The sequence below is a fragment of the Xyrauchen texanus genome, chromosome 50, assembly GCF_025860055.1.
Source record: "Xyrauchen texanus isolate HMW12.3.18 chromosome 50, RBS_HiC_50CHRs, whole genome shotgun sequence".
NCBI classification, from domain to species: domain Eukaryota; kingdom Metazoa; phylum Chordata; class Actinopteri; order Cypriniformes; family Catostomidae; genus Xyrauchen; species Xyrauchen texanus.
This window is the reverse complement of record NC_068325.1, coordinates 14,580,314-14,852,576: the sequence shown is the minus strand read 5'-3', so window position 1 is coordinate 14,852,576 and position 272,263 is coordinate 14,580,314. Positions and strand designations below refer to the sequence as shown.

Sequence of the window (272,263 nt, the reverse complement as noted above, 5' to 3'; positions counted from 1 at the left end):
TACTGCACTTAATTAGTGTAATTACCCCAAGCTTGTCCTCTTTAAATGTTCAATTATGCGACAAAACCGCTCCCTCTGCTCTCATCGTTCAGCATAGGCTATGTTTGGAATGGAATACTAGCCTACTACAGTAAACTATACTATATATACTGTGTACAGCAAACTATTTTTACAAAATACAGGGTAGCCCAAAAAAAAATGGGGACAGTTTTGATTGCTCATGCATTAAGGTGTTTGCACAATTTTTGGTGCACTTCTATGACTCTGTGACATCATCATGAGCAACAACTTGCTCCAAAAACTAATTAAATTGTTTAGCAAATTTTTTAATGGCAGCAAACTTAGGTGCTTCTCTTTCATCGAGTGGCCCCGTTTTTTGGGGCCAAATTATTTATTTACATATAGCAAGTTGACGTGATGCTCACGTTGACGTCACAGTACACCTTCATGCATTTTTAAGATATGAGCCACCCTGTAGTAAGTACATTACAGTAGACATTATTCCATGATAAACTTTTTAAAAAGTAGTTTGGTACATTTTTGTCATGTGACCAACACCTTTGTATCATGATCTTTTTTTTCTCCCCGTTTTGGAATGCCCAATTCCCAATGCACTCTAAGTCCTCGTGGTGGCGTAGTGACTTGCCTCAATTTAGGTGGCGGAGGACGAATTTCAGTTGCCTCCGCATCTGAGACCATCAATCCATGCATCTTATCACGTGGCTTGTTGAGCGCGTTACAGAGGAGACATAGTGTGTGTGGAGGCTTCATGCTATTCTCCATTGCATCCACAACTCACCACACGCCCCACCGAGAGCAAGAACCACACATTAGAGTGACCACGAGGAAGTTACCCCATATGACTCTACCCTAGAGTAGACTCTATCAGTAGAGTTAACAAAATATGCATTCCCGTTGACTGTATTACATCATTTACCACTAAAAATACAACTCGCTTTTGGTGCCACTCTGTGGACATTTCACCCGTGCCCATTCATTCAACAACACTTCAAGTTTTGGCCACTGGGGGCAGTGATTCAAATTGTGAGACCAAATTTAAAAGCAAAACTGTTGACGAATTCACAATAGGACCAGTCTGACGTTGCCATAGTCACTAATTGAAAACATGCTTGTTTTCTCAATAGCAAGTATTCTTTAAATGTGTGAGGATCACTACTGGGAGAAGATTTATCAAGCTAAAGCAGCTCTGGTTGACGTCATATATTTTCATTCTGTTTTTCCTGCTGTTCCACGTTGTGTGCAGACAGATGTTTGGTAATAAGTGGTTAAATGAGATGATTAAGTAGAGCTGTCAGCAGAGATGAGTTAACTCTATTAACTTATGTTGTTTTAAAAGCTCAGATGTTTACCTATCATACTTTGCAGGATTTGTTTTGAACAACATAAGGGAGACTAACAATTATAAATTTATTTAACAAAATATGTTTATTTTTATGTGAGTGAATCAAACGCAAAACTCAAAGTGCGAGTCTTTCTATAGCTCCATTCTAGGCCCTGGATCCCTCTGTGTGAAGTTTAAAGATCAGGGCAACTATTGACCTTTTTGTCCACTTTGTCATTTCAACCTCCCCTTGTCCTTTAACCTAGATATGTGCAGGAAACATAGCCAAAGGAGTCTCCCATACTGAGCATCAAAATCTCAGGCCTGAAATTAGCATAGGCCAGTAGATGCTCTTAGCAAGAGCTCATTGGCCTTTCTAAGGTATTGCCTCAGGAACAAGTACAAATTATCTTTTGTCCCATAAATATAATTTAGTTTCTTATTCATTATTTTAACGATGCTATTGTGAGCCAAGTTTAAAGGAATAGTTCATCCAACATTTAAAATTGCATCTATTCTATAAAAGTTAGCCTCAGTCACCATTCACTCTCATTGAATGAAAAAAGATGCAATGGAAGTAAATGGTTACTAAGACTAACATTCTGCCTAACATCTCCTTTTGTGTTTTACAGAAGAAAGAAAGTCATATGAGTTTGGAATAACACGAGGGTATGTAAATAATGACAGGTGAAGGCAGTATAAGATGGAGATGGGCCACTTGTAGAAAAATCAGTGGGGAATCTCATTTTAAGATCCAATATGTTGAAGCCATGAAGAGATTGTGAATTATTTAGGATGCATTTGAAATTATCTCCAAGATTAACTTTTATTAATGAGGGTGATAGTCTTTTTTTTTTTTTTTTACACTTTTTACACTCGTCTGTAATTTGTTTAATTAACTTGCAACTAATAATGGTCCAACAGTAGATATACATGCATCACATGGTAATTCTGTCATTTTTGTCATTTTTCTGGCACATTTTGAACAAATGTCATTAATTTTCACACTATAAATATTGAAATGGTTTATCATTCTTACACTCTTTGTTTAGATGATCATATTTAAAAAAAATATATATATGTTTTCATGTTGATTTTTATATTAGGCCTGGGGCAACAGTAATATACATTATGCATAAAAGGAATAAAAAAAATTATGAAAGCATAGAAAAACAGACAGTAACTGAATTAGTGTAAATTAGAATTAGCCCCTAAAATTTGCTTTTGTAGTTGTAGTTTTGAAGAAACGCTTAAAGGGATAGTTCACCCAAAAATAAACAAATTATCATAATTTTCTCATCCCAGTTGAACACAAATGTAGATTTTTAGAAGAATATTTCCTCTCTGTTGGTCCATACAATGCAAGTGCATGGGTACCGAAATATTAGAGCTCCGAAAAAAGCACATAAAGGCAGCGTAAAAGAAATCCATAAGACTCCAGTGGTTTAATCCATGTCTTCAGAATTAATATGATAGGTGTGGGTGAGAAACATCAATATTTAAGTCCAATTTTGCTATAAATTCTCCTCCCTGCCCAAAAAAACTGAATAAGAATGTGAAAGTGGAGGTTTATAGTAAAAAAGGACTTAAATGTTGATCTGTTTCTCTTCTGAAGACATGGATTTAATCACTGGAGTCTGTATGAATTACTTTCATACTGCCTTTATATGATTTTGGACCTTCAAAGTTCTGGTCACCATTCACTTGCATTGAATGGACTAACAAAGCTGAGAAATTATTCTAAAAAGGTCTTTATTTGCATTCAGCAGAAGTAAGTCATAAGCATTTGGGATGGCATGAGGGTGAGTAAATGATGAGAGAATTTTCATTTTTTGTGAACTATCCCTTTAATAAGTAAAAATTGATTAAATAAATATTCCAGGTTCACTACAAGTTAAGCTCAATCAACAGCATTTGTGGCATAATTTTGAATACTACTGATTAAAACAAATTTCCGTTAATGCATATTTTTTTATTTTAGAATTTGTGGTTACATGCATGTGAACGCATACATTTTTTCAAACTGTGTCTATACTTTTGAAACGTGTGAAGTGTGTATTTTAATGTTTATGGGCTGGCCTCTTTCACCCTTCAATAAGTGCTTTAATGTAACTGTAATTTTTGAAAAATAAACAAGGACATGTCTAAATAATTATTTGTGTTAATTAACATTATATCACAAATACTGTTAACTAAGCTTAACTTGTATTGAAACTGAAACATTCCTATAAATTGTGTGTAATGACTCACTGGTGCTGTTTAACTAACCACTGTAAACTTTGAATTAATGGGAACTGGGATTATTACACCATAATATGTCCCATTAGTCAATGAATATGTGGGCTCATTGACTCTTGCGCATGAGTGAGTATTCACCACATGCTATATTTATTCCCTCTTTCTTTTTTCTGGTTAGTTTCACCCCTTCATCCGAAATGTATTCAGGTCAGGTCAACCATCCCGTAATTCCACCAAAGAGACCAAAAAAATCAGAGAGAAAAAACAATACCAAAAAGAAAGCGGCAACAACCATATGGACAAAGCACTAGGGGCTTCAGGCAATGAAGAGGAAGAACCTTGAGCCAGTTCAACTGAACGGAGCAAGCAGAGGTCTGGGATTGGGGTAGGGTCTTAGCAAAGCCCCCCTACTTCCCAAAACCCCTTTTCTTCCCCAATGGTGTCTCACCCTGAAGCACTGGAGCTCACAAAGACAGTGCATGGGGATCCAAGGAAGGGGGAGGCAGTGCCTGCCAACAGCAGGTGTTGGTCCATCCTTTAGGGAGAAGGCAGCAGGCAGGGTACTGATGTGTGGCGGAGAGAGGGGGCCTGGCAATCTGGTGCAGAATGGTGGAGCGTCTGGGTAGGCAGATAGAAAATGATTCGGGTTCGTAGACAATCCAGCCAGCCATCAGCATCAATATAATCTTCCTTTTTTTAAATCACAAGAACATGTTGTTACCTTTGAAGGTTTGTGTTTGGCACTGGTCACTCTGGGTAGAGTGCTATCAGGATTCTGCATTCTGCTCTACTTTCAAATTGACCACTGCTCCATTGCTATCATCCTCCTACCTCTAGGTTTGGCATTTGAGCTAGAAACCCGGTCGATGTGGTTTCTGACAGAGGCCCCCAATCAGTGTTTCGTTTTTTGGGCAGAATTCAGATAACAGCTGGGGGCTACGGTAAGTTTGTTCTCTGGGTTCCATTCCCAGACAAATGGGCAAGCGGATCGGGTGAATCAGGATCTTGAAAAAACCCTTTGTGGCCTTTAGTGATCATTTAGTCTGGGTGGAGTATACTCACAACTCCTTGCAGTCATCGTCTACGGGGTTATCACACTTCCAGTGCTACCTCGGTAATCAGCCCCTTTGTTCCCCACACAAGAGCCTGACGTTCAGGTCCCATCCGGACATGCGTTCATTCAGAGGTGTCGGCACACTTGGAAAGCCGCCAGAAAAGCCCTCATACAGACTGGTAAGACATGTTAAGAGGTCGGCGGACCGGCACCGGTCTAAGCCCCTTGCTTATGTGTGTGGGTAGAAGGTTTGGTTGTCCGCTAAGGACATCCCGCTCCGACTTCCCTCATTTAAGCTGGGTCCCAAGTTTATCGTGCCGTTTTCAATCACCAAGGTCATTAGTCCAGTGACGGTCCATCTTAAAGTACCTCCTTATCTCAAACGCATTCACCCTGTTTTTTAAGTCTCCAAAATGAAGCCCGTCTTACATTATAATTTACATCCCACCACACCCGTCCCACCTCCTCTGCGTCTTGTTGAGGGCTCTACGGCATGCATGGTCAGGAGACTGATCGACGTCAGGTGGGGGGGCAGAGGGTTTCAGTACCTGGTTGACTGGGAGGCTTATGAACCTGATGAGAGATGTTGGGTCCTGGCTCGGGACATCCAGGACCGTGCCCTCATAGACCAGTTCTACCTCCGGCAAGGTAATTCTTGTGAGTTTGTCTGTTTGTTCTGTTTGTTTCGTTATTTCTCTCCATCATGTTTTGCATGCGCTGCCATGGGCTTTACTTCCATGGGCCATACTTCCATGGGAACACTGATCATAACAAAAGCACCTGGTTCTCCACTGATTAACTCCCTACTTAATCCCTTCTTGTTGTCAGTATATTTGCTACATTTTTGTTTGGTATGAAGTAACTTACCTCACACTCTCTACCTAGTTGTTCCTGTCTCATATATCTGCTTGGTTGTACGTCTCTGCCCGCGTGACGGGAGTGTAGTTGCCATCCAGTTTGCTGTACGCTTATTCTCTGCACTCACAAATATTCAACTGGTTCTGTGCACCTCACTACGCTTCGATTCCTCACGAATCAGCTCCTGATGACCATGATGCACACACTCGCCTACGAACACACTATTCTTGCAGTCCTCACGGATCTGCCCAATGTGGGGCCATTTTTTCTCCATTCTTCACCAGCATAGTTTAAGCTGCTATTTATTGTTAATAAATCCTTTGAACTGTTCCTCTGCGCTTGGGTCTATTTGTCTCGCTCTCGCTCTGTGACGATTTGTTCCCATCTTTATTTGTAGTTATTTATTCATTTATGTTTATTGCATCTTATTTTAAGGTTATTTGTTTAAATTATTATTTTATTTTTATAGCATCTCTAGTTTATAGTAAAATGCAAAAAATAAAGTAAAAATTAGAGTATAGAATATAAATAGTGTAAACAAAATTGTATGCGATCCAACAGAAGGACATAAATTGTCCATTTGGCTGTGGTAAAAATTAGAGGGGGGGAAAAAGTATTTATTCTTGCGAATAATTGAAAATGATCTTTTATTTAATAGTGAATTGTTGTTTATAGCAGAAATGGCAGCAAAAACCTTTAATTTGAGCTAACAGAAGTACATAAATTGGTCCTTTGCTATGGTAAAAATGAATAAACAAGAAACATTTATTTTATTTTCAAATTAGGTGGTCTAATCTAAATTTAGAGGTTACATTTAAAAAAAATGTGAAAGGTACCAATCCTTTGTCCTTGCATGACCTCTTTGAAAGTTATTTGAAAGTGGTTCGGCATCTCTGTCACGATAAATGATATGAACTTTTGTTCATTTCTCCTGCAGTTCCACTGAATTATTGATTTGTTCATAAAGAGTAATTAAAGATCACGCTTCCTGATAATAGCAGGATTATTGCAACAATTTAGAATCACTGGAGGGCCAGTAATATGTGCCTTGTATTCTTTGACTCTCAAATTCTGACTACACACAGCACAAATTATCATTTATAATCATAAAGTTATGACAGAAACGTCTTTGTTATTTTTTGTTGTATGAAATGACACCTTTGGCTACACTCAAGACTCAATGTCTGTCATCAAACATTCAGACAGAATAGATCCACACTCGAGCCCTTCATGCTATCTCTAGTCATCAACTGACGACAAGCCATCCACGTGTTCCAAAATGGCACAGAGAGCTAGTGTGGTGTCTTTGGCTTTAGAGTTGTTGTGGCTGTCATGTTCAGAGAGAACCATGTGCTGCGTGTAAGTCTGCCATATGATGGGGAACCAGTCCAGCTTGTGATGGCTCCTGTCCCATGTGGGCAACTCAGCCCCTTTAGCTATCTCACTTTACAGTGCTTTGTTGTTCAATCATCCCAAGGTTTTTTGTTTACTCTTTTTTTGTGTGTGTGTGTGTGTGGTGCAGCACATTGACACAACAAACAGCATTGATTTTCACAGTGATTGTGGCCAACCTGCTTGTGAAGAGTGGCTGGCAGTGAACTCACAATCTGCGTCTGGCTGAAGAAGCTTGTGTTTGAGGAGTGAAATCTGTTCCCTGTCCACACAGCTCACACCCAGGTCTTCAACTGCAGCCAACATCTCTGTATGCACCATTGCTGCAGAGTCCAGTTCTACAACCAACAACTTGTGGTTGGAGTGTACTCCTTTGAGTGTTCCATTGTCCATCATCTAAAATGCCCTAAAGCATTTTTCTGCAACAATATGGACACGATGCCTTCAATACGGGACATTTTGAGACAGGTTCTCACTTGTGGTTGGAGTGTACCCATCAAGTGTTCCATTGTCCGTCCTAAATAATTGCCCCACAGCATTTTTCAGTTTCCAAACTGGATGTTTTGAGCATTTATGAATAAATGTGGAACACCGCCATCCAACAATGGGGTTTCACATTTTGAGCTTTTAATCCCTGAAATACAAGACATTAGGCGTCCTGTATGGGATGCCATAATTACGACCAAAATACATGACGACCCAGGAAATTCAGGACACTGGGATACCACATTTCGTTTGGGCGGTTCAGGTAAAAAATATGTTGCCAATTCAAGATCCTTTGCGGCATTGGATGTATAGTGCTGAGGCGCAACAATACGTGACATAACAGATTTTTATTTAGCTCTGCAGCTGATTATTTAATGTATCGCAATTAGTACATTTGCCCTCCCAATGGTCCCTACTCTCTGTTATGTAGTGTTTGAAAATCTGATTCACAGTTGCTTCAGAGTTGCCAATTTCTCTCCGCTTCAATGTGCTTAAACGTTTCACCAATTCCAAGTTCCTTCGCGACATCGGATGTATCTCAGCTAGGGTTGCCAAGTGAATACGGGGCGTTTTATCATGTCAAGCGCTTCAATACGGGACCGGGGATGGGAGGATAGCTTTTTCAGTATTGTGACTGGTGGTGGTGTTTTGATTAAATACAGGACAGCACTGTTTCACCACTGAAATACAGGATAAGAGTAATTTTAAAATGTCGTAATTTCGGCCAAAGAACAGGATGTCCTAGCTAATAGGCAACTGTTGGCGACTAATCTCAGCATGTCAGGTCTTGTCTTTTATTGTACAATATTTTGTTAAATGCTGCTGTTCTTTACTGTTTTTTTCATCTGCGATTTAGACAAGTTACACAAATTAGAGTGTATTCTAGCTTTTTTGATTAAATTCGTAAATTAGTTCTGATTAAATTGTAAATGATATATTTGGATGGTTATTAAAAAGATACAGTGTCACCCCTTTAAAGGGATAGTTCACCCAAAATGAAAATTCTCTAATCATTAGAATCAGAATGAGCTTTATTGCCAAGTGTTCTCACGTACAAAAGGAATTGTTTTTGTTGATGCAAAACAAAACATTACAGTGAGACACAGAATATAAAGCAAGGTAAGTGTATAAATAGACATTCAAATAATAGGACATATAACAGAATGGCGCATGTACATGTGCAAGAAGTGATGTTTGTGCAAGGTAGAGGTATGTACAGTTATTGAATTAAATATGTGAATTTACATATGTACATGAGATATTTATTTATATTGCAGGAGGTCCTGAAGTCCACTATCATCTCCACTGTTTTGAGCGTGTTCAGCTCAAAGTTGTTGTGACGGCACCAGACAGCCAGCTGTTCAACCTCCTGTCTGTATGCAGACTCGTCACCATCGCGGATGAGGCCGATGACCATGGTGTCGTCTGCAAACTTCCGGAGCTTGACAGAGGGGTCCTTTGCAGTGCAGTCATTTGTGTACAGGGAGAAGAGCAGTCGAGAGGGAATGCATCCCTAATGAGCACCGGTGCTAATAATGTGAGTTTCCCCAGTTTAACTAGCTTCAAAGCTGGTGATCCATGGACTGATTGGGATGGGCACAGAGAGCTGAGTCAGTTTGGTTGAGAGAAGGTCAGGCATGATGACATTGAAGGTTGAACTGAAGTCCACAAATAGGATCCTTGCATAAGTCTCAGGTCTGTCAAGGTGTTGCAAGATATAATGCAGTCACATGTTGACAGCAGACCTGTTTGCTTGATAAGCAAACTGAAGGGGGTTCAACAGGGGTCCAGTGATGTCCTTCAGGTAGGCCAAAACCAGTCTCTCAAACGACCTCATGACAACAGACTTGAGAGCGACAGGTCTGTAGTCATTAAGTCATCATTAACTCACCCTCATGCCATCCCAGATGTGTATAACTTTCTTTCATCTGCTGAAAACAAACAAAGATTTTAGAAGAATATCTCAGCTCTGTTGTTCCATACAATGCAAGTAAATGGTGGACAGAACTTTGAAGGTCCAAAAAGCATATAAAGGCAGCATAAAAGTTATCCATATGACTCCAGTGTTTAAATCCATGTCTTCAGTAGCGATATGATAAGAGTGGATGAGAAACAGATCAATATTTATGTCCTTTTTTACTGTAAATCTCAATTTTCACTTTCTTCTACTTTTGTTTTTGGTGATTTGCATTCTTGGTGCATATCGCCGCCTACTGGGCATGGAGGAGAATTTATAGTACAAAAGGACTTAAATATTGATATGTGTCTCACCCACATCTATCTAATCCCTTCTGAAGACATGGGTTAAACCACTGGAGTCACATGGATTACTTTTATGCTGCCTTTGTATGCTTTTTGGGGCTTCAAAGTTCTGGCCACCATTCATTTGCATTATATGGGTATTTTTCCTTGTTTCTGTTTAGCAGAAGAAAGAAAGTCATACACATCTGGCATGAGGGTGAGCAAATGATGAAGAATTGTTGTTTTTGGGTGAACTATCCTTTTAAGTAGCATCAATATAGTTTGCAACTTTTTGCTAGTAGTTTATAGTCTAGCAACTACTTTTTAAAAAGAGTAAATTGACTGTAGTTTAACTACTTTAAATTATAAATAGCTTGTAACTTGACAAGCTACAGTTTAAAAGTAGCTTCCCCAACATTGCATGACTGTGTTTACCCAACATGTCTTTAAATGTGTATTCACAACTGAACTTCTTTGTCCTATTTATACAATTCCCTGCACTAAGCCGACAACAAAACTTGCATCTTTGGCAACATCTGCTGTTCATCCCCAAGTTAGTTTTCATGTATATATAATAGATGTGTTAGCTCCCTAAATGCTCAGTATGTCAGGCAGCAGCTGACCTCAGGTGAACAGTGCAGCAGTCAAAAACTATTATATCCGCTCCACACACCTCTGCAGACTCATGCACCGAAGAGCACAGAGACCAAGGCACTTGGCAGAAGTCCGCAAGATGTCCTGTAGACAGAGAGAGAGGTCCCTCTCAATATTAGCCACAATCAAGCAGGATAAATCTTAAACTGACATAGTAGAAATAGAAAGTAGAAATCATTTTGGGAAGTTGTCTTGTCCTGTGGTGTGACATGCTACATTTACAATGAAAAGGTTTTTCCCTTACATAAATCTTTACCTAAAATACTGATACTAGAAAAATGTTGTGTGTTTACCATTACCTACTATTACATACTATGTATGTTATCCCCAAAAATGCATAAAATATGATATGAAATATGAAACAGGAATGTATTTGTGTTCACTTTGTATCAAAGTAAAGATTACTCAAAGAAGGAGTAAAGATGACACATGCAAATGATTTGCCCACAATATTGAATTATGTAAAAATAAGGGTTTTGTTTTGTCTGTTAAAGGGAAAAAGCATCACACTTGAAAGCGCACAAAACAAAAGAGGTTTGTATGTTTTGCTTTGGGGTTTTTTTTCTCTTTTTTTTGGCAACCAACCCACCAGACATTTGACATTTATCGTTGATACATTTGGCTACTAAATTTTTTCACCTCTGGGCAAGACTTCACAAAAATTAAATAGTGTAAAGAAAGGTGGGGGACCTTGAGACATAAATAAATAAATTGTACAGATACAATAACTTTCCTCTAATTTGCATTTTCTGAAATTCTAACCTACTTTAAGCAGATTTAAATTACAAATATCATACCAAATCTTTTTGCATTTTAAAGAAGATTGCTGTGAACCGAATAGCTTTCTCATTTAATCAGGGTATGTAATCAGGGTCACTAATACAAGTACACACTAATACAGTGACAATAATACAAAGTTTGAATAAATAAAGAACAATTGCACAGATTCATTCTGCTGCATTCCCAATGAAGTCCAGCAGAGGGAATCCAAACGCAAAACACTTAAATCGAGGTGTGTTTATTGGCCAGGTTTTCATATTGTCCTCTATAATGTGCTTGCAGGAGAAAAAAAGGTAAAATTGCACAATGAGGTTCTAAACATTAACATTAATAAATGCATTCAGTGACATAAACAAAAAATGAACAATAACATTTTACAGCATTTATAAATCTTGGTTATGTTCATTTATAATTTTGTTCATTGTAAGTTAGTTTTACTATTGCGTTAACTAATGTTAACGTACAAAACCTTATTGTAAAGATTTATTGGGAAAATAAACTTCATAAATGTCAGTTTCAGGAACTGAAAGGGTAATCAACAGCAAAATACAACAGCCATTAAAGTTTCCTTGATGACAAGTTTTAAGTGGTTTCCATTACATATGAAAAACAGACTCATGCAAAACAGAAATTAACATGAAATGCACAGGACTGTGTAACAAAACCAAAAAAAAACACAAAACAAAAATACCAATATAAACGATAAAAAGCAAGGGCACAGGCAGACACAATAGTGTTGAAATATGTCAAACAAAAACAATAAAACATTATCAAATTTAAAACACAAGAACATGCCCGACCTGACGTGGAAAAATTGTATAATTATTATTATTAACATAATTATTATTATTTTGAAAAACTTTATTAATAATAATACATTTCCCTGAGAACAAGTTTTAAGTGGTTTCCATTATATATGACAAAACAGACACAGGACAGTGGGGAAAAAAAACATAATACATAAAATATATAATATAAACCATAAAAACAAGGGCACAGGTGGACATAATAAGGTCAAAATATGTTACAAAAAATAAATAAATAAATAAAACCGATTAAAACTGCAAAACTAAAATAACCTTGTACATGAGAACAAGCTTTTATTGACGTTTTCAATTACACTCATTGAACACTATGGTCTTAATAAAGTGCACAATGTTGTCTTCTGCTGTTGTAGCTCATCTGCCTCAAGGTTCGACATGTTGTGCATTCTGAGATGCTATTCTGCTCACTACAATTGTACAGAGTGGTTATCTGAGTTACTGTAGCCTTTCTGTCAGCTCGAACCAGTCTGGCCATTCTCCGTTGACCTCTCTCATCAGCAAGTGGTTTCTGTCCACAGAACTGTAACTTACTGGATGTTTTTTTGTTTTTGGCACCATTCTGAGTAAATTCTAGAGACTGTTGTGTGTGAAAATCCCAGGAGATCAGCAGTTACAGAAATACTTAAACCAGCCCGACTGGCACCAACAATCATACCACGGTCAAAATCACTGAGGTAAAAAATGTTCCCCATACTGATGGTTGATGTGAACATTAACTGAAGCTCCTGACCCGTATTTGCATGATTTTATGCATTACGCTGCTGCCACACGATTGGCTGATTAGATAATCGCATGAATAGGTGTAAACAAAACAAAAATTAACATGACAGGTACATAAAAAACAGAGGCAAAGGCAGCCACAATACTGTTGAAATATGAATAAGTTAGTAAACAAAACAACAATATAGGATCTAACATATATATCCATAATTAAATGCATTTACATTATTACCGTATATGTGTGTAAAATGTTTTCTATTAAAAACATGTGATTGAAAAGTGTCACTAAGACAGTTTGTCCGTACACATACTCACACATCTCATAAGATCATACTGCTGTCCCCTTGTTCTAGCTTTCACTCAAACAAATGAAAGCTTCTTTGCATACAAGACCTCCAGGTTACTTATATATTTTTTGATGTACACTCAACATGTAATTGATTAAATTAACAGAAATATTTGCATAATCGAGTGGTTTTTATTGTGTACTTCTAAGGAGTTCAGCTAGGCCCAGAGCACATCCGCGTGTGTGTGTATGTGCATGTCAGGGGCCGGTCAGTCATTCGGGGCTATATCTGCTGTCACCTCACATCAGACTCACTCTGTCTGACAGGCGGTATTCAAAACAGGGCGTCTGGACAACGGCCCGAGCTGTCAGAGGAGACGGCAGTGTTCGCTGGGAGGAAAACGGCATTGGGGGTCACTGAAAATGTATGCAAATTTGACATTTCTTCACTCATTTGCATACATGGCCTTCATGTCAGACTGTTTATTTATTTATTTACTCCCAGTGTTCATAGGCATAATCATAATTGGAGTTGGACATGACATGTATTATTTTGAGCATATGACGATGATGGTGAAATGTAACTGTCCTCTTACATCTCGTCCTTTGCTTTGAAGAGATACATGAATTATAACAACAAATAATTAACATTTCCTAAAATCAATACATGCCAATAGAGTTAATGCAAGTCCAGTAATTTTGAAATTGTTTCCTGAGAATATTGTATCAACAATATAAACATAATTTAACTATATTGAGTTATATAGGAAAAACCAGGGCTATAGTTGTCATTTGTTGCAGTAGGTTACATTTTGGGAGTACATTTCTATATAGGTACATAACTTATCTTTGCTACCAAAAAAGCTATTGAACATATCCAATTTCCAGCTATTGAACATGTTATTGCAAAGAAAAAATAGGACCTTTTGTGACAACATGCCCCAATACAAAAATATTTAATTAGTATTATTATTAAATAATAATACCAATAATTGTTATTATCATTATTTATTGTTATAAAATAATAATAATAATAATACTTACTATAATTATTAACAACAATGTTATTTTTTATTATCATTGTTATTATTATTATTTATTAATAATGATCATTATTATTAACAACATCAATTGTATTATTAATAACAATAATTGCTATTATTATTATTATTATTATTATTATTTATTGTTATAATAATAATAGTACTTACTATAATTATTAAAAACAACAAAAATAATTTATTAATAACAAGAATTGTTATTATTATTTATTATTAGTAGTAGCAGTAATAATAATAATTCATAGTAGTAGTAGTACCACTACTACTAATAATAAGAATAATAACAATAATAATTATTATGAAAAACTATTTCCCTGAGAAAACAGCTCAAACTTTTGGTCAAATCTATATTCATTATCTAATTAACCCTTGCCTTTTTGCATAACAAAGTGGTTTTACCGTGTCATTTGTTTTAATAAGAGCTATAACAAAACTATTAGACAATCCTGGAAGTTTGGAGGACAGAATTCACAGAAATTATTCTAATTTATAACATCTTTCATGCATCTCCTAAAAAGTGGGAGAACAAACATAAAAATGCTGTGATTGATACACCTAAAAAAAACTTCAATTTTCGATCTTTGACATATATGGTTGGCCACCATCGTCATGACGTATTGTCTAGATAACATTATTATAATCAGAATGAGTCAGCTCTCTTTCTTTACGTGGCCAGCATAACCAGAATTTACATACTGATGATACGTTCACTAGCCAATTGACACCTTGAGACACTCAGTGTCTGGCGGGAGACAGGGACTTGGTCACCCAGCTTTGGCAGGCCCACAATCTGTGCTTGTGGTCTTGGCAGGTCCACCCTCTCTTCCTCCCCTCCTTACCCCTCCCCAGATGGACCCCCTCTTTGGCAGGGCAGTGTGTGCTGATCTGAAGTGCCTACCATCCTCCATCGTCTACAATTCGAGATTACACACCTGTCTGGCATGCAAAAGCAGCCAGAAAGGGAGGCAGAGCCGCACAAATGGCAGCCAGCCCTGCTCCCTTGTCCCAGTCCGCTCTGATGTCAGCTGGCTGTGAAAGGCGAGGGGCCTTGTGCTGACCAGAGACTGTGATTAAGCTTGAACTGGGTTGTGGCCAGAGCTCTGGACCCACGCCACACTACCCTTGTCTGTGCGAGCCATCCCGCCAAGATTCTGCAGCCCTGGTGAGACCAAGTCTGCTGCAAAACGATAATGAGACAGAGGTGCATAATACACAAACAAGACATTATTTCTGCTTGGTGTGGGTGTGTGTGGGTTATGTATAAATGTTAGATTTGTTATTTGTGGCTAATTGCTTAGAATTCCCCTCTTCTTTGGAATTAATTTAATGTCGGTAGTATCACATGATGTATGATACCCATTACAATGTACGTCTATCACATTCACGGTTGAGGTAAAATCCGACCCATTTGCATACTTTTGGCTGGTACACATTACCCCAACAAACGGCTGAGGGGCCATTCAGACTGAACACATTCTACTGCTAAAAAATAGACATCAATAGACAAAATCGCACAGCGAATCAAACAGAATGCTGGTGTATCCAGGCGCATTTTTAAAAGTTGAAGGTCTCTTACGCAAATATGCATACGAATGATCCAGCTGAACATGCATAAAGTGCGTTCTTGCACTACTGGTGCGGTAGCAAGCTTCAGTACTCAAGGGACCGAAAGAGTTACCTTCAAAAGTCTGTGCCATTAAACTGACAAACTGATTGTATACAAATATACCGACTTCATCTTACTTCTCACTGTAGAAGCAGACAGTTCATATACAGTATATATATACTTTAGTATTTATTATTTTCTCACCTGTTTTCTTTTGTACTACTTACTGCAGTCTATTTATCTGTAGGTTGATGTACTGTAACTTAAAGTACTGCTCTATGACATCAGTTGTATCTAGAATCTTATAGTGTGGGTCTGCATACCATTGGTGTATGGCTATCAGACCTTGCAGGTCTTAACTGTAGACTGGAAAACACAGAGTCAAAGTTTCATGCATTTCCTCTAAGATTTCTTCAAACAAGTTTAGAAAAACTAAAGCAAAAGCTTCCGTCCTCTTCAGGCGGTAAGCAATGAGGCATGACGCTAGGACTGTGGCCAAGTTTGCTCCAGCCATTCTCTCTAATCCAAAGTTACTGTGCTGCTGCTTCAGCGCGCACCAGAGGAGACACATGGCTAACGTAGCCGCTGGTAAATCTGCACATGGCTGTCACATCAGACCTCTATCCAGAACACAACAAACAAACTTTCATGCCGCATCTTTACCAATTGAACATATCACTGAGTACAAAGGTGTCCAAGAATGGGACGGCCTCAAAAATGAATGTGAACAGTGAAGTGAACAAAGAGAATTTATGCATGTTGTCTTCAGACAAATTTTATTGTAAAAGTTAATTCTATCCAAAGCTGGATCCCATCTAAAGACAAAAGTATACTTCGGTTTTGACATGAACGCTTAGCGTCTGCGTAATGTCAAACGCTAACCTTTCGAAGTATAACTAATTTTACTGTGCGTGCCATCACAGGCGGTTGGCGCATGCGCGCTTCAGTTGCTATGAGATACTGGACTATTTATCTTCAAGAGTTTACAACAATAGAGATGTCTTAAATTCCTTTAGACTTGATTTAAACAAATGCAGGTACCTTGTGACCTCAAACGCACACTTTTGACGTGCACATCCACTATTACATCTTCTTCTAGTGGTCCTTCATGACAGCAACAGCTCGAATGCACATCCTTGTGTGAATTCATATTCATCACAGCAAAATCAGAGTTCTAGATTCCCAAATTAGTTTCGAAGTTGGAAGTCTGACTTCAAGTGAGTAGAAAGTAGAAAAATGCAAACTCTGACTTTCTGGGTTGAATGGAACACATGAAATCAATCACTGATGGACATATTATGGACATGGCCGTAATACCAATTTATCACACATTATTCTAACCTTTCTATAACTATACAATTTCAGCTTTTTCAGAGTGAACACTAAATTGATCTAACCACTGATTCCTGATTACGTGCAACTAAAATGTTTAAGCAAGTTTCCTCAAAACAAAAAGGTCCTGATACAGAACCCTGGGGCATCTCATAGACCTTGATATAAAGCCGTAGTGCCAGCAGTCATCTGCTTGTGTCTCACTTTAACATATCCTCTCACCTTCTCAAATGCCCCTCAACCCTACTGATTGCATACACTATTCATGAGATCCATAACAGAGAAAACCTAATCTCCCAGTACAGTAATTACATTTATCCAAATATAAGCATGTCAAGGCTGGCTAGGAAATTAAGGGTGGGGGGTTGTTGTTATCTGGTGGGGTTAGAGTTAATCTGGAATGTAAGAGGTGGATGTAGGGTGGCTACCCCTTCCTAACTGAATGCACTGTCGACCCGCTTTTTCATTTCAAGTGGAAAAACAAACTAATTACGTGGAAATATGATAATGTATTGTGCTGGAGGAGTCGCCTACGACTATCATTAAGAGTCCATGCAACCTCACTTGTTCCCTTGCTCTAATCCTTCCTCTCTCTCTTCATCCACCCAGCTAACATGCTTTATTTCTCCTAGGGAATGTTGCCCTTTCACGAGCCATGAACATTAGTAACCAGTCTGGGGCTTTTTGCATCAAAGTCAGGCACATTTACATAATCGTGGGATTACTCCCTTTGGACTGCCAGTGAGGGTCTACATCTCCCATTTCTCTTGAGGAGATCACCACCCCCGACCCCAATATATAAAATTTCAAACTGCTCTCCTAATACATATACACCCAACAAGCATTAGAATCCCTTACTTGATACCCCAGGGAAGGTTGTTGGCAATCCCTCCATAAAAGTACTCTTCGTTTATCCCAAGGCCCTCCATCCTCACATGATGAAATCACATATGACTCATCAGTGTTCATTACATTTGACAGGTCCTCTCTGCAGGAGCTTGTCAATTATCCTTTAGTGGCCTCAAGAGTGCTGTAGCTCACACTCTGGGCCTGTTTGGGGGCACCCAGTTGGATCCCATACTTCCAAATTGAATTTTACCATACGGAGGTCCGCAGCACTGTCAACCCTCAACATTATTTTACAATTCTTCTTCAATTGTGACCTGGCCTGTACAAAACGTACTGTGGCAATACCATGGTGATATCATGGCATTTTAATATTTACCATAGTACTGAATGAATTTAGTTTTCATATACCAGCCATATCACGTTGCATCTCTCGCCTGGTTGCCCACTAAAACTAAGCAGGTTTGAGCCTATCCAGTACCTGGATTGGAGATCTCCTGGGGAAACTAGGGTTGCTGCTGGAAGAGGTATTAGGGAGGCCAGCAGGGGGTGCTCACCCTGTGGTCTGTGTTGGTCCTAATGCCCCAGTATAGTGACACGGACACTATTCTGTAAAAATGCACCGTCTTTCAGATAAGATGTTAAACTGAGGTGCTGACTCTCTGTGGTCAGTAAAAATCCCAGGACACTTATCATAAATAGTACGGGTGTAAAACTGGTGTCCTTGCTAAATTCCCCCATTGGTCCTTCTGGTCTCCTAATAATCCTCATCAATTATTTGGCTCTTTAACGCTACTCTCTCCTCTCCACCAATAGCTGGTGTGTGGTGGGCATTCTGGCACACTATGACTGCTGTCGCATCATCAAGGTGGAGGCTGCACACTGGTGGTGGTTGATGAGATTCCCCTATACTAAGTATAGAACTTCGTGTGCCTTGAAAAGCGCTATATAAATGTAAGTTATTATTATTATTATTATTATGATGATGATGATGATGATGATGATGATGATGCTATTTACATGGTACTCCAAGTTACTTTAAAGTATACCATGGTACATATAAAAAAAAAAAAACATTTCTTCAATTGTGACCTGGCCTTTACAAAAAAACACAGAGTAAACTTTTATAGCCTATGATTAAAACTTTTAAACTTCTTCTCACTATTGATTGAATTCAGTTCCAATTAGAACTAAAATGAACTGAGCATTCTCTGTTCACAGCTGGTAAAGTAAGTTCAATGAATCAGCTGCCATTTGGGCTTCAGGGTCAGATATCATGCCAGCATCACCAATCCAACTACTGTTGATTAGCTCAGCAAATAAGAAGTATCACCTCTTTTGATCCTGTGATAGTGAGGTGTTAAATCAACATCCTCACAGTCTCTAGTGATATATAAAGTAATACCTGTTAATTAAAGGAGCTCTTCCTTCAATGTGATGATGAGAGTGATAGTTTGCCTGTTGTGCTAGCAAACTTTAAACTTTTCTAAAACTGCTGGGACTTGATTTCAAAACTAGGAAACCCCTCCCTGCCAAATTCTCCTGAAACACAATGATCATAATACACAACATTTTTCCTTATACCTGTATCTGCCCATGTAAATATGCACTAGATGGACATCTTTTTCCGTTCTGCCGCATCTTGCTGCTTTTACTTTGTCTCATGCTGGAAGTGTGAAGTTCAAAATAACTTCAACCATTAAAATCATATCTTGAGGCAAATGTGTTCTGTAGCATATCTTTTTTAACGCAAGAACATACTCAGTCTGAATGGCCCCTTATAGGCAGTTGTTTCGCTGTCCATCCAATTAGTGATTTCACTAGCAGTGTTTTGTTTATGATGGTACCTTGTCAGGAAACTTGTTGCCTTTCAAGGATCTGTTACATCATATCTCATGACCAAAAAACAAATTCAGGTTAGCTTTAAGGAAAACCAAGCAAATATTTATTGACAATCCTTATTTCTCAGTGGAAATGGGGTCATAAGTTCATTAAAAAAATTATTTTGGTTTTCAGTTTCCATGCATAGCAATGTCTGTTGTAAGCTATTTGTCTATAAACTTCTTGCCCTGTGCATACTAACCAAATGTTATTTTGTTGTTTTTTTTTTTGTTGTTTTTTTGCGGCTCACTTGGCTTGCCCGCATCAATGGTTGAGAAGCTATATTAACTTGGTTCCATACTAAAAGTCAAGGCCCAAGTATGACAGATGCCCAAGGCCAAGGTGGGCACTCGGCCAATGCCGCTAATGTGAAAGGGTAGCAGTCAGAACATATCAAGTGTGAGTGGACACTTCAAATGGGATTAAAACGAAAGCGTACAGAAGTTGCTGGCAACCTCTCAACTTCGTGACAGTGTCAAACATATTTGCAAAGATAAGAATTTAAAATAAATGGCACAATATTTATTGTGCAATAAAGACTACAGAAAGTTCTACAAATACATTGAGATTCAGTTCTTGAATGGGTTTATGTTGAAAGCTAATATATAGATCTAGGGCAATTCTAGGAACTACCAGGTTCCACTTTCTGCAAGTCATGGCACTAATTTGTGCAACACACCAAATGTAATTTTATGCAACAGTGTAAAATTTAGAAAAAGCAATTATCAACTTAAGCATTGTAAAACTTCAATTTCAGCTTCAGAACTTCAAGATTTCAATCAGAAACTTAAAACAATGTAAGAGGAGTGAAACATTTTAGCCAACAGTTCTCAATATTTAGTCAAATACCATGGTATTAAATGATTACCATATTCATATACCACTGTATTGAAGTACTAATTCAAAGTACTACAAAGAGTTCAATGGCATTTCCTTGATACATGTTAGAAAAGGATGTCAAATGTAAAAAAATATATATATATATACCATGGCACTTTTTTGGGGGTTTGGTCATTTAAAATTTAAAAAGGGGGATTGGGTACTGGCACTTGTATGCCCTGCCAAAATAGCCCTGTGATGAGGGGGGCCCCATCTATTAAATTTCTGATCAGAGCCCTGTGAATTTAAAGGAATAGTTCACCCAAAAATAAAAATTTGCTCATAATTTACTCACCCTCAGGCCATCCAAGATGTATTTATTTTATGTAGTTTCTTTCTTCATCAAAACAAAATTTAAGATCTTTAGGATTTCATTTCAGGCCTCCTCCTTTAAGCAATGCAAGTGAATGTACTTATGCATATTTAGGGTGCATCAAAATAATCCACACGACTCCAGTCAACAAATAAAGTTATTTTGAGCCCAAAGGATTGATTATTTTTAGAAACAAAACAATACTTATATACTTTTTAACTAGAAATGTTCACTTCCGTACATCTCTTTTTTCCACTTGTCGTTCATTCGTTTTCTCCACTGTGTTTTACAATGATTTTTGCATTAATCTCATACATCTTCTGATTACGAACCAGATTGATCTTAAACCCTCGCCACTCAAGAACAACCATAACAACAACAAAAAATTCTGTAAGTCATGGCATCCACTCATGTTGTTGCTTCCTGAATTATATGCTACGTGTTTATTATAGCTTCTTCCATCAGCAGTGAATCCCATGTGATAAATGTAAGGAATTAGTCAGGATGAAGAAGTTTAATGAGCTAGAGGCAAGCATCCGAACACTAGTGGAAGTCAGTGAGAAAGAGAAGCCTATAGATGCTGTTTCAGATGCGGGTAGAACAGCGAGTAACACACACACTGTGGTTCTGGCTCTAGAGCCCCGCAGCATGGCGATTGGGTGACATCTCATTGGCATACTTGCTCAGCAAAGCGACACCACTCTCCCATTCCTGTTAGGGTTTCCAATCGATTCTCCCCACTCAGTGATGCACCCAGTGAGAATCATGTTGAAATAGCCCTAATAATTGGTGATTCTATTGTAAGGAACATGGAAATAGAGACTCCAGCCAACATTGTTAAATGCATTTCTGGGGCTTGGGCATCTGACATCAGATCAAATTTACAAGTGTTGGCTAATGCTAAATGTAGATTTTCTAAAATTGTTATTCATGTCGGCATTAATGATGTCCGGATTTGCCAGTCAGAGATCATTAGAGATAATGCTTGTAAAAACAATTTCAGACACTGTAATATGCTTGTGTCCCCTCCCTACTCCCAGTGGTGACAAGTTTTATAGTAGTTCACTGAACGGCTGGATGTCTGAGTGGTTTCTGGTGAATAGCATAGGATTTATAGACAATTGGAAGAGTTTTTGGGGTAGACCTGACCTGATAAAGAGAGACGGACTCCATCCCTTCAGGGAAGGTGCCGCTCTCCTTTCTAGTAATTTGGTTCATAGTCTTAATAATGATAGTATTTGACAAACTGGGGCCCAGGTCAGGAAGCAGCCAAACTGGTTAATCCGAACTAGGGGTGTAACCAACCACGGTTCGGTTAGCATTTGCTCCGCGGTTCATCTCTAGTTCAATATCGCATCTGGATCATACAGTTTGGCGAAGAAAATAAAGCGCCAAATAGACATGCACAGTTGTAACCTCCGCTAATGCACCTGTATGGCTCTGTAAATCGACACACTCCACCTGTGTTTCACATGGGTCAACTTTCTACAGAGAGAAGATATCCTATTAACTGTTAATATGTTAAATCAGTTGATGACATCACAGTTCTGCATGCGTTAGTTGGCAAAATCGCAAGTGGAGAAAAAAAGCCCCTGTTGCATTTAAGTTTCCTGTCTGGGAACTTTTTCTTTATGTAGTCAATTACAACAATAATGATCAAAACACATTTACAAAACAGGCACTGTTTGCAGACATTGCTCGACGCAAGTGCCGTATATTGGTAATACATCAATATTTGATTAGCTATTTACGCCGACATCACCCGAGGTTATAGCACACGGTGAGCCCGAAACTGCACATAGACACACTCTAGGGTGCTAGTTCAGACAGACATGAAACAAGAACAAAAGAACTTGGGGTGTTTAAAGCCAAAGTTATGTTGCCCTTACTCAATTGATGATTTCTGTGTATGACTGAAATACTCACATTACAACATCCATTCTCGTATTAATTTTAATAGCAATTTTATTTCTTCTATAATGATGTACAGATTCTGAACATTGAATATACGTATATATATATATATATATATATATATATATATATATATATATATATATATATATATATATATATATAATTAAGTTGATGCATGTAACATAATAATGCAGGTATTAATTTAAAATGTTGAGTAATTAGAGAAAGCTTTTTTTTAGTTAAGTTAATATTGTAGAAACAATGACTGAAGTAACAATGACTGCTTTCACCATTGGTTTCTTGGCATAAATCATAGTTTTGATACAATTAACCATTGTTTTACAACAGTAATACTGTAGTTTCCATATAGTTACTTTGATTTTACTATAGTATTGTAACCATGACAGTAAACATATTAATTATGTGGTTACTATGATTTTACTACAAATACAATGTTTAAACTCTGGTTACTGTAGTAAAACCATGGTGATTTGTAGTGAGGGCAAATCTCTTGAAGTGTGTTACCAAATAGAATATTTTTACGTTGGATTTGGCAGTAATATTTTTTTCCCCTAAATCAAACAAATACTGATCTGTATCAAAACCACGTCTGTCCTTTGAAAATCATATTTCTAATGTTTGTAGAATAGCATTCTTCCACCTGTGAAATACTGCTAAATTACGACACATGCTCTTCATTGCTGATGCCGAAAAATGTATTAATGCATTCATGACCTCAAGACTAGATTATTGTTATGCATTACTGGAAGGATGTCCAGCAAGTTCAATAAATAAACTTCAACTGGTTCAATGCAGCTGCCAGAGTGCTGACTAGAACAAAAAATATGATCATATTAGCCCAATTTTATCGTCGTTACATTGGCTACCTGTTAAATTACATATTAAATAAAACATTTGGTTAACTACATACAAAGCTTTGAATGGTCTAGCTCCACAGTATGTAAGTGACCTTCTGACACATTATATTCCATCACGTTCATTACTAAATTCTGGCTTGTTAATAATTCCAAGAATACCAAATCCGGGGGCCTGGTAGCTCAGCGAGTATTGAAGCTGACTACCACCCCTGGAGTCATGAGATCGAATCCAGGGCTTGCTGAGTGAATCCAGCCAGGTCTCCTAAGCAACCAAATTGGACCAGTTGTTAGGGAGGGTAGAGTCACATGGGGCAACCTCTTCACGGTCGCTATAATGTGTGGTTCTCACACTCTGTGGGGACCGTTGTGAGTTGTGTGTGGATGCCATGGAGAATAGTGTGGGCCTCCACACGCACCACATCTCCGTGGTAATACGCTCAACAAGCCACGTGATAAGATGTGTGGATTGATTATTTGTTTGCATTTTTGAATACTAGGATAAAATATATTTTAATGCTATAACTTTTGATTGCTTTGTCGTAACAACACAAAACATTTCTTGGTTACAGCTGACATGATTGGGAACAAAAAACATAGCAAAATCAACAAAAGCAGTTTTTCAGAGCCACCTTATTTACACCCAGAGATATAAGAAGTGAAATAAGAAAATTATTTTTTTCAGCAGTTTCTTTGGCTGGGTCTCAGAATGAATCGTAATCTATACCAGGGATCGGCAACCTATATGACTATACTAAAACTTTATTTCCAGGTTTAATTTATATTTTGAATAGACTCATATATTTTAACTCCACACTGTGAGTTTATGTTTTCGCTTTTAATCTTTTAATGTAATTTTGAGTGTGACTGGTTAAAGGAGGGTATACCTGTGTGCTGGGTTGGAACCTCAAGGATTAATAGTGGTGTTTTATTACATCACGTGTTGTTCTGAAAGCAAAAAGAAACAAAGAAATACGCAGCCTGACTGAAGCAAAGTGGGAAAGCGAAGCGCTGCCGGCTCATGATGCGCAAATGGCTGCATGGTCTGTTGGGTGAACTGCAGTCTCATCACATTTAAACTTTTTGTTTAGTCTCCCATTCATCTCATGAAAACATTTTGTGTGATCATGAGGAAGGATTACATCAAGATGTAAATTGGAATGCAGGTGTGGAATTTCATCTAAATAAAATAGTCTACTCCTCTCTCGCCGTTGCTGGCATGCCAGTGATTAACCCTCCACATGACAATGCTGGCACGCATGCCACAGGTTGCCGACCCCTGATCTACATCATTAAAAAATTGGAAACATTTTCCTTACAATGATACCAAACACTTGACCCTCCTCGAGTTTTATAAGCCTTTCATTTTGGGTATACATCTGAAACAGCATATCTTTAAAAACACCCTCAGGACTTAAACATTGTCAATCAGAAAGTTCAACAAGAAACACCTTAAAAGATGTGTTTAAGCAAAAGACAGAGTGGAAACTAATTTCACCAAACAGCCCAGTCAGAGCTAGAAACAAGGGACTGTGTTTTGAGTCAGGGTCTCATTAAACATGCCTCGGCACATTCTTGATTGTATGCAGTGGTGGATAAATTAGAACTGACAAGACGGCACCATCAGCTCTGTCTGTGTGCGGCCCCAGATCTGTTAATCAACTGCTCACTGAGTCAGAGAGAGAGAGAGTGGCGAGCAGGGCGGGACCGAGCGGTGTCTGGGCAGAGTGAGACCGGGAAGATAAGTGGTGAATGAGGTGAGAGAGAGATGCACAGAGCTGACTGACTGAGTGTGTGTGTGTGTGTGTGTGTGTGTGTGTGTGTGTGTGTGTGTGTGTGTGTGTGTGTGTGTGTGTGCGTTTCGACATGTCAGTTAAAAGTGATGTGTTTCAGTGTATTATGTGTGACACTGAAAAGTATAGTACTGTTGTGTGTAATTAAAGTCTTAAGTGGATTGTCAAGCCAGTACCAGCTTCCTCCTTTGTCATCGTTTAACTGTTACAGAGAGTTTTCTGCAAAAATGCCTTAAAATAGCAGGTTTACACAAGCTCCAAGTCATCCAGCAAGAAAGAGTTGCTGTCAACAACAAGGAAATGCAAGATTCAGACTAGGGCAGGTCAACAAGTTGTATTTTCATTAGAGCATGTGGTATAACACTTCAGCTCTTAGGAGACTTTTTGACATGTGTATGAGAATATAAGCTCTCCACCAGTCACTGTTGGGACTCTTAAGCATTAAAAAAACAGGATATATAGGTTAAGAAGCGCTAGAAGTAAGGGCCATGTGAGAAATCAGCCTGAAAGTAGTTTATCAAACTTGTTGGACTAATCTGGTATCAGCGTGTTTTCGTTATTGGCAATTTCCTGATACTTGTAGTTTCAAATTTGATACTTGTATCTAGGGCAGGACAGATAGTGTCTCTTATCAAATCTAAGACAGATTTAGCTGATCAAGAGGGTCTAAAAGCACCAGTCCCCCCACAACATGTTGGAGTGCTTTGCTGCAGGAGGGACTGGTGCACTTCACAAATGTTTAGGATTTATTGAAGCAACATCTCAAGACATCAGCCAGGAAGTTAAAGCTTGGTCATAAATGGGTTTTCCAAATGGACAATGACCCCAAGCATACCTCCAAAGTTGTGGCAAATTGGCTTAAGGACAACAAAGTCAAGGTATTGGAGTGGCCATCACAAATACCTGACCTCAGTCCGATAGAAAATTTGGGGGGCAGAACTGAAATAGTGTGTGTGAGCAAGCCTACAAACCGATGATGCATTGTAAAGATAAATTATATTATAGATAATATTTACTTTTAAGCTAAGAGCATTAATTTTTACATATTTGAATCAATGGAGTACAGTAATTATGTAGAATTTACTTCTTATTTTCACTATTTCATCATGTATGATTCCAACCTCTCTTTTTGTAATCGGTCCACTAGCTCTTCTTCTTTGGAATTGCATATTAAAAATAGAAACAAACCAAGTCGCACGGATGCCAAGAGTTTTTCTCAGCCCCATGCAGAGGCAGCAGGGGGTAGACATGAGTGGCCAGCCCACATTTATCAGTCTCGAGCTGACCGGAGCTGCTCAGCAGGGGAGAGGCATGCCTTTGTCCCCCAGGTCAGCCTAGGGCAAGAGGAAGGTGCGTGTAGGCATACTAAAGGGTGTTTGAGAATGATGTGAGTGTGGCTGTCTACAGGCTGCAGTTTTTCAAAACACCTATGTGTTAAGAGTACTTCTGTTGCCCCCACCCACCCAACAAAACTCAACTTCCATTTCCTTTCATGAAGGCTGCAGGGTAATAAAACATCAAAGCTCCTGCTATCAGGTTTGCCTTTCGAACATTTCAAAAGTTGAATATATTCTCAAAGCTATGGCTAATCTCATTTGTTTAAAGTAGCTGCTCACTCATGAACCAGCCTCTTGTTTCGTTACCTTCTTCGTCTTTAGAGCTCTTTTGTAAAGCAGTGAGGTCTGAAGTTTGCCATCTTTAGGGAATAACAACATCTGGGTTTGTGAGGACGGGTGAACAGAGAAGTATAAACTTTTGGAACTGCTCTGCACATTTCCTGTGTTTGCGGATCTAACTTTTCCTCCCCTTTTGTCGAGTGTTTTCCTTTTCCTCCTGCTGGGTTTTGCTCTGTGTAAAGTTAGGACGAGAGGGCAAATGCAAACAGATGTGACAGTCCTCTTTTGTTCTTATCTTTCACTCCTTCTCTCTCTTTCTGTGTCTGCTTGTTTTTCAGTAATTGTTCTTTGTGGTCTTATTCAGCAGGGGGGCAGTTGAGGGTAGACCTTCTGAGCTCGGTGAGGAAGGCTGAACTGACAGGATTCCTGCTCTGTTAGTCTGCACAGACTGGGGGAACTAAAGGCCAAGCGTGGATTCATCTGTAGGTATGTTAACAATGCTTCTATATTATCTCTGTCCATCCTCTGTTCTGTTTTAGACTGATAAAGCATTGTAAAAAAGGACATTTGAATGTAAATCTCACATCCATTTTCTCGCAGGTTTATTGGCTTCTCTTAACAAGAGTTGAGGTTTATGAGTTAGCAACTTTCCCTTAAAGCGTTTTATTGTCTATTTGTAAAGTTACAGGGCTGCAGGCATTTTCATTTGTTTGAACATGTTAGCAAATGTTTCTATCGTCAGTAGTGTACATGTAGTCGATGCTGAATCATGCTTAAACATGCAGGGTCTTTTGTAAGTCTTCTTGATGAATGATTTTTGATGTTTTCGATTCTAAAATACTTTGAGTATTGAGGCTCATTTTCTCAAACGTCGAATTGTTAACAAAACTGTTTTGAGACATGAAGTTTGCACCATGAGGTAAGACTTAATTTGGTGTGAAACTTGTTTGATAAACTGCAAGTCACTCATCGAGCAGGAAAGGTACAAGTACTTATACTGAAATGTAACTGTCGCTGTTTTAATTATTTTTAAGAACACATCCACTGTTTTTGTCTTTACCTTCATCTCCTTTTGTTTAGCGGCAATTAAATCATTTTGAGATCAAATGTGAGTGTTGCCTCCTTGTGGAATCACTCATTTCTTAATATAATTCCAGGCACATGAGCTTTCTGCACATCCAAAAACACACTGTTAGAAAAATCAGGCTGCGCTTGTTGAGTGCTCAAGCACTCTGCTGCTGATGAAATTTGCGTCACGCATCCTGCAAGCATCATACTCTTCTGAAGGCATACGAAATATAAGCAAGTTTTTAGTGAACATCCAATGCATGTTCATAAGTGCTATGAGAGAAGCTAATTCACAGTGGCCAGTGGCGGAGCTATGGGGTGGCCAGGGGTGGCCGTGGCCACCATTGACCGAAGCCTGGTCACCCCATTGGCCACCCCACACACAATTGCTGTTTTAGTTTAGTTCTTTAGAGGTAACCCCCCACACACACACACACACACACACAATCCGAAGATATAAAATGCTGACCGAACATTTCTGTGCCACCACCGGCTGATCACTTGCCCCTGCCTGGCCACCCCTTTGAAAAACTCCTGGCTCCGCCCCTGACAATGGCACTTGTGTTCACGCAAGAAATTGGTAACCTTTTTTAGCAATAAAAAAGCACAAGTTCTAGCGTGAACATGCATGCCACTGGGAACAAGCTTCTTTCATAGCGTTAATGAACTTACAACGGACGTCAATCTTCTCTCTTAGCGCAATAGCACCTGTGAGCTCTGGGTTTCTTTAGAGTTTGGCTGCATAGGAAATAACAGGACTGCGGTTCACATACTCCTTTGATGCTTGTCTTGATTATATTTCCAGTTGCAGGCTGATTAACCCCTTCTTTCCCATGATGTTTTAGTTCAGAGCAAAATCATTGAAAAGTTTTGTTGCTTATACAATAGATAAATAGGCTACGTGGAGCCTCCAGGTACAGATTTAAATACTTACTAATGGGTCTAAAAATATTTGTATTATTTAACACTCATTCGTTTGATTTGTTTTCCCTCAAGTATTCATATCAACAGCATACAGTTTGAGATGTCAGCAAGGCAGATCATCTAAAGAAGATTTTCTTGAATCTCAAATAAACTGAAATCCGAACTGAACCTGTCGTTTGTCCTGCTAAAGCAACTGAACTGCCTGAAAAGATGGGGGTGGCCTTCCTCGGTTTGACATTGTTCACCTTGTGTCACCTTTGGCCACATGTACAAAGTTCAAGTATGGTTCGGTTAAACACCGGTCTTTGGGTAGCCAGGGGCCAGTCTGTGTTTGTAACAGATGAAGAACTTCAGTTGCACACGGATGGGATATCTGAAGCCTGTAAGGTGGAAGTGGTGGTCACTGAGCCCATCACGCAAAGAGTGGGAAAGCTCACTCCTCAGGTAACCGAACAAATTATTAAAAAAAGCAAGTATTAATATTTTGCACTGAATTCCTAAACCACTTAATTTACTAACTCCATTCCAACCGTGTTCATTGAGAATTTAAGCCTTAGGAGCTGTTCACACCAAATGTGTTTTGCAACCATCTGGTATGCATTTCAGTTGTTTTCTTTATAAACATGTTCTAGATGGCCATTTTAGGCCAATGGGCCACATCTCACTGGTTTTTGTCCACATCTCATCTTGTGCAGAGCAAACATGTTTTTTAGATGCCATGTCAAGATAAAAGCAGGAACCTTGTCTCAAGAAAACATGTTCTGTTATATTCCTTCTGTTATATGTAGTAAACCTTATTAATTCTAAGAAATTTAGGGTTCAAGTTTGAAAGTCTCCCACTGATTACAATTATACTTGCACTGAAACAAGAATTCTTGCAAATATAACTTCTAATAAAATAATAAATCGTAATATTTGCATACTGAATTCCGATCAGTCTTTTTCTTGCATATATTTAACCATATAGATGCTTTAATACTGCTAGTCTAACACATAGTGTGTTTATTGTCATAGATAGACAACAGAAAACACACATTTATAATCACAGCAATGGAAAAGTAGTTCTGATGCAGCATTTCACTTATGTAAAACCATAGCCTAAAACTTATGCTTGCTTAAAAGTTTCTATTTTGTGGTCTTGCAAGCAGTTATTTACTTCAGGATGTACAGATTGAGTTCTTGAGCTAACGTTTGTTTTCCAGGTATTTGACTGCCAGTTCTTACCTGATGAGGTCAAGTACGTCCACAATGGCAGCCCACTTCTAGATGAGGATACCGTCATGTTGAGGGTATATAGGTGAGACTTTGAGTGATCATGATTATTCATTTTCCATCACTGGCTGCAAAAGCCATTGAGACCTAATGTAATTTCCATACCAAAATGTTTCCGAACACATTTTTCTATACATTTACTCAGGTTTACAGACACTGAGACATTCGTTGAGTCTGTCCTTCTAAGGGTAAATGTGGTGGAACCTCAGAGAAGCCTAACAGAGCTTGGAAGCATTCCTCTGGTGGTTCCAGAATTCTATGGTCTCTCCAATGTCATCAATAGCAGTGTCCTTACCTTCAAAACCCAGCCTGGCACGAGCTGCACTGTCCGACTCCTAAGCTCTGAGATCAATGTCTCCATGCTTGGTCATCTGGTCATTGAAGACCATCTTGAAACAATGCAGGCCCCTGAGCCTGGACCAAGAAAAGGTATTCCATGAACATGACAAAGCTAAGTACACTACCTGAACATGCAATTTCAAAGGTCTGTTTTCATTCAGATTTTAAAAAATTTAGGTGATTCTTGGAAAATCAGACTAACAGACTTAGATAATGCAATGGTAGACCGGCTTTGTTCGGAATGTATACACATTAATCGGACTGCAATTGGCCTTTGTGTTGTGCACATGCTCCGAATGACAGAGGTGAAGTGCAACCGTGTATTACCAGGAATTCCTCAACTGTCATACGGCTATGTAACAACAATACGGTGAAAATAATTGTGACAGAATTGTAATTATTGGGTGAATTATCCCTTTAAATCTTTCATCTTTGCCTTCAAACCTTTTAAGGACGCCATACTGGAATCACCTGTCCAGGAAACAAAGCCTGTGACTACAACACAAGGGAAGTAGAGTTCTTGAAGACTGACTGCACTGAGTTCCTTACTTCAGGTCTGAAGTACCAGCACCTCAGTCCTCCGTCACCTGAGATTGATTATATTCCAATCAGGGTGGAGTTTAGGGACCAGACCTCTCGAGCTTTGTTGGAGGTAAACATGACAATCATGATCATATAAAACATAAGAGAAGTACCCAATTGTTGGATATCCATTTCCATACAATCCATTTCACTTTCCTGTCCTCCCTTTCCTTTCTCTTGGTTAGACTGAGAGAATCTGGTTACCAGTACTGATCCAAGGGGCCATGCAGAATCAAGCTCCCCATGCTGCCTTCATGTCCACGTTCATCTTGGAGGTAGATCAATTCATCTTGACCCCCATGACGACTGCGGCACTTGATGCAAAAGATGATGAGACCCCTCAGGCCCAGTTGATTTTCAATATAACCAAACCTCCAGCAGAGGGATACATAACTCACCTGGATGATCACACCAAAATTGCTTCCTCCTTCTCATGGGAAGATCTAAATGAGATAAAAATTGCATATCAGCCTCCAAACAGCAGCCACACAGCTAGAAGAAACTATGAGGTTAGTTGACAACGAAGTAGGCAATTTGTACCTTTTACCTACACCAAATAAATTGCAATCAAAACATCCATCCATCCATCCATCCATATTCAACCGCTTATCCTAAGTCGGATCGTGGGGGCAGCAGCTCCAGCAGGGGGCCCCAAACTTCCCTATCCCCAGCCACATTAACCAGCTCTGACGGGGGACCCCGAGGCGTTCCCAAGCCAGTGTGGAGATGTAATCTCTCCACCTAGTCCTGTGTCTTCCCCGAGGCCTCCTCCCAGCTGGAGGCGCCCAGAGGTCATCCTTATCAGATGCCCAAAGTACCTCAACTGACTCCTTTCGATGCAATCAAACCATGAGATCAAAAATATTAGTTTAGTATTTCAAGATGACCAAAAAATTGTGGGAAGCTACATATATTGAAGACCTCATAAAATTATTGACAAGTGCAGCTTTCTTTCCTGTGTTGACGTATTTTCTATTGGTGGGACATTTTAAAATGCTCGTCCCTTTTGTTTAAATAGCCTATAGGGGCATTCTCATTTTAGGGAGCATTTAATTGGACAAAATCTGTGTAGTGCAGGATGAGCCATCAGTACTTTTGGTCTGTTTTCTAAGAGAAAGACTACATTTTAAATGCTAAAATTCTGTAACTGAGTACACTAGCATATAGATGGATTTAAAGCTAATAGACATGGACTAAAAGCCACAAATTTCCAATGAAGTTCATTTCAGTGTTCATCCCATAATATACTGCCTATTATCCATGTCCTTTAATTTAACCTTATCTGTTGTGCAGGTTGAGTTTCAGGCCATTGATGGCTCATTTGCAGAGAGTCCTCCTATCTTACTGCACATCTCTATCCGCACCGCAGAGACCAATGCCCCTCGAGTGTCTTGGAATATGGGTAAATCAGCATATTAGCTAAATTAATAAATCTACTAAACATAATTATCATTTAAATGGGAGACTGAAGCTAAACATCTGCATTCTTACAGGGTTGGATCTACTGGAAGGCCAATCCAGACCAATCACTTGGGAGCACTTACAGATTGTTGATAATGACAACATACATGCTGTCACCTTAATAGCTGTGGATGGCCCCTATAATGGACACTTAAGTGTTAGAGGTAAAGGATGTTTACCATTACTCGGTGCCTCTTACCACAGAATTCCAATATCACTAACCAAGTGCAGCAGATAAGACTAAATTATTCACATAGTCATAGCACTTAAAGGGATAGATTGCCCAAAAATGAAAATTGTGACATCTGTTTACATCCAAATGCAATTCCCATGGCCTTTTACCCCACGGATGTGTCATAGTAAGTCTCATAAAGTGTAAGGTTCTGTTTTCATGAGTATGCAAAGTGAAGTGCTACACGCAACAACTGTGCGTAACATCTTATCCAATTTTCACGAGAGTGCTAATTCTAGTTTAGGGCGAATAAATACATTTTTGGGGTGAACCACAATTATTCTCATTAATGATTGGGTTCAGATTCTGGAACACTATATGAAAATCAATCTGTGGTTTGTAGAAAAGAACAGGCCAAATTTTGATTTTTATTATGGACTGAATGCGATGTTTCGCTGAATGTGTTCTCCCATAGAAGCTGTGGTAGGTTGTTTTGCGATTCCTGGTTTGGAGGTAGTGCACAATTCCAGGCCCTATGCCTTGTGTCATTCCCTGACAGAAGACCACATGATCAGCATCTGCCTCTAGCCTTCTCAAACAACTGCTCACACTTTAAGCCAAACCATTCCTTTAATTGCTGTTTATGTTTTTGAGGTTTACATATGGATCTGTGATCCCTCTGGCTGAGAATAGAATAATTTCATAACTTTGGCTCCAATTCCACTCCGCCCAATCCAAAAGCACCTGTAAGTTCAGTGTGATTGAGCAGAGTAGTAAGTTTGGTCCAGAATGGACTGGTCTCTCTTGAGAACTTAGATGGGATTGGGAATTGATCACCTGTTCCTCTAAATCAGGTACTCCCGACACTTGGGAAAGTCCTCACAGAGTTAGTCCAATGCCTTCGGCCAAATGGCCAGCTGCCTCTGTTTCCACCCAATGTCCTCTTGCGTTGAGTGTTGATATGATGCTTCCTTTTTTTTTGGGCCTGATGCCCACAGCCACCTTTGGGCCCAATTACTTAGTTGCTTCTCCACTGGACTTGTGGCCATTTTCTCCCTGATAACGTTGCTAATTAGGTTTGCTGTGCAACCAGTAATCATTCAATCTGGTGGCCTTGCCCTTCTGTCTACCTGGCAAGCAGGCGGAGCCCAGCTTCACGGTGAATGGCAGCCATTGCTTGGGAAGGACGCCATATTTCTTTCTTTCTTTCTCTTTTTCACAAGGGGTGTGTGCCTTAACCTGGAATGTCATTCATCAAACATTCAAACAGGCCAAATCCTAATTCTGTTGGGAGGGCTAGAACTGATTAATACAGGTTTGTGTAATGGAGCTCTGAATATAGTAGATAACTGGTTTTCAACCTTTTGGTTACCATCTAATGTTTAAAAAAAAAAGTCTGTGCCATTAAACTGGATGTGTTATTATTCAGACGAGTTGCTGTAAGTGCATTGACATAATCTTACTTCTGCAATATTCGCTTCAAACTGTTGCTCTGAAAGTAGTTGACTTAAAGAAAATACCCACTGTAGAAGCAGACAATTCACACTAATGATAGCTTTAGCATATAACAAAACAGTTTAAGCAGATGCAAAACACATTCTGTGAGAACAGTTCCTTAGAAGTATGCTGAGGTCCTCTGGTTGAGAACCACTGGTCTAACAAATGTTTATTCTCATTTATCCCAAGGTGGCAAAGGTTTCATGTTCAAGGTGAAGGATCTCAGAGAGGGAGTTGTGATCTATCACCACTCTGACAGCGACACCACCAGGGACAACATCGTCTTCCGAATCACAGATGGTCGCCACAGCATCAGACACAAATTCCCCATCTACATTCTTCCAAAAGATGACACCCCTCCTTTTTTAATCAATAACGTTGCCTTTGAGGTCCAAGAGGGTGGCTCTGTTAGGGTGGAGGAGTATATGCTAATGGCCTCAGACTTGGATTCCAGTGATGACTACATTCAGTATCAACTGCTTACTTTTCCCAGAGCTGGAGAGCTGGTCAAAAAAACATCTCCACATGAACCAGGTCAGTGGGCTTTAATGGCAAAGTGGGTTGTATTTTTGTCAATGCCAGAAGAAAAATGTATCAGTACAATAAAAATAACTTCTGAATTTTATCGATTTGAAAGGAACTAACCTAACCCCTATTGATGTGTCTGAGGTGACTTACGTTAACAGATGTTAGATGATGTCATGTCATCCAGGTGTGCCAGTGAAGAGTTTCCTGCAGAGGGACCTGTTTCAGGGCCTAATCTACTACAGACACTCAGGGGAAGAAGTGTTTGAAGACTCGTTTGATTTCATACTGTCAGATCTCCATCAGCCTCCAAATCTCTCAGACAGACATGTACGTCCAACAGGGTTCCCACACTTTTTGAACAGTGGATTTCCTTGACCTTTCCAGTCATTGTGAATTTGCTAATGAATCGTTCAGATCAATTTGTGAACCGCAATTAATTGGTAAATGGTCTGCACTTATATAGCACTTTTTTTAACCTTAGAGGTTACCAAAGCACTTTATACTGTGTCCCAATCACCCATTCACATTCACACTAACACACCAATGGCCACAGAGCTGCCACTTGGGGTTCAGTGTCTTGCCCAAGGACACTTTGGCATAATTGAAAATAACTGACTTAAAATAACGTTTTGCACGCAAATCAGACATCACTATGGCTTGCAAGACAGTTTTACTCTACCCAAGAGTAAATTTAAGCCAATTCATATTTTAGATCACAGCTTTAATATATTATTAAAGAATATTCTGCATTTGATACAAGTTAAGCTCATTGGACAGCATTTGTGGCATAATGTTGATTACCACAAAAAAATATTTTGTCTGGTCTCTCCTTTAATTTAAATAATACAAATATCTGGGTTCTAGTGATACACTTACAAAAGAAGTTAATGGGGCAATCAGTCAATTATAAAATACTCTAAAAATAGTCAATTATAGCCACAAGATATAAAAAATGTGTGTTAACATAATTTTAGTGTGATAAAATCGCTTACTAACCTTTTCTTTGTTAAGTTACAGCCAATTTTACAACTTCGTTGCCATGATGGTGTAATGTCAACTAACCCTAAAATGACTGTGAAAACTGTGATTTAAACAACTTTACAGCTCAAATAATACATGTGTTTTAACAGAAGAATTAATGTAAGTGCTTTTATAAAATTATAAGCTTCACACTTCCCCCATTCACTTCCATTGTAAATGCCTCACAGTAACCTCGAATTTTTATTTATTTTTGTGGTAATCAATATTATGCCACAAATTTACATTTACATTTATGCATTTGGCAGACACTTTTATCCAAAGCGACTTACAGTGCACTTATTACAGGGACAATCCCCCCGGAGCTACCTGGAGTTAAGTGCCTTGCTCAAAGACACAATGGTGGGGGCTGTGGGGATCGAACCAGCAACCTTCTGAATACAAATGCTGTTGATTGAGCTTAACTTGTATTGAACCCGGAATATTCCTTTGTAATAAGGTTGTATTAGTTAACTACATTAGTTAACGTGAACTAACAGTAAAGAGTAGATTTTTAACATTAAAATTTTACATAGACATTGTTAATGGTTTTTGAACAAACATGAGATTCGGATCAGAGCATAAACTAAAAAAAGAACAATTCTATTTTCAGAAAAATAAATGCAATCAAATATAGTTAATTCATTATACCTTATGCTAACACTTACTATTGTGAACAAATATAACCTGCAAGATATTGTTTCCAAAATATCTTTAAAGTTTTATTAATTTCTATTACGTACCTAAGAATGTAAGATACCATTTAAAATGTCCTGATATTTCCACCTGTTCTCTTATTAGGAAATTATAATCTTACTGTTAATTCAAATTCTGCCAATATTTTCATACTAAATAACATTTCAGTGTGAAATTTTGAAAGCAGAATTCTGCTGTGCGTAAATGTCTGCTCTGTGCCTCTGCATCTATAGACTGTGGTGATCAATGTGTTCCCAGTGAAGGACCAGTTGCCAGTAGAAGTTACCGGTACAGTTCGCTCCATCACTGTGAAAGAGACAGAGGTTGTTTACATTACTCAGAAAAATCTGCATTTCAGAGACACAGAGCATCCGGACACTGACCTTATGTATGTCATCACCCATCCCTGTTTCAGCCCAGGAAATAGCAGGTAAAGTACATGATTTTCCTCGAAATTACAGCAAGACAATAAATCATAGACCTTTATACTGTTTTAATTAGATATGACAGTAAAGTTAAATATAGATCCAATATAATAATTTTAATTTGTTGATATACACTCACTAAGCACTTTATTAGGAACACCTGTACATCTACTTATTATTGTGTACTAATCATGTGGCAGCAGTGCAATGCATTAAATCAAGCAGATACGGGTCAGGAGCTTAAGTTAATGTTCGACTGTGGCATGAATTTTGGTGCCAGATGGGCTGCTTTGAGTATTTCTGTAACTGTTGATCTCCTGGGATTTTCATGCACAACAGTAACTAGAGTTTACTCAGAATGGTGCCAAAAACAAAAAACATCCAGTAAGTTGCAGTTCTGTGGACGGAAATGCCTTGTTGATGAGAGATGTCAATGGAGAATGGCCAGAATGGTTCGAGTTGACAGAATGGGTACGGTAACTCAGATAACCGCTCTGTACAATTGTAGTGAGCAGAATAGCATCTCAGAATGCACAGCACGCCAAACCTTGAGGCGAATAGGCTACAACAGCAGAAGACGACGTTTGGCACTTTATTAGGACCATAACATTCCAAATAAATTGCTCAGTGAGTGTATAAAAAATTGGTGTAATTTGCTCTAAAGAGTCAAAACACTTTCTTTCCATTGTAAATCCCTGCAGGCTATCAGATGCAGGCAGGATGTTTTACACAGACAGCGTCAGCGCTATGAAAAAAGATGCAACTGTACCAGTGCTCAAGTCTTTCACCCAGGTCTGAAACATGTACTTAAATGCACCTTAGCACTGTAATGTATTTAAACATCCCAAAAGTTAGAAAATTTGGTGTGTACAACATCGCTTTTTGGTTTTCTGTTTTCCACAGCATGCAGTAAACCACCACAAAATGGGTTACATGCCTCCAATAGAAGATATTGGCCCTGACCCACTCTTTGTGCAGTTTGTCTTTTCTGTGAGTGATCACCAGGGCGGCACTCTCACCGGGCTCACCTTCAACATCACCGTTATTCCTGTTGATAACCAGGCCCCAGAAGTGAGTGAGCATGTCACCTTTTTTTTCAGTGCATGTGCACAACGCTGAGGCAATTGTGGTCCGATTAACACGTGAACATGCTGGATGAAGCCGAGCATTATCTTGGCCTGTTAAGGCGCGATCACATTTTCCATCGCAAGACAAAATTCCATGGGGCAAAATGCAGTCATTTCAATTGGAATCCGTGCAATCATTGAATTTCATGTGATTGACTTTCGGTGGCAAAGAATTTCCCCTTGCGGATTTTGTGTGGAACTTTGAATGTTGAACAAAAGTTGCTTGGTTTGACAGTGACCTCTGTGTTGGCAGTGCTTTGTCCACAGCTATACTGAATATTCACAATGGACAAGGATATCATTTTAGCGGCGAGTTTCCTTTTAACATCAGAACATAATTATAAATAATTTGATCTATTTCTCAAACCTCCATTCATAGATGTTCACTAACATGCTAAGGGTGGAGGAAGGTGGTGGTAGTTTCTTGATGGAGGAGCACCTGTTGGTGCAGGATATGGACAGCTTAAAAGAGCAGCTCAGGGTACACTTGAAGACTCAGCCCAAACATGGAAGACTGGAGCTGCAGGGCACTGAACTGCGAGAGGGAGACAGCTTCAGTCTGCAGGACCTCAAAGCCCTGAGGATCAGGTAGGAAAGGGAAAAGCTAAAGCTGAAAGTCAAGGTTATTCATGGTGGTGTAGTGGTTTAAAGGTTTTGTAATTAGTACTTTATCATGTTCTATGAAGAATTGCTAGAGGTCACTTTATGACCTATTAAGAATTACAATGTCATCTGCTCCAATCAAAGATACATTCATGATGATTCTGAGACCCTTAAGGATAGCATTGGTCTTACTATCACAGATGGAATCAACTCTGCCCATGGAACACTTTTAGTTCAGGTAACTTTCTTAGTTTTCTGCTAATAAAATAAAAATTATTAGTAAAATAATTTGACACACCAACACTTCATACCATCATACTACATTTCATTACAGCCCTTATTAAAATTAATTCCTTAAGCTCCCTATTTGCATGTTTTTAGATCCTACCCATGAACGATGAGCCTCCACAGTTAGGCTCAGTTCTGAAGTCCGAACTCTCCTGTAAAGAGGGAGGTCAAGTCCAGATTACAGTGGAGTATCTGTCTGCTACAGATGCTGACAGCGAGGATACTAGGCTTACATACATGCTTGCCAGAACGCCTGCACGTGGGGTACTACGGCGAAATGGGGTCACAGTGGACAAGTTCTCCCAGCTGGATGTGCTCAATGGACTCATCTTCTACCTCCACACAGGTTATAATTGAGACAAGAGGCTAGTTTTGCAATATAACGGCAACTCATTTTACTGCCTGCTTTCATCTTGTGTTAATATATGGTTACTTATCCTCCCTTGTTTTAAAAATTATAAACCTATTTCTTTTTGCTATTCTAACTATGCATGATTATAAGGTTAAATACATTTAATTATTTGAATTAGGATAGTTTTTTCCCTGCTCTCCAATCAGATCAGACCTGCAACACATTTTTGGGTCACGGCCCACCAGTTGAAAATCACTAAAGCATTATGATTATGAAATGTTCTATCTATAAATACTGTGGTCCAATACACTTCCCCCTTAGGTGGTGAGATTGGACCGGATTCTGTCTCAGACACAGTCACTCTAATAGTATCAGATGGAGAGGCCGGAACAATGGATGGCTGCTGCCAAGAGGATGCTCTACCTCCACCAGTCCCCTTCATGGCACACTTCCAGTCTATGACCTCAACATCACTCTGGTGCCTGTCAACAACCAGGCCCCCACCATAACACTAGGTAAACATTGTACTAGCCCATTTTTATGAATGAAGCATTAATTTACATTGAAAGGAGGCATCTCTGTGTGGAGAGGAATGATAATGACTTAATATAAATACTGACAACGCAACACAATTTCAGTTCTGATAGTTCTTTGCTGAACAAATTTGTTCATAATCTCTCACTGCGAACACAATGTAGTGCATTTTAAACACTGGCATTGTGTTGAGATGCTCTTGTTTAATCCCAAAAGCGCTGCAGCCAAGAAGGCGATTTAACGCTAAATCCCAAACCTAAAATGGAACTTTACACTTATCAATAGAGAACAGTGACCAGAGCAAGACAATGAGTGAAAGACAGCAGCTAGGTGCTGGTGAGACATCAACAGGAAATCTCGGCATGCTTGTCGATGGTGCAGGCAGGGCAGCAAACGAACACACAGCTGATTGGGATTATATATAAAGAGGAAAGAGTGTGGAGAAAATATTCACGTTCCCATGAGGACAGCTGGACAATAGGGATATAGAGAAAAAGACAATAGAGTCGCGCATTTGGAAAGATGACATTACATTTCTCTCATTCAAACGCAATTACAATCTCCTAATTCGGTTCATTCCCATTGCCAAAAAAAAAAGAATTCTCCGATATTGCCACCTTGTGCCAGATCTGGTCTGGTTTATGAGAAAATTTATACATTCAATTAATTTGCATTGAATAAAGCCAGGCTGGTGTAAGAGCATTATGCAACAGAAAACGAGGGTAATCCAGCTCTCCCATTTCCCTTGATCCGGAATGAGTTTTATCAATTTTACTCCAGACTGCCGGTCATTAATTCCCCACGTTGTTTCAGAGCTTTATTCTAGCACAACCTCATCAGTGCCCATTCTTGATTCATTATTTTTCAGTGCTTTAAATGGAAGCATATGCCAGTAAGCATTGGCATGATGGCTTTATCAACACCCAGGTGGCAGTGGGCTGGCCGAGAGCCGAGAGAGAGCAAAGGAAGAGATGTAGTGTTAGTAGGGTGGCATAGCAGGCGTGAGGAAAGAGAAGAGAAAAGGGAAGTGCCTGTAAATGAGAGTGAGAAAAATATTGGGACAAGTTCTTGAGAAGAAAAAAAAAATCAGCAGACTCCTGTCAAGACACTGTCACTTCTCACTGAAAGATTACCTGACGAGGAGCAATTTCAGAGTTCTATTTTATAATTAGATGCGTCTACTAATTATGAATACTCTGTGATAAATGACAATATTATTACTTGCTTTAAGCTGAATATTTTTCCATCAGGTGGCATGTTTGTGGTAAATGAGGGATCCAGTGCATGTCTGTGTGGTGGGGTGTTGGAGGCCACTGATCTAGACACATATCAAGACCAGCTCATCTTTCACTTGGTGACACCACCTCAGTATGGGTTCCTAGAGAATACCCTTCCTTCCCCTGGCTTTGAGAAGAGCAATGCTGGACTAAGAGTGGGTCAGTAGTATTCTCAAGGCTCTGTAAATGTACCGGCTGACTGATTTGCCAAGTAGAATGTGCTCCTTTATGTGCTCTCATTATGTTTAACTTTAACCATTAACTATGCCTAAAATAAGAAAGATATGATAGGTTAATAAAAAATATTGTTGAAGCCCCAACATTAGCCCTGAACATAAACCTAATCCCTTAACCTTACCCTGATTGGTTAATAAGAATATTTTTCCTGGACCAACAGATGTGCTACTTGCCGAAATCACAGCACACAAATGTGCCTATCCTGATACGCTATTGTCCACTTGAATGCAGACAACCAAATTATACTTTGGCTTTTACTTTCTGTTATGTCAGACTTATGCAAGTATAAGGCCTTCCCTTTCAGACCGCTAAGTCATATTGTATAAATAAAGTTTCTTTCAGCCAGCTCCACCTCAGCTCGGGGTTCATCAACTATGTCCAGTCAGTGCACCAGGGTGTGGAGCCTACAGCGGATTACTTTACCATCAGTGTCAGTGATGGGATTCAGCGATCAGCACCATTGCCCTTCTATATCATCATCAACCCTACCAATGATGAGATTCCGTCACTGCTGCTTGGCAACTTCACAGTAAGCTATTCTTTTGGACACACTATTAACCAGTTAGCAAACATTCCATAATTTGTTTTCCAGACAACTTTCCTACTGTCTTTTCTACTCTCCTCTAAATAGGTCATGGAAGGAGAGATGAAGGATCTCAGTCCAGATATTCTAAATGCAATGGACATCGATATTCCATCAGATACTCTTACCATTAACATCCTGGTTCCCCCAGCCCATGGAACCTTACTCAATGGAATATACGGTCTTGAGATGAGTCGTTATAAAAACATGAGCCCAGAGGTCCTCCAAAGAACCTTAGCAATCCAGTCTTTTACGGTCCAGGAGCTACATCAAGGTGAGCCAGGAGCTTTTCCCCTTGATTCTGTTTTAGTGAGATTCTAGGGTACCACACTCTGCTTGTTGAGGACAGTGTCTCTTTCCTTGGTCAAGCCACCCCTCTGTGCCTTCCATAGGGCACTGGTTTGTTATCACTGTGGGTATCCAGGCTTGCAAAACAGATGTTGCAGGACACAAAGGTCACTGAGTGCCTGTGGTGCTTCTGCTTCATCTGCAAAGTCTTTCCAACTGCTCTCTGCGCAATTAAGTCACAGCCACTGTGCATGAGGTACTTGGTGACTGCACAGCTTTGCTTGTTAGTGAGTGATAAAGAGCTGTACAAACATAGGTGACCAGGTCACTGACAAAAAGGATAATTTTCATTGTTGTTATTCTCGCCAGTCATTTTAGATAGAGTCTAAAGTTTTGAGAGCTAGTGGTATAAGTCAAAGGATTAGTGTTACAAGATTAGCAATTGCAAACATCAAGGAGCTTGGGGCTGCTTACACAAACGCAATTTTGTGTCCATCTGTGGTGTTGTTAAATTGTTTTTCTATGCAAGCATGCACTAAATGGACATTTTTGTCCATTGCGACATGTCTCGTTGCTTTTTCAGTGTCACGAGTAGGAGTGGCAATATTTTTTAGACACCTAAAGTTTCTAGTGACACCTGCGTTCTGTCATATTTGATGTGTTGAGTCTAGCTTTTTTTAGCCCAAGAACACATTTGGTCTGGACAGCTCCAAAGGAGCCATTCATTTTGCATCTATCAACTGCATTTTTCGATTATTTTTTCTATGAAAACATGCGCAAGATGAACATTTGCATTTTGTTCTATTTGTTGTGCTGCATCTAGCTTTTTTAGTACAAGAATGCGTTAGTACGGTGGCCGACAGAACTCAACGTGCTGCAACCTAAAGAAGACGCATGCAAATAGAAAAAAACGCATGCAAATAGAAAAAAACGCATGCAAATAAAAAAACACCCGCAAATTAAGAAAACATCTTCATCAGTTTCACAACACACGTGTGCTCCAAATATTCACAACACAACCAAATACAGAAACGCACTGCAAAAGTTCACAACACAACCAAATACAGAAACGCACTGCAAAAGTTCACAACACAACCAAATACAGAAACGCACTGCAAAAGTTCACAACACAACCAAATACAGAAACGCGCTGCAAGTAACACAGAACACAACGGAAATGTTTCCGGGGGAACCAAATAAGTGACGAACCCCGCTGGGATGTGCTTATTGCACGTGAGCATCCCTATGCCCTACTCCCTTCGAAGGGCAGACGGCAGAGCTCTTCAAGTGGGACTTTGGAGTGAGCATGGCACTAGTGTGCCATTTATGTAGCCGTTTGGAAAGCACTTGATGAAGGGAGCAATGAAAGACAACTTCCAACGTAATTATTTTCACCTGGGATGTTCCCATGACAACGCAGCACGTTGTCCATCAGCTGAATAGCTGTTCTGAGGACAGAAATATAATGCGATAACAGCATTAAATTTCTGTCCTCAGAACAGCTATTCAGCTGATGGACAACGTGCTGCGTATATATAGATATATAACGGTTGCAAATAAATTTATTTTTACTTTACAAAAAAACTGTTAAAATATGCGTTTTATATATCCGTTATATATCTGTGTGTCAGTGTCTCAACTTTAAAACATTGGACCCTACATTACCTACACCTTCTTATGAAACTTTTCTTTATGAAAATTTAAACATAACATTAAACAATTTGTATAGTGTAACTCACAGCCATGGAGAGAATGGCTCTGGTGTAACTGATGTAAAGATTAATATCTTTCCTTCATGTTCTTCTTCTCTATCTTTTTTATTTATTTTAGTTTTCAGCTCATTGTTCTTTTCTCATTTCTGATGATATTGAACATATTGTTAATACATTTTGTATATTGTATACAAGTTGTATGTCATAATAAATTTATCTCTGTATGTTTTGCGGAAACAAAAGTTAAAATAAATAAAATAAAATAAAGTAGAATTTTGAGCTGTAAGCAAAGAGTAGAAGAACTATAAAAAAGTATAATATTCCAATATAATATTATAATATTATTTCTATATACAATATATTACAATATTATTTTAATATTATAGTTTATTTATAAAAAAAATATATAGGCTTTCACTTCTTGTCAATATCAGTTCTTTGCTGTAAGCACGTCCCAGCGGGGTTCGTCACTTATTTGGTTCCCCCGGAAACATTTCCGTTGTGTTCTGTGTTACTTGCAGTGCGTTTCTGTATTTGGTTGTGTTGTGAGCTTTTGCAGCGCGTTTCTGTATTTGGTTGTGTTGTGAGCTTTTGCAGCGCGTTTCTGTATTTTGTTGTGTTGTGAATATTTGGAGCACACGTGTGTTGTGAAACTGATGAAGATGTTTTCTTAATTTGCGGGTGTTTTTTTATTTGCATGCGTTTTTTTCTATTTGCATGCGTCTTCTTTAGGTTGCAGCACGTTGAGATCTGTCGGCCACCGTACGTTTGGCCTTAATGGCCACATTTAAATGTAACAAAACCACTTAATCAACTTTCTAAAATACTGAAATATTTCTTTCTTGTGCTAATCCATAGGAATGAAGATCATGTATTTGCATGATGACACGGAAACCCTCAAGGACGCTTTCACCATACAGCTGACAGATGGTGGGCACACAGTCCAGGAGACTGCGTGTGTCCGCATCATACCAGTCAATGATGAAAAGCCATGGCTACTAAAGTAAGGATGCCCTGGGACAAATTCAAAGCCAAAAAGGCGGATGAAAGCAGAATAGGGAGAGGGATTTTAGTAGCAGAGATTGGACAGGAACAGAAGGGGGAGGACGATATTGAATGGGTTTTTAGAGAAGGGGGGTCAACCAAACCTGTACTGCACATGTGGCTGGGGAATCTGTGTGACTGAGTGACTGGGAATTAAGTTACATCCTTGAGTAAATTGCTAATTTTTATTCCACCCTTTTCCTCTAAGATCAGCACGTCCCTGTGTTGGCTGAGGGTTTGCATGTAAACTCCACAACAGCATAAATAATGTGTCTTTTTGGCAGATGCCTGCTTCCTTGTTGTAGTATCCTCATGGATTATGATGACAGGCCGATTCTGCTTGCCTTCCTTTCCTCTAGAAGCAGCTGGCTTTGGCTGTTTGTGTATTTATTTATTTAGGATTCAGAATTCATTTTAGCATGCAGACTTGGCATCTGTACCTCTGGTGTCCAAAGCATCTTGCTCTTTGTGCTAAGAAATGCTGGTGTTGAGGTTGAGGCCCTGGAGAGGAGAGTCATCTCCAGTGTAGTGCTTGAGGCAGGGGATCACGACACCCCCAGCAACCAACTTCTCTACATTCTCAACACAGGTCCCAGATTTGGCCTTATTCAACTCAGGGTTAGTAAGGATGGGTTATTTTCAATCATGTGTGATATGCATATTGAAGTAAAGGTAATGTGCAAGTGATGAGCCATGTTTTCTGTTTTTTTCTGCAGACAGAAACTGGATGGATTGACCTGAGTCCAGGTCAGAATTTCACCCAGGAGGACGTGGAGATGAACCATCTGTGGTACACTCACACAAAAATTAGTGGTTTCAAAGGTCACGACAGATTTAACTTTGTTCTCAGCGATGGAGACAACAAAACACCTCCACAGAGTTTTTTCATCTCGGTTCGCACCGTTCAAAAGGGTGAGTTTAATTATGAACAACACAGAATATCTAGAAACCTAGTAGAACCTGTAGATATGGGTCAAATGTAATGCTTTCAGCATGGCTTACACCTTACATATTCATTTTTCAGTCTTGTTACTGCACCAGGCTTTTGACAGTTCAACAAAATGTCATGAAATATTATTACACTCCAAATTTTGTCCAGTGAGGTTATAGTATTGGAATAGGGACAGGCCAATTTACATCCAGTGAATGATCAGTTTTTCTATTTCTATCAATCAAAGTCCAAGGAAAAAACTTTGGTGACAGATTAAATCTGTGAATGTATAATTTAAAACACTGGCACCCCCTATGGCCAGAATGATTTTGCCAGTTGGGTGAACATGGAAGGCATGGCAGCCTTTGTCCTCTTGGCTCTGTTCTGCTTATCCTGGAGGAACAAAGGTGAGAACGTTCTGGCACCAAGGATGAGCCACCTTTAAACGCCCAGCTTGAATTATTAACAGAGCAGACGCCAAACATCTGTAGTCCTGCCCCAAGATCCCAGTACTGTCCCTTCTGTCACAACCAAATCTCACACATCAACAAGCTTACTTGCACACAACTTGCTTTGGGCCTAACAATTTTGCATTCTTCATACTGTACATTTGCATTTAGCCTCATAAACTAAAGTTTTGTAGCAAAATAAATAATGTATTAATTATGATTAAATTAATTATTAATTCAATGTTTTTAAATGTTCCTTTGCAGTATATCTAGGGCTGTACAGTGCAAGAATCACACTCGCATTTGCTAAGCATATCATTCTGCATTTGGGATCCACATAAGTGCTTTTGTGCCGCTCTGTATTGGAGAGTCTTCCATGAGGACTAACAGTTTTGTGCAATAAAAGGTTATAATTATATAGCCTATTTGTTGAATATTTGTCAGTTATTTTATTTTAGGGCTACGCTTGGTAGCCATATATACTGTACCAGAGAAAAGCATCTGATCGGGGTCTGGTTGTCATGCAGTGTAATATATACATGGCTGCCAACTAGTCGATTTTGAATAGTTTTTGCACATCCTTAAAATTATAAAGTTGCACATCCATACTAGAACATAGTAAACCTACTAGGTTAAATAATTAATATTCATGAGAAAAGCCTTCACCTTAATTGAATCAGCAAAGAAATATCACTAATAAAATGTGTAGTAGTGAAGTCATATTTCAATAATAATATTAACAGACATTATTATTTTATATATTATGCTGTGTGAAACAGATCAAAAGTTAAAATGTTTAAATAGTTAGAAATGTCATACATTTTAATATATATTTTTAACAGATAAAAGGAAGGGCAAGGAGGAGGCGGGAAACGGCTGAACAGTAAACAAACTTTAATGATATAAATGAACTTAAACATAAAATGCGGCCGCGTGCTTCTCTCTCTCTCTCGAACCGGCATCTCCGGCTTTCCTTCATCTCGCTCTCCTGCTGATCAGCTGATTCAGCGCAGCCGTGCTCCATCACGGCCACGCCCTCCTCCTCATCACAATATTATTTCCCTGTATATTCATATTTGAATTTTCATGAACTGATCTGGCATATGTTCATAAGGTGATCAGTTGTGTCTACTGTGATCAGTTGTGTCCACCTGCTTATGCATATGTTGTGTCACAAAACAGTAACATCTTTTGACTGCTCCTACATTTCATACAAGCTCATAACAAATCTTAACTTGGTGGTGCGAGTGCTCCTCAATAAAAAAAATTGTGTAATCTGTGCCCTGATATCTAAACACAATATAACGCCTCTGTAACCAATTTGACCTGCTTACCGCATACAGGGGACATTGCTCTCATCACTAAACATGTGACCTTGATGGAAGGAGAGAGAGTCATTCTTACTACTGACATTCTGATGGCAACAGACAGTGGAAGCAAGTCAGATGAACTCATATACACGGTGTCCAACCCACCTGAACATGGACACCTGCACATGGTTCAAAGTCCAGGGGTTCCTGTGTGGTCCTTCTCCCAGATGGATGTAGCTGCCAATCGGGTATGCTACACTCATGACAACAGCCATTTTGCTGACCGTGATTCCTTCAGGTCAGTGGTATTATTGTTCTTTTTAGATTATAATAGGTTGCATTTTTACTGTAAGACCAAATGCACAGATCCAATATTTTGATGCACAAACCAATGATAACCGATGATGTTTACATTAAAAGTCCCCCAGGGTACATCAGGCAGCACTATTTAACTAATTAGATTTTTAGCAGTACTGCTGTCAAGTGTTCAACATGAAAGAGACCAATTTTTGTTATTACTATTATGTACCATAATGACTAATTATTTTGCATGCACCTGTTCTTAGAAAAATCCTAACTCTTGTGCTGGCTACTTGTGTTCCCGGGTCAAAATGACAGACCCATTTTGTTTCTCATATAATCCATATATTATTTTTACATTTTGCATTCGATATTTTTTTCAACTTCATTTCTATTAACTAGAAGAGGTTTTGTACCTCTTTTTGGAATTTATTGACAAGACTAAATTTGCCGAGCTAATGCTACAAAATCTTTGCGTAAAAAAAAAAAATTGTTGTTTTTTTAATGGATATTTTTACTATATTAAATACCATAATGTCCTGTTTAAAACACTAATTTGTTTTGATGTTTAACCAGAATTTGTTTAACTCCAAAAAAACACCACAGAGAAAGTCACACTTGTTGTGTTCCAGGTCAAAACTGAATGGCCTCATAAAATTTATATAAATCTCTTATGATGAATATATTTTCACTAGATATTGCATTAGATCTTTTTGTTGACTTGATTTCTAGTAATTAGAACTTATTGATACAGGCTTTATTGACCGGACCATTTACAAATTCTGGTCAATAGTTAAAATAGCATTATTTATTATTTTTAATTTTCTGTGCTATTTATCACACAATTATTATGTTAATGTTCTTTGTTAAATATTAAAAGAAGTTTGCTTTGACACTTATTTTCTCAAAAATGGCACATACTGTACATTCTTACTCTTTGTGAGAATGTGAAAGTTCCCAAAACACATTGTCATAATACTGATTTTTTTTTTCTTGTGGGGTCAACAAAAGTTCAGAAGTTGCCTAGTATATCAAAGGGTGTTTACACATCCGCATATGTGCTCATCACATGTCAGTAAAAAAAAAATTTTCTTTCTTTTTTGACCCGGCCATTCATTTCCAGTGGTTGGTCATTTTTGACTGGGAACACAACAGGTGTAACAAAGTAAAATAAAACCAATAATGATCAGCCCAAAGTTGGCATAACCTCAGTCATCTCAAAACAAGATTAGAGATTATGTAAAACAAAGAGACAGTCAAAAAGTGACAGTCATATTTGCTTCATTTGCATGGATTTGGCAGTAAACTGACATCAGTCAGGGTGTACAGCTGACCTGTGCCGTCTTTCTCATGCGAATCTATAACTGGGTTTGCCACCCAAAACTCTGGCTTGGTTTCACCACTGGGTCATCTGGGAGCAAACAAACCTTCCCAAGCCAAGCCTAACAAGGGGCGGGTGGCCCTTCAAAGAGACTACAAAGCACTCTGTGCCAATGTGTTCAGTCAGCACAGCATGGGGCAGTATGGGGTCCAACCACAGCACACAGACAACATGGCGTTGTTCATGTGGGGGGCGGTGCACTTTCAATAAGCAATTCTAAAACAATTGCAAGAGACTATCGAAAAAGGAGTGGATGGTCATGATCTCTTATGGATCAACCAGGGCAGGGGTGTTACACACCCATTTTTTTGAGAGGGTGCCAGTGGCAGTCCTGGCTCACTTGTTTCCCTTGATAAGAAAAGATGAAGAAAAGAAAAAAAACAATTAAGTTCTTTCAACTAAGTGTACGACTTTTAGTTTTGGGCCCTATGATTTCTGTAGTGCTTAAAACACAGAATTTCACAGAACTTGACATGTGGGATAAAATGAACATATGCATGCAAAATTAATCCAATTAAAACCCTGATATGTCCAAGTGTGATTATTAAACCACAAAAAAAATTTAAACATTTTAATGAAATAAATATATAGTCTGCATGTGCTGGCCGCTTTAAAGTAAATCTGCGAAGTCGTTCAAACACTGAAAACACCACATCATGAGCATTACGTGTCCTCTACATGTGTGTAGCAGTTGAATTTGAAGCGTGCAGCACATGCAGACTATATTTATTTCACAATCATACTAGGCCATATAAAAAAAAAATTGTAACATAATGTTGTGTTTTAGATTATGATGTGAGGATGTGATAGAAGTGTTTTATTTGTAACTGAATATGCATGTTTACATGCACAGCAATACATGGATAACAACCAAAAATCAGCAAGCTTCTTATCAAAACCGATATTTGATGTTAAAACATCAACATCAACAATATCATATTAGACAAATAGCTAGCTAGCAGCTACCGAGTCTCATTATTGGTTTCAATGACAGGAGTGATGTGTAGCCACTATCCTGCTAATACTTCCTAACAGGCCGATTTCATAACTGTGATTCAGTTAACTAATTGTGTGTATAATTTTGCCAAACTGCTTGCGTTTTTAGCAAGATATATCTGATTTGATCATCTAGATTTAGAACATAGGCTTTAAAGTTTATCAACGATATTGGAAACGAAATTTTTCTTTTCAATACATATCTATACTGTTTTCTCGCCCAGCCCTAACCTTACCCTGATAAAGGAAAACTTTTTTAAATGTAATATGTATAAGCCTAGTAGGTTTAAGAATGTGCATGTAAAACCATTTTTGCCAACAATAATTTTTAAAGTTGCATTCAAAGTTCACCTCGAAAACTTTAGGCGGCATGGGCATGATGCGTGACTCGTTTAAAATGCAATGGTCGAACTAGTTTCTGTGTCTTTACCGCATGTATTTGTGTAAATGCCAGGCAGAAGAGGCAGCTTGCGACAAAAGATCTCCCTGATCAGGAAAGACACCTGAGCAAACACCTGTGTGTCAAACTCCAGGCCGACAGGGTTTTGTGTCTCCCTCTGCTCTGTCTTGACAGCTGATGATAAATGGCCATTATTAAGAAAGTAATAACCCTGGCATTGGTAATACGGCTCTAAGAGATGTAGTCCAGAGACCGGAATCCCTGGGCACAATTACAAAGCAAATATGGGACAATGGCAATGCCAGATGTTGCACCAGTTTGGCTGCGAGACTGGACCTGTGTGTTGGTTATGAGTCTAGTGCGAGGTGGCAGTCATGTTGTTTACAATGGCTGGCAATTTTCAGCTGCAGGGCAATATGTGTCGGGAGGCAGATTGGCTTGGCAGAGGGTGGAATGGAGACTCGGCTTGTCTCATACCCCTCCCAGTCCCATCTTTCTGCTCCGACACATCAACCATGTTGGGTGAGGATAGCAGCTAAGAACATGTTTTAAAACTGAAGAGCCCTAACACATGTTGCGACAATTGCGAGGTGAAATGTCCACTCAAAGGTGCTAAAAGCAAAAGGACTTGTACCCCGGTTCTTCGCATAACACTCTATCTAGTGTTCATTTCACCAGGAAACTGCCATGAAAAAATATTTCGTAAAAATTTATGTATAGCCATATGTTTCTATGAGACTAGGTTGTTTATAAAAGAAAGTGTTTGAACATATCTGAATCCTAGAAACACAAAATTCTGAAAGAAAATTTGCTTTCTCGTACAGCTTTGTTGTCAGCAATGGTGTGACATCCAAAAGTGGGATGATTCTATTCACTGTGGAACATAGTGACCGTATCCCACCCACCCTGAGCATCAACAAAGGCCTTCAGCTCACAGAGGGTACAGTAAAGATCATATCCATTAATGACGTGAAACTGACTGATCCAGACACAGCTCTGGAGAATCTCACCTATAATGTTATTCAAAGCCCACAATATGGCAAGTTGCTCTTGAAAGGATTGCCACTTTCTAAGCCCCGTTTCACACAATTGGACATCAACAACATGGATCTAACTTACCACCATCTGAATGGGCGAGCTAAGATCGACAGGTTCACCTTCCAACCCACTGATGGAACAAACACAGGTTATTTGGAGTATGGCCAGCTGAAGACTGAGCCTGCAGTGTTCACTATACAGGTAGATATTCACTATACAGGTCACTATTGTGGTGGTGATTTTAAATGAGAACGCCCCCCTTGTGTCATTGTGTTCCACTGGGGTAAAGCAATTCAGAGTAAACTTCCCGTCGCCTTCGAAGGAATGCAATGTGAAGGTTGTACAAAGAAACATTTATCTTTAACAACGCTATCAAAGTGAATAACGGGCACAACAATGGTGCTACAGCATGGGCCGCCATGTTGATTGTTTTGGGTTGAATGGATCACATGACTGCGTCACATGACAACAAATACATCATTGTTTTCAGATATCTCAGTTTTCCCTGTTCACACTACAGTGCGAAGACTGTGTTTTCAAATGTATCCACTTGGGTCTTGGGAGAGCGTTTTCGAAAAGCTCAGTTATCGCTGAACAAATGTGCTGTCTCAAGTGTGGACAGGCCCAAAAAAATTTAATGTAGCGAAATTAATATGTTTTCAAATCAAAACATATTAGTGTGGATGTGGCCTTACTTGTATTGAACCCTGGAACATTCCTTTAAAATGTAAACATTCAAAAAACTTAAAACTCAACCACAAAACACTGATTTTCAGCAGACCCTTACAAAAACGTTCCATGGTAAACATGGTTTCAGTAGATACTGAAGTTATTGTTAATTATATTATGCAAATTCTAGCAGATCAATAGGCATATTTGATGTCACAATATATTATAATAAATGCCATGGTTACAACAATTAGCCTATGTTTACTAAATAAACTAATTATAAATTAATTTAGTATCTCCTTTTGTAAGAATCTTTTTGAATGACTTGAGAGGCTAATAGCAAGTTAGCATAGTTTTATTTTAGTAATGTATCGCTATGGTTACCATAGTCAACTTTTGCAAGAGGACTTTACCATATTCACTGTTTAATTTAAGCCTTGTTCACATGACTCTCAAGAAAAAGGACTTGCAAACTAACCAATGGGCACAGATTAACGGGTTAACAAAGCGCTCCCGGTTGTATTGCATGTTAAACAGCCAGGCTTTATTGGCCAGGTGCGCGTGCAGGTCCAGTTCCTTTCACCATGTCAAAGCGTCGTACTCTCGAGGCCTGCGACACAATTTTATATTCTGTAAACGGTCAGCGAGGCGGCAAACGCGCTGGCCAGCACATCCAGCCTTGTGCCACAGAGAGAGAAAAAAACCCACACCCGCTAGCACAGGTGAACCAGTTGAAAACTTTGTTCGCGCCCTATGGGAGCGCGCGCAATTTGCACACTGCGACGTGAGCCAAAAGCGCGTGCTTGTCTAAACACGCGACCTATGAGACCCGGGTGGTCATAAATAATATCTACCTATCTCCTCACGCGAATTTACCTGTTTACATCGATCTAACAATAGCGCAGTTTGTTAAAAAAAATAAAAAAAAAATATATATATATATATATATATATATATATATATATATATATATATATATATATATATATATATATATATATATATAATAAAATGTAGGCTATTCAATAAATGTATTTTGCACCATTTTAATCATAAAATATATAATATTTAAAAACAATAATAAACATAATACAATATGTAATGTATTATTATAATTTATATTCATTGTATAATTTATTGTTTGCATATTTCGTGATATATTATATTTATATAAATTGTATTCATTCAAATGCAGTTTTCTTTTAAATATAACGTTTGAAGACCCACAATTTCAAAGCACTCGCTTTTTAATCTTAGAAAAACACCCAAAATCTCACTCTGAAATCTCATTTTACTGTTAATAAAATACAACTATTTAAATGTAATAAATAATCAAACCTTTTAAAAAATTTAAAAATGTTATTTAAAAAATAATATATATATATATATATATATATATATATATATATATATATATATATATATATATATATATATATTTATTGTTTATTTTTTGGCTACAGTAAACAAAGACTATGAAATGCAAGCTTTTCTTGTAGATGATTATGTAAGGCTTCCCTCTTGTGGTAATCTAAATGTAATGCAGTTTGAATGACTGTTCACTGTAGCTTGAATTGTTCTAATTTCCCTTTACAGATAGAGATATTGGACAAAACACCTCCCAATCTTGTAAATAAACAGATTCCAAGTACTGTGGAGAACCTTTCGGATGACAAACAGGTTATCTACATCACCTCCAAAGAGCTGCAAGCCTCAGATCCAGACAGCCCAGTAGACACACTCGAGTTCACAATCACAAGGCCTCCGCATTTTGGTTACCTTGAGAATGCCCTCACAGGCAGGTGCATGGGTCACCAATGGTCTGGACTGTCTTTATTATGCACAGATTGTGTCCCAATTATAATGTCATTTCTTGCCCATTTTTAGGTGCCTATATCAAAGGGCGCTTTACACAGAAAGATCTGGGCCAGAAAGCAGTGCGCTATGTCATACCTGCAGATATTGAAGTGACAGCAGACAGCTTTGAGTTTCAAGTCATAGATCCTGCAGGAAACACCATGCTTCCAGAGGTGTATGTGTACTTTTGTTCTTGTTTTGATTACAATACAGTGCCTCAACCAACATATGCACAAATGCAGCTTCTGAATATTATAGGTGTATGTTTAACTAAATGTAAAGTACATTTACAAATATTATACAAATATTGAAATTGAGGTAGGCCTGCATGACTACTCCAGTCATTTCAGTTGCAGAGAAAGCTATTTTATTCTTTATAGGGCACATTTAACAATATCAATAATTTTAGTTGAATACTTTATTTGATATCATGGATAAATATAAAATTTTCTCTTGTAATCAGCTTTGCATTTTGCAATTTTCAGTGCGAATAAGGCAAGTTGCTTCTGCACATGAAATGGCTACATGCTTTTCAAAAGTTATTTGGAATCTATTGGATTTCTGGACATTATGATTTCAGACCCAATGTGATTTTGGCTTTTCAACTGCCAACACAGGATGGAATTCAGGTGGTCTCGAGTGGAGATGTCTGCTTCCTGTTACCGTGTTTGTGAGAATGCAGGAACTCTAGCCGTGCAGGTGATCCGCAGTGGGAATAGCAAAGATCCAGCATACATCGGCATACAGGTGTGGTTTACTTACAGTATCCGAAAGGGCCATCACCCTTCTGATATTTTTGCATCAATTCACGTGTTTACCTTTTCATGTGTACATAATTACTGATGTTGTGTGAACAAACCCCATAGACACAGGTTCTGGTCCCATGTTAATCAAGAATTAATTATGTCCACATAAACAATAGTGAGCGCAATTCAGTTTACTCCACTGACAGTTAGGCTTAGTGTTGGGGTTAGGCCATATGGCTCATAAATATGCATTCCTGTTTAATGTATTACAAAATTTACAATTAAAAGGATAATTTGCTTTACAACTCACATTTGGTGCCTTTCTGTGGACAAATCACACAGAAATTCAAGCTTACATGAACTTCAAACTTTAGCCACTGGGGCAGCGATTCGAATTTCAGTAAGCTCAGATCAATTATAGAGAACATTAGTGTGAAATGTTTCGATTCTATGTTTAGAAGTAACTCCTGTCATCCATTACGAAAATGAAGAGTTCATGGCAAATTTGCCACAAACTTGCCGCAAATTCCCACTGATAATTTTCAGATGCAAATGCGCTTTGCGGCAAACTTGTGGCAAACTTGTGGCAAACTGTCCATTGTTACCAAAGGTTTGCCGGAGGTTCAAACATTTGCGGTGAATCAAAAGTTCATTTTCATGTGAAAATAACAAACGTCAAATTTGCTGAAAATTTGTGGCAAGTTTGCAGCTATTTTCAATTTTTTTGTAAGGTATGTCGGAGCAACATTTCGAAGAGATATGGCTGAGCAAGTGCATTGAAGTCAGTATATTTTAAGCAACATACCTTAATGATAACACATAATTTAGAACTAAAAGGACTAATCGCTTTACAACTCACTTTGGTGCCCCTCTGTGGACAAATCACACGGAAACTGTAGCTCATGTGAACTTCAAACTTTGGTGACTGGGGGCAGTGTTTCAAATTTCAGTAAGCTCAGATCGATTTCAGCTGAAGAACTTCAGACTTTCTGTCAACGAATGCACAGTGAGATCAGTCTAGAAAATCTTCCCCTCCCCATGTCACGCCAGGTTTGACATGATGTCAGATGCTTTGATTCTTCACATCTCATCTTGATAAATGATATTTGAATACAGGTGGGGTGGATGGATGGGACAATTACTGCTTTTTTGTTTTTCAGGTAGAAGAGGGAACAGCCAAAGTTGGGAGAGACTTCACTCACAGTTCTGCCAGTCTAATACAGTTTGATGCAGGTGGCTATTACCTCAAACTTCTGCTATTATTATTTATTTGATTCCTTATCTTAGTTTGAGAATATGCGAAATAACCAATTTATCTTTGTCTAGGCGTACATAACAAAATGTGGAACATTTACCTCAAAGACGATGGGCTAGAAGAGAACCATGAGAAATTTGTGGTGGTTTTGCAGTCTCCAAAGAATGCTATTTTGGGACAGCGGAACAAGTCTGTAGTTGAGATTGTGGATCCTAGAAATGGTAAAGTCTGACCTGTATCCCTTATCCTGTAGAGGCTAGTGAATGCTTGATTTTTCATGTCCCGTTCCATCTCGCATAGGGTTGAGCACTCAGCCTTTCAAAGTATACTCTTTTGACCACAAGCCCATATGGACGTGTTCAATGCATGCACACTACGACTATCTAGAGAAACTAAGGCTAAAGTACTTTGGTTGTCTATGTGCCATTATGTCACTTTACTTTGCGCAGGATTTAACAGCACGCTGAAAATGTATAAACCCAAAACATTATTTTATGCAAATACATTAAAGCAGGCACTACTAGCTACACAAGCTCGATTTTATGCATTGTTGCGGTCCAAAAATGTGTCAGACTGCGATTTATAACACAACGCTAGTAAGCATTGCAGCCTGGGGCACCATAGCGAACATTAGTGTGAACTGCTCGCTTCTATGTTTTGAAATATTTGTCATGGCAAAACGCCTAATAAAACTGGTGTGTATTACCACCACAGTAACTCTAGAATTCACGTTAGCATGTCCAACCAGACTGCACATTGGCCAAGCGCTCGCATCTGCGTACTTGTACATGCATAAACTATGATTCTGGCCTAACTCTACATACCCACCACAATACGCATATTTCTATATTATTTGAGAAAATATTTCCCCTCCAGGCAGGTGTAATCCAAATGACCTTATTGTTGAAGAAGATGAGAAGCAACATCCTTTCCAAAGCCCCCCAAATATCCACGAACCGGATCCACCACAAGTTGACGAATACACTCCAGACCCAAGGACCGCAATCCTTTGGGAGAACTATCCGCCAAGAGGGGATGTACCATATCGCACTCACTTCAGTCATTACAGCGAAGGTAAACCTCAGGATCAGGTCTTTAGCAGTCAAGGCCAGAGGCAGATGCGGATGCTTGGTCGAAACAGACACAATGTGAGTGAGAGAAATTCTTTTCCTAATTTACTTATTTAACACCTAAAGTATTACTATAACACTTTATTCACTTGATCATGTTTTTAGACACATCTGTCAGAGATGGACAACAGAAATCAAGAAAGAGTTTGGAGAGTAGGTTTTATTCTTTTTTCTTTTGAGCTTACAGTACCTAAATTTGATACATGTTAGGATCACATAACCAGCCGAATACTAGAATACTGGCACCCTGTTATTGTACAATTTCACTCATTAATTCAATTCATAGTTGACTATGAATAGTGAATTTCTACAATAGCTTCAGTAACTAAAAACTATTATGTTTAAATGATGCATCCACGCCCCTAGGTGTCAGTGTAATTCCAAGACAACAATTAAAAAACTACTTAGTGCACCTTTAAGGCTGAGGTTAAGTTGTGACAAATGTGACATATAATCATCTTCTCCATTAGTTCCATGGATTTATCCCAATGAGACCACAGGAAAAGATGTCAGAACCTCGAGTCCACTCTGAACTGGAGATCACTCCAATCTGGAATTGGTCTGGATTTTCTTCTGACACCGGAGCAGTAGAGACTTTCCAGAGAGATTCAGCCTTTTCTGTAATTGATTCAGGAGTGCGACAACACAAGGTATACTTCAGAATTTCCTCTAACATGAGACTAAAATCTGTCTGTCTGTCTGTCTATCTATCTAGTGTACTGTCTAAAATGATACTTTATAATGCAAATGGACTAACATTTTATCTTTCTTTTGTTTCTTTCAGTCTCAGAAGCCTGTAATTATTGGTTGTCCTAATGGCTGGTCTCACTACCGGAGGAACTGTTATATTTTGGGTCCTGGTGTTGCAAGCTGGAGCAGCGCTCAACATGCTTGCTTGCTGTGTGTAACACCATTTACTCTCAAAGAAACATATACGCACATACTTAATACACATACATCTGTCCTTTCTTCACCTAAATATTGGTGTCCTGTCTCCAAAATTAGGCTCGAAGGCAACTTGGCAAGTGTCCACTCGAAGACTGATATGAAGTGGATGTGGAAGTTTGCTGGAAAGCAAGCATTCTGGATTGGTACGCATACCAGTAGTAGTGCACAAACGTTGCCATGGAATTACCATGCTTTTTTTGGGAAATGGTCCAATGGTAATACCAGGTGTTTTAGTTTCATGTTTTTTGGTGTAATTACCATGGCATATGAATATGGTAATCATTCGGTTCCATTGTATATTTAAAATAAACATAGTGCTATAATCTGATACCATCACTGTACTATATGGTTTACTTCAGTACTTATTTTTTTAAGAATTGAATATATACTTTCTTTGTACATAAGAAAATTGCTATGACTTCATACAGGTCTCACTGGTGGTCCAGAACAATGGTCTTGGACTGATGGCAGGCCTCTGACTTTCTCCAGACTCAAAAAGGAAAGGGTGACCGATCATCAGGACCATGCTAGTTCTTCCTGTGTTTTGGCTCAGAACCAGAAGTTATGGATTCCAAAAAGCTGCTTTGATGGATCAGAGCACAGATACATTTGTTCAGCACCTGCACAAATCAGTTAAAGAAGATATAAAATCTTTTAGGATATTTAATAATGTTTTTCTTTCTTCTGAATGATTTAAAAAAAAAATTAGCAGTCAATGTGCTGAATAATTACGTTTTAATTCACAATGGCATGCTTTCTTGATGTTATTAAAATATAAATATCCAATAATGTTGATAACAATAAAAAAAAAAGATAACCTCTATGGAGTTGTTTATTTGTGGATTGTCTACATGCCTGTCAAAATTGACTGTGACTACTCTTAAAACTGCGCTTACTTGATTTGCCTTCTCACATTTAATGACAACGTTAAATAGCTCTATGAGGCACTTATAATGGAAGTGAATGGGGGCACATTTTGGAGGGTTTAAAGGCAGAAATGTGAAGCTTATAATGTAATAAAAGCACCTTCATTAATTCTTCTGTTAAAACTCAAGTATTGATTGTGCTGTAAAATTTAAATAGTCATTTATACAGTTATTTTAAGGTTTTAGGATTTGTTGACATTACATCGTCATGGCAACAAAGTTGTAAAATTGTACACAGAAAAGGTTAGTAAGCAATTGTATCACACTAAAATTCAGTTGAAATGAAGCAGACTGATGGCTTCAACAGAAGCATATGCCATCGATTAACAACAACATCGTTCAGATTGTGATAGGTCTGTCTTTAAATGTTTATAATAATGATCGACACGCCCATGAAGAAAATTTATGGATTTTACTTTCAGAACCTGACAGTTGCACTCTATTAAGAGGAGATTGGACATTTAACCCTACTTTTTTAAAGTCTTAGCATGTAAACATTCTGTTATATAAACTAGAGGTAGACTGATATATCGGTTTTACTGATTAATCAGTGCTGATTGTTGCTTTTTGGAACTATCGTTATCGGCAAAAATCTGTTGATGGTTGTTTGACATTTCAAAATAAGAGTCTGCGGTGTGTTTCAGGATTGTTACTTATATGTCCCATGTAATGCACCAAATCTGAATTTTTTCAGGTTATCCTTTGGATGAACAAAAAACTGTGTCTGGAATTTTATTAATTTTGGTCTCTTTGTCTTTACCTGACATAAAATAGAAAGAATAAGAAATGTTTTGATATTCTATAAATAGATTTTAAAAACTATCCACCGATTAATCTGTTATCGGCATTTCCCACCACCTTAGGTATCGATATCGGCAAAATACTAAAATATAAACTATTACATTCATTTAGAAAATAGTGCAGAAAACCACACCAACTGTGTTACTTTGGAGTTGATCAAACACTTTTTTTTTCTTTGTGCAGCTTTGGATGCAGTATTTCTCAAAGAAAGACACAATTAGTGCAGTCATACCATGAGTTCTGTTTTATTCCTTTTTTTTGTCATCAATTGTTCTGTTATTGTTCCATAAATTATTTATGAACTGGATGTTAGTGAAATATTTCGATGAATTCAACTTTGATTTGATGACTTGTGAAACTTTAGATTTTTTAAGCAATTGAATCATATTAATGAAATGTAAATCTCAAGAACAACAGTGTTTTTCAACAATCTTGTAACACTCTCTTTGACTCAGGGTTCAACAGTTGAAATTATTTTTGGTAATGCCAAATCATGCCCGACGGTAAGAATATTACATCTTTTAAACATTGCAAGTCAAAAGCTGTACAACAGTTTTTGTGCATCAAACCACCAAAAAAGTGGGGCTGTAAACCAGTAAACCGTCACTTGGTGGCATTAGTTCACTTCAAGAGAAGGGACAAATAATGGATCAGAATGGCCATGTCTAAAGTCCTTTTTCTCTTTTCCTTTGAGCAAAATATATTGAATCTTGCACTCTGCTTATGATGGTCAATTGTCAAGGTATGTATCTTGCTTGACACTGGAATGGATATTCATCTTCTGTATGAACACATTTTGCCAATGTTCCCACAGATTCTGGATGCCTTGCTTCAGGCGAGTGGTCTATAAATTCTTTGTTGTCCAATGAGCCGGCCATAAGCTGCACTTCAGGTCTTTGATCATTGTTCAGGTATTATATTATCCCCCTTTAATATCAACCATTGGTTTCTGTTGGCTCAGAATTGACTGAAAATTGTTTCAATTTCAAACTATGGGAGAAAATGCACCCAGTCTGCTAATTTTGTACCACTACAGACCTGCATAGGGACAAAAGCTTTGTGTTAATGACTGCTGAGATGCATAGCAAATTAGTGGTGCAAATTTTTAGATATCACAATTATTAATTTTCACTAATTTGTTTTTCATTTACTTTTTTAAACAATTTTTCAGACTGTGCACCAGGCACAATGCTTGGCCAATCAGGTGCAGCTGTTTTACGGATCACAGCGGCAGGGTGGACACCTTCAACCACAAACCAGCAGAGTTTAAAACCGTAGCTGTAATGGCAAAACTAGAACAGAATGGAACAGGATCAGGAGTAACCAGGAAATTAACTACTCAAAAGACAATAATGTTGTTGATATGGTTGGCCAATATGGACTTTTGAAAAAGAAAAGAAAATGTCTGGGTTCCACAGTGAGGCACTTTGACAATGGAAGTGAATGGGGGCCAACGTGTAATCGTTAAAATACTCACCGTTTTAAAAGTATAGCTATAAGACGTAAACAATATGAGTGTTAACATGATTTCAGTGTGATAACATTGCTTACTAAACTTTTTGTTTAAAGTTATATCCAATTTTACAACTTCGTTGCCATGGCGATGTAATGTATAAAGACTAAAACCACCATAGACTGGTGATTTAAACAACTTTACAGCTCAAATAATACATGAGTTTTAACATATAAATTAAAAGTGCCACATTTCTGCTGTTAAAACCTCCAAAAATGGCCCCATTAACGTCCATAGTAAGTGCCTCACTGTAGCATTGATGTTTTAATCTTTTTTTTTTTTTTTTTTTTTTAGGTAGGCTATTAGCTATTACGAGTAGAAATTATTATTATTCATATTATTATTCATTATTATTATTTGTGGTTATCGACATTATGTCACAAATACTGTCGATTGAGCGGGATATTCCTTTAAGTGTTCAGATCATGACCGACAAGGTTAGCCTATATACGCGTTTTTGTCACAGATGCCCCGCCCTAATTTACAAAGCGCGCCTTCACAAAAAAATGCTATTAAATTCCCTTATCAATAGCCACTATATTCGGTAATTACAGGCGTAAATGCTGGCATTTTGTTCGTGGTAACAGCATTGGGGGTCGTTCACATCGAACACGTTCTTGCGCTAAAACAGCGAGACCCAGCACAACGAACAGAACGCTGATGTTTCGAGCCGCGTTTTTAACAGTTTTAGTTCTTTTTAACTTCAAACGGCGTCAAACACCGTTAGCACCAAACATGTTTTGTGACTGTACGCAGTTTTCCATTGCTTTTCTACAAAAATATGCACTAGACAGGGTTTTTTTTTTACCGTAGCGACGCATCTCGCCGTGTTAAGTGAATAAGACAGTTAAGAACGCGTCTCGAGACATACAGGTTCTGCTCAACGCAAGAACGCGTTCTATGTGAACGGCCCCCAAAATACCTGTCAAGCGCATGTTTCCATAGGAAAATAATTTTAAAACAGCGCTGATGGACGCAAGGACGTATTTGGTGTGAACGGCTCCTCAGTGTACACGCGTCGTCAGGTGCTGCTGCAGCCGTTCATAAACACCCACCTAGAGAAGGACCGAGGGATCTGCGCTTACATCCGAGGTGAGCATCTCCATTCTCTGGCCATTAATTGACGGCTCCTTGTCATTTGTATATGTTTGTCGGCGACTGTTGTCGTTTAGGGTGTTGTTAATGTCTTGTGAATGAGCTCATGTGTTTACATAGCCACCTGATTGTTAAAAATAGCACCCTCACATTATGCGATTATATTTATGGTTGTAAATGATTGAAGCGGACTAATGTCATCTGTAGCTCAACCTGTAATGTTCTGACATACTTTAACGGTGTTGTCGCGCCAAACAGACGACGTGTGTAAAATAACATCATGGCTGTTGAAATTATGAATTGGCACAGATGCATCATTCAAGACTTGTTTTGATCATACATAGACCAAAGCTAAAGCTAAATATATATAGACCAGAGCTCAATCATGACAAGGTGATCATTTAAAAAAAAAAAAAAAAATATATATATATATATATATATATATATATATATATATATATATATATATTATAATAATATTAGATTTTATACAGAGCTAATTATATATTAAAAAGTATTTATTTTATAGTCATTTAAAAGTATTTATTTATTTATCATTTAAGATATTTTAGTAATAAATAGACCACAGTAATTTGAGGTGATCATTAATTTTATTATATTATATTATATTATATTATATTATATTATATTATATTATATCAATAAATAAATCCATTTAGTTATGCATAATTTAAGATGTGTTTTGATGAAAGGTGATCATTTAAAAATCTATATATTTTATTATAATATTAAATTTTAAACAGCCTATAATATATTAGCTCACTCTAATATTATATAAACAACGAATTCACACAAGATGATGAGGTAATTATCATAATGTATTATATTTTTTTTTTAATATGAATTTATAATAATATAGTTTTTAATATTAAAACAATATATTATTTTTTTATTTTGTCTAAGCATATTTTAATACAGTTAATAAATATTAAACATGTTTTAAAATAAATTACAAATTTTATTTTCTAATCAAATTAAATTGTGTAAAAATTAAAAATAAAAATTAATACAACTTATTAACTTATTAAAATATGTATTTATTTTGTTAAAGACTACTTAATTCAATTGGATGGAAATATGTTCTGAAATTGAAATGCATAAATGTATTTATTAATTTACTTTTTTACTGTAGACACGATTGCTTAGTAGTTCCAGGGATGAGACTGGTCTACATTCTTTCCTAACCTTGTTCTGTGTACTCTTGGCAGATGGCAAAAGCAGACCAGCGATTAGGGCAGCGAGATGGATCTGATCAAAACTTTGACTACATGTTCAAACTCTTGATCATTGGCAACAGCAGTGTGGGAAAGACTAGCTTCTTATTCAGATATGCAGATGACTCCTTCAGCAACTCCTTCGTCAGCACTGTCGGCATCGACTTTAAGGTGAAGACAGTTTATAGGAATGACAAGAGAGTGAAACTCCAGATATGGGTGAGTGCTTTACTAAAGCAGGTTTCCTGGTGTAATTTAATGTTATTTATGTTCCTATGGTAACTGAAAGGGATTTACCCATTTTGAAAATGTTGCTTTTTTTGTCCCGAATAGTTTTTAGTTTCAATGAGATGGGGATCATTAATCTAATACCGTATCCGAACGTGTCAATTTCACTAGCCTCAAATACATTCCACAATAACCTGTGAATGAGAGACATCTTTTTCCTGGTGAAAATGAATGCAAACGCATTCCATTTTTTCCCCATATGCATTATCAATGCTGGTTGTCATGGAAGCAGCACTCAGTACTGCTCACTGGCAGAGAGATCCTCATAGCCAATTAAAGCGGCCCCTCAGGGTAAGGGGGGTGTTGGCAGAGAGCTCGTCGGGCACAGAAGAGCTCTGGGGTGAGAAGTGCTACACAGCCACAATTTGTAATAAGCAGCCATTCATAATCTACATTGATAGATCTTTTGATAGAGGACGGAGGTTAAAAATAGACTCTCATTCAAAACAGCTGCAGTGAAACTGGTGACAGAAGGAGCCAAGCAAAATGGAAGATCTGGCATTTGAGTACAGACAGGCCTATTTGTGTCCTCCATACATTTGTTATGTGTTGCATTCTTGCAGCACTGAAGGTCGCAATATGTCACACAGCTATATATAGAAATATCAAGAAGGTTTATATTGCCTCTTTGACATTCCTGATCTGGAAATGTCACTGGTGAGCTGTGTATATATATATATATATATATATATATATATATATATGATACAAGTCAGATTAATAGTTGCAGCAAAACTCAGCATGATTTTTTTTATATATAGAACATTTGGCCTGTTCCTCACACAATGCCATCTTATGACATTAAACACTTTTACTATAGTGCTTGACTATTTTAACGTTTGCATAAACATAAACAACTAACATCAGGCACAATCAAATTGTGTGGTAGCTCAGCTCCAAGCGTCTTGCACTTGCGATGTGAAAGGTGCCACATAGAGTGAAAGATTGATTTTGGGATTTAAGAATCTAGATCGTTCAAACAAAAAATCTATATTTTTACTGAGCCTAATATCGGTTAGGGTTAGTTTAAGAAGGTCGGATTTGTTGTTATATAACTTGGTAGACCTTAAAAGCCTAATCATTTTACGAACATTTTTGTTCGCTTTTAGCGCCACTCAGTGGACATTTCATCTCGGAAATGCTGCAAAATGGGTTGCTGCAAACTCTTTGTTCAAACTTATATTGTTTAAAGGCCAGAGATGGTGATAGCTAGATAACTAGATTTTGTTTCTTTTTGTGAAGAAAATTTGAGAGGAGCTTTCCTGTTGTTGTCTGTGCCAGGACGGTGCAATGTGTTAGGTAATGTGTTTACATTTATCAGACGCTTTTATCCAAATCGATTTAATGTGCATTCAATGTATATATTTTATCAGTTTGTGTGATCTCTGGGAATCATAACCATGATCTTGGTGTTGCTAGCGACATTCTGTACCAGTTGAGCTACAGGAACCCTATGTGTTCTCGGTGGTTTTTAGCACGTTGCTATAAGGTTGCTAGGATGTTATATGTGGTTGATAGTTGGTTGAAAACTGGCCCAAGTCTAAAAAAGCCCATATCCAAGTTTACAATATTCTGTACCCTAGATATGGGTTCTTCCTTCCGTGTTAGTCAATGGGATTTTTTGCCCATTTTATCACTCACCAGGTGAAAATAAGTCTGTAAGATTGTACGATCAAATCGCTTTGATAAAAAGCATGCCACTCCTCAATAAGCTGCACAAAAAACAAACTTCTTCTACTGACCTGTCACCTTCAAATGGATGAACTTCCAAATGAGTTGATGACATTTAATGCCATCTTTGTTGCTCCAGATATCACAAAATACCTAATTATGTTGGCTTGACAAAGACAACATTCTGTAATGTTATTTTACTGACTTGATTTAGGGTTTTTCTAAAAATCTTAAAAATAGAATGTGGTGATGTGGGCATGGCCGAGCGACGTCTGATGCGAGCGAGGCTGGGAGTGGAAGAACGGTAAGGATTGACACCTGAGGGAAATTATCTCTAGCTGTTCTGTGTTACAGTGAGAGCTGGAAAGGGATAAAAAGGGAGTCCAGACCGCCAGAGGAGAGAGAGACACACACATACACATACAGCAGAGTGTTATGTGTGTTTTGTGTTGTGCTGAAAAGCAAACCTTGCTGTGTTAGACGAGAAAGTGTGAAAAATATAAGACTTGTATTGAACATTTACCCGGCCCTTGCTTCCTCCTTAAGAAGAAAGACCTTGTCACAAAGATCAACATTTTCAGTTGTATCTCCTCCTAGAGCTTTCAAACTACATCCACCAAACTTGGCACAAACCTGCAGACTGATCTCACTTAGAGTGCTATGTGTTTTCTACCTGTTCGAAGATATGCTTTTCTCATAGCAGACCACCAAAAAATCACAAAAATCTGATAGACTTACGTTGACTAAAAACACCTTAGAAAAGCCTATCAATAAGCTAACACAGCCTAACAATGTCTAGCAACCAGCCAGCACAACTTAGCAAATGACCTAGCAACCACACAGTTGACCTGACTGTAAGGCCTGTTCAACCTTCATATTTTTAAAACTATTTTAAACTTTCAGACAAAATTATCTTGTTAATCTGTGTTGTTGATGTTGTCTTTAGGATACAGCTGGACAAGAGCGTTATAGAACTATTACTACAGCTTACTATAGAGGAGCCATGGGCTTCATCCTCATGTATGACATCACAAATGAAGAGTCTTTCAATGCAGTCCAGGACTGGTAAGTAAAAAAAGGTTAAACTTTTAGCTCTCATCCATAATGTGTTGATTCTTGTAGGAATGTTCTAGAGATAAGATAATAAAGTTATTCTGTTTCAGTTTTATACTGTAAATTATTGTCTTCTTTCAGGGCAACACAGATTAAGACCTATTCTTGGGATAACGCTCAGGTGATATTAGTGGGAAACAAGTGTGATATGGATGAGGAGAGAGTGGTGCCTTTTGAAAAGGGGAAACACTTAGCAGACCAGTTAGGTAAGTTATTTGCTCCAATCTTTAGATATTTAATACCATTTAATTCAGAGGTCTTCAACAGAGAGTCCGCAATCCATAGAGGGCTCACCAATTTCTAGATAAATTTCTAGTTTCCAGAAGTATAGCCACAAGATGTAAACATTATACGTGCTTACATTATTTTAGTGTGATAAAATCTCTTACAGGGTTTATCGACTTTATGTCACCATGGTAACAAAGGTGTAATTTTGGATATAACTTTACACAGATAAGATTAGTAAGCAATTTTATCACACTAAAATCATCTTGTAGCTATACTTTTGAAACAATCTGTATTTTAATGTTTATGGATTGGCCCCATTCACTTCCTTCATAAGTGTCTCAAACTCACAGTCTCACAGAACATTCCTTTTGAGTAATTGCGATATCTCTGTCAGAATTTTGTGACTGGCCCTAAAACAGAATTCTTATGTCAGCACATCCTGACCTCGTACATGTTTAAACTGAACTTTTCCTGTTGTAATAGTTAAAGGATGGGCAAGGAGGAGGCGGGAACTGGCAGAACAGTCAACTTAACTTTAATTACATAAATTATCCTAAACATAAACACACACACAGCAGCCGCATGTGTCTCTCTCTCTCTCTCTCTAACTGGCATTCCCGACTCCTCTTTATCCCCTCCCGCTGATTGGGCCGATTAAGCGCCAGGCGTCCATCGTTATGGCCTGGTCATGCCCTTCTACTCATCACACTCCTCCGCCACCCGATTCAGGCAGGGGAAACCTCCGGCATGATCTACTCCCCTCCCTTCCTGGAGGGGAGCTGTTGCCCTTCCTGCCGACCTACTGTCGGAAGGTCTTCCCTGCCTCTCTGGAGCCCTGGGAGAGATGAAGGGAGGGAGAGGGTAGAGGGAAAGAGAGAGGGGGACAGACAGACAGACAGAGATAGAGGAGAGAGAAAAACGCCGTCACCTCATCCTCAGCCACTCCTTCTCCCTCTAGTGGACTACAGCTGCTCCTCCCCTGGCGGACAGCAGTGAGTCCTCTGACTCCAGGGGGATGGAACGGCTCCTCCCATCCCTTGCGACGGCAGTGGTTCCTCTGACTACCGGAGGCCAACAGCGACTCCTGTGTCCCCTGGTGGACGGCCGCGGCTCCTCCCCTGGCAGACGGCAGTGGCGAGGATTCCACGACAGGGCATCCCTCCTCCTTTCCGGGTTTCAGCACCAATGTAACAGGTAAAGGATGGACAAAGAGGAGGCGGGAACCAGCAGAACAGTCAACATTAATTACATAAATGAACTTAAACAAACATAAACACACACAGCGGCAACGTGCATCTCTCTCTCTCAACCTGCCATCCCCGGCTCCTCTTTATCCCTCTCCAGCTGTTTGGGCTGATTCAGCACTTGGCGTCCATCATTATGGCCTGGCCACGCCCTCCTCCTTGTTACACCTGTAATATTACATCTTCTCATTCAGGGGAAATTCCCAATGCTGATTTATCTGCATTTTCCAATGGTTGCTGTTCACACATGACCTCTTAATGAAAAAAGGACATTTTCCAGAAAAGTGAAAACTCCTAATGTTGGATACGCTGCAAATGTTTGCCAGAAGTTTGCAGCTCTTCACAAGTAGTGGTGAACTTGCTGAAAACCTTTGGTGACAATGAATAGTTTGCAGCAAAGCTCATTTGCATGTGAAATAATTAGTGGGGAATGATTTTATATTCAGAGCTGTTGAGTTCGCTTTGGTGGGACATTACCAGCTTCCATCACTCGCCCTTTCATGTTTACGTCGTGTCAGAAGACAAAGAAAAGAAGATATACTACTTACTTGCACCGCCGCCATATTTTTCATATATAGGTCTTGTAGGACTTTTCTTCATAAGGCCAAAGTATACTTTGGTTTTCCACGTGATGCAAATTTTGTCATCTTTGCGTGTCTTTGGCTCATGTGTCTGCCATTGACTGTGCTAAAAGAATACCACAAAGCAGTTCCACGCATCCAAATGTGCTCACAGTCAGAGGATACTTTGAAAGGCTAAGCACTCAGCTGTGTGTGAGACAAACAAGGACAACGATGGAAAAATAAAACAATGTTTATCCGCAATTCACTTGCAATTTTATGTTTCTACCACAGATGTCGATAGAGAGCCCAGAATTCTGTGCTGTACCTTCGATTAAAATAATAATGTAATTTACGTAAGTATATGATGGTTATTTTGATGGCATTGCAATGTAAGCATTGCAACAAAGTATGTAAATACATGATGTATGAATATTAAAACGTAATATGGGACTTTATGCATGTTATTTTAGGCCAGGATTAGAATGCAACATTCCATTTATATAATATACAATACCCCAAAGGATTCTTGGCCTGGAAAATGTTGAAGACCTCTGATTAAGATAAAGTGAAAATAATTGTACTATTTATGACCGTATTCATGAAAGTTGACCAAAACAAATGCAAACTTTCTTTCAGGGTTTGATTACTACGAAGCAAGTGCCAAGGAGAACATTAACGTCAGACAAGTGTTTGAGCGCTTAGTTGAAATTATCTGTGAGAAGATGTCGGAAAGAGTCGATACGGATCCAGCCATGGTAACCGGTGCCAAAACGACCCGGCTAACCGATAAGCCGCCGCAGCTACCTCAGAATTGTTGCTGAGTTCAATCTTTCCTTGAATGCAAACCTGTTAGCAGTGGATCTGATGTTCTTTGGTTTGAAGTTCTGTTATGTGGAAATCACAATTGACCCGTACAGTTTGTAGCCGTCAAGTAGTTTAGTAATCTAATCTACAGTCCATAAGAAACTCAAACCAGGGACTATAGAGCAAAGCACAAAAACATGTGGCTCTCAGAACCTTAGTGTTCACTGCTGAAACTAGATTGAAAACACAATCTATTGTGGCACAATCATGCATGGATTATATATCAAGTGTAGTATATACCAGTAGTTTAATGGTGGTCACATAATTCGTTTATACAGTATATAGTTCAAACATAATCAAATAATGGTGGTTATTCTATTAAAATGCACAAAAAACTCAGACGTTTCCAGAATGGCCATTACTGAAAATTATGCAGAATTTGAGTTTTGTTTTCAGGGTGGTTGAAATGCTTTGGTTATTTATATAATCAGAAGAAAATGCACATTGTATATTGGATTCCATCTTAGAACTGCTGGCACAGTATGCTTTTAAAGAATATGAGCACTTGTTTAAGCAATCCTCATATAATATCATGATCAGATATCCCATAAAACACAAATTCACTTCTTACACAAGAATAAAGCATTCAATTATTAATGTTAAAGCTTGTATTGTCAGAAACCACATATGATTGTTATGTGTAATAATCGACTGAACACTCAATTAACACATTCTATAGTCAGGTGATGTTCAGTTTGTTATGAAAATATATTTATTCTTCACTAAAATCCTCGAGCTGAACGTTGACAATTAATATATATTGTGAATTTGTGCCAAGATGTGTTTATAAATCAAATAATTGTAGCAAATCCCTGTGGATTGGTGTATGGATAAACTACTTTGGATTTTTATCAAGTGCTGTTACGTATGAGTGTTTTATGTAACTATAGTAGAATTTATTCTAAATGAGATATTTTTAATTCCGATGTTATAGGCTACATTTTTTCTCTGAGTAGATATTTATTTTTATCCTGCTGGCTTATACTGGGAATATATAGATGTATATTTGCTGTTAGTGTATTTTGATTTGTAGAAAATTTGCACTCGTTAAGTGATTGTACAGATTGTTGTGAATGTTACTTTTAGATGCAATTTGTACAAATAAAAGCACAAATCAGATTAAATCACAGGGTACATTTATGTTCAGTCTAATTCTTTGACAAAAGAAAATTCTATATGTATATATAACATTTTTTTTTAAAATATTTATAAAATAGTTGTCCTGTATAATAAACAAATGTATTGTTTTATATTATTATTATTATGTTTTTATATATGATTATACAAATAAAATACACATTTATTTTAGTGTATTATTATTTTAAATAATTGTATTATTGTTTTAATAATAATAATAATAGTAATATATTTTCATATATACATTTACTAATATAATAATAAAAGATTTTTATATATATATATATATATATATATATTATTATTATTATTATTATTATTATTAACATAATAATGCCTTTTGTAGTTGGCAAATAAACAAAAAACGATTATGTATAAGCTCCTTTTGGTCATAATTTGTTTTTGGTAATTTTGGACATGGTACAACAGCAAAACCATGTGTTTTAATCATGTACCATGAGGGCACCATGGTATTCTTGGATGTAACATGTAAATCCATGGTACATGAATATGGTAATCCATCAGCAGTGTTGGGTAAATTACTCTAAAAAAGTAATTAATTACTAACTACTAATTGCATCTTCTACAGTGTAATTAGATTACTAATTACTCTTGTTTGAAAAGTAATTGCATTACTTATTTCTAATTACTTTCTAAAACCCTGATCAACCTCAACCAGATTAAAAATGAAAGGATTGTAATGAAACTGTTCTTTTAATTCTTTCATATAAAATCAAACAAATTATTCATGAACTGGCCAAAGAATTTAAAGGGGCTGCATTAAATTAGAAAACATTTTATATTATAATTTATCATTTTGATCATATTAAAATTTCTCCCAATTTGGAATGCCCAATTTCCACTACTGAGTAGGTTCTCGTGGTGGTGCGGTTCCTCACCTCAATGCGGGTGGCAAAGGACAAGAGACAGTCAATTTGCACATCTTATCACGAGGCTCATTATGCATGACACCACGGAGAGCCACAGCACATGGAGGCTCATGCTACTCTCCGCAATCCAAGCACAACTTCCACAAACCCTATTGAGAGCAAGAACCCCTAATCGCGACCTCGAGGAGTTTACCCCATGTGTCTCTACCCTCCCTAGAAACCGGGCCAATTTAGTTGCTTAAGAGACCTGGCTGGAGTTACTCAGCACGCCCTGGGTTCGAATCCTTACATTATACATTTTAACATTGGACATTACATTTCTATTTTAAATTCACTATTGTTTTATATAGAATTGTTCTATAGTTGGAGGCCTGGGTAGCTCAGTGGTAAAAGACGCTGGCTACCACCCCTGGAATTTGCTAGTTCAAATCCCAGGGTGTGCTGAGTGACTGCAGCCAGGTCTCCTAAGCAACCAAATTGGCCCGGTTTCTAGGGAGTGTGGAGTCACACAGGGTAACCTCCTCATGGTTGCTATAATGTGGTTCGTTCTCAGTGGGGTGCGTGTTGAGTTGAGTGCGGATGCTGCGGTCGGTGCCGTGAAGCCTCCACGTGCGCTATGTCTCCGTGGCGATGTGCTAAACAAGCCATGTGATAAGCCATGTGATATGTTTCATGGGTTGATGGTCTCAGAAGTGGAGGCAGCTGGGATTCGTCCTCTGCTACCAGGATTGAGGCTAATCACTATGCGACAATGAGGACTTAAAAAAAGCATTGGGAATTGAGCATTCCAAATTGGGAGAAAAACAAATAATAATTCTATTGTCTATACAGTATTTAACACAATTACATCAGAAGTAACTGTAATTAAATTACTGAAAAATATGAGTAATCCCTTACTTTACCTTTTTATTATAAAGTAATTTAATTACAGAAATGTATTACTTAAATGGCATTACACCCAACACTGTCCATCAGTACCATATTATAATTAAGTACTTTTGTGTGAGCCCCATGGCATTTTGTTGAGTTGGGGAAAGGGTACATAACACGTAATTACACACTTTTATACATCAAATATTAATTTTGAAGCCATATTGAATTACATACTTTAAAAAAAGCAAAAAACGGCGCCAAAATTCACGTTTGAGGTATGACTGTGTGTAATTTATGTTGTAGAACAAAACGTCCACGTATCGTCAAGTAATGTTTACCACATATCTTATTTTACTCATAAATTCAGAAACCACATTATAAAAACCCAAAGGAAAATCCAGAGGGAACCCATGAGAATTACACTTCCGGGTTTGCCTACAAATTGACGTCACGGCTAAACAGCTCTAATCTGTCTATGGTGTTGCAGTCTGATTCGACTACGCTAGTACGTCTCTAATAACGATTACAATATTTAAATAATAATAAAAATAACAGTTGTAGAATCATTACATAAATGGCTTAGTCTCATATGACAAAGGAATATCTCCCGACGGTGAGAACCAAATCAAATTGTTCCAAAATGCAACGCTTAAATCCCAATTATTACTGCGCCTGAGGGCTCGACCAATCACATTCGTTCGTGCTTTTATGTCTCCTTGTATCAGCCAATGGGATTTCACTGTATTAGATCTACTTCACATGAGCCAGTAACATCCGTAATCCCATCATCACCTGAAAGAGAGGTAGGTAACATTGTTCGTAACTATTAAAAACTTTCAGAGCTGTGACGTGTGCATTTAGTTTGTGTTGACAAAAACGCTTTGTAGTCATGTAGTATCGCTGGCCTATAGATATTAGAGTGGCTGGTGATGTTTCAATACAACAGAGGCGAAATGCACTTGTTTGACAAATATCTGTCATGTCTAGTGAAAGCGTCTGTGCTTGATCTCTCTCGCTCTGTGTTACTTGCATGCATTGTTAAACAAATTGTGTTGAAATCAGAATGCCACAGACGAATAAGGCTCAAACTCTCAGTGCCGGTGAGGAGTACGGTCCAGAGAGCAGAGAGCCTCCGCCACCGCGAACCGATCCGCAGGTCTTTGGGACTGATCAAAATGACCCGCAGATAATTCAATCACCAAGTGACCCGAAAAAATACAGGTAATCTAACTTATTTTCTGCTCAAAATAATAATGTTAAAATTAATAATAGTTGTTCCAATGTTAACATATTTTAATTTACATATATAATAACATGTTGTTTTATTGAATTATTAATAATAATGAATATTGTATTTGTATAAATGATTATTCATATAATTAAGAACACGTATTATAATAATATTTAAATAATAAACATATTTTATTATTAACAACAATAATCATAATATACTATTTAGTAATATAAAATACAGATAATCAAACACATTTACTGCTTAATAATAATGCTAAAAGTTATAAAAGTTCATATTTTAATATACAATTCTACATATATAATGTCATGTTGTTTTATTGTGTTATTAATAATAATAATCCTAAATATAGTAATTGTATAAATAATAACATTTATTATAATGATACATTTTCATATAATTTACTAATATAATAAATATATTTTATCATTAACAACAATAATCATAATATGTACTATTTAATAATATTATAATTTCAGTTGGACTGATCAAAATGACCTGCAAATAATTAGATGACCAAGCGACCCGGAAAAGAATACAGATAATCAAACAAATTTACTGCTCAATAATAATGTTAAAAGTAATCATATTTTAGTAATTTTAGTTATGTAATAATAGTAATCATAAGTATAACAATTATACAGCTAATTATAATAAATATAATTGTTATATATAATTTATTAATTATATTGTATTATTATTACTAACAATATAAACAACATAAAAAATAATAATACAAATAATTAATATAATAATTTTAGTGGGATCAAATGACCCGCATATTATTAAATCACCAAATGACATGAAAAAATACAGGTAATAAAGAAATATTTGCACAAAAATAGTGAAGGAATACGTTTATAAAATTGTATTTATATTTTAATATACAATTTTACTTAATAAAATGTATGCTTATTGTATTATAATAATTATTATAAATTGTAATAATAATAAAACAATTATGTAGCTAATTATAATTATTATTATTGTTCTATATTTTAATATACTTTACTAATATAATGAAAATATATTGTATTATTGTGTTATTCTTACTATTATTATTATTAACGACAACAATAATAATAATAATAAATTATACAATAATTTCAGTGGGATCAAAATGATCTGCAAATAATTAAATCACCAAACGACCTGAATTACCTACAGGTAATCGAAGACATCTTTGCTCAATGATAATGTTAAACTAATAATAATTTATAAAATTTCATTTGAATTTAATGTATACGTATTCTAATATAATAATAACATATATTTTGTTGTATTATTATTATTATTATAAAAAGTTACTTTTGTGCTATATTTCAATTCTTCTGAAGCCGTGTTCGTTTTTTCATTGAATATTGCTCCTGAAATCTCGTTCACATTTTTGGATGTTCAAACCTCGCACTTTCACGCTACATGCAAGAACCATGTTTTCACGTTTTGGTGTACTATCCCTTTTAAAAGTTACCTAAGTTAAGTTTATATTCTGACAAGCAGTCATTAAACATTTCTTCAGGTACATTGAGCTGAGTAATGGACTCAAAGCACTGCTCATATCAGAGAGTAATGGAGAGGTGGGTGATGAAGAGGAGGAAGACTCCAGTGATGAGGGTGAAGATGAAAGTCAGCATGATGAAGACAGGAAGACCATGAACAAATCATGTGAAGGGGAGAGGAAGAAAAGCTGTTCAGAAAAACAGGTCTTCAAAGTCTTTCTGGACTATTTATTGTCAGTCTTATAATGTATACTGTGTATTAATTAATAAAATATATATATTTTTTCTTAGTCTGCAGCTGCTCTGTGTATCAGTGTAGGAAGCTTCAGTGATCCTGAGGATCTGCCTGGTCTCGCCCATTTTCTTGAACACAGTAAGTTGATTGACAGCAAGCGGACATTACAAAGTTTGTAAATAACACATTTTATCTTTCTAAACACATTTATCTCTCTATCCCAGTGGTCTTCATGGGCAGTGAAAAGTACCCAGCTGAAAATGGCTTTGATGCATTTCTGAAACAACATGGAGGAAGTGACAATGCGTCTACGGACTGCGAGCGGACCATCTTCCAGTTTGTTGTTCAGAGAAAATACTTCAGAGAAGCACTGGATATGTGAGGCACTTTGCATGTGTTTGGAATATTCAGTTCAGTTGATCAATCAAGGATTTGATAATTAAGTTGATTAATTGACAGATAAATACATACTAAGCTTCAATGTCAGATATATACTTGCATCATTTTTCCACAGGTGGGCGCAGTTTTTCATTGGCCCCCTAATGAATCCAGATGCCGTTGATAGGGAGGTGGAGGCCGTGGACAGCGGTCAGTAAACAGATGTTGTTCATGCAGCCATTGTGTTTGTGTTGATACTAGTTCAAATTAATCATCACCTTTTAAAGTTAAACACAGCTTTGACAAAACTCTCTTTAACTTCTTATGAGCAGAGTTCCAGCTAGCCAAGCCATCAGACTATCATCGTAAAGAGATGCTGTTTGGAAGTCTTGCTAAGACCAATCATCCGATGAGCAAGTTCTCTTGTGGTCAGTCCTCAATACTCACATCGACATGTTTTAATGACCAAACAAGTGAATGATTCTAAGAAGTTGTTCACACCAAACATGCATTTGCATAGCAAACATTGTTTTTATATGTTAACATGCTCTAGACCAACATGTTTGACCGCTGCTGCTGCGTCTTTGCTGTATTTTCATCGTCTCGCTCAGTACCGCTGTGTGTCTCTCTCTTTCCCTCCGGCAGTCTGGACTCCCTTTTTATCCCTCTTAAACTCTCAATGTAACAGAGCAGCTGTTAGAGATAATTTCCCACAGGTGTCAATTCTTACTGTTCTTCCTCTCCTGGCCTTGCTCTTTTCAGATGTCACTTGACGACATCCACATCACCACAAAAAGCAATTGAAAAACAACACAGATTAATACAAATTACAATTTAAACTTTAAGAACTTGAACTTTTAGAGGCCGTTCTCACCAAATGCATCCTGCGCAACAAAAGCTAGAACAGAATACAAGTGTCTCAAGACACACTTTTAAAAGTTGACGTTCTTTTTAACCCTGAAACGGCATCTATAAATGCAGGTGTCTCGAGATGCATTTTTATCAGTTGATGTTTGGTTTAAATAACTGCGTTCTTCTTCTTGCACTAAAAAATGCAGGTGTCAACAAACGCTGGTGTTTCAAGTAGTTATTTTCTTAACTAAGAAACATGGCGCTCCTGCGTGAGGCATTGAAAAAACAGCGAGATGCAGCGCAACGGTCAAAGATGTCCGTCTAGCTCATGTTTAGGCAATAAAGTTGAAACTCTACATGGACGGACTTAAAAACATGTTCAATGTAAACGCTGCCTCAAAAGAACATGTCTCAAGACACATGCGTTCTGTTTCATTCGTTGCGTTGTATGTAGCTTTTTTAGCACATGAATGCAGTCGGTCTGAACGGCCCCTTAAAATACTTGTGTTTTTGCACTAAAAATGCAGATGTCTGCAGGTGTTTTGAGATGCGTTTTTTACAGTTGAATTTATTTTACCTTGACACAGCATCTAAGAAACATGATGCTCCTGCCAGGAGGTGTTGAAAAACAGCAAGACACAGCACAATGATCAAAGATCAAAGGTCTAGCTCATGTTTAGGAAAACAATTGAAAACCCTTTGGTGCCGACTCTTTAAAAGAACTTGCACTTTTTAAAACATGAGACACCTGTGTTCTGTTTCGTTTGCTGTTCTGCATCTAGCTTTTCCAGTGCAATAATATGCTTCAATCTGAGCAGGCCTTTAAAATACTTGTGTCTTCTGATTGTTTCATCAGGAAATGCTCAAACACTGAAGTATGAGCCCAAAGAAAAAAACATTAACGCTTATGAGCGTTTGAAAGAGTTCTGGAGGAGATATTACTCTGCTCATTACATGACCCTCACTGTGCAGTCCAAAGGTACTGAGAATAAATAATGTATCAGTAAATAAGATAATATACTGTCCTCATATTTAGCTCATAAATCAGTCTAATTGTGGACATTGTCTCTTTCCTTCCAAATAGAGAAACTTGACACTCTGGAAGAATGGGTGAGAGAGATCTTCATTAAGATTCAAAACAAGTAAATAAACAGTCCACTTTTGCCACTCATATCATCTAGTGTAATCCACTGACTTTTTTAATGTAATTCTTTACTGTTACTTTCACAGTGGCCAGCCACGTGTAGACTTTTCTGATCTTAAGGATCCTTTTGATACGCCAGCTTTCAATAAACTTTACAGAGGTACAGCTTGATTTCAAATGGTACATATTGGTATTTATCTGTGATATTTAGCTATGACCCCTTTAAAAGTCCATATTGTAGTTTTTGTACATTTGGATGGCGATTTGGATGGTAGCTACATTTTACTTTTACAGTCGTTCCTGTGAAAAAGGTTCATGCTCTGACCATCAGCTGGGCTCTTCCACCTCAGGGCAAACATTACAGGTCAGTTAAGGTCATGCTAACATTTAGCCACCATTTTAAAGTATCTTAACTTATAATGCAAGGTTAATTTAAAAATGGTTTTACATTTGATGTTTGTATGTTGTGTTATTTAGAGTAAAGCCCCTGCACTACATTTCCTGGCAGATTGCTCATGAAGGTGCTGGCAGTATATTGTCTTTACTCCGAAAGAAGTAAGTCATGATTTTCTATGTGGACTTATATAGTTCTTACATGTTCAACTGCACACTAATGCATCCATTTAAATTGAATTATATTTGAATGAAGACCATGTGAATCTGTAGGTACTGGGCTCTGGCTTTGTATGGAGGGAACAGTGAGACAGGCTTTGATCAGAACTCCACCTACTCCATCTTCAGTGTTTCTATCATAATGACCGACAAGGGCTTCCAGAACTTCTTCCAGGTCAGAAGAAAATGGCTTTTTGTTGGAACCAAAAACTGCAATTTTTCACCACTAATTTTGATTGTGATCAAGGGTCTAGTTATGCTTCATTTAGAAAATGCTTGGGCATAAAGGCAGTAGCAAGAGTCATTTTATTAATTACTGGTTTTAATTACAAGTTGTTTTATTGTGTAGATCGTTCATATAATCTTCCAGTATTTGAAGATGCTTAAGTCTGTCGGTCCTCAGAAGAGGTGGGTATGGCACTTATCACTGAAACATCCCTGTTTTTGATCATTTTCTTCATTCCTGTTTGTTTTACCCCCCAAAAAACTCAACTGTGTTCTGGTTATGCTTTTTACTCAGAATCTATGAGGAAATCCAGAAGATTGAAACCAATGAGTTTCAATATCAGGAACAGGTACGATTAGCAGGAACAATTTTATTCTTAATTAGTTCTACTATTCAAATTTCTTCACAAGTCTTGCATTTAAATTTCTTTTTAAACAGACAAGCCCAATTGAGTTTGTGGAGAACATCTGTGAGAACATGCAGCTTTACCCCAAAGAAGACTTCCTATGTGGAGACCAGCTTATGTTTGAGTACAACCCAGAGGTATGTGACTTATTTATTGTATTTCAAGACACCTATGTTCATGGCGCTGCATCCAAAATTATTAAGCTCAAGGACACTATAAGTATAAACTTGTATTTGCATCCATCTGTGCTGTTTTTCAAATGCGTTTCTGTGTAAACAGGCACTAGAAAAACGTCTTTGGGGGGCTGGGTAGCTGAGCGAATATTGACGCTGACAATCACACCTGGAGTTGCGAGTTCGAATCCAGGGTGTGCTGAGTGACTCCAGCCAGGTCTCCTAAGCAACCAAATTGGCCCGGTTGCTTGGGTGGGTAGAGTCACATTGGGGTAACCTCATCGTGGTTGCTATAATGCGGTTCTTGCTCTCAGTGGGGCATGTGGTGAGTTGTGCTTGGATGCCGTGGAGAATAGCGTGGGCCTCCACGAGCTAGGTCTCTGCGGTAATGCGCTCGACAAGCCACGTGATAAGATGCGCGGATTGATGTCTCAGGCAACTGAGATTCGTCCTCCGCCACCCGGATTTAGACCGTATTGGGAATTGGGTATTCCAAATTGGAGAGAAAAGGAGAGAAAAAAAAATACATTTGCTTGAGTAGCGAAACTGCTTAAGATATAAGATAAGTTAATTTTCTTACTTTTTTTACTTGATTATAGTGAAAACAAGTGAAAAAGAAGTGAGGTGCTGAAGAAGTAATCCTAAGTATTTAGATTACATTACTGACCTTGAGAAATCTAACAGAATACTTTACAAATTACATTTTACAGTGTGTACATATTCTGTAATCTTTAGCTAAATACTTTTTAAAGTAACTTTCCCAACCCTGCAGATAGTTGTGTTTAGATCTAATCGTTATTGTGAAAAAGCAACAATAATATTTCACCAAATAGTTTTGCATCGTGTCTCCATCTTCAAAAAAACATAATCTGGTTAATATAAAAACTTGGTTTAAATTGTTTATAACATTGTTTATGGTGTCAATAGATGATTGAAAGAGTGTATTTTTTGTTTCCCTTATCTGTTTTTGTGAGCAACTGGGAGCAGAAATGTCAAAATAAGAGTCCTCTGTGTATTTCAGACTTGTTCATAGTTAAAAGTCCTGCATCAGAACCATTATTTTTTCGTGGTTATTATTGGGATATTAGTGGCACATTAAACTTGATCTGAAATGTAATTAATGTCTGGGCCACCCTGTCACAGTTAGGGCATTTTTAACACATTCAATATATTCAGCCGGTTATCTGCTTTTTTACAGCAACTTAGTTTTTTTGGTATCGGTAAAACCATGGTGATTTTAGTTAGTTTAGGATCTCATTCTCTTGTGATATTTTAACCTAAGATTAAGAAAGGAAGTTTCTGTAACAAGGCGCCTCATTTTTCTTCTGATATCAATGTTGTTGAAGGTCATCAAAGCTGCTTTGATGCACTTGACCCCAGAGACTGCCAATGTGTTACTGCTGTCACCCAAACACGAGGGTCACTGTCCCTTAAAGGAGAAGTGGTTTGGAACACAATATAGTGTTGAAGGTAATGTGTTACACGGAAAAGGTCATTATGACAGTGATCTCACAGTAGGTGAAATTAGAAACCTATTTTGTGCTTTTGGGTATTGTTTTGGGGTTCTTTACTATATGATTTGTCAAATCTAATCCTTGGCCATTACTTTATTTTTAGCTTATTCAAGGGAAACATCTACAAAGCAAAATGTTGATTTCTCATGGACTTTTCTACCTACACAGATATTCCCCAAGAATGGCGGGATCTTTGGACTGGAGATTTCCAGCTGAATCCTGATCTTCATCTCCCAGCAGAGAACAAATTTATAGGTTAGTTGTGTTTTCACTGAACCGTTTATATTTCATTCACTGACTGTACACCCCTTTCTTTAGTTCATGTGGCAGCTTTCACTTTGTCTTTAGAAATGCAAATTAATTCTGTTTGTACCCCCTCACAGCCACTGATTTCCCCCTTAAAATATCAGACTGCCCTGACAAGGAATTCCCAGTAAAAATAATCGACAATGAGAGAGGACGTCTGTGGTACAGAAAGGACAACAAGTTCAAAACACCCAAAGGTACCTTGATAACAAAGAATTAATATTGAAATCAATTTTTTATGTTAAAAAGAATAATATTAATAATTGTTTTTTCTTTGTATTTTTCTGCAGTTTACGCACACTTCCAGCTGCTCACTCCAATCATACAGGAATCTCCTAAAAAGTGAGTTGTTACCCACAAATTTAAATTATAATTTGAAATTTAAAAATGTATATAAAGTGTACTTTTCACTTTCCACTGTGCTATCTACAGTGGCCAAGGGGTGCACAACAAACACAAAGGAAATAAGCCACAACACAACAGAAATTAGCCGGAACACAACAGAAATTAGCAAGCACAAGTTCAAAACACAAAGGACATAAGCCACAACACAACAGAAATAAGCCACAACTCAAGGGCAATAAACCACAACATAAGGGCGATAAGCCACAACTCAAGGGAGATAAGCCACAACTCAAGGGAAATAAGCCACAACTCAAGGGAAATAAGCCACAACTCAAGGGAGATAAGCCACAACACAAGGGCGATAAGCCACAACTCAAGGGCGATAAGCCACAACTCAAGGGAGATAAGCCACAACTCAAGGGAGATAAGCCACAACTCAAGGGAGATAAGCCACAACTCAAGGGAGATAAGCCACAACTCAAGGGAAATAAGCCACAACTCAAGGGAAATAAGCCACAACTCAAGGGAAATAAGCCACAACTCAAGGGAAATAAGCCACAACACAAGGGCGATAAGCCACAACTCAAGGGCGATAAGCCACAACATAAGGGAAATAAGCCACAACACAAGGGCGATAAGCCACAACTCAAGGGAGATAAGCCACAACTCAAGGGAAATAAGCCACAACACAAGGGCAATAAACCACAACTCAAGGGAAATAAGCCACAACACAACGGACATAAGCTATAACAACAAAATTAAACCACAAAAGAACAGAAATATGCTATAACACAACAGAAATCTTGTTGTTGGATGTTGTAAACCGAACTGACAAGGCTGGGTTTGGGACACTTTTATTTGGCTGGACACTGATATTATCAAACTTATGACTCCTTTAGTTAGCTTTAGTTCACCTTGTGTACAGTTTTAAATTCCTTACTGAAAGTGTAAAATGTATTGATTAATTTATAAATAAAATACATTGCACCCCTAATTCCTGTGTCCCTGCCCCTGGGCCACCGTAGCCAGGAAAATAATAGTGCATTTTACTACATTTAACCTGTATTTTCTATTCTTCTTCATGACTGTGACCCAGTCTGGTCCTGTTTGATCTCTTTGTGAACATTCTGGCTCACAATCTAGCAGAGCCGGCATATGATGCAAATGTGGCTCAGCTGGAGTATACACTCATTCCTGGAGACCACAGCCTGTTCATTAGACTCAAAGGCTTCAACCAGAAACTGCCAGTGAGTTGCACAAAATCCAAACAAAATTATCACTTCACCAAAGTATATTTACATAAACTAAAAGTTTTGATTGAAACCTTTCACCTATTTGGAAAATGTCCTTCTACGCTAACATAAATTGCGAGAATATTCCGAGTTAAATATAAGTTATGATTTATCGACAGCATCTCTGGCCACAGAAAATAATTTTGACTTTTGCTATTAAAACACTTATTTACTGAATTTCTTTCATCTTTTAGTTGCTGTTAAACCTGATTGTAGACTACCTGGCTGACTTTACCGTCACTCCAGATGTGCTTAGCATGTTCATTGAGCAACTAAAGAAGACCTACTTCAACGTCCTCATAAAACCTGATCGACTTGGAAAGTGGGTAACCATAGATTTCAAACCACCTGCAATTTCTATTAACAAGTTTTGACCTCTTATCTGAAGCTTTAATCTGATTTCCTGTGTTTCAGAGATGTTCGACTGCAGCTCCTTAAACCCCATCGCTGGTCTGTGATGCAAAAGTATCAGGCCATCATGACGGACCTCAGTGTGGCTGATCTCATGGACTTTGTGGATCACTTCAAGGCTGAGTTATTTGTGGAAGGTCTCGTACAAGGGAACATTACAAGTGCTGTAAGTATTATTGCCAACTTATTTACTTATTTAAGTATTGGCACCAAAGATACTAATCGCTGTACAATATCTATACACACAGGAAGCCAAGGAATTTCTGCAATATTTTATAGAGTAAGTATAGATACTTTTCTTATTCTTTTCCTTTTTTCCCTGTACTTACTATATTCATATAATGAACAAATTTGTATGGTTTGATTTTGTATTCAAGGGATAGTTCACCAAAAAATGACCTTTCTGTCATAATTTACTCTCCAAGGTGTCATTCCAACCCCTTATTGCTTTCTTTCTTAGTTGGAACACAAAAGGAAATGTTTCAAATGAATGTCTTTGCAATACTGTACAATGGCAATTAATTGTGACTTACATTAAAGCTTAAAAATGTTATAAAATAACATAGTATTCTATGCGACTTGTGTGTCATATTCCAAGTCTTCTGAAGGCATACAAACATCCTGAAATGTAAGTAATTTTACTGTAGGGTTAAGAACTGAGAATTGGTTCTTATTCACATTCCTTTTTTTTTTTTTTTTATATTAACGGTTCAGTTAATGTTTCTATAACATGCATTCTTCTACCGAAATGGACTTAACACTGTGCTGAAATACTCTGACAGTGTTTACTACACTAACATTCAGCGGCACTGCTACACCACTGTTGAATCGGCAGCAAAACATACAGTGCGACAAGTTTAGTCCGATTCCTGAATAAATTGCTCAAATGAGCCAGTTCATTTAAATCTACAGCGAGACCAGTGTAGTCCAATTCCTGAATGAATGACTCTTGTGAGTTGGTTCATGGTTAATTTAACTCTACAGCGCAAAACATACAGCATGCTCAGTGTAGTGCAATTCCTTAACGAATGACTCTTATGAGCCGGTTAACAGAAATGATCTCATCATTTGGTAACAGATTGCTGAGGGCAGTAAATCCAATTAAAATTATTAAATGATAGTTGAAAAAATCGTTAAGAACCCAGAATCGTTAAGAGAAATCGGAACATGAATCGTTAAATTCCTTTATGATTCCCATCCCCATGTTACAGTAAATTTTGTCAAGTTGTGCATTTGTTAAACGTCCACATGCGTTCATGTGAGAGCTTGCATTGTTTTCAGTACTAAACAATGCAAGTTCCCGTGTAAAAAACACGAGACACTCTCTCAAACCGCTCATGAATGCGCAACATTAAGGTTTTCAATGTAAAATGGCTTAAATTTCAGGTTGTTTTTGATCAAAACCTATCGTAGGTCTTCAGAAGACTTGAAATATAACACAAGTCACATGGATTATTTTATGATACTTTTAGGTCTTTTTTTAAGCTTTAAAATAAAGCACTTTCCACTGCCATTGCATTGAATATATCTCCTTTTGTGTTCTGCATTAGAAAGAAATTCATACAGGTTTGAAACAACTTTAGGGTGAGAAAATTATGACAGAATTAAAATTTTTGGATGAACTATGCCTTTAACAATCACATATGACACATTATGACATTGATATTTGCTATGTATAACACATCTTCAGTGATTAACTGAATCCTACAGTAATCTTATGCATTTCCTGGCATCTTACAGGAAGCTGCAATATAAACCTCCTCCAGTTGAACCTCCTGTAATGTTTCGAGTGGTGGAGTTACCACAGAAGCCCCACTTATGTAAAGTCCAGTCCCTCAATAAAGAGGACGCTAACTCAGAGGTCACAGTATACTATCAGGTAACGTTTATTGGGGATATTTTTACACATTTTCAGGCCTTTGCCTGTTTATTACAACAACATAGTGAGATCAGGACATGCCACAAGCTCAAATACAAACGCTGAATGTTGAAAGGGTTTTGATGTTTTCCAGACGGGGCTTAAGAACTTGCGAGAACACACACTTATGGAGCTGCTTGTGGTAAGTTGTACTGTACCTTCATTGAAGCTGAATTGAGCTGTACAGTCATCTTTAGAAGTGCATGTTCTTGTTAATTATGTCTGTCAGATGCACATGGAAGAGCCCTGCTTTGATTTCCTGAGAACAAAGGAAACTCTCGGGTCAGTCATAGTTTATTCATCTGTCCTTCAGACTGAATGTCCTTGTCTAAATATTTAAAATATGAGATCTTAATTTACCCTCTTCCTTCAGGTATCAGGTGTACCCTACCTGCCGAAACACCTCCGGTGTCCTTGGCTTCTCCGTTACTGTTGAGACTCAGGCAACCAGGTTCAGGTAAGTTTCATATTCTTCATGTTGGTTTACGGAGTAAACCAAATGTTTTACGCAATTTATCTTCTCAGGTCTGACTTTGTAGAAGGTAAAATCGAACAATTTCTGGTCCACTTTGGGGAGATGTTGACCAACCTATCAGACAAGGCTTTTCAAACTCAAGTGACTGCTCTGATCAAGCAAAAAGAATGTGAGGACACTCAACTTGGGGATGAAATGGACAGGAACTGGACTGAAGTCGTCATTCAGGAATATGTCTTTGAGAGACTCTATAAAGAAGTGAGAAATCGATCCTTATATATTTTTTTGATCATAGTTATGATTTACAGAGTTCCCAGGGTCATGAAAACCTGAAAAGATTAGGGAATGTTTCAATTGTGTTTTCTGGGCCTAGAAACGTCATAAACATTTGTATAGTGAATATGTATTTTTCTTGATTTCCCCCACTGTAAAATATGAGCTAGACATTGCTCTTATGTAGAGTAAAACATGTTCGCAAGACATAGTGATCTACTGTAAATTCTTTTCAATGAATTAGTTGAAATGGTTCACACATCGTTCTAGCAAATGATTCATTTACAAATCGGTCTGAATAAAAATGATTTTTATATTGAAATGCAGTGGGAACCCTGGATTTATTATAACATATTTTTCATAAATTCCTTTTTATTTATGATTACTATTGTGTGAATGTCACCATGTTCCTCCAACCAACAGATTGAAGTACTGAAAACTTTCACCAAAGACGAACTGGTAACTTTTTTCATGGAGCACAGAAATGCAAGCAGTAGGAAACTAAGTATACATGTATGTTCTTTATTTTTGTAATTTTAAGCCATAATTTTGTAAACTAAACAACTGCAACACCCTTTAAAATTGCTAGTCGTGTGAGCTTTATATTCTTTGTATACACCCCTGAGTGCAAGTAGAGTTATTAATAATTTTGGGCCGTTTTACCGGGAGAGAAAATGTTTTAACGTATACATATCTGCTAAAAGTCAATTTTGCCAACTATACTAGCATATAGATGACCTTAAATGAATATTTGAACCAAAAATGTAAATTCTCTCATAATTTACTCACCCTCAAACCATCCCAGATGTGTATGACTTACTTTCTATTGCAGAACACAATTTAAGATTTTCGGAACAATATCTCAGCTCTGTGGGTCCATACAATGCAAGTGAATGGTGACCAGACCTTTGACAAAGCACATAAAGGCAGCATAAAAGTACTCCATATGACTGCAGTGGTTTAATCCATGTCTTCTGAAGTAATCCAATCAGTTTTGAGTGTGAACAGGCCAAAATGTAACTCAATTTCCACTTTAATTCTTGACATCAGCAGTTTCCTTGGCGATCCTGGTTTCAAGCTCGATTACACTTCTTAGCACCATCTAGTGCTCTGCCTATGCTTCAAGCTCTAGAAGGTGTAATAAAGCTTGAAATCATGATCATGCCTAGAGACTGAAATGGCAAGATGTACAAAAAATATTTTTTAACATTGTGGTCTGTTCAAACCCAAAATCTATAAGATCGCTTCTGAAGACATTTATTTAACCACTGGACTCTTATTGGTTACTTTTATGCTGCCTTAATATGCTTTTTGGAGCTTCAAAGTTCTGAGAGATTGATGAGAGAATTTTCATTTTGGGTGAACTATTCTTTTGAGGCCAACAGACATGGACTAAAAGTCACAACAACTAACATTTTTATTTAATGGGGTCTATTTATTACAAGGTCTTTTTAGTTAATTACTAATTACAAAAATATTTTATTAAATGACTCAATGATCTGGGCAGGTGGTCGGATTTGGAGTGGAGGAGAAAGAAACTCATGGAGATGATCAGACTTCGAATTGCTCATCAGCCGCAGAGACTCAGGATGGAGGAATGAAGAATTCCTCATATGGGAACGTGTCCGAGGTGACCTTTCTCCCTGCATCACCCATCCTCTCCAGTGCCACCATGATAACAGACATCCGGGCGTTCACGTCTTCCCTCACCCTACACCCCTACCACAAAATCCTCCAATAAGACTGAAGTGCACTCAGAGTGACCTACTCCCAAGAGCCCTGGCTACCTCAATCCAACAATATTGGGAAAACCGTTTTGGGTCTTTATTTGTCTCAGTCGCAAATGTTAATAAAAGACAAGTTGGTTTTACTTGTAATCTATGGACTCTGTCACTTGAGCAATATTGGACGAATATCTATATGTATATGTATATGATGATCATCAGGGATAAACGTGTATAAAATAAAATGTATAGACTGAATGTTGTAGATTTTATTGAAGATGTAGGGGATTTGCAATGGAATTTCTTTCTTTCTTGGTAAAAGTGTTTTATCTTTAACAAATCTCTTCTCAAATGGAAATGTATCCTCAATCCTACTGAAGAAATCCCAGCTGGTTTGAGCTGGTTGTTGGTAGATCAGCTGGTCTTCAAACAAAACCCCTCTAAAAGGAGACAACTGACCAGCCTGGGAGACCAGCAAACCATCTTAGGCTGGTTTTAGCGTTATTTATTTAATTATTTTCAACAAGGAAAGTCTTGCCTCAGCTTTTGTTGATATGGCATCTAGTAGGCCTATGTTTTATTCAACAGTCTAATCATCAAATGTTAATTTTAATAAATAAAACGTTGTAATTCGACCACAATGTATCTTTTCTAACGTTTTATAATGAACTTTGCCCACATTAAACATTTAAAATCCTTTTCTATGCCTTCAAACCACTAGTTTGTTTGGCTGCCATGGCATTTGACACGCCAAATTATTTATAAATAAATAACTTGTAAATATGTCTAGTCCATTTCAGTGCCAAAGTAAAAATGTTAGCGAGAGAACAAAAACTATGATATCAATTTAGCCTGTTATTGTCGTATCATAGTATCGTGTTTCCATTCTGTAACTCTGAGGGGAAAGTCGCCTCATGACGCGACGCGTCCATGGAAACACTTTTATTAGCAACTGTATTGAACTAGGAAGTCGTGTTTGGGTGCGCCTTTCCACACTTATTTGAGACTCAAAAGTATGGATAACGGTGGAAACGTCTACGTTTTACAGGGTTATTCGTATGTGAATCGTGTCCAGCGAGTTTAAGTGCCTCGACATGTCGGTGTCCGTAAAGTCCAGAAAGTCTTCTCCTGATCGATCAGAAAGTCGCAGGATGAAGAAACGGAGTAATTCTCCAGTCACTGACAGTGAGAAGACTAAATATTCTATCTACCAATAGTAAAGTAACCTACTTATTTAATGTACGGCATACATTTCTCAACTTCTCAGCTTTGCATAAATATACTAATGCATACGATTCAGAATGCACGTACGTTTAATGACTACTATGTTAGCTTGACAAAGTCAACATACTACTGTTATTGTACAGAGCGGTTATCTGAGTTAACGTAGACTTTGTCAGTTCGAACCAGTCTGGCCATTTTCTGTTGAAAATCCCATTAGATCAGCAGTTACAGAAACACTCAAACCAGCCGGTCTGACACCAACAATCATCCATGCGATTATCGAATCAGCCAATCGTGTGGCAGCAGTGCTGTGCATAAAATCACGCAGATAGAGGTTAGGTGCTTCAGTTAATGTTCACATCAACCATCAGAATAGGGGAAAACATTTGATCTCAGTGATTTTGACCCTGGTTTTATTGACGGTGCCAGATGGGCTGGTTTGATTATTTCTGTAACTGCTGATCTCCTGGGATTTTCACACTAAAGTCTCTAGAATTTGCTCAGAATGGTGCCAAAAACAAAAAACATCCAGTGCGTGGAAGTCCTGTGGACGGAAATGCCTTGTTGACAAAGTCTCTGTACAATTATGGTGATAAAAATGTATCACCAGTTTGGTGCTATTTTGGCGGCACAAGGGGGACCTACACAATATTAGGCAGGTGGTTTTAATGTTGTGACTGATTGGTGCATTTCCTTTCTTTCCTTCCATCCATGCTTCTTTCTTTCCATCCATCCTTCTTTCCTTCCTTCCTCTCTTCCATCCTCCTATCCTTCTTCTTTCCTTCCATCCATCCTCATATCCTCCATCCATCCATTAATCCATCTGTCTTTCCTTCCATCCATCCATCCTCCCTCCTTCCATCCATCCATCATCCATCCATACATATTTGTTTTGTTTGCTTGTCTATATAATCTTTGTTTGTTTAGCAGTAGCAGAGCTACCTCAGTTAAGAGAGAGGACACCTATAAATTGCAACAGTAGCCTGCAAGTGCACCCAGCTTATAATGATTTAATACCAGATGAGCTCCTTGCAACTCTCACATCCACAACATGTCCTCAAGACAGACTCGGACCCCCCAAATTAACCAAAACTCCTAAGGACTTCAAGGTTTTTGACACTTAAAATATCCTGTTAACTTTTCAAAGACCTGCAACTTAATGCCCCCACTCTATGACCCTGGGACCAATAATTAAAACCAAATTATTGCTGTTTTGCCTCTTGCAACAGGTTTGTTTACTACACCGGCCTGATCCATTGTGGCACCATTCATCCATTCGCAAGAAATACCAGTACTTTCTCAACCAACCGACCTCTTTAACCGGAGCTGGAAGGTTGGAATGAGTAATGACACAAAACATATTTATACATAATACATGGAGACCAAGCCTATTGCTCACTCCCTTCTTGTTTGAATCTGGACAGGGACATTTCCTTTCTATGTGATGCCTTGGTATCTCAGAGGGATCGGGTGCCTCTACCACCAGTGGCTGAACGAGGGTCTGTTCAACTTCAAGGAGATCATAAAGCAAGTGCCAAGTGCTTAATTCGTTGTCTTTAAAGAGATATTTCACCCAAAAATAAGAATTCTCTCATAATGTACTCACCCTCATGACTTTCTTTCTTCTGCTGAACACAAATGATGTTTTTTAGAAGAATATTGTAGCCCTGTAGGTCCATACAATGCAAGTGAAAGGGTCGAAAACTTTGAAGCTCTAAAAAGCACATAAAGGCAGCATAAAAGTAATCCATACTACTCCAGCAGTTAAATCCATGTCTTCAGAAGTTATACGATAGGGGTGGATGAGAAACAGATGCATATTATAGTTTAAGTGTACTATTCCCCTCCCTGCCCAGTAGGTGGCAATATGCACAAAGAAAGCGAATCACCAAAAATACAAAGATTGTGAAAGTGAAAGTGGAGATTAATAGTAAAAAAGGACTTATTTGATATTGATCTGTTTCTCAAAAACACCTATCATATCGCTTCTGAAAACATGGATTAAACCACTGGAGTCATATGGATTACTCTTATGCTGCCTTTATGTGCTTTTTGGACCTTCAAATTTCTGGACACCATTTACTTGCTTTTTATGGACCAACAGAGTTTAAATATTCTTCTAAAAATCTTCATTTGTGTTCAGCAAAGAAAGAAAGTCACACACATCTGGAATGGCATGATGGTGAGTAAATGATGAGATTTCATTAATTTCATTTTTGGGTGAACTATCCCTTTAACTTCATGGTATGTCTTTGATTAAAGGATATGAGTTCACTGGACACTTTAATCCCTGAAGAATATCACATCATAAAAAACAAAGGTCTGAAGGGATTGCAGTGTTATGACGAGTAAGTGAGTCAGATTTGGCTACTAAGAATATATATTATTTTACACATATAGAGTAGTTCTTTGCTTTACTTACATTTGATTTGATTTACAGCAAATTTACAGTTCTTTTAGAAGATGAGAAAAAGAACCTAAGAATCTTTCCATCAATGTAAGTTATAGCTGCCTTAACATACTGTATATTGGCTTTGTATATCACATTCCCCTTGCGTACAGTTAAAAGGCCCCATGCTCAATGTAAAATAATATGTCATGTTTTCTATATGATCATCAGGAAGCCAAGTGGTCGGCTTGAGGTGATTCAGCTAAAGAAGGTGATGGACGACATGCTGGAAAAAGCAGGTGTCAATCAAGAATTTGACGAGCTAACTGAAATCTCGCAGGTGAGATAACAGTGTTAGACATTTCCAAGTACAGTATGTTAGAGATGATGTTTAGTCAGATGGTCATTATCGCAAAATAATCCCTGACAGGGTGATCAGGGTGTATAACCAACCATTAATATATAGTTCAACCAAAAATAAAAATGTTCTCATATTTTCTATTCACCCTCATGCCATCCCAGATGATTATGACTTTTTCATCGCCAGGACACAAACTATAATTTTTAGAAGAATATTTCAGCTCTGTAGGTTCTTACAAAGGAAGTGAATGGGTACCAAAACTTTGAAGGTCCAAAAAACATATAAAGGCAGCATAGAAGTAATCCATAAGACTCCAGTGTTTAAATCCTGTACTTGCTTGTAATCAAAACAAGCAAGTACAACCCCCCGTTATTTATTCCATGATGAATGAAAACAAGGGTAAATGCTTCATTTGACCCTTGAATATACGACAATATTTGATGACAGAATACTGCAATGGACCAACTGAAATCAAGTATTCATGAGCTATACAAATAGTATAAATAAAAGTATACAAATATCAGTTCTTCTAATTCTTATCTTATTTCAGATGGAAAATTTACTGGAGCTGGTCAGAACCGAGCAGAGCATCTACAACATAGTGTTCCATGAGCTAATCCGACAAGTTAGCGTTGAATGTGCCGAAAGGGGTCAGCTTCTCGCCAACCTCAGGTCTCTATCGCTGTTTTTTCTCTTTATTCCCAATTTCTTGTCAACAGAAAGTGAACTCAAGTACTCTTTTTTCCCCAGGCAGAGGTATGTGGCGCTACTCAACCGAATCCCTCGGCAGGTGAAGGGCCTGCACACAGAAACCTTAGTGCAGAGGGCGCTAGACCGACGACTCACAGAAGAGATCATTCACTTCAAATGCTCCATTGCAAAGCTTAATACGCAAGTTTGATACTCATTTACAGTACACTCAAAAATGACTTTGTGTGTTTAAACAAGCACCACTTACATTTAAAAAATCTAGTTTGATTGTGCAGTCATTTCTTTACTACTCTGTTTTTGTTTTATCCGTAACAGGGAGCTGAGTATGATGAAAGAAAATGACGAGTATGTGTCCAAAGAGGCGGAAGAAGCCAAAGAGGAGCTTTCTAAGGCTCTGGAGCAATCACAGTGCAACATAGAGTGTGTAAACTAATAAAAAATAAAACATTTTTACATGGTCAGATCAGAGAATATTATCAGTTTATCAGTGCAAATAGTGTTTGGCGTAGTGGGCTAAAGCACTGAACTGGTAAGCAGAAGGTTGTCGGTTCGAACCCCACAGCCACCACCATTGTGTCCTTGAGTAAGGCACTTAACTCCAGGTTGCTCCGGGGGGATTGTCCCTGTAATAAGGGCTCTGTAAGTCGCTTTGGATAAAAGCGTCTGCCAAATGCATAAATGTAAATGTGTTTAATTCAGCTTCACCCTGATAAATAGCAACATTTTAGCAATCAGATATAAATAAAGTGGCTTTTCCCCAGTATTCTAGCAGAGTACCATGATCTTTATGAGTTGCAGCGGAGGAGACTCGAGGGACAAATGTCCCAGCTGTCCGATGAGAGGGACCTTTGGAGAAAAGCTACCTACAGCCTTTCCGTCAAGGTGACTTTTGGAGACCTCCTTTTTTTAAGTATCTTCAAGAAATGTTAATCAAAGATCTTATTTTGTCTAAATATCTCATATATTTCTCTCAGATAATAAAGATAAATCAACTTCAGCTTGTAAGAAGGCTAAATATTAGCGATCAGGCCTGGGCCAAGATTGCCGATCACTTCATTGTCTTCCTAACAGCAGAGGTACAAACTCTTTCCTATCTAGCCAATGACTCTAGAATTGTGATGGGTTGACCAACATTTATATCCATGTTCATTTTCCTTAGGATTCTGTGGATGTATCCCACATCTTGGAGTTGACTGACCAATGGAAAGAAAAACTAGCGACCTTCATGGAGAACCTTAGAAAGGCTGAAAACAATCAATGCGAAACCATTAAATCTTTCCATGATAACATTGTCAAGTGGCACAAGTTCTGTGAAGATAAGATAAGGTCAGTGAGGAAATTGATAAGTGATTGACAATCCATTTAAGTGATATTTTATACCAATATTCACAGTTTCGTATGAATTGGTTATAAATTCTTCAATATCGATTTATACCGATAAATGGTGCGCCCTCAATGGTAAAGTAACTTGTTTAATGTATTGTTTTCATAAATTGCTCAATATTTTAAAGCTTTGCTTGAATAAAATGCATATAATTCAAAATGCATACTGTTATTCTACAGTTGGTTAAGGTTTTGTTTTTTTTAATCCTGAAACTAAAACCCAATTTTCTTATTGAAACTCCTCTTAGAGCTTTCAAGCTACATCCACCAAATTTGGCACAAATTTTCAGTCTGTTTTGAATTGGGTTGCTTTGTCGTTTCTAACTGATCTGGCTTACATTTTTTTGAGGAGCAGATAATCATAATCCTCAAAAATCCCATAGGGGTGGTAGCCAGCATCTTTACCACTGAGCTACCCAGGCCCAGACTATTTAATGGGCCAAGACTATTTAAACTCCATCTGTCTGGCTGTCTGTCTATCAATCTATCTATAACCTTAAAACATTTTGAAAACTTGTTTAAACTTTTATGCCAACATAAAAATATCAGTTTCTGTAGCGGCTGTTAAAAAAACCCCAAAATGGCTCAATCTCTGGATTTTGTTTGATACTTTTAGATTTTTGTTTCAAATTCATTTTATTCTCTTACTCTACAAAAGGAACCCTAATTGGAAAGTTGACAAGTCTTCAGAAGAGGAGCTGTCTCATGACCTGAAGAAATGGTCAATGGTTAGCAAATCTTTTTGCTTGTCTTGTTCATCTTTCTCATTTTCAATCTTTTTGTAATTTAACTACCATCCAATTTTGAATTGTAAAAATGAATGAAAATCATGTCTAACCATATATAGGTATTGATGGAGCAGTGTGAGCGTTACGGAGGGGAGGACCTAGTGTCTGCTTTGAAAACACTTGAAATGCTAGCAGATCTTCAAGAGTCCTGGATTGAGGTTTGTCTTCAGCTCTTTCGGAGACACCCTACTTCAGACGGAGGGCCACCCAAAGGTCAGGAGTCCATGAGGGAACTGGCAAAGTACATCACTGAGCTCCACAAGCAACTGGAAATCCGTATCAATGGAGAAAATGGTAAGAACCAGAAGTCTTTGGTTTCACAAAGTCTTCCAACACTTATATGGTTTCTCCAGTGGATATCAATGTCTGGTATTGCATTTTTATTCAGGGATCCATACAACACTAATGTTGCTTATTGAAACTATGGAGCTCTGGTCTGGAAGACTAAAGACCATGAGTAGACTGCCAGAGGGGCAGTCCTCTGATGGCTGGATCAAGTTGGAGGAAGCTCTATGTAGCTTGATAAATCTGTCTAAGGAGGCTCTACTGCTGGTGGATTACACACAGTCAGAACGTGAGAGAGCCCAGAAAAAACCCCACACCAGGTAAAACCTTAAGCATTAGAGCCTTGTTCCAAAACATAGTGAGCTGTCTTGCTGTCAACTGTCTTCATAGGCAGCCACCTTCTGTGGCTGTTGAAACCAAATGTGTTCTGGCACTAAAAAAGCTAGATGCTGCACAACACACTGAACAGAATGCAGGTGTCTTGAGACTTGATTTTGGGTCAAAGATGGATGCAAAAATTTGTTTGGTGTGTGAACAGCAATGCATTTGTTCTACAGAAATGGAACATAAGTGGCTGATTTGGAACACTCTACAAAAGCACACAAAACAAAAAGCACCACGCACTTGAATCGACACGACTCACAATTGATACAATAGAGTTTGACCAAAGTCTTTCTAGAAAGTCAGTCCACTGGAGACCATCTTTTGAATGCTACTGGGAAGCTATTTCCAGTCAAGAAAGTGCAGTTTTATTTGGAAAAGGAAAGACCTAAATCTCCAAAACGGTTGGTCAAGATTACGATCAGAGAAAATATTTGAATCAGCACTATAATCTGACCACATTGGTATCATAATTTGTGCTACTTTACCTCACATTACGCTAAAAAAACGCTAGTTTCATGGCTTGTATAGCTAATTTGCAAGCATGTTCTCGAGTTTATTGACAGGCGATGACTGTATCTAAAAGGTGACTGGACTCTTTTACCTGGAAGGCGGGACTTCCTTTATACATCCATTGGGCGTTCCAATCTCTCCCATTCATTTTAATAGAAGTGGCCCATCTCTGCTAAATAGTCTATGGTTTGACATTAGCATGTTGCTATGCTAACTACACAAATCTTAAATAAGCATGAAACACATACATGTAGCACACACAAACACAAAAATTAAATTTTAAATTACTTTGAACTATTAATCTATTAAAACTATTTTTTAAGTTTTTAAATGAGCTTGTTGCAATGCATTTTGGTATTACCTTTTCTGCAAAGGACATATGCGTTGCTGCCATAAACTTTGCTAGGTACCTTTCTGGGAGACTGGACTACAGGCCAAAACAAGGTCTAGGTAGGCGCTTACTAGGTTTATATATTGAAAAAATGTAATGTCCAATTGCACTGTTTGTATCTCTGATAGGATTGAAATCAATGATGTCGTCAAGACAATGAAGCAATTCCTGTTCTCTCAACAAAACTTTTTCGACTGTGAAAATATGAGGCTTCGTGGAGAGGTACAGAACAGGCATGGGTAACTTTTCATGCATTCTCCCCACCATGAGTCATATTAGATGATCTTGTCTTGTGTTGCCAGGTTAGTTCTATTCACACTCAGCTGATTCACTGGATGGTAGACCTTCTGCTACTAATGGTTCCAGTACATTGGGATAACCAGGAAGCTGCATCTCATTCTATTTCTGAACTGAACGTTATAGTGGATGTGTCTGTTGAGAAGCTAGAGGAAGATGCTAGGAACCTCTCTGTAAAACTTGACAGCTTTTCCAGATATATCATAAGGTAACAATTCTGAACTCATTATTGTCAGAAGATCAATCAGCAGGAATTAATTAAGCCTAACTGTTCTGCAGTTCTTGTCAGGCCATTGTGGAGGAGGCAGTCTGTAAGAGTTCCACTCAGAATGACACTGAGAATGAGCTGTATCACCTTACTAAGCTTCAGGTACTGAGCAATCACTCTCATCTTCTTAAGTCTTCCTTGTGTGGCAATGACAGGTGCCCCTTTTAACTTGACATGGAGTCCAAAAAACACAGTGCTTCTGTGACATCCGTCCGTCGCATGTTTACAGAGAAAAACAACTGCAAAACATCACATATGGATAAAAAAGCATTTTCGGCATGAACAGCCCCTTTTGTTTATTTATTTATTGATGAATACAATGGAAAACTTTCTTTCCCATAACATAGTCATGCAGACCTTCATAGTGCAGATGAACTTTCTCTGGACAGTCAGAGTGATATGGCGAGCCAAAGTCTTGCATTTCACTGTTGGAAGTATTCACGTTATTTCACATTTTCAACTATATTTTTGGGCTGTCACCCAAAATTTAAAAGATCAGCATTTACACATACTATGGACTATTGGTCCATTTAAAAATTGGTCTATTTTTTTCTGAAAATAGTATTCAGTCTAATTTTTAGTTCATGTTTTTTATACAATATCTTGGCCTCTGAGTGGACTAGAAGCTCAATCTAGGTGTCATTACAAAGCGGAGATCCTCCCTTTTGCAATGATATGAAACATTTTATCATAAATAGTCGATAACATATATTACTGATGATTTATTTAGCATGCTTTTCATGCTGGATTGCATAATTTGTTTCTTGACATCTAAGATATAACATTGGATTATTCACAGAAGCAAGCTCACAGACAAGTAATAAATGGCCATTTTTCTCCTTTCCTATGGTAAAGGAGATATACAGTTTTTAGCTATTTGGGGCTAACAGCAGCAGTGATCAGCACATAACAAGGCGCTTGCATTTGATATCCTACAGAAATCATATTTCACTTCGTGATTCTTTTGAGATTCCTTTGAACTGTGATATTAGGGCAACAAAATAACTTAAACAGTTGCTTTTCTGAGGATGAGAGCTTTGATTTTATATATGATTTGTTTATTTACATGCTTTTTGAAAGGCTTATTCATATCCATAGTTCTACCACATGACCTGTAGGTGGCGCTGATGTGCAATGCGAATGTTTTCAGTCCTTGTTTTGTTATTTTATGTAACATAAATGCAGAAGTGATGTTATCTGTTAAAGGTTCAGATTCTAAGCTTTCAAAGCGTACCACATATTTATTACTTATGTATTCGGAGACTTAAACATTTAAAGTGCCCCTTTTGAAGAGGTTCAATGTAAAAGACAGGATAGTCATTGCATGCAAATTATATAAAATCAACTTTTTGATACACATTAATGCAAAAGTAATGACTGTTTTTCTAAAAAGGTAACAATGTAGTGTAATTAGTTACTTTTATTATGTATACAGCAATAATGTAACATGTTACTTTTAAAAGTAACTTTTCCAACACTGGTTGCAATCAGTCAAACCTCAACTTTGTCTGACATGCCATGGCATCCTCTGCTGCCATTTTGTGTGTTCAGAAGGAGTGTTGTGAATGGACGGAGGCCTGTCGGATACTACTGTCAGATGTGAAGGGAGGCCCTGTGGAGCTGAAACTATCTGGAAAAATGGTGCCACAGTCTGTTAGTGACATCCCATTAGAGGACAGCAGCATAGAATCTCTGGTAGAACACAACAGCTATAATACTGACATTTAGCCAGCCATTCATTATGAGTTTGATTTCACATCAATCCGATGGATGGATGATTGTGAAACCTATACCAATGTATATGTGTTCTTAGATAGAGGAACAACCAGAGCTACCTATTCAACCAAAGGAGGATGAAGAACAACTGTTGGAAATAGAACATGTCAGTGGACCTTATTATTTCCAAAGAGCTGATGAATATATAAATAATTATATACTGTCTATATATATATATATTAAATAAGCTGCTTGCTTGCTATTGGCCAGTTTTGTAATTACTAAATAGACCCAAATAGAACATAGATGTGAAAAATGTGCGAAATCTGAAAGAAACACTACTAGTTAGTGCCAAATAACATTTAACTCAACCATTAATTTATGCTTTGCTTTATTAAATGTTGCCGTATCACCCCAGCAGGGGGAAGACCAGGTTGTAGAGGCTAGCAGGGATAAGAAAGAAGGTTCGGTTCTCAAGTTCATAGGCCATGATGGCAATATCACTGAGCAGATGCTGGGAGAGGACACAGTCCAGCTCACAGGGGTGAGTATAGCAGTTTTCATCTCCACATGTGGAGATCAAAATGAACTTTTAGCCACACCTGCCAATAACGTGTGATTTCAGAACATTTACAGACCATTATTATTTCCTACCGGCAACAAAACTATATATTGTGGCATATTTTTACAGAATTTGTCCCTATGATGAATAATCACTGGAATATTTGCAGTTAACTGTACATGTCATAGTGTCCACTCAAAGGATCACATTTTATCATTACTGTCTTTTGTGAAATTAAAATCCATCATGATTTTATGATGAATTAAACATCAATACTCTTTTCTAGACTGAAGAATTTGTTGTATCTCCTCACACTGAGAATGCCCAGGAGGCCTTCATTGCTTTAGAAACAGTCAGAACGCTTCAGCAAGAACTTCTGTAAGTATCAGTACTGTGAATTGGTCTCATAAATTAGATCTTTAGTCTTTCTCTATATAAATGGCATTTTTTCAGAGAGGTTGAGACTCGTGCGATCAGTGCAGAGATACGGGCTTTAAAGGCTGAGGAGGACTTGCACGCAGCTTTAGACAAGATCAAAGATCTGGAGAGGCAGCTACCGGCTCAACCCAGTGTGGAAACCAAGGGTAAGTGTGCCAGATACTGCACTAACATTAAACTTATATATATATATATATATATATAAAACGGATAAGACTATGGCAAGCTGAACTGACATTTAATCATGTTCAGGATATGAATTATAGATTTAAATAATTAATATGACATTATTACTTGTGGCAATACCCATTCTTTATATAAAAATACATTTCAACTAGTAAAGAATAATAATTCTTGATATTTGTAACTACATTTTATTAGTAGAATTTCACAATATTCTTCAGTCCTGTTCAAAACACAATAACATATCTATAATTAATTTCATACTGGTTGGATTAGTAAAAGAATAATTCAAATAAAATGCTACAAAATTAAAAAATAAATATAAAAAATGCTATATTTTATATATATATATATATATATATATATATATATATATATATATATATATATATATATATATACAGTGAGGAAAATAAGTATTTGAACACCCTGCTATTTTGCAAGTTCTCCCACTTGGAAATCATGGAGGGTCTGAAATTGTCATCGTAGGTGCATGTCCACTGTGAGAGACATAATCTAAAAAAACAAATCCAGAAATCACAATGTATGATTTTTTAACTATTTATTTGTATGATACAGCTGCAAATAAGTATTTGAACACCTGTCTATCAGCTAGAATTCTGACCCTCAAAGACCTGTTAGTCTGCCTTTAAAATGTCCACCTCCACTCCATTTATTATCCTAAATTAGATGCACCTGTTTGAGGTCGATTAGCTGCATAAAGACACCTGTCCACCCCATACAATCAGTAAGAATCCAACTACTAACATGGCCAAGACCAAAGAGCTGTCCAAAGACACTAGAGACAAAATTGTACACCTCCACAAGGCTGGAAAGGGCTACAGGGAAATTGCCAAGCAGCTTGGTGAAAAAAGGTCCACTGTTGGAGCAATCATTAGAAAATGGAAGAAGCTAAACATGACTGTCAATCTCCCTCGGACTGGGGCTCCATGCAAGATCTCACCTCGTGGGGTCTCAATGATCCTAAGAAAGGTGAGAAATCAGCCCAGAACTACATGGGAGGAGCTGGTCAATGACCTGAAAGAGCTGGGACCACCGTTTCCAAGGTTACTGTTGGTAATACACTAAGGCGTCATGGTTTGAAATCATGCATGGCACGGAAGGTTCCCCTGCTTAAACCAGCACATGTCAAGGCCCGTCTTAAGTTTGCCAATGACCATTTGGATGATCCAGAGGAGTCATGGGAGAAAGTCATGTGGTCAGATGAGACCAAAATAGAACTTTTTGGTCATAATTCCACTAACCGTGTTTGGAGGAAGAAGAATGATGAGTACCATCCCAAGAACACCATCCCTACTGTGAAGCATGGGGGTGGTAGCATCATCTTTGGGGTGTTTTTCTGCACATGGGACAGGGCTGACTGCACTGTATTAAGGAGAGGATGACCGGGGCCATGTATTGCGAGATTTTGGGGAACAACCTCCTTCCCTCAGTTAGAGCATTGAAGATGGGTCGAGGCTGGGTCTTCCAACATGACAATGACCCGAAGCACACAGCCAGGATAACCAAGGAGTGGCTCTGTAAGAAGCATATCAAGGTTCTGGCGTGGCCTAGCCAGTCTCCAGACCTAAACCCAATAGAGAATCTTTGGAGGAGCTCAAACTCCGTGTTTCTCAGCGACAGCCCAGAAACCTGACTGATCTAGAGAAGATCTGTGTGGAGGAGTGGGCCAAAATCCCTCCTGCAGTGTGTGCAAACCTGGTGAAAAACTACAGGAAGCGCCTCTGTAATTGCAAACAAAGGCTACTGTACCAAATATTAACATTGATTTTCTCAGGTGTTCAAATACTTATTTGCAGCTGTATCATACAAATAAATAGTTAAAAAATCATACATTGTGATTTCTGGATTTTTTTTTTTAGATTATGTCTCTCACAGTGGACATGCACCTACGATGACAATTTCAGACCCCTCCATGATTTCTAAGTGGGAGAACTTGCAAAATAGCAGGGTGTTCAAATACTTATTTTCCTCACTGTATATATCTGTAAAGTAATTACACTGGGAACAATACATTTGGAATAATGTACAAATTTTGCTGTTTTTGGTACTTTAATTCACCAAAGTGGCATTCAGCTGATCACAAAGTATAGTCAGGAGACTGATGTAAAAAACAGCACCATCACTATTTGAAAAAAGTAATTTTTGATCAAATCTAGACAGGTCCCTTTTCCAGCAGCCATCACTCCAACACCTTATCCTTGAGTAATCATGATAAATTGATCATTTGGCACTAGAAAATCACTTTCCATTATAATCAAACACAGCTGAAAACTATTTGGTTCATTAAATTAAGTTTAACATTGTCTTTCTGTTTGTTTTTGAGTTGCCACAGTATGCAATAGACTGGCATGTCTTAAGGTCAATATTAGGTCAAAAATGGCAAAAAAGAAACAGCTTTCTCAAGAAACTCATCAGTCAATCATTGTTTTGAGGAATGAAGGCTATACAATGATTGAAATTGCCAAAAAACTGAAGATTTCATACAAAGCTGTACACTACAGTCTACAAAGACAAAGCACAACTGACTCTAACAAGGATAGAAAGAGATGTGGAAGGCCAGATGTACAACTAAACAAGAGGATAAGTTAATCAGAGTCTCTAGTTTGAGAAATACAGGTGAAACTCGAAAAATTTGAATATCGTGCAAAAGTTCATTAATTTCAGTAATTCAACTTAAAAGGTGAAACTAATATATTATATAGACTCATTACAAGCAAAGTAAGATATTTCAAGCCTTTATTTGATATAATTTTGATGATTATGGCTTACAGCTTATGAAAACCCCAAATTCAGAATCTCAGAAAATTAGAATATTGTGAAAAGGTTCAGTATTGTAGGCTCAAAGTGTCACACTCTAATCAGCTAAACACCTGCAAAGGGTTCCTGAGCCTTTAAATGGTCTCTCAGTCTGGTTCAGTTGAATTCACAATCATGGGGAAGACTGCTGACCTGACAGTTGTGCAGAAAACCATCATTGACACCCTCCACAAGGAGGGAAAGCCTCAAAAGGTAATTGCAAAAGAAGTTGGATGTTCTCAAAGTGCTGTATCAAAGCACATTAATAGAAAGTTAAGTGGAAGGGAAAAGTGTGGAAGAAAAAGGAGCACAAGCAGCAGGGATGACCGTAGCCTGGAGAGGATTGTCAGGAAAAGGCCATTCAAATGTGTGGGGGAGCTTCACAAGGAGTGGACTGAGGCTGGAGTTACTGCATCAAGAGCCACCACACACAGATGGGTCCTGGACATGGGCTTCAAATGTCAAACGTCTTACCTGGGCTAAAGAAATAAGAACTGGTCTGTTGCTCAGTGGTCCAAATTCCTCTTTTCTGATGAGAGCAAATTTTGCATCTCATTTGGAAACCAAGGTCCCAGAGTCTGGAGGAAGAATGGAGAGGCACACAATCCAAGATGCTTGAAGTCCAGTGTGAAGTTTCCACAGTCTGTGTTGGTTTGGGGAGCCATGTCATCGGCTGGTGTTGGTCCACTGTGCTTTATTAAAGGGGTCATGACATGTTTTATTATGTTCCCTTAGGTGCAATTATAGTATTAATATATTTTTTTTAAGAAAAACTTTTAAAATCTAGTGATTTATGACCTTTTCCCACCCTGTTTCTCATCCTCTGATTCAAACAGTCTGTTTTGGGGGCGTTTTCCATTTAAGACTTCAGTGTTAACGCCCACTGTTATGATTGGCTAACGTCAGTGCCTATGTATCAATTATTGACGCCTCCAGCCAGAACAATATGCAAGTAAACTAAGTAAAAACACTGTGATTATTCATAATGAATGAAATTGCGCTTTAAAAAGTAGTTTAAAGTTTAAAATAGATTACTTACAGTTTGCGTCGTCGTTGTTCCCAGAATAGTCGGCACGGACTTATCTTTGAGCAACAGTTTTCTGGCAAAGCCAGCATCATATTGAGATTTGTTCTCAAAACAGTCATCCTTAAAATGTACAGAACAAACGCTTAAGTTAACACTGCCGTGACTGGGTCGTCCGCAAAAAATAAACTGCATCCATTTTTCCCTGACGTCTGGATCTTTCGGCAGCTTATTCAGAGGTTTTGTTTGACCACAGCCAGGAACAGCACATCTGTGTGGCATCGTAATTTTCCTGTGCACAAGTAGTCTCTGTCAGAGCTCGCTGTCCATCGACTGAACACTTGTGAGGCGCACGGCGATACTGAAATGAGCGTAGTTTTCTTGCGCTTATAGCGTAGTTATGTTGTGCTGGAGGCGGTCATATGCAAACGCTGTTACGTCACTTCTAACCGACACGTCACTTCTAACCATGAATCCAGAACGAGCTGTATTTTGAGCTTGATTAAATAAATGATTCGTTTAGAATGGGGAGGACGTCTTAAAATATTAAACTTGCAGGACGTTTTAATGATACAAAGACCTCTTATATACCAAAAGATCAAGGCAAATTTGGTTTCTCATGTCATGACCCCTTTAAGTCCAGAGTCAACGCAGTCGTCTACCGGGACATTTTAGAGCACTTCATGCTTCCTTCAGCAGACAAGCTTTATGGAGATGCTGACTTCATTTTCCAGCAGGACTTGGCACCTGCCCACACTGCCAAAAGTACCAAAACCTGGTTCAATGACCATGGTATTACTGTGCTTGATTGGCCAGCAAACTCGCCTGACCTGAACCCCATAGAGAATCTATGGGGCATTGCTAAGAGAAAGATGAGAGACATGAGACCAAACAATGCAGAAGAGCTGAAGGCCGCTATTGAAGCATCTTGGTCTTCCATAACACCTCAGCAGTGCCACAGGCTGATAGCATCCATGCCACGCCGCATTGAGGCAGTAATTAATGCAAAAGGGGCCCAAACCAAGTACCGAGTACATATGCATGATTATACTTTTCAGAGGGCCGACATTTCTGTATTTAAAATCCTTTTTTTTATTGATTTCATGTAATATTCTAATTTTCTGAGATTCTGAATTTGGGGTTTTCATAAGCTGTAATCCATAATCATCAAAATTATATCAAATAAAGGCTTGAAATATCTTACTTTGCTTGTAATGAGTCTATATAATATATTAGTTTCACCTTTTAAGTTGAATTACTGAAATTAATGAACTTTTGCATGATATTCTAATTTTTCGAGTTTCAACTGTAGATGCCTCACATGTCCTCAGCTGACAGCTTCTTTGAATTCTACCTGCTCAACACCAGTTCCATGAACAACAGGCTTAATGGGAAGAATTGTAAAGAAAAAGCCACTTTTGAAACAGAAGTACAAAAAGAAAATGTTAGAGTGGGCAGAGAAACACAGACATTGGACAACAGATAATTGGAAAAGAGTGTTATTGTTACGATTCCGTGTTGTCTGCCCCGTGTTTTCTGTTTCACTCTCCACTGATCACGTTCCATGTCACGTTTCCCTTGTTGTCCGCACCGTGTTTCACTGTCCTTGTATAAACTACATTTCCCACAATTCCCGACCTCCCTCACTGCCTGCACTCATCATTGTTCTCACCTGTGTCTCGTTTAGACTTCATTGTGTCTGTCTATTTAAACCCTGTTGTTTTCCCTTTCCTTTGTGGTTCGTTATCGTTGCACGTTATGTTTCTTGTTCATGCCGTTGTGCTCTCGCCGTTCCCCTGGTTCGTTCGAGGTTTACCCTGCCCTTCAATTATGTTCACTGTCTGTTCTACCCGCTGTGTGTTCTTTTGTGTTTGAGTTAACTTTTTCCCATCGTGGACTTTTCTTTGTGTTTTTGCTCTATTATTACTTTTAATAAACCGCTTTTGGATCCTAACCACCCGTCTGCCTTCTCCTGCTTCCCGCACCCATAACAGTTATGAATCTTAAACCCATTGAGCTTTTGTGGGTTCAGCTAGACTGTGAGGTGCGTGAGAAGTGCCCGACAAGACAGTCACATCTATGGCAAGTGCTACAGGAAGTGTGGGGTGAAATATCACCAGAGTATCTGGATAAACTGACAGCTAGAATGCCAAGAATCCGCAAAGCTGTTACTGCTCCACATGGAAGATTTTTTGATGAGAACTCTTTGAAGTAATTTGCAATAGTAATTTTTCACATTATTAATCTCCTGACTATGCATTGTGATCAGTTGAATGCCACTTTGGTGAATAAAAGTATAAATTTCTTTCCATAAGAGCAAACTCTGGACATTATTCCAACCTTTTGGCCCCCAGTGTATTAACAGGACAGCCTTAGTTACATAGTTAAGTACATAGTTGATGTGCATTTGAAATTTTAACTAGTAAGAAATTAATTATAGATATCTGTATTTGCATTTTTAATATGAGTGAATGACAGATGATTGTTAAATTCTACTAGTGAATATGAAGTTAAAGATACCAAAATTATGTTTTTGTTACTAGTTGAAACACTTTTTGATATCAACAATGGGTATTTCCATGAGAAATTATGTAATTATTTTATATCAAGAATTAAGATTTTTACTACTGCAAACCAAATTACTGATATCAAGAATGAGCATTTTAACAAGTGAAATTTTATTAACACTGTAGATAACTATAATTCATATCCTGCGCATGATTAAATGTCAAAAGGGCTTGTTATATAATATTAACATTTGTTGGGAGTTACTTTTTAGTATCTTTAAAATTAAATAGTAATTTCTGCAACACTGAATGGCTTATTTTTCTCATTATCTCAAGAAAATAAGACTGACAAAATGAATAATGCAATGCTTTTGTATGTTCAGAAACAACATTTTTGCAATTCCGTTTGGTGCTGCTAGTGTCACAAAAAGTACACACTTCACGGTTACATGCATGTAGAAATATCATTTGAACTAACTTTTTCCAATCTATTTTTGGTATTATTTACAGTGAGCAAGAAGAATGTTACAGCCGAACCCAAGACTCCAGGCACCCCTGTTGGAACTTCTGAAGCCAAACCGCAAAGTCAGAAACCAGAAGCCAGTCACAAAGTCCCAAAGGGCAACAAGAAACGCTAAAGCAAGAAATGCACTACAGAGCAAAATAATAAAGTATTTAATAGACACATCTGTGTTTGAAGTGTATTTGTATTGCGCATGTCTTGAAAATGTATTTTATAATGTCTTTGCTAGAGGTTTGTATTACAATAAAGTTATTTTCGTTAACATTAAAGCTTCTGGTAATGTGAATGCTGTACAATTTTTGTTTATTGCTGCATTTAAAGGTGCACTCCTGAAATAAAATAATCATGTTTGCACATAGTGCATTTTTACGATGACATTGGGAACTGAGAAATTCTGTTTGTGCAAGATGCTGCATCTACGCCGCTTGGTGTCAGCGCAGCATAAACGCGAATGTCACTGAATACACCGTTAACTATTGCAACAACTAATGCGAATAGCACACTTTTACGATGACGTCTGTGACTGAGCGGCAACTTTTGTTTGTACGTAATGCTTCATCTATGCCGTTAGGTTTCAGCGCAACATAAATGCTAATATCACTGAGTGCACTTTTTAACTTTTGTGTTTACAAATGCGAATAGCACACATTTACGATAACATTGATAATTGAGAGGTAACTTGTTTGTACGTGATGCTGCATCTATGCTGGAAGGTGCCAACACTTCAAAAATGTGGATGTTACTGAATGCACCTTTAACTATTGCGTTAAGTAATGCGAAGAGCACACTTTTACGATGACTTCGGTAACTGAGCAGTAACTTTTGTTTGTAGGTGATGCTGCATCTACGCCACTAGGTCAGCGCAACATAAACATGAATCTCACTGAGTGCACCATCAACCATCGCGTTAACTAATGTTTAGGTAAACAACCTTATTATGAAGTGTTACCAAAACCTATTTTGTTTGAGTAAGTGTTAGCTTGATTCATTATAAAACAACATACATCAGAAGAAAGCTCTAATTGAGTGATATTTCAAGAAAAGCCTGAACAAATTAAACTTAAATCCTAAAAATAATGTGTTCTTTACATTAGCATATTAACATAACTTGCTGCTTTACGTTTGTAGTAAGTTACACAGACGTCTTTACATCAGGGGCGAGTCTTTAGGGCTCTCTTCTGAGGTATCACTTGTGCTCAGGCTTTGATTGGCTGTTCTGGTTAAACTAGCAAGGTCAATGGATTGGGTCAAAACATCAGGAGGTATGTTGAGGACCACAGCTGGTTGCTCAGAGCGCAGACAGTGCAGGAGCTGCAAAAGTCGAAGGTGTATGACCAGTGGAGACCCAGAGAGACCCTCTATGGAGGCCTTTAGAGCCTCACAAGCTGCCTTCTCTCCTTCTGCAGCGATTACCTGTAACACAAAGTGATATAGCCGTTTAAGAGCTGAGCTAGTAAATAAAAGGTTGAAGATTAGAATGCCACAAGGAGTGATTCATGAACCATTGTGTCCTTGAGTAAGACACTTCTCCACATTGCTCTAGTCTAGGGTGATAGACCCTGTAATAAGTGTAGTGTAATCTTACTTTGACCTGTGCCTGTCTCCTTGCCTTGGCCTCTACAGCAAAGTTGTGTTGTAGCTCAGCTGGAAGACCGATTTCCTCTCTGCAACAGTGGACAAAAGAACATCTAGATTACTTTATGGGAGTTGTATACTTCCTTTGGAGTATAATCTGTGATTTACTTACATCTCTGCTTTTTCCACCTTGATTCCCCACCGGCAAGTAATAGAATCTATAGAAACCTGCATGACAAACAAAGCATCATAAAACCTCCATGTTCCAAGCACTTATGATATCATTGGGATCATATCTGGTGATGTCTACCTGAATCTTTTGGCCCATCAGTTTCCTGTCCAGTAAAATGTCAGTGAAGGCATGATGGGCCAGTATCTCTCTGACTGATACCTGAGCCAATGCCTGTAACACGGCCGGAACAGCAGCGAGTGACGAATAATAAACAGACACATTTTCCATACGATAGTAACATGCCGCACTCATTTCAGTGCACACTAGATCTTTGGTCACCACCTGAAGATGTAACAACAACAAAAGATTCATGCTCATTATTTGATTTATTTGACTAGTTTGGACATGTGTGCTCTTAGTGGATCAATGCTGAAGTAATTAGCAAGCAATCTTAATTTTGTTTTACTAGTCAGCTTTTTTCTGTCTCCAGTTAACTTGTTCTGTCACTCCTCCATGATTACATGACAGTGGGATGGTATTTGCCTTAGTCAGCTTTTTACTGCAGTTCATTAAATGACTCTGAGGGCTTGAAAATACATTTCTAATTGCTTTGTTGTTTTTCCTGGAAGTTCAGAAATTACCGTATGAGGAGGGATCTTCAACATTTTCAGACGAATGTCCACTATTTGGCACACATCCAGAAATGGGAGATAAAACAATAACCCTGTAACAAAGTAAGGATAATTCCAGAGGTAAGCTCAATTGACAGCATTTGTGGCATAATGTTGATTAGCACCAAAATTCCCTACTTAGGTTACAGTGAGGGACTTCCAATGAAAGTGAATGGGGACAACTTTTGAAGTGTTTAAGGAAGAAATGTAAAACGTATAATGTCATAAAAGCACTTAATTACTTGAGCAGTAAAGTTGTTTAAATGAAGGTTTTACAGTCGTTTACATTACATTGTCATGGCAAGGAAGATGTAAAATTGGATATAACTTTACTTATAAATGGTTACTAATTGATTTGATCACTAAAACCATGTTAGCACACATATTGTTAATGTCTCGTGTCTATGCTTTAAAGCAGTGAGTATTTTTATGCTTATGTTGGCCCATTCAGTTCCATTGTAAATGCCTCACTGTTAGTCAAATATTTACTTTTTTTATAAGAAAAATGCTGTCTATTGAGTTTAACTTGTACTGAACCTGAAATATAAAGGTTTACATACGTGCATTAAAATCCAAGAACATGAAATGATTAGGGCAGCAGATTTACAGTAATGTATTAATTTTGTGCAATTAATTATATAAAAAATAACGCGTTAAAACATTTTAGGCAATTAAATATACCCCCTGACGATATGTAAATTCCATAATATGTCATTTTCCTACCATAGGAGCAAATCAAACTTGATGTTTTAGCGTGTCTGTGGCAGTTCGGGGCAGTTAACGCAACTCCATCTGTGGAAGTAGCCAAGCATGTATAGCTGCAGGCTGGAGACCTTCCAAAGATGGCCAACAGTGGACTGACTTGCTTGAGAGTCTTTGGTGTCTTGTAGTAGTCTTGTAAGATGCAGACAGACACCTCTCACGTAACACCCCTCTTTGAGAAACCCCACCCTTTCTGGGCTAACTCTGCCTACTAAGTGAGATTCTGAACCCATTTGGGGGTGGAATCTCCAAAAGAGGTCAGGGTTTCTCCAAAAGGGGGTTGCGCCAACTCCAAAAGGGGGGCACCACTTCATCTCATTGTTAAGGTCAGAGAAAGGGTTAGGTAATGGGATCCCTATATCTTTAATGGTGTTTTATTTATCCTCTTTTTCTCCCAATTTGGAATGCCCAATTCCCACTACTCAGCAAGTCCTCGTGGTGCGGTTACTCACCTCAATCTGAGTGACGGAGGACAAGTCTCAGTTGCCTCTGCTTCTGAAACTGTCAATCTGCGCATCTTATCATGTGGCTCGTTGTGCATGACACTGTGGAGACTCCATATGTGGAAGCTCGTGCTAAACTTACCACACATCCCATTGAAAGTGAGAACCACTAACCGGGACCATGAGGAGGTTAACCCATGTGACTCTACCCTCCCTAGCATCTGGGCCAATTTGGTTGCTTAAGAGACCTGACTGGAGTCACTAAGCACACCATGGATTCAAACTCGTGACTCCAAGGGTGGTAGTCTTTAATGGCGGTTTTGAGCTCCCGTCCCTTTTTGGAGCACTTCCTGCAGCTATATCCTTCTCGGAAGTGGGAGTTCCATAGATGACGTGCTGTTGCGTTCAAAGACAGCTGGACCAAGCACAACAGAATCACGCAGGGATCTCAAGACATGTCTTTCAAAGTTTAAAACTACGTTTACCTTGACAAAGCGGCCTAATAACATGCCGTTCATGACTAGAGACGCTGAAAACTAGTGAGACGTGACGCAAGTTAATCTATTATACTATATTTATAATAATTTGTATTATCATACATACATTAAATGATTTATTTTGGGGCCTTTCTCACTAAATATTGATATACGTGATTAATTCTATTAATTGGCACAAAACTGATTCAATTAAAAAATGTAATTCTTCAAACTGCAATGTAATAATACCGTAACTGAATCAGACAGTACAATATAATATAAATCAAAAGTACCTGGGCCACTGGGTTTTCTTTGCAATAGGTGCCCCAGCCGAAATATCACCGCTCTCTCATGTTCTCTCACAATCTACGAAGAATCAGACAAGTAATTAAAGTTTTCAAGTCTGAGCAGAGTACAAATATTTCCACATAAAACTATATTACTTTCATATATTTCATTGCAGGGATTGAAAGTATACCTTCACACAGAACCAAATCGAAAGAGGAAAGAAGAAAATAACCACAGAAAGGACAAAAACTATTAGAATTAGCTCACAAACTCCAAAGTATCGCTTCTTCAAGCCTGCAGGAGAAAATTAAAGATGAGTCACTGGTATGGTGATGGACTCCATCATTTTTTAGATGTTTTTATTGCCACCGCTGCCCAACTTACCTTCTCCATGTCCCTCAGTCTCCAATAACCCTAATAACTCCTCTCGGTCCTTTTTAATTAGTTCCCTCACACTGTCTACATTAACAACAGTGCTGCTGGAGGTGACTTTAACCTCTTCCTTGGCTTCACCTCTCTCCTCTTCCTCCACCACTTCTGGTTTCTCTCTTTCTTTCCTTTTGTGTGGCTCTTGGAGCTTCACAGATTTTGGCACTTTTGTCTTTCTGTCTTTAGTAGAAGGTGATGGCTCTCTTTTTACTCTTCCAGATCTTGAAGAATGATGTGGGCTTTCTGCTTTTTTGTCCATCACCGTTTCCATTGCAAGAAGCATTCAGTAATTGCTAAGAAGCGACTCGGTTGTCAATTGTTTTTATGGTATCTAACTGGTTCTAGTCTTGGCTGTTCTAAAAAGGGCAGGCCTGTGGCAGGTTCATGTGTTGATACTGTAGGTGGGTGAGGGGAGTTGCATACTTCTAACTAATTATTCTCATTGTAACATCCTACTAAGTTTTGTCCCATTTTAAAACAAATTTGAATATTATTTAAATTTCTAGCTTTAGATTTAAATACAATGCAGAAAATGTTTTATGTCCCCATCATACAGTACAGAATGTTTTATATGAATAAATATACTCACAATTTCAGAGATGGAAAATAACATTAAATATAGCTAAGCAGCAATAAGTGGGGCCAAGCACTAAAATGGCAAACATTGCACAAAACCAAGCTGGACACAAAGCACACATGGACAGAATATGACTCGCAAATCAAACCAACACCACTTTGTAAGTTGTTCCACGACAGGATCGAACTGGTACATTTCCGCTTCACATTTCTGTACACTATCCACTGTCCCACATGGCCACAGGGCTGACAGCCATCAAAAGGGACACACCAAACCATGATTCAGCACAACCAAGCACAGCGGTCATTTCAATCAAATTTGTAATTGCGTAACTTCCTTTCAGTCATTTCTGTGTGGCTTGGACAGAAGATCATCCGAGACATTTTTTTACAAATCTATAAATGCCACATTCCAACATGGTGACCACTGTAATAAGCGGAGTTCTAATGGGTGCATTAAATTCACCACAAGAAGAGTGATTAGAAGACCCCAAACCTGGTCTGGGGGCTATTCATAAAAACCCCCACCAATGTGCCAAATATTGTACCTTTGTACTTTTTATAGTGCTACCCACACAAAGTCCCATTGGGGTGAAAAAAGGAAGAAGAATGATAAGGATACCTGCAAGCAGAAATAATCAGGGACAAGCCATGCAACTATTCAGTAAGCACAATATATACCTCCAGTACAAAAGAAGATCAAGTGTAATAGTCTAAGTGGGGATAGAACCCACAACCATTGGAAACATAGTCCAGAACTTTACATTCTGTGGCACTCAGTTGACACACCTCAGCCAGGGCAAAGAGACATGACGAGTTTAGAGTCAAAACATAAGTATGGGTTATCTTTTGAACTATAGATGGTGATGTCTCCAAACAGCTCAGGTATCCTCGGGACATGATGTCGACGATGCATACCAATTTTCTTTTAAATCTGACAATGCATTCAAAAGGTATATAACTTTTTAATCAAATTCAACATTGCTGAGAGGCAGTATGGCCGATATTGGAAAATTTGGTATCATTGAAATCCTCATGATCCTAGGAATCCATAAACACCAAGCAAAGTAAAATACACCCTTTCAATATGCATCCTATGAAAACAAATATTAACAACTTATGGCAATTTTACTTTGTAAATGTAGGTCTATCTTTGGTTGTAATGATGTTTTCATGTGTAATCTGGAGACATGTCAATTGTTTTCTTCAGTGAGAAGCAATGCGCTTCTTCAGTATATGACTTTCACATAATATACAATCAGATAGCAATTCATGTAAGGCATTTGTGTGCAAAATATGTAGTTGTTATAATCAAAACTGAATGCATAAAATGTTGATATTCATTGTTGGCAATTGGCAGATTAGATAATCGCATGGATGATTGTTGGTGCCAGACGGGCTGGTTTGAGTATTTCTGGAACTGCTGCCATAGCTCCAAAAAGGGGTGTGAGCTCCAAATCGCCATTAAACATATAGGGAGCCCATGAACTAACCCTTTCCTTAACCATGAGTGAACGTGATGCCCCCTTTTGGAGTTTGCAGAACCCCCTTTTTGAATAACCACGCCCCTTTTAGAGTAACCCTACCCTCTTTAATTATATGAAAAATGACACGTTAAAACATTTTAGGCAATTAATCATACCACCTGACCGTATGTAAATTCCATAATATGTAATTTTCCTACAATCGGAGCAAATCGAACGATGTACCACCTTGAAGTTTTAGTGAATCTGTGGCAGTAAGGGGCAGTCAACGAAACTCAATCTGTGAAAGTAGCCAGGTAGGTATAGCTGCAGGCCAGAGACTTACAAATTGTGGTGGAATATCCAAAAGAGGGTGGGGTTACTTACATTTACATTTATTCATTTGGCAGACGCTTTTATCCAAAGCGACTTACTTATTCCCTTATTACAGGGACAATCCCCCCAGAGTAACCTGGAGTTAAGTGCCTTACTCAAGGGCCCAACAGTGGCATCTTGGTGGTGCTGGGGCTTGAACCCCCGACATTCTGGTCAGTAACCCTGAGCCTCAACCACTGAACCACCACTGCCCTGGTTACTGAGCCACCACTGCACTGGTTACTTACTCCAGAAGGTGCGTGGTTACTCCAAAAGGGGGTTGCGCCAACTCCAAAAGGGGATGTCACTTCCTCTCATTGTTAAGGTCAAGAAATACTCAAACCAGCCCATCTAGCAACAACAATCATGCCATGGTCCAGTGAGATATAAAAAAAAAAAAAAAAAAAAAAAAACATTCTGATGGTTGATGTGAACATTCACATCAACCCTTCTTCACCCTTTCCCCAACCGTGAGTGAAAGTGATCCCCCCTTTTGGCGTTAGCACAAACATTTTTGGTGGGTTACAGTGTGAATAATTTACATGTTTCCATTGATCATGGTATAAATATTGGGGGGTTGTACTTGCTTGTTTTTATTATGGAGGTGGTGGGGGGTTACCTCCCCACAATCCCCACTAGAATCTACGCTCCTGGTCATGCATAATATTACAAGAAAATCAGTATCAATCCATGTGAACTCAGAATGTGCACGCTCAGCAGCAGGAGTGTTTGCATGGTGGAAGGGCTAATCTGGCACATTTCACTTGAAGTCTACATCTTTCCACATAACCGGTAATTAAATACAATTTACGTCTAAAAGACGATTAGAAGCGAATTAAAGTCGCGTTGAATATGGTTAAACGCACTTGTCTGCATCCATTCTTATAAAATTTGATATTGGGTGATATTTCAACATTTGCATCACTACAGCGTGCTAGCTAGTGCACCTGTGTATCATCAACGACTCAGTGTTTTGAACGAATCATTTAAGTGAACGAATCGTTCTCGTTTACTTACATTTTTCGGTTGGTCGTCAATTCAGTGGCTCACTCATAACACATACAAGACGCTAAAAAATATGTAAATATGTAAAGATGTAATGTAATGAAAGGGGTGACTGAACGAATCTTTTTGGTTAATGGATTCAAAAGACTCGACTCACATGGATGATATTGGGAGAGTAAGCAACGTCGTTTGTCGCGTGTCCTGCATGGAGAGATAAATACATTTAGTTTCCAACACAATTGAACGTCGTCTTTTAGTAAAGGTAAGTAATCGTTCATAAAACACATATAAGGCATACATAAATATATGTTGATGAATGCGTTTAAAAGTTTACCAGTCAAGAAAGTGCCACATGCATGCGCATGTTTTGCATTCAAGCAGTACTGTCATAAAATTAAAATAAACATAGTTAACTGATATTTTCTAACTATTTATTGTTTTCAAAAAAAATTCTAGTTTGCACCAAGTGTGCAAACCATGATAGCCTATATAACTAAAATGTACTTGCATTAAACTGCAATGTCTATTAACGCTACGTTATATTAAGTTCTACCCTGATTGAAAAAGAAAACAACAGCTAAAACTGGCCTAAGCTGGTTGTCTGGTCTGAATTAAGCTAGCTTGACCAGGTAAAACCAGCCAACTGACCATGCTGGTCGACCAGATAAGCCCATCCAACCAGCTTGGGCTGGTTTCAGCAGGCTATTCCTTATAAAGTTCCTCATCTTTTTAATTGTAGGAATGGCCCAGGATCAGCTTCTCAAGGGTCTTAGGAAGGATGTCCGCTCTCTGCTGATATCTGCCAAGCATGGCTTGACCCCAGAACAGCTCAAAAGAGACTACCAGACCATGCTGGGCTATCCCATGCCCCTCAGGTTACTGGGTTTCCATAATATTCTGGAAATGGTTAAGGAAATGCCCGATGTTGTGCGCTTGGAATTCCGCCTGGATGGCAGCATCATTTTGAAAGGTATTCACAGTATATTAGCTGTTTTGGTTTGATGGTAAATAATTATGTTTATGCACTAAAGAATAGAGAGTATATCTATGACTTCTCTTAAGGGGCATTCACACTGACAAAAATGTTATTGCTTGAAGCAGCCATGTGGCTGTATTGTAGGTCATACTGATCATTTCTCCTTGTTTATTGTCAGTATTGGTTCTTACTAACTACTCTTTTGGAATAAGCCTGTATCTTTCTCTTTGCAGCCATTGGAGATGAAAGCACCAAAGGTATTGAAGAGCTGGTGTCAAAACAACGTGACCACAAACCCAAACCCAAATCCTATGAAAGGAAGAGAAAACCAGGGAATTTCCAAGTCCGTTACATGCCCCACCAGCCAGTTATTCTTCCTCGCCGTGGCCAGGTTAAACCCACCCTGCCTGCACAGCTACGCAGCCAACTAAAACAATTACTATCCCATGGCCCTGTCAGACTATCAGAGCTGGAGCCCAGGTATATAGCACAGTTTGGAAGGCCGTTCCAGATAATGCAGTATGGCTTCTACTCCATTTCCGAAATGCTGGCGGCTGCTTCGGACTTCATAGTCATGAAGCAAAGTCGCACTGGAACTCAGTTGCTTCTGAGAAGTCCAGTCTCCACACAGGATGAGAAATATAATCTGAAGTTAAATCCTTCCAAGCAGTGTATGTATTAATATATTTATTATAAGGGAATTTATGTAGATTTTTATGCTTCAAAACTGTTTTTTATGATTTCATATTTTGCAAAAAGATTTGAAAAAGATAGGAAAATTGAGTTATTGTTTTCAAAGTATGCGATTAATGGGGAACATTTTCATTGCAATGGGAACAATGGGAAAATGCTGTTCTAGTGTGGATGAAACGTAGCAAATTTCAAATGAGAACGTATTCGTGTGGATGTGATCTGCGTCTGTTGTCTATTTTACAGTGGCTTTGAATGGTGCTTATCCAATACAAATTTCGAAGCGAAACTAGCGGAATCCTTTTATATTATTAGTTATTTGTAGCCTGAAGCCACATTCACACTAATATGCTTTCATTTGAAAACGCATTTGTTTCAATTCATTTACACCTCTCATCCACAGTAGAACTGAGTTTTCCTCCAATGGAAATGCTCTCCAATACAACAAACTTTGAAAAAACTGTGATGTTATGAAACTGAAAATGTAGCTTTTTAAATGCAAACATATTAGTGTGGATGTGGCTTGTGTATATTGGCTATTCTACGGTGGCTTCGAATGGTACTTAATCCTATCAGAATTTTGAAGGGAAACTAGCGGTATGAGCCTCGAGCCACGTCCACAATTATGTTTTCGCTTGAAAATGCATTCATTTGGATTAGTTTATAGTCTCTCATCAGCGCAAGAACTGTGTTCTCCAACGAAAATGGAGCACTTTGAAAATGTTCTCCATTACTGCATATGTTGAAAAAACTGTGATGTTTGGAGACTGAAAATTTAGCTTTTTAAACGTTAACACTGTATATGTCTTGTGTAAATCGGCTATTCTACAATGGATTTAAATGGTGCTTATCCAATGAGGATTTAGAAGCTAAAGTAGTGGAATTCCTTTATAAGATTAGACTCGGCCACGTCCACACTAATACGTTTTCGTTTGAAAATGTATTAATTTTGCTACGTTTACTCCTTTCATCCACACTTAAACTGCGTTTTCTTCCAACAAAAACTGTGAGCTTTTTGAAAACGCTCTCCATTACCACATACTTTGAAATAGCAGTGACTTTAGTAAACTGAAAACGCATTAGTGTGGATGTGGCCGAATTTGTAGTTTACTCAATTGTAACTTAATGTTTTTGCGCTGATGCCAGACTTCACAATCATTTATGTATTGTCTTATATTTTTGTTTACATCCCATCAAGTTAAAAATTAAGAGTAAATAATCAAATGTGAAGTACCTTAATTTTGAAAATATCCACATACAGTATATAGCACATGGTTTAATAATATATAACCCATTTATTATTGTATTCCTATGAAAACATACAGCTGTATTATGATATACAGTATACCATTACTGTGATATAATTACATGTACTGTGATATAAGGTTTTGGTCAATCGGCCTATTTACAATTTCTTGTTTGCATCATCTGTTCCATGGAGATGCTTCAGGAGATCCTGTTCATTTTGTTTTACAGTGGCATCTCCTATTGTGGCAAAGGAGAAGCCGGTGGCATTCAGTCCTAAAGCATTTACACCACCAGAACGTGAGAAAGACCATCAAGATTCACAGATCTTCTCTGCCTTTCCATCGCCAGATCCCAAAAAAGGAGATCCATCATTTGAAAAAACGGTTTTAAAGGTTTGGATATCCATCATAAAAAATTATTGCTTTTTCAATTGACACTGAGATACCTCTTCTTCACAGTCTCTTTTACACAGCAAGTTTTATTGCATTTTTTAAAAAGCTATATTATCTGGGTAAATCTTCTTAAAGGTTGAGGAGGAGCTCAAACAGCAGATTCTTGAGAAGGGCACCACTGGCAATGTCAGTTGCGAGCTGAAAGATAAGCTCCGGAAGGTCAGTCATAACAGCTGAAAGTCTTGCTTCTCTCATGCATCTTTTCTCCTTTCATATGTTTGAGATATGCATCTTATTTCAGGTTGTAGCTGAAATTGGCAATGGAATCTCCATTCACAATCTCCCCAAAGAATACAAGGTTTGAATTTACAGGGGAATCTCACAATACTGTCAAAAACATGTCTGGGTCAATTTAAAAAGAAAAACTAACAAATTGGTAATAAGAAGCCTGCACTGTAACATTTTCATAACAATTTAGCACATTTTCCCTGAATTTCTTTCTCAAAAGAAGTTCTGTAGCAGAATGTCTAAACTCCATTTGTCCAGACAATAAAAACAAAGGGTGACCACAGCTGTTCCTGGATGAACTGTCCTTTTAAAGATCCTTCCGTTTCTGTATGCAAAACATACTATTTTTAAATGTTTTTCTTCTTGGGTGAAATATGACCAGGACATGTTCTTCGTGAGATTCGTCCATACGTCGTGATATAAACAAATTTCTTGTTGTCTGTTTTTCTTTCTTACCACTTATTTAAAGCTTGTTTTACATTTATTATGGTTAGAGAATGTATGGCGAGGAGTTGCCGTTGACCCAATGTGGCTTTCTGAGTGCGAAAGAGATGGTTGGAGCTTTGAGCGACACGTTCTCCATCCAACCTGGAACCGAAGATGACGAAAACCACTGGATCATTGTTGAGTACAAACTGAATGACACACCACCAACTGAACCTGGTAGTGCCTTAATTACCTGCTCCCATTACCTCCCTTATACATCGTATTGATAAGACCAAATTACCCCTTTTTAATGTGACTTTGATTGTGATGTATTTATGTTGCAAGAATTAGCCACGGGTCACGGCACCACTTCCAGTCCGGCAGCCGAATTGACGAATCCCTCCAGGAAAGACTATTACTTCAGCTGCACTGAGTCTGCCTGCGAGCACAAAGAGGCGGAGCAAACCACAGACTCCCAAGTGTCTGATACTGAGAACAAAGTCACCAATAAGACCATTCATCAGGTTAAAAATCATTTTTGATAATCTGTTATCCTTCCCCACTAATTTAAAATTAGGGATGGGAATCGATAGGTATTTATCTGTTCAGATTACCTTAACGATTCCGGTTCCTTAAAGTTTCCAGTAACGATTCCAGTAGTTCTTTTGAGGAAGCATTATTTGAAAATGAGAAATGCAATTCTTATTGGATTCATCATCCTCTGCAGTCTGTTGCCAAATGATGAGATACTTTAAGATTTCTACTGAGCAGATATAACAAATCACATGTAAAAGTAATACAATTCTTGTATTTGCTAACTTTTTAGAGACATATATCCAATCCAACAAATGAATTTATCTAGGCTTGTGTATCTTTAAACAATGTCATATGAGCAACCAGTCAGTAACTGCACTGCTTGATTGAAGTCTCTCCGGTCTAAAGCGTTCCAGAGACAGTTTAGACAGTGTTCTGTTGTCTGATATTGTACTTCAAGCTTGTAAGACTTGAACAGTATATTTAATTTTGAGTTGGACATTCATAACTTGCACATTAGTGTAAGATTAATACTATACTGGACTAGACCGGAAGCGCTGTCTGTTTCGCTTTAGATTCTAAGGAATCAGCTCAAATGAGTCATCCTTTTGGAATCAGACTGTTCTGGAAGCGCCTTTATGTTTCGCTCTGTAGATTCAAAAGAGCCGGCTCATCTAAATCGTTCTTTAGGGCAGTGGTTCTCAACCGGTGGGGGGGCGCGCGAGTAGGCTACGATGGAAGGGAAAAAAAACTGGAAAAAAAAAATTTTTGGGCACATTTTTTTATCACTAAACTACTGTCATAAAAAGTTATAGTTTTGTATATACATAACTCTTGAATAAAAATTAAAATGTGTTTGGACTGATTTAAAAAAAAACAGTTTTGAACAAATTTGATTGGTTTGTCGATAGTGAGCACAAATGCAGGTGATAAGCATAAGCGGTTTCATTAAGCGAGTCATTGAGTCGTTCATTCAAACGATTCGTTCAAACGGCCGATTCATCAAGAATGAGACAGATGTTTGTGAATGGGTCATTGAATCTTTGACTCAACCGATTCGTTCACAACACTGAATCATTCAAAACACGATTGAGTATTGCTGTGAGATGCGATATGGCTATGCTGTGATCTTTGTTTGGATTCATCGGATCTATTTTCGCTGCTAAAATAGACCAAAACAGTCATTATTTCGTCTAAAATGTAAGTGACTTAATATTATTAACTTGTTTGTTGAACTGTCATATGAAATCAGTGTCACATTTTCAATCGTGAGGTGATGGTAAATTAAGTGATGGTCAATTGTCCGCTCTCTTGGTCGTCAGGTCGTGTGATGTATGTTGCTGAACTGTATTCAAATGTTATAAATATAAAAACGCCACATTTTGAAATTTAACTGCAGTATGTCAATTTAGTTTATTTGTGTTTGCTGCGCTCATAGACTTTAGAAAACGGCGCTCATTTGTTTGATTTCAACCTGTCTTTGCAAGGCCACGAAACTCATATTTTGCTCCTTGCAGACAAAGTGCACGCCTTCACACAAAAACTAGACCTCTGGCATGGCCGCATCAGTCGAGGGAACTGCGACATGTTCCCCAGCCTTGCAGACTTTATCACTGATGCAGGCACGTCACACGATTTCTCCTCCCTATTTCAATCAGCGTCTGAGCACCTGTCAGCAATGAGAAAACAATTTGCGACGTACTTTAAAGAGGATTATCGCTCTTTTGCGTGGGTTCGAGATCTGTTTGTGTGCACAGCAAACGAGCTATCAATTGATATGCAGGAACAGCTTATTGAGCTGAAGAGTGACAGTAGACTGAAGGAACTCTTTAGCTCCTGCCCTCTTTCGTCATTCTGGGCAGCACTGATGCAGGAATACCCTGAACTCTGTGACGTCGCCTTGAAGATTCTCCTTCCTTTCGCGTCGACATATTTGTGTGAGGCAGGATTCTCAAAAATGACTGCACTCAAAACGAAATACCGCAATCGTGCACAAATCGAGGATGATTTGAGGCTATGTTTATCAAACATTGAGCCAAGAATTGAGGATCTTTGCAAGGCAAAGCAGGCTCAGGTCTCACGTTAACATCACCTACCAGCAAGCTTCTGTAAAAAATTCAGATGATGCCTACTATTAGGCCTAGTAATAATAACAATAATAAAGCATAAATTAATATCAGAGGTCTGGTGACAATTCCCAATTATAGCAATAGCCTAGTAATGATAATAGGCCTACTGATGATGATGATAATAATAATAATAACAACAATAAAGCATGTAACCTCATATAATTATATAGCAATAGCCTAGTAATGATGATAGGCCTACTACTACTCATAATAATAATAATAATAATAATAATAGTAATGCCTGCAAGCTCACATTAGAAGTCTGGTGCTACTGCCAATTATTATAATATATAATAATTATTATTATTATAATAATAATAATAATAATAATAACAATAACAACAATAAAGCATGGGGCGGGGGGGCAGCTTGCAAAATGTTGAGAACCCCTGCTTTAGGGAATCAGGCCATACCATAAGCGATGTCTGTTTAGCACTGTAGATTTAACAGTGTCGGCTCATAAGAGTCATTTGTTTGTGCATTTGACTCTTTTAACCCAGTAGAGGGCAGTGCTCCTTCAGAAATGCTCTGCTGGAAACACAGTTAGGGTATTTCAGTATGGTGTTCGAGCTGCATTGTTGGAAAATTCATGAAGGGGAACCATTAACGGAACAGTCACGAAGATCATCCGGTTTTGGTGTTTTGTAAAGAATGGAACTGGTTCTGAACGAGACAGGCTGCTCGGCAAGGAAGAAGCCGCTGCTCCAAAACCACCATAAAAAAGCCAGACTACAGTTTGCAAGTGCACATGTGGACAAAGATTTTTCTTTTTGGAGAAATGTCCTCTATGGCAAAGCAGTTAATTTTGGTTTCATTAGGCTAATGACCATCGTTATGTTTGGAGGAAAAATGGAGAGGCTTGCAAGCCCTAGAAAACCATCCCAACCGTGATGCATGTGGGTGGCAGTATCATGTTGTGGGGGTGCTTTGCTGCAGGAGGGACCAGTGCACTTCACAAAATAGATGGCTGGATATATTGAAGCAACATCTCAAGACATCAGCCAGGAAGTTAAAGCTCGGTCACAAATGGGTTTTCCAAATGGACAGTGACCCCAAGCATACCTCCAAAGATGTGGCAAAATGGCTTAAGGACAAAAAGTCAAGGTATTGGAGTGGCTATCACAAAGCCCTGACCTCAATCCAATAGAAAATTTGTGGGCAGAACTGATAAGGAGTGTGAGCAAGGAGGCTTACAAACCTGACTCCGTTACACCAGTTCTGTCTGGATGAATGGGACCAAATTCCAGCAACTTATTGTGAGAAGCTTGTGGAAGGCTACCCAAAACGTTTGACCCACATTAAAAAATGTAAAAGCAATGCTACCAAACACTAACAAAGTGTGGGTAAACTTCTGACCCACTGGGAATGTGATGAAAGAAATAAAAGCTGAAATAAATCATTCTCTCTATTTTTCTGACATTTCACATTCTTAAAATAAAGTAGTGATCCTAACTGACCTAAAACAGGGAATGTTTTCTATGATTAAATGTCAGGAATTTTGAAAAACTGAGTTTAAATGTATTTGGCTAAAGTGTATGTAAACTTTACATACTTGTAAGTATTCTGAATTCAACTGTATATTTATAGCAACTTACCTGAATAATAATACATATAGTTTAATGGCGCAGACTTTTGAAGTTAAGTCTATCGCCCCCTTATGACTAAGGTTTGTTACCGCCACGGCAACGCAAGTATGAATGTATACATACTGTATAGTATTTATTATATGCAAATGTTGATGCAAACTAAATGTAGCCTAGATTTTCTAGACTGTAGGATTCTTAACTTACATTAAATAATAAACAATATGTGACTGGTTGTCATAGATGCCGGATCTTTTCCCGGAGTTGAAGGTGACCGGTGGCACGTTGATTCCTCCTGACGCAGTGCGCTGCCAGAAGCTGAAGCCTCCCACTCGCAGGAAGGAGAGAGAGCTGGTGCCAGTGCTGGTGGAGCAGACAGAGTCTCCCAGTCAGTTCTACGTCCGCTTCAGCCAAAACAAGGAGGCCAGAGCCCTTGAGAACATGATGATTGAAATGAGGTATCTTCCTTCATAGCATCTCAATCCTAAACAGTTACTGGCCAACTGATGGGGGGGGGGGGCGATCCACAACAAACATGCATCTGTCTGGGCTGTTTGCCATTGTAAATGCATTAGATGGATGTCTTTAGCCCTATTTGAACAGAATTAGTATAACATGGGTTTATTTTTACTGGATGTTTTATAGAATGTAAAAGACACTGTAAAAATAAATGTATGTAAATACAATTTAAAAGAAAAAACATGTGAAACAAAATGCAAAATGCACCAATTAACATTTCAAACTGTAGTATGTCTACATTGTCACATCACATTACTAACATTGCATGTTTAATCCAGCGAGTAACTGGATTAAACGTGCATCTAAGAAACCTTTTCTGCGGCACCTAGAGGTCATGTGGTAGAAATTTTTATATAAATGTAAAGGTCTTTCAAATGGCTCCTAAATAGACAAAGCATATAGCAAATTAAAGCTCTCATTCTCAGGAATGTGACTGTTTATTTTGTTGCCCAAATACCACTGTTTGAAAGATTTTCAAAAAGAATCTCAAAGTGACATGATTTTTGCAAGTCATCAAATACAAACGTCTCTTTTATGTGTTGATCACTGCGTCTGTAAACCCCAAAAGCTAAAAACTCTATATCGGCTTTTCCTTTTTCTAAAAAAAAAAATTTTTTTTTTTACTTGTCTGTGAACTTGCTTATGTGAATAATCCAATGTTATATCCAAGTTATCTAGAACAAAATATGTGGTCCAGCAGGAAAAGCATGTTAAACAAATCATCTGAAATGTATGTTATCGACTATCGCAAATGGGAATATCTCCGCTTTCTAGTCCACTCTGAACTTTTAGTCTTCTTAGAGGCCAAGATAATCGATTGAACTGAAAATTAGACTAAGAGTCTATGGACGAGCACATCTGTTAGGGCTGAAATGCATTAGAGCACCACCTACATTTGAGATCAGCATTTTATGATGGAAGAAAATTATTTTTTTCTAGTACTTTCTGCCATCTAGTGGAATAAAATAACACTTTCTGGAGGGAGATGGAGTGAACAGAACCAGAATTACATGCTTCCAAATTTAGGACAAAGAAAAAATATTTCTATTCATCATAATATTGTAAACATATACAATATTACACTTCCTGGCCAAAAGTAAAGTCGCCATTTGGATTTATATAAGCAAATACTTCAGAGCCTTTGATTGGATCATTATTGCAGTGATTAATGTTTCAGCTGGCAACAATTCTTTTAACCATAACTGATGCAGTGTGTAGCTTTACATTTCTTAAACAACCATGTTGAAAGATGTATCCTTCAACATGCACAATGCGACAAGAACTTACAGAATTTGGACTAAACAGCAGTGTAGCCACAAGAAAACCACTTGTTAGTGAGGCTAATCTGAAAAACTACTTCAATTTGCTAAGATGTTTTAAGATTGGACTGTGGAGCAATGGAAAAGGTAATTTGGTTTGATGAGTCCAGATTTACCCTATTCCAAAGTGATAGGCACATCAGGGTAAGAAGGGAAGTGCATGAACCGATGCACCCATCATACATAGTGCTCACTGTGGAGGCAGTGTTCTGATCTGGGGTTGCTTCAATTGGTCAGGTCTAGGCTCAGCAACGTTATGCGGCAATTAAATGAAGTCAGCTGACTGCCTGAATGTAATGAATGACCAGGTTATCCCATCAATGGATTTTGTCTTCCCTGACAGCACAGGCATATTCCAGGATGACAGTGCCAAGGTTCATCGGGCTCAAATTGTGAAAGAGTGGTTCAGGGAGCACGAGGAATCATTTTCACACATGAATTGGCCACCACAGAGTCCTGACCTTAACCCCATTGAAAGTCTTTGGGATGTGCTGGAGAAGACTTGACAGAGTGGTTCGACTCGAGTCATCAATACAAGATCTCGGCCAAAAACGTACTCTGGTTGGATATAAATGTTGTGATGTTGCATATGGTTGTCGAAACAATGCCACAACGAATGCACATCGTAATAAAAGCTCAAGATAGTCCAACGAAATATTAGAATATGTGACCTTTTATTTGCCCAGGCAGTGTATCCACGAATAATATGATGAATTATAATAATTGGACAATTTTTTTATTTATTTAATTTGTCACCCTGGAAATGGAAGGTCAAGTCGATCACACTGTGCACATTTACATATCCCAATCCGAACATACCCGATCTGTCCTTTTTCCAGGAGCTGTTACTCATGTCCAGATGTGATGGAGAGATACCGGCTGCCTGATGCTTATGTGCGGCCAGGTCAGGTGTGCTGTGTGGCCCCCAGAGACATGTGGTTGTACAGAGTGGTGATCCATGAGGTACTCGGTGACACTGAGGTAAAGGTCTACTATGTAGACTTTGGGAATATCACCAAAGTGGATCAGAATAGCCTCCGATTTCTCAAGTGAGTAAAGTGCACACATTGTAAATGAATGTCTGAGATTTGGACTGTGATGATGTTGTAATATAAATAGTAATATCAGATTGAAAAGAGATGGAATAACATTAACATAAGTTCTTCAGTAAATAATAAATCAAAATATCTTTCCAGAGCTTGTTACGCTGACCTCCCGGCCCAGGCTGTCCCGTCAATGTTAGCTGGAGTTCGGCCCATCACGGTAAGTGCTGTGCTGGAACATTCTGTCATTTATTCACTTATGTTGTTCCAAATCCATATGACTTTCTTTTTGTTTTTTTTACATAGAATTCAAAATTGAGATGCAATTGCTTTCTTTTGCTACAGAGCATTTGGACTCAGAGTGCCATCAGCTCGTTCCAGAGGATGTGCTGTGAGCGCACTCTGGTGGCCGCCATCCACAGCTACCAAGAGAACTTCTTGTTGCTCTTCCTGTGTGACACAAACACAGAAGAGGATGTTTACATTCATCTCGTACTACAGGAAGAGGGTCACGCCCTTTCATGCACTACTGCTTTTGGATCGGTCTGGATATAAATCTTAATTGCACTTACAATACATGCATGCCTATTCTCTTCTTATTCTGATCTCCTGTGGTTGCTGGTTTCTTCTGGTTTGGGTATTAGGTATCAGGAGAGTTCAATCCATTGAGCTTTTACCTTGGAGGTGATCAACTTGAGGACATAAAAGAGTCTGTTTCACCTTCCACACCTTCTCCAGATGCCAAACATGTACAGAACTCTGAGGTCCAATCTTGTGGAAGTCCCTCTCTGAGCTCCTCTCAAACGGTACCTTTAGTCGAAAAACCTCTCAAAATGCATTTTTTGCTATGGTTCTCAATTTTATCGGTCATGCCCCACTTAGAAACCAGAAAAACTGATGTGCCCCCCAAGAACCCATCATAATATGATTGTTTATCAGTATTGTTGCCAGATTTATTGGTAAAAGAAAAACTCATGATATTATCTTTTCTTTTTCTCACATTGAGAAAAAAAAAGAAGCTTGAGACATTCTATTTAGTAGAATTTCCAATGAGGGAAAACATGCGCAAATTTTATTTGGTAAATGGTTTGTATGTTGCTCATTTCACATCAGCGGGGTTGAATATCATTGTCACAATCTGATTATGCTGCAGTGTTGATTATGTTAAGTTACTAGCCCACTGATGAGTAAGGGGGCCATTCAGACCAAATGTGCTTTTGCATCTGTCTTCGACTGTTGTGCCTCATCTTGGTGTTTTTTCAGTATCTCGCACAGAAGCACTGCATTTTTATAGAGCCCGTGTCAAGCTATAATTATGAATGTTTTCGTTTGGAACGGCAGCTTCAATAAAAACCTTTCAATTTTTAAAACATGTGTCTAGACACCTGTATTCTGTTATATTAAACAGCACTGTCTAGCTGTTTAGAAAACTTCAACTAAAAAATTGGTTTTGAGACACCTGCATTTTCTTTAATTTGTTGCGCTGCCTCTAGATTTTAAGTGCAAGATCGTTTTCATTCAGAAAAGCCGCTTAAATGGAATAAGTCAACTTTTAAAAACATTTTGAGACACCTGCATTCTGTTGTGCTGCGTTTAGCCTATTAGCGCTAGAATGGTCCCTTAAGTTTAAAAGAACTTTAAACTTGTAATAACGTGCCTTGAGATGCCTGAATTTTGTTACATTTGTTGTGCTGCATCTGGTTGTTTAGCACAAGAAAGCCCTCGGTCTGAATGGCTTTTTCGTGAGTAATGTGAGATTATTTTTCCATTACAGTATTGAGGATAAGATTTATCCTCAACAGTAGAGAATGTGATTTTAGTGCAAGAACGTTTTCGTTCAAAACAGCCGCTTAAAAGAAAATCTACTTTTAAAACACGTTTCGAGATGCGTGCATTGTGTTATGTTTGTTGCACAGTGTCTAGCTGTTTAGTGCATGAATGCCTTCAGTCTGAATCGCCCTTTAAGTTAAAAAGAACTTCGCTTTTCAGCACAGTAATGAGCCCCTTGTGTTAAAAAGAATTTGAACTTTTAAAAATATGTTTCGAGACTTTTTTTTTTTTTTTTTTTTACATTCTTCACGCTGCCTCTAGCTTTTAAGTGCAAGATTGTTTTCATCCGGAACAGCTGCTCAAATTAAAACAATGTAAATGAATTTCAACTTTTAAAAACATGTCTTGAGACGGCTGAATTGTTACATTTTGTTGTGTTGCGTCTTGCTGTTTAGCACTAGAATGCTGTCAGTCTGAATCGCTTTTTTGTGTTGAAGTAATAAGTTAGATTTTTTTGCATTACAGTATAGGGAATGAGATTTTAGTGCAAAAAAGTTTCAGTTTGGAACATCAGCTCAAATGAAAACGTCAACGTTTAAAATGCATTTTAAGACACCTGCATTCTTTCATGTTTGTTGCACTGTCTAGCTATTTAGAGCAAGAAAACTGAATGTCCCATTAAGTTTAAAAGAACTTCAACTTTTAAAAAGGTGTTCCTAGACACCTGTATTTTTTCATTCATTGTGCTGCCTCTAGCTTTTAAGTGCAAGATCGTTTTTATTCGTAACACCCGCTTAAATGCCGTTTAAAACATGTTTTGAGACACCTGCATTCTGTTATATTTGTTGCACTGTTTAGAGCAAGAACACCTTCGTTCTGAATTGTCCCGTAAGTTAAAAAGAACTTCAACTTTGAAAAATGCTTTTCGAGACTCCTGCATTTTGTTCAGTTCGGTCTGAACTGCCGCAAACTCTTTTGTTTACTCACAAACCATTTTTTTTTACTCTCATTATTTTACTTACATTTGGTGCTTGCCGAGTTTTAAGTTTCATCCCTGATTGTTTCTTTTCAGTTTTTCAGCTCTGAAAATGGAGAAAATATCCACTCCTCCAAAGATGTGGACCCAATCCTGGATCTTCCTGAGCTAGAGTTTATTACTGTTCCTGAGGTCAATGCTGCAGCTAAAGTGAGTCATATTTACATATAGTGGGTCTCACATATTTATATAAATATGCAATAATGTTTTGGGTTCATTTATTTAAACCTCATACCTTCTTTTAAAGTGAGAAAATAAATCCATTTGAGGCTCTCCAGAGTAAAGACCCATCATTCTGCAATGAATGGGACCAGGGATGGACAGCAGATAATAAAACAGATAAGACGACTCTTAAAACTGACATCCAGACAGAAGAAGGATTGAAAGTAAGAATGCCTGTCCTTCATTATAACTGACATCTCACCCTAAAACGAATGACATGACAAGTTTTGAGTGTCAAGTTCATTTTCTGTCCACACTGAAAGTGGAATACAGCGCAAGGCAAAAATATGATGGTAGAAATGTTTAGCACACCTTGCTCATATTAATAGTTGTGCTCATAATGATAGTTGTGGTGTTCATCTGTAGATGTTATCTCCTGTCGTATTGTTTCCCATTTCACCCCATTATAATACTGAGCCCTTTGGGAGGCAGTTGATCTTAATTGTGAGATGATTAGATGAGAATGCTAATTAGCCTCTCAACAGAGGTTCAGCTACATAATCATTCAACAAAGTGCTTGATGAGGAAAGGCAAGTTTTTACAAGAAAGACATGCAATACTAGCCAAAACATTAATTTTCAACAATTTTCAACCTGAAATGACTTAGCAGATGCAATTTTCTCTCTTAAAGAGACAGTTTACAACATAATGAAAATGCTGTAATTTACTCGGAATAAATATTAAAATGGCTGTATGTTACAATTCATGTCACACTGAATTAGCTCCCCATACGTCTATAAGCCACAACATTGACGGTAGCAATTTACACAAGGTTTTTCTGTTGTTGTTTTGGAACACCTCTGATCTACTTCAAGTCCTTTTGGATTCTATCATTTTAACTCTTTTGTTTTTGCTTTCACATCCTGAACACATGAGAGAAGTATTCTAAAAGTTTTCAAACCTAATGTTATGAAGGAACTGTATTCTGAATACAGGTGTTTGAAAACTTAACAAGGGCTGAATACAGTAACTTCATTTTTGTATTCTGGATTTGTAACACAGTTACATGTATTTCGTTAAAGCCCAACCCTGTTTATACACCATTTTTATAAAACTAATTCGGCAGCATGGCTGGAATTGTAAAATACTATTTTATTTTTATTAATTTTTTTATTTTTATTTTTTTAACATAGCAAGCAGCAGTAAGTGAACTTCAGAGGTGTGAGTTTCTAGGTGAACCAAAACCAGTCATATCCAGATGCAGCAGCCCCCTCATCATCCACAATCCCGGCCTGATGCAGTTTAACTGCAGTCATGCAGGTAGTCAAGCACATCACAAATGGACAAGCATCACTGATCGTCCATCAGTTCAATCTTTTAGTGTAAATTTCAAAAGAAATTAGAACAGTTAAAGATCTTTTTGCATTACAGTTATGAGAATGTGATTTGTTGCATTAAGAGTAACAAAAAAAACCTAACCTTTTTTTTGGGGGGTTACAGTGACAATTCACTTTTCTCATTACAGTAATGATTGCTATTTATTTTCATGTTACACAAATTGGTGGGAATGTTTTTCATGTTAAAGTAGAGGATGAGATTTTTTTGTTACTTTAGAGAATAACATTTTCTATGTTACAGTAATGGATGGGAATGTGATTTTTTTTTTTTTTTTTTTCTTTTTTTTTTTTATGTACATAATGACAGATTTTTTTTGCATTAGAGTATTCGAAGACATTTTTTTGTGCTACAGTAGAGGATGAGATTTTTGCTGAATACCAAACCTAGAGTCAAAAGTTTGAATCCAGGGCATGCTGAGTGACTCCAGCCAGGTATCCTAAGCAACCAAACTAGCCCAGTTGCTTGGGAAGTTAGCGTCACATGGGGTAACCTTCTCGTGGTTGCGATTAGTGGTTCTCACTCTCATTGAGGCACGTGGTAGAGTAGCATGAGCCTCCACATGCTGTGAGTCTCTGCAGTGTCATGCACAATGATCCATGTGATAATATGTGCGAATTGATTGTCTCTGAAGCGGAGGCAACTAAGAATTGTCCTCCACCACCTGGATTGAGGTGAGTAACCGCACCACCACGAGGACCTATTAAGTTATGAAATTGGGCATTCCAAATTGGGAGTAAAGGGGATACAAAATAAAAAAGAGAATGTGATGTTTCATGTTACAGTAATAAGAATGATTATTTAATTTTTTTAAAGTAGAGAATTTTTCATGTTATAGTAAAAACATTTTGTGTTACAGTAATGAATGGGAATGTGATTTTTTTTTATTTTTTTATACCGTAATGAGATTTTCTGTTTAATTGTCATGAAAGCAATGTCACAAATCATGATCTTAAAAATCGGGCTAAATTTCTTTAGGCAAAATATGATTTCTTATTTTCTTCTAAAATTTACCATTGATCAGTAAGTTCACAGTCTAATTACACAAACATGACCGTATAGTAAATTGATTTTATTATTTTTTATTTGACCTTATTGTTACTTTTATTCATTATTTTTATTTAGGTTACACAATTATAATTTACTAATGATGTAGCAACATCTGGGATTCATTTTATAAAGTTAAATACTTTCTCTTATCCCATTTTAATTTGCAGACACATCTGCATGTTATCCATTTCATTTTTCCCAAAAAGTGTTGCTCTGATTGTTTGTGCATCCTAACCATCCCGACATGGCAACATTGGCTGAAACAATGGCATGAGTTCAGGGCAGGTCATTATTTTTGCAATTGCATATAATGATGCAAGTGCCGCAGAAATTACACAATTCATCTTTTTGTTATGGTTAGGTTTTTGTGCTGCGAAGTTCTGCTCTTCTTTATGAATAGATATGATCGGATTCACTTATCACCCAGTTTTCGTCATTTCTACAGGTGTTCCTGTTTATCCGGTTCAGCCCCAACACTCTAACTTCATGTTGCGTTTAGTCCGCACATCAGACAGACTGGGTTCACATGCTCCATTCCAGCACCACACATCTCCGTTAGCTCTGAGACCAGCTGCTCGCCTGTCTGCTGGGGCCAACATTTTCAACTGGTTCTCCAACCAAATAGCCTGATTAGTCAAAAGTGTGTATGTTTGTTTCTTACATTTTGAGCACTTCCTTTTGCAACAGCATCCTAATGTTAGTGATTCCAAGAATTAAAGAAGCAGTAGAGGACACAAAGACTGAAGTGAATTGTTTTTTTTATCAAAATATCTCTCCTGTAGCGAATTGTTCTTGTTTTTATTGCAGGTACAGCGCTGATGTTTTACAATACGGACCAGATCACCTTCTCATCAAACTGGCCAGTTGTTTGTGTTTTATGTTTTATGAAGTTGCTTGTTCACCATTTTGTAAATAATTTTTTTTGTTACTGAGTTTTATAAATAAGAAAGACTGAAAACAAGGAACAAAATTGTGTCCATTTATTTTGTAGTGTCATCCATTGGATTTAGACAAAGTCCAGATTTAATGAAACTTAATCACAATTTGTGGGCTTCTGCTTGTCCAATCGCCTTTTGAGGATTGACCACAAGATCCAGGGATTTGCCTGGTCGCAGATCCAAAATTTCAATGTAATTATCACTGAGTCACTTCATTATCACTCTTGTCTTGTGACATGGTGCTCCGTCATGCTGGAAAATGCACGGATCATCACCAAATTGCTTCTTGATTGTTTGGAGAAGTTGCTCTTGCAGGACGTTTTGATACCATTCTTTATTCATGGCAGTGTTTTTGGGCAGAATTGTGAGAGAGCCCACTCCCTTGGATGAAAAGCAACCCCACACATGGATGGTCTCAGGATGCTTCACTGTTGGCATGACTCAGGATTCACCTTTTTCCAGGTGTTCCAAACAGTCGGAAGGGGCTTCATCAGAGAAAATAACTTGCTGTCCAATCCTTGTACTTCCTGCAGAATTTCAGTCTGTCCTTGATGTTTTTCTTGGAGAGAAGTGGCTTCTTTGCTGCCCTTCTTGACACCAGGCTATTGAATAAAAGTCTTCGCCTCACTGTGCATGCAGATGCACTCACCCCAACCTGCTGCCAATATTGATCAAGCTCTACACTGGTGGAGGAGACGGTCCTGGCGCTTACTGGACAATCTGGGATGTCCTGAAGTCTTCACTGCCATTTAACCTCTCTCCTTGAAGTTTTTGATGATCCGGTAAATGGTTCTTTCAGGTGCAATATTCTTTGTAGCAATTTCCTTGCATGTGAGGCCATTTTGATGCAAAGCTACGATGGCTGCATGTCTTTCTTTAGAGGTAAACATTGGTAACAAGAACACTGATTGGAAGCACTTCTTCCCTCATTTTATAGCAATCAGTCTGATTTTATAATCCAATCAGAATGATAGAGTGATTTCAGCTAACTAGTACTCGTTCACACTTTCCCAGGTGTTGCTGATATGATTCGTGAAATGATGTTAGCTGGTTATTTTGTGCCAGGGCCAAAATCAGTGAAATTTGGGTTTTTGTGATTTAAAGTTCATTCAAATTATTATTTTTTTTTGGCCAATGAAGCTTTTTGCAATTATTTGAAGTGCATCTGATCACTCTGCACAATAATCTAGAAACAATTTGAATCAACACCACAACAACTGAAGCAGAAAACGTTACGAAACACAAAATGTATGTGACTATCAATACTTTTTGGCCACGCCTGTAGTTTATTCTGCTTTGTTTTAATAATCTGTGTAACTTCAAGCTATTCCACTCACTCACGGTTTTTTCTTTTGGCATATTTACTTCAACCCAACAGTCTCCGTGGGAGATCAGGATCGTTGCTCCACTGAACATGGAGAAATATTAAATTACTCAAACAGGATGTCATGTTACCAAGTGCATCCGTAACATGCCTCAATAGTTCATGCAAACACAAACAAAGCAAAGCGTACAGCTTTGCAGTGCTCTGCTGGTCCTAAATCTACCTTGTTTGGCCAATTACTGTGTTAATGGCATCTTAATGAGCTTTCTGCTATGAGGTCCTGAAGAGGTCTGGTGTTTTTAAAAGGACCAGCTAAAGAATAATACCTTGTTTAAATGGAGAACAGAAGGCTGAATGTTGCTGAAAGCAAATTAGCATTGAACACTAAGATAATGAAGTTTAATAGAAGAAATTGACTTTTGAAAGGAGGACAGAACAGGTATTTACATTTTCAGAGTGGTGCTTTGCATGTGCACAACTTAATAATATGATGCTAGAGTGTTGCGGGTGGTTGCCGTGGCATTGCTAAGGGGTTGCCAGGTGAAAACCACGAGTCTTCCTTAGAAAAGTAAGAGAGCATCTCCCCCATGCCGAGTGATTTGTGGTATCACAGACAGTGCAGACTTGGGTTGCCAGCTGTCCTGTATTTTGGCCAAAAAGATGATGTAGCATAGGGGAATCCGCAAATATGACCGTGTCTAGCAATGCTATGATAAACTTTGAGAGTATTTTGACATGCACCTTCCGCAGGAGGCAAATGCATGAGGGAAGGGAGCTCTGATAGGATCAAATTAAAGCAATGCTGTATTGCAAATCATATTAGTCTGGCTAACTGACCCACACAGACCTGTTCCCTGCCAGGATGCCACTGGTTACCATAGAGACCTGTTGTTAGCCAATAGTGCTGTCTGGAAAAGAGCAGATAGAGTTGCAAGAAAAAGTATGTGAACCCTTTGGAATACCTGCATTTATGGATAAATTTATCTTAAAATCTCATTTGATCTTCATGTGAGTTACAATTATTAACAAACACAATCAATTTTAACTAATAATACACATTATTGTATTCTTGTACGCACTGAATACATCATTCAGATATTTACAGCATATGTTGGAAAAAGTATGTAAACCCCTAGGCTAATGACGTCAACAAAAGCTAATTAGAGAAAGCATTGCTGAGCACCTGATGTTTGGCAAAGACCACCTTGAAACTCCACAATGCTACTGGGAAAATGTTTTGTGGACTGATGAATCTAAGGTTGAATTACTTGGGAAGAACACGCAGCACTACGCATGGCATAAAAAGGGCACCGTACGCCAACATGAAAACATCATCCCAACGGTGAACAGAAAGCAGTTCTGTAAGGAGGAATGGTCTAAAATCCCTTCTGAACGTTGTGCAGGTCTAATCCGCAGCTACCAGAAAGGCTTGATTGAGGTTATTGCTGCCAAAAGAGGATAGGCCAGTTATTAAATGCAAGGGGTCACTTACTTTCCATGTGTTCAGTAAATACATGAAAGATTATAATTGTTTGTGTGTTGTTAGCTTAAGCACATTGTGTTTGTCTATACTTGTGACTTTAATGAAGATGAGATCACATTGTATGACCAATTAATACAGAAAACCCCCCAAAGCGTTGACATACTTTTTGTCGCCACTGCATATGGATGGAATAAAGATCCATAATTTATTCTAATAAGCATTGGGACATGCTTTGATCAAGATCAAGGCAAAAATGATAATTGACATTGGTCTTTTGACCTTTGGAAAGTGCTGTCCATGCGACTTAGGCCTACACATCAGGTCAATGCCAGTAATGACAAGATACGAGGTTTATTGTGCAGTTACCACATAATATATTTCCTTTTCTTTAAAAAATATGCATACAGGTTACAGTGAGGCATTTACAATGGAAGCGAATGGGGCCAATGTTTGGAGGGTTAAAAGGTAGAAATGTGAAGCTTATACAATGACAAAAACACAAACTAATTCTTCTGTTAAAATGTGTGTGTTATTTGGGCTGGAAAGTTGTTTAAAAAGACATTTATGCGGGATGGCGTCATGTCAACAAAGTTGTAAAATTGGATAGGGTATATAACTTCACAGAAAAGGTTAGTAAGCAATTTTACCACACTGAAATCATTTTAACAAGCATATTGTTGACATCTTTTGGCTATTCGTTTGAAAAAGAGTATTTTTACGTTTACGCATTGGCCCCATTCACTTTCATTGTAAGTGGACGTGTTGATTTGTTGAAGAAAAGGAGGGACGAGGCGATATTATTTTTTTGACATTATGCAACAAATACTGTCAATTGAGTTGAACTTGTATTAAACCCGGAATATTCCAATAAAATATTATACATTCAGAAATGGCCTTTAACGCTTTAGTCTCTATACTATAATACTGGAGACTTAAACCCACCGTACATCAAGGGCAGCAAAACTCTCGATGGCGTATGATCGTCACTGTGGGTGTGCGCTCTATGATCTTTATTGAGTAAACTATACATCATTTGATGCTTCATCTCGTCCAGTCCTCTCTCGAAACACTCCTCCTCTTGCTATCGCTGCTGAACTTGCATGGACATTACTGGAAGCCTGGGGAAATCAAACATGTAAACCAACAAATTTCGGCTCTGGCGAACAAGTTTCCCCCTTTTGTGTGGAATTTTGTCCGATTTGACGTGATCGGACTAGAAATGCAGTGATCTCCAGACCTCTCCGCAAACAAAGACATTTAGCGAAGGTAAGGTTTGAACTTGTAATTTGAGGTTGTGGCAGCTGTTTTATTTAAAAAAAAAAATATATAAAAAAAATCTTAGAAGTAGGCCTATTTAACATTTATTAAAAGCACTTCGATTTGAAAGACTGTTCAAGCTTCCAAAATTCGACAAATTTGCTTGATCTAATAATTTTGTTTACAGGTAGAAATGTTTAGAAGAGCTGAGAAATTGTTAGATTTTTTTTTCTTAAGGGGCTGTTCACACACAAAACGTGTTTTCGCGTGCGTTCGCGCTGTTCAACAATTGTTGTTTCTATACCTTTAAACTGCTCACGGGCGTAGAATGCGCGGGAGATGCGGGGGACATGTCCCCCTCACATTCATTAAAACCAAAGTTTTTTTCTAATAAGACCTTTTATATTAGGGCAAAAAGCATATTCTTAATAATTTTGTATTGTTTCTAAAAATCTTTAAAACAAGATCAATTTGATCTTGTTTCAGAAACAACACTGCATAAGATATTTAGGTTTTTCAGAGAATGTATTTTTAACATGTGTATTTTGTCTTACGGTACTGGCAGTTTTTATAGTCAAAACAAGTGAAAAAATCCACCAGTGCTGAAGAAGTAATCCAAAGTATTTAAAATACGTTACTTATCTTGAGTAATCTAATGGAATACGTTACAAATGACATTTTACAGCCTGTATTCTGTAATCTGTAGTGGAATACATTTCAAAAGTAACCCTCCCAACCCTGTATATATATTTATGTTCGTCTTGCGCTAATCTTTCTGTCCCCCTCACTTTTGAAACGAGTGCTACGCCCCTGGAACGGAGCCACATTTTGAAACTTTGTTAAGAGACAAATGTTCATCAACTGAATATTAACTCATTTAATTGGTGCTGTGATTGGTGTGGGTTTTTGTTTATTTGTAAATGTGCAGCCTAGTGCTTATTCATTTCACATTATAGGTTAGGGGCTAGTTGTCACAAGGAGTGAGGTATATTTCAGTATCTACAAGGTTTTGAGTCTAAAGTCTAGTTATAGCACTGGTTTTGTGTAGGTTATTACTTTTATATCAAATCATTGTGATATGTATTTTATAGAATTGTATAGTGACAGTAATATTGTGATTTTTATATCATATTAGAGCTCTTGGGTAATCAAAGTGAACAAAACCACACTATATAAAACGCAGATATATTTTATTTGCAAGGTTGGACAGTGTTATTATGGTAAAGCTATATTTTCAAAAATGGCAGGTTGTTATTTAACATTTGTAGTGGGTTTTTTGAAACTTCTGCGGACCAGATCTGCTCCTTCAGTGTGGTTTAAGGTGACTGTTGCCATGTTCCTGAACCAATATATTTTGTTCAACATGAATATTAATGTCAAACAAAAAATCCAAGGGAAATGATAGGTTGATGAGTATGCTGATCAAGCCTAAACATAATGCTAAAATCTGATTGGTTGATAGAAATGTTGTTTCAGGATCAACAAGAATGTTCATCCTGAACATGTTCTGCTAGGCAATTGGTTAATCCCCTTTTAAATCTCTTTGTTTTATATATATATATATATATTTACCAGTCACATAATTTACATGGATGTACTGTCCCTCTATGCACTAATCCAATAGATTCATTCTGATTGCATCTTGGCTTTAGGGCCAACTGAATTCTCTACAAATGCATTCTGTCTGATAACACGCAGAAGTAAGAGCTTTTACAGAGGGTGTCGGGTGAACGCAACCTGTGCACCTGGCTAAAACCGCCCAGTGATGGAAGAATTTTGTTGCAGGAGTGCTAGATTAAATTATTGAAAAGCTTGGTTGTACTGAAAGCTCTGCAAAAATTGTGATTCTGCAAAGACAGCGACTGTCTTGTTATAAAAAAAGTCTGTGGCGAATTACAACGATGAATCACAGAGTGGTTTATCACAAAGCAATTAAAATGTAACTATACATTCGCTTAGTACTTTATTAGGAACACCTGCACACCTACTTATTCATGTGATTATCTAATCAGCCAACCGTGTTGCAGCAGTGCAATGTATAAAATAATGCAGATGCGGGTCAGGACCTTCAGTTAATGTTCACATCAACCATCAGAATGGGGGAAATATGTGATTCGACCATTGCATGACTGTTGGTGCCAGACAGGCTGGTTTGAGTATTTCTGTAACTGCTGATCTCCTGGGATGTTCACACGCAACAGTCTCTAGAGTTTACTCCGAATGGTGCCAAAAACAAAAAAAAGAGCGGCAGTTCTGCGATAAGAGAGATCAATGGAGAATGACTGGTTGGAGCTGACAGAAAGGCTACGGTAACTCAGATAACCACTCTGTACAATTGTAGTCAGCAGAATAACATCTCAGAATACACAGCACGTAGAGATGTAGTGAATAAATACATTTTGCTATGTTATTCTTTGTAGGTAATTCCCAAATGAAAAGAACATATTGGGCTTAGAATAGTACAGTATGTTGTAACAACAGTATTTCTTTCCCCATTACAATTATTATTAAGGTTTTTTTTTTGTAGTATTATTCTCAGAATGGAATACCATATATCCCAAGACTGAATGCACATATTCGGGAGTACTTTAAGAAGCAGCAATTGAAACCCCATATTCGTCAACCACTAATCTGAATATTTTGGAGGACACATCCCATTATATGTTGGTTACAGCCCTACTGTATACATATTGTTTAAAATGTTATGGGAGAAGCCAGAAGTTCATATTCCATTCATGAAATGAAATGTGTTGTAACAAGATATCAGTCTTGCAGTGGTCATTGTGCTGGAACATAAATACTCAGAGTTGGATTGTGGACCTTAGAGGTTGGAGATGAAATAACGCAGTGAGCTGCTTTACAGCTCTATGAAAGCATTGTATTAGGATTCGTAACAGAGCCAACAACTGATATTGAGAGCTAGAGCCAGAACAACTTATACTAACTACCATTTAAAGTGTATTGAGAAAGTATGGCTGTCAATAGGTATTTTCTTTGGGTTGCATTAGAAACACTATTGTAGTTTGTTCATAGAACCCAATACCATCATAGGTTGTTAGAGCCACAGATGTAAACCAGCTTCCACACCTGTTTAATTGCATTAAAACACATTTCGTAACATAGCAATGCATGAAATTGAATTAGCTGGTTGGGGGTTGTTCGCTGTCCTTTTCTGCATATCGCGGTGCCATTTTGTGGTCCATTCTGCATAACGCAGTGGCTCATTTTGGCTTATCGCGGCCCATTCGGCTTGGTTCTCACGATGGCCATTCCGCCCCAGATCGACCCAAAAGTCCGGGAAAATGCCCGGTATGCCAGTTTACCAGTCCAGCCCTGATTGGAGTAACTTACATTTGAGTTATATCCCACCTAACAAATGTATCTTCTTAAACGTTATGGCACAGATGACGAGCACAGGCGTAGACTTGATACTTTTTTGGTAGGATGCTCTCTGAGACAGCTTTTAATACAGTAAAAGGCTTTTTTGCCTTGCATGAGCTTTGTTGTAATTGTTTTTCATTTATTTTTTCTCTCTTTTGGAGACATTTCTAGCTCTGTCTGACTTGCTGCAAGAAAACCTGTGTGCTGTCTAGTGGTTATCATTATAAAAAGTTTCTATTGAATAAACTGGAGGAATGCTCACATGGCTGTTTGAGCATATGCAATTGTACAGAATAACGATAGTAAAATGTGTGTGAGAATGAAAAAAGTAAAGCCAGGATTGTGGAAAGACTGATGGAAAAGAGGACAGCATTGAATGAGGTTTGAAGTGAACACGGAACATTGAGGGATTTCCAAATACTCCAACCGTCTTCCACTGGCCTGATATTATGATGCACTTGCCTTTAGAAAACATTAGTAAAATAATACAAACAGCAGCATTTCTACTAGCCTTTCATAATGTCACCATTCACTTTTGTAGATGTATTCCTTTCCACTAAACTGCCAACATTGCTACATTTTATTGTAAGACCTTTACCCTTTTTGGTCTCCATAAAAATGCACAGAAGGTAGTGCATAATAATTCATAAACTGCTCATTAATAGTTCATTGAGTTTTGCAGGTGAGTCTGAATACAGAAGCATGTGTCAGCAACCACCCTGCAATCAAGCAGTGTTGTGTTCGTGTATTGTTGCCATAACATCTGGGCCCTCCAGTGGTCTGAAAAGGCTTGTATACCGACTGCTGTTCGTTCACGCAGAATGTGAGTGGGATTGCTAAAAGATGCACCACATGTTCATTTTCCTGGCATAATTGCTGCTGAATTTGTAGGTGGGTGGGAGAGCACGTGCAGTGTGCTCTCTGCTAGGCTTAATTTATTATGGCTTGTGCTATTTGCGTCAGGCGTATGCCATTGTTTATATTATTGGAAAGGATTTAAAATGAGGAATGATGCAACACAGACATTAATCCCAGTGAGACAGTAGTAATGTAAGGAGTGTTGCAATACATAGTTCAAAAACTGGCTTGGACAGTAGGAGCTTAAACAGAGATTGAGGCTAGAGGGGAACTCGCTCCCCCAGCTGAGCCTGGTTTCTCCCAAGGTTTTTTTTTTTCTCCAATAACTAAAGTCTTCGGGAGTTTCGGGTTCCTTGTTACTGTCACCTTTGGCTTGCTCACTGAGGGCCTAAAGACATTATTTATTTAAACTGCGATGAGGACTTTAACCCTCCTAGACTGTTCTATAAAGGTCGACACCTTGGCTGTTCATGGTTAGTTTTGACCGGAAACAGAACAAGTGTAACTTTATTTATTGCTTACAAGAAATAACATTTCTTCCTCTCTGAAGTAATAACAATAAAGTGATTCGCTTCTTTTGTAATTTTAGATCTTCTTTACCTGTACATTTCTAAATTACACCATTAATTTGCATCTGCAATTAAGCAAATTTATGTACATTTCACATTAGTAAAAACCTACACTTCTATAAGTTGAAACATGAAGAAGAAATAAGAGTGTGTCATGCATTGGGGCAGATTACTTGCATCTGGTGGACAAAAAGAACAATGATATGACCTGAAAATAATGTCATAACAATAATGACCAGTAGATGGCTGCAGAGACTGTGTGTGGCCTTATTGCCTTTTATTTTTTATTTTCTAATTTTAGATTTATCAGATTATCACATGTTAGACATATGGATATATATTTAGACACAAAAAAAAAAGTCAAGTTTTAGCATTTTTATAAATTGTTTTTACTGTCAAATTTGACCATGGCGTTACAAAGAGAAGATACAAAATACGTTTTTTGAACCTTTTCTTTTGCCATTTAATTTATTTTAAATATAAAAATGCAATAACTCAATTGTAAATTAGTTTTTTTTTTCCCCATTACAAAAAGATGCAGTATTTTGTCTGGAAGGTGCATCTCCCACACTTTAGCAGACACATTGGTGTCAGATTATATTCTTGTTCTTTGTTCTTTGTTCTCTCTCTGTGTTTGTGTGTGTGTGTGTGTGAGGTGAGTGTTCTGCCTTCTGACTGAGTCACTCTCAGCCATTAATTTGTAAGTGTGTGTGTGTGTGCTGTTGTGTGTGCATGTTCTGCACTATGGGTGTATTATGGTCTCACCCCCTCATTTCTGTGTGTGTGTGTGTGTGTGTGTGTGTGTGTGTGTGTTTATTCTGTATTGTGGCTGATTTATTGATTTTATTTGACTAATTAAAATAAATTGCTCTGTTTTATAGTCTCACCAATTCATATGTGTGAGTGTGTGTGTGTTCTGCATTCTGTCTTCTGGCTGAGTTAGTCTAAAGGCGGTCACACACCGGACAAGAAGCGCCACGCCGCGTTGCAGCTAGGTAACGGCACAGGTATCAAACACTGCACGGTTCACGTGGCAGACAGTACACACAAACGTTACCAAGGGTTTTCCCTTCTTAAAGAATGAACATGGCTAGACCATTGCATGGCTAATGTCCATTGATAAAGATCTGGGTCTAATTTAATGGAAAATATTTGTGTTGCGCTCACATTTGAGCAGCCTCCAGAGTTGTAGGTGGGCGCCGCCGAGTGGCGGCGGTGGTGTGCGTATATTCATAGAAAACTATTGTTTAGAATTTTAGAATGTGCCATGTTATCCGCCAGATGCGTCCAGTGTGCGACTCCCTTCAGCCATTCATTTGTGTGTATGTGTGTGCTGTTGTGTATGTTTTGCACTATGGATGTTTTATTGTCCCACCTCTTCATTTCTGTGTGTTTGTGTTTGGCATTGTTGCCTATGTATTGATTTTATCAGTTTAACAGTGCAGATATTATAACATAATTTTCTGTTACAGCATACATTTCTGTATAGCTACTTTGAAACTGCTTTTGAAAATAAAAATTGCTTGACTTGACAATGTTTTTTTTTTTTTTTTTTTTGTGGTTTTGGTGACCTTGAACTGAAAGGGAAGTGTTAATTAAATTAACTAGCAAACTTAAAATTATGGACTGAAAAGGTCATGAGGTAATTTCCCACACAGCATGAGATATGAGTGGCCATAGATAGGTGTGGCTAGATAGAGGGAGAGAGAGAGAGATAGCAGGTGTGTCTGACCATATCCAAGCTCTTACTGTCTCTATCAGCCCGCTGTGAGGCTTCATTACTCACCGCCAACTGCACGATTGCATTTCATCAGTGCAGCTCCTTAATCAAATCTGCAGTGCTGGTCAAACTCAATCCTGCAGGGTTGCTTGACCTGACACTTCTACTGTCAGCATGTGCTTAATGAAACTGACAGCCTATAACGGAGTCAAAAATGACAGTGTGCAGTGCTCTATCTAAGAAGTGCTATCTATCTGTCCGTCCGTCCATCCATCCATCCGTTCGTCATCATTGTCGTCGTCCATCCGTCCGTCTGTCTGGCATTTTTGATTTTGTAGTGCCATCTCGTGGACATTTTGAATGTGCAAGTCACATGTGTCCTGCTGAAAGGCTCCAAAATTTGCACATCATGGACCACAAATTTGGAGAGTCCCTTGATGATGATCATTTGTCTCAGTTTGTTTTTTTTCCTTGTACACTTGGGCTGAAAATCACTCTGAAGCCCTGTGTCTCTGTTTGCCTCTAGAGTTTCATGGAGATCTGGTCGGATGACAGCTGGAACGGTTGTTATAACTGGAGGAATTCTTGCAACGGTGATACTCCTGTGTATCATTGTCGTGCTCTGTTACTGTCGACTACAGGTGAGTCCCTTTAGGGAATATAATTGATACCTGTGGATTTGACCTATATGTCTAAAATGAAATATTTTGCTGTATTTTCCTTGGTTTGAAGTTAGTAGGCCATAAAAGAATGTTCTTAATTCAATGCAACTTAGGCATGCTGTTGGTTTTCTCAGAAAATAATTTATATTCACCCTTTATTTTGTAAGTCCTGCTGACTGTCTTGCATTATTTATCTCTCAGTATTATTGCTGTAAGAAGAATGGCTCCGATCCAGATACTGTTTGCCCTCAACCGCAGTTTGCCTGTAACTCATGCAGCACCCCCAGGATTGAAGGGGCCACGGCTACCCCACTCTCCCTGTCGCCAGAACCCATGCCACCACAGAGTTTCTGTCCTACCTGCTCACCCTACAGCTCTTCGTTCTACAGCCGCACAACGGATGAAACGCGAAACGGGGGCGAACGGATCATGTACATGCCCACCCACTATGACAGCCCCTCCCTGTCTCTCACTCTTCCCTCTTTACACAGTGCATCGTTGAGTTCCCGAACCCGACCGGAAATCTACTCCAACACACGTGCCATTAGCACGGATGTCTGATTGGTAACGTCCACGTTGGTCAAATTGGTCGCTGTAACTACCGTGCTGTGCTCATAACTGTGTGTTACAATGCAGAGTGAATGGGGATATTAAAAAAAATTGCGTCACATTTTTCTGTGTAAACACATGCTAGATGGACATCTTTGACCGCTGCGCTGTGTCTCGCTGTCTCAAGAGAGGATTTGCTGAGCTGTATCTAGGTTTTTCTAGTGGAAGAACGCGTTTTGTCTGAATGACTCCTTGGCTTACTTTGAAAATGTGGAAGTTTGTCGATTTTGACTTTCAGTGTTTATATATTGTATCTGCATACCATTTAATCCTATTGTGCCTCGGTCCCGCCATGGAATAAAAAAATAGAAAAGGTAATTCTGACAATTGCAAGAAATATCCAGATATAATATAAATGACTAGAAATAAAGTTGCAGTTGCCTTTATTGAGTCTGTGGCAGACAACCAGAATAACAATCAAAAATAAACTTTAATTCAACATAAAACACTAAACTGAAATATAACAAAAGCGCACACACAAAACACTGTTGCGTAGGCTATGTCTCTCTCTCTCTCTGACATCCCCAGCTCCTCCTTTTATCTATCTCCCACAGAATTGACTTTATTTCTCTCAATTGCAAGTTTAGGTCACACAATTGCGACTATCACGTAGTTGAGACTATATCAAGCACTGGTGACTTTATATCTCGCAGTTACGACTTAATATCACGCAGTTGTGACTATATCAAGCACTGGTGACTTTATATCCGCAGTTGCGACAATATCAAGCACTTGCTACTTTATATCTCGCAGTTACGACTTTATATCACGCAGTTGCGACTATATCAAGCACTTGCAACTTTATATCTCGCAGTTACGACTTTATATCACGCAGTTGCGACTATATCAAGCACTTGCTACTTTATATCTCGCAGTTACGACTTAATATCACGCAGTTGCGACTATATCAAGCACTTGCTACTTTATATCTCGCAGTTACGACTTAATATCACGCAGTTGCGACTATATCAACACTTGCTACTTTATATCTTGCAGTTACGACTTAATATCACGCAGTTGCGACTATATCAAGCACTTGCTACTTTATATCTCGCAGTTACGACATAATATCACGCAGTTGCGACAATATCAAGCACTTGCGACTTTATATCTTGCAGTTACGACTATACATCACGCAGTTGCGACTATATCAACACTTGCTACTTTATATCTTGCGGTTACGACTTAATATCACGCAGTTGCGACTATATCAAGCACTTGCTACTTTATATCTCGCAGTTACGACTTAATATCACGCAGTTGCGACTATATCAAGCACTTGCGACTTTATATCTTGCAGTTACGACTATACATCACGCAGTTGCGACTATATCAAGCACTTGCTACTTTATATCTCGCAGTTACGACTTTATATCACGCAGTTGCTAATTTATCAAGCACTTGCTTTTATATCTCGCAGTTACGACTTTACATCACGCAGTTGCGACAATATCAAGCACTTGCGACTTTATATCTCACAGTTACGACTTTACATCACGCAATTACGACTATATCAAGCACTTGCTACTTTATATCTCGCAGTTACGACTTTATCACGCAGTTGCGACAATATCAAGCACTTGCAACTTTATATCTCGCAGTTACGACTTTATATCACGCAGTTGCGACAATATCAAGCACTTGCGACTTTATATCTCACAGTTACGACTTTACATCACGCAATTGCGACAATATCAAGCACTTGCGACTTTATATCTCACAGTTATGACTTTACATCACGCAATTGCGACTATATCTCGCAATTATGTCTTTATATTTTGCAATTGCGACTATATATCACACAGCTGTGACTTATATCTCGCAATTGGGACTTTATATCTTGCAATTGTGAATTTATATCACAGTTCTGGCTTTATATCACTCAGTTGCGACTATATCAAGCACTTGCGACTTTATATATCGCAGTTGCGACTGTCTTGTAGTTGTGTCTTTATATTTTGCAATTGCGACTTTATATCACACAGCTGTGACTTATATCTCGCAATTGGGACTTTATATCTTGCAGCTACGACTTTTTTATCTTGCAGTTGCGACTATATCTCACAATTGCATAATTATATCACTCAGTTGCGACTTTATATCTCACACTTGCATATTTATATCACGCAATTGTGACTTAACATCAAGCAGTTAAGAATTTATTTCACAGTTGCGACTATATCTTGCAATTGTGTCTTTATATCTCACAATTGCGACTTTATATCACTCAGTTACGAATTTATATCACTCAGTTGCGAATTTATATCTCACAATTGTGACTTTATATCACATAACTGCAACTTTAAATCACTCAGTTGCAACTTTATATCTCACAAATGCAATTACAGTTTATATCACGCAATTGCGACTATATCAAGCACTTGCGAATTTATATCTTGCAGTTGTGACTATATCTTGCAATTGCTACTATATCTGTCATGATCCTGCCATTTTGGTCTTGTTTTTATTATGGCAGGAGTGTGACAGTTCCCTCCACCCATCTCTCAGGTTGTCCCATGTGAAGACTTTATATCTCACAATTGCGACTTAACATCACGCCTTGCAGTTGTGAGAAATAAAGTCACAATTGTGAGATATAAAGTCAGAATGACCTGATTTATTTATTCCATGGCAGGAATCGGCTTCCATATAATCAAATCGAAAACAAAATCATGTTTTATACAAACTGATACAAATAGTTCTTCCAGAAGCAAGGCCTCTGTTTTGCTGATCTTTTTGACTAGAAGCTGGGTAAGCAGTGTTCAAATTAGGGGTTCTGTTGTTTTTTGTATAACTTATATTACATAATTATTATTCCAATGGTGCATAAAAGCATCCTTACAATTTAGTAAGTGTGAGTGATTGTGCCATTCTTTTTTTAACCCCTGGTCCTAAAAGGGGGAGGGGCAAGTCATTGGAGTGACCCACCCCTTACCCCAACACAATTCCACCACTGTGAGTAAGGGCTCCTGATTTTCTAAGCGACCTTCAACCACTGTTTGGGCATTCCAATTTAGAGCCTCTTCTAATATTTTAACACGTGGGCTTCCTTAATGTGTACTGTATGTATGAGGGCTACTCTATAACTCACCTACACGTTGTCTTGACAGTTTCTTAGTGTGCCACAATAAAACAGTATTGTATATCTTTGTTATGTAGAATATGTTCAAAAATGTTTTTTTTTTTTTAATTAGGTCACAAATGTTATTTTATATAAAGATAATAACTTTCTTAGCGACCTGCTCTAATTAACAGATTATATTTAAGTGCTTTCTCTATGTAAGTTGAATATGCTCAGTCGGTCCATGATAGGATGTTTTGGGTAATTTATTGATTTATTATTAATTACTCTGTTTTATAGCACTGTCAAAAAGAAGGACAGAATCCTATTTCTGTTCCCAAAAAGTTGAATGATATATTTTCTTAAGTTTAATATGTGAGTAAATTATACAATTGTATTTAAATGTGTTGTTTATTTAGCCAAATAATAATGTTCCTCTATTGTATGTATGCACCCAAACAGGCAACATTTTCAAAACTTGTAATTCCAGCAACACTTTATGGCTGTTTAGTTCACAAATTCACAATTTTATTTATGTTCTTAGTTGGCAGAAATGATTAGTTTCCAACCAAGGACTTTTTTTTTTTTTAATGTTGTAGTGTCTTTATATTGTTTAGAATGTAGGCAATATTTGACAAATGAACCAGTTAGCAAATAAAAATAAATTAATCTGTATTACTGTGTGTTGCGCAGAATTATATAAACACATTGATTTGATAGTGAAATTAAAGTAAAAGTATTTGAGTAACTGAAACAAGAAATGAGGAAATGCATATATGCTGGGAATAAGGGAACTTCCCCACTTTTGTCTAAATATATATTATCCAATCAGGTTATACAAGTTCAGTATGAACAACATTTGTACATTGTTCATCATTTTCAACTTGATGTTGCCTATATTTTTATTTTCTGTTCTAATACACACACACACACACACACACACACACACACTATATATATATTAGAATACTAACATTTAAAATCTAAATTTTATTTGTATTAAATGAATGTTTTTTTATTTTGTTTAATAATATTTTTCTGTTTTATTCATAAAAATGAAATAAACATATTAAAATATTTTAATTCATCTTAATTTTATTTTTAAATGATTATTTTATTCATTATTCTTTAATTGTTGCATTTATTTAATTTAATAATGTATTCTTTGTACATATTTGATGTCAACCAATACCCTAATAAAATCCTTAAAAAAAACGAATAATAATCCAACAATAGTGGAAGAATTGTGCACCTGTCTCCGTCACCTGAGGCGCTGCTGACTCACTCGTTCAATAGGGGGCGTGGCTGTTTTCAACGGTGGCGATGACGTCGACAGCGCCATGCGAATGCGGCGCGAGAGCCGATGAGGTTTGCGGATGTTTCTGCATGTGCACGCGCGTCGCTCAGCTGACAGACACGGCAAGTAAGTTAATTTTTACCATCTCGGGAAACTCAAAGCAAACACCGAAATGTTAGAATAGTACACGTTTATATCAGACAGGCACTCGGGCTTTGTCTTTCACTCAACCAAAGAGTGTTTTAAAGCATTTTAGGCTGACAAGCGCTTGGGTTAAGTTAAAGTGACTGAAAAAAGAGCTAATTGTTGGTTAGCAGTGGCTAGCTGGCTAACAGAATAGCTTCAGGTTAAAGACAGTTTGAGCTGCTCACTGACATTTTGACTTGATATTCAGCTGTTATCATGTGTTTGTAGTGTTAGCAGTGCGAAATAATATTTAGTCACACTGAAGTTGGGTTGTTGAAGGCTCGCTTCCTGTTTACCTTGAGCCCCTATTCATTTAGGAGTTAAATGTTTTTTGTATGACCCCAGAATGTTAGTGTTCTTGGGGTCTTGTACCAGTTTATTTATAGTTTATAAATCTTTAAGATATGTGCATGAATAGCTAGATTTGCTAATACAGAAAGCAGCCTAGTTTCCTAACGTTTGACATGTTTTGACACGGACTTTGTGATGATGACGTTACTTAATATGCAGCATTACTTGCATGTACAGGTTTTACTAATGTAATTTCACAACTCCCAAATATACAATGCTTTTAGTTTCCCATGTCAAGGGATAAGTCTTGCAATGTTTTTAAGCCTAAAGTATATTACGTTTAGTAGGCAGACTCAAAACCTGTTAAACAAGCCATCAGATACAAATAAGCCTACTTACAGTGGCAAGAAAAATTATGTGAACCCTTTGGAATTACCTGCATTTATGTATACATTTGTGTTAAAATCTGGTTTAATCTTCATCTAAGTTACAATAATTAACAAACACAATCTGTTTAACTAATAAAACACAAATTACTGTATTGTTCTTGTACATATGGAATACATCATTCAAGCATTCACTGTGTAGGTGGGGGAAAAGTATGTGGACCCCTAGTCTAATGATGTCAACAAAAGCTCATTTGAGTCAGCAGTTGGCAAACCTGGCATCCAAATAATTAAAAGAGATTGGAGTTAGAGCTACCTTGACTTACAGTGGGTACGGAAAGTGTTCAGACCCCCTTACATTTTTCACTCTTTGTTATATTGCAGCCATTTGGTAAAATCATTTAAGTTCATTTTTTTTCCTCATTATTGTACACACAGCACCCCATATTGACAGAAAAACACAGAATTGTTGACATTTTTGCACATTTATTAAAAAAGAAAAACTGAAATATCACATGGTCCTAAGTATTCAGACCCTTTGTTCAGTATTTAGTAGAAGCACCCCTTTGATCTAATACAGCCATGAGTCTTTTTGGGAAAGATGCAACAAGTTTGTCACATCTGGATTTGGGTATCCTCTGCCATTCCTCCTTGCAGATCCTCTCCAGTTCTGTCAGGTTGGATGGTAAACGTTGGTGAACAGCCATTTTCAGGTCTCTCCAGAGATGCTCAATTGGGTTTAATTCAGGGCTCTGGCTGGGCCATTCAAGAACAGTCACGGAGTTGTTGTGAAGCCACTCCTTCGTTATTTTAGCGGTGTGCTTAGGGTCATTGTCTTGTTGGAATGTGAACCTTCGGCCCAGTCTGAGGTCCAGAGCACTCTGGAGAAGGTTTTCGTCCAGGATATCCCTGTACTTGGCCGCATTCATCTTTCCCTCGATTGCAACCAGTCGTCCTGTTCCTGCAGCTGAAAAACACCCCCACAGCATGATGCTGCCACCACCATGCTTCACTGTTGAGACTGTATTGGACAGGTGATGAGCAGTGCCTGGTTTTTCCACACATACCGCTTAGAATTAAGGCCAAAAGTTCTATCTTGGTCTCATCAGACCAGAGAATCTTATTTATCACCATCTTGGAGTCCTTCAGGTGTTTTTTAGCAAACTCCATGCGGGCTTTCATGTGTCTTGCACTAAGGAGAGGCTTCCGTCGGGCCACTCTGCCATAAAGCCCCGACTGGTGGATGGCTGCAGTGATGGTTGACTTAATACAACTTTCTCCCATCTCCCGACTGCATCTCTGGAGCTCAGCCACAGTGATCTTTGGGTTCTTCTTTACCTCTCTCACCAAGGCTCTTCTCCCCCGATAGCTCAGTTTGGCCGGACGGCCAGCTCTAGGAAGGGTTCTAGTCGTCCCAAATGTCTTCCATTTAAGGATTATGGAGGCCACTGTGCTCTTATGAACCTTAAAGGCAGCAGAAATGTTTTTGTAACCTTGGCCAGATCTGTGCCTTGCCACAACTCTGTCTCTGAGCTCTTCAGGCAGTTCCTTTGACCTCATGATTCTCATTTGCTCTGACATGCACTGTGAGCTGTAAGGTCTTATATAGACAGGTGTGTGGCTTTCCTAATCAAGTCCAATCAGTATAATCAAACACAGCTGGACTCAATTGAAGGTGTAGAACCATCTCAAGGATGATCGGAAGAAATGAACAGGACCTGAGTTAAATATATGAGTGTCACAGCAAAGGGTCTGAATACTTAGGACCATGTGATATTTCAGTTTTTCTTTTTTAATAAATGTGCAAAAATGTCAACAATTCTGTGTTTTTCTGTCAATATGGGGTGCTGTGTGTACAATAATGAGGAAAAAAAATGAACTTAAATGATTTTAGCAAATGGCTGCAATATAACAAAGAGTGAAAAATTTAAAGGGGTCTGAATACTTTCCGTACCCACTGTATAAAAAGCACTCATACATTTTGAGTTTGCTATCCACAAGAAGCATCTGCTGACGTGGACCATGCCTTGCAAAAAAAAGAGATTTCAGAAGACATACGATCAAGAATTGTTGCTTTGCATCAAGCTGGAAGGGGTTATAAAGTTATTTCGAAGAGTTTAGATATTCATCAGTCCACAGTTAGACAAATTTCCTATAAATGGAGGCGATTTATTACTGTGATTACTCTCTCTAGAAGTGGCCATCCTGCCAAGATGACTCAAAGGGCACACCACAGAATGTTCAATGAGGTAAATAAGAACAATAGATTGACAGATAAAGACTTGAAGGAATCAATGGAACTGGTTAACATCTCTGTTAATGAGTCTACTTTACGGAAAATATTAAACAGGAATGGTACCATGAAGGGAAGCTTCTGCTTTCTAACAAAAACATTGCTGTGCATGCTTTAAGTTTGCCAAAGACCACCTTGGCACTCCAAAATGCCACTGGGGAAATGTTTTGTGGGCTGATTAAAGGTTGTAGGTTGAATTGTTTGGAAAGGACACTCAGGGAGGGAGCATCATGATATGGAGCTGCTTCAGGACCCACTTGCCATCTTTGAGGGAAGTATATCAAAATAGATGTTAGGGTGGTTGTGCCGTGCGCTAGCTGAAACTCAGAAGTTGGGACAGTGATACTAAACAAAGAAAATCCACTACAGAATGGCTTAAAAAAAAAAAAAGAAAGAAAATCCATCTTTTGCAGTGGCGCAGTCAGAGCCCAGACCATAACTTATTAGAAATGCTGTGGAATGACCTCAAGAGCCATTCACACCAGACACACCTTACCAGTAAGGCAGAGCTGTAGCAATTCTGTAAGGAAGAATGGTCCAAAATTCCTTCTGAACGTTGTCCACAGCTACCAGAAAGGCTTGGATGTTGGTTGTTGCCAATTATTTAATCCAAGGGTCCACTTATTTTCCACAGCACTGTGAATGTTTAATGGGATGTCTTCAATGAAGACCTGAAAAATATAATTGTTTGTGTGTTGTTAGCTTAAGTACATTGTGTTTGTCTATACTTGTGATGTTGGTGAAGATGAGATCACATTTTATAACCAGTTAATGTAGAAAACCAGCTAATTCCAAAGGGTGCACATACGTTTTTTTTTTTTGCCACTGTAAATCTTCTTGAAACAGTGTTCTATTATAGGCTTGAATGTAGATTATATTGCTGTAAATCCTGTCAAACCTGTTAAACAAGTCACAATGCATGTATCACTGTTATACAGGTTTGAGAAAAATATAGAATTTACATAATGTGCAGGAACTTCACTTCAGGAATTTTGGGTTTTATGAGCTTGATGGCTAATGTTTGAAAGGGCTCCAGTTTGTTAAACACGTCAGTAACTGTCTCATCAGAATGGTCCGTTAGCCATGAACTCTTCACCTGTGTTTTTAAAAACTGAAGAATTATAGAAGACTGTCACTGCCATCAAAATGTCCAATAATGGCACCTGTACACTACAGCCTCTTGTACCTTATTGCTTAATTATGAAGTTCCTCTTTCCTTACCAAAATCTCCCCTCCTTCTTCTGGGTGATGTCATTGGCTAGTTTCGCCCATAGTTACATCATTGCTGGACTTGAAGGAGAACTCATACCACAAGATGAATAACTCAGTTTTCAGACCTTAGTAGGACTGCATTTATCAATTTAGACCATTACATTTTGCTGTTAAATCAGTGTTGTACCACCTTGGACAGTGTCATTAAAACAAGTAAATAACATGTTCTACACATGCATTAATTGCTCTTACTTGAAATATTGAGTAAGCTAACTCGAACATTTTAAATGCCACTTAATTTTAAATCGAACTCTTTGGTTGAACTTAAAATCACCATGTAAGCTCAACTTCAGTGCTTCAAGTAGAGGGAACCTAACTAGCTTGCAGTGTGTTGAATGCATGCTAAAAGCAAACACTATGCCTTGATTAGCATAGCAAATGCTCAACAATTAATGTACTGTAGAACAATCCTTAAATTGTACCTGTCCTCAACATAAGCTTAGGCTCCACTCTTTACCTCAATGGTAACCTCCCAAAACTTTAAAACAAAAGAAACTCTTCTAAATAACATAACAAAACTTTAAACACAAAAAAGTCTCCCTGTTTATGTTCATCTTGCATAAAGACATGTTACATAATACTTAATTTTAACATTTACCCTGTTCGTTGCCCTGGAAAGTATGCTGAGAAATAGAAATCCCCTGCCCAGTTTCAGTTAAATTTTGGTTCCTGTAAAAAGTTCACAACTCTAAACAATAAAATTATTCATGTCATTTAAAAGGTGACAGTTTTGTGAACTCAAAAGAAAGAGTTCTAAATTCTCTACTCTAATTTCCCTTCCATAATTATTTTGAGGATTAGGGTTCACAGTGAGAGTGTTCTACTATGATTTATAAATAAATACTTAACAATGGGGGTGGAGACGGGGGGGAATAAAAACATCTTTCGTCTATTGTTTCGCCCAACAATTTTTATATCGGTACATCCCTCCCTACTCTTTAATTAGAAAGTTTTGGTTTGATCTTAACAGTTTGTGAAAACTTCGAATGTAAAAGTTATCCAGACTAAATTTAAATTCGTTAGAGATATGAAACAAATGTGAATAGTAGTCTTTATAGTGACTTGACTCTCTAATTCCAACATAGCAAAAATTTGTAAAAGAGTTCCTCTCTCTTTCTTGTAGTTTCTGCATTTGAATTTAATTTGTAACGTAACGGCCATCTTTTGCAGATAGCTGAGTGTGTTCTCTATTAATTCACTCACAACATAATGAAAATTAAGAGCATTATGGAGGCCTGACACAGAACTTCTCTGTTTTATCCTGTGCCTTTCTAATGTCTGTAATTGATAGAGAATGACAGGGCCACATGACTCTGGCTCTGTTGCTGTGTATCTGTGTTTGTGTATTCATAAGGACCCTTTCACCACTCTATACACTGATGTGAACTCAAGGAACCCTCTGTTATGCCAACTGAAGTTGCTTCATTGGCTCAGTGCTTAGTGGAGGTGATCGCCATCGATGTTATGTGACTTATGTTTAATTCTCAACTGTGGTGTCAAAATGCTTCTGTAATAAATCTGCAGTTAGGGTTTTAATCATCTTTCACACGCTAGGTGTGAAAAGCAGTTGTAAAAGGCTGTGCTTTTTGAGTGTTTGGTTTGTGGGCTTGAAGGTTTAAACTGCAGATGTTAACCTCGATTAACATGAGCTTGATTGTTGAATCAGCAGAAAGTGAATGTGATAACTATAAGGTTGCTATCGTTTTCAGATAACACATCTCAAACTCAATATGTGATTAGGCTTGGTGTTATTGGATGTTCTTGCAGTTTCTACAAAAGTATTAATAACTTCATCCAGCTCTAGTAACCAAACAATCAAAGAGAAATATAATGTTAACCAATAGTATCATAGCCGTACCATCACTATCCAGTCATATCCTGATGAATAAAAAGAAGCTCTTCCCTGTATTATTTTTCATTTGGAAGTGCCCCACATTATGGACGTTTTATGGCCTGTGAATGCTGTTTAATGTTGTTTTTAATGATCAAATTGAGCATGTACCCAGTGTATCAGGTCTTTTGTGTTTGCAGGGTTGCAGCAGCAGTGGGCCGAGAGGACAGACTGTCCCAGGCTATCATGGATGACAGCTCCTCACTGGGCAGAGTGAGCGACTCCACTGAATCTGTGTCAACCATTACCAGTGAGGAGTTTGTGCTGGTGCAGCCAACCGCTGAGGGCTCCCCCTCCAGCTCTGAGGGGAAGCCCCGACTAAAGGTATAATAAATTGAGCTGAGACTGATTCTTGAGTCTGCGGGATTGATTCATTTAAAAAAAACATCTCAAAACAGTGGTGTGGCTGTGAATTGGACATAATAAATTCAATCATGCTGCACCGTTTATTGTGCATCCAGTGAGGACAGTGCAATAAAATGTTGTTTATTTATTATTTGAAACTCAGTCTTACCCAGAGTGAATGCTCACTAGTCAGTTAAAAATATGTCTCTTAAAATACAAGTCTCTTTTCATAGCCTTTCTGTTCTTTACTGTCAGTTGTAGAATAAAAAAACAACATTTAAATCTAATCATACATAGTGTAGATGTGATTAAAACTAAGCTGAACTAAAACACTTCTGTGAAATGATTGCTGAACAGATGCTATTCTTAAAGGGACAGTACCGTTTTGGTACTAAAATAATGCATGTAACAAAATACTGTATATATTCAATCTAATTTATAAAATTAAGACATATATTGATGGAATACATTCAATTTGTACTTTTTGCAAAAAGCTAAGATGTGACCAATGATGATAAAATACAAAATTTTTATTTTCTTAAACTACGAGTTAGAATGCTCCTGTATAATTTAGGGCTGCCCCCTTATAGTCAACCAACCTTTAGTCAAGGAGAAGAGTCTTTGTCGACCAAATTTTGATTGGTCTGTTGGTCGCAAAAAAACAAAAACCTGCTGGTTGGACGCTATGTGGTACTATGGGGTAATTTTCGTTAAACAGGGTTAAGCCTGAACAATAAAGCAAGACCCCTTGATTTCAAACTTTTACTTATTTTAACTATAAATTCAAATGAAACTGGAAAATAATTAAGTGCAATTAAAATGTGTGTTGTTCAACTTTTTGAACTGTATATACTTGCTTTAGGTTACAAAAAAAAATATTTATTTAAAAAATGTAAAACTTTAAACATACATTTCTTAATTCAAATTGCACTCCAAACGAAACTAAAAAGCAATTAAAATAATGAAGTGATAAAAGACTAATATATATATATATAACCTTTTTTCTGTTTACAATCAGGCAAGTATCCATCTTAACGTCATAAGTTACTTACACAAATGAGGACATAAAAACAATTATAAATGTAAAAATAATTATAATGATGATAATAATCACTGAAATATAAATCATGGTCCGAGGTGAATGTGTTTGTATTGAATATATTTTGTATTATTTTACAGGCTGCATAGTTGCGTTCACAGTAAACTGCTCTGTGGAATTAAAGTCAACTAAATAAAAGTCCGAAACAAAGAAAGAGTGAGAACCGTTTACATGCACGTGTTCCACGAGACTGCACGCCTCCGTATCAGTGCGTCATACATGCGCATGGACGGCTTTTCTGTCATCTGTTCTTAATGATATAATTAAGTGTTTCTTTAAGCGCGTGTCTGTGTGTCTACTTGCAAAATATTTGTAATATTAATTTTATAATAGCCTAATAATAATAATTGAATACATTTAATGGGAAAACAAGCCAAATATCCTCTTGACATCGTCAAAGGCATCAGCTATTGGCGATCGATCACTCTGACCATCGTCGATCCTCGATTAACTAAATGTTCAGACTGTCTCTTGCTGGTTTTTCAGACACATTCAGAATCATTACCAGTTTTGCTGGTGTCACTGCTGCTTGCTTCATGCGTGCGCTTGTAAAATTTATATTTTAAAGGGTAATTATTATGGTTTAGTATTTCTCTGTAATGTTGAACAGTGTTAGCAATGTAACATAATAAAATTTTCTCAGCCCTGGAACTTAAATGTTTTGGGGGGGCATCAGAAAATGTTTAAGTAAATTAATAGCATAAATGTGCGACTAGAAGACTAATGGCTTAAACTAACGACTACTAGTCGACTTGGAAAATCTTTGGTCAGGGGCAGCCCTAGTATAATTAATAGCATGAGCTGAGAGAGAATTTCTTTTATATGCAAGCAAACTGGACATGAACTGAATAATACCTGATGAATCGGAACTGAATCAAGTGCTTGTGAATTGGAATCAAACCAAATTGTGACATCTGAATCAATTACCTAGTCCTTGCCATGACTGAATATCTTTCAGGGTTCCCATGGTCATTGAAAACCTGGAAAAACAGTATCAGGGAATTTGTACCTTGTGCGATCCCACATGCATGGACATTGTATTTTGGTTTTGCTCTACTCAATGCTTATTGTAATTTCATTTAAACTAATCTCAGTTCAGAAGACTCTGGGCTGTCAGTAAAGGGTTAAACTTTCGAAGTACAAAGTCATGTGACAAAACAACACGGTGCCGATCACAGTGGAGTTTGTCTTTGGTAGAAACGCCAGCAAAATTACATCTGGTAAGAAACCGAATTTCGTTTTTACATTGAAACCTGTTTAAGTCAAAATATTTGAGTCTCTAGTTTCATCCGATATGCCATTTTAATAATGTTAATGATTTAATGCGAAACATCATGCTGCTTAACACAGTGTGTACAAGAGCACAAGGTTTCCATATATATACTGTGCATTATCACATTGAGAGAAAACTGTTCTGAGACCAGTGCTGACAGACAGCACACTGGAGGTTAAGTCATTCATTAAATAGGGAGCAAGGGAGAATCCTACAACTTTCCTATGAAGCCAAGTGCAATCAATCCAAACTTTCTATCAAAAGTTCATCTACAGCAGGGGTGACCAACCCTGCTCCTTGAGAGCTACCTTCCTGCAGAGTTTAGCTCCAACACACCTGCCTGTCATTCAAGTAATCTTAAAGACCTTGATAAGCTGGTTCAGGTGTGTTTGATTAGGGTTGAATCTAAACTCTGCAGGAAGGTAGCTCTCCAGGAGCAGGGTTGGTCACCCCTGATCTACAGCCTGAAACTGATTTTTGGATCTCTCAACATGTTTGGCAGACGTAGGACAATGATAATCAATACAGAGATTCAGAATATATAATGTATAATTTTATTTGAACATGGTTGGCAGTGATTGGATGATGCTTTCCATTACTTGTATCAGAATTAATTACACTAATTTCTGATTGATTATTTAATTGATTAAATGCTTCAGCATTGGCTATCATTTGCTTTACTAAGAAATTTGTTAAATTTGTTTAAAGGAAAAGTTGTCAGAATGACAGGAGAAGTCATGGAGAAGTCATGGAAAAATCATGGAAATTCATTAGTCAAAAGGTCTTTGAACCCTGAGCAGTGCAGGAAACTGATGTTCTTATTCTGCAGATGTTAATTCTGTCTCTGTTTTTCTCTGTTGGTCAGATGTCATGGAATGGAAGTGAGCAGTTGGAGCGGGCGATGGAGGAGGTGCTGGATGATGTGGGTGATGGACCAGGAGTTGCAGAAGATGGAGGAGGTCCAAAGACTCCAGTAGCCCTCAACTCTCAGATCAGACCACCAAGCCTGGCTCTGGACACAGCTCCTCATGGTACACACTCACAGCTCGCCAAGCAAACAGACAGAATACAATATGTTTTTATTGTTTTATATAGACATTTAGTAGTGTTGCACAATATATCTGCAGCTATATCAGTTAGTATTTGTTTTTTTCTCTCTAAATATTGGAAAGATTAATGGGGATGGACCAGTATTAGTATTTCTGTAATTATTGGAAATATCGGCAGCTGTATCGGTAGTGGCCAGAATAAATTGGGGTTTTTTTCTGTCATAATTTTTAAAATCTGTTAAGATATTGATTTTAGTCAGCATTATGTTTTTCTGTAAATATTAACGATATTTGTAGCTATATAGTTTTTTTTTCTCTTATTATTGGAAATGTCGTGACTATATTGGGAAGTATTAGTGTTTTTTCCTTGTATTACTGGAAATATTGGTGACTATATCAGTATTGGGAATTATTAGTGTTTTTCCTCTAATTATTGGAAATGTCGTGATGATATTGGTATTTGGAAGTAGTAGTGTTTTTCTCTCTTATTGGAAATATCGGTGCCAATTTTGGTATTGGGCAATACAAGTGTTTTTTTTTCTTCTGTTATTGGAACTATCGGTGGCGATATCTGTATTGGTAGTATTCGTTTTTTATTCTCTAATTATTGAAAATATCGGTGCTGATTTTGGTATTGGCCAGTATAAGTGTTTTTTCAGTCAGATTTTTACTATTCATTCTGTAAACCTTTTAAAAATATATATATATTTCGGTTATCACCCACAACATCGGTACTGGCAATATCTCTATCAAATTTCTATCAATGCATCTCTATCATTTACATAACAGAATGTAAGAAACATGTTCTTAATCGAGTTCATGATAAAGCCTTTCACTGCAGTTATTAATCATACAGGATTTGCTTTTGTTAAAGATGATCAGTCACCCTACAATTTCTTTTTTCATTATTTGATTGTATGTTTTTTTTGTTTTTGTCCTCAGATGCCAGAAATGCCTGTTCACAGATTATAGTTTGATCCATGAGCAGTTGTTTTCAAATACATGTTTAAGATGCAAAACAATTCTTGGCAGATTGCTGTGCACGCACATAACAGAATTATTTTTGCTTCTTGTGATGTAGAAAAATATTTTAGGAGATTTGTGAGCACACACACTTGGAGACCCAGGGGCTTCAGCATACGGCAGCTAAACTAGCTCTTTCTTTATTGTGTCTGCTTCCTGTTGCCAAGTGCTAAAATCGGTGGGGGCTTTGACAGTTTACTTCCTCCCTACCTAGCCCAAACTTCCTCTCTCAGCCAGTGTTGAGAAGTGCTCTTGACAATAGACCCTTAGATACTGTCAAGGTTTAACTCAAAGCCAGAGTTTATTATTAAAGAGGATTGCAATAGGATGGTAATTAGTCTCCGTTTAAGTCTGCATCAACCCAATAATTATTCATTTAAATTGTATTAAAGTAATAATAGTGGTGGTTGCATTTGCAGTAATGAATGTTATTGTGCAGAAAAAGATATGAGCAATATGATAAAAACACAATTTCTGTAACCTTGTGTTGACACTTCATTATCTGTATCCACAGAAGCCTCAGTGGGAGTTTTGGGGAGTATTGCAGTGCAAGAGGAAGACAGCGTACAGTTCAGCAAACTCTCCTATCTGGGCTGCACCTGGGTGAAGGCCCCTCGTAATGAAACGGAGGCCCAGAAGGCCATGGCCACCTTGCAGGCAGAAAGTGCCATCCCCATCCCTGTCACCCTACATGTGCCCATTGGTCCAGATGGTTGCGTCCGGTTAGTCATTCTCTGTTAATGCACAAGACACGTTCTGTCATTTTATGTTGAATGTCACGCAGCTTGTCATTCAAAGTGCCGTTCACGTTGAAATATTACATTTGTGGGCTTTAGGATTAACATAATAAATCAGTAGAAAGCTGAGACTTTATTTTTACCTTTTGTTAAACTCAAAACTACGTTACTTGTTCCAAGTAAATCAAAATGATGGAGCAGGTCTCAAATATAATATTACCTAAGATGCACCACACAAACAGTTTCTGATCTATGCAGTTATTTTCTTTTATTTCATCTGGGGCATCATAAAATCAAGTTTTTAGATTACATTTTTGGAGATTATAAGTGGAAAGTATTGCTTCTATTTGCTTTTTGTGAGTTTGTAATATTCAGATGGTGTGCGTGTTTCTCTATCAAAAGGTAATGACTGTCATGTGAGCTGCTTGTAGCAGCTGTGATAGCACTTCTGTTCTCACCCTGAGCTTTTTTTTTTTTTTCAGGTTATGCATCTCGCTGTTTCTGTCTTGCCTCTGAAAACCACAGAACAGTCTCTAAATTTACAATGACAAACTTAGATGCACTTTTGAACTACTTGGGGGGCTGTTTAGTTTAATTCTAGTGACCTTAAAGAAATGTTTTGAAGCTCTATAGTTTTGACTCCCTTGATTTATAATAAAGAAGCATAAATCATGTTTTTAGAAAATGCATTTGCAATGCGAGTATGGAGCAAGAAATTCTGGAGGGTTGAAAAGCAGAAATGTGAAGTTTTTTTTGTTTTGTTTATATGAATTCTTCTGTACAAAATGTGTATTATTATTATAGCCCTAAAGTTGGCAAAAGCATCATTTTAATAGTGAGACGACCATGCAATATGGATAAATGTTTGGTTATGCATTACTAACGTAATTCCTGTGAGTGGATTTTGTCTCTTTCTGGTATTCATGTGCGTATCATGTGAAATTACTTTGTTTTTTGTCTTTACATGGTCATGACAGGAGTTGAAAGGTTGGATATAACCTTGTAGGTTGATAAGCATATAAAGTTTAAGACCACCTCCAAACTAATACATTCTCAGTTAAAAATGCATTGATTTTGATGAATTTACACTTATCCACATTAGAACAAAAAAAAAATAATTCTCCACTGAAAACGGAGACTTTTGAAAATGCTCACTAGTACGGCATATTTTGGAAAGTGTTAGGAAAAGAAAAAATTATAAAAACGTATACGTTATTCAATTTGTGTTTGATAATGCTTTTTTCCCTCCGCTATGTCTCAAACTCTCTCCATTACCATATACAGTACTTTGGAAAATGACGATGAACAGTTTTCCATCAAAATGTGACCTAATGTTTGTGGTATACTTTCAAAACATGTATTCTGGTGCAATTTTTAAACATTATTTTGCTTGTTTTTACAAACAAAAGGATGATTCGGAATTTTTTTCTGTTGTAATCAACCGTATCTCACAGATGCTGTTGATGGATCTGAAACATTAATTTAATGCATCAAAATTCATTAAAGTGCTAAATGTAAGTCAAGAAAAGCCTGTTTTCTCACTCCTTTTGTAAAACCTGTAAAAAGTAGTTCAATTTCTTTTGTTTTTATTGCTCCAGGATTGTCGACCAGGCCACTGGAACAGAGATTGCTTCCTTTCCTATATACAAGGTGTTGTTCTGTGTTCGGGGACAAGAGGGCACTGTCGAGAGCGACTGCTTTTCCTTCACTGAGAGCTACCGCAGCTCTGAGGACTTTCAAATCCACGTGTTTTCCTGCCAGATCAAAGAGGCTGTAAGTTACCTCAAATCTGTGAAGACTACAAACAATAAAAGCAAATATTGCCCTTATGTTGGTAGCGTGCAAGTGATCCCATGAGATTCTTGAAAGCTGAAGACATATTTATTATTAAATGTTCTTAGAGAAAATCATTTAACTCCGATGTTTAAATAAGCTTAACTTCCTTTCTCTGTTTAGGTTAGTCGTATTCTCTATAGCTTCTCAACAGCCTTCAAGCGTTCGTCAAAAGCTGCCACAGACATGAAAGACTCAACACTGCCTCTTTCCCCCGATAGCGATATCTTCACCTTCACAGTTTCTCTTGAAGTGAAAGAAGAGGATGGAAAAGGAAACTTCAGGTCTGTCGTCATCCACTTCTGAGAAAGCATCAGTTCTCTACTTTCTCTTTAAAATAGGTGTTAGTTTAGCAGAATGAGAACTGTGCCACTTTGACAAGCAGTAAAGAATGATAACGCATTACATTATAAAGACAGTATAGAAAAACATTCGCAACACTTTTAATTTACGTAATCTCATGGATTTCTGAATAAATAGAATATTTAGTGGTAATTAATGTTGGTGGGGTTTGATTTTTGGTCATTGCAATGTGACTGGATCATGAAATGGGAACTACATTATAATTTTTTTAAAATTATATTTTTCCCATCCACACAGCATTAATTACATCAGCAGAAAGGGCAAGTCATTTCAGAGGGTGGAGAAAGATGAATTTTTGTATTCATCTTTTTGTTTTTGTTTCTTCAGAATAATGTGCACTGATGAATTGTGCACGTTAAAGGATATTTAACGATCAGCATGTGTTCCACTTCAAAGAAAATATAAAAACACTGTCCCTCTTTCTTTTCTCTTTCTCCCTCTTTTTCTTCCAGCCCAGTCCCTAAAGACAGAGATAAGTATTACTTCAAGTTGCGGCAGGGTTTGCAGAAGAAATTGGTGGTCACCGTTCAGCAGATGACCAATAATGAGCTGATAATTGAGAGGTGGGTATTGGTAGAGCTAGAGTAGTTTTCACAAGTAACACTATTGTATGTTACTAATGCATTGTCATTGATATTATTAATATTGCAAGTGTTTTGAAGAATAGTGCTGTGGGGCATCGTCAGAGTAAAACAATATACAAGGAACTTGACAAACCTGTAAGCACTTTTTTTTTTATGTGTTACATCTTATGCCAATAATAGTTCATTTACAGCCAAACGCAAGATAACTTTTTATGTCGTCAATCAGGGTCAGTGAGGTCAGGGATGGATATTATTCTAAGCGTAAAAAGCAGCTGTTGCCTTTTTTTCTCCTTTTTAGTTTTATTTTTTTTATGTATATTTTGCACCACCTAACTGTTTAGACAACAGTTTTTTGTTTGGTTTTATTTTGATTGTTTTTGGTTGTTTTGGTTTTTATTTTGTGTCCTGTTGCATGAAGCCGGTTTAAGTGATTAACCAGGTAAGTTAGAATTTAGTTTAGGGTACTATGGTTTTTCTGTCTCAAGAAGGCAAGTCAGTTTTTATCGGTCTTCATCGCCATATCAACTTATGCAACACGGCTAGCCTAAACTGATGTTTTGTGTATTGTGTTTCGATTTATCACTTTTTATTTCCTCATTATCAAGCCTGTGCGCTTTGGTATGTGTGGCCGCTTTATGTGCACCTTTGCTCTGAGAATTCTAGTCTTGGTAAGGTTTTAATGTAAACGCAGTCATTTATTTCTTATGTGAACAATCATTTGAATCAAAATATAAGACTTGAAGTGTTAATACAGTTTAATTGACCTGCATCTGTCTAGTATGTTGTTAATATTAATCAAACAACTATAACAAAACAAAGAAACCACTCCCTGTTCTTGGCTGGTTAATTTTAAAAGCTTTAAAAAGTATTAATGTATTATAATAATGGTATTGAAATTGGTTTTAAGAATCGTAAAATTGCTTTCATGTATAAACAAAATGGTTATTATTACTGAAACGTACACAAATTAATCTGAGTCAAATCAAATTGAAAGCTTGTATATCAAAATTGAATCTGGAAATCTATATCGATACCCAACCCTACAGTTCAAGCATACTAAGTTAAGCATATTGCAAATTGCCTCTCAAATATGCTTATAATTATCGCAGTAGAGTCAAACCTCTAAAAATAAAAATAAATGCATGTAAAAAATGTTAACTAAATGTATTTATTATTAAATTAGCTAAATAAGTAAATACTTCCACATTTCTTACAATCTTGTTTCTAATCTTTTATTCCCAATCTATTTGGTCTAAAAAAGGAGCCGTATTCCAGGGTTTTTTCTTTTGCATTTTCTTTATTTCTTTTTACTTTTAAAGATGTGACCTGAATTTAAATAGGCAAGTAATCTCAACGAGCCTAAATTTAGATTAGGTTGTAATTTGAGTCTTATATGTGGCTTATCAGATTTTAATAGTGAACACAGGATGTAACAACAGAGAGCTTGTTAGCAAATTTTATTGTACAAGAAGTGTGATTCACTCAGCGACCACTTGATGTCACTCTAGTAACTGTAGAAAAGACCCTCTACACTGAGATTTGCCATGGAAATTTGTAATTACAAACGCAAAAAGTCCAGATTGGGCTTATAAAGTGCATGTGTTCCATTTAAGCCCAACTGTGTTCCAATAAGCGCACTACACATTCTTTTTTTATGAAATTAACACCTCAATTTGGAATACTTTTTGATTCATCAGCCTAACTAATTAAATAACTACTGATCAAAAATCAAATATGTGATATGCTGTCAAATGTATTCTGCAATAAACAGTCATGTTTATTTAATGGCTCATTCTTGTCACCTACATCCTTTCTGTGTTTTCCAGGTCCTTCGGGATGTTACTCAGTCCTGGTCAGAACGTTCGCAACAGCGATATGCACCTTCTCGACATGGTGAGACACTTATCCGATTCATCTTGAACAAAGGAGTTGAACAAAATTTGTTTATTTGCACAACTCAAACAAACTGACTGCCTATGGTTTAAATCTTTTAGCTGTACCTCAGCACCAATATCATGTATTCATTTGTCATATCCTCATGCACAAGCACTAATTTTACATTACATTCTGTTTCCATTTATAGAAACATTGAGTGGAAATTCACTGAGTGGAATTAGTTTTGTTTATTATTATTATTATAAAAACATAATTCTACATTGGCCCTTAAGCAAGTTCAGCTGGTGGTATGCACATCAAGAGCAAAAACAATTAGCAGTTGAATCAAGCATAATTGGGTTCATGGGGATTGAGTTAAAATGCCTACGAGGTTTAATACTGTACTTATCACCATGTAGCCTGTTGCCATCTGCCTTGTTTAGATAAATCACTTCATTTGATGTTTCACACAGAGTTGTCAATACAAGACATGTCAATAGATTTAAATAATGAATCCTGATTAATCTCTTTTTTTTTTATTTATTTATTTTTTTTTGTAGTTGATGCAATTATTCTGAAATTTGCTGCAATTTGGCACTAAAATATTTTATTTTTTCTTTCAAAATGTACAACATGGTGTGTGTGTGTGAGAATGCATTTAGTTTCTATTTAAAGAAATGAAGCACAATAATATAGCTGAAGTCAGAAGCTAACATACACTTGTAAACTCAGTTTTTCACAATTCCTGGCATTTAATCTGAGAAAACATTCCCTGTCTTCGGTCAGTTAGGATCACTACTTTATTTTAAGAATGTGACATGTCAGAATAATAGTACAGAGGATGATTTATTTCAGCTTATATTTCTTTCATCACATTCCCAGTGGGTCAGAAGTTTACTTACCCTTTGTTAGTATTTGTTAGCATTGCCTTTAAAATGTTTATCTTGGGTCAAATGTTTTGTGTAGCCTTCCACAAGCTTCTCACAATAAGTTGCTGGCCCATTCCTCCAGACAGAACTGGTGTTACTGAGTCAGGTTTGTAGGCCTCTTTGCTCACACACGCTTTTTCAGTTCTGTCCACAAATGTTCTATCAGACTGAGGTCAGAGCTTTGTGATGGCCACTCCAATACCTTGACTTCTTCCTTAAGCCATTTTGCCACAACTTTGGAGGTATGCTCGGGATCACTGTCCATTTGGGAGACCCAATTGCAACTGAGCTTTAACTTCCTGGCTGATGTCTTGAGATTTTGCATCAATACATCCACAAAATGTTCCTTCCTCATGATGTCATCTATTTTGTGAAGTGCACCAGTCCCTCCTGCAGCAAAGCACCCCCACAACATGATGCTAACACCCCCATGGTTCATGGTTGGGATTGTGTTCTTCAACTTGCAAGCCTCACCCTTTTTCCTCCAAACATAATGTTGGTCATTATGGCAGAACAGTTAATTTTGGTTTCATAAGACTAGAGGACATTTCTTCAAAAAGAGAAATCTTTGTCCCCATGTGCACTTGCAAATGGTAATCTGGCTTTTTTTGGCGGTTTTGGAGCAATGGCTTCTTTTTTGCTGAGCAGCCATGTCAATATTGGACTCGTTTTACTGTGGATATAGATACTTGTCTACCTGTATCCACCAGCATCTTCACAAGTTCCTTTGCTGTTGTTCTAGGATTGATTTGCACTTTTTGCACCAAACTACATTCATCTATAGGAGACAGAATGCGTCTCCTTCCTGAGTGGTATAATGGCTGTGTGGTCCCATGGTGTTTATACTGGCATACTATTGTTTGTACAGATAAACGTGGAAGCTTCAGGTGTTTGGAAATTGCTCCTAAGGATGAAACGGACTTGTGAAGGTCCACAATTTAATTGGCTGATTTCTTTTGATTTTTCCCATGATGTCAAGCAAAGAGGCACTGAGTTTGAAGGTAGGCCTTAAAATACATCCACAGGTACACCTCCAATTCAGTGCTGCTCCTATCAGAAGCTAATTGTCTAAAGGCTTGACAGAATTTCCCAAGGTGCTTAATGGCACAGTTAACTTGGTGTATGTAAACTTCTGACCCACTGGAATTGTGATAGTCAATTAAAAGTGAAACAATCTGTCTGTAAACAATTGTTGGAAAAATTACTTGTCATGCACAAAGAAGATGTCCTAAACAACTTGCCAAAACTCTAGTTTGCTGATGTTAAATCTGTGGAGTGGTTAAAAAATTTGTTTTAATTACTTAAACCTAAGTGTATGTAAACTTCTGAATTCAACTGTATGTAAGCATAATTTTTTTGGTGTTGTAGCAAAAGTGTTTTGCTTGTAGGTGATATACTTCCACTGTTATTAAAAGTTGCATCTGGGTTTGATTTATGAATATGTTGAATACATTCACAGATAAATAAGAGTGACTATGGGACTGTTCTCGTGTCCCATAGTCTCGAACAATTGTGTATTGTTCTCGTACGCTAAACGATCTTTAGAAATCACACTGAAACAAATGAAGCAGATTCAGTGTCAAATTAGCCAAATGAATTAATGGCATTAAATACATTTTGCAGCGTTATACATATATTAATTTCAAACTTTGTGTTAACATTGGGAGCTCTAGTCATTTTACAAGTGCTGGAAGCTTAATAGTTGTTTGTGGTTCTTGAAGGAGTCTATGGGGAAAAGTGCTGATGGGAAGTCATATGCGATCACTGGCATCTGGAACCCAAACGTTCTGGATTTCCCGCCACTCAACGAAGACACACCAAAAGGTGAGTCCTAATAATGACCCTTTTAAAGGGTGGAACTCGTGGACAAAAATGTATGTTTGTCCAGTGTATAGATAATCCCTTAAGCTGCTTGTAAGGTTTTTACACAAACCTCAAACAAACTGGCTAACAGGTTTATAGTTTTTATTAGAGCTGTCAAACATGTTTACGGATGCGATTTAATTAAAGTAAATTTTTTTAAATCACAATTAATGCATTTACCATTAATAAAGCCTAAACCAGCAAAAACACTGGTGGGACTAGGTCGGTGTCTTTGCAATGTGTCCTTCCGGAGTTATTACACTGACGCACACACCACAGTACAAACATCAGTGATGGGAAAGCACATCTTAATGCTATTTTATGTACAGGCCTATGGAAAAGTTTTGGCACCCCTGACAATTTCCATGATTTTCATTTATAAATAATTGGGTGTTTGGATCAGCAATTTCATTTTGATCTATCAAATAACTGAAGGACACCGTAATATTTCAGTAGTGAAATGAGGTTCATTGGATGAACAGAAAATGTGCAATATGCATCAAAACAAAATTAGACAGGTGCATAAATTTGGGAACCCATGTCATTTTGTTGATTTGAATACCTGTAACTACCTAGCACTGATTAATTGAAACACACAATTGGTTTGGTGAGCTCATTAAGCCTTGAACTTCATAGACAGGTGCATCCAATCATGAGAAAGGGTATTTAAGGTATCCAATTGCAAGTTGTTGTTCTCTTTCACTCTCCTCTGAAGAGTGGCAACATGGGGGCCTCAAAACAACTCTCAGATTACCTGAAAACAAAGATTGTACAACATTATGGTTTAGGGGAAGGCTACAAAAAGCTACCACAGAGATTTAAGCTGTCAGTGTCCACTGTGAGGAACATAGTGAGGAAATGGAAGACCACAGGCATAGTTCTTGTCAAGGCCAGAAGTGGCAGGCCAAGTAAAATATCGGAGAGGCAAAGGCGAAGGACGGTGAGAGAGGTCAAAAACAGACCACCTCCAAAGACCTACAACATCATCTTGCTGCAGATGGAGTCACTGTGCATCATTCAACAATTCAGCGCACTTTGCACAAGGAGAAGCTGTACGGGAGAGTGATGCGGAAGAAGCCTTTTCTTCACACACGCCACAAACAGAGTCGCTTGAGGTATGCAAACGCACATTTGGACAAGCCAGCTTCATTTTGGAAGAAGGTGCTGTGGACTGATGAAACAAAGATGGAGTTATTTGGTCATAACAAGGGGCGTTATGCATGGCGGCAAAAGAACACCGCGTTCCAAGGCAAACACTTGCTGCCCACAGTCAAATTTGGTGGAGGTTTCATCATGCTGTGGGGCTGTGTAGCTAGTGCCGGTACTGGGAATCTTGTTAAAGTTGAGGGTCGCATGGATTCCACTCAATATCAGCAGATACTTCAGAATAATGTAGAGGAATCTGTCACAAAGCTGAAGTTACGCCGGGGCTGGATATTTCAACAAGACAACGACCCAAAACACTGCTCAAAATCTGCTCTGTACTTGTTCCTCTGCATAAATGCCAATGTTCTGGAATTGCCATCCCATTCCCCACACCTGAATATCATTGAAAATCTGTGGGATGATTTGAAGCGGGCTGTCCATGCTCTGCAACCATCAAACCTAACTGAACTGGAGAGGTTTTGCAAGGAGGAATGGTCCAAAATACCTTCATCCAGAATCCAGACACTCATTACAGGCTATAGGAAGTGCCTAGAGGCTATTATTTCTGCTAAAGGAGGCTCAACTAAATATTGATGTGATATTTCTGTTGGGGTGCCCAAATTTATGCACCTGTCTAATTTCGTTTTGATGCATATTGCACATTTTCCGTTCATCCAATGAACCTCATTTCACTACTGAAATATTACGGTGTCCTTCAGTTATTTGATAGATCAAAATGAAATTGCTGATCCAAACACCCAATTATTTATAAATGAAAAACATGGAAATTGTCAGGGGTGCCTAAACTTTTGCATATGCCTGTATAAAGCAAGACTTGTGACAGAAAGCAAGTACTTTGCAGCTTCTGTAAGGCACAATTTAATGACCACAGAAGCAGGTCAAGTCTTAACCATCACGAAAATGCATAAGGAGACGTTTTTGTCTGCAAGCCCTTTTCATGTCGAGTTCAAAGTGAAGCTTGACGCTGCTTTTACACCCTGACGTGAATCATGATGGCAGCTTCTCGATTGCTGTAGCAAAGCAAATGGCCAGAGTCTGCCAGCTGATTAATATTGCGGAGGATGAGAGTTTGAGATTTAATGCTCATAGCAATAAATATGCAACTTATGGGGGGACTAGAAATTGTGGCAAGAAAATAAGTGTGTGTGTATGTGTGTATGTATATATAGTATAGTGTATGTATATATATATATATATATATATATATATATGTATGTATATATATATATATATATATATATATATATATATATATATATATATTAGTCAAATTTCAAAATCTGTGATTAATCGTGTTTGACTTAGAAACAAATTATGTGATTAATCGCAATTAAAAAAATGTAATCGAGTGCAGCACCAGTTTTTATATAAAAAAACATGTTTTGCTTCACTATCTACTATTTGTACCTCTTTTACCCTGTTGACTTTTTTTAATCATTTGTCAAAATATGTCACTCTTGCTGACTAGTATTTATGTGGCCTGTACTAGTGGTTGACTGATGTGTTTCTCAGCAGCAAATGCTAATATCTTGAGAGCAGGTGGCTGATGGAAGTTATAATGCTGACATATTGATGATATATTTAAATTGATTCATAGCACATTATATATTTATTTATTTTACCACTGTAAATAATTTTTGTTTTCCAGTGCATATTTAGTCTGTGAATTAAAGGTTTCTTAATTTAAATGTGACCACTATCTGAGGGGGTATTTCGGTATTATTACTGCAGTCCATATTCGACCAAAGAGAAAATCTGTTTAATCTGAGAGCAAATCTTATTTACACTGAAACTAAGAGTAAAGTCATCCTCACAGCAGAAAAGGAAACAAGTCATCCAGACCAATAGTGAAATACAAGCGTTTCATTGTCAAACTAGTGTTTGCAAGATGTTGTATTCTGGGGAACTGATCTTGTGGTATTCTTCTTAGGTGAGCCCTATACTTAGGAAACAAAGTAAGCCACTGTGAGAAACAGATCTGTGAGAAGCTGACTGTTTTCACACTCTGTTGCAATTAAAAGCAAAAATGACAGATTTATGAGTGAATTGCTGAAAATAGATTTCAATTACAATAGTCAAGATGGTGGTGGTGAGAAAAATTGGTAGGTAAATATTGGAACTGCGGTGGGCCCCAATTAAGACTTGCAAACAGACACAAATCAAGACCCCTGAAATGTTTAAGTGCAATAAAATGCAGACTTGAAATGGAAACATCAATTTACCCAGGGAAGAATTTATACTTGCTGATCCAAACCTTATTTAAACTAAGGTGGCTATCTAAAAGTAACGGGCTGAAATTGTATTTCTACAGACTATATCAGTTGGTTCTCAAATATACGGGTTGGTACGCATTTGTACCGCAGTGCATCTGATTTTGAAGTCTAACGACGCATCTGAAGTATTTAGTTTAGCAGCATCAAATACAGAGGTGGAGGCACAACCTCGGCTAATGCACCTGTATGGCTCTGTAGATCTATATGGCTCAGTGGACAGAGCAGCGAGAGCGTAAATTTCTTAAAGCTCCAGCTCTTAAACTCGTAGCTTTGCAGCGTGAGAAGCAGAAACCATTTGAATTTGACACAGAATACTATATCACCACCCTTGAATTTACTATAGTAACACTAACTTCTTTTAGGCAGAAATGGATTGATAAATAGTATCATATCACTACTTTAGCTCTCTTCAATTTGTCATAGGCTATATTTGGGGAATTTAATACATTTTTGGGGTAAGGGAATGAAGTAGTGGGGCATTCATTTAAAAAAGGTTTAGAACCACTGCAATGGAACATCAACTTTTGAAATATTTATAAGCCCGTAAGTAGTTACCAGAATACTCTAGGCTGAATGATTATTGTAATTATGCAGTGTTGAGTTAATGATTGACTGAACTTTTTCCTCTCCAGACAAGCATGTGTACATGACTGTAGCTGTGGACCTGGTGGTGACTGAGGTCTTGGAGCCTGTGCGGTTCCTCATGGAGGCGCTAGTGAGGGTCTACCCAGCTAATGAGAGGTTCTGGTATTTTAGCAGGAAGGCCTTTTCTGAGACCTTTTACCTCAAGCTCAAACCGGTAAAGCTCAAGCTCAATCCACCCAAAAAAAAACCCTCTTACAAATATTGAAAGCTGTATTTTTGCATTCTCACATAAAGTGTTGCATTCCCTCGAAGTAGGTTTGCATTCCCTTACAAAAAGTTGTGCAAAATGTTTTAGTTTCCTCACAAAAAGTTTTGCTTTCCCCTTGAATAGCTCTTCCTCTTGAATAGCTTTGTGTTCCCCTTTAAATAGTTGCATTCTTTTGCAAAATCTACTATTTCTTATCATTTTGTGCTCTAGTTTTGCGTTCTCTCGGGAATAGTTTTGCGTTCCTTCAGGAATAGTTTTGGTTTTCCCTTAAAATAGTTGCGTTCTTTTGCAATATCTACTATTTCTTATAATTTTGTGCTCTAATTTTGCGATCCCTCACGATAGTTTTGCTTTCCGTTGCAAAAGGTTTGTTCCCTCGCAATAGTTTTATCCATCCCTTACGAAAATGATCCATGGTTTTACTAAACATGTTTCGGCTATGGTGTTTGTTTAATAACTATAGTGTTACTATAGTAAAAAAGAAGTTCCTCTCTGTTTTCATATCGCTTGGATCAGATGGTTTACACCCGCTGTCGTATTGGTCACTCCAGGTTGACACAAGTTTTTAATATTAGGAGATTGACCAACATGTACCTGCTGCCAGAATCAATTATCCCTGAAACGTGTTTTATTAGACCGTACTGCTCTTAACCCCATGAGAAACCTTATTTATTCAGTCAGCACTCTGGAAGAAATGTTTAACAAAATCAAACCAAATGCAATTTTAGGATTTTTAGGAAATATTTATTTTAAAAACCTCTTATAGAATTGCTTACACATTTCTCGCCATGGAAATAGCCATAGAAGCTGGCATGGCCTTAAAAACAAACAAACTTACTAATAGTGGTAACCATTTTTTGTTTAAAAAAAATGTTACCATAGAATTGTTTTTCTTGTATTAATACTATGATTTTACTATGAATGTCATGAATAAATATGGTTGCTGTAGTAAAAGCATGTTTAATTTTTTAAAGGGATTGATTAAGCTATTGCGATGGAATGCAAACATTCTGGGAAGGGAACACAACTATTTCGAGGGAGCACAAAGCTCTTTCAGAAAATAAATTCACGCCCTCTAAATGTGGGATGAAGTATGCTTAATTGTCATGACAAGAAAGTCACAATTCAAAAAATCTTAATGGCTTCAATATTTTTTTTTATACAAAATATACGTTTTTCCTTTTATTTGTTTTTCATTTAATTTGGGGGGAAATATGACCCAGAAATGTTTCTGACAGGCTTCTTAAAATTCACTCCTATACTGCAAGTAAACCATAATTATTTCTTGCCATCTCTTTTCGAACATGAATTGCTATGAACAGTTTTAGGCTACAAGATAAAGGCTACGGAGACAACCTTGAGGAAGGAAGTGTGCTTTTGTGATGCGTGAATTGAAGCAGTAACTCCTGGAATCTGTGAAGCGGCAAATGGAGGCTTTGTATAATTCGTAGCTTAATAAGAGGCCCGGCACTCATTATCATGCTTAAGTAATTAGGGCTTGCAGCCTGCATCTCTGCCTGATTGGTTCCGTAGTTATCACTGAGAGAAAGTATGCCTGGGCTGTAGTTAAAAGCTAATTAAAAGATAATATTATGCTGTTAGTGATAGGCCAAGCCCATTCCTCGTGTTATTTTACTATTTCTTATTTGTTTACGACACTCATTAGGTGCAAGAAATTGCCGTGTAATTATTCTGTAATCATCATTCTTCGTCTGTTGTACAGTTCCACTTTGCAATTAAAAATGGAAGCAGAAGTTTACATTTGAGCCACATGGCACAAGGGAAGCAGTGCCAGTAGCAACATTTTATAAATTTGAAATTCAGTTTGTGCAAACTGACCTGAAGAGAAGTGAGGTACAAGTGCAATATTCACTCTGATTTCCCTCCTGTAAACTGTAACCCTGATAATGCACATTTCTAGAATATTTGAAATGCAGCTGTAAGACTTTGTCCTGCTGCTTTGTTTACAGAGTGTGTGTGTTCTTTTTTTGTGTGTCTAGGGCACAAGGAAGGGCAGCCAAGGAGATGCCATGTATGAAGTGGTGAGCCTGCAGAAGCACACAGAGTGTGCAGCTGGAACACGTGGCCGCCTGCAGTCTCCCACTGAGGAAGAGGAGCCAGAGGAAGGTACGCCTCTGTCCAGTTCATCAGTGCTTTTCTAGGTTTCATTTTGTTGTTCTTCATACTTGTCTTTTTTTCACCCAATGTCTCCAATTTGTGGTGGTGTTCATTAACAGCGCCATATTCTATGCTTTTTGTATCATATCCATGTATAATGTTACTCGAGGTTGCTTAGAGTTGTAATTTAGTTTTATGTTTTCCACCATCTTTGACTAAGCTGAAGCGGGTCATTTTTATCCCAGCTCAAAAAAATCACCTTTTGTGTTCCACAGTAGAGAGAAATTTGTACAAGTTTTGATCAATATTCTTTGGTAAACTATAACTTTAATGTGCTCATGGTTGTGACATATCAATGAAGATTTCCGAAAGGCCAGCTTTTGTGAGTTTTAATTAGTGGACTGGAGGGAACTTTGTGTTGTGAATGTTGCATTACATCTGCATAATACTGATACATTTAAAAATAAATTTTTTTTGGTAAAAAAAAATATATATATATATATATAAGTACAAAGGAAATCATATTTCCAAGCTTTGCAAGCTACACTCAACTTGAAGTAATTGCATCTCCACATGTGACCTGATTGCAGACTTCCCCCACTTACCCACCTCCTGTCCTCTCCAGGCTTGCAAATACAGCTCTCTGAAGTAATTTACATTGCCTTTCAGAGCTAGATTGAATGTGTGTTTGGATGAACACAAGGAAAGAAAAAAAAAGCTGTAGAAAGAACATTTTTTTTGGTGTTTTTTCACTTACATTTCAGTGCTAACACATCAAATGAATGAGTTCACCCGTCCAGATAATTATCCACCAAAATTTAACATGATCAATGTCCGCTACCACTTGCATTTTCCGGATGTGGTTTGGCAGCATGAATGCATCACATGCTTTAATTTAGTCTGGGCTTGTAACTTTAGGTGAATTGTATTTGCTATCTGTCTTTTTGCAATGTGGATTCGAACTGAGTTTTTGACGGTGGCTGCCACAAGCCGGAGATGTGAAACCCTGGCGGCTTTCAAGTCGTTATCAGTGCCCATTTCAGAAGAATAGATTCCAATTTGGTTAAGTGGTATTGGCTTTTGGGATCTGTGTGTCATCTGACCACCTAGAACAGAGCGTGCTTTTTTTGAGTACTTCTGTAGTCTCAGATTCTGCTCAATTTATTTTTGCACACCACATGGATCGATAATTTTATGGGTTGATTAGTATGTAAATCTGAATAACATTTCAAGGGATCGTGCTACCAAAAATGAAAATTCTGTAATTTACTGTAGTCCACTCAGTCGAAACATGTTTAGTTATATATAAAGAAATTCAAACGTAGACACAATTTATATTTGTCTACAAAACTAATTTTAAGCATACAAGCATAAACCTTCACATCAAAAGGTTTTTTTAATATCATGAGAAACATACATTCAGTCAGGTGGGTCCCAACTTTTGACTAGTAGTGTTCACTTGGACTTTTTGCAAACATATTCAGAATATTACTTTAGGTTTTTTTCTAAGCATGCGTTCTATAATTTCTTACGATAAGCACATAGTCTTATGTTGCAACATAACTCCTTAATGGTAGAGCTCAGCAGAATTCAGAACTATTTGCATAATAAAGGTAATGATGTGGGTTGCCAGATTTGGAGGTCATTCAGCAGTATAAGCCTATTTTTAGAAGAATACATCTTCTGATCTCAGGTACTCCATATGTTGGCAAAACAGAGCAGAAATAAAACTTGAACATGTCATGTTAAGTACAATATGGGCAAGATTTCCATAGGCTAAGCAGTTTGCAAAGCAAACCTTTTCATGTGCTCCCATCTTTGATAACATAAAGGATATAGGACAAGATCTGTTATTTCTAAAACAAATATATATATCATCAATACCTAATTTATTTACCACATACTTAACTATTGTTTTTGCTATTTCCATACTCAACTGTCTGTGTACCTGCTCTATAAACCATTCACTAAAGCATGAATGATTTTTATTCAGCCTTTGAAAAAAAGAGAACAATCCCACCTTTGCTTTGCACAATTTGTTCCAAGCCTTGATTTCTGGGCTATACAACTAAGTTGTTGTTGTTTTTGGAAGTGTTGCCCTGGCCAGATTTCTCTCTCTGAGATATATTAGGAAGGCAGATGGAAAAGAGGATTCATCCACCCACATCTGCTACTGAACTGCTATGTCACCTTGCAACAGAGGCTCTGCTCAAGGCTTGTCTCTCTTTCTCTCGCTCTGTCTCTCTCTCTCCCTATCTTGGTCTTTTTTCACAACGTTGCCAAGCTACTTGTGCAGTAAATGTAAAAAGATGCCCTTTAAAAGAATTTCAAAAGAAACCACTGTGTACAAGACCTCACTTGGAGGATTGTAAAAAGAATGCAATTTGAGGCACTCGCTGGAGGTCATGTACATTTGTAAATGGGCTCAAAAAGCTATGCTGTGTAAAGCCGAAGTCCTCAGGTTGGTGATTTGTAAATTAATCCCTATTGTGTTATGACAGAAAAATAGCTTTTTTTGTTCCTTATTTGAAGAGCTTTGCATGATTACTTGCTTATGGTCATACACTTGCGGTTGCACCAATTAAGGCTAGGACATAGTTTTCACGCACAGTCGATAACTTAAAAAGAACTCAAATGTTGTGTTATTCACAAGAAAAATCTGCTGAAGTGGACCATGTCTCTCAAAATAGATCTCAGAAGAATTGTTGCTTTGCATAAAGCTGGAAAGGGTTACAAATTCATCTTGAAGAGCTTATATTTATTCATCTGTCCTCCGTTAGACAAATGGTCTATAAATGGAGACAATTTAGTACTGTGGCTACTCTCACTAGAAGTGGCTGTCCAGCACAGATGACCAGCTGAATGCTCAATTAGGTAATGAATAACCCTAGAGTGACAGCTAAAGACTTGAAGGAATCATTGGAACTGGTTAGCATCTCTGTTCATTAGTCTACTATACAGAAAACATTAATCAAGCATTGTGTTCATGGCAGGACACCTCGAAGGAATCTGCTGCTTTCCAACAAAACCATTGCTGCGTGCTTGTCGTCAGGTTGGCGACCCGTAAATTAATCCCATTTTGTTTTAATGAAGAAGTGGCTCTTTTGTTAATTATTTGAAGATCTTCACATGATTACTTGCTTCCGCTTGCACAATTGGGTTGGACCAATTAAGGCTAGGACATAGTTTGTGCACAGTCAATTGCTGTAGCCTTTCAAAGTACTCTTGACAGCAAGCCTGTGTGGAATAAGCTTGACGTATATGTGCTATGATTGCTTTGTGATAATTTTAGTAGAGTCAACGGCTGGTGCATGCATAGATGGATGTGCATGTCCTGTTGTCCAGAAAATGTTGCCTGTATGCGGACAATCCATGTGCACTATGCTGAAGATGAAACTTGCGTCACGTGGAAAACCCGAAATATACTTCAACCTTAAATCGGCTTGTTGATTTGTTCGGCTACGTGGTGGGGGATGGTCACATGACTGCAGTTCACTTGTTCTATACATTGATTGCTACAGCAGAAGTAAAAAAATCAGCTTGACTTAAAAGGTTGTATTAAAAGTGCTTACTAACAATAAAGAGGACAAAAATATCTCTAAATGACATTCACTGAATTCCAAGGATAAATAGATTTTATTAAGTTTAATTCAGTAAAAATGCACTCACTTTTTATTGTCTACTAATCGTTTCAGCCCTAATCCGCCAATATGGTGAGCATTTTCTTTCAAGCCAACTACTGTGTCAGCCTATCAACAGTTTAAAGAGAATATTGCTGAACAATTAAGGTGAAGACTATGTTTATAGAATAATAACTCATCCACATGGCACTGACATTTAAAGATAACTCTGTCATCCCCTTGAGTACTGAGGCTTGTTACCAACAAAGTAACTCAAGAATGCAGGTTAAGCATGTTCAAACAGACTGCGCATTGGCCAAGTGCTCTCATTTGCTTACATGTACTTGCTTAAAGTGTTTCTGGTCTAATGCTGCACTGCATATTTTGAGTAATTTGCCCGCCTTCGAGTTGACTACTTTTCATGGCTACTAATTACTTGACTAGTGAAAGTTTGTAGTCGTGCAAGACCTATAGCACTGTTTTTGTTGTGTTTACCACTGCGTCATTAAATGCCATATGTTTAATCACAGCACTCTCAAATGTTTTGAGATGCATAGAGATAAATAGTTGTCACCACCAGATGCATTGTCATTCATTCCCTCACTTTTATCTCTAAATGACTTTATGCGCAGGCCTGTTGTGGCCGCAGACCTTGAGATATGGTCTCTGAGGGCTGGTCGGCTCTTAATGACCTTTTGTTGACATTGAGTCCAAGACATTTTCTTTATCTCCTCAAGGCGTAAAAGTAATCTTGGCACTCTGCAGTGGCATACAGCCCTGACTAGTGCAAGTGTATAACCCATAAAACAAACTTCTGAATGCTGCAAGGACTGTTCTCTTATTTAGTAGTTGTGCTGTGCAGCATCCAAACACGTCATAGTAAAAATATAGCTGCAAGCAGATGACAGGTCCAAGCACAACATGTCCATTTCCACCCGGTGGCTTTCTGAAAATAATGCAAGGTGGACACAGGCATTTGACATAATTCTAAAAAATGTTGAAGCAATTTGGGTAAATGTATGAGGACGATTTCAAAATCTGTTTGAAGATATTAGTCAATTCCTGTTTCCCTGTTTTGCCATTTAATTTTGTGCATCGCCATGGCAACACTGTTCGATATTAAAAATATCGAATCTCTTTCAAAATCAATTTAGCATCAGCAATGTTTTGGCATGATGTCACCCACATTTGGTACTTTTAGCATGAAATCCCTAGATGAAATCCCTAGTATTTCAAATTTCAGAGCAGGCATTTTTCAAACAGTCCAAAATGGCAGACTTCCTGTTGGGCAGAGCTTATGACTGTGTGCGCAAAAGTTGTCAAACTTGATGAGATCTAGGTGTACAAAGTTTGGTAAGGGTTGCTCAAAAGGGATGTGCTACAGAGCCCCCCCGAACATGTCCGTCTACTAGGTGGAGCTACAGAGCCCCCTGCATGCCATAAGGCACTAATGGTCGAGTTTTCACGCATGTTACAGTAATCTTGGGCCCTAATAATCCTTGCCCAGTAGGGAGTTGTAGGAGTGATATTTGCCAACTATGTGTACACACTCAGTAGGGGGTGACAGGACAGAATGCATCTTCCAGCCACGGGGCATATACTGTCACCAGAGTTTGGGACCTGAGATTAAAGTGGGAGTGGAGTGCTTTTCATCTCAGAAATGTGGATCACAGCTCGGCACTTACTACTTTCCACTATGGTTGTAATTTAGCTGACCCAAAACTCAAAACAGTGTCCTAAACAGGCACAATGCGATTTAATCATTGACCGATATTGGTTTATGAATGTCCAATGTTGATACCTTTATTTAGTCATCAAATGTATTTTTAAAACACATTTAATAACAACAACAGTTGAACCAAAGTGCTGTAAAAAATTAATAAATCGATAGTGACTTAGTGTAAACAAATATCTAAAACAAGTTTTATATAAAATGGCCCTAGATATTTAGAGAGCAGGGTGCTTCTTTGCTATTTTAATGGTTAAAATTAAATTAACGCTTTTGCACAAATTTGACAAAATACTACCTCATTTATTCTGCAAAGTAGGTACAGTTACCATCCAATGCTGATAATCTCAAAATGGCCAAATATATTATCTGTCACATTTACCTTTTCACAGCGAAATTCCGTAGGTGAAGAAGGCATGGGTGGATGTTAAGTGCATGTGAAACCTACTTGTTATGAAGCATCTTCTTTTTATTTTTTATAATGCACTTTATACTCTGGGTGAGTTAAGTTATAAAGAAATCATTGCTTAAATTATTTTCTCGTCTATTGCAAATATTCAGTTTAGCTATTCAATCACTGAGCACTTTATTAGGAACTCAAAGTTCCTAATAAAGTGCTAGATGTGGTCTTGTGCTGTTGTAGCCCATCTGCCTCCCTAGGTTTGATGTGCTGTGTACTCTGTACAATTGTAGTGAGCAGAATAGCATCTCAGAGTGGTTATCTGAGTTACCGTAGCCTTTATCTCAGCTTAACCAATCTGGCCATTCTCCGTAGATCTCTATCAACAAGGCATTTCCATCCACAGAACTGCCGCTCATTGGATGTTTTTTGTTTTTGGCACCATTCTGAGTAAACTCTTGAAACTCTTTTTGTGCATGAAAATTCCAGGAGATCAGCAGTTACAGAAATATTAATACCAGCATATCTGGCACCAACACTCATGCCACGGTCAAAATCATTGAGATCAAATTTTTCCCCATGCTGATGGTTGATGTGAACATTAACTGAAGCTCCTGACCTGTATCCGATTAGTTTTATGCATTGCACTGCTGCCACATGATCAGGTGATTAGATTTTTGCATGAATAAATAGGTGTACTGATGTTCCTAATAAAATTATCTTTAAGTGTATATGAACCACTGCCCACACAGACTTCACTGTCAAACCAATCAACTTTTTATTTGTTGACGCTGCAAATTTGCGCCAGATCTTAAACCCCACGCGAAATTCACATGGGGAAATTTCTTCGCCTCTGGAAGTCTTTCATATGGACTTCCTGATAATTCAGAATTTAATCGCTCAAACGTAAATGTGACTGAGCTTTATTGCATTTCACTTACCAGGCACAATGGTGATGGTTCATGGATTGTCTGTTACTCCGTTTAATCCAGCAACCTTTCAATTACCATCACAGATCTTAAACCACTAGGCTACGGCGTCCATTAATTTAATAATTTGTACCGTTACGGATATCATTCAAATGGTAATTGCGGTTAGTCGGTTTTACAACTGATATTTAGAACAAATGTTTGTTTTGGGCCAAGAACATATTGAAAGCTACAGTATTGTCTGTGTCCCCTGTTGCACAGATAGTGACAGTGAAATCTCTAGTGGGACTGGAGACGTGTCGAAGGACTGTCCCGAGAAGATTCTGGAATCCTGGGGAGGAATCCTCAACAGATGGTAAGACTTTCAGCACAACTTGAGACATGCTGCTTTCACAGATGTTGTTGTTTGCTTAAGACTTGAGTTGAAGTAATGTGGTACATCAACTATTCAAACTAATTTGAAATGTTAGTCTTTACAATTTTAATAGAGCTAAAGACCGTCAGATATTAACTACAAACTTGTACTTCTCCAAAAAATAAAGGTTGGCAAGTTTTGACAAATTGGCCAGACTTTGAGTATCATCTTTAACCTTTGTAAAGACTTTATTAAGCATTGTAGCACAACAAAGCTCTATTTTGTAGTTGTAGTGACTCAGTGTTCCACCTGTCAGGCACGCAAACCTGTCGGCGCGGCCCAAGGGCCTGGCTGCTCTGGTAAAGCCTGGGATCCCAGAGGCCTTACGAGCTGAAGTTTGGCAGCTCCTGTCTGGCTGCCCAAATGATCAGGCTCTGCTTGATCACTACCGCATTCTCATCACTAAGGTAAGAGATGACAACCATTACAGCTCCTTTCACCTCTTATTTTCTTCAAAATCCCTTTTTTATTCCCTTGTTGCTGATTACCGTCATGCATGCATGTCCTTGCAAGTGCCACGACTTTCAAAACCGAGCCCCATCCATTCATCCTGTGGAACGCAGTTATGTGTCTCGTTACGTAAAGTCAAGGGTACACTGCAAGACAATAGCCCTGTGCACATTTAAAGACTTTATTTTTTTTGTTCAAATGAGGGTGTATACTTATTGCAGAAAAGTTGTTTACACAACTACGAAATCATTCTCCTTTCCTACTGTAATTTTATCTAAAATTTGGTTTCACAAAGTCAAGCATGTAGCAGCAGGAGAGTTTCTTTTCAATATGTCATTTGACAACAAAAAAGCAGTTTTGTGGAGTTTGCACCGGTGATGTGCAGATGCATACTGTTCGTGTGTCTATAAAAACTGGGCTGTGTGTATACAGTCCACACGTACCATGCTGTTGAGGAAATTTACACTGGGATGTGGAAAAACGGCCCCAACATTTTGGCCCCAAGTCTTGTTGTGTGTGCTTGGCTTAATGGTTACTTGAAACAAGGGACCATTGCTGTCATTTTAGCTCACGCTTAACAGTAAAGTGCACCCAGAGAGCTACTACAGTCGTTTAGTTTGGTTGTTACTGAAGTGTGATATAAATTGATGTGCTGTACCAGCTTTGGTCTATCAAAGTAATTTCATTGAGGAAAGGCCACAGTCTGCAGAACAGAAGAACTCCATGTGCATTTTCAAGGGTGAAATTGATGATCTTCTGTAGTTTTCGCCTTGTTAGCAGGATGAGCCTTTGTAGTATAGCAGACTCCGTATTTACTATACAGAAATTTTCTACCCATATTGATGCTTTGCTTAGATATTCGTTTGACCCTTTGAACTTGTGAGTCAAAGGTTTCCAATGGTACAGAGTGCTGAACATTGCAAAAGTGTGTTCAAATGCGATGTAACGGTAAATTCAAACAGTTTCATCATGACTTACAGATCAAAAATGGTTTATTTGGGATTGAACTCTGCTATTTTTGAAAACTACTGCTTTTTATTTAACAATGTTTGTCCAGCTATTTCTTTCATGTTGTTCTTGGAGTTGAACTGGTTCTCATGCCAAGTGTGTTCAGCAACTGGAATGTTCCCACACAGAAGCAACAATTGTTGACTCTGTCAGAAACATGACATTAAGAGTAAATATTTTTGCAGTTTTTAACAAATAAATTGGCAAGAAATTATTCAGTAATCCATGTTTAAAGTCTGGTGCTTGTCAATCTCTTCTTTTGGAGTGAATGTTGTGATGTTTAAATTACTTAAAAGAAATTAGATCAAAAGCTTTGATTGATAGATGTTCAAGGTAACAGTAGTAGGTTAACAGATTTAGAGGATACGAGTCCTCGGTGGTGTAAATGGTGGTAAAACCCATGCTGGTGCTAAATTAGCAAATGTAAAACTGCTCATTCAACACCCAAAGTGTCTGCATGGCTATAGGAATCTCACAAATCATATCCAAATCACAATTCACCCCAAAACGGTAAAGAAAATAAGAAATTAGATTTTACAGAAACATTTTTAATGGAATTTTCCTGGTTAAGCTTAAGCTAATGTTAATTACCACACAAATGTATTGTGACTTTAAAATTTTTTTTAAAAAAATACAAAATAAAAGAGAAGTTCTATCATATGATATGAATTACGTGTGTCTGTGTGAAACATTGCAGAATATACAACCATTCACATGCATGTAAAATGCAATAGCATAAACATTCATAATTGTCTGATCTCCACTAAATTTCGCATGCTTCTTTAAAATGCTGTCTCGCATATGCATACTAAGTTTGATTTCCATAACCCTCAGCCATTCCCAATACAAGTTAAAAGGTGCTGAAATTGATTGGCCATTGATGGCCATTTTTGTCAGTTTGTCAAATCGATTTTTTTTAAGAATATGTCAGCATTTGAACCAAATAAGATGCATATTTAATTTGATCTTTGTCGCTCAAACGGCTGCAAAGTTATCAGTTTCTTTTGTTTTAGTGCCCCCTTGGGGTGGAATTGGACGAACATTTGCTGATATCTTCGTCCTGTTGACTATGTGTACAGAGTTTGGTTATATTTGGAGTTTTCGTTGAGTAGATATTGATCAGTTACTCAAGTCACGTTAAACCGAAGTAATTGTATAGTTAATATCTTTGGAACTATTTGACTTTTTGTCATGGGGGTCTGTAGATAATGTATACCAAATTTTGTGCCGATGGGACTTACGGTCTAGGAGTTTCGAAAAGGGGGGGGGATTAGACAAATTAAATCGGAGATATATACAGTTGAAGTCAGAAGTTTACATATGTACACCTTTGCCAAATACATTTAAGTTAGGATCACTACTTTATTTTAAGAATGTGAAATGTCAGAATAATAGTAGAGAGGATGATTTACTTCAGCTTTTATCTCTTTCATCACATTCCCAGTGGGTCAGAAGTTTACATACACTTTGTTATTATTTAGTAGCATTCCCTTTAAATTGTTTATCTTGGGTCAAATATTTTGGGTAGCCTTCCACAAGCTTCTCACATTAAGTTGCTGGAATTTTGGCCCTTTCCTCCAGACAGAACTGGTGTAACGGAGTCAGGTTTGTAGGCCTCCTTGCTCACACACGCTTTTTCAGTTCTGCCCTGATTGTGGTCAGAGCTTTGTGATGGCCACTCCAATACCTTGACTTTTTGTGCTTAAGCCATTTTGCCACAAGTTTGGATGTATGCTTGGGGTCAGTATCCATTTGTAAGACCCAATTGCGACCAAGCCTTAACTTTTTGGCTGATGTCTTGAGATGTTGCTTCAATGCATCCACATAATTTTCCTTCCTCATGATGCCATCTATTTTGTGAAGTGCTCCAATCCCTACTGCAGCAAAGCACCCCCACAACATGATACTGCCATCCCCCATGCTTCACGGTTGGGATGGTGTTCTTCAGCTTGCGAGCCTCACTCTTTTATTCTCCAAACATAACGATTGTCATTATGGCCAAACATTTCTCCAAAAAGTACGATCGTTGCCCCCATGTGCATTTGCAAACTGTAGTCTGGCTTTTTTATGGCAGTTTTGGAGCAGCGACTTCCTTGCTGAGCAGCCTTTCAGGTTATGTTGATATAGGGCTGGTTTTACTGTGAATATAGATACTTGTCTTCCTGTTTCCTCCAGCATCTTCACAAGGTCCTTTGCTGTTGTTCTGGGATTGATTTGCACTTTGCACCAAACTACGTTCATCTCTAGGAGACAGGAAACTATTGTTTGTACAGATAAATGTGGTACCTTCATGTGTTTGGAAATTGCTCCCAAGGATGAACCAGACTCGTGGAGGTCCACAAATTTTTTTCCTGATGTCTTTGATGATTTCTTTTGAATTTCTAATGATGTCAATCAAAGAAGTACTGAGTTTGCAGGAATGCCTCCAATTCACTCAAATTAGCCAACTAACTAATAGGCTAATTACTTAAATGCTTGACATAATTTTCTGGAATTTTGCAAGCTGCGTAAAGGCACAGTTAACTTGGTGTATGTAAACTTCTGACCCACTGGAATTGTGATATAGTCAGTTAAAAGTGAAACAATTCTGAAACAATTTCATCTGAAAAATGAATTGTCATGCACAAAGATGATGTCCTAAATGACTTGACGTTAAAAAATGACTTTTTAAAGACTTCAACCTAAGTGTATGTAAACTTCTGACTTCAACTGCATATTTTGTAACGCATGACTCAATGAATCAGAGGGGGAAAAAATGTATGCTAGCCCTTACAGTTGCAGAGTTATGAGCCAAAATGTAAAAGTGTTTATTATAGCACCACCTAGGGTCAGATGGGTGTGTGTTTGTGCACTTGAGTGGGAAATGTGAGAAATATAATATAAAAATATTTTTTTGGCACTACAATAATGAAAATTGTTGTTGTTTTGCATTGTGGGAATTAAATGGCAGAAATGTGCTTCCCTTTTAATTAAAATAATGTCACAATGGAGAATATATTAATGGTTATGAATATAGGACCCCCTTCTTTTAGTCACTAAGTGAATTTCAGACATGATGGTTATTGGAGGTCACCTGGAGGTGAGGATACTCCAACATCTGCTCACCCTGATCCTGACTTGCCACATAAAATATACTGTATTGCCAGGTGGAGCAAGTTCTACAATTCTTCTTGCCACCCACATGGGATGAAACTGCTGCCGTTCCAGCTCAACCTTTAACTATTCGCTGTACTGCCTTAAGTGTTATGGGACACAGAGTATAATTTATTCATTAATTACATATAGAGCATTCTCCACTGCAGCTCACGTAACTATATTGATACAGCAGTTGTGGCGCTGTTGATAAAAATGAAAACATTGTTGGAAGCTCTGCACTCAACTATATATGTGTAATTATTGGTTGCGTTTCCACTCTGCTGCTTATAATACTAACTGAAGGGTAAGTTATAGTGCCACAGGTACTTGTTGGCTTGGGTAAATATTTTTTTTCTCAGTACTACATTCTAAAAAATGTATCATATTTTCTTTCCACCCGAATGTAATGTCATCTGTCCATATATTTTTAACACTCTCTTGAGCTGTGGATCAGTTAAAATGAAACCTGTGTGGTGTTTCCAAGAGCGTGAAACTGACATTTTCAAAACCTTTGTCTGATGCATGAGGGATCTGCTAAAGGTGTTATTCTCTCAGGTCAGGGCTTAAAAAGACTTTGTGGGATTCACACGTCAACTTCTTTTTGAAACAAAGAAATGTCAGCGTCATATTTCACTCCAAAATCAAAAGGGGGGGGAAAAAAAGGTCTATTTTAGGATAATAATGATTTTTCTTTTTGCATTGTGACATTATTATAGTAACAATTTAAGCCATTTTTTCCCTCTCTTCTGTTTTCTGTAGTGCAAAAAAACTCTAATCTTCATAACTGTAATACACTAGATTTTTACACTACTTTTTAATCAGTTACACCCTGTGGTACATGTTTTATCACATACACATTGGAGAGGCATGTGAAAGGGAGATGGTAAGTCATTGTGCTATCAGCTGAGGCACATGGACCTTTAAACTAAAGTCAATTGTTTGATTACAAGATTGTAACTGAGAATGAAACACAATGCATCATGCCAAGAAGGCTCCTTTCTACCATTCTAACAAATCAATGGGCTGCGTCCAGCATTTTGTATTATACATTTTTCAGCAAGCCTGTGTTCTACCACCTTCTAATTCTAATGACTTGTGGGATTGATTATGTAGTCTTCACAACCCTGCTTAAGTAGATTACGGTCTTTATGGAGCATGTAATGAAATCTTTGATGGCGGATCGTTTCGTTAGCAGCTTGGCATTTGTCATGTTTTGTGCATATTTTAGATTTATAAGAATAGTTATTTTTTTAGTTGTCAGGCAGCATGTTCTGAGTGTGGGTGGTTTGGATGGCATTTGCTCATCTGTCAATTGAAGAATCATATATTAATGACTGTGCAAAATCTTGCTGATAAACTTGCATACAGTATTATTAGAACTTATTGAAGCTGTGAAAGGCTGCATTGAAAAGCGGCATACATTTGCCTATATTAAGGAATATGGTTTGGTGTGCACTTATCCAAGTGGGATATATTAATGATATTGTGAAACCAGCCTGATCTCATGAAAATTGTTAAGATGGTGACCTTTTTGTAAAATGATTTTACGTGGTTCCTCACACATCACAGCAGTTCAGTGGTAAAACATCCACTGTTTGGCACTAAAAGAGGTTTCATTTTTTTACTGAACAAATGAGGTTTTTAAGGTTAATGCTCTTGTGTTTTAAATCAACAAAACCTACCTTAAATCTGAACATAACCGATAGTGTCATAAAAAGCCGATGTGAGATGAAAAGCACAATTGCTCAAGCAAACACATAATTTTGTGGTGCTTCTTTGACACTTTCTGCTTGCGTGTCAACTCGTGTTCTCATATGGATTCGTACCCTGGTAAAAAGTACATGTTTATGAACAGATAATCTGACATTTTACTTGTGATTTGTATGAAAGGGAATAAAAGTAGGCCTATTAGTTGTTTTAGCACCTCTAGTGTTAGTTTCACCAGGAAACTACTGCGATTCGTTCAACGCGTCATGTAAAAATCGGTTCGCAAAATTGTAGGTATAGTAAATTGATTGAAGGAGACAAGGAGGGGTGTAACTGTTCCAATTTCTCAGGTTTCAGTTTGTATCATGGGTTTTAGGGTCAATATTTCAGGACATTTTGGGATATGCTTTGTTCTGAAAAAAAATCTTACTGCCAAAGCCGAAGAATAATCTATTTGGTAAACCCTTCAACAGGTTTGCCCTTAAATAGCAATCATTGTTTTACAACAGGAACCATAGTTTGTTTTCTAAACCAAACCTTGTGTTCCAGATGCGTTATTAAACTTGAGGTGAATCGACAACTGTGCCAGTGCTTACCGAACAGTGCGGTTCATTTTTTATTTTTTTTTACTGAGAACGTTACACTCCTAGAGACAAGGTAATGTGAAACTGCATTTGGGTGTTGGAGTTGTGGCCAATTGGTTAGTAGGTGGCCGTAGGTGTTCATTAACATTGAGCATTCATCAGATGATTCGTATTTTTGCTTGGTGGGTGATAAAATGGGCAAATAATTATAATAGAAGGAGGTACCAAGACATGTCTGGGGGAGACTTGGGGGCGGGCTCTTTTGACATGGGCCAGTAAGCAACAGCCTAGCAACATCCTAACAATCACCTTGCAAGACCCTGGCAACTACTTGCATCACCCTAGTGCTTTGCCAGTGAGTCTTCCATTGGCACGCACCATTCAAATTTTTTTCAGATAAAAACAATTTATCATGAAGATAATCAATTGTGAGGATTTGGTCTCTGTTGCAGCAGCTGTTGCCCAGTAAGTGCTGGTGAGCTGGCATCATTTTACAGGGAAACAGATGCATGATAGTTGCTCACAAGCCTTCCCAGTCTCCCGCCAGCTGCACTGGACGGGATCCTCAATGCATCTCCTGTTCCCAGAACAAGTGTGTGTGTGTGTGTGTGTGTGTGTTAACTCTGGATTTTAACCGTCCTATTTGTTCCCTCATCAGTGGCCCGTTCTGCTTCCCTGACAATAAATAACACACAAACAATGTAATTCGTTTTTGAAATGACACTGCAATCACTGTTGAGCAAGTCTTTAAATGGCGATATGATGTTCTTTTTTTTTTTTTTTTTTAAATCATGCCCCACATTATGGCTTAGTAATAGTAGAGGAAAGGTTCAAATGAAAATTAATTAAATGTACTTGCCCTCTCATTGTTTCAAACCTATATGACTGACTCTTATGTGGAACACGAAGTGTTTATTTGGGTGAAATATCCCTTTAAGAACCATTTGGAATGGATTTTGGCCCCCATCTGCACACGAGTTGATGAGGCTGTCCTCCTAATAGTGTGTGTTCTCAGATTGTGTAGCCAGGGTCAGCTCATTGCTGACACCGAAATGACAGTTTGGATTATGGGGAAACACGCCACACGAAGTCAGCTTCTTTGGTCATTTGTGCTGAGGTTTGAATCGCTGCTACACATGGTCCCAAGGAACATAATGCATGTTCTTTAAATGCAAAATCCCTAGCTACATTCAAACATAATTATTTTAAAGAGCCCATATTATGCTAATTTACTGGTTCATGATTTTTTGGGGGGTCTACTAGAATAGGTTTACATGCTTTAATTAAAAAAAAAAAAAAACACACACATTATTTTCCCCATACTGGACATCAAATGCTCTGAATTAGCTCCAGTCGCTTTAAAGCCCCCCTTCCCGAAAAGCCCAGTCTGCTCTCATTGGTCAGCTGGCCTAGTCTGTTGTGATTGGTCAACCATGTTGCGCTTTTTTTAGAAATGTAACTCCCCTTACTCCCATAACTGAGTTTCAGGCTTCCTTAACAGCTGTAAACACTATTGTAACTATGGTTACAGTGGCATCAGTTTTTGCCGTACCAGCTCTAGTCTGAGTCTGATAATAAAAGTTTAGAAGAACAAGTTGATCAACCCGAACCACCTTTACAAGCATGACTTGAGCAGGACGGTTCACAATGGTACGTTTGAATTTTGTAGCTTTCTTACAAGTACACTGTTGATTATTGTGTACATGACAAAGCTTCAAATAAAAGACACGTAGTGCATCTAACTTAGTCATATTTTGCTGGAATGGGTGTAGCCGAAACTTTTTCGCCCCCGCAATGAACAGAGAACTGAGGCTTACTCCCATTTAGTGATCAAGTTAGCCGTGGACTACCGTGGATAACGGCCGTAACATTACAGCCTGTAATTATATAAGACTCCTGAGATCAATGATTTTGTTACACCGTTTTAGGTAAAAGCTGGTCCACAGCTGAATAGTAAAGCCTTACCAAAACAATAACATTACATAGCAAGTTAGCTGAGCACTACCATGAATTGCAGATGTAAAATGATTGTTTTTAAAAATAAATCCATCTCCACACTTGATCACCATTCATGATAGTAAGAACGACAAACAATCTGCATAATTCTACACAATTGTTGGTAAAAGTAGGCCCACAGCTGATTAGGAAAACTATTTCAACACAGTAACATTTAGCTAGCAGGTTAGCAGAGGCCTACAGAGTTGTACTGGGTGTACACCGTATCTACAACACAAAACCCTGCATTTGAACTCTCTGTAGCTGATAAATCAAGAATTAATCAAGCATGCTTGCAGGATGTGATACTGAAGCGCCAACAAAAGTGGGAACTGCACCATCTTTCTGGAGTAACCCTCTTGAAAATCCGGCATTGGTTGTGGATGTACTGCTGAGGAATAGTGGTAAAAATACATTTTAACCACTGATTCGTCTGCCTTTTGGAAGTCCAAACAAAGAGGTTTTGCTTTCGCAGTGAAGCTGGACTACAATCCAGCTGTTTCGTGTAGTTCTTGAGCAGTGTTGTCTGTGGGAGAGAATAACTCCCTTTTGCATGGACTTTGTGCTTTGTAAATTTTCAGACCTTTTACATGCACAAACAGCTACATTACACACTAAAGTAAAGGTAAAATCCCCAAAAGCATAATAGGGCCTCTAAGCAGCTATTGCATGTTTAGAATAATACATTTTCAATGGATTTTATTAGTAGGTGTAAGCAAACTTTGTTATTTTAATAATGAAATTTTTACAGTACTGTTTAGACATGGCTTTTATATCTTAAGCAAATATGTTTTTGATTTGGTCTATTAAAGACATAGAACAGTGTTTGAGATGCATGCATATATAAATAGAGATTTTAAAACAGAAATTAATGTGGGCCATGTGATTGTACCAATAGAATTTGACATAATAATTTTTCTTTTGATATTGCATCAAGATTTTCAATGTCATTTTATCACTGTTTATATATAGTTTTGCCTTTTACTGGTAAATCTGTAAAACACGCCTGCTATTTACATGCAACAGCTTCCATCTTTTTTCCATTTTTCTACTATACCAAAATGCCATTAAACACTTGATTTTAAATGAATGTAGTTGTTTGTTGATCCTATTACAAACCCATGTAGAAACGCATGTCCCCATTCTAGGAGTCACAAGTCAGATGTAAACAAACACAGATATATGGGGAGCGCTGCCCTTGGTGTTGCTGCTACTCTGTTCTCAGTCAGAAAAATTGGGCCAAGCACATTTGGTTGCAGTCTTAGTTGGAAAAAAAAAAAAGATGATGCGAGTTGGAGGTGAGTGCCATTAAAAGTTCTACTTAATGCATTTGTCTTGGTCCATTTCTTAGTGGTGCAGTTTTGTGGCCTGCACACTCGATTTCCATTGTCTGCTCACTGTATGTCTTCCTATACGAGTCGTGGAGCATTATACAAAATTAGATTTCCTCTTTAGTTGGCTCTAAAATATTAAATATGTTTGATATCCTTCGACTAGATGGAATCATTTTACGTGGTCCAATTTGAAGATATTTTTTGAATCCCAAGTAATTAAATCATCTCCATCAGAATGTTGTTATTGGCCCAAAGAAGACTTCTTACGTGAGCGCGTCCTGGCCTTGTATGTGCTCCATCTGTTAATATTATGGCTTTTACACGTGGCATCAAAATTTAACTTTTACCAGTATTTTCAAAATGGGACATATTCATACATGACCTGAAACAGAAACAATTTAGAATATTTTGGAAAAGGCTGTATGTGAGAAAGTGACTTATGATATAATTGGTTAATATGAATTGTACCTGCCCATGTGGCCTTGGTTACATCATCAGAAAAGAATAGTTGAGAGACTTAAAAAGTGATTACATTTTTAGGAATGATTAATTGCACAAGTGACAGGGACATGTCCTACATGCACAATACTTGTGCTGTTACTGATGCCAAATCAAGTCCAATTGTCATCCTGACCTGTACTTTGACTGCTAGTGTAGTCATGAGAGCCAGAGTGCCCTTCCTGTCCCTGTACAGTCAGAGTCACTAGGATCAAAAGCTAATGCACTGATAAATGAAGAGGATTATGGTCATTGTTAATCTCAAAATTTCTCTTCCTTTGTGATTAATCATTTATACAGTCCTCTGGATGCCTCTGTTGCATCTTGTTCTACAAACTATGGATCACCATATTCACTCTGTAATTTGGTCTAACAACATGCTAAACAATATTTATTGCTATTTTTGCATCAAATTTGTGTGTGTGTATGTATGTGTGTGTATATATATATATATATATAATTTTTTTTATTATTGAAATACCATACAAATCTGCTCTTTAATTTTGTATATTTAACTAAACGTTTTCATTTGAAGAACCAGTCAGAGTTGAGCTAAAAAGCAAAATAATAGAACTGAGGTGCCTCAGTGTATTTTTTGAAATTGAAGTTCTTTTAATTTGACACAGCATCTAAAAAGCAATGCATGGCGCAAGAGTCAAAGACATAGAAAAACAATTGGACAACATCAGACCGATGCAAAACCTTTGTATTATATTGAAGAAAAAAAAAAACAAGATTTGTAGAAAATTATTTCTAATTAAATTGTATTAAATGTATTCCTTTTAAGAAATTTAAGATTACAATTTGAAAAGCTCCCAGTGATTTACCTTGATTCAAATTCTAACCATCAACAATGACGTTGTCATTATATTTGTATACTGATTTCCAGTTGGTCTTTTTTCTTGTCTGCTTGCACATCGATTGGCCTTTTCTTTCTTCAATCTATTTAACCATCTTTTACACTTTACATAGAAAAAAAAACAATTGTTATGATTCTTGTGCTCAGCCAACAGAAAACAAGATGCACACTGAGTGTCATGACAACGGAAGATGGCTCTTAAGCAGCATTTAATTTACAGACCAATACCCTGAGACAATGCACTATTCTTTAGCTGTCTTGTGAGCATTGATATCTCCTTCAAAAAATGCAAATCTAGATATATTTAGCAAACTTGTCAATAAATCTGGTGATGTTGTTGTTGCATTTGTGATTGATTTAGAGTAGGCTTTGGCTACGATATCCTTCCAGGGGAACATGATTGTAGAGCTCAGGAAGGCCCCCCTCCTGGACTCTCTTAATTTGTTCCTGTTTGTTGCACCATGTCAGCTGCTGCTGTAAAGAAAGGGTCCTGGCTAACTGAAATGCCTGGCAACTGTAACCAAGGGGCAGGCATTGCTAGGCTTGGCCATTTGTCTGTGCAAGTGACTTGAAGGAGAGATAAGAAAACAAGGAGAGCCACTGAGCTGTAGGAGACAAGAGGGGAGATGGAAATCTTTGATTATTTTTGATTGGGGCAGCATCTTCAGGGTGTGCAGGAAGAGGAGGATAATGAGAATAGAGGGCGACCCTTGAAAAGATTGGAGAGAGAGAGAGCAAGAGAGAATTGTGCTGGGAGGAGTTGTGTGAGAAAGAGGACCTCAGGTGCCGCCAAAAGGGGAGGGAGGAGATTGTGATATTGAGCGAGAGGAGCAGAGAGAGAGGGGAAAGGAAGAAGGGAGCGAATGTTATTGAGAGGCAGAGTGGAAAAGAGAGAGAGAGAGAGACTCTGAGGGGGAGAGGAAACTGCGAGCCACTCGCAGCATCTCTGAGCACCATCGGTGAGGAATTCTTCTCTTCGGCTCTTGACACATGCTATGAGCGTTCCTTTTCTGCTCTCGTTTGGAATAGATTCATTCCATGTCTTAACTTTTTACTTGTGCAAATTTTGAAATGCGTTTTTAATCCTTATTTTAAAAGTGTGCTTGTCACCCTAAGAAGGAACTGCTCACAACCTGCGGTCGCAGGAAAAGCTGACAAGGGCAGGAGTGATACATGGATCGACATTTTTTCACCATTTGTTGTTCACAAGAGGAGACTTGTTCACAATGAGCTGTAAGGAAGTTGGCTAATGGAGAGACAATCAGGACTACCTCAGCAGATCAGACCTTGCAAGAAGCTTGGCGTGTACAACTAATCATATCAGTTGCAGAGTCTTGCATGCTATGGTATCATGAGTGGAAATACAAAGCTTTTGCCCATGGCTGTCCATTTCTCTTTTTTGAGACCATCTGAGGCGGCTTTCACATAAGCAGCTATATACCTCATTCAGAAACACTGGTACCTTTTTTACATTTTTAACATGACCTGCTTTTTCCTCTATCCAACACGCTTGGAAAATGTTTATGAAAAGTAAATGGATTGGGAGCAAAGCAGACCAAAGCTGTCAATGTGGCCCCAAAACATGATCTTGAAATTTTGATTAGTTCCGTTTTGCCTCACTCTGATGCCTGCAGGCTCTGCGCAACTATAGCACTCATAACTCCCAGATGCTGCAATAAGTTTGTTTAGAGTGTCTGTGTTTTGATATGTACAATAGAAAACCAAAGGGAGTCGAGACATTGGCCAAGAGGTCCCTTTTCCAAAAGCTAGATTTAGAAACAGTAAACGGATTGTGCAATTACAAGCTAATATGAATTAAACGTCGACACTTTTGGAACCTTTGAAATTAGGATTTTGAAGCACTTAACAGCAAGTATGACCTATGAACTTTCTTGATAGCTATTTAGTCACCTTTGTTGTTTCTTGTAACTGATGTTGTTGTTTCTTTTAACTGATTTTTGTCTTATTGAAGTTTTATTGTTATGCTAATCTCTTCCTGTGCTTTTTGTTTAATTCATCATGTAGATCATCGGGTCCTTATTTCACAACCCATTCTCAAATCACGCTCATTGTATACTTGTGAGGACAGCTTAAGGAATTAGCAGACTTCACTGCAAATACTGAAATATCAGTCCGAACTGTGGACCAAATTGCCAGCTGGACTTCACCACAGACATGCAACATTTTTGTAATTGTTGCCTTTTTCAGCAGTCCTAGTTTTGCTTGCAGAGGAAATATCTCTGCTCTGACAATTAAGGAACTGCTTCTAAGCATGACTGATTTCAGAGGAGAGCTCGGAGCCCTTTTTTCTCTCCTTATGGGCTGTATTGATTTTTGCCAATGCTCATTTCACTGAGATCCAGCCATGTGAAAGACAGAGGAAAAGGGAAAAAGAAAGAAGATTGCGTTCTGCTGGAAGAGATCACAGAGAGGGCATCTACACAGGCTCACAGGCCATCTGCACTACATTTAGGATAGAACCCTATCCAAGTGAACAGGGTTCGGAACAATGAACCGGTCAGGGCTGATTGAACCGGTCCCAACTGCAAACGGCAGCCTTAGCAACTACTTCAGTGTGTCACTAAACCACTCCTGCCCTCTGGGTTGGGGACAAAACAAGGTTGTGGAGGCTTGTGTCTTGGAGACAGCCGTCATCGTATTACTGACCGTGCTTATCATTGCAGGGAATGTGACCGTGATCTTTGTGTTTCATTGTGCCCCTTTGTTACACCATTACACCACCAGCTACTTTATCCAGACTATGGCCTATGCTGATCTGTTGGTGGGGCTAAGCTGCCTAGTGCCCACCCTTTCGCTGCTTCATTTTCCAGCTGGTGTCCAAGAGCCACTCACCTGTCAGGTGTTCAGCTACGTCATCTCTGTTCTCAAGAGCGTTTCGATGGCCTGTCTGGCTTGTATTAGCATGGACCGATATTTGGCTATTACAAAGCCCCTATCTTACAACCAGTTGGTAACACCCTGCCGCCTTCGTTGCTGCATAGTTCTCATATGGATCTACTCTTGCGTGGTGTTTCTACCTTCATTCTTTGGCTGGGGTAAGCCAGGGTACCATGGGGATATCTTTGAATGGTGTGCCAACTCTTGGCCCACGTCTGCGCTCTTCACTGGCTTTGTGGTGTGCCTGCTGTATGCCCCTGCGGCCCTTGTGGTCTGTTTCACATACTTCCACATCTTCCGCATCTGCCAGCAGCATAACCGGGAGATCAGTGAACGAAGGGCACGCTTTCCCAGCCAGGAGATGGAAACTGCAGAAGGGGGCCACCCTACGGGCCACGGACCGGACCGACGTTACGCCATGGTGCTCTTTCGCATCACCAGTGTCTTCTACATGCTGTGGCTCCCCTACATATTCTACTTTCTTCTCGAGAGCTCCCATGTGCTGGACAGCCCTGCACTCTCCTTCGTGACCACCTGGTTAGCAATTAGCAACAGCTTTTGCAATTGCGTCATTTACAGTCTTTCCAACAGTGTGTTCCGGTTGGGGATGCGTAGACTCTCGCAGACACTGTGTTCGTCCTGCTCTTTCAGCCCCTGCACTCATGATGATAAGGACTTTGGCGAGCCAAAGCCAAGAAAGAGAGCCAAATCTTGCTCCATCTGAAGATTTGCAAAGAATTGCGATGATCAATCTTAAGCTGCTAAATATTGGCATTTGGCCCAGATTTAACAAACAACAGTGTAATTGTAACATAAATAGAAACTTCGTAGTTTCTTGAAAGCAGATTGACTGTGTTACACACCTAGCTAGACAACACCCTTTTGTCTAGTCCTCATATGATCTATATTCCTTGGAAATATTAAATTGACATCTGCCTTGGTCCTGTAAATAACATCAAATGTGGTCATTGGACGTGACCACCTAGAAATATGCAGTTTTTAGAGAGTTTGTTTGCAAAATATATCTACAAAATATTTAAGTCAAAGCCAGGGGGCGGGTTCAAAGCTCTTTGTGATCGCTATTTCCAAATATAGAGCACACTTGCTATTTTTAGTCACATTACCCTTGTTGCAGGATTGGATGTTTTGATGTTTTAGTTTTGTTTCACTGCTGTAACCATAAGCAGCAGCTTTACAAAATGATTTGAAGACCTTTTTGACTATTGGTTTATTTCCATTGAGTCTTGAGCCTCATTATTATGGCACAGTATGTCTTAAATCTAGGATTTAAATCCAGCTAAAACAAATATGTGTGACCTGTGAATCACCTCAAATGTGATGTAGCAAAGGGCAAAAGCAGTTGATACAAGTATCTATCAATCTATCTAGCTCTAATTATTTTTATGTTTTTTTCTAGATTCATTCTAAATCTGATCTTTTTCTTAGGAGTCTTTAAATATCACATGCGCACAATATCAACAATGCCTGTAATAGTTGTGGACCGTAGTTTAGATCCTCAGTGGTGTAAAGCCTTAGCTGTTTGTAATTAGACCTACTGTATTTGCCTGCAGTGACCCTTTGAGAAACATGCAACACAGCATGTTTTATTTATTTTTTTCTTGCCAGTTCAGCTTTAACTTAACTTGACGTTCACATTACTGTGAGGCTGAGCTTTGATTCTTCTCTTTACTTGTATGTATGTCCAAAACAGATTTATTTATTGCTTATTTCTTTAAAAGCATAATGTTTTGCTTTCATCTTACTCTTTCATTTCATTCTATTGTCATTTCATGAGATCTGATGTTTAATTAAATGTAATTTATTTTTATAGTTTTATCTTTTTTAGGGTTTTAAATTTGTAAAGGGAGGATTCAATTGTTTTTCAAAGTCAACTACTTACATATTTTATAGCTTTTTTAAACTGGCATGGAAGGGGCAGAAAAGGTTGCATTCTCAAGTTTTCTAGATTGTTGCCATTTATTATGTTCTGTGAGCTTTTATAATGGTTTATAATTAACAGGTATCTGTTATAAGTTTTACATTTGAATATTTGTTTCCTAAAGCAAGACTCTGAGAAATTATATGTTCTGTATTTAATATCAAATTGAATAACATATGTATTTCTTTTAAAAATGTTCTGCCATGAGTAAAGGTGAGCTTTTTCATTATCACGTATCAACATGGAAGCCGTCATTTATATAATGGTACAAAGAATACAATATATGGCTGCTTCTATTGGATTTGTAATACTTGGGTATTGTTTGAAGCAGCATTAAACAGATATGACTTTGAGTCTAGTATTGGTGGTTTAATAAGAAACAGCTCCTAAATATTTCAGTTTGCTCATACCTGTAAACTTGATTTGCCAGTGGATGTTACAGCTTTTTAAAATTACATGCTGAACTTCACAGCTCTTAAAAAAAAAAAAAAAAAAACAAATCTAAAAAGTACAACTAGGCTAGTTGATGTGCATTATTCATACTTAACAACTTAAAGTAAAAATAATTATTTATTTATTTTTCAATGTCCAAAAGATATGAAACTGATGAAATAGCAGGATATTCCTGTTTTTATTTTGCTTTACAGCTGATGTTTCATGATGGAAACTGTGAACTTATGACATCTGTCCAATTGTTTTTCTTCTCCTTATCAGGAAAGAATGCAAAAGAAAAGAGAATATATAGTTCAGAGATTTTTATTTGTTTTCCAGTTTTTGTGAGACTTTAATTTTGCTGTTGCTGCCAGTACAATAAAAGTAAACCTTGAACTCTGATTTATGACAACTTCATCTTCTTGGTTGTAGTTCATCTGGATTTGTCATCATTTTTATGTATTTTCAACAATTGTGAATTACAGATGAATGTGGTTACAATGGACTTTAGCCAGACAGGGTAAACACCAAATTGAATTAGACACAAATTAAAACAAGGCTGTGAGGGATACAAGTACAGTATGTTCAGTGGGTTGTACAGCTGTGAGCATGTTGATTGTGAAAATGAGATGTGACCTTAATACTGTATAACCCATTAAACAGACTGTACTGTCTACAACAGCTTAAAACTACAATATAATACTTATTGTGATACTAATCAAATTAGGAATGCCTAAATGTCAAAGTAAATATATTCACAAAGGGACGGCAAGTTTTTAGTTCGATCCCAAAACCCTGTGGTTAAAAACATTGATATTTAATTAGGTTAAAAACATCTGTATTTGATTCCTGGAATACATTCTAGTACCCATCTCAAAGTGATATTCACTGCTGTTGCGTTGAGTAGCTGTGTAATGTTTCTGGAGTGGTCTGTAGAGGCTGGTCTAAGGTTGAGTTGCCCATGTCCTCTAAGGCTTCAGGGCAAACTGATCCCTGAACAAAGTCTCTCCCCGGCCCCAGACTGCATACACAGCAGGGCTGGCACTCGGCAGCTGCCTTTAAAAAGGTTACAGATCCCCTCAGTAGGGAAATTATACATGTGCAGTTAGAGTGGGGGAAATGAAGTGACCTTTTTGAAATCTAATGAGCACATCAAATGTTTCCATGATCATGGGAGGCTTTGGACCTTGGCACCAGCATGAATAAAACATGAGTGTTCTCAGCGGTCACTAACAGTATGTCTCATTCCGCTTGCTTACATTTGTTATGTGACCTAAAATGAATTGTGTGTGTGTGTGTGTGTGTGTGTGTGTGTATAGTACAACATCCTTCTAATATCTTTACCATAACTCAGCCCAAATACCTTTTTCCTCTTTGATTTGAAGTGACTATTTCAAATCTCTGAGTACTGGGCAGAGGTCTCATTAAAAAGCAGTGGCAGGCTGATGGTGGGAGATTTGAGAGCCTAGTGGATCTTAATGGCCATGTGGAATGATGGGTGGCCGGCACAGCTGCTCCGGGCCCTCCCCTTTGCTGATATTGAAGGTAATTCATGCCTTGTCTCAGACGCTGACATAGAAAGGGCTTGTTCGGCAAATCTATCTGTTCAAATTGATTCCTAGCTGTATTTTTTGCCATCTAGGAATTAAACTAAATATTGCGAGCTTATTTTTTCATAGCTTAATTTTTATTTTTACCTGCTTTGGCTTGCATCGCTCGCAAATGTATGTTAGATATTTTCAATACGATATTTTCCTTCAATTAATGTTGTATATTAAGACTTCGTAACACATTCTCATCACTGATAGGCTTGTGGCAATGGCTTTATTGAAAGACCATATTTAAATTTTGGCCAAAACTGGTACCAAATAATGTTTGTTTTGGCCAATAACCGATATAATAGCCACGTTTATTAGTCTACTCAATTGTGCTTGTTTTTGAACCAAAATAATATATAAATACTGTTCGCACTTCCTGAAATCTCATTCTTTAAGTAGAAATGGCCATCAAAATGTTTTCAACTCTACTGATGGATGGTACCGATAAACCTTCACATTTTCTGCTCAAATGGGGCAAAATATGCGGAATCCATTAGAATAGATTTAAAATGAGTTAAACAGAGCTGAAAATGTTATTGATGGAATGTTAAGTTATTTTGAACATATGGAAGCTATGTATTATAGAACAAAGGTGTTCTTTTTGAACTGAAAAACTATGGTCTTTATCTGATTTCAACATCGGCATACTAATACCGATATACAAAAATAGAAAACATATTTGTGCTTTACAAATATGGTAGATATATTGTACATCCATAATTGAAAGGAGGCAGTGCAAGTAACATTTTAATTGTTGGTTAGGGCTGGGTATCGCCTGGCAGTGGCTGGCACCTCAAAATGCGATACGTATTGCAATACACGTCACGATTTGATATTTTGCAATACATCACGATATCATTATTTGATTTGATTACACATCAATTCCAATTGATTTGAGTGCATTTAATTTATATACTGATGTCTGATGAGGAGTATGTAGATCGAAACATCACATTTTTGTCTCTTTTGTAAGCTTATTAAATTAATTTGTATGTAACCTTGTACCTAGATTGTTGTGTGTTTACATGATATTAATATACATATAGTTGAATATAAATATTTATACATTGATACAGAAGTATCGATACAATATCATGAGAAAATATCACAATATATCAATATTTGATTGTATCGACACAGCCCTAATGTTGGTTGGGTTTTCCGGTTTCAGGGTCCATTTTGCATTTGTGTCAATATGGCTGCCCTCAGTTAGAGAATATTGCTGAGGCAGCTTGTACACTACTGTTAAAAAAAGGCTGAAAAAAAAGAGCCTTATGTCAGCGAGATGTTGGCGCAGGTTGAGCCGAGGATAACTCAACGTTGGTTATTGTGGTCTATTTTTGGACTCCATACTGGTCATACCTTTGTCATGCCTCTGACCTTTCTTTATTGCATTTTCAGACAAAGATTGAAGGCTAAGTGCTAAAAGCAAAATGGGTAATTTTATACTCTTCTCATGTAGTGTACTCTTAGTTCAAAGTGCACAATGTACAAAATAAAACTTGTTTACATGTATCACTATGACATTGCAAAGTGTAAGCTCTTATTAACTTGTAGGAATAGATAACCCAAAAATGAAAATATTGTCAATTTACTCACCCCCATGTCATTTCAATCCTGCATGACTTAAATTTTTATGTGGAAGACATGCACTCATTGAGCACTTTATTAGGTACACCTGTACACTTATTCATGTGATTTATCTAATCAGCCAATCGTGTGGCAGTAGTGCAATGCAAAATAATCATGCTGATATGCGTTAGGAGTTTCAGTTAATGTTCACATCAACCATCATAATGGAGAAAAATGTCAGTGAATCTTAGTGATTTCGACCGTGGCATGATTGTTGTTGCAAGACGGGCTGGTTTGAGTATTTCTGTACTTACTGATCTCCTAGGATTTACATGCACAATAGTTAATATAGTTTACTTTTGGTGCCAAAAACAAAAAACAGCTATTGAGCTGCAGTTCTGGACTGAATCGCCTTGTTGATGAGAGAGGTCAATGGAGAATGACTGGTTTGAGCTGACAGAAAGGCTACGGTAACTCAGATAACCACTCTGTACAATTGTAGTGAGCAGAATAGCATCTCAGAATGCGCAACATGTTGAACCTTGAGGCGGATGGGCTACAACAGCAGAAGACCATGCCTAGCACTTTATTAGGACCATTGTGTTAATGCATAAAATGAACGCAAGTTCTCGTTTTAAAAATGCATGCCTTTTGAATTTACCTTTTCTAATACACTAATAAATGTCAAGAATTCACACTGATAAATTCTCATAAATGTTTTGTATGCCTTCCGAAGAATTTCAAATTGATGAACACATCGTATGGACTACTTTTGACAATTTTGGTTCCTTTATTAAGCTTTAAAGTGAGTCCCTATCAACTACAATTAATTTAAAATAAAGTGCGGTTAATTATTCTCTGTCGAGTGCATGAAACAATAAAAATTCATGAGGCATTTAGAAACTCGAATGTTTTGTATTTTATTTTTTTTTATTCAGCCTACAGGACATGATGTTCATTTTGTATGTTATATGGCATATGAATTCATAGTAATATTAATACATTTCATATTAATTTAAGGACATTTTTGTTTGCTTTTTATACAATAAATAATTTTGGTACTGTGTGGGGTTGCCTTTTGATGTCAAATGTAAAAACTGAAGCAAAAGAGTCCTGAAGCAAAACCAGTTGAGAGCCACTGTACTAAACCACAGCATCTTACACTGGTTTTCTGTTGAATGTTATGTCTGTTGCATTTGCATGTAAGAACTAACAACTACTGGATTTTTCCATGTTGATTCTTTTCTTTAAGACATTTGTTCACCCTGCCGGTGTTTCATTCATATTCATGGACACAAGGAAGTGGAGCTTACTGTCCAGGACTGTGAATATATTTGGAAATCCGCCTCGTGCAATATTATGAATTCCTTTCAATATTAATCTGTGCTGCCACACGGCTTCAAGAGACGTTCTTCCCACTCAAAAGGCTCTCAGTGTTGCACAGTGATGAGCAGGAGGAACACCTGCCCCTCTCTGAGTGAGGCAAGGTGCTGCTCTCTAATCAAAGACGAAGCACTAATATTCTCATCAGACACAATGTTAATCACCCTGATCTCTGAACCTAATGGCTGTTCATTACGACGGCTCTCTCTTCCATCTCTCTCTTCACGCTCTCTTAAGTGGGTTATCTGTACTTCTTGTGTAAAGTGTAAATTTACAAGAATGGCACTCCCAATGTATGCCGAGGGTCATTTAACCTTGATATTTTATAGATGAACTAGTGACTTATTCAAGGTTTTTCCAGGCATGGTTTTTATAATATTTCATTTTTAAGTTAGGGTTTGTTTGTTTTTTTTTTACATTTTGTCATTCCAATTTAGTTTTGTAAATTTTTACTAGGGATGTGCATTTTTATAATCACCTAATCGGTTGATTTGTTTGAACGACTAGTCGATGTTGAGGATATGAATGTGTATAATTAGGCTCTGTTATATTCATATGACCTCTGTCCAGAATTATATGTTCTACTATAGTATTCACGGAATCATATTAACCTTTAACACATTCAGCTCGGGTCCCATTTGTATTTACCTAAGAAAAAAACATTCCCTTAGTTGGCCTTATCCAGATTAATCTGTTCATCTGTAATGAAGCTGCTTAATTATTTTTAATATGTTATGCAACATGGCGCAATGATCCTACTCTCATGGGAAGATTAGTCGTACAGCCATGAGGTCTGTGGATTCTCCCACAGTGGCCTGATGCCTCTGACCCGCTCATGAACAGCTGGATGGCCTGCGGTCTGTTGATGGTAACACTCACTGACATCTGTCCACTCCTCACTATTAGGCTGGTCACATGCCCATCGGAGGATACCACCATCTGTTCATTTGTACATGCTAAAGCTAAGGAATTTGGGGAAACTGGGGAGAAACCCTTTTCCTTAGGTCATGACAGTTGCCTTCGAAGCTGAGATGGTTTCTATCACCTTCATTCTCTTATGTGAAGTTTGAAAATAACTTTCATCACAGGGTATTTGATTGAAAACTTTGCAAAGGTTACTGAATTTGAAGGGTAAAAGTCAATTTTTTACCTTTTTACTTCGGGAGAGGACCAAAGATGTACATTATTCGTTGATGGGATGTTGTTGTTGTTTTTTTTTTTTTTTTTTTAACCCTTTTGGTGAATTTGTCAGACACTTTTATCTGAAGTGACTTTGTTTTCAAAGTATACATTTTATAATTTGTGTATTCCTTTGGAATCAAGCCTAAATGTATTAAATATTATTGACCTTTATTTTACCAGGAAGTCCCTTTGAGATTAAAAATCTCTTTTACAAGAGAGACCTGGTCAAGGTAGCAGCCATACAAACTCACAACATATAAAGTGCAACATAAACACCTTTTTCACGCTTCGATAATCGGAAGATTTCCCAATGATTAACTATATGTATCAGAATTTCTTTTCAGATATAAATTGGGCTGCTCGTTGCACAATAGTCTTTGTCTTTTCAAACATATTTCTCAACACAACTTTGGTGAAAATGTGAGTGGCAGGGTAATTTAAAGAGGGTGGCACACTGGATGCGTCTGGCAGATGACATGGCATGTTCTAAAATTAGAAACAATTATTTATTTTCAACAAAGGTACAAACACATAACAAAGCTCAGTGTCAGCATTTTGAAGTGCCACGGAGCTCAACACGCATAGTTTTCCATTAAATTAGACCCAAAGGACAAAGATTATTACTCTAGCCGTCACTGGATGATCTATTGTGAACATCTATCTTTCACAGTGCCTACACAATGTATTTTCAGTTACAAGTATGTCATTTTGTGGTTTGACGGCTTGAATGAAAGCCCGTTTCAATGCTAAATGCAGAGAAATTGCATAATAAACATCGCCATTTCTAATCGTTTACTTTGCGTTCTAACACGTAACTTTAGACTACCATCTCTTGTGCCGCTTCAGCTCAGTGAGGGTGCTTCAGTAATTGTTATATCGCCCACTTCTGGCCAATGCCAGAATTCTAAACAGATGGCCAACTGAGTGTATTGGAAAGCACACTTATTGGGCTTCTAATTTAAATGTCGGCAAATTTAAATATATGCAAATGTCTCAAAAATATTTCGATAAAATAACGTGCTGATCGATATTTTATGACATCCAATCAATATTTATAAAATGTACAATATTAAAATAATTTTCTGTGTTTATTACGTTAAGCTCAATCAACATTATTTGTGACAATGTTGATTACCACAATAATTTATTTCAACATCCCTTTTCCTTAAAAAAAAATTACAATGAGTAACTTACAACGGAAGTGAATGGGGCCAAGTTTTGAACGGTTTAAAGGCTGAATTTTTTTTTTTTCGAATTAATTTTATAAAAGCACTTAAAATAATTATTCTGTTAAAAGTTGTGTATGATTTGAGCTGTAATGTTACGTCGACTACGTGCGGCGGATGAACTTCTAGTTATTGGTCACTGACGTAACTTTGTCATGGCAACAAAGTTGTAAAATCTGATAACTTTTTACAGAAAATGTTTGTAAGTGATTTTTATAATGATAAAAATTATTTTTTTTTACATCTAGTGTATACTTCGAAACAGTGAATATTTTAATGCCCCATTCACTTCCATTGTAAGTGCCATTAATAACCAAGATTTTATTAATCTAGAAATGAAGGGACAAGACAGAAGTTTTTATTTTTAATGTATTTATTTTTCCAAATTGAATAAAAGCAGTTGAGTTGTAATGAACTTTATGGCAACATTATGGCGTAAATGTTGTCAATTGATCTTAACTTGTATTGAACCCAGAATATTCCTTTTAATCTTTTATTTTTAAGTTCATTGTTAGCTCATAATGCATAAAGTAGTGTTAACATATGTGTAACGGGTAAAAGATGGGCAAGGAGGTGGGAACCGGTTGAAGAGTCAACATAACTGAACTTAACATAAAACACACAGACAGCACGGGTTCGTCTCTCTGGTTGTGTCTTGTTTGGAAGGCTGCATCCTCCGGAGGTTGCATTTGTCGGCTGCATAATTCATCGAGGCTGTCTCGTTTAATTTTTTATTTTTTTTTTGTCTTTCTTATTATTTGTGTATTGTCAATGCCTTTTTTATTTATATGCACTTACATTTATACAATTGTTAACCTTTTTTGCATTCCCAACAAAAAAATGTAATAAAATTAAACCTCCAGAGGACGCATCCTTCCAAACGAGAAACAGCCTCTCTCTCTCGAACTGTCATCACCGGCTCCTCTTTATCCCTCTCCCGCTGATTGGGCTGATTCAGTGTCAGACTTCATCGTTACGGCCAACTTTTTATTTACAATATATATATATTAGTATGTTACAATTAACATCAACCAAGAATAATAAGTGCTGTAGTTTTGTTTTTGTTAATGCTGGATTGAATGCAAGTTTGTATCCGTTCTCAGTGCTCACCGTTTGTGTAAGTACAAAATACACGTACAAATATGCACATTTATTTGCATATTTTTATTTGCATAACACTGTGTACGTGTATATATTTAGCTCATTCCCACTGGCTTGATGCCAGTGCCACTGCAGCTCCCTCAGGAGCAAGCCCAGCTGTTCGGGCACGGCAGCTCATGCAGACCTGCCATCCCCAGCGTGCAGGCTCCAAACTTGGCATCTCTTCACACTTCCCAATTCTCCCCTCCTTTCTGTCTTTGAGCCCATATCTCAGGTGAGGCCTTCCCCCTGCTGGGATACTAAACCACATTCCTCCTCAAGGGACTTAGGATATCATGCTCCAAATTAAATACCAAGAGACATCTGCTCTGTCTCCAGCAGAGTTCTTGGAACATGACCAAATTTCTTTTGGCTGCGGTACAGTAGCCAGACATGACGCCCTACAGTACATAACCCAAGGTGGCTGAGCAGCCCTCCCAAGAGTCGCCAACATGTCCACCAGTGTCATTTACACCCCGTGTATATCGATGGACCGAGTGCTGCTTTGGACTTGCTTCCGCTCTTTTAAGGGAGCTGAAGACTTGAGAGGTTTAATTTAACAGAAAATTCTAATCTGTCCCACAGAGCGCTGAGACATGATATACTAACCGGTGTTTGGTGCAACACGATTACAAATTAGGGACTGTATTCTAATTATTTTCTTAGTCCACAAAGTAGTGTTACCAAATACATTATAATTCTTGAAATCAGATTAAAGTTTCTGACTTTCGGTTGACCATTCGCTAAGCTCCGTCCCCTCTTAGTTACCGTTGCTCGCACTGACAAACTTTGCAAAACTTCCCATAGGAATGAATGGGAGTATTTTTGTAACTGCTGATCACCTGGGATTTTCATGTACAGCAGTCTCTAGTGTTTACCCAGAATGGTGCCAAAAATAAAAAATATCAAGTGAGCAGAAATGCCTTTTTGAAGAGCGGTTAACAGAGAATGGCCAGACTAAGGCTGCGGTAACTCAGATAACCACTCTGTACAATTGTAGTGAGCAGACTAGCATCTCAGAATGTACAACACATCGAACCTAGAGTCGGATGGGCTACAAAAGCAGAAGACCATGTCGGGCACTTTATTAGTGTTCTGTGAATGTACATTGTGTATTCTCTCTGGCTACCTTGTGTTACTTTACATAAGTGATCTCGCAGCAATGTTTTTTCTATATTTTATTTTATAAATTCTACTTAAAACTACTCAAATACACTCCCATAGACACTCTTTAGAAAAAAGCAAACACTTGTCAGATGAAAATGGCGGAAAGCAACAGCTACTAATATGGGATTGGTTGGTAAAACTTAAGGCTTACGTTACAATTGATTACTTGGGTTACACGTATATCTACAATGATAATTACATGAAATTATATTAAAGAATGAACTACATACATATGGGCATCTGTTTGGTTCTAAGCTTCCTAATAAGTCATTGTAAGGGTGAAATGCTTGATGCTGAGTGATCTTTGAAAGAGAGGAGTGATCATATGTTTTCTGATATGCACTGGGTTATTGTCTGCAGTCTTCGAGCAATGTATTCTTTTGTGTGCTCACTTGCACCACAGATAAAGGCCAAGAGGTGGCATTACGTCTGCATATGGAATGGATAATTCTGTAGTTTTTTTTAGAGGGAAAACACACTATTTCAACATAATTCTGCTGCAGGTCGTGATAGAAAGTTAAGAAAACAAACTCTGCAACAGCTCAGGAGTATCTGGAAATAAAGTTAAGCAATGGAGAATAAAATGGTAAAGTTTTCCCAGATGCCATGTTTGTTATTTACATGTACTATGGAGAAAGCAGCTTACTGACCGAGCCGCATGTACAAAATACGTGAGTAAAGTGTACACTGTTTATACAGTGTAAGTAAACTGGAACGCTGCTGTCACACAATACGTCGATTTCTCACAATAAGTCTTCTCCTGGTTTCCATGTAAACATAGTGTTTTTGGCTCTGCATTGAATGCACATTAAAATTGGAGCATGCGTGTCATTCTATTTTTGGCATTTTGAATATTAATAATTTCGGTTTGCAAATTCTTCCAATAAATCCTGATTATGTGGAGGGGAGAACACACTGGTGTTTTACATTTGATCATCAGAAATTAATCACAATCATTGACTTAATGATGGTGTAGTTTATTGTAGGCAGTGATGCTAAAAGGACAATGGGGACAATGTGTCGGCATGCATCCACAAGCCCATTTGTGTTTCCACATTGTCTTAGTCTCCTAATTGATTCTATAAAAAAAATCCAAGGATCAAAGCCCAAAATGGAAGCACGGTGAAATGGGCAGCTGGGAGAATCTCACGAAGTTGTGTTCAGTCACTGATTTTAATGTAATTCTTTTCATATATGATATTTTACAAGTTTTTAAAGCCTTAAAGGAAATTATGTCCCTATGTTATTATATGATTCCAAGTTTAAAGTGAATAAATTAATTCATACACATTCAATTTGTGTCACAATTATTCGCCATGATCGTGAAGGCCCTAAAACAGACAATTAATCAACATAAACACAATTACTTGTTTGACAATTTCTTTGGATTGTGACCTGGAGATTTCTTTACCCACCTAATGTCATTACTGGATGAACAAACGGGTTCTGAAGATACATGAAGGGGAGGATTGAAAGGGATCATAAGTGTTTGTCCAAGTGGAATTGTCCTCTCACTCCTGACTTCTTTACGACTTAATGGCGAAACAAGTGTTACTTTTTGAGAGCATGTTTTCACATGTTCTCTCGAGGGTCGAAAACGTGCTCCGCTGCGCCTGTGTATTGTGGAGTGATCAGACCAAAGCTAATGACTCTGATGGTAATGACACAGCAGACGCTCTCTGCATGTCTCCAAAGACCTATTTGACTTTCTTCCCCTTCCTGACTTTTCCATCTCTCCAGCTCCTAACATTGAATTTCCTCTCATTTTGGCAAACCTTTGTGCTTTCTGTCTCTCATTTTCCTCTTTTCTCTCTGGACTTGTCTCCTTCCACACTCTGGCAGGCTGCCTCTGAACAGACTTCACGGCATGCCAATGACATTTACAAATGCCTTCACTTTCTATGGACTTTTTTGCCATGCCAGTGCAGCTGTGAGGGGCTGCAAACTAATATTTAGATTCCACTGATGCTTGAAGTCATCATAAAATAAAAATGGACCATATTGACATTTCGTAATAAACGTTCTTGGTCTTATTGTGAGTGCACATCATTCCACTGAAAACAAATGTTTGTCTTTGTAAACTTTTATCAAAATCGAATGACATGCTCCACCTCTTTTTTTTTTTTCCACTGTCCACAATCCACTCAATTCTCAAATAATAAAAAAAAGAATAAAAAATATTTTCACCTGAAATGTCTGTTGTATTCTAAAATAATGTCACATTAGTGCTAAAACAATTAGTTGACATTTTCATTGTCGAAGAGTCGTTTGGTTTCTTGGTTCATAAGGAGTTACATTCCATATGATCTTAAGCTTTGTTTTCAGAGAATGTACTTTATCTTGTATACTGCGCTGGCAGATGTTTTAGCTTGTTTTATAACAAATCTTAATATCTTGTGAAGTGAAGCTCCTTACGACCTGTGATTTTCAAAGGACAATTCCACAACAAATGTTTTTTACATTTGTTGATAATGTCAACTAATAATTTGAGCCCTAATGTATTGAAGATATTTAATAAAAAAAAACACTGTGCAAATGTCTTATGCAGTGTTGCTTATTGTGTAAATTAAATTGAAGACAAATGCTCATCAAGAATAGGGTTTTTACCATCTATGTTTTACTGAATTAACCTGTACCGTATGCGGTAGTGACGTCACTCTGCTTACATTTAATATATCATTTACCGTCTATAAATGTAATTAATGTTAACAAATGTTACATCTTTTCAAAGGTCTAAGGGTTTAGCATTGATATACGATCTCTGTTTCACGATAGCAATGCTCCAGAAACAGCCATTTAGTTATTTGTGCCAGGAGTACAAATGAAAACATGCAATATCAAAACGGGACTTCATACCTTTTTGAAAACGCCATCGCCAGATGAATCCAATTTGCCACACTTGGGTCAACTGTCCATGAGAAGCGTTCATTGAAAAACATCCAATAGCACTTTTTGTCCATAAAAGTGATCAATCTGAGAAATATTGATATATTCTCCATTGTTTACATGAGATCTCGCCTGAAAGAATTGCCCTTCGTCATCGTTCTTCAACAAACTATGCAATCTGAGCAGCATTCATGTTGTAAAACTGTATATTATCATATGTATTAGAGTCTCATAAACAAAATGAGCATGTCTCAAGTCTATTTTTTAAAATATGGCGTAGTTTTATTCATAATAGCCAAGCAGTGCAGTCAGATTTTGTTTTGTCTTGAAAGGCGGAGCCTTAATCTTACTCTGTATACTTCCAGCAATTTTACAGAGGAAAAAAAGCTTGCAGGAACCTCATTTTATGTTAGATCATCCTCAAATTTGAAACATAACTTCTTTAGACTTGTGCCTCCTGAGAACATTGTATTTCTGGGTTATCTTGGCACTTCTATTATTGTTTTTTTAGATGATAAAAACATGTTCAGCACAAAATATTTCCATTACTATAAACTTCAGCTTCTCTAACTTTAAAAAAATAACAACATATATTAATTCTGAAACATGGGAACTAAAGCCCAAGGTGTCTTCTTTCAAAAGATACCATCCATACTCCAAAGGGTCCAGAAAATACAACCATTTAAGTTCAGGTATGTCATTTTCACGGTTCTCATAAAGGGGGTGCGTATCAACAGGTTAAACTTCATAAGATCCCCATGCAATTTTTTACTTTAATTCAGTGAAGGTTGTTTAAAGATATTTTTAGAAGATACTTTCATCCTCATTTCTTTATATATTTAATAGAAATGCATTTTTAAAGATGTCCTGTTTCAATGGCATACCCAAAGTTTAAAGGCTTATTACTCAACAAAAAAACAAGGAGGGTTAAATATTTGGTATCATTGTAAAGATTTTTTTTTAAATGTTTTATTTATATAGATTGCAATGCATTCTGGGGCCCTCCGCCTAAGAAACTGCTTAAAATCACAAAAGGAATTTAGGCAAAAATGTACTATTTATCATCTTTTCCTGTTTGACATTATATATCTTTGAATATAAGAAAGGTGGCTCAGAAAAACAGTTTTTGTTTTGTACCCAATCACGTCAACTGTATCTAAGAAAAATGTTGTTGATCCGACAAAGCAATCAAATGTTTTAGCAATACAAAAAAATTATAATAGTGTCCAAAAAAATCTCCATGTGTAACATAGAACATTGAAGAATAATGCAAAAAAGAAAAAACTCTGCAGAAACTGATTAATCGGAAAAAACTATATATTGGTCTTCTACTTGTTCCTGGTTCGATCTCTGCAAGGATTGATCCTTGAGCCATCACCATTCAAATAAAGCTTGAATAAAAAGTTTATGGAAGTCATGATTGCAAATCGGCATTGTAGTGATACAGATCATTGTACTTGTGAAACTGGGATTGTCTTTGTAACTGTCCCATAAATGTTGCCCCTTTTTTCACTCAAGAATTTGGTTTTAGGGATCTAGATGGATTGAGCCAAATTGTGGACTTGACTCTGAGGAAAAGCATGTCACCAAGAACAATGAAAGATCACTTTGACACCAGAGTTCCCTTATCAGATAGGCTCCTCTCACAGCACTTTAATTCATCGCCGTCTGTATGAAAAGCCCTCTTCCTCTTCCTGAGACAATGCTCTTATTTCCAATCATCTCTGTGGGTTTTGCTATGATCTGTCATAGTTTTATCTACAGTACTTGACATGGGTTGAATCTTCCACCCAGGCTCCATAAATTTCCATGGTTGTGAATTGCTACTGTTTTGTGTGAATGTTTGAGTGAGTTTAGTTGTTCATATGAATAAAGTATTGACAGGTTTAGTTCCTGTTCTGGTTCTCCAAAAAAGAAAGAAAACAAATTCTACTAGCCCTCAAGACTTCATATCGTGTAGCTATGGCAACTCTGGTATTTTAACTCAAAAGGACTTTTGAGAGTTTACTTTTAGGTTAAAAAAAAAACTGTTACATTCTCTGCTTATAATATCAATATGCAGTGCTGAAAAGTTGATTTCTTCCAAATTACCTTTTCTCAGTCGTTTAGAAACTAAACCAGTGGTTGTCAACTGGTTGGACTTCAGTACTCTAATATTACCTTGGACATCAAGTAGTGACTAAACATGGCACAACAATGTTCAAACTTAAACAAAAATGTCCTTAAGATCAAATATTGAAATGGATTCATATTAATTATTGATTTATTAATATTAGCATGAAATCCTTTGAAAAACTCAACAGAGTTGTCTTTTATAGTTTGGTTTTTAAATGACATTTGTATTTATTAAAAGTCATGTCTGAAACTATAAAATAGATTATATAACTGGGAAATGTTTCATGCTATTCAAAGAACATGTCAGCAGTGAAAATGGACTCAACCGGCCTCTTTAATCCATAATGCTTATAGCATTATAATATTTTGATGAGTATCCAAAAATGTAAGTGCATGATATTTATTTGGGTACTATTTAGTATAGTTGGCCACTTCCCGGCTCAATGGTTTTGTCATTTCCCCATATTGCCGATCATCGTCTGTCAAGGACTATTGCAATCAGCGTTGAAATATTTGACAGGTATCATCAATATCCGATTACATCGTCCTATCACCCAGTCCTACACTACACTAAACAACAACTCGCTTTCTCTGGAGTTTGGAGAGTGTGCACTCAGGTTGTCAGTTCCAGAAAGTTCATAGAGGTCAGTTCTGAACCATTCACTACATGTTCTTTGCACTCTGGGACTAAATTTCCCATGTGCCCTCAGAGCTCCCTTACCAGACAACCTGAAGTGCTACACAATATATATCCACCTTCTTTGGCTCTCAAAGATTACTTTGAGTTGTCTTGAGAGTCATCCTAGGTCATCCTTAAGTTGTCAAAGCCTTTTATCAGTGATCTGTAACCTGTGTGGCCTTTGCTTCCATAACGGTGAAGTTAAAGTTTTCTAAAGAGGAAGGTATTACTGCCCAAGGTATAAAAGGGCACCTTCCATCTAGGCACTCACATCACAAATGGATAGGTAAAGAACATGGACTGTCCCCAGGTGAAATGACAAATATAGCTACCTTTCATATTCTTGGAGAGCAAGTATTTCCCATCTAAAGCATCCACGAGTGCTTTATCCATTAGGGATGGCTCACAATGGTTGTCTAGTCCTCGAACCACCAACTTGTTGATTTTGACAGAGCCAAAACCAAGTTGACTAGTTTATGTAAATGAGTGTTTCTTCAATTTCCTGCACTTTTAGTAATTTGGACTTTAGAAAGTAAAGTCTTGTTAAAACATTTTTAACACTTTACAGCAGAAAATACACTTTCACCATCTCTGCACCAGGTTTGTTTATATGATAGGTTCTTGAAGAGACAAGGTGTAAACTGTCTAAACATTTTGACTGGTAGCTGTGGTCTCATACGCCAGCAGAGAATAGTCTGTCATTGATGAAAGATTTTGAAGTAAAAAAAAACATCCTTTATAACAAAATTAATGCATGAATCATTCACAAGAAAACAACAAATATGCATTAAACATGCATTAAGAAAAAATAAATAGGGTAAAAATGTAGACTTCAAGCTCAGCCATTGCTGCCATTTACATTTCAGACTAACTTTTTTGGAGTTTAGGGTTTTAGGTTGTTTTGCCGCAAGTGTTGTTTTTTTAAGAAGCAGTGTTAAAAATGGTCCACTTTTTAAAATCCCTGGATTTCTTCTTCATTCCATTGAGCATCATATAGCTTTGTTTTGAACGCAGGACTTCCTTAAGATCCATTAGTTGACTAGTCATTTAACCCACTGGCTTGTCGATTTTGTTATGTAGTTTTTACACATACCTACAATTCATAGCTACCTCCAAACTCCAAGTTTTTGCCCGTGTTAGTCAGTTAGCATACCTAACGAATTAGCATGCAACACGGCACTGGCAATTAAAAGAGCAGTGAAGGGATGATGACAGTGGAGTTAACTGTCTGTCCTCGGGACCAGATGTTGCAGGCCCTTGGTAGACCTAAATATACTCGAACAGCCATGACAGAGCTGAGCTCTGCAGGCTCACTGGTTTTTAATGAACTTGGTGACATAGCATCAGCATCTGATGTATGTCTTGAAACTCAACTTTAGGGTATGTAATCCATAAAATTTGAATGCTGCAAACTATCAGTCAGAGAATACTGTTTTTTGATTGTCTTTGCATGAAGACTATTTCAGTCTTTTGCAATAGGTAAGCTGTGGATTGTATATGCATGCGAATTCTGTTGATTCAGAGTGTGTTTTCACACTGTGACAGTTAATAACCGGCCGTCAATGCGATCACACACAGCGCAGCAATGCATTATGCATGAACAAGATTAATCTGTCTCTGTGTTTGCGAAGCATAGAGAGCACTTCAGCCCTTCCTCTCTTTTCTGTTCTCGTCGTCCTCAGCTCTCACCTTTTATTTTGCTGCCGCAAGGTTGGCTGTGTGATCAGGCTAATGCTGCTGTTTGTCAATTTCAATTACTGCCCGCTTTGAACTGCACCCCTTTCACCCAGGGAAGAAATAGAGGAGGTAATATTGCTACTGTCAATCACCTGGGATTTTTCTTTCCCATTCTTCCTCATTTTTTTCCCTCCTCAACTCTAATTTTACCACCACCACCTTAAGGTTTATAATGGCCTATTGCAGAAAGGTTCAAATAATAGTTCAACTAAAAGTGAAACTCCTTTTGATTTGATGTTATTTTTATTAACTGTGCTGCCCTACAAGGAAGAATCGTGAAGTTAGTCTAATGATGTGCTCTTTAGGAAATGTAGTGACAAGTTAAGAGCCCATTACAATATTGATTTAATGTATTTATCACCAATAAAATTATCACAACAATATTGTGAACATTCAATATTTAGCCCAAGCCTAGTTGATTTTGACTATTTAAAAAGCACCCAAAAGTATCATTAAACGACTAGTGTGTCATATTCTTCTAAAGGTTTACAAATGCATCGATCTGGAATGTAGGTGGTGCTCTAACGCATTTTAACCCTCACAGATGTGCTCATCCATAGACATTCAGTCTAATTTTTTAGTTTGTGCACCACCCCTATTGTTTCATAGAATATCTCGGCCTCTGAGTGGACTAGAAGCTTATCTTGGGTGTCATTAGAAAGCATGAAATCCTCTCAATTATATGATGTATAGTTGATAAAATATATTTCCAATGATTTGTTTAGGATTATTTTCATGCTGGACTGCATATTTTGTTGGCTAATTTGCAACGCAGATGTTTTCAGGCCTTATTTTATTATTTTATGTAATATAAATGCAGAAGTAATTACCTATGAAAAGTTCAGATTCTAAGCTTTGAAATGAAACCAAATATGCCTTATTTATGTATATGGAGACTTGGAAAATGTTTTGATTAAACTTTTTTCACGACGAAGCACCCTCTATTGGACCTGCCAGCGGGTCTCCGGAGTTGAAGAGGTTTTAACTTATTTTAACAAATACAATCTTATTGTGAAGTTTTACCCATATTATGTATTGCTATGTAGGTAAGTTGTTATACACTCAATTCAGCACAACAAAGGTGGTCAGAAACCTGTTTGTTAATCTTTAACAAATGAGCAGTTGAGGTTATGTAATCCGTTTCCGCAGACCACAGCTTGACCTATAATAGTTTACTTTAAAGAATCATGAGAGTTGACAGAGCAGATTCTGATCCCCATAGTAGCGTTCAAGGCTCCACTTGAAGCAGATTTAACTTTGATAGCACATCACACCATTTATATTCTCATTTCTTCCTTGGGTAGACTGGTGTCATGGCTAAGAAATAGGTCAGCTCGCCCCGGGTGAGGCTCTAGCGACAGCCACTCTGTTGTTAGAGCTGAACAAGATGGGAGCTGACTGGCTTAGAACCCAGTGGGAGGCCCAGCACAAACTTCAGAGCCTCTCTCACACTCTGTGCCCACCATGGAAAGTTCTAGAGCTGCCTTCCATGAGTGACAGAGCAAGCCTGACGGCAGATTCTCGAAGACAAGCTTCTCATATGCTTGTCTCAGTTGCTGTGCCTGCACGCAGCACCACACCGACTTGTCATGCTGCATCTCGCAGTCCAGCTTGCACTAATGTTGTTTGCTGTCATCTCGGATTTCAGAGCTGTTCACTCTTTTCTTGAGGGAGGCTCTACTTTGTTCGGTCACAGCAGCGCTGGGGCTAAAAGCTCAGAGTGGCTTCAAAGTTCTAGGACACACTGAGGTACAGTACTGTCTGTCATTTGGGGGTGTAAATGAGATGAGTGAAGGCCTTATGAGCTTTGGGCGAAGTGCACTGTGGAAAGAACACATCTGTGGATGTCCCTTTGTGGCAACTCATTTGTTGTGCCACTTCAAACAAGGCAGATTGTCAAGTTGTACTAAGCATAAGTGAAAGACAAAGACAAATGCTTGAGACCATCTTTTTCTCAGTGTGATGTTACACTATCTTCATTAACCTTCCATGAATTGATAACCCAAACTAAACCAGATTATCTAGACCAACAAAGTATTTTACTTTGTTAACTTTAAGTCATTAACAAACATTATATGCCTAATGGGCCGTTCCAACCGAACGCATTGTTTCGCAAATTAGAGGGCCCGAAGAAAAGACTGAAACTAAATCTAATGATTTTAATTAGAACATACTGTTGACTGAAATACGATGAGTTGTGCGTAGATGCCGCGGAGAATAGCGTGAATGTCTCTGTGGTAACACGCTCAACAAGCATGATGCGCGGATTGACGGTCTCCGATGCGGAGGGAACTGAGATTCGTCCTCTGTCACCTGGATTGATGGGAATCACTATGCCCACCACATGGACTTAGAGCCCATTGGGAATTGGGCATTCCAAATAATATTGATTACTTTTTGTAAAGAAAATTGTGAAAATGCATTAATCCACTCGTAGTATGTTGGGGATTTCCCCACTTCACAAATGGGTTAATTACCTCACTCAGACTCATCCTATTCATGAAATGAATCAACTATATCTACAAAATAAATAACATTACATAATAATAAGTAATATTACAACTTACATCTGCGCAGATAATGAAGCGACTAAACAGGTGAACTTGAAGTTATGCTCTAATCAGAATGTTTAACTTTATGTACATTTATGTATGTAAATATGCTGTTTCCGTTAAAATTTGCTATACTTAACACAATATCCTTAACTGTTTAAAACATAAAACAGGCTCTAATGTGCTCTAAAGAGTTCATAATACAGAAACTTCTAAAAAGTAGGTGATACTACTAATTTTGTATTCAAGTACTCGCAACACATAAGAAAAAAATATTTAAATGAATAGTTCACCCAAAAATTCTCGAGATTAACTCCCCTTTAAGCCATCCCAGATGTGTATGTCTTTCCTCCTTCAGCAGAAATTAAATGAAGATTTTTATAATCACATTTCAGCTCTGTATGTCCATACAATACAAGTGAATGGGTGCAATGATGCTGCAGGCTGTTTGACAGTCCAAAAGGCATATTTAGGCAGCATAAAAGTGATTCACACAACTCTAGTTGATCAATGAATGTCTTCAGAAGCAAATCAATATGTTTGTGTAAAAAAATAAATAGGTAATTACAACTTTATTAACTTTAAAGAGCTTAGTCGTTTCAAACAGCATCCCAGCGCTGGATTTAAATTTAAATTTAAAAACATGCAATAATCGTTTTGTTTCTTATTTCTGGTATGGCTCTAAAAGTAAGTAAATCATGAGAGAATTTTCATTTTTGGGTGAACCTTTTCATCCCAAAATAGTTCATCGTTTGAACCTGTTTTACATATTTAAAAACGAGCACCATGCATAAACGACAACATCTAGATTAAATAATTTCCACTCACACAGAAAAATGCCTTTTCAAGTCTTTTAAAGCGATACAATCCTTATACAGTTTTCTTTTGGGGTTAACTATTTCTTTAAAAACATCATGCATCCACAGCACCATCCAACGCATTGTTGTAACAGCAAGATTCAGGTGAGCGTGGCAGTTTTATTTGCTGTTCACATAGAAAAATCCAGTTAAAAATCCAATTTTTTTTTTTTTAAAGATTTTTTTTTTTAATGGTCGACTATTTAAAGCTGAACGAGTACTTGATTAATTGATTCCGTTGTTAATACTGTCCTTCAGTATACTCCTAGTATATTCATTATAATCTCTGGTTTTCCACAAAGATTTCTCATATTGATATAACATTTTTAGTACATGTTTAAATTGTTTATACTGTCCTTATTATGAAAATGATTGAATATTTGTTTAAAGTTTCATCTGTTATCTCGTCTGTTATCTTTTTTTTTTTTACTCATTGTCAACTAAAATTGTAATTTGTCAACTAAAAATGTATGCCATTTTAGTCAAACTGACTAAAATGAATGTCATGACGAAATATTGACTTTTGAAATGTAAAGGACATTTTTTTCAAAAGACAAAAATTATGACAAAAAAAAAAACTGTAAAAATGAATACTGCTTGACGTTACTAGAAAACATGGTGCTCCTGTGCGAGACGCTAAAAAAGGCTAGGCCACAGCACAATGGTCAATGATGCCCATATAGCGCATGTTTACATAGAAAGGCAATTGAAAAACTGCTCAGATACTCATAAAAACACGTTCTGGATGAACTGCCCCTAACAGGTTTGTATTCTTACAAAATAATATAAGAAAAAAATATATATTTTTAGTATTGCCCTGAAAAAGCTGTTACTGATATTTACATATATTCCACAAGACAAAATGACTTATCCTGTTTTATGGTTTACATGCCCTTTATTTTTTTCTTCCATCGATTACTGTTTTTAGCCTTTTGTGACAGTAGTTGTGTATCTTGCAAATTCTGCAAAGTGTATGTAAACTTTATGTGCAGACCTGTGAATTTATGGGATTTTTTTCCCCACCAGTTTTATTTGTCCACCAGGCAAAATCATAAGTCTTCTTAGAAAAGAGTTTTGTTCAAATGGGTTAGATCTGGATTTAGCTGCACATCAGGGTTTTGCAAGCATCAGGATACACCCAGGAGCTCTCAGCTTCAACTAATAAATTCCCACCTGCATTGGAGACCCAGAGGTGAGCCAGCCTCTGATCAATACCTCCTGAAGGTCATTAGTTTTATCTTCCTTCAAAAGTCTGAAAACATTTGACCAGACATTCCTCCTGTTATTTGCAACCTCAATTCTAGTCAACAGCTGAGCAAACTCTACCGAAATGCCAGCGCCAAGTTTACCCAAGCTTGTGCATGGGTGTAATCAGATTGCCTCTCTCTGTTTAGACCTCTACCTGACTCTAGTTTGCACGGTTTGATATTGCTGAGCATCACAGATGTTTAGTGGCCACATTACCATTCAGCGCCTGTATCTCTGGCTTTATTTATGAATACCATTTGTCACTAACTCGCCGTTTATGAGGCAGCATTTCATTTTCATGCAAGCTGCAAGAAAGTGAGAGAGAGTGATGGGGGTGAGAGGGAGGTAGAGAGAGAGTGATAAAAGAACACTGAAACAGTTCATTGAACTTAATCATACACCATAGTGTGATTAACCCCATACTGCGGCAAAATCACAGCTCTGAGTCTTTTTGTTTCTGTTGCAAAAATAAATAAAAAATAGGCAATATGGCACTCGCCATATGCAAATCTTATACACTCACCTAAAGAATTATTAGGAACACCATACTAATACTGTGTTTGACCCCCTTTAGCCTTCAGAACTGCCTTAAATCTACGTGGCATTGATTCAACAAGGTGCTGAAAGCATTCTTTAGAAATGTTGGCCCATATTGATAGGATAGCATCTTGCAGTTGATGGAGATTTGTGGGATGCACATCCAGGGCATGAAGCTCCCGTTCCACCACATCCCAAAGATGCTCTATTGGGTTGAGATCTGGTGACTGTGGGGGCCATTTTAGTACAGTGAACTCATTGTCATGTTCAAGAAACCAATTTGAAATGATTCGAGCTTTGTGACATGGTGCATTATCCTGCTGGAAGTAGCCATCAGAGGATGGGTACATGGTGGCCATAAAGGGATGGACATGGTCAGAAACAATGCTCAGGTAGGCCATGGCATTTAAACGATGCCCAATTGGCACTAAGGGGCCTAAAGTGTGCCAAGAAAACATCCCCCACACCATTACACCACCACCACCAGCCTGCACAGTGGTAACAAGGCATGATGGATCCATGTTCTCATTATGTTTACACCAAATTCTGACTCTACCATCTGAATGTCTCAACAGAAATCGAGACTCATCAGACCAGGCAACATTTTTCCAGTCTTCAACTGTCCAATTTTGGTGAGCTCTTGCAAATTGTAGCCTCTTTTTCCTATTTGTAGTGGAGATGAGTGGTACCCGGTGGGGTCTTCTGCTGTTGTAGCCCATCCGCCTCAAGGTTGTGCGTGTTGTGGCTTCACAAATGCTTTGCTGCATACCTCGGTTGTAACGAGTGGTTATTTCAGGCAAAGTTGCTCTTCTATCAGCTTGAATCAGTCGGCCCATTCTCCTCTGACCTCTAGAATCAACAAGGCATTTTCGCCCACAGGACTGCCGCATACTGGATGTTTTTCCCTTTTCACACCATTCTTTGTAAACCCTAGAAATGGTTGTGCGTGAAAATCCCTGTAATTGAGCAGATTGTGAAATACTCAGACCGGCCCGTCTGGCACCAACAACCATGCCACACTCAAAATTGCTTAAATCACCTTTCTTTCCCATTCTGACATTCAGTTTGGAGTTCAGGAGATTGTCTTGACCAGGACCACACCCCTAAATGCATTGAAGCAACTGCCATGTGATTGGTTGATTAGATAATTGCATTAATGAGAAATTGAACAGGTGTTCCTAATAATCCTTTAGGTGAGTGTATTTTCCCAACTAAAAGTTGTTGCCGAGCTCTGTACCATAGTTTGATGTGACCTGGATTTACGTAGTCCTCTATGAGCTCACGTCTTCAGCTGTCACTTGCTAAAGGAAAAGTTGTACCTTTTTAAAATTATAATTCTTTCATCTTTTACTCCCTTATGCAGTCTTACAATCGTATGACTTTTCTATTTTTTATTTAAGGAGATATTATGCATTTATGTCCATACCATGGTGCATGACGCCACTGCTCATTTCCATGGAGATAAGCTGATGAATGAAAGCAACATAACATTGATACTGATTACATAACACTTCAGCTGATTCAATGACCATTTATTTATAGTGCTGTGTTCTGGTTCCATATGGAAATGTGTGTTTTCTCTTGATTAATGCATCAAGACTGTGGTGTCGCTGTATGGGAAAAAAAAATAAAGGTCCATTTCCACATGCGCTATCGTAACCTTCATTGAAACGGCTTTTATAGCTGTGTTCTCCCCCCATGAAAACTTAAACTGATAAATCAGGGTTAAACAAATGGGTGTGCTGCATCCTGTATCATGTATATGGAAAAAAATGGCGAATGAAGGCTACATTATTCAAATTGAGTGTGTTGAGCAGGAAAAGGAAGGTAACATTAATCAGGATCTACAAGGTTAAGTCTATTCAGGTGCTAATAATGACTAGCTGTAAAAGGAAATAAATTGTAGTAATATACCCAGAACTGTTTACGTTTTTTTGGCATATCACTTATTAAGATTGCTTGCTTAATTTTCAGTGGTTTTAGAATTTATTTGTGTTATAATTTTTCAAACTTGGCACAGTGAAATCCCATTGGTTTAAAATCACGCTACACAACTGTATGTGTAACATCAAATATGTTCTAAATGGCTGTGATGCTTAATGCAGCATTTTCACTTTCAGTGAGGACAAAAACATGAATTCATGCTTAAAACTGGAGGTTAGGACACAGTGTTACAGGGCACATTCTGAAACAAAGGTGTTGTGAATCCAGCAACATGGGTGTTAAAAAGGTTCAATAGTCATTATCTTAGACTGGACTGAAATAGAGCCGACCCAAAGGTTTCAACTCATCGCTGCTGTGCCACAGTCTCTCAGCTCCTCGACACTACAGAGAAAGGAGTCTTTTTATAGGCAGATAAGTGTCACCCGCTTTAAGAGCATTTGACAGAAGCTATAGGTGGACATTGAGACGTGCATCCATCAACCTGCTTTTGTCCTCCCAAAGCACAGATCATAAAGATCAATAAAAAAAACATACTGCAATGTCCTCTCCTCATCGCTTTTTAAACCTTTCCTGCTGCTTTGTTATGTCCTGCTTGGTCTCTTTGGGTCACAAAATAAGAATCTGTATTTAGCATAAAAACATTATTTCTTTTTTGTATTGTGATGCCTAAACGACACGTAAATTGACGTTTTAACAGAACGACTAAAGTTCCTTAGAAACTACGTGTATTGTGAAAAATGACAAAAGTTAATTTTTCTTTGCATTATTTTCATTACAATTAAGCATATTTCTCCAAAATTCTCATTACAGTCCAAATGGTTTTCATTTGTAATTCTTATTATTCTCGATGATTCTTATTCTTGTAATACAGTCATTTTCACAAGATTCACAAGCTCTCAATTCGATTTTGATCCATTTGGGTATATTCAGTTATAATGTCCATTTTGCTTACATAGAAATGTTCTCTCAGCTGTTAATTATACAGGGACCTACTAAATTTGTGCATTACAAAATAGTAATTTTACAAATGTTATTCTATCACTAGTTTTTCATCATTGGTGTCACAATTTAGCTTTTTTTTTCCATCAACGACTGACTATAAAGAATAGAAAGGGTACCAAAAGAGACTTTATTCAATGACAAATGGATTGTGTGGATCTCATCTTTGAACACACGTTACACGGAACAAGTCAAACCAAACTTTTACTCGCAACACGCAGTGAAAGGATCTCTGTGCTGAACATTTTCGCCAATATTCTACTCAGTCATGATGAGTGAAATCTGAACATTTAGCAGCCAGTGGCTAATCACAGTGTGCAATGTGTTTAATTGTCATGTCACGATGCAAAATATCATAATGCTACATAAAATCATCTTAATTTTCTTCAAATCCAAATTGTTCTTTTTTTGCCTTTTGCTTTTGGGGTGAAATATGCAGACATGTTCTTGAAAGGTTTCATTAGTGTCCTCATTGCGCTAACTTTAAACTCTGTCAGACTTTATTCTGTCCACCCATTAACAAACTCCCATACACACTGTAAAACAGGTGAGGGGAGGTGGAAACCTGTCCTTCCCTCTTTTGTATTAGTTGACTAATGATGCCTTTAATTAGTCCTGACACATGCTGTTAATTGAATGAACTTTATAACAACTTTGCCGGTCAGAGACATTTCCGCAGTCTCCGTGTGATGTTGTCACAGCATGGATTTCACAAATCTTTCTCTACAATGTGTAAAGATGACTATAAACCTTGACTCTGTTTACTCTGAAGTATTTGATGAAAAGCAGTGTGTGCTAGGGCTGGGTATCGGAACGAATTTCCTGATTTGAATCAATTAATGCTTGCATGTTCATTCAGTTCATTGACGAAGCAACCTGTCGTCTTCTCCTAGATCCTTCATTTTATGTAGTCTGTTACGATTTCTCAGCACAGTGACCGAAACTCTTAAAATAGCCAATTTTAATGGTTGGTACGCCCCTTGTTCAGCCAGTTTTTCTATCTGCCTTTCTTCCAGAGCTTATTCTGGCCTGTCCACCATTTTGGTCCAGATTAGACCCTTTTATGTGGCTCGCTTCTCTCTGCTCCAGAATTTTGTAATGCTTTGCCTCCCAGAGTCTGCTCGTGTTCTTCATCATGTGACTCTCACACTGCATTTGACTTGTTAATTCGATTTGCTGTTTAGCTTTGAAGAGGAATCTGTGCTGAGCAAGACACTCTTCCATGCTTCTTAATTTATGTGAGCTCTGTAAACACTTCACACAAGGTTATTCCTTCACTCAAGTACTCTTCTTGGTGTCTTTTTGATAGAAAAAAACACATTTTATGCTTCTTTTCACTACCTTGTCAAGCTCAACCTTGTATTAAAGGTCAGTGTGGAATAAAGGGAGCTTGTGAAATTTTTGTATTGTATTGACTAGGAACACGGATTAAGATGTTAACAAAAAATTACCAACATACAATTAGTAATTGAGCTTTCCAGTGTAGTCCCATAACGTGGTTTTGACAAAAGTGATCCGTGCTAATGTATTGTTTGACAATCGTGCGTGCCAGTTGAGGAGATTGTAGCTGGCTAGATTACTATTTTTATGTTAAAAATGTTCATTTTAAAACCCGTCTCACCGAGGTTGTTCAAAAGTACACTTATTTATTATTTTTTTTTTATGAAACGCATACATTTTAAAAATCACAACACATGTACCTCGGGTACATAATATCACTGGTTAGCGATTTTCACAAACCCCAAACTAAAAGTATTAAACTTGGGCTCCTAACATAACATGAATGATACCTCAAATCTGGCATCTTGTTTGAGAGTTTCTAAGCATTCATATTTAAAATTTTCACCTTGAAGATGATACAATAACTGACAAAAATCCAACAGGCGTGCATTCAAGCATGGACTAAAGCTCTGTCTTGGGACCAGAACATCATGGAGACTTGGGGGTTTGGCTGTTTTGGACCAGTAATCAACCACTTAGCAGTCATTTATAACACACTAACAACAACATTGCAACCACCCAGAACCCCATAGCATTGTACAGCCTTAAAATATATTTTACTTTTACAAAAGATGTTGCACATCCACACTGAAAGAAAAAAATAAAACCGTTGCTGTCGTTCTTCCGCAAAGTGCCTTTTGGAGCAGTAGCGTAGCTCAGTTTTGCCCAACATTGTTTCTGATGGCCTGTTAACATTACACATTTTGGATGATAAATAAAAAGATTTAAAATAAGCATAATGGTGTCATCCAAAATGTGTATTGTTAATTAGCCTCCAGGAACAGGATTGGGAAACATGTCCTGATACTGGCTCTACAAATGAAAGTGGCCATAATGAAGTGTGCCTGATCGTGACCAGAGACGTTATGAGGGTTAGACCGATCACTGATATACAGATGAATGGGTGAAATCATAAGGTTGAATATTGTGACTGTTAGAAATGGCAGTCTTGCCTTAAAGCTAAAAGATCCAATCACCTATTTGGTAGAGATATCGCCAAGTTTACATTACATTACATTTATGCATTTGGCAGACGCTTTTATCCAAAGGGACTTACAGTGCAATTATTACAGGGACAATCCCCCCCGGAGCAACCTGGAGTTAAGTGCCTTGCTCAAGGACACAATGGTGGTGGCTGTGGGGTTAGAACCTGCGACCTTCTGATTAACAGCCCTGATTAACAGCCCTGTGCTTTAGCCACTACGATAGTTTACATGATAGTCAACTATTTTGAACAGCCTGAAAAATAGCAAGGTTTTTTATTTAGATTATTTAAGATGTAAAAGCACAATTTATTATTGTAGCATTGTTAGATTTAATGGCTTGTATGAAATCTTGACTAGCTGTTATATCAATAGAAAATAACCACTCGGAGGCATTACGAATATGGCAAGTCAACTGACTTTGCCTAAAGGGATTTTATCATAATGCAGTTTTGTCCTGTCATAACCAACAGGACTCCGCCCAGGAAGCGGTCATTACCCGAGACATCCATCGCACCTTCCCGGCTCACGACTACTTCAAAGACTCCGGTGGTGATGGCCAAGACTCTCTCTACAAGATATGCAAGGTGAGGTGAAAGCTGTCCTCCCTCCCATGCATGACTCACTCTTGCTGTCTAGCAACAAGCATCATGATCCCACTGTAGCATCTCTATCCACTGACCTTTGTTTTACTGTAATCGTAATGGCCTTGGTATATACCACATGTGTTGTTGAGACGCCCTTGAGATGGGTGAAAACGTACATTTGTTAACTTTGCCAGCCAAAGGCAGTTATACATCTTCGGTCTGTTATTACATTTCAAAATGATTCCAGACTAATAGCATATACAATTATCCAGTGGACAATTATCCAATTACCTACAACACAGATTGAATCAAAGCGCACATTTATCTCTATATAATGAAACAGATGGGTCTGGCTCTAAAATCTGATTGGATATACCGCTGTCCAATCTAGCCAATATATGCAAACCTTTGACCACATATCAGTTGAATTCAATAGTAACGCATAAGATACTATGTTGCTTATGTGTGCCAACTCTGAACAGCCTTCAGTTAAGCTAATGAACTTTATTAATTGGCCAAAGAATTGCTAATTTTCATTATTATTTTTATCAGTACATTTAAATATTTATTGAAGATTAGCATCTTTTATCCTATTGCTCTTGCTTATAAAAAGCAGTGAGTCTCAGTAATTTTTACTTCGAGGCCACGTCATTTGAAATGTTTGAAAAGGCATACATTTTGCTACAGCTGCACCTCTCATCCACACTAGAACAGTGTTACTCTACCGCAAAAGGAGTTTTCGATTGGATAAGCCACATTCAAAGACATTGTGAAATTACTATAAGCACACCCTGTGAACACACATTTTATATGGAGGCCCCAAGTTTGCTACATTGCTTGGCAACTAGAAACAGGGACCGTTAGGTTAACTATAATAACTTGGCGGAGAAATTTTTTTGAATTTCATTGAGCTGTTGCTGCTGTTTTGATAGAGTCCATGCGTTATTGTGATTTTACTATGGGTAAGGTCGTTTTTAGAATTAGCAATTTTGCACAATTGAAATGTTAGACACAGAGATTGATTGCAAGTTGATTGGCTAACATATTACATTGCAAAGAACTTATCAGCTTGCACCATTCATGACTGTACTTATGACTGCATTTGCAGATGTGTTTTCGGATAAAAAAAAGGCAAGTGCACCATTCAGAGAAACGGGAGAAAAGCTGGGAGTAGTGGAGATATGGGGATTGGGGGGCTGTTCTGTTCTCTGTTAAATCTCCTTTGTAAAGAGTCTTTAGAGCTTTTCCATCAGCTGATTGGCATTGGCAGATTAAAAGCCTCCTAAATTGTTCAAAGGACCTTCATTCCAGTTAATCTTGGAAACAACATCCCTCAGCTCTGAGTGGCACACTTTGCTGAGAAAATCTTCCAACATTTACAGTCATTTAAATATGCCAAAGCACAAATAGAGAAAAAATGTGTTCATTAATTATTGTAAATTAAAGTCGACTTGAAATGGCATTCGCAACAGATTTCTGTAGTATCCATAATAAAGATCATTTCTGAATTCATTTGCTGAATTTAACTATATATAGTGCAAAATAAAATGGGTTGGGACTTGCTTTTAGGGAAAGCATTTCATGTTATGAAAGAAAACAAATACAGGCGATTACTGGTTCAAGACCCACATACTTTTTCCATTGAAGAAATTGGATAGAAATCGATGTTGGCTTTTAAAGAAAAAGCATTCTTACAGTTAACCATCTAAACTGCTGTTTATCCACAGGCCTACTCTGTCTATGATGAGAAGATCGGCTATTGTCAAGGCCAATCGTTTTTGGCGGCTGTATTACTGTTACATGTAAGTCATTTACGAGACCGCTTTCAAGTTTGCAATGTTTCATCCATGTTATCTGCACAGTTGAGGAACGAGTGCATGTTTCATTTGGCCATCTTTGAGTTTTAGCATAACTTTTATGGTCAGTCTACTCTTTCAGGTGTGCTATATCCTTGTAAATGTTTGAATAATATTGCTGAACGAAAGTTAGTTCAGTCATGACAATTTAGGTGCAATAATCGATAAAGAATGAAGACTTGTTACATGAGCATGTAAGGCATGCTGCTAAACAATTAAACATACAAAAGACATGTGCATTAAGCGTATGGGACATACTGCTGCTGCTGCTGCTGCACAATAAAACATGCACACAGTCACCTTGAAGAAGATTTAGACTGGAGCAGGTTTTTAGAAAGAACTCTTGTGTAGTGATCCAGTGAAACTGGCTTACCTACAAACAAGGCAATTTCAATATTAGACACCGAAAGAGTGTGCAAGTTGATTGGCTTACAGATTACATGTCAAAGGACCTGTCAGCTTGCACCATGTAGAGTTTCATAAATGAACTTTGAATAATTTAAACTGTCGACATTTCACATCTGTATTTGCATACGTATGTTTCTGCACTTGAAAGTTAACGTTCATGCCAATGATTAAATTCTGAAGAGAGTTGAAATTGAAAGAGTCTAACAAAAATCTTTTGAATTCTAAAGAAAAGAAGGTAAAAATTAAATGTCTTTCAACTTCATGAAACTTGTTATCGAGCTGATAGTAGACAGAGGAAAATGGACCATTTTCAGTGAGGAGACAGTGGGCAAGAGTGGGACATTGACAAAATGGTTTATTCCATATTTAATTAAACGGAAAGCTGAATATGGAGTTATTTTTGGTTTTCTGCGATGGCTGCTCATATGGGGCTTGATATTAGAGTGCGTTTGGGGATTTCTATAATGTAGTGTAAGTGTCTTTCTCGTGGCCTTGCTCAGGAGCTGTCAGGAATATTAATGACGTAGACTGTCTACCTGCAGGAGCCCATTCAGCTCAGGACACACATGCTGTCTATGTGATTTAATACCCAGATCTTTCTCAGTCTCAAAAACACAAACACACTCCCTCTCTGATACCATCAGGCAGACAGACACTGCAGTTGACATCACACCACATTCTCAACATGTGACCCTATGTAATGTTTCCCTACATACCCTAATTAATGCATTTATTTTAAAGCTGTGGATGCAAATTTAGTGCGATTGATAAATAAAAACAAATGTGTTAAAACATTAACCCAATCAATCATGCTTCCTGACCTTTATGTAAATAAAGGGGACAGTCAGAGCGCAAATCTCACAAGCAGTGCAGCCACAGAATGCATTGCAGATTTCATCTGCTCTACTTTACTGATCATTTCTATATATGAAAAGTTTATTGTGTCAAGGAAAAAACAAAGGCACATTCCAATGTTCTCTCAAAAATGCCTTATTTCATGGACTAGTAATATGAGCCTGTAAAGGGATTAATGGAATGGAGGCGGCGAGTACCTTGACAATATAAATTATAGTTTAATATAAAACTGAAACAAAGACAAGCACACAAATGTGTCGGATCTCTCTCTCTCTCGCACTGCAGCTTGATTAGCCTGTCACATTCCTCCCTAATTCTCTCAGGCTGGGGAACCCCCGGCATGACGTATCATCAGGTGCACATCATCAATAATGAAACAATTCATTGTTCTACAATACCCCATAATGACAACGTGAAAGAAGTTTGTTTCAAATCTTTGCAAAAAAATCACATGTACATAAGTATTCACAGCCTTTGCTCAACACCAATTACAGCATCAAGTATTTTTGTGTATGATGCTACAAGCTTGGCACACATACTTTTGGGCAGTTTCTCCCATTCTTCTTTACAGGACCTCTCAAGCTCCATCAGGTTGGATGGGGAGCGTCGGTGCACAGCCATTTTCAGATCTCTCCAGAGATGTTCAATCGGGTTCAAGTCTGGGCTCTGGCTGGGCCACTCAAGGACATTCACAGAGTTGTCCCATAGTTACTCCTTTGTTATCTTGGCTGTGTGCTTGGGGTCATTGTCCTGTTGGAAGATGAACCTTCGCCCCAGTCTGAGGTCCAGAGCGCTTTGGAGCAGGTTTTCATCAAGGACATCTCTACATTGCAGCATTCATCTTTCCCTCGATCCTGACTAGTCTCCCAGTTCCTGCTGGTGAAAAACATCCCCCAGAGCATGATGCTGCCACCACCATGCTTCACTGTAGGGATGGTATTGGCCAGGTGATGAGCGGTGCCTGGTTTCCTCCAGACAGGACGCTTTCATTCAGGCCAAAGAGTTCAGTCTTCGTTTTATCAGACCAGAGAATCTTGTTTCTCATTGTCTGAGAGTCCTTCAGGTGCCTTTTGGCAAACTTTTAATGAGGAGTGGCTTCCATCTGGCCCCTCTATTATACAGGCCTGATTGGTGGAGTGCTGCAGAGATGGTTGTTCTTCTGGAAGTTTCTCCTCTCTCCACAGAGAAACGCTGATGCTCTGTCAGAGTGACTATCGGGTTCTTGGTCACCTCCCTGACTAAGGCCCTTCTCCCCCGATCTCTCAGTTTGGCCAGGTGGCCAGCTCTAGAAAGAGTCCTGGTGGTTCCAAACTTCCATTTACGGATGATGGAGGCCACTGTGCTCATTGGGACCTTCAATGCTGCAGAACTTTTTCTGTACCCTTCCCCATATCTGTGCCTCGATACAATCCTGTATCAGAGGTCTACAGACAATTCCTTGGGCTTCATGGCTTGGTTTGCTCTGACATGCACTGTTAACTGTGGGACCTTATATAGACAGGTGTGTGCCATTCCAAATCATGTCCAATCAACTGAATTTACCACAGGTGGACTCCAATCAAGTTGTAGAAACATCTCAAGGATGATCAGTGTAAACAGGATGCACCTGAGCTCAATTTTGAGTGTCATGGCAAAGGCTGTGAATACTTATGTACATGTGTTTTTTTTTTATTATTCTTATTTTTTTAAATACATTTGCAAAGATTTCAAACAAACTTCTTTCATGTTGTCATTATGGGGTATTGTTTGTAGAATTTTAAGGAAAATTATTAATTTAATCAATTTTGGAATAAGGCTGTAACATAACAAATGTGGAAAAAGTGAAGCTCTGTGAATACTTTCCGGGTGCACTGTATACAGCATAATTCATGCAGAAATCAGCATATGACAAAACTTTTATATGATTTATATGAAAACATTCAAGTAAGAGTAACAAAGTATGGCTATACTAGCTGTAAAATCTCTCTCTCTCTCTCTCTCTCTCTCGGTCTCTCTCTCTCTCTCTGTCTCTGTATAGATGCCCGAGGAGCAAGCCTTCTGTGTGCTAGTGAAGATCATGTACAACTATGGTCTTCGAGAGCTCTACAGAAATAACTTTGAAGATCTTCACTGCAAGTTCTACCAGCTAGAGCGCCTGCTCCAGGTTTGGCCTTTAATATTATGAGTTTATGTCTGTGTTTATGTGGGCACACTAGTCCAATCTCATGTCACTGTGTTTGCTGAAAGCTCTATTTAATGGTCTCGCTTTTACAGGATCTCACAAGGAGATGGGAATTTTTTCAGAGAATTGTATGACATGCTTTCCGAGACATGCTAACGCTCTCATGGGCAAATGAGATTTTACTGAGTGGAACTACCTAGCGACATAAATTGAAATCATGCTACCGCGCATAAAATATTGCGCATAATGTGCATTGCTTTTTATGGTCACGGCTGGTTAGGACAAAGGATGGAAGGGGGCATTCATACCAAAGAAATTACCAAAACACATTCATTCATCTGTGCTTTTTGTTTTTCCAGTGTAAACATGCATTGGTTAGACATTTTTGACCAATGTGCCTCATCTTGCTAATTTTCATAATTTCACACATGAACGTCACATTTTTTAGCAGCCGTATCAAGATAAAAAAAACTCCATCGCATTTCAAGAAACCTGCGTTTTGTTTCTATTCATTTCACTGTGTTTGGCTTTGTAAGCACCTAATCTTTTATCTGAACACCCCCTCTACACTTCTGATTCTGAGCTGAGATTCAAAAACTTTCTAACACAATAAATTTACTAGTGTGAGTGTAATGCAATGCTGGTTTATAGTAAGATATGGGCCACAGTCACTCTAATCTGCTTTTGTTTGAAAACATCATCATTTTCAAAAGTATGCTTTTTATGAACAGCGTTTTTGCAACACTCTGTAACACTCAAAGCTGTTCTAGTGTGGATGAGAGGTGTTAACATAGCTAAATGAATGGGTTTTCGAAGGACGTGTGGACCCTTAGTGTGGACGTGGCCTTAGTTGCTTTAGTTTGCTAGGAATTAAACATTTCAACTCGTTGAAATAAAATTCCCTTGTTACTTTTATTATTGCACATTCCTGGTCTTATTGTGAATGACTCATCTGTGCATGTCATTCCATAGAAACAAAATTTTTGTCTTTTTAATCTTTGATCAAAATCTAATGACTTGCTCTGCTTCTGAAATGACTTTACCTTTTGCCTTTCCCACTTGGCTCTCACTGATCGCATCACACTCGATCTTGTATTTGAACATCCTCTTGAGAGCTGACTTATCTGTGTGTGTATGTGGGCCATGTCGAGTGCAAGTGGCGGCCCTCTTGTAAGCTATTAGACCCAATCCACTGGTAAATGGGTTTTAATTTTGTGCTAAAATGCTATTAAGGCTGAAGTAGCCCTCTTCCACGCTAAACCAAACCTGGTTAGTATCGACAAACTCTCCTGCTACAAGAGCATTAGCATCGATCAGCCTCGGTTAGGCTCGCACATTGCGGAAAACGTGTCAAACGGTGCCAGGCTCTCTGGAAGAATTTCGGTCTCCACCTCTGAGTGAGTTCCTTTTTGTCTTCTTTTCTTTCCAAATTAATTTGCATGCGTTAACCTAACACTCGCACCTCTCAGATCAAACATTGCAATCTATCCCAGAATAATATTCAATCTTCCGGCTTTCCTGCTTGTTTGTGCTGCATGCCTGAAAATGTCTTTTTGAGATGCTAATTTAAATGCCTTTGTAGATGTTGGTTACCCCTTTGATTTATTCTCGGCCCAGAATCTGAATCCTGAGTGTGAATTTCTCCTGTTTTGTTTTGGTTTCTATGGCAAGCATCACTATTAATAATGCTCATACTAAGTGGTTAGTATTTTTGCCTAGTGGTTAACTAAAGATATTTTTTGTTTGGACCCACTTACTATTTATGCTCTGTTCACTTCTGCTTTCAAATACACTGAAAATACAAATAATTTAAGCATCCCAACAAAAATGGGTATAGATGCACTTTGTATACATTTATTATACATTTATCTCTGTGTCCAGGAGCAGTTGCCGGACCTGTGGTCTCACTTCCAGGATCTGAACCTGGAGGCCCATATGTACGCATCCCAGTGGTTTTTAACACTTTTTACAGCCAAGTTCCCTCTCTGCATGGTCTTCCATATCACCGACCTGCTCCTGTATGAGGTAATGCATCCTCCTCCAATCACATAATTACACTGTGTCCTAACCAGGCATGACACAACAATTCTCCAACGTGAAAATTAAAATGCTGTGTGAAGTGTCAAAATCACAGCCAATCAGAATATATTTGATGCTTAAAGTACACTCACTGAGCACTTTATTAGGAACATATGGTCCTAATAAAGTGTCCGACATGGTCTTCTACTGTTCATCTTCCTCAAGTTTTGATGTGTTGAGCATTCTGAGATGCTATTCAGCTCACTAGAATTGCACAGTGCGGGTATCTGAGTTACCGTATCCTTTCTTAGCTCAAACTAATCTGGCCATTCTCTGTTGACTTCTCATCAACAAGGCGTTTCTATCTGCAAAACTGCCGCTCACTGGATTTTTTTTATTTTGGTTTTTGGCACCATTCTCTAGTAAACTCTAGACTATTGTGCGTGAAAATCCCAGGAGATCAGCAGTTACAGAAATACTCAAAATAGCCCATCTGGCACATGCCACGGTCAAAATCACTGAGATCACATTTTTGCCCATTCTGATGGTTGATGTGAACATTAACTGAAGCTCCTCATCCATATCTGCATGATTTTTTGCATTGCGCTGCTGCTGCACGATTGGCTGATTGGATAATCGCATGAATAAGCACAGTAGGTGTACTGGTGTTCCTAATAAAGTGCTCAGTGAGTGTATGTGATACAGCACAAAATGTCTGTTGTTTTAATTATGTCTGAGTTATATATTTCTTAATGTTTTTTTTTCTTGCTTAAATTAGCCTAATGAAGTTATGTTGTCAGTCTCAGTAAGGTAAATGAACTCACTGAAAGCTCAATTGCTTCTAAACTTCATGGTCTCTTTTAGATTTCCCAAAGCAGGCATTTTTGTCTTCTCAGAAATGGGCTTCATGTCGTCCAAAAGAAACGCTTCGACCTTTCTGCTCCTCTGAGAGCTTTTCCTTTTATTTTCTCAACCACTTTTTCCTCGTTTCCTTTCATTTAGCATCAGTGGTAGCCTGAGGCAGGACAATTAAATGTTTCCTCAGCCTGTCTCAGACAATGAGTTGCATGATGAGAATCTGTCAGATCCGTGTAAGACACCTCTTTCTCTCTCTCTTTCTCTCTCTCATTCTCTCACTCTCTCTCTCTTTCACACGCTCTCTCTTTCTCTCCTTGTTCATCTATTACTTCATCTCTAAATCATTTTGTGTTCTGCCTTCTTGCTTTTGACATTAATCCTCCTCTTTTGAGTAGCTTGTTGTTTATTCTCATATTCTTTTTCATGCAATCTCCTCTTAATCGCTAATTTGTCTAGTGCTTTTCCCAATATATATTGTTTTAAAGCAGCTTTATAGAACATCAAAGGCAACAATTGCACGAGTCTAGCATTGTTTGTTTGCAGATGTCACTTGGTTTGATATTTTGTTATTTAATGCATTGAATTTCATACATCTTCAAGCATTGCATTTTTAAGTGTCAAACTACTTTTTTGAAACTACTTTATACAAATAAATCAATCAATCAATTAATAAAATAAATCTATCTCGGACAGCTTGATGAATTAAATTGATAAATGTGTTGCTGTGGGCTGTAGGACATTGAAAGGCTTGTGTTCAGTAATCTGGAAATAAACAATATATTGCTTTATTCTTCTGCCATAATAATGTAATGTATTTTAAATATTTGAATTATCTTTATTTTGTACATTTTATATTGAATGAAAGCTGGTTGGTTTGGTTCATGGTTTAGAACGCCTTTTAAGAAAGATTTTATGAAATCCCAATGGAAAAAAATGAAATGTAAAAATACTTCTGGAACTAAAACACCCTGAAAAAAAACTGCGGTGCTCTTTTGTGTGTTATTGCCTTCGTTGGATGAATCGCATAGGTTATTTTTCCTACTTGGTGAATTGCTTCGTAAAATTGTCTGCAAATTGAAAAATTGTTAACATGCATAATAAGTCCTGATGGGTTTTGTTCAGATTTTTGCAAGCAGTGGCAACCTGTTTTTAAAAAACGTTTCTGAATTCGGTTTTATCTGTGTAACCAAAGCATTCAGCTATAAACGTCTTATCCCCCCAATACACACACATACATCTGCAGACACACAGTTACCCCCCCCCCCCCCAAATACACACAAAATTTCCATTTAGCCCCTAGCGCCATCTAGAGCCAGTCAGGAAATGATGGTCTCTGCCGTCTGTTATTAATAGAGAACGCAGGATATTTTTAGTTCTGTTGCCATGTGAACGGGTTGTCTAAGCGATGCTTGAGACGGGTGTTTCCATGCGAGGCTGACTTCAGCATTGCTTCTCCGCTCGCTACTGTGATGCCACCTGCTCCCCTCTGACACACACACACACACACACACGGTCTGTCCTTCACTTTGCCTCAACGTGTGTGTGTGTGTGTGTGTGTGTGTGTGTGTTAGCTTGATTGTTTAGCCTCTTCTTTCTCCCCTCCTGTCATTCCCTCACATTTGAACTCATTGTATGATTGAGCTATTTTTGGAAATGCATTCAGCATCGCACTTGCCATTTGCACATTTTGAGTAGAGCCCAAAGACAGCATTGCAGCCACTCTGTTCCATATAACTGAAATTGTATTGCATTTATTACAATAAAACAGCTTTGTATGTAGTCTATTTGGTTCTGGAATGTTGCTGTTTTGTAGTTCCAGGCATTTAAATTGTGATTCTGTGTTTATTTTTGTGTATTTTTTTTTTCTTTTCTCATCACAGGGGTTGAACATCATCTTCAATGTGGCTCTGGCTCTACTTAAGGTACTGCATCTCACCACACTTTCATTTCCTTGTTATAAATAGTTTATTAGAGACACTGACTATTGTTGATTAAACTTAGTGAAGCCTGTTAGTGCCACAAGTTTCTTATTCTGACACTCCAGAAGCAGTAAGGGAAATATTGTGTGTGTCTCCCTCTGCTGGACAGAAAAAAATATAGGTTTTGCATACATATAACTAAAATGTCTTTAGGCTTATCTATTTATTGTGCACCTGCAAGACTTAATTACATTTACATTTAAAAGATGCTTTTATCCAAAGCAATTTAAAAATTAGGAACATAGCAAGCAATTTTTCATGCAAAGTTCAACGTCTGCAGTGTTGTACTGTTAGGTTTTCAAGGTGGCTGGAGTAGTATATGCACTAGTGCAGAAGAAAGAGAGAGTTTTTTTTTTTTTTTTTGTACAGGTCTTTAAGACCAATTAAGATGTGAATTAATTGAATAATACAAACTTTTCATGTCAGTTTATGGTGTCATATGTTCTGCTGTGAGCAATATCAAACAGAAATATGTTTACGTAACAGCCTTGCATGTCTTGTAATGATCATGTGTCAATTGTTGGTGGTTTGGGGATATTTAGTCATTGCTGTCATTTACCATATCATTTTCCGAGTGAATAGACACTTTTTTATTTTTTATGATACAATCAAAAGTTCAGACAGCATCTACTTATTTTTTATTACTTTTTCCACAATTTAAAATGATAGCAAATTGGTAAAATGTATAAGAAATAAATGTATGGGAATAATACAGTAACCAAAACATAAACAAAACTATCTTAAACATAACATTGTTTTTTTTTTTTTTTTTTACTATTATTAACTAAAATGTTATGTATCATATATGCATATTTAATATTTCATGTGTGTGTGTGTGTGTGTGTGTGTATATATATATATATATATATATATACACACATATATATACTACATACATACACACACATATATATATATACACACACATACACACATATATATATATATACACACTCACATATATATATATATATATATATATATATATATATATATATATATATATATATATATACACACACTCACATATATATATATATATATATATATATATACACACACTCACATATATATATATATATATATATATATATACACACACTCACATATATATATATATATATAGCCCTCATAATAATTCTCCAACTGATTGACAAATTCACTTGTGTAATGGATTGCTGTGAACTGTATGCCAATGATAGTCTTATGATCAATAATATGGTAGTAAACAATACATTGTATTCTAAAGAAGCTTTCTGTATGGTCTTATCAATGATTAACTCTTTTGCCACAGGAATGTAATGCATTTTAATTATCTGAATATATATATATATATAATTTTTAAAGATAACTATGCATAATTATTTCATCATTATATATTGAATTGTTATATGAGGGGCTTTCTCAGCAAATATTTGTATATGCGATTAAATGTGATTAATCGCAATTAATTAATCGGGACATCATGTAATTAATTAGATTACAAATTTTAATTGATTGACAGCCCTAATGTGTGTGTGTGTGTGTGTATATATATATATACATATATATGTATGTATGTATGTGTATATTGGTAGATAGGTAGATAGATCGGGCGATCAGGCCTAGATTTAGGGCCGATCTTTTTTGCAGCATGCAGGTAATCACACATACACAGCTCCTCTAATGAATGAGCGGTTTCTCAGCCCTTTAAAAATGTCAGAACGGCCTATGGAGGGTGAGTTATTGGCAATTTCTAAGCATTCACAAATTTAAACTTTCAGACATGATGTAATTGAGATGAATATGCCGGTTTGTTTTTAAAAATGTGTAAGAATGTGTATGTAATTTGCCCATTTTCTAGAGTCGTTACGGTAGTTATTTGGACTTATTGCACAGTGAACAGGAAGAGGATATAGAGGCTGCTAACAGGTTTAAAAACAAATTAAACAACAAATAAACACAGAGACTGTTTGAGCAACCATGAGCGCTTTAGCTGTGTCAATCAAAGACATGCACACTTCAGGTGCTCTCAATATCTCATGATCCGTCACTCATCCCAATTTAAATCCGATTAATGTTGGTCACAATACCACTAATAATAAATATAGATATAATGATACCGCGTCTTCATGCATTTGCTTAATAATTAGTGATTTTTGTTACAGCAAAACTCAAAGACAGTAAACAGACCATAGATAATAATGATTTCTCACTGGAGCAGTTTTAGAGCTTGTTATGAATATTTTTGTCTTATTTTTTAATGTATCTCTGCGGTGTGTGATGCTTTCATGGTTTTTACTGGTTGTCAGTATGTCACAATGGCATTTGTATATTGACACAGAACTATTAATAACGGTTTCATTATTGTTGAACTTGGGCCAAAGTGTAACTGTTTACGCCACTTAAGTGGAATTGCGAAATTTTGAATTCGTTTTTATAGAATAATGTTTTTGTTGTGAATATTCAAGTCAAGCTGTTTACACCATTTGTAAGTGTATGTAAGATTTCTATTTATCCATACAGAACTCAGTGGATTTGTGATTTATTTTTGTACCTGAATATTAATGTTAAAATAAGCTGTTACACACACACACACACATACATATATATATATATATATATATATATATATATATATATATATATATATATATATATATATATATATATATATATATATATATATATATATATATATATATATATATGTATGTACACATACACACACTACAATTTTAGTTTTGTAAAGAAAAAGTAATAATGAATAGACTAAAAGGTCTTTAAGACCATTTCATGATAATAATGATTGAGTCATGGAAACATACTTAACTGGAATTGAAAGGTAGAAGATTTGGTTTCTCACCTTTTTCTGCACACTTCTGAAACTGCAAGTGACACTTTTATTTTAACAAGATGCATTGGCTCGTTAAAAAAAACATCATAACTAATTTCTGCACTGTGTGGCTGCTGTCAGAATGATGCATCCGCACATTTTTGAGCTTTGTTGTTTTGTTGTAATCGATCATCAGTGACACTGTGGGTCATTACCCCTGCAATGCCACTTTAGCTCTATTGATACAGAACTGCATATAGAATTAGGACTGTCAGACATGTGTGAAGAGGTATTTCTTTTTTTTTTTTTTTTTTTTTACAAAGCACAGTGGTGGTAACTTTTTGGGGGAAAATAAGGGGGTTTTCTCATGTCGTTTAATGGAATACACACAAACCACAAATTGTGGATAATTCCACTTACTGTGTAGCTTAAAATGTGTTGTTTTGTTTTTTAACCCAAACAGTATTTAGTATTTTCACCCAAAAAATGTATATGTTGATCCAAGCCCCTGTAACTTTTTCTTTTGTGGAACATAAAAGGAGGCAGAATGAAAGTCACAATTCACTTTCATTGATTGGAAAAAAAGTTGTAATGAAAGTGAATGGAGACTTGAGGCTAACATTCTGCCTAACATGTCCTTTTGTATTCCATAGAAGAAAGTAAGTCATACAGATTTGGAACAACATGCAGGTGAGAAAATGATAGAATATGCCATTGCATTTAGCTTCCATTCTGATTTATAGGGCAGTTTATCATTATTGGTTGGGTAATAATGTCTGCAGCAAGGCTTTAACAGTATTGTGTTCTCAACACAAATACATTAGCTTCATCTACAAAGCCACACCTTTGTGTAAGCTGCAGTGGCAGAATAACAAATAGTGCTATTGCAAGAACAAGCTGCGCTGCCCTCAATGCGTCTGAGCTAACATAAAGTGGAAACTCTGATATATCCACTGATTTAATGTTGAGAAATAGACTGCACTGCCATGTTCTTTAATTATAGCAAATGTGAGAGTGAGAAATTCTGTAATGTTCTCTCGTTTCTTTTTAAAGCTTTGTAAACTCCAGGTGTTTCTTTAAATGATAAGTACAGAGAATATTTGTTATAAAACTAATCTCAGGGTTCTAGAATTACACATGCCTGATGGTATAATTTGTTATCCTTGATTAATGCATACATATGTTGACCAGCAAGGTTTGTTATGCAATTAGTTATGACAAATATTCTCTCATGCCCGTAGCTGTTCCTGTATGTTTAAACACTGGTTGGTAGAAGGTAAGTAGAAAGTGTACATTGATAAGAGACCTAATATTTGATACAGAATTTATATATGAATTCTATTTTCTAAAAAAGTACAAGTTCTAATTAAAAAATTTAATAATTGCTTTTATAAAAGAATTTAAAACAATCAATTTTTTGGGAAAAATTGCTTTCTGGTTAAAGACGGGAATCTTTACAAAGGGTCTTAATGAATTTGTCCAAATTATTTCATAAATTGTATTGTGTTTAATAGAAAATTATATATATATAATACAAGAGACATTAAATTAGATACATTTATTTTTTATTTCCATTTAATAAATTCCAGTTTTAGAATCAAAGAATCATGTTATTTAAAACAAAAGACTGAAAAGTTCATACACTGTTGTAGCTTGCAAATCTTTATTAAATCTTAATCTTAAAAATATTTTCGGTCAAAGATTTTCCTCAGGATTTTTTGCTGAGGTCTTTATTAATTTGTTAAAACAATTTGACTATTTTATATATATATATATATATATATATATATATATATATATATATATATATATATATATATATATATATATATATATATATATATATATATTTTTTTTTTTAAGTAATACATTTTATGTATAAACAAATTTATTTGATAATTATTTACTATTAAATAAATGTTTATTACATTTATTTGCATCTAAATATGAATTTATAATAAGTTTAATGATGTACAATATATAATAAGTAAGGTTTGATTGAAATAATATATGTAGCTATGTTGCTAATGTTTAAAATAAAATGGATATTAAATAGAAGACATGTAAAAGCAGGTTCACAGAAGCAGAGTGGTTAATAATGTGAAGGTGCGTGCGAGGAAGCAAGAACTATACATTGAGAGAGTGAAAGATGGAGAGGAGAGCTAGAGGGGGTTGCACTGCCTTGCTCCTATTGGCTAACCATTACGACATTCTCCCCGGAGGCTCCCAAACCCCCTCCATTTCTGTTTCTCTCTCTCGCCCCATCTCACGCTCTGTTTCACCACATGTGCCTGTCTGCATCTTCCCTTGGCGAGCATACAGCAGCCATTAGCATTTAGCATGAGCAGCATCACAGTCTCGGCCATGTCCACTTTCCATTCGTCCGCTGCCTTCCATTCCCTAGCAATGCCTCTCCTATCTTCCTCTCATTGTCCTCCTCCTCCCTCTCCTCTGTTCCAGTGCCTTTTCTAGCACCGACAGCATCTCTCTCGCGCCTTCCTCCTGTCTCTCTCTCTCTCTCTCTCTTCTGCACTCGTTGACTTTTCCCTTCCGTCTCTTTAATTGGCTAGAGCAGATGAGCTAGTATAACAGATGCCTTGGCTTCGATGTCTACCAGAGAAGACAACCACCACCCAGTCCAAGACATTTTCTGGAACTCTGGACCTCAGGCCTCTATCTCGCCACCCTCATCCCAGAGTTGGAGATCTTGGATGTGCCTTTTGGAATTTTTTCTTGGACTGCTTCTTGACTAATGTTGCACTTCGGTGCAATGGCGATGGTTGTTTTGGGGGAAGTGTAGTTCATTTGGATTGATGGATGCTTCGAATGAAGACTTAGTCTTGTGTTCTGAGGGATTTCTGAGCTTCTGTATTTTTACTCTCTTCTACTTGTTTAGCGATGCGTGAAACATTAACAAGGACTCAACTTCTTACTGGACAGACTCCATTATCACTCTTCTCAGCCTTTTTGCCAACCTCATGTTTTTTTCTAGATTTATTTTGAAGCATGCTTATAAATTGCATCCTTCAAGCAGCGCTTAATCTATCTGACAACTCCAAATAATTTTCCTTTTATTCGGATTGTTCCTCATTTCAGCATCATCGGATCTCATTAGATTAATCTAAGACCAGGGGGTCTGAGATTTAACGTGGTACCTGGCTTTGAAAATGAGCAAAACAAGGAAGACGTGCCGCCTGTCAGCTGTCTCGCAACAACCACTTGACTCTCCGTCTCCGTCTGCCTGTTGCCTGGCAACAGATTGCAAATTTGAGAATCTGGGAGGAGCTGGCCAATGATAAAACAGGATCCTCAGGTTGAAGCTTTTTAACTCTTAGAACTGTGTGAAGCCACATTATGTTTGGTTCTGGTGTCTTTTAATCTCATTGCACAGCTATGATGTAAAGAAGACCAAGCTAGGCGTGGTCTCATAGTGTTTACACTGCAGACTCAAAATGGATCCATATTCCCTCTGCAAGTGCAAAATTGCTCTCTCTGTTTTTTATTCATCCCACATGCATCGAAACATGACCACATGATGCCTCTTTTCTTGGCAAGACTGCTTCAGTGCCATCTAATCGACTTCCTGGACTGAAGTCAAAGTTGTAATTTACAAAATTTTCAAGATTGCTCGCCATCTCCGGATTCACCGTGGCTGACCCCAAGTCAGCCCCAGATCCTTCATGGGAGGATGATGCTGGGGATTCTGGGAGCTCCAAAGATGTGCTTTCACCCCTGACCCCAGAGAGAGACTTGCCCTCACCACCTTTATGGGGCCAGATGCCGCCCGCAGTGCGGCGACTGGAGGAAGGGGGCACTAGAGAGGACAAAGCTGGGCTGGGGAATGACTGCACTGATAAAGTCAGGGGCCTACTGGGCATGGGTCACCGTCTGTTTGTGCCCCGACTACTGGCGGTGAGGGACAACGGGCACAAAACAAGTCTTTTGCATCTTTTTTGTAGATCTATTATGTGAAATGTTGACAAGGGCTTGCCAGGCTTCTCGTTTGGACTCCATGTGTGCTTATGTATTTAGAAGAAGTGGTGCAAACTACTGTTTTTTTTTTTTTTTTATGGCAATCTTGTTTCATAATGTCCTTTTGTGATGTAATGATGTTGCTGTAAATGCTTAAGACTTTTCTTCTTCCTTGGCGTCGCTGGATAATTGAACTAATTTACTATCTGAATTATGTTCAGATAAAAATATAACTAGTATGCATGGTTGTTAGGTTCACCAAAGGGCAACAGTTTATCAAGAAAGTTATCATCCAGGATTATTCCACTTCAGGCTGTTCATTAAGTTAATTTCCTTAAAAAATATGTCAATTATTATTTTTTGTCTCTGCATGCAGACATCCAAGGAAGACCTGCTTCAGGCCGACTTTGAGGGTGCCCTGAAGTTTTTCCGTGTCCAGCTCCCAAAACGTTACAGGGCAGCAGAGAATGCCCGGCGCCTTATGGAGCAGGCTTGCAATATCAAGGTAGGAACCTACTCAAAAATACCCATATTGTATCTCTTTGGCTTAAACAGTACATTTTTTTTGAGAGCACTGTCCTGTCCAGTTTGTATCTATAGAACTGACTGTAATGCCATGATACATGATATTTCTCTAACACTAAAACAATCATCTCACACAATACTAGTCTTTACTGAACTTTCAACAATGCATGAAATCATGAAAGTGTTTGTGTTCACTAGTTTATATAGTATGTTTCGGGCCTGAAGCTTGAAAGTTGCGACAGCTACATTTGGCCTATAGTAAGAGTAATGGGGCAACAGTAAACTCGTTGAGCACTTTATTAGGAACACTATGGCCCTAATAAAGTGCCCAACGTGGTCTTTTGCTGTTGTAGCCCATCCGCCTCAAGGTTCGATGTTGTGCATTCTGAGATGTTATTCTGCTCACTACAATTGTACAGAGTGGTTATCTGAGTTACCATAGCCTTTCTGTCAGTTCAAACCAGTCTGGCCATTCTCCGTTGACATCTCTCATCAACAAGGTGTTTCCATCCACATAACTGCTGCTCGCTGGATGTTTTTTGTTTCTGGCACCATTCGGAGTAAACTCTAGACTATTGTGTGTGAAAATCCCAGGAGATCAGCAGTTACAGAAATACTCAAACCAGCCTGTCTGGCACCAACAGTCATGTAATGGTCGAATCACATATTTCCCCCATTCTGATGGTTGATGTGAACATTAACTGAAGGTCCTGACCCGCATCTGCATTACTTTATGCATTGCACTACTGCAACATGGTTGGCTGATTAGATAATTGCATGAATAAGTAGGTGTGCAGGTGTTCCTAATAAAGTGCTCAGTGTATATTTATAAGGAGTACAACCATGATGTAGCAAAGCTTTTCTCTGTATCTGAAAACACCCATTCTTAACTCTGCATGCATGTGACTGCATGCATCATCTCCAGAATTTCCAAACGCTTCATATGAATGTAAATTATTTGAAATAATTAACAGTTGGCTTAATGTATTCACATTGCACCATATGAGAAATTTGATGCTCTAAATCACCCAAAGCTAATGCAGAGTTATTCAGAGAATGCATAGTCCTTGCCTGGGGGACCTGACATTTCAAGGCTCCACCAAGGCAAGGTGGTTTTAGGTCTCAAGGATAAATACCCCAAAATCTGTTGTCTCAGACTCATTCCACAGGGCGTTTATAGGCTGCTATCCACCTCCATTTAGCTAGTTGTTGTTCCACATATGCTTCCAAGAGTTTATTTTGATGCTTTGAGGGCAGGGGTTAGTTGTGTTCATTTGTTTGTGTTGCTGAGCTTGTGTGGTGTGTTCAGGAAGGAAAGAGGAGTCGAGATCAAGACGATACTGTGTTCATCCCCTACCCTGCATTTTTCTGTCTCTCTCTCTCTTTCCCTCTGTTTGTTAATGTCTTCTCAGTATCACTAACAGCAGGATATCCTGTGCCTTACTTGCTCACTGCTGTGCATCAGTAATGAAGTAATTGTATAATGTGTTGTATATCTAGAGATGACTGTTTGTATGCTTCAGTTTATTCTTAAATCCCTGAAAATGTTTTTCCCAACAATTGCTATAGGGATATTTTCTTTGGTACAGCTTTTACTGTCTGGCTAAGTTCATGATGAAGTATACTGCACAATATATACTGGATAGCACATACTATGTTTTATAAAGTAGTATGTGAAAGGGTATGCAATATACTTTCTTCAAAAATAATAGGTACAGGGTTCCTGCAGGTCATTAAAATGTCTTAAATTCAGTTTCCAAAAATGTAAGGTCATAAATAAAGTCTTGTATATCATAATTTTAAGAGGACTTAAATTTGGAGATGGAAAGGCAGGAATCATGAAATGGCCTAATGTGATAAACTTTGTGAAAGGCTATGATTTAATTAAATACATGTGTATGCTGCATGCTTCAAAGTGAAGACAAGGTACTGTTGCGCAGCTCGTGATAGTGTTTTCAGCAGTTTTAGGAGCAATCTTTAAGTTTAATTTAACAATCAGTTAGTACTAGACATTTATGATTACTGATAATCTACTGTTAATAAATAATGACAAATGTTTAAAGTTTTAATGTTGTTAGACGTTGTAGATGATTATAAGACTAGATATTTTATTTCCCTTTTGAATGCACAGCTGGAAGCAGTGAAGCACATATATGTCAGAATAAGAGTGCCCAATGTATTTTGTTTATAGTTAAGTGTGGTGTGAAATTTGCTTACATTTGCAGAAACCCTGAGGTAGTATCCCATTCCAAACACATTGGGCAAAAAACCCTTAATCAGGCAGGATTTAAGACCCAGTGAGAGAGGAATGGGAAACTAGATAGGGAGAGGCACTCTGTGGGAAACAAACACCTGAGTGAGGTGATATAACAGGTGCATTCAGCGACTTACAAATGAGTCAGCAAAGGCAGCAGAGCACAGATTTGTCTCTCTTAAGGATCATTATCCTTTTTGTTTTTTCCTTGTATGGCACTTTGTTTGGACTCCCTATAGGACATGCCCACTTTCAAGCACCCTTGATCAAGTTCTCTTTATCCACATCCATCCACGACTTTAATTGAGTGGTGCTTTTCACTAGGAAAAATCAGTATTTACACCACCATCTCCAAAAAAAAGGTTACTTTGTGCTTAATCTAAACATGGACTTCTCCAACCGCAGGCCTGTTGTTTGTGCCTTCAAAGAGATGAACATGATCACATCATGCTATTTTATCAGTCTTATTTTGACATTTTATAGCTGGATTTTCTGGGTAAATCAGTTCTGCATTGCTGTTGGTACACAGACAGCATATGTGTTGGCCACGCCTTATTGACGCGGGCTCCCAGCATCTGTGTGAATGTGTACGTGTGTGTATGTGTACGTAGTCCCACTTTCCCCTTTATCTTCTGCAAACAAGAGTGAAAGGTAGGCACGGCAGCTGATCAATGAGAAATGTTCTGTTAAAGGTGAGCGCTGAAGTGGGCAAAAGACAAGAGAGATGTTTAAACAGCTTTTTGATTTGCCAATCAACCTCAAAACTTGCACAGTTCTGTTATTTTTATACTCTTATTCTCACTTGGTGTATTTTTACACCATTTTTAGCTGATTTCTAGAAGATTCTGTCATTGTCAGTGTACGGGGATGTCGTGTGGAAGGTTTTTTTTTTTCCCTAGAGACAATGTCTCAATGTGACGGTAGGGAGGGAGGAGACTGTTTGGCAAGGACAGGAAGCCTTGTGCCATGTCTTCATATCAGACCTGGAAGCCACACACAATATACATGCATAATGTGCCTCCAAGAGATTATTTCTTTCACCCTCTGAATGGAACATTTCATCCAATCACATGTTCAAGAGAAGTGGAAATGCATGGCAGTTGTTTCTCTTTGAATTGGTGTAAATTTAAAGAGGATCATTTCATCAGTTAATGAGCTTATGGGGTTGATGGAATTCACCGGCACCTGCTTACTCTGATGGTGAAAGCACAAGCTGTACAAACTTCCCCTCGCTGGATTATGAACGGAGTTCCAAATTTCACATCCTCTTGATATTGAAAGAGGACTTAATCGAAAGGAGACAACAGAGACATGCTTCAAGAGTGGAAATTGCCTCTGCAGTCAACTGATTCCAATTCTGAATAATTCAAAGTAATCCACCACATGCCATCTCTAGACCTTGGCTGCATCTTTTTAGTTATTTGCGTTTGGATACTTATTAAACCAGGAAGAGCCAAGCTTCAATTCTTTGAACTGAGCTTGGGATTTTCTGCATGGGAAAATTAGTTTTTCTGTTTGCTGTACACAGTCGAGCTCTCAGCCTTTCAAATTAAGCTATTTTGATGGCAAGCCCGTATGGACTTGTTTGATGTATGCACATTTAAGCTGCTTTGTGATACTCTTTAGTACAGTCAACACCAGGTATATGTGCAGACGACACGCACAGATGGCGGACTGTCTGCATGTCTAGAAAAACTGGGCTGCAGGCGGACCGTATTTTGCTGATGACGAAACTTGCTTTACGTGAAGACATACTGCCAAGTGGAAAACCAAATTATTCCTGTAGCTTTTGAAGCCCCCTTCCTGTCACCCATGTGAGTGCAGCGTAAAGGGCAGCGGTGCATCAGAAATTTAGTCATTGTGGTTTGTCTGACAAACCCAAACTTCCCCTGCCTCTTTCTTTCACCCTTGTCACTTGTTCTGTTTCCAGTGGTAACTACCACTGTGACTAAACGTAGTCCCACGAGACTGTGGTGGTGAATATCATCCCTTTGCACGCTGCAAAAGCAGGAACATTTGTGAATTCTGGAATTTATAGTAAGTGGATAAAGCGAACCTTTGAATGTCAGTTCATTGGAAGATTTAGAAGGGTTACACAATTCTTGCGCTTGGCAAAAGCACTAGCTACCTGAGAAAGTAGTGGAAGACAAAATCAGGTGTTGTATGCAAGTTCCTCCGTGGTCCTGCCCCCCCGCATTTATTTCCCGCCTCAAGAGGCTGGCTCTTATACGTAGGAGACTGTCAACTGCCCAGTCTTGAAAGACTTGTCAAAGAGTCAGCACTCTTTCCACTCCTCCTCCTTCCTCTCTCTCTCTTATTTCTTGACGCTCACCTGTCTCGCTCAGTACTCCTCGGCTGTACGTGCACTATTTGCCAAGATGATGCAGGAAGTGTCTATAACGGTGGCTTATGACGCACATGTTATCAATCAGATCTACGAGGAGGACATCTTTGCTAGTCTGGTGGCCAACTCCAAACCAAAGCCAGTGGTAGGTCTCATTCAATCAACTGTCTTTATAACCTTTAAGCTTGTTATACAATACAGCAGTAGCCCTTGTTTTATTTTTAATAGATAGCATGGACTTTTAAAACTGTCTCTCACTGTCTCCCTGCTTGGTGAACTTTCTGTTAGAGAAAGGTCCTGTAATGAAATTACAAGGATCTAAAATGTACTCAATTATGTCCTTATTTTTGGCTCCAAGTTGGCTCTGTGTGTGTGTGTGTGTGTGTGTGTGTGTGTGTGTGTGTGTGTGTGTGTGTGTTAATGGTAATAAGGTTCAGTTTAGGAGAAAGCCATTGAACATTTAATGCAATTTTGCATGCTGTGAATCCTTTTTTTCCCTAGTGTAGATATTTTGAATATCCAGATGAGGCTTGTGACCTGAATATTCAAACATTTGTTTCTGTAAAAGCCTTGGTGTAACGAATTTCAATGAACAAAGCAGAGCTTTCTTTCTGTGGCATTTTTAAATATACATTTGAGAAAGAGGTGGTGAGAAATTGCACATTTTGGTGAATGGAATGGAAAGTCGAGTTAATCTACTCATAATTGAAGTACCTGTGTAGGTGTTTTGTGTATATACAAACTCTGTATTCGCTGAGTGAGAATGTACCTGCATTGTCATTTGTACCAAATGTGTTTAACAAAGTTCCTTGAAACCTCCCTCACAAACTTTCCGTATACATATTAGTACAAGTGTAAAACCGTAGTTTAACATTTGTGCTGAGCGCTTTAGTTCCATGTGAGGTTTGCCATTTCAATGTGTCATTTTGTGGTCTGTGGCTACGCGACATATCCGGTGTCTTCTGTTACCTCTTTTCATCTAATGATGTCTGGTCTCTTATTTATAGGCTACTGCTCATTCCTCTACGTCGTTTATAGGGAGACATGTGTTCCTTTTTCTCCCACCCTCATGTTCTTCCTCTCCTCGTTTGCATCACTATTGCTCTTGCTCATACTTTGGGTGAAAGATTTGAACAAACCCCTAACCATAAATATCATACTTTGGTGCATAACGTTTCCCGCACAGTTTGTGCTACAGACGTCGAGTGGTTTGTTGAAAAGAGGTGTGCTATTACTATTCACTGTTTGTTATTTTTACTGAGCGTTTAGACGTATGATTTTCACCTGGCGAATGATTATAGGAGGTGCACCCAAGCCATATCTATGGACCAAAGAATAAAAAGACTTGGGGGTGTGCTCTCTAGATTTGGAATAGTAACCCAGAATACCCTGGCAGCCTAATATCAACGTACCAAAAATATTTTAGAACACCTTATCAACCTCAATAAGAACTACAGCAACACCTTGGTAGCCACCACCAACGCTGTAGCATTGCTTAACTTCTGATATTTCAAATCAATTGTTTCCATCTCATCCCTGTACACTGTGTTCTGAAGAGTTTGTATCATCTTCACATTCCTCAAACAGCACAGTGAACACTTTGTGCAGTAACTGAGGCAAAAGTGCTTGGCCGACACCTTCCCTTTTTTTACATAAAGAGAAGTTAACTTACCCAATCTTCAAAACAAAAAAGTCATCATAACTTTACAAAAAATGTGGCTTCGGTGATAAAACCAGTGGTGCCACTTGAACAAAACATGTTTCTCACGCCACTGACTCTCATCTCCGGTGTCCTTAGTCTGCTGGGTCTGTGAATACAGCCAGCTTTTGTGTGGTCAGCTGACCCCTCCTTCATTCAAAGAGGTCGGAGGCCAGACACACTGTATGGGGGCATGGAAGTCATTCAACAATGACCTGCTGTTCAGGAGAGGTGATGCAGTTACCGATAAGATGGTTTCCTAAATGTTATCCAACAAATGTCTATTCAATGGATCTTTGTGTGTTTGGAGGACATGTTTTGTCATTACCACTATGTGTTGTCAATAATAGAGAGGAGAAGGTTACAAAAAAAAAAATTCTTACTGGTGTATTTGGCTTGTTTTCCAATAAAAATATCTAAATATCCTTTTAAACTAGATAATTTACAAATTAAGCAAAATGGCGTAAGGTCTATTTGCCAATTGGGTATAAAATTAAATTAAAAAAAACTTTTATTTCAAAGAGAAAACAAGTTTAGATTTCTTACACCATTGGCAAATAGATTTCCTTGTTTTCTCTGAAAACAAGACTTAAATGAATAGTCATATACAAATTCAGCTCAATCAACAGCATTTGTTGCATAATGTTGATTACCAAAACAACTATTTGTCTCATCTGTCCTTTTCTTTTAAAAAAAGCAAAAATCAAGGTTACAGTGAACTACAAGGTACACATTCCACTTAGAATGGAAGTGAATGGGGTCAGTTATTATTTTATAAAAGCATTTACATGAATTCTTCTGTTGAAACTCATGCATTTGAGCTGTGAAGTTGTTTTTTATCATTCTTTTTAGGGTTTGTTGACTACATCGTCAGGGCAGCGAAGTTGTAAATTTGGCTATAACTTTCACTTCAATTGTAAAAGTGCCTTACTTGGAACCTAGATTTTTTTTTTAAGAAATGGAGGAGCAAGTCAAAATTATTTTATGTGGGAATCAATATTATGCCACAAATTCTGTCCATTGAGCTTAACTTGTGTTGAACCCGGAATATTCCTTTAATATCTTGATTAATTTTGCTTCTCAAGTAAGTGATAAATCTTGTTTTAAGGATGTTTTCATAAAAAAGCTAATACTTTTCTATAAATATGATGAAAGAACATTCTTTAAGAAAAGAGTGCTTAATACTTGTCTCTTGCGAACATGTCAACCTTTTTCACAAACTTGTGTGGAAACCCCAAACGGCTGTTTATTTCACTTGAAAACACCACTACAGTGTCTGTAAACATTTCTTCTTTTCAATATGTTTCAATCTTTGATGAAGCCTTCTTATAATGAAAGGCTTTAAGGAATCTGATCCCAGATCTGCTGTAGGAAAATTTTAATAAAGCAGTGGATGAGGAAGAGCCCCTTAGGACTTGCTTCACTGAGCATGCTCCATCTTTAGATATACCATAGTAACTCCGTCTATACTGCCATGGTAACGGACAGGGACACTGCGCTTTTAAAGGCTCCCGAGATATTTTTGGATCATGTTTGTAGGATTTATCCACATGGTTATCTGTCATTTTAAGGACAGATGACTAAAATAATGTAGCTCTGTTAAAGTATCGTTGTATTTTAATTTCATTAGATTACCGAGGTTTATCCTCTCACAAGCCTTTTTTGTCTACTGAACTTATCTAAATTCTTTATTTGGAAATAAGCCCTGATATTTCAAGTGATGTTCTAACATTTCTATAAATATGATGAATAATAAAAGTCTTAACTTATATTTTATATATGGTCAGGGTTAAGTTTTATATTTTAATGTTAACAATTTATCTTGGTTTATGTTCATTTCTACTTCTACTAATATCATTTTAAAACTTAAATTTGAATATGTTATCATTAGTTAATGCATTATGAACTTACATGAATTAACAATGAACAACTGTATATTTTGTAATGAACATTAGTCAAGATTAGTAAATGTTGTAAATAATTATTGTTAGTTCATGATATCTAATGCATTTACTGTACTAATGTTAGCAAATAGAACATTATCGTAAAATGTTTCTGTTTTCATTATACGTGTTTTATTTTGAAAATATACATTTCACGAAACCTTTGCAGTTTCCTCGTGAACCTCTAGGGGTTTGTGAACCCTCAACTGGCGAGCCCTGTTTTACACTACCAATTTATGAAAGAGTACATTGCTGATCATCTTAGCTTCGATATTTACGTTTAACCCTTTAATGCATACCTCTGGTCTTTAGTGACCCGGGACCTCATTCCACCCACTTTACCTTAGATATTTTTTGTTATGCCCAAACCTCTTTAGTATTCCTCCAATCTTTCTCTTTTAAATACAGTGCATTTAGGGTATGCATTTTATCCCTTTGTGCTTTTTGAAACCAACCCTTGACCATATCTTTAATAGCGTGAAGGCGTACATGTCACAAAACTCATCTCTGCTATCCACTCTCTTTCCAGGTGCCAACAAAGAAGCTCAAGAAGTTTGAGAAGGAGTATCAGTCTCTGAGAGAGAGCCAGTTACAACAGGAAGACCCCATAGACCGATATCAGGTAAGCAAGAACCTGACGTAGTCCCGCCTCCTCCACTCCTCCGCATCCTCACATTCTTCATTCATCTTCATCCTATCACTTTGTCCCAGATCAGGACTGTGTAGCGGGCTGCACTGAAAACCCACAAACTCTGTACAGCATACTCTCATCAGAGAAAGAGAGCGAAACTTTCGCGACACATTAGTTGAACGAGTGTATATCACATTGCAGATGCATGTGCTGTACGAAAGTGTGGAGAAACGCTTGCGAAACATTTTTTGAAGGAATGTTTAACCCACTGTATATGCTTTTGCTGTACGAAGGTGTGGAGAAACGCTTGCAGAGCATTAGTTGAACAATTATTTAACACATTGTTGATGCTTGTTTTGTACGCATGTATTGAGAAACTCTTGCGAAACATTTGTTGAACTATTGTTTAGATCCTTGTTTTGTACGAAGCTAGCAGAATATTTTGTTCGAATATTTTGTACATTTTCCAGTTTTGTTTTCTTGTTTGTTTTAAATTGTAGTCTAAAAAGAAAACAATGGATTTTGAAGAGCAGCTTGCATAATAATAGCAAAAATTGTTGCGTTTTTGTTGGTGCATTTAAGGTAAATGCACCACTTGGGTAATTGTTGAACTGAATGTTGGATTATACTCAGGAAAATATTTTTTAAAAGCAAACAAAGCATTTCGGCAGAGTAGTAATGTTTGTTTATAGGTTGTTGTTTTTTTCTTCATTTTATTTAAATTCAACATTTAAAAATTTATTGTATTTTTGGAGTGTAGTTATTTTTTATGTTCTATGTTCTTTGTTTTATATTCATGGAACAAATAAAATGTTTTGATGTTTCGCTTTTTAAGTCTTTCTATTTTGGTAAAAATATGTTTTACGAAAGTGCTTTCAAAAGCAACTATGAATGTTGATAATCCAAGCGATGATTAAAGGAAGCTCCATTACTCAGTCATTTCCTTGCAATTACTTCCTTTTTACCCTCTTCTTCCCTCACCCATTAACCAATAAGATTCCCTTACTCGCCTTATGAGACCTTGTTACTCACCCTGTTTAACCAATGAGCTGTTGCGTGGGGCGGAGCTTGGACAGGCAGTGAAAGGAAGCGGTGTTGTATTTTGCCATTGGTGCTGGATGGGGAAGGCCTCTGCGGTTCTTGTTCTAGTGGGTGTAGTATTGAAACTGTGGTGTAGTCTACGGTGCAGGTAAGCCACCAGTCCACTATAGCACTCACTGGCTACTAACAAACATCTGCCTGCAACGCTGTAAATGCTTTCGTCTTTGTTTCTCTGTTCAATTTTTAATTGAATTGCCTCCGGCCTATCCATGTTACATCAACCAGCAACTGCTATGCACAACCACAGAGTCTGAGCTAACAAGCAATGTTTGTGAGTGTGTATGAGAGTGTGTTTGTAAATGGAAGTCAGATGACAGCTTTTCCTCTTCCTGATAAGGAAATGTGTGTATCATGTGAAAACACTGAGGCAGAGGGGAGACTCCCTGGTACAAAGCTGGTCTCTAATAAGACAATGCAGAAGTGACACTGCAGTCATTGAGTTTTAATCATCAAGGCATGACTTGCAAAAACTGATCCTAGATCACCTTTTAGTCTCTAAGCAGCTTTATAGACCACCTCTAATCTCTCATATCGAACTGTTATTGAAAGTTAAGGAAGATGTTGTTAAAATATCCCTTGTAATATGCAAGTTATCTCTCATGTTATTTGTAGAGCCAGGCATATAACATGAGAGATAACTTGCATATTATTATTTTTTATTTTTTATTTATTGTGGTGGTGGTGGTGGAAACCATTAATAATTATTAATTGTATTAATATAGTTTTAATTTTCCTGTATTATTACTAGGGTTTTACTACAAATATCATGGTTAAAATATGGTTACTGTAGTAAGTCAAGGTAAAAAAATTTGGTTGTGGTTGTCACAGTATTAGTATTCTTAATTGTTTGGTGTGTAGCCTACTATTTCTTTTAGTTGCTTTTTTACATTATGACCAAATACACAAGTTTGAAGTTACTGTACATTAGACATAAACTATGTTATAATCAGCTGTATATGTTGCATTGCCCAGTATTTTTGCTTATAGTGTGGATAGAAAATTTGTTAGGACACTGTAAGTGATGAGAATTTTTTTTAAATCGAAACAACTTTTCATGGGCAAATGTTTTTAATAGCTATTTGTATGTGCCATTTTACTTTGTGTTGTATGTATGAATGTATTGTAAAATGGTGAGATTTGCACAATCATGTACTTTCCTAGACATTTCTGTTTATATGCAAGCGCTTAAGAAATTTCAGTTTGTAGCTTGTGCAAAGCCATTTGGGCAAGCTTTGCAGCCCTTCTGCCAGTATTTTGTCAGTTTCTGTTAATCTGTATTTCTCCCATGCTTCTACAAAGCCGCAAAATAACAATTGATTGCAAATGTGTCTCTGCAGAGAGAAAACCGCCGTTTGCAGGAGGCCAGTATGCGTCTGGAGCAGGAGAATGATCATCTTGCGCATGAACTGGTAACCAGCAAAATAGCACTAAGGAATGACCTGGACCAGGTATTTTCCTTCTCAAAATTCATTTTAGTTACATTAAAAACTGTATATTTAGCTCTTGTTTGGAGTTTGTGTGATAACAAATGATGTGTTTTTAGGCGGAGGACAAAGCAGACGTTTTGAACAAAGAATTGCTCAACACCAAACAGCGTCTAGTAGTGACAGAGGAGGAGAAGAGAAGACAAGAGGAGGAGACGGCCCAGGTTTGATTTTTAAAATTCTTAGTGCGTCCTTATTCTCTTATTCTCTTAGTAAAATACTAAAATATATATATATATATATATATATATATATATATATACAGTGAGGAAAATAAGTATTTGAACACCCTGCTATTTTGCAAGTTCTCCCACTTGGAAATCATGGAGGGTCTGAAATTGTCATCGTAGGTGCATGTCCAATGTGAGAGACATAATCTAAAAAAAAATCCAGAAATCACAATGTATGATTTTTTAACTATTTATTTGTATGATACAGCTGCAAATAAGTATTTGAACACCTGTCTATCAGCTAGAATTCTGACCCTCAAAGACCTGTTAGTCTGCCTTTAAAATGTCCACCTCCACTCCATTTATTATCCTAAATTAGATGCACCTGTTTGAGGTTGTTAGCTGCATAAAGACACCTGTCCACCCCATACAATCAGTAAGAATCCAACTACTAACATGGCCAAGACCAAAGAGCTGTCCAAAGACACTAGAGACAAAATTGTACACCTCCACAAGGCTGGAAAGGGCTACGGGAAATTGCCAAGCAGCTTGGTGAAAAAAGGTCCACTGTTGGAGCAATCATTAGAAAATGGAAGAAGCTAAACATGACTGTCAATCTCCCTCGGACTGGGGCTCCATGCAAGATCTCACCTCATGGGGTCTCAATGATCCTAAGAAAGGTGAGAAATCAGCCCAGAACTACACGGGAGGAGCTGGTCAATGACCTGAAAAGAGCTGGGACCACCGCTTCCAAGGTTACTGTTGGTAATACACTAAGACGTCATGGTTTGAAATCATGCATGGCACGGAAGGTTCCCCTGCTTAAACCAGCAGATGTCAAGGCCCGTCTTAAGTTAGCCAATGACCATTTGGATGATCCAGAGGAGTCATGGGAGAAAGTCATGTGGTCAGATGAGACCAAAATATAACTTTTTGGTCATAATTCCACTAACCGTGTTTGGAGGAAGAAGAATGATGAGTACCATCCCAAGAACACCATCCCTACTGTGAAGCAGGGGGGTGGTAGCATCATGCTTTGGGGGTGTTTTTCTGCACATGGGACAGGGCGACTGCACTGTATTAAGGAGAGGATGACCGGGGCCATGTATTGCGAGATTTTGGGGAACAACCTCCTTCCCACAGTAAGAGCATTGAAGATGGGTCGAGGCTGGATCTTCCAACATGACAATGACCCGAAGCACACAGCCAGGATAACCAAGGAGTGGCTCTATAAGAAGCATATCAAGGTTCTGGCGTGGCCTAGCCAGTCTCCAGACCTAAACCCAATAGAGAATCTTTGGAGGGAGCTCAAACTCTGTGTTTCTCAGCGACAGCCCAGAAACCTGACTGATCTAGAGAAGATCTGTGTGGAGGAGTGGGCCAAAATCCCTCCTGCAGTGTGTGCAAACCTGGTGAAAAACTACAGGAAACGTTTGACCTCTGTAATTGCAAACAAAGGCTACTGTACCAAATATTAACATTGATTTTCTCAGGTGTTCAAATACTTATTTGCAGCTGTATCATACAAATAAATAGTTAAAAAATCATACATTGTGATTTCTGGATTTTTTTTTTAGATTATGTCTCTCACAGTGGACATGCACCTACGATGACAATTTCAGACCCCTCCATGATTTCTAAGTGGGAGAACTTGCAAAATAGCAGGGTGTTCAAATACTTATTTTCCTCACTGTATATATATATATATATATATATATATATATATATATATACACACACAAGAATGCATTTGGTGTGAATTGCCCCTAACTTGTCCCACTCTATTTGTGGTACAGGCATAAATATTACCTCAAATTGTGCAGCTTGAGAGTGATGAAAGATGTGCATACTTGTAATATCTGCCTGGCAGGTGATAATATGGTGAAAGATTATTTTTCACTGACTCGGCAACTTGAGCCATATTTAGGGATTGTACTACAAAAACATCCTAACTCTAAAATCGTATCTGTATAAAACCATGATCATCATAATCCTAATTTGAATTTGACTGATTTTGAGATTTAGGCTTGGTCCACATTAATACGTTTTCGCTGTAGCCTTAGTGGCCTTTTAGACTGAACATGTTATTGCAATCTATTGTATCTAGAATAGAATAAATAGAACTGAACACTGGTGTCTCGTTTTTAGAAGTTGCCATACTTTTAAACCTAACACATCATCTAAACAAATTCAACATTCCTGTACGAGAAGCTACATAAAAGCTGGACACTGCACAATGGTCAATGATGTCTGTCTAGTGCATGTTTGCATAGAAAACAATTGAAAAACAGCTCCGACTGATTGGAATCAAATCTGTGAAATGGCCCCAGAATATCATTAAAATTTTGTGTGGTCTGTGTTGACTTAAATCGCATAGCAACACAAGTGTTTCATGAGAAAGCACCAACTGACACTTGTTTTCAGAAAAAGTCAAAATCTACTTAATTTTTTTTATCATATCAGACTATTTCCCAATTTCCAAAGGATTTTATGTCATATTTACACACATTTTAAATCAGACACTATTGATGTAATGACTCTTGAATTTTTGCTTTTCAGTTAAAGGAAGTATTCAGAAGAGAGTTGGAGAAAGCTGAGATAGAGATAAAGAAGACCACAGCCATCATAGCTGAATATAAACAGGTATACCCGAGTATATCATACAAATATCTCTCATTCTTTGGCCTTTAAAACACATAATCCACTAAATATACCCCACGTATTTACCTCGGGGCAAATACATCTTCACGTTTTCTGTGCCGTAATTATTGTGGTGTTCACATGAAACTAGAATTTTGACTGTGGACAGAGTTAGCAGTCTGAATAGAATGAGATAATGCCTGACAACAGGTCTTCTGCTTGTACTAGATATGTTCGCAGTTAAGTACCAGGCTGGAAGAGCAGCAGGCATCTACAAAAGAGGAACTGGATATAGTCAAGGTGGGAAAGTTGTCTTATGAATACTTTGAACACCTGGCTTGTTGGCTTATATGAGAGTATATGATGATATCAATTTATAATGTTCACCCAGGCTAAAGTGATGGCGTGTGAGCGCTGTAGGGAAGTGTTCAGCAAAGATGGACCCTTGCAGATGCCAGCGGTGACTCAAGACAACCGGGACTCTGACCAGGATGAGGAAAAGGACTCGTTCAAGGCCCAGCTCAGAGAGCTTGAACTGGAGCTGGCCCAAACCAAACTACAGCTGGTGGAGGCCAAGTGCAAAATCCAGGTTAGGCTTCACAGCACCAGACCTTATAAAACATGATAGCAGTAAAGATTTAAAATTGCACTGAAAGGATAGTGATACAAAATTGCTTTAATTTTTAGCTTTAAAAATGTCAGCATAAAATCAAAGACATTTCACATGATAGCTTATGATGCCGACCACTTCTTGGTGATGTGAAATTAGTTCCAGCTAGTAGTTTCTGTGAAAGTTTTTGAAGCCAACTCCAAAGAAATTAGAAGACAGTTTAGCTTCTTTAGGCCAAGCGGTTCTCATTGCAAAGCTCTCCCGATCCGGGCCAGTTGGCACAGTTATGGCTAAAGCTCAGGAAAAACAGGTCCCACATCGCAAAAAGGAAAACAAGAGAAGGCGAGTGTTTTACCATCATATGCTGAGGGGTTTTGTACAAATTTTACACATATGTAGTGTTTTTCTTATACTACACTTAATGCGCTATTACGTGATCGGGGAACTCCCTTCAACTCCCTTCAATCACCACCAGTGTGCATCATCCACCTGAATGATACAATGGCAGCCATAGTGCGCCAGTGCGCTCACCAGCGATTGGTGGAGAGTAGAGTGATGGAGCCAATTCATAGATTGGGATTATTCTGAGGCTTTGAATGATATGGGCCAATTTGGCCAGGCCATTAGGGTTGCACCCCTACTCTTCACAAGTTTATTGAAAATATTTTTTATTTGCTATTGCTTTAAAGAATACATGAATGTCTTTGAAAGTACATGAAAGTTTAATTTCAAGAACAACTATTTGTTCTTTCTGTAGCACAATATAACTTTGTAATCAAAACGTGTTTATCAAACATCTAAATTAGTAAATAACAATTGAAAACTTCGTTTTCGCAACGCTCTTAGTCTACACTGCCATTTTCAGGTGTTTTCCAAATGTTTTTTGGCCACACTGAAACGTCTGACAACTCTTAAGTCCCCTTACAGTGCATGCCAAAAATCACCGTTCTTGAAACGCAATTGTTCTCGTCTTCCTTCGCCGGAAAGCAATTGAGAGTTAATGTCCCATCGGATTTGAAGGAATGCAATCTGAAGGTTGTACAAAGTAACATTTAACTTTAAAAACGCTATTAAAGTGGGTATATCAGACACAACAATGCTGCTACAACATGGGCCACCATCTTGATTGTTTTGATTGTAACAAATACGTTACCCTTTTCAGATATCTCTGTTTTCCTCATCCACACTACATCGCAAAGAGTGTTTTCGAATAGCTCTATTTCGCTGTCAGAAACGCCATCTCAGTGTGGATGGAAGGCTTAAACGTAGAGAAAAATATGCGTTTTCAAATGAAATATATTTAATGTGCACGTGGCCCAGCAGAAACTGCAGCCAGCAAATGTGTACATTTTGTCATTTGTAACTACAAGTAACTTATCATAACTCGCTGATTGTTATTAGGTTACAACAATAAATATTTTTTAAATCAATGTTATATTAATACAGTCTGTATCTTTTACATGTATGAATTTCTCATATTTTATTCAAAGCAATTTAAAGCTAAAGTGTACTTTGGTTGTCCATGTACGCTATTTCGTCATCAGGACTGTCCGATTGCAGCCCAATTTTTCTAGATACTTTCACAGTCTGTGTCTTTGCGTTGTCATCTGCACATGCACCTGGAGAGGACTGTACTAAAGAGTATCACAATGCAGTCATAGCGTGCTTGCTTCAAAGGTCCGTATGGTCAAAAGTATATACTTTGAAAGGCTAGAGCGCACATGCAGAACACAAATAATATGAAGCATATTCAAAATTTCCCTGGGAATCGAAACCATGACCTCAGCATTGCTAGCGCCATGCTCTACCAGTTGAACTACAGGAACTCTGCTACCAAGAAAAAAATGCTTTACCTGATTCTTTAAGTCATTTACAGTAATGTTATAGTTACAGTTAATGTAAAAAAATATTTTATTTGTTCTTGTTGTGTTCCAGGAATTGGAGCATCAGAAAGGAGTTTTGATGACTGAGGTCCAAGCTGCCAAAAACTCCTGGTTTAGTAAAACACTGGGCTCCCTCAAGAATTCAGCCGGTAACCAGTCACCCACCTCACCCAAAGAGGGCCAGTTGGACTCGCCAAGGACTTAACCAATGAAGTAGCCGGGCTCAGACTATCCGCTTGGCCTATTTGAGAAGAAAACAACCTCTAATAAACACTACTAGCAACACAACTCTGCAATGCAGTATTCCGTCATTATATCCAGTAACTTGTGCATGAATCGGTGAGCAACATGAACAAACCGCTCCATCCAGACTGTAAGACCTTTAGTTAGACACAATTAAGCTTGCTTCCTTAACTAGGTGCAGAGGCTTAGAAGTTATTTTAATGGTTCTTATTATTACTGCTCATTTGGATGCTGGATCTTCATCACCATCATTGATTGCGTCTGTAACTGAGTGGCTGTGGACCTAGTGCATAAAGACAGTACTAGAGTTATAATTAAAGATAGTAAACAACAAAGTTTGTTCTAGCACCCAAATACATAAGAAATGGCCTTTAGACCAGAAGTTTAAGGAGAAAAGGCTTTGTTTTGTTGTCTTTGGTTGTTTTCTCATGGGATACTGCATTTTTCTCCCAAGTAAATATAAATTGCTAAACTTTATTGCCATTTTTCTATCTAGAAATAATAAATGTAATTGTTGTCATATAAGTGTGTATAATTAAATGTTGATTTTTATTTTAATCTTGTACAGTTCTGAAAGAGAAGTGCACTATTATTTTGTAAAATGTTTGAATATGAATGTTATCTTTATATGTGTCAGATACTTAAAAGCACAGAATCAATAATTGACCATGTATCCGTCCTTTCTCACTTTCCTGTTGCCATGGGCTGTTTTATGAATCAGCCTGGCCGTGCAACTCACAGTAAGCAGGGTTAGTAGGGATTTTCCTTGAGATTGCTTGACATTGCAGTGGCCACACAGACGTGACCTGCCAAGTTCTTATTTTATTAACCTACAGTTAATAGGTACAGTTGAAGTCAGAAGTTTACATGCACCTTAGCCAAATACATTTAAACTCAGAAAAATAAGTTTATGATTAGAAAACATTTCCTGTCTTAGCTCAGTTAGGATCACTTCTTTATTTTAAGAATGTGAAATGTCAGTATAATAGTAGAGTTATTTTATTTCAGCTTTTATTTCTTTCATCACATTCCCAGTGGGTCAGAAGTTTACTTACACTTTGTCAGTATTTGGTAGCATTCCCTTTAAATTGTTTAAAGTGGGTCAAATATTTTGGGTAGCCTTCCACAAGCTTCTCACAATAAGTTGCTGGCCCATTCCTCCAGGCAGAACTGGTGTAACTGAGTCAGGTTTGTAGGCCTCTTTGCTCACACACGCTTTTTCAGTTCTGCCCACTAATTTTCTATTGGATTGAGGTTAGGGCTTTGTGATGGCCTCTCCAATACCTTGACTTCTTCCTTAAGCCATTTTGCCACAACTTTGGAGGTATGCTCGGGGTCTTTGTCCATTTGTAAGACCCATTTGTGACGACCTTTAACTTTATGGCAGATGTCTTGAGATGTTGCTTCAATAAATCCACATAATTTTCCTTCCTCATGATGATATCTATTTTATGAAGTCCCTCCTGCAGCAAAGCACCCCCACAACATTGACCCACTGGAATTGCGATACAAACCGATTGTTTCACTTTTAACTGACTAAGCAATTTTTGGAAAAATTACTTATCATGAACAAAGTTGCCAAAACTATAGTTCGCTAATATTAAACCTAAGTGTATGTAAACTTCTGACTTCAACTGTAAATAGGCCTATAGGCTGCTTAATGACAGATGCCATGCAGAAATCGCAAACATATCAAGACTTAAAAAGATAGTTCACCCAAAAATGAGAAGTCACAGTGACTTCAAAGCCATATTCTGTCAAAATGTAGGACAATTTCATTTCTTATGATATTTGTCAAAATGTCCATATTAATATGTCTCACTGGTCGTCTTATAAAGTGTTGTATATTTCACTAACGTAGTGTAATTTCAAATCTGCATGGCACTTATGCACTAACAAGTCATCCATATTGTTAAGAAGCTTTATTTACACTATATTTGTCTCCTATTTTGTCATTTTTGAGACTGATTTAAAGATGCCAAACTAATTATAAAAATTAAGATAATGTCAGTTTAATATTATCTAATAATATCAAGTGCTGTTCTGTAGTTTATACAGACTGCTACAGGTGTTCATATAATGAAGTATATGGGGCAGAAAACATTCCTTCTGTGTCCTGGACATTTACAAGTGAGAGTTAGGTTTATTGTCTTCATCAGTTTCACTGTTTCCGCCTGCTGATGTTGTCTGTATATAGTAACTATCTGACAGTGAATCTCTGATACTTGGTCCTTAACATGTTTGACTACAAGTCTGCTTTTTTTGTTTCACACCTTTTGTTATTCAATAAACAGTAACTGTATTCCCCGGTTTCTGTTATTTATCATTGTGTATCTGCATTTTGTTTGTTTGTTTGGGGGTTTCCAGTTATTCATATTTGTCTGTAGGCATCGATTGTATTTATTGGTTTTATCTTTTTTCTTTGATTTTTGATTTTTGAAACCACTTCACAGAAATGGACACATTACATTTAAAACAAGATGGCAAATACGTATCAAGGCAACGCTTCAAAATAAAACTTGTACATTTTCAGTGATCGTTTATATGCAGTCTTGCACCGATTATGCTTAATAAATCGATAATTCATCCATATTGTGAACATACTTTATTTTGATGTAAAAAAAAATAAAGAAAAACACGTACTTATTGTAGTAAAAAATAAATAATAAACGAATAATACATTTGGTGGATGAGCTGGTTGACAATATCCTGAGATTCTCTTAGAAGTTCCGTTGTTTATTAGTGTATGGAGAAATACAGCATTCAGGATGCTATAGAAAAAGTACAACGCAGTCAAATACCATAGTTCAATCATGTTTATTAGCAGTCATTACATTTTACATCATTTTCACAGTTTTTGCTTTGATTCAAAAACCTCTTTCCTGAATGGACTTCTCCTGAATAGTCCATTAAGGCCAAAACCTACCGAACGCAAATTAATTACTTTTTTAGAGTAACTTACCCAACACTGTTTATAGCAACCTAAAAATTTGCACGTCCAGTTTAATGGCACAGACATTTGAAAGTAACCATCAAACCATTAAATAAAGACCCGAAGTATGTAATAATGCTTGTCAAAACAGTCTTGCATTTAATGGTTAAGCATGTTCAACCAAAACACGTGTTGGCAATGTTCTGGCAAAGTGCTTGCTTCTGTGTTTACGTACTTGCGTGGAGTATGTTTTGGCCTTAAAGCATGCACATTCATGTTTGACTATGAAGTAGCCAGAATATCACAATCAACTGGCTTAAAGTTACAAAAGTTTGCTCATCTAAAAGAATGCTTTCCTACCTTTATCCCCAATAGTCAATATTAAATACAACTTTATAAATGGTTGTCTTGTATGGGACTGACATCATCCAAATAGTCATCAGCAAAGCGAAGCATCTGCTGTAAAGCAGTGAGCAGCAGAACATCACAGTTGAGGTTCAGCTCCAACTCCTGGCTGTAGTTCTTCACTGGTAACACACAAGACACCGGCACACCCAACCGAGAGCTCACCTCCTGCACCTGCAGAACCAATACAAATCTATCAGTGCCTCCTTGAGTCCTCTAGTAAACAGTCTATGTAATCATGTCTCACCTTTGTCTTGATGTAGGAACTGATATAAAGACATTGAAGATCTTTCTCTACAAGGGGACATGCCTCATCTACTTTTGTCATCAAGACGATCTGGGTAATGCCTGAAATTGTTTAGTTAAACTTAGTCTGACTGTCAACATTATTGGTCTTGAGCTGTGGACCATATAACGGTGGTGTAAAAATGTTGTTGCTTCACTTACCCAGCGAGTTCACTTTTTTACGTATGGCAGAAAGTTTTTCCTCCAGTTTGTTGGACATGAGGGAGACTTTGGTGGCGTCTATCACAAACACCACACAGTGGATCTTGTCCTGTAGAGATGCAGGTTTGGACGCCTTTTGCTCAGATTGAAATGGTGCCACAGGGTTGAACTGGATCAAGAACATTTAGAGTGAAACCAACTTTTGATCAGCAATAAATACACACTTCCAATCTGTAAAGTAATCAATGGAAAGGAGGAGGCGAGAACCGGCTTGACGATATAAATAGTAGTTTTAATGATAAACTTAAAAGAAGACATAAACACACACATGACGGACATGTCCGTAAACAATCTCTCTCGCCCGCATGGTCCCCCGCTGTCAGCCTTTAACCCTCACGGAGGCATAATTAGCCTAATACGGGACCGGGTGCATAGGATCACGACCCGGCCCCGCCCTCCGCCCTGCCACACAATCCTAGACCATTAACCTGATCTTCAATTCACACTTCAACTCACTCATTTTGGAGAGAAGATTGAGGAAGTGACCACCTCTATGTGCAACTTACTTTATAACGGTCTGATATGTGACCTTGAAGAATGCTGCTGATGTCTTCAATATCCAATCCTGCACCTGACTGCTCTTCTAGTCCCATGGTGTCACATAATACAAATGACAATGGCTTTCCTTCACGACCATCTTTTATTGGATATGTGCGAAACTATAAAAAACAACGACAGATTGTTGACATTGTTATCAACACTGACGCTAGTCAGATTCAGACACCGGTTCTGTTGGTTCTGTACCTGTGTGGTCAGACTAGTGTTTGTTGATCCTGCCATGGCTTTGCTGGTCACGTGTCCCATGAAGATGGAGTTAATGGAGTTGAAGAAACTGGACTTTCCGGCACCTACAGGACCGATCATTAGGATTCGAATCCGACTCACAGAAGTCATCAGTGGTTCATGGTTCTTGATGAATTCCATAAGTTCTCCTCTGCGTCTACAAAAGATATCCCAACTTTAACTGAAAGATCTCATATTAATTCATGAAAATAGCAATAGAGAGATTACAAGACATACTCTGTTGTCCACTGCACATTCCTCCATGGCTTCTCCTCAGCTCTGACATCAGGGACTAGGAAACATTGAATATAGATTGTTAGAACTGTTATAAACTTAGAAGCTATCATTTCATTTTTATATGACGATATTATGATTGACTTACCCTGCTTCACTTTGTACACCTCACATTCACTGAGCTGAGCATCGTTTCCATACATTGAGAGAGTAATAATGGTGAATGCATTATTTCCTTGATTTAACACAACTGGCTGGTTGTTATAGCAAAAGTACAATTGTTGACCAAAGTTGGGCACTCCAGAGTCATCAAGACGTGCATTATGTCCACTGTTAAGTTTGATGCAGACAGGGATCTTGCCTTGAAAGCTGAATAAGAATATGTCCTCATCAGCAATGTGCTGACCAGTTTGAGCATAATCTACACTAGTGTATCCTCCAAAGATGTAGCCTGAGCTGTTGTAGGCTACAAGCAAGGTGGGACCCTGACTGTCACATCTCTGGTGAAAGGCAGAAGCATTATATCCATGAACAGATGCTTTGTAGAGAAGACTCAGTTTTACATTCCCCAGCAATGCACAAAGCTGCTGTCTTTTCTCTTCATGTAGATTAGAAGTGAGAGAATCCATGGTAACTTCTTTGGCGCTTATTTTATGCTTTTTTGCAAAACAAGACAACACAAATAACTTGAGCTTCACACATTCATTTTTAAGTAAGCATACAGTCTAGGACAAAGAAGACTATAATCAGGACCAGCACTTGCTATAAACGGAGTAGGCAATTGCTGCTATGCAAACTAAACAAAATAGACTTAATACAAGAAATTAAAAGGTTTCTCCATGTGTCGATCAACTCAAACTAAAGAATATTTGTATATAATATTAAACATTTTATTAACTTACCTATCGTAGAACACTTGCTCTCTCCAAGAATCAATTAATTGCTTCTTGTTTTTCTCTGAATGTTACACCCATGCCAAACCTGTTTGATCACACTCTACCCATCTGTGTGACAAAAGGGAACGGGGACACTGCTCTGCCCATATAAAGAATGTGTTCAAGATTATGTGAGATTTTGAATTCAGCGTTTTAGCATCCATTTACTTTTTACTCTCTTTTATCAAAAATGATAACTTGCTCCACCTCTGGACAACCTTTTGGTTATGTCATGAATCCCTCTTATTTTTTCAACCCCTCCCCTCCAACCACCTGGCTCCATTCTGGTATGAAACACACTTTTTGTTACAATCTAGTCAATTTCCGATAAATAAAAACCTATCCTGCATTTTTCCTAATTATGTTTTCTGTTTCACTCAGAAATATGAGGCCACCAAGAAACTTGTGATACCCCACCCTGACTGACAGCAAAATGATCAACATTGCTCCTCCTTAAACATACAAGTGTCACACCAAATCAAATTCTAGTACCGGCCCTGGTTGCGAACAGCATTTTATGTTGACTTCAATGAGTTCACTGGTCTCAGAAACACAAAGGGTGTTTTAAAGAAAAACAATTTCAGAGGAAGACGTTTTAAAAAGGGTTTAATATTTTGGACAAATAGATTGGTCAAACAAGAATTAGCTGTCTGCGGTGTCAGAACCGTCTCTGGGATGTTAGGGAGGAACAGTTCAACTGATGTTGGCATGGAGATATTTAAGTAGTTTCTTCAACAGGTCCTGCCATCACGGAGCCTAGAAATCATGAATTTAGGATGTGTTCATTGAAAACAGATATGTCTGTTGCATATAATTTTATTGTTTTTCCTGTTGCAATCAAGAAGTTCTCATAAAGGCGTCAAGGTTTGTCTGGTTAACATGGTCCAGATTGGCCCTGCTGGTTGAATCCGTAACTAGACTAGAAGCACAAAGGTAAGGGCCAGTTTAGAGCTTGATGTCAGTGGACTCACGTAGTCAGGTATTTAAGGGGCTAGACATCTGCTTATCTCACCATTTACTAAACACATTTTCCAGTATCCCTCATACACCATGCAGTTCCTTTTTTGCATGGTTGGTTCTCCTTACTGTTAGATTAGCTAATGTGGTGGTTTTAACATGTTCTTTATTAAAAACCAGGACATACAGTATGTAGCATTGTAAACGATTACCGGTAATACCTATTATTAATAAGAAAATGCAATGTTTTATTGAAATATGGATATTTTATTAAGGAGCAGTCTCATCCAGGATAATATAGAAGGTATTAATTAGCACTTCCTAGTTTTATTTAAAAAAAATAATAATAATAATAAATCAGGGATAGAGTGGGCCTAAGGCACTTGTAATTGATGTAAACGATGCCAGTTATTTTTGGGGTTAAAGGCCAAAATATTTTGCTCCTATTTTTTTTTTTTAAAGCACTTCCATTAATTATTCCATAAAAACGTGTATTATTTAACCTGGAAATTTGTGTTAAATCATAATTGTTTTGGCGGGACTACTGTTCTAGGTGGATGAACTGTCATTCGTCACCAATGTACTTCCTGTAGATGGCGGCAGTACATAAACAAAGCGTGACATCACGGATCTGGTGTCAGGTAAATATGTTGCAGACAGCTTTTATTTAGACTCTAAGAACAGTTTCTGACTTTTTTTTTTTTTTTGTCATCAGACATCATAAAACATACAGTATGTAGGATTTAGAGCTGTCAAAATTAACATGGTAACGTATGCGTTAATGTTTTGCTGTCTGAAGTACTCTATTCTGATTGGTCAGTGGCACATCTAATGGCCTGATATTTCTGTGTAACTTCTTCCACGTATCAGATCGCGTCTCTTATCACTCTGCGATCTTTAAGTAAGCTAATAAAATTGTTTTAACTCAAATCAATGTTCCATGTGCATTTATTTATTTATTTATGTATATGGAAAGTAGTCATAAGGTGCATAATGAGCAGTCAGACTTTCATTAATGACAAAATAAACACCAGATTGAACTCGACGCAAACCGGAGGTGGATTTTAAGAGTTCAGCGGTTTCGTTCTTCTTAAATTACATAATTTCAAACCAAATCAATATTTTATGTCCATGTATTTATGTATTTGGGTGGTAACCTTGTAATAAGGGGGATAATAAAGCCCTTTTTTACATTATCCCTTACTTAATTGCAATTAACACATTTAACGTTAAAACAGCATAAACACTGGTTGGAAGGGTGGAACCATTGCGTTGTGTAGATGTGTCTGCCCGGAGTCATTACACTGATGCACACACTACAACACACGCATCAGTGATAAGATGTTGGAGAAAGGTACTTAAAGCTATTTGTTGTACAGAAAAAGCTGTGACGAGGAGGAGGGTGGGTCCGGGCCATGAGTCTGCACGGCCGGCCTCAAATCGGGCCGAGGAGAGGGATAAGGCCGATCCGGATGCTGGATATCCCTTTTTCTCCCAATTTGTAATGCCCAATTCCCACTAAGTAGGTCCTAGTGGTGGCACGGTTACCCACCTCAATCCGAGTGGCGGAGGAGTTGCCTCCACTTCTGAGACCGTCAATCCGTGCATCTCATCACATGGCTCGCTGTGCATGACACCGCAGAGACTCTGCGTGTGGAGGCTCATGCTACTCTCCTCGATTCACGGACAAGTTACCCCATTGAGAGCGAGAACCACTAATCACGACTCACGAGGAGGTTACCCCATGTGACTCTACCCTCCAACGTGGCCAATTTGGTTGCTTGGGAGACCTGGCTGGAGTCACTCAACACACCCTGGATTCAAACTCGCGACTCCAGAGGTGGTAGTCATCGTCAATACTTGCTGAGCTACTCAGGTCCCCGAAACAGTGTATATTTTTATGTTTTATGGACCGGTCCCATTTACTTCCATTGTAAGTGCCCTTTTTCTGGTAATCAACATTATGCCTCAAATGCTTTTGGTAGAGCTTAATTTGTGAACCTTTGTGATACTGCTCTGGAATGAGAGGGTCACTTGCTGCTGGTGACCTGTGAAAATGAGAAATTGCCTCATAATTGTGGACTTTGAAATTTTTTTTATATATTATATTTTTCCATATATTTTCTGTTGAACCAGATGTCTGAAGTCTGAGCTATGGTGTTTCCACTAACCTTTGTATTTGAAGCTGTTTCAAGTTTACAATAACTTATTTTTATAATCTATTCATCTTTATGCAAGCCCTAATTCAATATTGGCAGTTTTTCCTGAGTCTTTGTGGTATTTCGGTTACGTTGTAAGAAATGAAATTTTGGAAGAAATTAGATCCGGACAAACTTTGACTAACCTTTTTTAAACATGGCTTAATCAGTACTTCCATGAGGAAAACATCGGTTTTGTGACTTTAAATTCTGTATTATTTTATCTGGTATAGAATCATTCCGAGATGCGATGGAAGACAAACCTAGATTAGTAATATTAGTTATTTAGGGTGTATTTCATTTTCATTGCTGCTCGATTTAGCATGTGGGTGTTTGAATGGAAGGATTCAACTATCAAAGCTGTAACTGACCATACACCAATTGTGAAAGTCTCTCGTCTTCATCCATCTCCAGAATTAAAATGCATGAAAGGCAGTTTATCCACTTTCCATCCCAGATCAGCGCAACAGTTTTAGAATCTGTGTGTACAACAGTGACACATTTATGAGTAATGGCGTAGATTTGGTTTGACACTTTAACATCTAAAGTGTCACTGCTTAATTGCTTAATCTATCTATCTGAGTTACTACTAACATTGGGAAATAATGCAAGTTTCATTTACCCTTAAGGTATAATAGTGGGCTTGTGCCCCGTGGCCTCACAGGACCATGATCCATCCCTGATCAGGGCGTCCATCAATTAACGGCATGATGCAGTGTTACGCAACGCCAAGGCTTTCAATGTGAACAACCACGTTGATTAATGTGAGCTATTCAGTTAACATTAAACTGTGTTTTATTGATATGTTTGAGATTGAATTGGAAGGAAGTAGCTAACTAACTATACACTGCCTGGCAAAAATAAAAAAGTCACATATTCGAATATTTCGTTGGACTGCCTTCAGCTTTTATTTGCGGTGCACATTCGTCGTGGCATTGTTTCGACAACCTTATGTAACATCACAACATTTATTTTCATCTACATATAATTTTTGTCCAAGATCTTGTATTGCTGATTGGAGAGTCGAACCACTCGTCTTCTCCAGCACATCCCAAAGACTTCAATGGGGTTAAGGTCAGGACTCTGTGGTGGCCAATTCATGTGTGAAAATGATTCCTCGTGCTCCCTGAACCACTCTTTCACAATTTGAGCCTGATGAATCTTGGCATTGTCGTCCTGCCATCGGGGAACAAAAAAATCCATTGATGGGATAACCTGGTCATTCAGTACATTCAGGCAGTCAGCTAACTTCATTTTATTGCCGCATAACATTGCTGAGCCTAGACCTGACCAATTGAAGCAACCCCAGATCAGAACACTGCCTCCACAGTGGGCACTATGTATGATGGGTGCATCGGTTCATGCACTTCCCTTCTTACCCTGATGTGCCCATCGCTTTGGAATAGGGTAAATCTGGACTCATCAAACCAAATGACCTTTTCCATTGCTCCACAGTCCAATCTTTATGCTCCCTAGCAAATTGAAGTTTTTCAGATTAGCCTCACTAACAAGTGGTTTTCTTGTGGCTACACAGCCGTTTAGTCCCAATTCTGGAAGTTCTTGTCGCATTGTGCATGTGGAAATACTTTTACTTTCACTATTAAACATAGCCCTGAGTTGCACTCTCGTTTTTTTACGATGTGACTTCAAGCCTTTTAGTGATCTCCGATCACGATCATTCAAGATTTTTTCCAACCAAATTTCTTCCACGAAATTTTGGTTTGTGCAGGCCAATAATTTGCCCCTTCTAAAACACAGTAACATGTTTTACACTACCACGGGATACATCTTCCGACATGGTTGTTTAAGAAATGAGTAGTAACACACTGCATCAGTTAGGGTTAAAATAATTGTTGCCAGCTGAAACATATTAATCACTGCAATAATGATCCAATCAAAGGCTCTTAAGTTTCTGCTTATTTAAATCCAAATGGCAACTTTTTTTTTTTTTTTTTGGCCAGGCAGTATAGTATAGCTGGAGTGTTATTAGCTAGAATACAGTACTATCCTACCTTCTTAAGAGTACAGGTTTTATTTTTTACAGTCCCTTTTGCCCAGCGATGCAAAATGATCTGCTAGGCAGCGCTTCTCTTCATCTTGTCATGATGGAGGGGGAGCTTCAGTGTATCTCACAGACTCAGTCATGCCATTGCCTTTCTGGCTGGTTTCTCATACTCAATATTTCTCAATGTTGATTAAAAATATGTAGCTAAGAACAGACTCATGATTAGGAGGGGACCATTTACCTCGTTCAGAGCAAATCTACGCCAGTGGTTATGGGACATGTAATGACTGAACATGGGTTGATGGTGTCAGGAAGGGCCATCCTTAGGACTAGACCCCTCATATCGATCCTCTAATGGATATCAAACAATTGCAAACACAACACGTGTTTTATTAAAAAACTAATATTTTTGTCAAATATATTTGTGCAACCTCCCTTTGTCAAGATAACATCTCTGAAACTTCTCCTATAATGCCTAATGGCATTGAAGAACACATGGCAATGGATCTGAGACCATTCCTCCATACAGAATTTCTCCAGATCCTTCAAATTCTGAGGTCCAATTTAGTGGTCTCTCCTCTTCAGGTTTTGGGGTTCAGGTCAGGGGACTTGGACAGTTGAAGAAATCCATACAACTCTTGTGCAAAGATTATTACAACATTTGATGTTCGTGAACACATTATCTTTTTATGTCAATAGAAGTTTG

The 272,263-nt window shown here is 37.8% G+C and overlaps 10 protein-coding genes and 1 pseudogene across 17 annotated transcripts; 9 read left to right on the top strand and 2 right to left on the bottom strand.

Annotated features, from left to right (window-relative positions):
- The first annotated feature begins 27,461 nt into the window (after window positions 1-27,461).
- frem1b (Fras1 related extracellular matrix 1b) lies at window positions 27,462-59,244 on the top strand. The gene is given in 37 exon segments (XM_052124560.1): window positions 27,462-27,480; window positions 29,177-29,430; window positions 30,189-30,283; window positions 30,404-30,687; window positions 31,050-31,249; window positions 31,365-31,688; window positions 32,473-32,581; window positions 32,673-32,804; window positions 34,499-34,843; window positions 35,022-35,164; window positions 36,784-36,980; window positions 37,677-37,767; window positions 37,879-38,046; window positions 38,482-38,690; window positions 38,850-38,943; window positions 39,087-39,339; window positions 39,667-39,774; window positions 39,777-39,860; window positions 41,130-41,315; window positions 41,726-41,922; window positions 42,025-42,250; window positions 44,835-44,979; window positions 45,497-45,638; window positions 45,737-45,932; window positions 47,744-48,008; window positions 51,612-52,026; window positions 54,091-54,292; window positions 54,382-54,526; window positions 54,969-55,098; window positions 56,258-56,330; window positions 56,424-56,573; window positions 57,229-57,500; window positions 57,588-57,635; window positions 57,953-58,132; window positions 58,267-58,382; window positions 58,488-58,573; window positions 58,859-59,244. Coding segments are annotated over 36 exon segments (6,453 nt in total). The 5' UTR covers window positions 27,462-27,480; window positions 29,177-29,196; the 3' UTR covers window positions 59,068-59,244.
- A 769-nt stretch (window positions 59,245-60,013) lies between these two features.
- LOC127641000 (ATP synthase mitochondrial F1 complex assembly factor 1-like) lies at window positions 60,014-61,545 on the top strand (annotated as a pseudogene).
- A 782-nt stretch (window positions 61,546-62,327) lies between these two features.
- On the top strand, window positions 62,328-71,095 carry rab3b (RAB3B, member RAS oncogene family). Its single transcript, XM_052124036.1, has 5 exons — window positions 62,328-62,762; window positions 63,995-64,219; window positions 66,906-67,024; window positions 67,154-67,278; window positions 69,744-71,095. Exons 2-5 carry the CDS (start codon window positions 63,995-63,997, stop codon window positions 69,926-69,928), a joined length of 654 nt encoding a protein of 217 aa, XP_051979996.1. The 5' UTR covers window positions 62,328-62,762; the 3' UTR covers window positions 69,929-71,095.
- A 2,543-nt stretch (window positions 71,096-73,638) lies between these two features.
- Window positions 73,639-88,495, top strand: nrd1b (nardilysin b (N-arginine dibasic convertase)). 2 transcript variants are annotated; one of them, XM_052124017.1, is made up of 31 exons: window positions 73,639-73,674; window positions 73,934-74,092; window positions 75,643-75,826; window positions 75,914-75,995; window positions 76,082-76,235; window positions 76,372-76,445; window positions 76,568-76,663; window positions 77,944-78,066; window positions 78,172-78,229; window positions 78,318-78,391; window positions 78,526-78,595; window positions 78,709-78,786; window positions 78,898-79,018; window positions 79,193-79,251; window positions 79,364-79,418; window positions 79,508-79,612; window positions 80,995-81,118; window positions 81,331-81,417; window positions 81,546-81,665; window positions 81,759-81,810; window positions 82,910-83,060; window positions 83,300-83,427; window positions 83,520-83,682; window positions 83,765-83,796; window positions 85,257-85,395; window positions 85,529-85,576; window positions 85,664-85,716; window positions 85,808-85,891; window positions 85,960-86,167; window positions 86,606-86,695; window positions 87,690-88,495. In XM_052124017.1, exons 2-31 carry the CDS (start codon window positions 73,935-73,937, stop codon window positions 87,921-87,923), a joined length of 3,204 nt encoding a protein of 1,067 aa, XP_051979977.1. In that variant the 5' UTR covers window positions 73,639-73,674; window position 73,934; the 3' UTR covers window positions 87,924-88,495. The 2 variants fall into 2 exon arrangements, with proteins under 2 accessions (XP_051979977.1, XP_051979978.1); XM_052124018.1 differs by lacking the exon at window positions 73,639-73,674 and having other exon boundaries at window positions 73,859-74,092.
- A 416-nt stretch (window positions 88,496-88,911) lies between these two features.
- axdnd1 (axonemal dynein light chain domain containing 1) lies at window positions 88,912-106,842 on the top strand. The gene is made up of 25 exons (XM_052124190.1): window positions 88,912-89,091; window positions 90,058-90,239; window positions 90,360-90,463; window positions 90,555-90,657; window positions 91,393-91,478; window positions 91,571-91,627; window positions 91,751-91,859; window positions 92,431-92,552; window positions 92,631-92,775; window positions 92,911-93,011; window positions 93,353-93,473; window positions 93,566-93,667; window positions 93,751-93,917; window positions 94,633-94,702; window positions 94,822-95,056; window positions 95,151-95,367; window positions 96,461-96,554; window positions 96,635-96,837; window positions 96,909-96,999; window positions 98,449-98,592; window positions 98,711-98,779; window positions 99,032-99,157; window positions 99,462-99,553; window positions 99,629-99,759; window positions 106,658-106,842. Exons 1-25 carry the CDS (start codon window positions 89,001-89,003, stop codon window positions 106,783-106,785), a joined length of 3,090 nt encoding a protein of 1,029 aa, XP_051980150.1. The 5' UTR covers window positions 88,912-89,000; the 3' UTR covers window positions 106,786-106,842.
- Window positions 106,843-107,781: 939 nt separating this feature from the next.
- Window positions 107,782-111,802, bottom strand: nphs2 (NPHS2 stomatin family member, podocin). The gene is made up of 8 exons (XM_052124189.1): window positions 111,442-111,802; window positions 111,248-111,351; window positions 111,063-111,135; window positions 109,059-109,141; window positions 108,556-108,759; window positions 108,418-108,473; window positions 108,256-108,334; window positions 107,782-108,083 (listed from the first exon to the last, which is right to left on the bottom strand). The coding sequence occupies exons 1-8, from the start codon at window positions 111,767-111,769 to the stop codon at window positions 107,817-107,819; spliced, it is 1,194 nt and encodes a 397-aa protein (XP_051980149.1). The 5' UTR covers window positions 111,770-111,802; the 3' UTR covers window positions 107,782-107,816.
- A 3,279-nt stretch (window positions 111,803-115,081) lies between these two features.
- tdrd5 (tudor domain containing 5) lies at window positions 115,082-132,298 on the top strand. The gene is made up of 18 exons (XM_052123734.1): window positions 115,082-115,167; window positions 115,645-115,875; window positions 116,115-116,552; window positions 118,048-118,211; window positions 118,347-118,430; window positions 118,513-118,569; window positions 118,994-119,162; window positions 119,271-119,449; window positions 123,415-123,629; window positions 125,849-126,058; window positions 126,206-126,272; window positions 126,398-126,595; window positions 126,697-126,858; window positions 128,895-129,006; window positions 129,102-129,244; window positions 130,214-130,340; window positions 131,911-132,105; window positions 132,273-132,298. Exons 2-17 carry the CDS (start codon window positions 115,647-115,649, stop codon window positions 132,093-132,095), a joined length of 2,739 nt encoding a protein of 912 aa, XP_051979694.1. The 5' UTR covers window positions 115,082-115,167; window positions 115,645-115,646; the 3' UTR covers window positions 132,096-132,105; window positions 132,273-132,298.
- A 4,034-nt stretch (window positions 132,299-136,332) lies between these two features.
- On the top strand, window positions 136,333-144,218 carry fam163ab (family with sequence similarity 163 member Ab). Its single transcript, XM_052124532.1, has 3 exons — window positions 136,333-136,476; window positions 143,522-143,636; window positions 143,859-144,218. Exons 2-3 carry the CDS (start codon window positions 143,544-143,546, stop codon window positions 144,216-144,218), a joined length of 453 nt encoding a protein of 150 aa, XP_051980492.1. The 5' UTR covers window positions 136,333-136,476; window positions 143,522-143,543.
- A 4,486-nt stretch (window positions 144,219-148,704) lies between these two features.
- rabgap1l (RAB GTPase activating protein 1-like) lies at window positions 148,705-262,903 on the top strand. Of its 5 annotated transcripts, XM_052123879.1 has the most exons (26): window positions 148,705-148,750; window positions 155,084-155,267; window positions 158,526-158,691; window positions 160,247-160,454; window positions 162,068-162,242; window positions 162,426-162,586; window positions 163,118-163,228; window positions 165,076-165,142; window positions 167,775-167,877; window positions 171,989-172,155; window positions 174,210-174,336; window positions 181,267-181,360; window positions 181,677-181,827; window positions 226,038-226,151; window positions 227,879-227,953; window positions 231,288-231,413; window positions 233,313-233,456; window positions 236,189-236,230; window positions 243,451-243,579; window positions 252,369-252,461; window positions 254,909-255,019; window positions 255,115-255,219; window positions 257,785-257,868; window positions 258,094-258,165; window positions 258,257-258,454; window positions 260,411-262,903. In XM_052123879.1, the coding sequence occupies exons 2-26, from the start codon at window positions 155,130-155,132 to the stop codon at window positions 260,561-260,563; spliced, it is 3,114 nt and encodes a 1,037-aa protein (XP_051979839.1). In that variant the 5' UTR covers window positions 148,705-148,750; window positions 155,084-155,129; the 3' UTR covers window positions 260,564-262,903. The 5 variants fall into 5 exon arrangements, with proteins under 5 accessions (XP_051979839.1, XP_051979840.1, XP_051979841.1 ...); XM_052123880.1 differs by lacking the exons at window positions 254,909-255,019; window positions 255,115-255,219; window positions 257,785-257,868; ... (1 more) ...; window positions 258,257-258,454; window positions 260,411-262,903 and adding an exon at window positions 252,551-253,641; XM_052123881.1 differs by lacking the exons at window positions 148,705-148,750; window positions 155,084-155,267; window positions 158,526-158,691; ... (13 more) ...; window positions 233,313-233,456; window positions 236,189-236,230 and adding an exon at window positions 241,263-243,014.
- On the top strand, window positions 193,917-198,644 carry gpr52 (G protein-coupled receptor 52). 2 transcript variants are annotated; one of them, XM_052123885.1, is made up of 2 exons: window positions 193,917-194,448; window positions 195,016-198,644. In XM_052123885.1, the coding sequence occupies exon 2, from the start codon at window positions 195,500-195,502 to the stop codon at window positions 196,610-196,612; it is 1,113 nt and encodes a 370-aa protein (XP_051979845.1). In that variant the 5' UTR covers window positions 193,917-194,448; window positions 195,016-195,499; the 3' UTR covers window positions 196,613-198,644. The 2 variants fall into 2 exon arrangements, with proteins under 2 accessions (XP_051979845.1, XP_051979844.1); XM_052123884.1 differs by having other exon boundaries at window positions 193,917-194,863.
- A 397-nt stretch (window positions 262,904-263,300) lies between the features above and the next one.
- On the bottom strand, window positions 263,301-266,418 carry LOC127641155 (interferon-induced protein 44-like). 2 transcript variants are annotated; one of them, XM_052123957.1, is made up of 9 exons: window positions 266,365-266,418; window positions 265,611-266,118; window positions 265,466-265,520; window positions 265,190-265,385; window positions 264,952-265,104; window positions 264,386-264,554; window positions 264,186-264,286; window positions 263,894-264,112; window positions 263,301-263,372 (listed from the first exon to the last, which is right to left on the bottom strand). In XM_052123957.1, exons 2-8 carry the CDS (start codon window positions 266,089-266,091, stop codon window positions 263,927-263,929), a joined length of 1,341 nt encoding a protein of 446 aa, XP_051979917.1. In that variant the 5' UTR covers window positions 266,092-266,118; window positions 266,365-266,418; the 3' UTR covers window positions 263,301-263,372; window positions 263,894-263,926. The 2 variants fall into 2 exon arrangements, with proteins under 2 accessions (XP_051979917.1, XP_051979916.1); XM_052123956.1 differs by lacking the exon at window positions 263,301-263,372 and having other exon boundaries at window positions 263,409-264,112.
- Between the last annotated feature and the right edge of the window lie 5,845 nt (window positions 266,419-272,263).

Bases quoted from the DNA above. Each gene is read 5' to 3' on its own strand.
- rab3b (XM_052124036.1), top strand. From the start codon at position 63,995: ATGGCAAAAGCAGACCAGCGATTAGGGCAGCGAGATGGATCTGATCAA. The intron at 64,220-66,905 runs GTGAGTGCTTTA...TGTTGTCTTTAG, and splicing joins GAGTGAAACTCCAGATATGG to GATACAGCTGGACAAGAGCG. The intron at 67,025-67,153 runs GTAAGTAAAAAA...GTCTTCTTTCAG, and splicing joins TTCAATGCAGTCCAGGACTG to GGCAACACAGATTAAGACCT.
- axdnd1 (XM_052124190.1), top strand. From the start codon at position 89,001: ATGTCGGTGTCCGTAAAGTCCAGAAAGTCTTCTCCTGATCGATCAGAA. The intron at 92,553-92,630 runs GTCTCTATCGCT...TTTTTTCCCCAG, and splicing joins CAGCTTCTCGCCAACCTCAG to GCAGAGGTATGTGGCGCTAC. The intron at 96,838-96,908 runs GTAACAATTCTG...ACTGTTCTGCAG, and splicing joins TTTTCCAGATATATCATAAG to TTCTTGTCAGGCCATTGTGG.
- nphs2 (XM_052124189.1), bottom strand. From the start codon at position 111,769: ATGCTTCTTGCAATGGAAACGGTGATGGACAAAAAAGCAGAAAGCCCA. The intron at 111,136-111,247 runs GTATACTTTCAA...GATTCTTCGTAG, and splicing joins CGATTTGGTTCTGTGTGAAG to ATTGTGAGAGAACATGAGAG. The intron at 108,084-108,255 runs GTAAGATTACAC...TTTGTGTTACAG, and splicing joins GGAGACAGGCACAGGTCAAA to GTAATCGCTGCAGAAGGAGA.
- rabgap1l (XM_052123879.1), top strand. From the start codon at position 155,130: ATGGATGACAGCTCCTCACTGGGCAGAGTGAGCGACTCCACTGAATCT. The intron at 167,878-171,988 runs GTGAGTCCTAAT...TTTCCTCTCCAG, and splicing joins CAACGAAGACACACCAAAAG to ACAAGCATGTGTACATGACT. The intron at 258,166-258,256 runs GTGGGAAAGTTG...ATGTTCACCCAG, and splicing joins AGGAACTGGATATAGTCAAG to GCTAAAGTGATGGCGTGTGA.
- tdrd5 (XM_052123734.1), top strand. From the start codon at position 115,647: ATGGCCCAGGATCAGCTTCTCAAGGGTCTTAGGAAGGATGTCCGCTCT. The intron at 118,431-118,512 runs GTCAGTCATAAC...ATCTTATTTCAG, and splicing joins TGAAAGATAAGCTCCGGAAG to GTTGTAGCTGAAATTGGCAA. The intron at 130,341-131,910 runs GTAGTCAAGCAC...TCATTTCTACAG, and splicing joins GTTTAACTGCAGTCATGCAG to GTGTTCCTGTTTATCCGGTT.
- gpr52 (XM_052123885.1), top strand. From the start codon at position 195,500: ATGAACCGGTCAGGGCTGATTGAACCGGTCCCAACTGCAAACGGCAGC.
- nrd1b (XM_052124017.1), top strand. From the start codon at position 73,935: ATGCCACAGACGAATAAGGCTCAAACTCTCAGTGCCGGTGAGGAGTAC. The intron at 78,596-78,708 runs GTCAGTTAAGGT...TGTGTTATTTAG, and splicing joins CCTCAGGGCAAACATTACAG to AGTAAAGCCCCTGCACTACA. The intron at 83,797-85,256 runs GTAAGTATAGAT...GGCATCTTACAG, and splicing joins TTTCTGCAATATTTTATAGA to GAAGCTGCAATATAAACCTC.
- LOC127641155 (XM_052123957.1), bottom strand. From the start codon at position 266,091: ATGGATTCTCTCACTTCTAATCTACATGAAGAGAAAAGACAGCAGCTT. The intron at 264,287-264,385 runs GTAAGTGAAGCA...AAACAATTTCAG, and splicing joins TAAAAAAGTGAACTCGCTGG to GCATTACCCAGATCGTCTTG. The intron at 264,113-264,185 runs GTGAGACATGAT...TTGGTTCTGCAG, and splicing joins GTTCCTACATCAAGACAAAG to GTGCAGGAGGTGAGCTCTCG.
- fam163ab (XM_052124532.1), top strand. From the start codon at position 143,544: ATGACAGCTGGAACGGTTGTTATAACTGGAGGAATTCTTGCAACGGTG. The intron at 143,637-143,858 runs GTGAGTCCCTTT...TTTATCTCTCAG, and splicing joins TCTGTTACTGTCGACTACAG to TATTATTGCTGTAAGAAGAA.